Below are 216,973 nucleotides of genomic sequence, written 5' to 3'. Positions count from 1 at the left end.
AAAAATGAAATTAAGCAGTGAGAGAGAACTATATTGAGAGGAGAAAGGGAGAAATGGAATGGGGCAAATTATCTCTCATAAAAGAGGCAAGCAAAAGACTTTTTAGTGGAGGAAAAAAGAGGGGAGGTGAGAGAAAAATATGAAGTTTTCTCATCACATTTGACTAAAGGAAGGAATAAAATGCACGCTCATTTTGGTATGAAAACCTATCTTACAATACAGGAAAGTGGGGGATAAGGGGATAAGCAGGGTGGGGGGGATGATGGAAGGGAGGGCATGGGGAGGAGGGAGCAATTTGAGGTCAACAGTCATGGGGAGGGACAGCATCAAAAGAGAGAATAGAAGCAATGGGGGGCAGGATAGGATGGAGGAAAATACAGTTAGTCTTACACAACTTGACTATTATGGAAGTCATTTGCCAAACTACACAGATATGGCCTATATTGAATTGCTTGCCTGCCCAAAGGGAATGGGTGGGGAGGGAGGGATGAAGAGAAGTTGGATCTCAAAGTTTTAGGAACAACTGTCGAATACTGTTCTTGCTACTAGGAAATAAGAAATATAGGTAATGGAGTATAGAAAGTTATCTGGCTCTACAGGATAAAAGAAGAGATGGGGACAAAGGAAGGGAGGGATGATAGAAGGGAGGGCAGATTGATAATAGGGGCAATTAGAATGCTCGGTGTTTTGGGGTGGGAGGGTGAAATGGGGAGAAAATTTGGAACCCAAAATTTTGTGAAAATGAATGTAAAAGTTAAATCAATTTTAAAAAAGATAACAAAATATCTAGGAGGAATATGAGTTGTAAAACGAGCACTTCTGGTTGAAGAATTATTTACCAATGTAGACATGTAAGCAAAGATTAGGAGTGATTTTCTAAATTGGCATTAACTCCACTATTATTTAACTTCTTAAGGTTGGTGTTCATTTATTTTATTCTTCCCCTGGAATTCAAACCCCCAAAAGGGGAAAACTCTAGCTTTTTTACCTATAACTGCCCTACAATGTGTTAGAAAATTGTTATGTTGATATGTTTAAGAAATTTAACCAACAACTGAGAAATAAGAAGTTAACCCTTTTAAATTGCTTGGTTTGTGCAAATGATGAGCCATGTAATTGTATATATAAAACCCTGAAGTCAATTTTTAGAACTTTTTATTCTAATATTCTTAAGGCCAGCATATCCTATTAGAATAATTTACATTTGACATATGTAAAATCATCTGATCTTGTTACTTTCTCAAAATTTCCTATTTTTAATTCTCCCATCAGGAGGATGAACACATTAGGTAGCAATACTGGTTCTAAGTAGGTTACTTCTGTGTCTAGGTTCAATGACTACACAAATGAATTTAACTAACAGATGCTTATTTTATGCCAGTTATAGCTAAAAGAAATGGAATGGGATGTAAAAATATATTAAGTAATAAATTCCAAATTATAGACAGAGAACAGTGTATATGAAGTGAGTTGTCTATAGTAAAACATGTTTAGTTATTAACTATCTTGCAAAGATGTAGATATTACACACACACACAGAGCAACGATTTTAAATTCCTTAGGACAGATAGGTGGTGAACTGTATATAATGCTTGGTCTGGAGGCAGGAAGACTCATCTTCCTTAGTTCAAATTTGGTCTCAGATACAGGGTTACCTATGTAACCCTGGGCTAGTCACTTAATCCTGCTTGTCTCAGTTTCCTCATCTGTAAAATGGGGTTGAAAAGTAAGTGGGGAATCACTCCAATATCTTTGCCAAGAAAACCTCAAATAGGATCACAAAAAGTCAGAGCTAATTAAAAAAATGACTAAAAAACAACAAACAGTGGGAACACATCTAAGTAATAACTTGTGTACTTTGCTTGCATTTCAGAGCATGCCTTATATATAGGTTTATCTCAAGGACTTAACCTGACACACATACTACTATGCAGGATATGTATAAAAAGCCCCAAAACTCATTAACTGAGTAGTTTAGGATATAGAAATGAGTGTAATTTCAGATTAAAAACAGTAAGATTTTACATACTTGCATCTTATTATAGTAACTTAGATATTTCATATTAGTCCCTTAAATAATAGAATAAGTACTGTGTTCAGATCTTTTGCTGACCACTTGTCATGATTATAGAATAAAAGGAAAAACAGGGACAAAATTATAGCAAGGTGAAGATACTCTCCTAGCTCTGTGTTAATTCCAGGCAAGAGTCACACAGACAGTCAATTGTATTGACAGGAGCATTTCTTGTATTGGAGACTGAGTCAAGAGCGACTTACCTTAGTCTTCCTAAAGTTATTCCTCCCCTCAACTAATCCCCAGGAACAGATAACCACCGATAGCAGTTCACAAATTTTGCTCCTCTTGAACTGCTGACATTATGTGTCATTAGCTCAAGGACATTTCTGTCAGTTGTACCTGAAATTAAACTCAGAATAATATTAACTACAGTTTCACAAGATTTAACCTTAAACAACAAAGTGTCACTAATCATAGCTTAAGGCTGGTTTTGGTTATTATTCCTCTCGTGTTTTGAGAATAATTATTGTCTATTGTTCCCTTAAGCAAAATTAAATTCCTAAAACTGGAGTCTGTTTAGACTAGATTGGTTCAACATGTAACTTCAATATATACTATTCCAAGGTATAACTTCATAATTTTCCTAATTAGAAAACCACAAACCATTGCACAAATTGTTACTAATTTAAAAATTTTGTCGAATGTTATAGAAGAGGGGATCTCATTTTCTCAGTAATCCATTTCACAAGTTTCAGTAAAAATATAAACTCTTGTAGGTCTTACTAGCCTAAGTCTATCCAAGAGTAGAAATCAATAATTTAAACATGAAAGAGTAATCATTTTCTGGAGTTTCATGAGATACAAGACAAGTTCTTGCAGAAGTTACTTCACGCAGAGTAGTAGTAAGTAGTAAGCCATGTGGAAAAGTCTAAAGGGCTAGGCTGAAATGCCTGAGGCCAACCATCCTCCCCAATCATTTTTGTGAGGCTGTCTGAGATTGTGTTTGAATTCAGGTTCTCCTGACTATAAATCAATATTTAATTCACGGTACCACATAGCTGCCCCCTCACCTTTGGTCTTGGTTCTTCTCCTATCTATCAGACCACTCCTTTTCTGTGTCTGTGCTGGATCATTATTCAGGTCATGCCCACTAACTATGAGTGTCCTACAATGGTTTGTCTTGAGACCTATTCTCTTCACTCAGTGATCTCATCAGCTCCCATGGATGTAATTTTCATCTCTATGCTAATGATTCTCCAATTGACCTATCCTGTCTTAATTTCTCAGTTAACTTCCAGTCTCACATCTCCAACTGCTTTTCAGACATTTTGAACTGAATGTTCAATAGGCATCTTAAACTCAACATATCCAAAATTGAAATAATTGTCTTTCTACCCAAGCCTTACCTTATTCCTAATTCCTCTATTGCTCTTGAGGGCACCACCATCCTCATAATCCCCCAGGCTTACACTCTAGAAGTTATTCTTGACCTCACTCTTTCCCTTTGGCCCCCTGCTCCCACCCATATCCAATCTACTGTCAAGGCCTATCAATTTCATCTTTGTACCATCTCTTAAATACTCCCCTTTCTTCCTTCTTTTACTATGACCATTCTAATACAGATGCTTATTGCCTCATACTTGGGCCACTACAATAGCCTACTGATGGGTATTCCTGCTATGAGTCTCTCTCCAATCTAGTATCTCTTCCATTCAGCTGCCAAAGTGACTTTCCTAAAGTGAAAGTCTGACCACGTCACTCCCCAACCCTTTAGTCAATAAACTCTAGTGGTTCTCTACCACATCTGGGATTGAATTAAAAACAAAAAGCCAAAACCTCTCTATTTGACATTCACAGGACTTTATAACCTACTCTCACACCCCTCTTTTCCAGTATTCTTCTACCTTATTCCCTGCTAAGGTGACGGCATAGCACACCGAGAAGAACAAGTCTTATGCCTGACCAGCAGGCTGCTCGTCCTCCTGTGGAACTCGCGAGTAAAAGAATGAGGCAGGAGAGCGGGTCATGAAGCAACTCCGATTTATTCAAGCAAGCACTCTGATTATATAGTCTCTGCCAGTCAGCCCAATGAACCATGGTAACACACACAAACAAACCTGAAACTATAGTAATGAACACAAGCTGGAACTATAGTAACAACAACAACAACAACAACAAAAAAAACAGGGGTGGGGCCGTCCATTCCAGTGCTATCTTGTTCACCCTTCCCTGCACCAGACTCAGTTTACCTGATGTCCATCAGTGTGGCATCTCAGATGGCGTGGAGGTCAGTGCCCCTTACAATTCCCCCTTTTTGTTTTAGATCCGATGACCTTCACTGGTTTGTACATCTCTCAACTTGAATTGAATTTCAGTAAGCGTCCACATATTATCTTTTGCAGTTTATACGGCACATTTGAGACATGCTGGTATAAGACATATAACAATCAAGAGAACAATACCTCATGATGATAACGGACCTAACCATTTAAACAATGAGGTAGAAAGACCAAACAATTGTATCATGTCCCAAACAAAATTCGCAGGTATTGATTTTTTTGTCCCCTGAGTATTTATATCCAATGTCAATTTTTCCAACAGTTTCATTTCACTTGAAACGTTGGTGAGTGTTAAACCATGCAACTGAGCTCTTATTTCTTCCCAATTAAATTCAGTATCATTATACAATTTGTTCATCATGCAAAAATGATGATATCTGTAATCACATCTTAAAGCCAATTGTGTTTCTATGGCCTGCAATTCATCTCCAATAGCTATTATATCATTTTGTAACATTAGAATGGCCTGATATCATTTGTGATCCATCCTCAATTGTTCCCTAAATCCCACTGATACATTATTTGTACAAACACCAAGGATAGCCCTTCACCAGTCCTGTAAAGTTGAAATGTCTACTAATGTCCAAAGGTCCAGTACTGGTCCTCAGCCTGGCTCACTGTTAGAAGCAGTAAGATGCAGCTGACTAATTTCATGGCTCAGGTGTTGTAGTTTCTTCTTCTTTCTCTAGCAGAATCCCTGTGATTTCTTCCTGGTGCTGTATGACCCGTAGTCTTTTCACTGGTACCCAAATCTCCTTGTCTCCTGTAAAGATACAAGCATAACCCTTGCCCCAAGTTAATATGGCATCATGTTCTAGTCGTCAGTCTGAGCTGACCATGTATTTAATGACAGACGTAAGACCATACTCATCGAATTTTAAAAAATTGATTGAGTAAAGTGCTAATTTCAATTGATTAAAAAATTAAATGCGTATAGTGCCAGTGCCAATTTCCAAAAATTGATTGTGTGCAGTGGACCTGGGTCCCGAAACTCCCTCTTTTTGTTTTTGGACATATTGTTTTGTGGTGCAGTTCGCACTTTCTACTATGGCTTGTCCTGTGGGGTTATAGGGGATCCCGGTCACACGAGAGATTTTGAATTCTGAAAGGAATTTTTAGAAGGCTGAAGCAGTGTATGCTGGGCCATTGTCTGTCTTTAATAGTCGTGGGACACCATGGGTGGCAAAACATTGAAGCATATGCCTACACACATCCTTAACTGCCTCTCCAGTGTGTAGTGCTTTTCCTATATTTTGGGCACGGTGTGGTTGGTCTCCTTCTAAAAGATAGTCTATTTCCCTGGACCTGAAATCTCTTTCTCTTCTCTTTGTTGTTTCTACAATCTCTCTTGTAATGTCCTATTTGTTCACACGGAAAGCATCTCACCTTTGGTCTAGCCAGTTTCAGCCTTAAGCTTAGCAATGTGCTCCTTCAGGGTCCTATTCATCCTTTCTACCTGGCCTGAATTCTGGGGTCCAAGTACATGTACTCAAGCATTCCACCCTGTCTCCCTTTAAGCAGATGGGACCCAACATATTTTGGGATAAGGGATGAAGGTCTCAGCTTCTGAAACTGCTTCCTGCTGAGACTGGACGTAGAGCTGACCCTGCCTCACAGGGTCCTAACATTGGAGGGGTTAGGTCTTTAACCAGTATAAGGAATTTGATGATTCAGAGGGTGATAGGTGATGTTACAATTCTGGAGAAAGGGACATCTCTCCACCTGGTGGAGGGAGGCAACTTACAGACCCTAATGCAGAGAATCTAACTTAATTGCTCATGTGGCTTTAGAAAAGAGTGGAGATTTGAGTAACTTTTGGGTACCTTCTAAGTTTCAGCTACAGCCCACATAAGGGGGGGAAAACCAACTGACCATCCACAAACCCTGGAAACCTGAAACTCAGGTATCCAAGGAGAGAGACCTTATGGAAGAGAAATTTTATTCAGCCACTAGGCAAGTACTATAACAAATCAAATTCTTAGGTATTACAGATTTCCTAAATATAAAACATCTTTGACTCTGTTTGAATTCAGATAGGAGTGAAATTTTCCAATCATGCAGTATCTTTATTATAGCCAGACTCAGGAACAGTCAGGTGGGAAACATTCCTTTATAAAAGGACACAGTGGGGAAAGTGACCAGGAGGATCTCATCCTAGATTGAGTCTAGAATTGTCCCCTCAGTGTTTCCTCTCCAGATACAAATTTCACCTGAAAACAGTACAGGATGAAGGATCGCAGTCTCTCTGAGTAACTTCTGGCATATTCTTTCAGATACTGATTTAATGCAGACGATTATGCCCAAATTCAAACTTAAACAAAAATATTTATGGTCCCAAATGCTTTTACCTTAAACAGCAAATTTCACTAATCCCAACTTAAAGCCAAATACAGTTATTTGCATTCCCATGGATTTGAAATAAGCAATGAAGATTAACAGGGCTCACATACATAAGATATTTCATTTCAGATCCTTCCATCTCAAATTTAAAACTTGTCCTGATATAAAAGCCAATTGTTACAACTTTTGAGCAAGTCACATTCATTATTTATGAATTATACAAGCTGAACAATTTTCTTAGGACTGATGACCATGCCCACATGAAAGGAGCCTTGGCAGTTTTACAAAATAAAAGGAATTGGCATGGATCCCATGCCTGCCAACCCCAAACAAATAGGAGGACTGTTCTGAATGGGCAGAATCAGTCTAAATAAATTATTACTCCATTCATTTCTTTCTACACATAGTAGTCAATTAACAATTTAAGGTTTAGCATTAAAACAGCAGCTATTTAGCTGTAACTTTTTTAACAGGCAAAGGTGAAAATACCTGGTTTTCTAAATAACATAACTGACTTTACACAACTTTTCCAACATCTTTTAGTTTCAACAAAATTCAGATTACAATTTGCTTTCTCTAACACCATTTCTGGATTATAGAATAAAATAAAAATCTTGATGGTTCTAACTTTTACTCAAGAAAATTTCGCATCTATGGCCACTCCTTAAAAATGTTTTTGAAGGAAAAAGTTGTGAAACTGCAAGTGGAAGTGAGGGAGACTCTGGAACAAAGTCCAATGACTCCTAGTCTCCTCCTTTCCACCTGGGGATTCAAAGCTTTATCTCTGAGGTGTCTTTTTTCTTTCCTCAGTAGGTTTCTCAATGTATCAGTTAGCTCTTTAACACTGTCCCGCAAATCCTGCACCATCTGTCTGTTCTTCCATCTCTCTTCTAAGTTTGGATATATGGGTGCTGGCTGCCTTTCTGGACTATTGTCTCTTGTACTACTTTCTGACTCTGACGGGGATATCTGTGAGGATGTGACAAATGTTCTCGTTTGCATTGCCTTGCCACCATCTTCCTCTATGAACACATTCTTCAGCATGTTATATAGAAAGAATGTGTACTGACCCTGACTCAACTTTTGTGAGCTTTGCCCCATTTCAATCTTACTCATGGTTACACCTCGTCTCACTCGAGCTGAATGCCCTTGTCTTCTCCTGCATCCGCTTCTCGGATTTGCTTCCTGGAGGAACTCGGTGAGGCAGACAGGCTATGGTTTCCTGTTGTGCTCAGGTATCTGCTTTTGACCCTGTCCTGATAGCTCCTGTACACTGGACTCTGTGAGCCCTGACTGTCTAGGCTTCTGGAGAGCCTGACTCACTTGGGGGGTTACTGAGGGACATGACTCCCTCAGCTGGGGTTCCTGAGGGACCTGACTCCCTTGGCTGAGCTTCCTGCTCCTTCCCCCTGCTTGTGGCCCCAGTTTGGGTGTCAAGTTGCTATGGTGACGGCATAGCACACCGAGAGGAACAAATCTTATGCCTGACCAGCAGGTTGCTTGTCCTCCTGTGGAGCTCTCGAGTAAAAGAATGAGGCGGGAGAGTGGATCATGAAGCAACTCTGATTTATTCAAGCAAGCGCTCTGATTATATAGTCTCTGCCAGTCAGCCCAATGAACCATGGTAACACACACAAACAAACCTGAAACTATAGTAATGAACACAAGCTGGAACTATAGTAACAAAAAAAAAAACCAGGGGTGGGGCCATTCCTTCCAGTGCCATCTTGTTCACCCTTCCCTGCACCAGACTCAGTTTACCTGATGTTCGTCAGTGTGGCATCCGAGATAGCGTGGCGATCAGTGCCCCTTACAATTCCCTATGATGTACTCTTCAATACAGTGACACTGATTTTTTTGTTTCATGAACAAAACACTCCATCTCTTGGCCATGGGCATTTTTTTTTTGCTATCACTCCCAACTAGACTGTTCTCCCTCCTCATATTTGTATCCTGGCTTCCCTGGACTACTTCAGGTCCCAACTAAAACCTTACTTTCTACACAAAGTCTTTCCCAACCTCTCTTCATTTTAGTATCTTTCCTGTTAATTTCTCCAATTCATCATATACATATATACATCCATATATACAAATATATCTATCTACATACATACATAGACATAGTGGTTTATTTATTGTCTCCTCCATTAGACTGTAAGCTCCTTAAGGGCAATGACTATCTTTTGCCCATTTTTGTATCCTGATTGCTTGGCGCAGTGGCTGGAATATTAATGGAGCTTAATATATGCTAATTGACTGGCTGACTCCATAGACATTTATATATCAATGAATCTAATATATCTCTATATAAAATCTAATATATCTATACATAAAAAGTTATTTGTCATCCTTTGGACATATAGCTATATCAAAATATTCTTTCTGCTTTACATCTAGATTCAACATTCACATGGTAGATAATATTGATAACCAGAAGGCAAATGAGTGAGAATTGCTGAGAACAGAGTTTTATGAAATACCTATATTTAGAAAACAAGAAAAATCAAAAAGGGGGATTGAAAAAGACAGTGATAGAGTGGACGGAGAACTGGAGAACAACCAAGAGAGTTCAGTATTATGGAAGTCAAGAGGGTGTAAGAGTTTTGAGTTTTAAAAATTGATAGTGGTCACTGAGTTCAGGTGCTAATGAGAGATGAAAGGGAATTTGTTTTATGATGAGAAACTCTCAAAAGCAATTTCAGTAGAGAAGTGAGGAGGGAGACCAGTCTGCGGGGGATTGAAGAAGGAGGGAGAGATGAGAAAGTGAAGTCAGCAAGTTTAGATCACTCTTTTTAAAACTGTGATGTAAAAACAAGATGCTATGGTATCTCATGGAGAAAAGGTGCTCTTAAGAAAGGAAAGACAAGTTTGCTTTAGTCTGGAGGGAAAGGAACCAGTGGAAAGGGAGAAAATAAAGGCAAAAGAGGATACATCTGGTCTGAAACAGGAAAGAAGGGTTGGAATGAAAGGGAAAGGTACAGATTTAGCCTTGGTGATGAGGGAGGATATTTATTTCTGAGTCAAGAGAGAAAGAGGAGATTGTTATAAGATAAACAATGTATATTCTATTTGAACTAGATGGCTGCTATATTGACTGGTTAGTTTAGAATCAGTGTATAGAAATACTTTCTTCTGTACTTTTCACCATTTTCTCTCCTTAACATGCCATTCTGAATTACAGATGGACTTGGAGTCAGGAAGACCTGAATTCAAATCCTACCTTAGACTCTCACTGGCAGTATGACCTTAGCCAAGTCATTTAATGCTCTAAGATTCAGTTTCCTCATCTGCAAAATGGGGATAATCATAATACCTATCTCACAAAGTTGTGATGGTTGAATAACAAATATAAAGTGTTTTGAAAACAAAGCCATTATCTTGCCTGTGTCAAATAAAAAAATGTTTTCTACTGAGGTATGTGCTGTATGAATACATTTTCTCTTCATACTATTCTGCCAAAGTAGTATAGTAGAGTGATGCAAAATTCTACATAGTTTAAATCATAGATAAAGTTTGAGAATTATGTAACAAGGCAAAATGCCTAGTGTGTGTGTATGAGTATGTGTGTTCATCTTTTATTGCTGAAGAAAACCTTGCCCTCAGAGAAATAATGACATGACTTGCACTTGTCTTTGTTTTGAGTGAGGGAGGGCTGAGCAGGTCGTCAGCATCACTTCTCCTCCAGGGCCATCTGAATCCACTGACCAGATGTTCATCAGGATGACAGGAGAAAACCCAGGATGAGGCAACTGGGGTTAAGTGACTTGCCCAAGGTCACGCAGCTAGTGAGTGTCACGTGTCTGAGGTGAGATTTGAACTCAGGTCCTCCTGACTCCTGCACTGGTGCTCTATCCACTGCACCACCTTGCTGCCCCTGAAATGCCTAGTAGGCAAATAATGAATTTTTGTAGAATGGTTTAAATTATATAATTCAGTTTAAATTTTTATCCTATCTTTTCTGATTCTATGAAAAATATTCCATAGAATTGGATCTGGAAGAAACTCAACTAAATTGAGAAGACTGGCCTTTAGGGGCATTGGATATCATTATGGTTCAATGAAATATAAAGAAAGATGAGTTGTAAAGATACTATACAGTCTGGGACATATTAAGGTTGGTGAATTTTCTGGTCCTTCCCCTTTTCCTTCTCTTTTCCCTTCCCTTCCTTTCTCCCTTCTCTTTCCCTTCCTTTTCCCTTTCCCTTACCATTGCCTTCCCTTTTCCATTCCTTTCCCTTTCCCTTCTTCTCCTTTCCTTCTCTTCTTTATCCTTTCTCAGACTTGTATCCTATGATTTGTGATTCCATTGGTGTAGACTGTGGGGTGAAATTTCCTTCACCAATATAGATTTGCTACCTGCTCTATAGCTTAAAGAATTACTTTGAGCACTGAATGAGTAAATTATTTTCTCAATGATCTTTGGATTCAGGAAAGGTAGTAGAGGAAAGAGATTTCCTTTGCTTCTCCTGACTTCTGTGATAAGGGTAGTATTGAATTTAAAATATTTCTCCTCAATTGTATCCTGACTCCTGTGTAATGAGATCTAGAAAACCCTTTAAAGGTCATCTCTGAGCTGTGTTGTGGGAAACTTTGTTAATAATATACTGTAAAAGATCACAATAATATTACTGCAAATTCCCTAGTTTTCTCTTCCCTTCTTCTTTCACATTGGGTGCTTCAGCTTCTCAAATGCTTCAAAGAACAAACACTGTAGTTTTACTCCTGTAGCCAGAGATAAGGTGGCATTACTCTTCCTCTGTGACAAACCATGGAGGACTCTTTGGTTTTCACATAATATAAGTTGATTATAGGCTAAATGTTATTTAAAGCTAAAACCCTGCTTTTTGGTCCCTGTACCTCCATCTTGTTTTACAGCACTCAGTAATTGTGGAATAATTTGTAGAATGAATTGTATGCTACTGACTTTCGTCATAGTTTATTTATAGCTCGTAAGGGCTTGTAATCTCATTGATTTGTGAATTCCCTTCAACAATGAAAATTGCAGTCCATCTCTACCTGCACATCTTTTACTCCTCATCCATTTTCTCCTAAAAGTTCAGCCCAAGGTGTCCACCCAATGCACTTGAAGACTGTCCTTACTTTCTTTTGACATTTCAAGAGTAGAAATGAAGTAGTTTGATTGTCTATCTACCATCCCTTATTCTTATCATGAGACCATCCCATCTTTATTTTTATACAACTCTTTGATTAGGAAACTTCTGTATTTCTCCTGCTCTTCCTTTCTTTTGTATACTATCCATTCTCCAATGTAAACACAACTCCCCCCACCTTTAATGTTAGCCTTCTTTCGCACTTTTTCTGCCTTCTAGACATTAATAGAAATATGGCTCCTTCTGGTGGATGATGCTTCCCTGGTCACCCTCTTCATTAAGAGCTGCTTACATTCTCTTCCCTAAAGATGCTTGCTTACAGTGTCTTACATTATCTCATGCCCTCTGAAGCTCTGGGCCAGCAGAGACTTAGGGAAAATTATTATTTGGTTCAAGACTTCTAGATCATGCTTTCTTCCATAAATTTCCCACTGGTCCATAAAGCAGTCAATTCAATTCAATTTAACCAGCATTTAATAAGCCACATAACATATTAAGTGCTAGGAATACTAAGACAAAACTGAAAAAAAAAATAATCCTTATCTTAGTGGACAAAGCACTGAATTTGGAATTAGGAAAACCTAGACTGAAATTCTACCTGAAACACTAACTCTATGATCCTTGACTTCTCTGTGTCTCAGTATTCTCATGTATAAAATAAGGGGGTTGAACTCAACGGTATTTAGGGTCGCTTATAATTCTAAATCTATAATACCATGAACATGGATTTATTCATTAATTCATTTTTTAAACCAGCCAGTGTCTTGGGGCCTGGGAATGTAAAAACAAAAATGAAATAGTCTCTCCCCTAGGGGATGTTAGAGTCTACAGAGGGAAACAATGACATATATTTAAATAAGTCAGTACAAAACGTACTCTAAGCAAATACAAAGAAATTTGTCTCACAAGAACATCAAAACTAGGGGTATTAGGAAAGACTTTAGGAACATGGCAGAGCTTAAGTCGTATTTTGAAGGGAGCTAGGAATTTTATTTTATTTTATTTTTTTTTAATTTATTTATTTATTTGACTTTTAACATTCGTTTTAACAAAATTTTGGGTTCCAAATTTTTGCCCCTTTTGTCTCCACTCCCCCCAAACACCAAGCATTCTAATTGCCCCTATGACCAATCTGTTCTCTCTTCTGTCATCCCTCTCTGCCCTTGCCTCCATCTTCTCTTTTGTCCTGTAGGGCCAGATAACTTTCTATACCCCTTTACCTGTATTTCTTATTTCCTAGCGGCAAGAACATTACTCGACAGTTGTTTCTAACACTTTGAGTTCCAACTTCTTTACCTCCCTCCCTCCCCAACCCTTCCTTTTGGAAGGCAAGCAATTCAATATAGGCCAAATCTGTGTAGTTTTGCAAATGACTTCCATAATAGTTGTGTTGTATAAGACTAACTATATTTCCCTCCATCCTATCCTGTCCCCCATTACTTCTATTCTCTTTTGATCCTGTCCCTCCCCATGAGTGTCGACCTCAAATTGCTCCCTCCTCCCCATGCCCTCCCTTCCATCATCCCCCCCACCCTGCTTATCCCCTTATCCCCCACTTTCCTGTATTGTAAGATAGGTTTTCATACCAAAATGAGTGTGCATTTTATTCCTTCCTTTAGTGGAATGTGATGAGAGTAAAATTCATGTTTTTCTCTCACCTCCTGTCTTTATCCTTCCACTAATAAGTCTTTTGCTTGCCTCTTTTATGAGAGATAATTTGCCCCATTCCATTTCTCCCTTTCTCCTCCCAATATATTTCTCTCTCACTGCTTGATTTCATTTTTTAAAGATATGATCCCATCCTCTTCAATTCACTCTGTGCACTCTGTCTCTATGTGTGTGTGGGTGCATGTGTGTGTGAGTAATCCCACCCAGTACCCAGATACTGAAAAGTTTCAAGAGTTACAAATACTGTCTTTCCATGTAGGAATGTAAACAGTTCAACTTTAGTAAAGTCCCTTATGACTTCTCTTTGCTGTTCACCTTTTCATGCTTCTCTTCATTCTTGTGTTTGAAAGTCAAATTTTCTTTTCAGCTCTGCTCTTTTCATCAAGAATGCTTGAAAGTCCTCTATTTCATTGAAAGACCAATTTTTCCCCTGAAGTATTATACTCAGTTTTGCTGGGTAGGTGATTCTTGGTTTTAGTCCTAGTTCTTTTGACTTCTGGAATATCCTATTCCATGCCCTTCAATCCCTTAATGTAGAAGCTGCTAGATCTTGTGTTATCCTGATTATATTTCCACAATACTTGAATTGTTTCTTTCTAGCTGCTTGAAATATTTTCTCCTTGACCTGGGAACTCTGGAATTTGGCCACAATGTTCCTAGGAGTTTCTCTTTTTGGATCTCTTTCAGGTAGTGTTCTGTGGATTCCTTGAATATTTATTTTGCCCTCTGGTTGTAGAATCTCAGGGCAGTTTTCCTTGATAATTTCATGGAAGATGATGTCTAGGCTCTTTTTTTGATCATGGCTTTCAGGTATTCCCATAATTTTTAAATTGTCTCTCCTGGATCTATTTTCCAGGTCAGTTGTTTTTCCAATGAGATATTTCACATTATCTTCCATTTTTTCATTCTTTTGGTTTTGTTTTGTGATTTCTTGGTTTCTCATAAAGTCATTAGCCTCCATCTGTTCCATTCTAATTTTGAAAGAACTATTTTCTTCAGTGAGCTTTTGAATCTCCTTTTCCATTTGGCTAATTCTGCTTTTGAAAGCATTCTTCTCCTCATTGGCTTTTTGAACCTCTTTTGCCAATTGAGTTAGCCTATTTTTCAAGGTGTTATTTTCTTCAGCATTTTTTTGGGTCTCCTTTAGCAGGGTGCTGACCTGCTGTTCATGCTTTGACTGCATGTCTCTCATTTCTCTTCCCAGCTTTTCCTCCACCTCTCTAACTTGACTTTCAAAATTCTTTTTGAGCTCTTCCATGGCCTGAGCCCATTAAGTGGACTGGGATACAGAAGCCTTGACTTCTGCATTTTTCCCTGATGGTAAGCATTGTTCTTCCTCATCAGAAAGGAAGGGAGGAAATGCCTGTTCACCAAGAAAGTAACCTTCTATAGTCTTATTTCTTTTCCCTTTTCTGGGCATTTTCCCATCCAGTGACTTGACTTCTGAATATTCTCTTCACACCCACTTCGCCTCCTGCTCCTCCCAGGCAGGGCTTGGGGTCTGAGATTCAAATGCTGCTTCCTAGCCTCAGGGCTTTTGGCGGGGGCAGGGCTGCTATTCAGTGTGAGATTAAGCTCAGGTGCTCTGGTGGGGGCAGGGCCGCCTCACGGACTCAGTTCCCTCAGGGGCTTTATGCAGAGACCTTCAACAATGGATCCAGGCTCCTGCCTGCTTGGGGAGCCCTGGTCTGCCGCTGCCTCCGCTGCTGCCTCCCGAGGGGACCTGAGTTATGGGGGCACCCCACTCCCCTCTAGACCCGCCAAAGAGACCCTCTCACTGACCCCCATCACCTGTGGGTGGAGGGACCTGCTAGGCCGCTGGAGATTCTTTCCCTGAAGCCCGCTCGGATCTGTTCCTCTTGGTGCCGTGGCCGCAGCAGGGCTGTGCTTGGCTCCATGTCTGCAGTGTGACAGACCTTTTGCGAGAGGTTTGCAGGTCCCTCTGGAACAGAAACCTCCTTCGCTCCACTGTTCTGTGGCCTCTGTTGCTCCAGAATTCGCCATGAGTTCCTTTTTACAGATGTTCTATGGGTTGTGGGTTCGGAGCTATGTGTATGTGCGTCTTTCTACTCTGCCATCTTGGCTCCGCCCCCCGCTAGGAATTTTAAAAGGCAGACATGAGGGGAAAAGGGCAGTCAGTCCAGGCATGAGGGATATTCAATGCAAAGCCACCAAGGTGGGAGATGAAGAGTCATTTACAGTGGAGAGCAAGCCAAGCAACCTTGCTACAATAAAGAATGTATGAGAGGAAGTGAATGTGAAATCTGTGAAATCAGTCCCTGAGCAAAATGAAGATTATATGAATATGAAATCAGTCTAGAAGGATAGTTCAGAACCAACTAATCAATTAATAATCAATATATATATATATTAAGCACCTACTATGAGCCAAGCATTAGGGATACAAAAAGAAGACAAAAGTCAGTTCTTGCCCTCAAGGAGTTTGCAATCTAATGGAGAAGACAACATGCAAAAAAAGCTTTCTGTATACAGTATAAACAGGAAACTATTAACAGAGGGTGGACACTAGAATTACAAGGAGGGGATGGGGAAGGCTATCAGAAAAAGATGGGATTTTAGGTGGGACTTAAAGGAAGTGAGGTAGGTCAGTAGTTGTAGGGGGAGAAAGTGTTCCCGAGGACATTTCAGAGAAAATGTCTGGAGCCAAGAGCTAAAGTGTCTTGTTTGGCAACAGCCAGGAGGCCAGTGTCACAGGATCAAAGAGTTTTAAAAAGTTAGTAAGATTTATACCTTAATGGAAGACTAGAAAAAAAGGAGGAAGGAGACTACATTATGAAGGGCTTTGAATGTAAGACAGAACATTTTAGTTTGGTTCTGAAATCAATAGGACACCACTGGAGTTTTTGAGTATTTATGAATGGTGGTGGTATGCTCAGACTTGCACTTGTAGAAATTGGAGTGGGGAAAGACTCGAGGCAGACAGAGCCACCAGCTGGCTTTTGCTATAGTCTGGGAGTGAGGTGATGAGAGCCTTCCCTAGAGTTGTGATAGTGGCAGAAGAAAGGAGGTATATTTGTAAGATACCTCAAAGGAAAATGACTAGCTTTGGCAGTAGATTGGATGTGAGAGATGAGGGACAGAAAGAAGTGTGAAAGATTTAATATGCCAAAGAGGAATTGCTATTTTATCCTAGAGAAGACAGGAAACTAGCTAAACTTCTTGAGTATGGTGTGAGTCAGTAAGGCTTGTGTTTTTGGTAGCTGTATACAGGATAAATGGAAGATCATCAACAGAAAGGAGGCACTAGCACTAAGGGGGGGTGAGTAAAGATATCTTGAAAAGTTTGGGATCAAAAGGAAGGTAGAGATGAGGATAGAGAGAATTCCAGACAGGAGGAAAAGCTAATGAAAATGATATATATTTATTTAATCATGTGTTTATTTCATTTTTCTATAGGTAATAACAGCTACTGAATCACTTGCCCTGGGAATAAATATGCTTTGCAAATCTGTTGTTTGCACAGAGGATTCTGTCTTTCTGGTTGCCTTGAATTTTAGGCAAATATTTTGTTATCCTATATTTCCTCCCTACCTATAATCTGGAATTGTCAATCAGGATGTTGTATGACCAGAATTTGAGGAATTTTTAAAGATTTAAAGGCATTAGATCATGAATGTCTCAATCTATTGACTATGCGTAATGATAACTAAATCAAGACTTTTTACATATGACCATGTAAAAGGTAAGGGGGGGGTCTTAAAAAACAACGCTGCTATGAAGCAAGAAAAGATGTGTTAAAATTGCATATTGTTTTGGTCTCCTTACCACCACCACCCCTTGTAGTTAGTACAGTTAAGTACTTTTATAAGTAGCCAATATAAAACAATAGTAGGAAGTAAGACTTCAAAGGGGAACGTAGAAGTCACTTCCAAGCTGCCCCATTGATTAAAGGAACGTAATGGTTACTTGCAAACTGTGTCATAAATTAATTAAAAGTCTTATCCTTAGACAATGTGCTAAATTAAGGAAGTCAGATAGGCCTTATTGTAAGGTCCCCTAAGTTCTGCTAACTACTCATGGTTTGAATATCTTAGATAAGCTCCAGACATATTCAATAAGTTCAACAGAACACAAGCTTTAAACTGGGTATGCCTGCCCCTACATGATCCATAGGGATCCCCTTGTGATTTCATTTTCTTGGTCACATTAATAAATTAGCAATTCAGAAAGATTTTAAACCAAAGTTAAAACCAATAGATATTTGCCTATAAACACCAATGACTACTTACCCTTAAAGTATTTTGCACAAAACCCCCCCCAAAAAAACTGATGCGATGATGAAATCACAGATGTAGATAGGGATGATGCATGGCCACTAGCCCATGGTAAATGTACTGTTATATGAAGAAAAACAAATCTCTTCAGTTCATCATTTTTTTTTTAATTGAAGGTACCAAGATGTTGGTAAGGATGTTTATGCTGAATTCAACAAATATACTTATCAAGTGCTTGCTTTATCTAAGGCATTGAATATTTACAGCAAAATCTCTTGTTTTGGAGACTCTAGACTTATGATTTCAGTGGTATAGGGAGCTACAAATGCCAAAACTCCCTCCATCAATGGAGCTCTGCAGTTGTTTTGTAACTTGTACAGTGAGAAGTTAAATGGTTTTTCCAGCATCATAATTAATTATATATCAGAAATGGGGCTTAAATCAAATCTTTCTTACTCTGAATTCACTCTCTAGCCATTAGAGCATGTTGCCTTCTGCCAATAAAATTGGTAATAATTTCAGCAATTCGTCAATATACGCAGTGTCAAAACCCAGCTTGCAAAATTTTAAACTGCTTATATATGTATACATATGTGTGTTTGCATGTATGTGTGTATGTATATAGAGTATATGCATAAGTATATATATTTATTTATATGAAAATGACTATCTTATATGTCTAGTCATGCTGGAAGACAAGGTAAGGACCTTACAAGAAGTGTATTTTCTACAACATTCCATTATCTGAAGTTCAGAGGTTTTTAAAATCCAGTGTTCCATGACTAAGAGGCCAGTTCTCTTTGAGTATTTCTTTGGTCTTGAGGCTCATACTTTTAGTGACTAAAACTAATGATGAGGAGGATGCTAAAGACACAATACCAAATTTTCAGTTAAAAATCTGCTCACTCCCTAGGGAAGATTTAACTAGAGTTGCATTTTTAAAGCCAGGTAGTAAAATGGGTTTCTTCCAGTGTGATGTACTGCCATCCATATGGTGATATAAATAGATTTATAAGTGCATTTGCTATACACACCCTTCAAAATAAGAATCAATTGAATTCAGTCACCATTATATGATTGTTTACATATTTACCCAATCCAAAGGTATGCACTTAAACTCTAAGGAATTTTAGGATGTGGGGATAATAATAGTACCTACCTTCCACAATTGTCATGAAGAACAAATGAGATAATAAATATAGAAAGGCTTTACAAACCTTAAATCACTATGTAAATGCTAAATATTATTATTAACAAAACTCTTTCCTTCAAGTCTTCCACTGGGTCATTTCTTCTAAGAAAATTTGCCTTTTAATAAGGTCTCCTCAGGAATTGAGTAACTAAATTCCTTTTCATGGAGTCCCAAAGGGACTTGTATACCAGTTTCTACACTATAGTTAATAGTGATATAAAGAGATTTCAATGTATCATCCATGCTCTGTATATATATTTATAGGGAAATACTTTCTTACTAGTAGTTTCACATATATATGCACGTACATATTATATATACATGTACATATATATGTATATATACGTATGTTCATATGCATGAATATATTTTCTCTCTTATATGGTCAAGTTTTTGTACCTTAATTTTCATCAATATTAAGTCATTTAAATATTGAAGTAAAGAAAAATAAGCAATCATGTGCACACTTTCAGTAAGCACTTATTAAATGTCAATTATATGACACCATAAATTACTCTTATACAAGAATTGTCAAAGAAAGGTATTTCATGCAACCAAGATATATGAAGACTAAATTTCTTAGAAAATATGGACATGTATACATGACACCTTACTTGAGAAGGGCTTATCAGTCTCCTTAGTCAATAAGTTTATTAATGCATCAACCCCTCCCCCCCAAACAAACCACTACCAGATTTTTGATCAATCAGTTCTTTTTTGAATTTTGGTATCTGCCTTTTACCAAAAATATTTGCAAAAGGTTCCTCTAAGCTCCTTTCTGTCTTTTAGTTCCCAACTTTCTGACTTTGAAGAGATACTCAGATCTTACCTGTCCTTCCTGGGTCCTCTGAAGATTTTCTGAATAGACCTTAATATTGCAGTCTCTCCTTGTCTTTCCTGTTCCCTCTTCTTAAAAATTTTCTTTGAAATGGAGAAAAAAATATCTCAGATCTTTTCACCTCAGAATTCTGAGCATATTTCTTCTTTTACAACCTTGACCTACTGTTTTCCTCAACACTTTCATATAGTTGTTCAAAAGGTTCTTCTCAAGTAAGAAGTCATTTATATTTGCCTATGTCCATATTATTAAGCAAATGAACACTAATTCAAAGCAGGCTACCTTTCATCATGGTGGAATGGAAAGGGCAGTAGATTTGAAGCCACTTAAACTGGATTTGAATTTTATCCTTTATGTGTATCAACCTTGGCATATCATTTAACCTCTGCAGGCATCAGATTCATTATCTTTAAGATGAATGAGTTGGATCAGATTATCTCTAAGATTCTTTTCACTTCTAGATCTGATGGCTAGGCAATGATGCTTCCTGATAGTTTTCTTTATTATTATCAAAATTAACCATTTTCCTATGAAGTGTTATGAGAAATAACATAGCACTTCAATAAATTTCATGGTAACAATAATGAGCCATTTCATATTTCATTCTAATTAGATTTTTCAGATGAAGAATGTGGAAACTGTGAACTGGTGTCCCATTTGATGCCTAGCGCCGAGAAAAGAACTGCTGTGTCACCATTTTCTTGCCTTTCTGAAATATTTGGGCTCTTTTTTTGGTCATGGCTTTCAGGTACTCCAGTAAATTTTAAATTATCTCTCTTGAATCTATTTTCCAAGTCAGTTGTTTTTTCAATGAGATATTTCACATCATCTTCTATTTTTTCATTCTTTTGGTTTTGTTTTATAATTTCTTGAATTCTGATAGAGTCTTTAGCTTCCATTTGCTCCATTCTAATTTTTAAGAAATTATTTTCTTCAGTGAGCTTTTGGACCTCCTTTTCTATTTGTCTGATTTTGTTTTTTAAGGCTTTCTTCTCCTTGTTGGCTTTTCAGAACTCTTTTGGCTTTTGGGTTAGTCTATTTTAAAGGTGTTGTTTTCTTCAGTAGTTTTTTTGAGGAGGGTCTCCATTAGCAAGCTGTTGACTCATTTTTTCATGATTTTTTTGAATCACTCTCATTTCTCTTTCCAATTTCTCCTCTTACTTCTCTTACTTGATTTTCAAAATCCTTTTTGAAGTCTTTCATAGTCTGCAATCAATTCATATTTTTCTTGGAGGCTTTGGATGTAGGAGCTATGACTTCATTGTCTTCTACTTGTATGTTTTGGTCTTCTTTGTCACCAAGTAAGATTCTATACTCTGATTTTTTCCCCACTGTTGGCTTATTTCCCCAGCTTATTACTTGACTTTTAAAAAATTATTTGTCAGGACTCTGCTTCTGGTGTGGTTGGTGTACTATCCCAAGCTTCATGGATTTTGTGCAGCCCTTTTAAGACAGCAGGGCCCCTGCTGTCCCTTTGTGCCCATACTCACAGCATATGTTTTCTCCTCCTCATTTACGGACATAGCCTGAGACCACATTTGGTCAACTCACCTGGGCTCCATGTTCAGTGCCTGCAATCTTCCCCTGGTCAGCTGTCTGACCCCCACATTCTCCATGGGGTGAACATTTATGAGGCTGAGATGAGTTCCCTACACAGCTGCCCCCAGGGCTTATTTGTTCATTCAGTTGTATCTGCCTGGACATATCTGCACTTCAATCAGGACAAACAACTATCCAGGAGGCAAGGTCTTTGCTAACATTCTCCCAATATTTTGTAATATTCTTAGGTTGTACAACTGCTTCAGCAACTTTTAATTATGTCTGTCATAATAAGTGAGACATTATTTTAAATTATTTGTGGGGAAATTTGGGAGAGTCAGGTAATTTCCTGTCTTATTCTGCCATCTTTCCAGAATCTTGCAAGGCAGATATATTTTTTAAAGGACTTTATTAGCATGGAAGGAAAAGAAGTCAAAAGAAAACAAACTTCCACAATATAAATTTATCAAGTTACAGAACACAGAAATGTTATCTGAAAAAAAAAAAAAAACTAATTCAGCCTTCAGACTGGTGCAATGTTTTGCTTATATCTGTTATCATTTATGCCCATCTTTGCTACATTCTCTGCCTCATTCATGCTCTCAAAATCTAATACTGCACATGTTTTATCCAATTGCTGATTGACCAAATTTCCATCTCCTCATGACATTCAAAGTATGACCTTTCCTTTCAGGCTCACTATGTTTCTGGGGAATTACTTCCAACTGCTATTGACCTATTACTTTGATTAAGCTCTACCCACTCCAGTGAGTTGTAACTCAAGTCCATCCTTCAATGAAAAAGTAACATCCACATATAATTTCCAACAATTGTGAAAAAAGGACCATCTTAATTAGCTCAAGGATCATGTCTAAGGCAATAATGACAAAATTAAAGGAAACAAAATCAAACAAATGAGAAAAATCTTTATTTTTCATAAAATGTCTATTTTTAGTATGTTTTAAATTATATAACAATTTGTAATTTAAGGAAATTTGTATTAGGCAATATATAATCCTCTTTTTTTTGGATCTGCTCATAGATGCTATTTGTATACTTAATGATTAATCTGTGACATTAAACTGAAATATTTACATGTAAATTGAAGTTAATATAATTATTGTAATTGCTTTTAAAATAAATATAATTTATTTGTTGACATTTCTCTATACTGTTATATATTACATTCCATTTCCTTTGAGTTCTTCTTTCTATTTTTAAAAATAATATTTATTTTTAATTTTCAACATTCATTTCCATAAGATTTTAAATTCCAACTTTTCTTCCTATCTCTCCCCTGTAACCATCCATCTATCTGTCTGTCTATCTATCTATCTATCTGTCTACCTATCTATCTACCTACCTACCTACCTAGTTATTGCTGTTTGAGGACCAACAAATAAATTTGATGATGATTTTTTTCCAGCCACAGAAACTTATGAAATTATATTGTAAGGTGAAGAGAAGATGTAGTCTTCAACAGTGTAATGAAAGTCATGATCATTATAAAACCGTTGTTATGAAACCATTTATCCAAGATAAAAGATTGGGTGAGATACAAAGTTAGACATGCTTCTTGGGCTGATAAAGTTTAGAGTAAAAAGAAACTTCACATTGTGGGAAGGAGTTTGTATCCATATTTCCCGCAGAGAACATAGACTCCAATGGCTCTATGACATTATGAGAAGACAAACCTAAATTTCAAAGATGGGAGGTACTGCTTCATTTATGCAGCCAATCTAGGCAGATACTGCCTCCTACTGGTTACATAAGGAAAAAAACATTATATAGTCATTCAGGGAGATGATCCTGGTCTCAGGATTTATGTTGGCATACCCTGTTTTGGGAAACAAGGCAGCTTACATGTAGTGAATTAGAGATGCAACCATACTAGGATAAGGTAAGAACTGTTTCAATCCTTTATAGTCTCATTATAAGTATATGTATATATCTGTATACATAGTATGATTAGAGAGCATAAATATTCAATCAGACATTCCATGCATCTTTGAACTGAATGCAGTCTTTTTTGACTGTTTTTCTCCTTTAAATTCCAATTTAATATTCATTTTAACTTGATTTTTTCTATATAAAATGGTTAGAGGGTAGAGATATAAGCCCATAATCTCTGTCATAGGCCCTGAACCCCATCTTGGTCTTGCCCTAAACCAAGGGTCATGAACTTGTGGCTTTGAGGCCACCTGTGGCCCTCAAGTGTGTCCTTTTGACTGAATCTGAAGTTTATAGAAGGATTCAGTCAAAGGGCCACACTTGAGCACTTAGAGGGCCACATGTGGCTTTGAGGCCACAGGTTCCCCTCACTAATTTAGTGTTGATAAAATAAGTTCAAATAAATGCATTTGAATCTAATAATTTTTTAATTGCTTCATGATTCATAAATTAGTAAAGTACTGTATTTAGAAAATGCCCCTTAAAGGAAATAAGCATCTACCTTGGCAAATACATATTTTTGGTTCAGTAAGAAAGAAAAAGAAAAAAAAGATATGATGCTAATTTAGCGGAGGACCTTGTGATTTTTCCAGCTTCACTTCAGTGATAATCAATAGTCTACATCTGTGAAGAAATGTCAATATTTGGAGGCATCTTTAAAGAACGGGATGTAGTTTCCTAAATTCATCTGTTTCTTTTAATAGTCTTCAACATCACCAGCACAGATGGCAAGTAAAGCTTTCTCATAATGTCCTGAAGCGAAATTCTGAAATACAAAGCAAAATGTTTACGGGAGAAAAATGTGGCAATATTCCAAAAAAATTTTAATATTCCATTCCCTTATTTTTTCAAAGGTAAGGCCAAGAGAGGTTTCAGTATTCTGGAGTTCTCTGTATAAAATAGCCACAAACAATGCTTTTGTAAAAACTTGGAAGAAGTAATAAATCTTGATGTAAATGACAAATTGGAGCAAGAAACCATCTTATCTCCCACCCCAATCCCACAACTCTGTATGTTACAATGATTGAAATATTTAGGCCAGAAAGTACATGTGAATGCAACTACAACCCCTCTGTTCTCCATTATTTGTTCATAAATACAATTATGAAAACTCTACATTTAAAAAGCCATTATAAAAATATTGTCTCTTCTGAACTAGTGTCATCGCAACTGACTATTTCTAGATGTATAGAATACAGCTGTATTAACTGTATGTAGTTATTAATGCACACTAATGAGTTGCTGGATTACAGTGAATGACTCAGAACTAGTTTTACTCACCAAGGAAATATGCCAGGATATTTATTTTCTAACAAGAAAGTCAAAACATAATAACTGAAGTTCAGCTCAATTTAATACACATTTATTAAATGCCCATCAGGCTAATTTCTGGGCTTAGCAAGACAAAGCAAAACTTCAAGAACTTTGTATTCTAGTGAGGGATGGAAGAACAACATATGCACAGAGGAGTGTGTATGTATGTGTGTATGTATACAAATACATGTATGTCTATATGTATGTATATATACACATATATACATCACTTAATTAATTATAGGAAGTTGGAGGAGAAAATTACAATTAGAGGAATTAGTAAAGGTGCTAGCATTTGACCTGAGGTTCAGTTCCTGAGCTTGCGGTGAGGAGAGAGAACATTTCAGGTACAGGGGCCACAATGTGTATAAAGACACAGACTAGAGAGAGAAGGCTCAGAACATTAAGTTGACCAATGTAAAAAAAAAAAAAAGGTACATGTGTGATTTTTTTAAAACAAAAGATAAGATTTTAAAGAAAATATCTAGTTTTACAACAAACTAGACAAGATGGAATATTTTACTTGTTAACAACTGAATTCAAACATAAAACAGTCTAATAATTCTATTCAACTTACATTTATCAAATGTCCACTGTGTATAAAGTATTGTGCTAGGGTTAAATATGTGAAAACAAAACAACATTCCTTGTTCTTGGGCACCTTAGCTTACTAAGGAGTATATACAGTATCTACAAAGGTAAGTAAATATAAGATTATTTTAGGATCAAAGGAGCAGCAAGAACTAAGTGCCATATCATAATTGAGAACTGCAAGAACAGCTAATGAAATTACTTCTTTTTACAAATAAAGAAAATGAGGCCTAGAAAGATTAAGTGACATGTCTACCTTCAGAGAGGTAGTTAGTAGCAAAGATAAGATCTGAACTCAGGTTCTGGGATTACCAAATCTATCAGTCTTTCCCTATACCATACTTCTTCTTCCTCCTTCTCTGTTCATCCTTTGTTTCCAAAGAAGACCATGCCATGAGAGAAATGATGACATGACTTGCACTTGACTTTGTTTTGATTGAGGGAGGGCTGTGCAAGGTCACCAGCCTCACTGTCCCCTCCTGAGCCATGTGGATCCAGTGACCAGATATTCATCAAGGTGATTAAAGAAGGCCCAGAATGTACTGAGAGACCTTAACCTATTCAGGAACTCACTTAGAGTGAGGTAATGCCCATTCAGTGACTAGACCCCTTTAAGAAGTAATCAGGGAATGGCCCCTTTAATGAGCAAAAGAAAAAAGATAAGCAAATCAAGCTGAGAGAGAAACAGCAACAGTTGCTATTGATAATCACTCAGAAGCCAGGAGGGTCCGGAAAAGAGCCATTAAGTGGAGTTTGGGCAGGGACCCATTGTTGTGCAATGTATGGGCTTCAGAATGCACTGGGTTTAAGGTTTTGGGAAAAACAAGAAAGGAAAAAAGAAAGAGAGAAAGAAAGAAAGAGAGAAAGAAAGAAGGAAAGAATGAAAGAAAGAACAGGAAGAAAGAAAGAAAGAAAGAAAGAAAGAAAGAAAGAAAGAAAGAAAGAAAGAAAGAAAGAAAGAAAGAAAGAAAGAAAAAGAAAGAAAGAAAGGAAGGAAGGAAGGAAGAAAGAAAGAAAGAAAGAAAGAAAGAAAGAAAGAAAGAAAGAAAGAAAGAAAGAAAGAAAGAAAGAAAGAACAGTCAGGAAGGAAGAAAGGAAGGAAGGTAGGGAAGGTAGGAAGAAAGAAAAAAGAAAGAAAAATAGAAAAAAGAAAGAAAGAAATCTGGCCTGTAAAACAGTCTTCAAAGAGGAGGTGGTAACTGGGTTGGGAAATTTGGACAAGTTTTAGATGGTGAAGATAATGAGTTCCATTTTAGACATACTCCATTGGAAATATCTTATCAAAGCCTATCAGAAATTTGACTAAACCACAACATCTAGTAAAAAGGCAAGAGACTTACTTTTATATCATGAAACAGAGATTTTCCATATCTTTCTTTGTATTTTTTTCGTATATTCATCAGGTCTATTTCACTTCTGGCAATTAGAATCCTGATAATGGTTCTGTTATGGAAACCATATTCCTAAGAGAAAAAAAAAGGAGAACATGAGAAAGTCTAAAGTTTTTTCCCTACCATGAATTTTACTGAAAAAAAAAAATCTCATGTTAAAATCTGGACCTTGGAAACTTCCCCTTGCCATGGTGGAGATAGAGGTTTTTGTTTTAATTTTTCTTTAAAAAGATAAATAATATCTGAGGAAAGGAAGAAAGGAAAGACACTTTGGGAAAGGAGACAAATAGAGGTAGAGTTGTAGGAAAGGTTTCCTGCCAACCTAAATTAGCAAAATTCAGTACAACGGGAATTAGTATGAAAACTCCCAGTTGATTTTGCAAAGACCAGTGAAAGAATCTGATAGGAAGAGATTTTAGTCTAGGCTAACGTTGGTGAAATTAACCTCAAATGTCCAAGACAAAAGAGATAGGGTAGTGTTGTGAATATCTGAGAGCTGGCCTTGGAACCACAAAGACAATAACCAGGGAGGTTCATATTCCACATTTCAAATGCTATATGAGGAACTCCCCTTCCCTCCCCCACCCTCCACCGCAGTCTTCTAGGAAGCACTTAAAAACATTTGAGTTGCAGAGAAGGTGTCGACCTGCATTGATATAGTAGACTCCTCACCAGAACCCTTCAACACCCATGAAACCCCAGCTCGTCCCTATCTCTATCCTTATAAGGAATAAAGACCAAAATGGCCCAATTTAAATCAGGTTCCAATTTTTAACTTAGTAGGGCAATGCTGACATCCAGTGGCCAGAGTCCCTAATCTCAGCTTGAGGATGTGAGGTCTGAAAATGCTAGTGATTTTTACTAATCAATTGTGCATGTTTTAGGAAGATGAAGGAAAGCCTATTTTCTAAAGTTTTGCCATTGAGAGTCCTACATCATCTGTTGAAATTTACTGGTAGATTTTCTTTAATCCCATGGCAATAGGTACCATTTAAAAAATGTTTCTGCTTTTCAACTTAGTACAAGAAGTATTTATTAAGCACCTATTATATGCCAGGCCCTATCCTAGATGCAGGAGATACTGAGGCAAAAATGAAATAAATGAAATAACCCTTGACTTTAAAGAACTTTAATTCACCTGAGTGTAGCTATTTGAGTCAGGCATTTATTCTACTTTTCTGCCAAAAAATTAGTAGAAGTCACTTTCCTTATCCTAACTTAACTGAAAATTCTCTTCTTTTCTTCTCTAGCCTCTCTGAAACTCTCTTTTTCTCTGCTCTCTTTTCTTCCCTCTCCCTTTTTCTCTCCTCTCTGTTTCTTCTTTCACTCTTTCTTCTTTTTCTGCCTCTCTTTCTTTGCTTTGTCTTTCTGTTTCTGTTTTGTTTCTTACTCTATCTTTCTTTTCTCTCTTTATTTCCTAGATGTTTGTTTCTGTCTCTCCTTTTCCTCTTTGTCTCTGTCTTTTTCTTTCTCCTTTCTCTTACTCTCACCCTCTTTTCTTTGTTTTTCCAACTTTCTATCTCTCTGTCTTTTTCTGTATTCTTTGCCACTCTCATTCTCTGTCTCTCTCTGTTTTTCTCTGTCTCTGTCTCTTCTCTCTCATTCTCAATCTCTAATTCTGTCTTTCTGTCCCTCTGTTTCTGTCTTTCTCTGTATGTCTCTATCACTCAGTCCCTCTCATCAGGTCTTGGAAATTCAATAGTGTATAGCATTCTCAGTGAGGAAACTCCCTGCACCAGTACAGAGCATTGCCTTGCTTGTAGCTTACAGTGTGGAACTGGGGGTCTAGATGACTAGTCCCACAGCTAGTTAGTGTCATACATATGAGTTGAACTTACATCTTCCTGACTCTAAGGTCCTCTCTCTGTATCATTCAGACTCAGCACACACTCATGCAGAATCACAAGCAGTCACATATTTATAAGAACACACTACTTCTTAGGATGACATACCCTGCAGTTCTGCAGTCAATTTAACTCTCAAAACTGGCATGTCTGGGGTTAAGCAACACCAACAAGTGAAGTTTTCTCCTGCTGCAGTGGCTTGTTCTGTGATAGGATTGTTAGAAGTGAGCCTGTCTAAGAAGCCCCCAACAGTGAGAAATACATTCACCTTAAACAAAGAACAATGCCTGTTGTGAAATCAGGAAATCTTTTATTAATCTTTTCATCCATTCCCCCTGAATGGATGGGTAGCCTCCCTTGTAAGGTTACAGGAAGACTACAACACATGCAGAAAGGTGGGGTTTCTTATACTGTTTTCCTAACTATGGATCTTCCACAATACTGCCCCTGGCCATGTGACTCCATATTCTCCTCTCTGATAGGTGGTTTCTCACACAGCTCCTTGGGTCTGCAGATTAGTTTCTGACCTCTAACCTGTCCATGCTATGTCACAACCCTTATCATCTAAGAATGTTGAAAACAGAACTTTCTTGCCTCCCACAAAATCCCCCCTTTTTTCTTTCTTTAGTTTTAGTTTTCCACATTCATTTCAACAAAATTTGAGTTCCAAATTTTCTCCCCATCTCTCCTCTCCTCCCACCTCAAACATCATGCATTCTGATTACCCCTTCCCACAATCTGCCCTCCCTTCTATCACATCCTGCCCTTCCCTTAATCCTTCTTCTCTCTTTTTTTGTAGGGCAAGATGGATTTCTAGACCCCATTACCTGTATTTCTTATTTCCCAGTTGTATGCAAAAGCAATTGTCAACATTCATTCCTAATACTTTGAATTCCAACTTCTCTCCCTCCCTCCCTCCCCACCCATCCCCAATGACAAGGCAAGCAATTCAATATAGGCTATATATGTGTATTTTTGCAAAAGACTTCCATAATTGTTATGTTATGGAAGACTAACTATATTTCCTTCCATCCTATCCTGCCACCCATTTTTTCTATTCTCTCTTTTGACCTTGTCCCTCCCCAAAAGTGTTTACTTCTAATTACTCCTTTCTCACATTTGCTCTCCCTTCTACCATCCTTCTCACCCCACTTGTGCCCTTCTCCCCTACTTTCCTATAATGTAAGATAGATTTTCATACCAAATTGAGTGAGCATGTTATTCCTTCTTTAAGCCAAATGTGAAGAGTAAACTTTCCTTTTTCCCCTCTCACCTCCTTCCTTTTCTCTTCCACTGGAAAAACTTTTTCTTGCCTCTTTTATGAGTGATAATTTGCCCCATTCCAATTCTCCCTTTTTTCTTCCAATATATTCTTCTCTCACCACTTAATTTTATTTTTTTAGATATCATCCCCGCTTATTCAACTCACCCTGTGCTCTCTGTCTATGTGTGTGTGTGTGTGTGTGTGTGTGTGTGTGTGTGTGTGTGTGTGTGTATAATCCCTCCAACTACCAAAATACTGAGAAAAGTCTCAAGAGTTACAAATATTATCTTTTCATGTAGGAATGTAAACAGTTCACTTTAGGAAGTCCTTTATGATTTCTCTTTTCCTGTTTGCCTTTTCATGCTTCTCTTGATTCTTGTGTTTGAAAGTCAAATTTTCTATTCAGTTCTGGTCTTTTCATCAAGAATGCTTGAAAGTCCTCTATTTCATTGAAAGACCATTTTTTTCACCTGAAGTATTATACTCAGTTTTGCTAGGTAGGTGATTCTTGGTTTTAATCCTACTTCCTTTGACTTCTGGAAAATCACATTCCAAGTCATTGTGTCCCTTAATGTAGAAGTTGCCAGATGCTGTTATACTTATTGTATTTCCACAGTACTCACATTTTTTCTTTCTAACTGCTGGCAATATTTTCTTCTTGACCTGGGAACTCTGGAATTTGGCTACAATATTCCTAGGAGTTTCTCCTTTTGGGTCTTTTTCAGGAGGTGATTGGTGGATTCTTACAGTATTTATTTTGTCCTCTGGTTCTAGAATATCAGGGTAGGTTTTCTTGATAATTTCATGAAAGATGAAGTCTAGCATCTTTTTTTGATCATGACTTTCAGGTAGTCCCATAACTTTTTTTTTTTTTTATTTTTTTATTTTTTTTTTATTTTTTTATTTTATTTTTATTTTTTTTTTTTATTTAGCTTTTAACATTCATTTTCACAAAATTTTGGGTTACAAATTTTCTCCCCTTTTCTCCCCTCCCCCCCCAAATGCCAAGCATTCTAATTGCCCCTATGACCAATCTGCTCTCTCTTCTATCATCCCTCTCTGCCCTTGTCTCTGTCTTCTCTTTTGTCCTGTAGGGCCAGATAGCTTTCTATACCCCTTTACCTGTATTTCTTATTTCCTAGTGGTAAGAACATTACAGTTGATCCTAACACTTTGAGTTCCAACTTCTTTAGCTCCCTCCCTCTCCACCCCTTCCCTTTGGAAGGCAAGCAATTCAATATAGGCCAAATCTGTGTAGTTTTGCAAATGACTTCCATAATAGTTGTGTTGTATAGGACTAACTATATTTCCCTCCATCCTATCCTGTCCCCCATTACTTCTATTCTCTTTTGATCCTATCCCTCCCCATGAGTGTTGACCTCAAATTGCACTCTCCTCCCCATGCCCTCCCTTCTATCATCCCCCCCCCACTCTGCTTATCCCCTTATCCTCCACTTTCCTGTATTGTAAGATAGGTTTTCATACCAAAATGAGTAGGCATTTTATTCTTTCCTTTAGTGGAATGTGATGAGAGTAGACTTCATGTTTTTCTCTCACCTCCCCTCTTTATCCCTCCACTAATGAGTCTTTTGCTTGCCTCTTTTATGAGAGATAATTTGCCCCATTCAATTCTCCCTTTCTCCTCCCAATATCTTTCTCTCTCACTGCTTGATTTCATTTTTTTTTTTAAGATATGATCCCATCCTCTTCAATTCACTCTGTGCACTCTGTCTCTATGTGTGTGTGCGTGTGTGCATGTGTGTGTGTGTACTCCCACCCAGTACCCAGATACTGAAATGTTTCAAGAGTTACAAATATTGTCTTTCCATGTAGGAATGTAAACAGTTCAACTTTAGTAAGTCCCTTATGACTTCTCTTTGCTGTTCACCTTTTCATGGTTCTCTTCATTCTTGTGTTTGGAAGTCGAATTTTCTTTTCAGCTCTGGTCTTTTCATCAAGAATGCTTGAAAATCCTCTATTTCATTGAAAGACCAATTTTTCCCCTGAAGTATTATACTCAGTTTTGCTGGGTAGGTGATTCTTGGTTTTAGTCCTAGTTCCTTTGACTTCTGGAATATCCTATTCCATGCCCTTCGATCCCTTAATGTAGAAGCTGCTAGATCTTGTGTTATCCTGATTGTATTTCCACAATACTTGAATTGTTTCTTTCTAGCTGCTTGCAATATTTTCTCTTTCACCTGGGAGTTCTGGAATTTGGCCACAGTGTTCCTAGGAGTTTCTCTTTTTGGATCTCTTTCATGTGGTGTTCTGTGGATTCCTTGAATATTTATTTTGCCCTCTGGTTCTAGAATCTCAGGGCAGTTTTCATTGATAATTTCATGAAAGATGATGTCTAGGCTCTTCTTTTGATCATGGCTTTCAGGTAGTCCCATAATTTTTAAATTGTCTCTCCTGGATCTATTTTCAAGGTCAGTTGTTTTTCCAATGAGATATTTCACATTATCTTCCATTTTTCCATTCCTCTGGCTTTGTTCTGTGATTTCTTGCTTTCTCATAGAGTCCTTAGCCTCCATCTGTGCCATTCTAATTTTGAGAGAACTATTTTCTTCAGTGAGCTTTTGAATCTCCTTTTCCATTTGGCTAATTCTGCTTTTGAAAGCATTCTTCTCCTCATTGGCTTTTTGAACCTCTTTTGCCAATTGAATTAGCCTATTTTTCAAGGTGTTATTTTCTTGGATCTCCTTTAACAAAGTGTTGACCTGTTTTTCATGGTTTTCTTGCATGTCTCTCATTTGTCTTCCCAGTTTTTCCTCCACCTCTCTAACTTGATTTTCAAAATTCTTTTTGAGCTCTTCCATGGCCTGAGCCCATTGAGTGGGCTGGGACACAGAAGCCTTGATTTCTGTGTCTTTGCCTGATGGTAAGCATTGTTCTTCCTCATCAGAAAGGAAGGGAGGAAATGCCTGTTCCCCAAGAAAGTAACCTTCTATAGTCTTATTTCTTTTCCCTTTTCTGGGCATTTTCCCAGCCAGTGACTTGACCTCTGAATATTTTCCTCACACCCACCTCACCTCCTGATCCTCCCAGCCAGTGTTTGGGGTCTGAGATTCAAGTGCTGCTTCCAGCCTCAGGGCTTTGGGCGGGGGCAGGGCTGCTATTCAGTGTGAGATTAAATTCAGATGCTCAGGTGAGGGCAGGGCTGCCTCTCAGGCTCAGTTCCCTCAGGGAGTTTATGCACAGACCTTCAACAATGGATCCAGGCTCCTGCCTGCTTGGAGAGCCCTGGTCTGCCGCTGCCCCTCAGCTTCTGTCTCCCGAGGGGGCCCGAGCCATGGGGGCACCCCACTCCCCCCTCGACCCGCCAAAGGGACTCTCTCACTGACCCCCGTCACCTGTGGGTGGAGGTACTTGTGCGGCCGCTGGAGATCCCGTCCCTGAAGCCCGCTCGGATCTGTTCCTCTTGGTGCCGCGGCCACGGCAGGGCTGTACTCAGCTCCCAGTCCCGGCGCCCAGTCCGCAGCACGAAGGACCTTTTATGAGAGGTTTGCAGGTCTCTCCGGAACAGAAATCTCCCTCGCTCCAATGTTCTGTGGCCTCTGGGTGCAGAATTCGCCGTGAGTTACTTCTTTGTAGTTGTTCTATGGGTTGTGGGTTCGGAGCTATGTGTATGTGCGTCTTTCTACTACGCCATCTTGGCTCCGCCCCCCTCCCATAACTTTTAAATTGGCTCTTTTGAATTTACTTTCCAGGTCAGTTGTTTTCACAAAGAGACATTTTACATTGTCTTTTATTTTTTCATTCTTTTGGTTTTGTTTTGTAATTTCTTGGTTTCTCAAAAAGTCATTAGCTTCTATCTGCTCCATTCTAATTTTTAAAGAACTATTTTCTTCAGTGAGCTTTTGAACCTTCTTTTCCATTGGGCTAATTCTGCTTTTGAAAGCATTCTTCTCTTCATTGGCTTTTTGGACCTCTTTTGCCAATTGAGGTAGCCTATTTTTAAAGGTGTTATTTTCTTCAGCATCTCCTTTATCAAACTGTTGACTCACTTTTCATGATTTTCTTATATCACTCTCATCTCTCTTCCCAATTTTTCCTCCACCTCTCTTACTTGATTTTCAAAATCCTTTTAGAGCTCTTCCATTGCCTGAGACTATTGCATATTTATTTTGGAGGTTTTGGATACAGAAGCCTTGATTTCTTCTGATGTTATGCCTCATTCTTCCTCCTCTGAAAGGATGGAAGGAAATACCTGTTTACCAAGAAAGTAACCTTCTATAGTCTTATTTCTTCTCCCTGGCATTTTCCCAACTTGACTCATGAATCCTTTGTCAAGAGAAGGGTATACTCTGGGGATCTGTAAGTTCTCGGTTCCTCCAAGGTGGCACAATAATGGCAGCAGAGCTTACTCCTCTCCTGGCTTGCACATTGGCCTGGAAGCAAACAAAAACTTTTCTGCCCAGAATCTGCAATTAGAATTTCCTTACCCCAGTTGCCTCTAGCTCCACCACACCAAAGGTCCTCCTCACCCCAGGGCTGAGCTCAAGGCTGAGATTTAGATCAGTGACTCAATTCTCCCAGGGGCTTCAGGCAGAAGTCTCCCAAGGCTACCACTCAGAGCTGAGATTAAGATCACCTGCTCAATTCTCCTGGGGTCTCTAGGTGAAGGGCTCCAAAAACTGAAGGTTGCTGCTAGCAGTCCAAACTGTACTCCTCTCTCCTGGCTGAAGGAGCCCTCCCACTGACCTTTGAAGGTATCTGTGGTGTTTATGGATTGAACAATTTAGGAACTGCTTCTGCCGGTGGTTCCCTGAATCCTGTTCCGGGCCATGTCCCTGCTGGACTGTGCTCTGTGCTGGACTGTGTCTCACACTGGGCTGTGCTGCACTCCTCTTTTTTTCTTTATTATCATTTCTGTTTTCACACCTAAATCCAATCAATACCTCCTCGAATTCTTTCCCCTATGAATTCTTCCCTTCATCTATCTCCCTTCTACATGAATATGGAAAGAGAGCAAAGTTGACCAATGCATTGAGAAATTATAATGGGGCATTCCCCTTTCACAAGTACAGATACAGAGATTCAAAGAAAAAGGGTAAATTCATGAATAGTCTATTTAGAGGTTCCATCTCATACAGTCATCTAGGGAGGAACATCAGTTACATCAGTTTTCTGTTCTGGATGCTCATTCAAGTCATCTTCAGGACAGCATCTCAACATCTTCTTTCCTTTATTTTCTTGTAGAAATCTAGATATCCACTCTCTTACAGAACTGACCTTAATACCATTTTAGATGACCATTTCTAAGCTTTATACACTTATCACTCTTACAAAATCAAAATTGGAACTTTGACCAATGGGTTGTTTAAGAAATTCACATTGGAACCCAGTTTTTACATTTTACATTAATTTACTATTCATTTCTCTCATCAGGAAGATGGAATTTCACTAAGGAGTCAATAACAGGCTCCAATATTTACATAAATACAATAAATAATCATTTTTAACACAGTACATATCACATCATAAAACAATTCCAACTTCTGGTCATGTGATGCTTCTTTTAAAGCATTTACAATATAGACCACAAACTATCTTTCTTTTAACTTTTAGCTTATATGCTAACCTCACAAGCTCTTGACCTGATTGTCTCCATGCTATTACTAATAATTAAAGGAACCTGACTTTTTGCTGTTAAGTCTGAAATTCTAAGCATGATAGTGTAATTTTAGACTTAGCCTCAAATGTTCCCCTACCAACAATCTATTATTTAATAGATCCAGTATTATGCTTACCAAACTTTTGATTATAGGAAATTGCCACTAAGAGCAGGGATACTGCAGGGAAACAACATCTCCCTAACTTCATTTCAATTCCAGGCAGGAGTAGATTGTCAACTGGCATTCAGCCAGGGTTAAAGTCTGTTAGGTGGCAGTGGGGAAATTGAGTCAGGAGAATCCTACCTCAGCCCAGGCTGAACTGCCACTCTCCCAACCTTCCCATGAGATCACCTTTTTGCAGTGCATACCAGCATCTCACAGGCTTACTGGCATCATGTATCAGTGTCTCAGACTGCCTTTTTTACTATCCACACCTGGAGTTAGACTCAGAAGAGCAGTCAGTTAATAGTCCCATAAAATCTTAAAATAGCAAGCTCCAATAATCAGTCTCAGATATGACTATGACTTCACATTGGCTAAGAAACATCATTTGAAGCAAGTATTAAGTAGCTTACATGCTTTTCTATACCTTTTCTAGTTCCTGGTTAAATAACAATCATCATGTTATTGCTCTATTGCATCTGTTTCCCAAGCTTCCCTATAGCTTTCTAACCTTGCTCAATCTAAAAAGAATGAGCTACATGTATAAGTTCAAACACTAACTTCAACTTATTTCATGAAATGAATCCAAATCAAAATAGACATTCAACTTTTCCATCATTGCCAAATATTACCAGAGTGTACCTGCCTCTAAGAAGCTTAGACTGAAATTCTTTTCCTCAAAATTAAGATGTCTCTGATTTAGTCTCAGGAACTTCATTCAGTCAATTGTATTTACCCAATTGGTCTTACATCATTTTGTAACAGGTAAAGATTTGATTCCAAGGTGGGACCTTTGTCCTTCACCCCAAAAGAGTTTTAGTCATATTTTTCTAAAAGGGCCCTGGAAAACCTCACTTTGTCCCACGTGAACTGTCCCTCTAGAGGCTCATAAACTTTTCCCTATGACTATGCCCTGTCAATCCAGTTTTCCAGGTTACTGGCTTCTCCCATCAAGACCATTCCTGAAACCCCCAGATGACTGGGGCAAACCTGGACTCCTTCCCCAGAGGCCCTCTGTAGGTAAAATACACCATGTTTTAGTGTTACAAATGCTCAGATTCCCTAAAAGTCCACCCAACATTGAGAAATCTCAATAAACTTTGACCTTCTTTGGTTGAAATAAGGCTTGGCTTGAATTCATTTGAGCAGGACTCAGCAAGTTGCTATCTTTGGGTCCTCAACAATTCCATACCATTACACTTAACCTTAAATCCCAATTTTGTTCTATGGCACAATGATACAACATCACATTTATACTTTGGTTTCCTTTCTTTATCTAATTATTCCCATTTCATTGAGAAAGAATGTTCCTGGGGATTTTATCTTTTGCAAGGCCATACCAGAGTACCCATTTACCCAGTTAATTGAAAACAGCAGATTATACTACTTGTATTTTGCTTACATTTTAAATTATCTGCTTTGATTATAGAAACATGCCATGTATATAAAAGCAAGGACTTAATTAGATATCATCTCCACCTTATAACCAGACTCAGAAATAGCCAAGGGGGAAAACATTCCTTTTCAAAGGAACACAATGGGAAACTGAGACACAATTGTCCCCTGAGGCTTGTACATTACATGGCAGGTTTCACTAATCAAAAATTTTGCCAGGACTCACATCTTAAACTTGTCCTAAAAACCACTCACTAGAGATTATTTATCACCAACACAAATGCCTTGTTTAGAAACTCCATATACAAACAGTTTAAACTTTAAATAAGAGATTACAGCTTTAACAAAGTGAGGGGCTACACCACTTGCGTGATCATTTTAGACTCTTCCAAATCTTAGGGGCCCTGGGTGGGACTGGCACCATTCCTCTCCTTTGACAGTAGGAAATAGTTAACATCTCTTCTCTGAGTATCTGCAGTTCAGATTAGATCTTAAGAAGTCCTTCTGTGATGACTAGACTTCAAAAGGAAAGGAGGATGGGACCAGGAGGCTTTTTGTCTTAAAATTATCACAGAGCTTCCTGGAGCCATAAAATTCCTGGTCGCCCTTATCTTATCCCTTATCTTCTAACTCCTCGTAAAACCTGAAATTATTACAAATTAATTTACAAATATAAATTAGGTTCATAGGCCTTTCAAAACTCATACAAAAGATTTTACAAAACATTTCTTCACACAACAATTATTTTCCTCTCCTAAGAACAGTTTACAATTTATCATAAAACTCTCATGAACCTAATTGGCAAAAATTACAAGATCTAAAACCAAGGTCTTTTCACATTTGCCCATAAACTTCATTTTACAAACATACTTTTGTAAATGCTCGATTCATAGCAAAAACAATTTTAGTTAAAATTTCCTTTTTAACAGCAGAAATAATCTTTAGATGGAATAGGCTTGAAAATCACACCTATATATAAAAATATATATATATTTTTCCCCAGGATTCTCATTTTCTCAATAGCAATTCTACGACACAGAAACTTACACAGAATTTATGACAACTTTTAAACCAATTCATTATTAATTTAACAATGCAATTCCTAATATGACAACATTTAGATTTACTTAAAAATTTAAAGCTATTTATGTTTACTTAAAACTTTAAATAAGCTATTACCCATTCAGATCAATATATTTCCACATCACCTTGCAGAGTTATTCATCTCCTTACTACCACCTGGCCATGTTCTATCACCATGATTAGAGTCATCTCAGATTTGATTGAGCTACTAATTATCAAATCAACTTACATGATTTTTCTGTCTTCTTAAAATACTTCCTCACATCCTCACTACTTACTGAAACCATCTGAAACTGACCCATTCAGAACTATTCAAACCTTATTCGTCTTTTCAAGTCTCTCAATCCCATTACTCAAATTATCCAGTTCCTTCACATCTTTACTATAATTGTCTGTACTGGAATCCCTTTCTAGCTTAAGCAAAGAAGTTAACTCTACTATTATATAGCAAACATCAGCATTTTCACAGCTTATTTATAACCAAATATAAATTTCAAATTATCAAATTTCTATCATATCCTTTTAAAACCCCAATCTATATACAACAAACTCCAAATTTAAAAACTGTGTAGTACTGAATCTAACACATACCCATCCTTATACCCATCTTTGTGTTAAGCACTTTACAATCATAAATGCTGAATGGCAATATTTTTCTGCTTAATCCTGACAGGAAGAGCATTCTCAGAGGCTGCTCTGTATTCCTTTAGGTAAGATTTTAACTTGAAATCATATCAAACCTGGATTTGTAATCACTAATGATAAACATTTTTAGCCCTCCTTTTTCCCCAAATACTCTTGGTACTGAAAGAAAACTTTATTTATAACTTCCCATAATCTCTTCTTACTCTACTTCCTTGACAAGGAAGTAATCTTCCCCTTGTCAACACGGTCTGAGCGCATGGACAGAGTTAATGCTTCTAAAAGAAATCACTGAAATTCTAAAGTGAATTTGCAATTTTAAACACATTGTCTTCTGGTATCAGACATATTTGCTTAATTTAAACATAAGGTACAGATTTTAGCTTTGAGATCTCATTAAATCAAAACTTAACTTTTCACACCAGATTGCCAGTCTTTTACTCTGACAATTTCCATTACAAAAGAGATCTTCCTTTAGGTGAGGTCTGCTGCTACCCAGAGGAGGAAAGACCTTCCCAGATTCAAAAAAAAGTTATGAATCAGAGTAATTAAAGAACCTCCTTGCCCAGGCAAAAGCACCTAAATAATTTAACACTGACAAAGTGTGACTTCCAAGCATGAAGCTTGGGAACTTAATAACTAATAGTAATAATTACAAAGCACAGTAAACAATTTTTAAATCCAATTATCTTCCATAACTTTGTCTATTTGTTTCCCAATCAGGCTAAACATTTTCTTAAGTGAGATATGGGGAAGGAGAACATGCTCTGAGCACATGGATACTCCATCATCTTACCCATAACCTCCCCTCCTTTTATATCTCAAATAAGCCAAATACTCAGCATTTCTTCCAGCTTCTTTGTTCCTTAAAAAGAAACTTAAGAGGTTAAGAGCCTAACAATTTAACTTATCAGTAGAGTCACATGTTTTTAAATTGAATAATCTGCAAAGAGCAAAAATCTTTCTTTTCAAAAGTTTTCTAACTCTCTATTAACACCATTTTCAAGCCAAACTGTAAAGCATTTTTTCTCTCTCTCCAGCCCACTCACTCCTCTGAGGCTGCTGTAATCAGGGAGAGAAAGAGTAGGGAAGATTGAGAGATAGCAGAATTTCAAGGGAAAGTCCAGCTACAACCCTAGCTAGTCTGGCTAGATGCATGGCTGTATTTACAATTTAATAAAACACTTCATAAACACATAGACATACACAGAACAGATAGAGCAATACAGTTCCTCTCTTTTTAGGAAATAAACTAATTTCAGATTAGACCCATCAAAATTCAACTATTCATGTCGATTTTTTCTGATCCCAAGCCAAATTCAAAAGAATCCTTCCCAGAATCTAGATTCTCCCTCTCCCCTCTTTCTCTCTGCTCTCTCTCCAGAGCAGACAGTGCAAAGAATATAGCCAGCATTCCTTCAAATGGGCTTCTGAAGGAATACCCAGAGGATTCTTAAGAGTGCTCACTTCCCATCTGAAGACTTATGATAGGAAGGTCCCTGAAGGACTGGTCGTGCATAAGATCCCGAAACAGACAAGGCAGTGCTTAGCCACCGATTTTCATGCCTTTGCTCAGATCCCTGACTTATGCTGCTTCTGGCCATTCAATTCATTGTTTCAGTAGCATTCCTGAGTTCACAACAACCCCAAAGAATCCTGGAGATGTTCACAGTCAGAAGAGGAGAACTGGGTGTTTGGGCCACTGAAAAATCAGTGGGAGTGCTCCCATCCTCCACAAGCAAGATTCCATCTTAACCTTTCTGATGCTAAAGATTCTGCAATGATCCCCCCAAAATTGTTAGAAGTGAGCCCATCTAAAAACCCCCAACAGTGAGAAACATGCTCACCTTAAACAAAGAAAAATGCCTATTGTGAAATCAGGAAAGCTTTTATTAATCTTTACATCCATTTTCTCTGAATGGACAGGTAGCCTCCCCTGAAAGGTTACAGAAAGACTACAACATGTGCAGAAAGATGAGGTTTCTTATACTGTTTTCCTAGCTTTGTATGTCCCATGATACCATCCATGTTCTCCTCTCTGATAGGCTGTTCCTCACACAGCTCCTTGGGCCTGCACGTTAGTTTCTGACCTCTAACTTGTTCATGCTAGATCACAACCCTTATCACCTAGGACCGTGGAAAACAGAACTTTCTTGCCTCCCACAGGATCATGAGAATGGACATATTATTCCCTACCCAAGCATCACCTACTGGGTTCTAAATCCAAAGTAAATAGATTTTGCCTTGAGAAGACACTGGGACCTTGGATTTAAAACTTGGAGAGAGAGAGAGCACAAATACCTACTATTTACTAGGCACTGGGCTAAGCGCTTTTACAAATATTATCTCATTTGATCCTCATCACAGCCCTGAAAAGTAGGAGATATTATCTTATATTATGAATGAGCTAACTGAGGCAGGCAGAGGTCAAATAACTTGCCCAGGGTCATATAGCTAGCAAGTGTCTGAGGCTGTATTTGAACTCTTATTTTCTTGATCTAAGGACTAAAGCTTTATCTGCTGAGACATTCTCTAAAGCCAATGTATTATCACGAAAAGAGCACCAGATTTAGAGTGATGAGTCTGGTTCAAATCCTGCATTATAATTATTAGTTGTGTTACCTTGAATAAGTTCCCTAATGGTAAGTTTTCTCATATTTTAAAATTAGGATTTGGAATACTTAAAGTAGCTCTGTGCTTGATAGAGCTATTGTGAGAGAAGCATATTTTACACATTTAAATCACTTTGAAAATCTTAAGGAACATCGGAAATTTGAGTTATTATTATTGTTTTGACTTATTCAAGGTCACACAGTTAGTATCTGTCAAAGACAGAATTTAAAACATCCTTCTGGTTAGCTGTCTATCTACAAGTATCTGGGTAGCTTGACGCATAAAGCAATGGATCTGGAATGAAGAGGATTTAAGTTCCAATATTGCCTCAGATACTCATTAGATGTGTGACCCAGGGCAAGTTATTTAAACTTTTTCTGCCTCAGTTTCCTCATCTGTAAAAAAGGAGACAATAATAGCTCTTACCCCATTGGGTTATTGTGAGGATAAAATGAGATAACATTTGTAAGGTGGTTTGCAGAACTTAAAATGCTTTATAAATCCTAGCTATAATTATTATTTTGAAATTCTGCCTTTTACCCTCATTACTTCAATTATAGCACAGATATGAGCCTATTTCAGTTCTTTGGGTGAAGGGAAACATCTGTTCTAGTGGGTGAATAATAATTTTTATGACCCTTTAGCATTTGTAATATGCTTTTCCCATAGCATCACTCTAGCATTTAGATAGAACCTCAAGATTTGCAAAGCAACTTATACATATTTTCCCATTTTAACCTCATATCAACCTGGGAGGGTGGTATTATCATTCTCTCAGATGAAGAAACTGAGGTAGACAGAGGTTAATGACTTACCAGGGGCCATGAAGCAAATAAGTACCTGAAGCTGAATTTGAACTCAGGTCTTTCTGAATTCTTTATCCACTAAACCACCTTTATCATAAGGTGGAAGTATTAGTGTTCCCATTTGACAGATGAGAAGCCTGAAGTTCAGACATGTTAACCAACTCACTTAACGGTTATATTCAACTTGAATCTGGCTTTTCTAACTCCAAGTCCAGGTGCTATGTATTGCACTACAGTGCATTCTGTAGAAAAATAATGCTCATTATATTAGCATGAAAATTTGATTCTCAAGATAGATGGGCATGCTGGAAGTTTAATAACTACTTAGGAAGAGTTGATGGCTTGTGAAAAATGACTACTATTTCAATACAAGCTTTAATCTCTTGAGAACACTAATAGATTTACTCTCCATATTTTTCTTGTTCTTGAGCCTGTGACACTTGTACAACAGAAAACAGGATGACATGCAGCATTTCCACTTGCATTTAAAAGCCTTGTTACTATTAAACCTGTTTCACCAAGCAGATACTGTTCAAAACATGAGTAGCATAACTCCATATAATTTGACAATGCTTTTTGAGGCTTTGCTTTAGAAGACAGAAAGCTGGCTCAATCAATGAAGTGTTAGACTTGAGGGTAAAAAGACTTCAAATCCATCCTCACTTATGTGACCCTGGAAGAGTTGCTTAAACTGTGCTTGCCTCAGTTACCTCATCTGTAAAATGGGAATAATACTAACACCTACTTCCTAGGCTTCTTATAAGGATAAAATGAGATAATATTTACAAAGCACTTTGTAAACTTTAAAGTGCTATGTAAATACTAGTTATTAATTTTATTAAGACAAGATTAAACTAGCATGTGGTTTCATAAAAAGGAGAGGGAAACATTTCAGAAATTGGATAAGCTTCACATTTATCAAGAGAATTCTCATTGTGTCTAATGTTGGAGGGATATCTAGAAAGATATTATTGCTTTGAAGTAAGCATATTAGTGAGCACCCAAGACTGAATTGACTGATGGCTATGAGTTCCTCATCAATTTACAATGTGTTATGTTCTTTATGGGACAGCTAGGTGAATGCAGTGGATAGAAGACTGGGCTATGTCAGGAAGATCTGAGTTCAAATCAGGCCTCAGACACTTACTAGCTGTGTGACCCTAGGCAAGTAACTTAACTCCTATTTTCCTGTTTCTCATCTGTAAAATGGGAAAAAACTGGAGAAGGAAGTGGCAAACCACTCTAGTATCTTTGCCAAGAAAATCACATGAAAAAGTCCATGGGTCACAAAGAAAAACATTCTTTATGTCATGTCTTATGTTTGATCAATTTTCTTTTGATGTGAAGGTTTGGACCATCAAAATCAAGAAGGTAGTTAGAGGCCTACCAACACTACAGCTGTAGATTAGCTTTAAAACATCTGAGGGCAATCCAGTCCTCAGAAAATACTACTTCTGCAATCTGATATTGTAAACAGATGTGAAACGAGAAAGATTTTTGTATTAAATTTGGGATTTTTCAGCATCAAGAAGTCCTTCAGGGATGGGGTGTTGTGATCTTTAAAACTGATATGATTTCATAGATGATCTATTACAGATGAATATCATTTTAATTAAGGAGAATTGCTAGCTAGTTCTTTGGAGATGGGGACTTGGTTCATGTAGATAACTACTTAAGTACATAGAGAATAGTACTTACATGGATTGCACTGTACAGCTTATAAGCAAAGTAGGCAGGCTTGTCCCGGACACAGAGAACTATAGGAAACAAAAGAAGAAACGCTTTGTTTGATATTTGCGAAAGATACTTTTATTCATTTTCTTCCACATTTCTGATGAGTGGATGATCAATTTATGGATAAAGTCCTGGCATAGTTGAGCCTGATTATCATTAGAGAGTACTGATGAGTGATGTTCTTTGAAGACAAATTCATTTTGAAAATTTTAAGCAAGCCTATAGAGGTGGTCAAGCTAAGACCCACCGAAACTCTCACAAGGGTGGGAGAGTCAATCCCTTGGCGATGTCCTCACTGAGTTTCTCTTCCAAAATTGCACTCAAAGTTCTGTGTATAGAATGGTTAAAGTTGAAAGAAAACTGAGATTCCCCTTTTCTCTTCTCATCCTTAAGATAACCCTCATTTCAGCTCTGAAGATTTTCACCTTTACAAATGCAAGAATTATGGAAATCAAAATGAACCTGAGCAAACACAAGAGGTCACCACTGTTACAGAAATGAACTTAAAAATACACATGGCAGTGCTCTATGTGCATATTGAGACTACTGTCTCACATTCCAGTCAGTTCTAGGCTTGTCTCACCTCCATCTTTCCACCTGACATAGTGAATAGAAAGTTAGCTTTGGAATCAGGAAGGTTACATTTAAAGTCTACTTTTGACATACTCTTGTGAATTATCCTTACCAAGTTATTTAAGCTTTTTGTGTCCCAGGCAACTTTCTAAGACTGTGAGTGGCAGAGAGTACAAATTCACGTTGTTAGAGGAATTTAACTCATCCTGAAGATCTCTAAATCAATAGAATCACAAAACGAGTCCAAAAAAATAAACTTTATCATGTATCTCACAAACAGACCTTGAAATTGACAGAAGTTACTGAACCTCTCTTGAAACCTCTGCTTCTTCATCAATAAATTGAGGGCCCTGGATTAGATTATCTCTAAATTGTCTTCAGTCTCTACACCTCTGATTCTATGAATAGTCACAAACTAGTTATGTAGCAGATAGTATAGTCTAGACCTCAAGTTATAGGATAAACTATTCATATAGCTAAACCTCTCAGACTCTAGAAACTATACCATTTTGAGCACCAAATTCTTGTCATTGCTATTGAATACTTGTGTATTTGGAAAAGGAAAAAAAAGTATTGTGTTTCTGCTTTTTCTCCCCTAAGGGTCAGATTCAATAAAATCTTTGGGACAATAAAACCTTTCCATTTCACCTTAATTAACTTTTGGACTACAGTTTGGGGCAGGGATGGAGAGGTGGGAGGGGTGGAGGGAGAGAGAAAATTAAATTATAAGATCAGGCTACATAATGTTAGAACAATTTCAGTACTCATTAAGATATACAGTTTTCTGGGTGTTGCATTATCTATTTGTGTGTGTGTGTGTATGTGCTTATGTGAGTGTGCTGATGTATATGGTAAGTTAGCCTGTGTGTCACATAATATTTCAAGTATGGTGGCATAATGAACATTTTCATCCATTTTTTTTCTCTTGAAAGTGGAAATAGCTTCAATATTTAAGATGATCTATTCTGATTTTTTTAATGGATAGAGTAATAAATTGTATTTTGATAAAGCTTCTAATTCTTCCCCCTTCCTCACACTTGTGAGTTCATTAGAATGAAGCTGTAAGTCCACTGGAGTGACAAATTTCCAGTGTGGAAAATTCCCTCCAATAATGCTGATTGCGCATTCATCTATCACTCATAGTTTTAAAGATCTGACTGGGGCTCTAAGAGTGTAAATGACTTGCCTTGGTAATACCACTTGTGTGTATCAGAGATAAGATTTTAACCCAAGTTTTTTTCTGATTGCAAGACTTGCTGTCTCTTCATTCTGCCATATTGTTTCTTATACAGAGTTTTATGTTTTACAAAGTGCTTTTCTCTGGACAGTTGTTTAAGGTAGTCATTGAAAGAATGATTATATTCATTTTACAAATGAAGAAATGAGACTCAGAGACTTCTTCAAGATCATATAACTATTGTTAGAGTGAGGCTTGAACTCAGGTCTCTCTTGTCACCAAATTCAGTGCTAGTTCCACTCAACCTCATACTCAGAGGTATGTTGGTAAATACTTAACAACCGTCTCTTCAAAAAAAAAAAAGAACATAGGGCACACTTTTAAGTATAATTTGTGTTATTAATAAGCTTGATTTGTATTATTAATGTTTTTCTATCACTTTATGAAGTTTAGACAATCAACAGAACAGTAATTCAAGCCTCAATTTATCATATTTGTAAATTACTAAGATGTAAATACTCAAACGGAAAACTTGACAATCAGCTCTTGAGAGTACTTCCAAACTGACTACAGCGTACCTCCATGCCGTGCTGATTACATGATAAACAAAATTTTATCCTCCTGGGACCTTCTTCCATTTGAAAAATCTAGTTGGGCTTCTGGCATATAATAGTTCTTTGAAACTGAGGCTAGAAATGTTTGTTTTGTCTTCTGGAAGAAAAGGACTGCATTTGGAGTGAATGGCCCTGGGTTCTTACTCTATCATTCACACTATCTATCCGGTTCTGAGGTGCTGAGCAAAGAACTAATGTTTTTAGCTATAAAATGAGCAGCTTGGGCTCTTCAACCCCTAACATTCTATGACTATGCCATTCTACTCATAGCAATGTACATTTGAGTAATTATGTCTATTTAATTAATAATTAATTAATTAATATTGTATATTTATTTATACATTTTAGCAATTCATTCATCAGATCAACATGTATTGTCTTCAATATACCCACTAATTGCATTTTGAGAATCTCCCATAGTCTTACTTCAAATTATGTGGGTATCTTGACCTTTCCAATGTAAATATGAGGCAAGTCCCAAAATAATATAAGGATGAATTAGGCCATTTTGTACTTTTAAATGCACAGCAGCTGTGTGTCCATAGCTGCTTTATTTTTGTTGTACTTGAATGGAGTAGTTATGTTCCCTGGGATATGGTAATGAATATTTCTCTTTTTCCAAGCAGGCTATTTGGTACATGGCTAGGGACTGCTTGATGACTATTTTCTTTTAATTCCAGCAGCACTTCCCAGGATAAAGACAAAGTTTTAAGAGAGAAGCTGAAAAGAGCTCTTAGCTTAGTTGAATGAGGTCATATTAGAAGCATTTTTCTGCCCTTGAATGAATTAAAAGAATATGAAAATAAGCTGAATAGGATAGTGGGTATAATTACCTATGACAGAGGTTTCAGTGGTAAATATTCATCCTTGTGAAGATGAGCTAAGTGCATTAACTGTTTGAGGTCATAAAACTAATTTTGTATATCCTTGTTACACATAGCCACAAAATTTAAGAGTTGACTATGACTGCAGTAGACATTTATACTAAGCATCAAAAAGTTAGAGTTGTAAGGGACTCTTGAGGTCACCTAATCCAGTGCCTTCACTTTGCAAAAGAAAATTGCAGTCCATAGTAGTGAATAATTTGTCTAATATCACAAGTAGTGATTGGCAGAGCCAGAATTTGAACTCAGTTCCCATGGCTCCAAATTCAATTTTCTTACACTTGTACATGGACTGGTATCCCCTCTACAATGTCTTGCATAAACAGTCATGTATCACTACTATCCTATACCTAACGATTTTCCACTTACCTATTGCCACGAGTAGCTCCCGAAAGTATCCATCATAGCATTCATTAATGGCATCTACCATATCTTGTCCAGAAATATTTTGAAATTCCTGAAAAACTTCAAAAAATTTGAATACTTTACATATAACTTTGGAAAAACTAAATATATCAAAATTAATATTAGAGGAAGGATTTTGGTGATATATATATTTTCTCTAAAAGAACCTTTAAAATTTATTTAATATTGGCATTGATCCATACTCTCATTATAGGTGGGTGTTCTCCTAATTGTTGTAGATACCAATTCTCTGTGCCCTGTTATTCTATATAATTCTTACATGTATTCTCTCATAGATCCTCAACAGTGGATTTATCTTTTGTGCTAGAGGTCTTTTTCTAAGTATTTTTACTTTTTTCTATGTACCACCAGAGAAAGTCCTGGAGCTGTCCCTCTGTTATCCCTCATTCTTGTCACATACTTGTAATTATTCTGCTCTCTATTTGTTCTCACTGTGTATCCAGCCTTATTGAGTAACACCACTGTCTTTCCCTCCTGAAACAGTCCTTTCCATTTTTTGGACAGCCCCAGTGATAGGAAAGATGAGTCAACTACAAATCTAATTCTTTGGAGATTGTACTATTCTAAGGTTAAGAATTCTATAGATTCACTGGAAGAATATTTGAGTCAATTTTAAAAAAAGATGAATTTTTGTGTCAGGGAGTCTCTTGGAATCATTAAAAGCACAGGATAATTTCAAACACAATCCTACCAGCTTTTTATTTCTCCTATTCATTTCTGGGTTTGTCTCACTATTCATTTTCATCACCTTTTGAGACATATATGCTAATGTAATAACTCAGCATCTTGCCCATCAAAGTATATGTCATAGTCTTGATAACAGGTATTTTCCATAAATTGATTTTTTTCTTTTTATTGTTAGACTGGCTGCTTTTAAGTGATTACCATTAAATAAGCTCTGTAGAATATTACAGACCTTGATTATTCTAGACCTTGATTCTAACAACACAACATAATCTACACATGGAAGCATCTGTAGGACCTCACCACCTATACAGAATTCCTTTTCTATTTAGATCTTGTTTGGACATTCTGCTCAAGAATGTAGAATACATTTGGAAAGCAAGTATTTCCTCCTGCTTTATGTCTCACTTGGCAATAATAGCCAGAGGACGAGTGAGCAGTATCCTTCTATCAAAATATCTTAGTTTCACCTTAACATATCCATAAGATACACCTTGTTGAGAGCCTTCTAAGGTTCTTTTTTGCTTTCCTGAATAATTTTCTTCTTATTAGGAAATAACTAATGTAGCACGATATTATATTCCCTAGTTGCTAGTCAATTGCAACAATAAAAGCATGATTTACTATGAAAAATAATTGATCAAAATATGTGTATTTCTTATTTTCATGTATTAATTCTATAATGATCTTTTTAAAATGAGAAAGCAGGCTTATAGATGAGCAATTATTGATCTCATGATTTTGGATAATAATATCTTTCATGATTTTCCCTCATTCTTTTGATATCTTCCCCTGAAATAGTTTATAAAGTGATTCCTTGGTGTTTTCATTATTGTGTCACTTTCAACACAAATTTTCCTCCATCTATATTTGGTCGTTCCATTCAATCTTCTTAATGGAATCCTATTAAGTATCATTTCTACTTTGTCATGTATCGTATGGTAGGTGTAGAGTGGCTTATATATTAGAGTCACAATGTGGTAGTTTTACCATTATTGAAGATAAACTAGAAATGTGGACACAATCTATTTTCTAATATTTAACCTATTGTTTACATTTATGAATGTTCTTAAGATTCATTTCAAGTTGTCTGCAGAATTTTCACTGGCCTGGTTTTTTCTGTCTTCTATAAGGCAAAACTTCTAATATACCATCTTAATGTTTTATAAATATTTGTATTTTAAACTGGCACTTCCTTCACCTGATATGTGTCTCTTCAGTAAAGAGATCAAATGTGCATCATTAAAACAATTTTGGGGTTCTTTTGATCTACCTGTGACAGTGGATGACTTTTGCTGGCTAAACTTTTGTAGAAAGTGGTGATTTTCAAGGTCAATATCTTCAATTTTTTCCATTTCTCATTTTAAGGACATAGAAAGTTTGTTTGAATATGGCATCTTAAATTTTTCCTAATTGTATACAATATCTGCTTGCTGTTATCCTTCTAATTCCACATTGGTTTTGACCTTAGCTAGCTGATCATCTAACTGTATATATATATATATATATATATATATATATGTATGTATAGTTAATTATACCATGGCTTCCAAATCAGTAATCAATCATTTTCTATCTGTCAAGGTAGAGAATAAATTTCAGTTTGGGGGATGATTTCTTATATTCAGTATATTTAGAACCTTCCAATTGTCTTTTGGAAGATGATAATATAGTGGGGTGGAGGTGATCCTGACCTCTCAAAGAGTATGCCTGGGGAAAGGGGTGGAAAACAAAACAAAAGAAAACAAAACTCTGGCATATCCTAACACCCTAGGAAGATATTGGGCATGGACCAGGTGATGGTCTGCATACCTGGTCTCTGAGGACTATGGTAGCTTTGTACAAAATGAGGTTCTTTGACAGAAGGGTGACCACTAGGTCATGAAAATTTTGGGACAATAAAATTCATTAAAATCATTCACTAAGCCTTGGAAAAATTTCAATCTTTATTAGTAGAGGGTGTGCACAGAATGATCAAGTCACAAAACTTTTAAAGTATAGGAATAGCAAATGGAACTGAGATTTCTTTGGTACGGGCAACTCCCGCATGAGGAAACTCTGTCTTCTAATACAAGTCTGCAACTTCTCTACAAATAAAAGTCTTAGTTGCTCAAAACACTGAGAAGTTAAATGACTTGTCTAGGGTCACACAGTCAGTATATATCAGCAGTGAGACATGAATACAAATATCCTGCTTTTAAGAATACCTCTCTATTCACTATTCCAAGTTGCCTTTCATTTGAACTATATTCTTTTTAAAAAGGCAAGAAGGGTTTTTAATGGATTGTTTAAAAATTCCCACCAGAAATATTTAAGCTTTTAAACAAAAAATATTTTTAGTGCCTTTATCAATCAAAGTAATCTAATCAATAAACATTTGTTAAGTGTCTATTATGTATCAAGAACTGTACTAGGCACTGTATACATTTCTAGGAGTTGAACTATAGAGTTTAGTTTCAGTTTATCTGAAATATTCACTGACATGAAAGATCTTCTCTGCTGGTGCTGGAAAAATAAGGCTTGCGACATATAAATAAGTTAAATTGATTTATTGCCTCAGGGTTAAGTGGTGACTACCCTTTTTATGTTTTCCGTTCATATTTTCTTGTTTTTTCAATTAGCATCTGTTCTTTTATTACACACTTGGATAAGGAGCAAGAAATAAAAATGATTAATAATTACCCATCCACAATTGCTGGTAGCTCTTGTTACAGAGGATCATTTGTAGCATAGTTTTATGTTCTCCTGTCTTTTGTTGACAAGCTTCCCACAGAACCTGGAACATTATGAGACCAGAAAGGGTCTTCAGAACAATCCCAAACTACAAGGAAAGATATCCCCAAGGAAAAGGCTAGTTTGGAATTTTGGCATTTCAACTGCTTGATTAGACTTACCATTGCATCTTGGGCAACCATAGCAGGATTGGTATAACCTTCCTCCCTGGTTCCCTGTAAAGAGAAACACAACGTTTGTCTCTTTGTTGTTGTTCTACCTATACTTACCATAAACTAAATGACAGGAATACCCCATAAGATGGAGTATTAGAAGCACTGGTAATTCCCACGAATACTCCCACAGGACTGTGAGAGACTGATGTCTTTAAAGCACAGATCCAATCATGTTACTCATTTGTTTAAGACACTTCAGAGGCTACCTACTGCCTCTATGATAAAATATCAGTTCTTCAATTTGGCCTTTAAAGACCATCACAATCTGAGTTCAAGCTATCTTTTTGGTCTGATTAAATATTACTCTCCCTTCCCTCCCATGTTCTCCATCTTCTAGATGAACTAGATTTCTGGAAGTTGCCCATAGATAGCAATCCAATTCCCACATTTGCACTTTCTATTCTTGGAATCGTTTTATTCCTCATTTCCATCTTTTGGAACTTTTAGGTCATGGTAATGTGCCACTCAAGTGCCAAATTTCCTGATTTTTCCAGTTCCTAGTGCTCTCCTTTCTAACCTGCTCCAACTACCTATTGTTTATTCTGAATATAATTTTTGTTGATTTATTTATATTTCTTTTATCCCTTTACTTCTTCTGTCCCAGATTTTGTAAAGGCAAGTACTATTTTATTTTCACTTTTAGAAGCAGAACCTAATATATTGTCTGACATATGCTAGAGAAATGCTGCTTGCTGAATCAAATCAATTCTGTTCATGGAAGTCAAAAGAAAAGAATATGCATATCTGATACTTTGTGAATGTCCAACACTACCAAAAGGTCAAAGAGAATGAAAACTGAGAAAAAGTCATTGGATTTAGTATTAAGTGGTTAGTGAACTCTTAAAGAAGTAATAATAAAAGAGTGGAGTTTGAAACCAGAAAGAAATGGCTTGAGGATTTAGTAGGTTTTTTCAAAGTGGGGAACAATGAGTTATTTCTAGAGTTAGGAATTTAATAGTGAAGGGGCTGTGGTGATGTAGAGAATAATAGCTTATGGTACTGGCAGAACCAAAGGAAGGTTTTTCAACAAAAAGGGAGAGTTGAACATATTTGGTGTTGTTCATCCTTCCTTCTCAAAGTGGATGAATGATGTCACAATTTGACTTGCTCTTGAATTGGATTTAAATGAGGTAGAGCTGCCTAAAGTCATCAGCCTCAATTTCTCCTCCGGTAGTGGCAAGACAAAAATCAAGATGGCTTGGTGATGGCTCAGGGTGCAGTGGTTGACCTTGGCTTTTCTAAATTAAGTCTTTCCTAGGCCTCAGTTTGTCTCAGGTAACACCCATTTAATGACGAAGGGCTAAGTAAGAATTGAGACAAAAGATGACCTAATTTACCATCACAAAAATATCAACCTAAAGAGAGCAGACTGTTACAATTTCTGGTCAAAACACAAAACAATTGCCCTTCATACTTATTAAAATTTAACAATGAGCCACAGATGCTTGGGTTAGATTATTGGCTATTCTACAAAAGCCAGAGTGATTGGGGTTTAAAGGTCTACTCAAGCAGCTCCATTCAAACACAATGGGCTTTTTAAAAGTCTGTTTTTTTTCTTTTTTCTAGAGTTATATTTAAAAAAAATTATACATGAAACTGTTTGGAACAAAAAATAAATTGTCCCAGATTTTAAAAAAAGTAATGAAACTAACTAAAAATAAATAAATAAACAAACAAACAAACAAACAAACAAATAAATAAATAAATAAATGAATAAATGAATAAATGAATGAACAAATGAATGATTTGGAAAAAATCTGGCCCCCAAATTTCTATGGACAGAGAACACAATTGTAAGGATATGGCACCCCAAGTGGAGAGGACCACAAGTGATGAGGGAAGCAGAAGCAGAAGAAACAGCAGAAGAAGTAGTACCTAACTTCTGCTTGAATTGGAAAGTTGGGTTTCCAGAGGGCAGCGGTTACTACTCTTGGGGTTCTAGAGATAACTCTCAGTCACTCTGCTTTTTCTCCAATAGGTCCTGAGTGCCCAATACCGTAGTCCCCACTGAGCATCATCCAATAGTCTCATATTTATATATGCTAGGAAAAGATACAGGAGAGAGAGATTGAGGGTAGAGAGGAGAACAATTGAAGGAGAAAAACTCCTTGAACAGATGAGTGGGAATGGGATCAAGGACACAGATGGAGGAATTTTTCTTGACATTTATTATGTGTGTAGAACACTGTGCTAGCCACTAGGAGAAACATAAAACATAGGTAAGAATGACTACCTGTACCTTAAAAGTTGAAAGTGTGGAAAATGAATTTACATTTTAACTGGTGTACCATGAGTCAGGTTTGCTACCAGTGAATCAGTCATACTCACTAAGCCTCAGTTTCCTTATCTGAAAAACCTGAGGATTGGACTAAATGACCTCTGGAAGTCTCTTCTAGATCTACAAATCCTATAAATTTAATGCTTCAGGAAGTTAAGACTAAGTTACAAGTAACTTGTTGATCTGACTCATATTAAATAAATCTTAGAACTGAAGACTTAATTTCCTTCTAAAAATTAAAATTAAAAAAAATAAATAAAAATAAATAAAACAAAATAGTCACAGTACTTACCTCACAGAGTGGATATGAAGGTGATGTACACATAGTAAGTCTTAAAGTGCTAAATAAATGCTCTAACTATTATCACCCAATAGGTTGTCTTTTAATTGGTCTCTTGGCTATTCCTTTTCACATTGCTTTGTCAAAGCATTTTTATGTATCATAAGGTTAGCATGATTCCCTAGGATTCTTTGTAGGTGGAACACATTTGAGACCAAGTACTAGTCTTTGGAGGGACTCGTCTATTTTTCTTAACATTATACTAATTTAACTGCCAGCAATACTGTGGGCATGCAGCAGATTAATACAATCCAGAGACTGACTAATGAGAAAATATTAAAAATTAGCTGTGTGCTGTTGGACTGGGTCCACAGAGGCAAAGGACAGAGTGAACAATCAATGTGGACTGCCTAACCTAGCAGTAGGTGATACTTTGACATAAATGCCACAACAAATAGTGTATAGAAGAAGAGAGGTTGGGCTGAGGGCAGGAGAAACAGTAAAGAGAAACACTGATGAGGTTATACCCAGGAAAGATCAAACTTCCCACTGGTGATTATTAAAGGATGATGGAAATAGTGTCCCTAGAGGCATCTGAACAAAGATTATGAAAGTGTTTTTTGCTAAGAAGAACTGGAAGCTCCAGCTGATGAGGTAGGTGGTTTGTTAGATCCTTTCTTCTGTCCTTTTCTCTAACAGAATTTTTCATCTTTGATGTGATTTGCACATGTTGAGTAATTAGTCCCTAAAAGACTAATTTTTCATTAGTTGACAGACAATTAATTCTCCTGTAGATATGCCTTGTTGAAGGAAGTAAAGGAGTGTCATAAGACTGCTTGCTGGCTGAGCTCATTTGCAAGAGATGCTGATCTGGAAGGTCATTGCCTTGTCTCAGAACATTACTCCTCCTCATGTTATATTTTGAACTGCTCTCCTAGAATGTATAACAATCATTCCTGAATGTTCCCATTTCATGAACCTGTCAGAGCTTCAATGGCCCCTGTAATCCATATTTGCACTTATAACCAAGGAAAACAATATGACAGAATCAGTAGAAGATTGAAAGGACAAGGTCCAGAGAAGTGTCTTCTCTCTGTCCATGCATGGAAATGGTAAAAGGCAAGTACAGGAGGAGAGGGGAAAGTGGCAAAATTGTTTTGTGAGCTGGACAGGACCTTAGAACATAGTTGCCTCATCTGTAAAATGGGTGTAATAATAGCACCTATTTCCTAGGGTAAGGAATAAATTTCAGTGTTTACGCAGTGTGTAGCACACAGTGTTTTGTAAATGTTAGCTATTATTCCTTTGATGATAATGATAATATAAAGCCAACCACAATATGACTACTTTTACTACTGCTACTACTACTTCTCTATTACTGCTACTATTAATACGCAATGCAAGAGGTTGGAAGAAGGAGGAGGAGAGCTCTTAGAACATATACCAAAGAGCATTAGATCTGTGAGGTACCTTAGACACAGGTTATCAGAGCTGGCAAGAACCTTAGAATATAGATTATAAGAGGTAGGAGGAGAACTTAGCATATAGAATGTCAAAAGTGGAAGGGACCTTAAAACACAGAACGTCAGAATTGGAAGTAAACTTTAAGTTAGATCTTAAAGACTGTCTACATAAGGAACAAGAAAACATTTGTTGAAAAAACTTAGGAAACAAACAACTTCTAACTGAAGTTTTCTCATTGAAGAACTAAGTTCAAGTCCAGTCTCAGACTCTAACAAGCTTCATGATCATGAGTTCATCACTTAAATCCCTATCTACTTAAGCTTCCTCATCTGGAAAATGGGGAAAAAAATAAAACAACTCATGTTAGGACATAATAATAATAAGGATAAGCAATAATAATGTAACATAGTGTATTACATTATAATAAATAAATAATAAGGATAAAATGAGATAACATTTGTAAAACTCTGCAAGTCAAAACATTATGTAAATGTTAGTTATTATTATTATTAATAATAATAGTAGTAGTGGTAGTGGTAGTAGTAGTCATTAACTATTGATTTTTGCTAAAGGACAATAATACAAATTATTTTCCTGTATTGGAATGGCTAATTAAGACCCCAAAGGCAACTGTTAGAACAACTCCCATTCGTGGAAGGTTTAATTGTTTAATGGCAAGTAAGCTCCATTGTTTGAAAAAAACCCTCTTAGATCAAAGGTGTGGAATGCTTCATATGATTGACTTGGTTAAAGTCTTTATGTTGGTTAGTTTTGCTTAGCTTTAAAAAAAAATTTCATCACAAGTGAAGGCTTGATGCGGGTAGGGAGAAGTGAAGGAGTATGTCTGGAAATGATTCATAAGAAAATGAATGCTATTTCTAACAATTTTTTTTCAAAGAAAATCAATCCTGTTTAGGATTTCTATAAATGTTAATATGTGTAAACACTTCACCGTACTGTGAAACTCAAGAAAGTGTTGCCATATATGATATATGAAAGTAAAAGCCCCATTTGGGATATTCCTATTCACCATCCATAGTAAAGCAAATATGAAATATTAAATGAAATACATCTGTAAAGTTTTACTTGTTTGGCAATTTTCCTGAAATATTTCTGAAAGGCCCTCATTCTCTATAAGAAAACTTTTTTTCCTGCCTAAAAGTCCATGAGACAGGCAAGTCCATGCCCAATTAAAAGACTAGAGTATCTTAACACTGAGGTACACAACCAGGACACAGAACTAGCAACTCAGAGGGAGACACAAAAGGGCAGAAGTTCACCATTCTATTAGGCTATCCACATTCATGGAATTTCTAGGCTTTGTTTTTAGCATGGGGCTTCACTTGGCCAGCAGATGGTACCCACAATGACCCTAAACTCCACACAAAAGTGTAGTCAAAACCAAAAGAGAGACACAGCTCACTCTTGGTAAGCTATGGAATGGCTCTTCTTGTGTCTATCACAGAATAAAAATAGATTCCAGGACATCTAAGTGTCCCCCATTGTACTATTTCCAGACTAAAATGGACGTCACGTTTTCCTGAAGTATAGACTTCAGAAGTATGAAAGCTTGGTCAATCTGTTCTTCTAGAAGTTTGGATTAGAACTTGTCCATCTCCTGAGTGCTATGAACTCAACACTTGCCACTCCAAATCAGCTCCGAAGATTCCCTCTCCATTCCTTTTGCAGATGAGATCGCTAAAACACAGTGGAATTAAGAGTTTGAGCTAGTTAGTGGTACATCTTGTAGTGAATATTAAACACCCATTTAGTTTCTATCTATACATATTGGGTTTTTCTTAAATTTTGACATGTAAAAACAAAAGAGAGCAAGCAAGGAGACTAATAGAAGAAAATCCCAAACTACACAGAGATTTGTATCTACCATTACTTTTACCAGAAATATAGTTAGAAGCCTTTCTACAGCTCACCAGGGTTTTCACTCTTCAGTTTGAGAAATATTGATGTAGCTATCATACATGAGACCACAGAAGGTAAACTTTAGCATGAATAAGAATAGATAGGAGACAGTAGATTTCTTCATTCTCCCAAATCCCTCCTTATCTACCTACTATAATGCATATTACTTCAAATACTGGCTACACATTGAAAAAAAAGTCTGAATTTAAAATCCAAAGAACTCTGACTCACTTCTCACACACAGAGCAAGGCTGCAATTTGATAAATGGTTCATCTGACCATGAATGAATGAGATTTGATTTGATAGTTAGAAAAAAAACTTGGTTACAAGCTGGTATAGTAGAGAAAACATTAGGAGATCTGAACTTGTTCCAGTTCAGTACACAAACTAACCGTCCATGGAGTATAGGGGTTATATTTTATTTGGAGTTTATACCCAGCCCTACAAGGGCCCATAGAGTACATTGTACAAAGTTGAGGATTCAAAAATGTTTGTCAGATGAATGAATTGATAATGGGTAACCTAGGCTCTTTGTAATATGTAAGCTAATTCATATGTTTTTATATTTTAGGTAGGAATGTTATAAATTATAATGGTGAATTAAGTAAAATGACTTTTAAATTCTTTTAAATAAAGAGTTTGCTACTACTCTACCTTTACTTTGAAGATTCCTATAATGAACCCATAATGATTATAGCTGAAAGATGACAAAAAATATTTTGTCAAAAAAAAAGATTGCAACGCTTCAAAGATATAGTGTTCAAACTAGAGGGAAACTGAACTTAGGGAGAAACATTTTGTTCTGTTGAATTTCAGACATCAACTAATGGTGAAAAAATGAGAGGTTTAAGTGGTAGAAGTGTTGACATTACTAAAGCACGTGGATTAAATATTGTACATAATTCTTTGGAAAATCATTAATTGGTGAGAAAGGAACACCAATGAAAATAAGATTACTTACCCCTACTGAATCTAGGAAAGCAGTTCTTGTACTAAAGTAAAACTTGTCATTGTGAGTTATAATTTTTAAAAAGATCTCTTTTTTTCTAATTCTTTCCTTCTTTTTTCTTCTACTTCTTCCCTCTCTCTCCCCCTTGACTTGCTTCCTTTCATCTTTTCTTCCTTCCATCTTTTTTCTCCTCCCTCCTTCTGAGAAAAATATACAGAGACATAATATACAGAGATTTAAAAAAAAATCAACTTCTGACCTTAAACTTTTAGAGGACAATCTGCTGATCCATTTAGAGTTGAGTTAGTTTTGCAAGGACACTAAGGAGCCATTTCTATCTGATCTCATCCAGTTCACTAAATGACTTTCTGTTGCCTTGGGAGAATTTGACTGAATTAAACTCAAGCATAAAAACAACAAAACTAATGAAGCAGCTTAACAATAAAATATGAAAAACAAACCCAAACATGAGGACCTTATATTGTCCTTTGGTAGGAGATTAGAGGATGAGAAAGTATAGTGAATATTATAGTAATAGAAATTTGACTGGAAACTAAATCTAGTGGCCTAATAATAAGTGATTTTTAAGAAATAATTAGAAATTAATAAAGGATATAATTATAGATTTATGGAAAGGTCCTCAGATCTCCTTGAGTCCATCTCTCATTTTATAGATAGTGAAACTGAACCCAGGGGGAGTTGACTCAAGGTTATAAGTGTAGCCTTGCATCAGTGACATGGAGTGAACTCACATCTTCTGGCTTGTGTGATAGTGGTTTTTCCACTTTGGCACATTTTCTTCTAAGTATGTGGTTTACCATGAAAAAAAATGAGATTAGCTTTTGGTCATACAGCAAAAGTGAAGGACAGCCATTAGATAGCCCAAGTACTTCACTTTGATCCATGGAATATTTGAAGACTGAGAGAAATGCCTCCAACTTTTTGGGCAGAGCCTTTTTGAAACATTTATGAGAAGATAAAGACTAGAATTCCTTGGGATGAATGGGCATGGATGGGCTGTGATTAGAACAGGTGTAGGTAGTACCACATTGATAGGATCTTAGCTCCATTGAGGACTGAAGTTTGTTAGAAGGTGAAGCAAACTTTAATTTGCTTCCTTTGTTCAGGTCCCAGGAACTTTCAGAGTGTGTAGTTGGGAGAAATCACATTTAATTCCTACTGTTGTAGACATTTCGTAGTCTAACCATCAGTGGACATTAATTACATTTAGCTGAATGCTAGGGAAGCAATAGATTGTTAAAAATGAAGATAATGATAATAGCTAGCAATTATTTAACAGTTTAGTTTGCAAAACACTGCAAATATTATGTCATTTAATCCCCTCAACAATCTTGGGAAGTAGGTGAAATTATTATTCCCATTTTACTGATGAGGAAGTTGAGTTAACTGGAGGTTAAATGAGTTGCTCTTGCTCACATAGTGAAGCTGAATTCGAACTCAAGTCTTCCTGATTCCAGGTCCAGTGCTCAATCAATTGCACCACTCAAGTGCGTGGATTTGTCGAGAGGAATAACAAGTTGTACCTAAAAGATTTGCAGTTTCATGTTGAAACATTTTAAAAAATTATGCTGTCATAGAATTGCTTATTTTATTCCATAAATTAAAAAAGAAATAAATTTAAGAAAAGACATCCCTATAGGATATGATGCTTGTACATCAAGAACATTGTCTTAGGCATTGGTATTCTCTTAACATTTATCATTAGACATTTATCATTAATTTAGAGTGACATATTACATGAATGATTTTTATTGGCATTGTGGGATAGAGGAAGGCATGTGATTTTATGGCTGACAGAAAAGTTATGTTGTCATTTAATGATGAGCTTATTAAAAAAAAAGCTATATCCAAATGGTATAATATTGTGTATAATTTGTTGCTTTAGTAGATTCATGACATCATCAGTGAAGATACTCCTATCTTTCATGGGTACCATTCTTTTTCATCTTGTGGCTCCTCATCTCATTCTGTTCTATGTGCCAAGGACTGAGGAATTTCATCACTGACATTTTTCACCTTCTTAGAGAATTGCCTGAGGATCTGAAAGGTTAGGTGTTTGGTCAGTGGTCACACAGAATGTAAGTGCCAGAAGTGACATCTGAACCCAGGTCTTTATGACTTTGCATCCATTGCTTAAAGTAACACTGACTATCTAGGTTCTTGTCCATGTTATCCCTTATATCCTCCCTTTAAATGCCATCCAATGTGTTAGAGGCCTTCCTTTTTGTCTTTAACATCTCATGAGTACCAGATAGGCCTTGTATTTCCAGTGATTCTTAATTCTTTCTACTTGATTAACCCTCCTTCTTTTCTAAGCATAAGATTGTAGAATCATGATCCAAGAATTGTAAAGGAACTCAGAAGCCATTGGATCCAATCCCATAATTTTACAAATGAGGAAACCAAGGCCTAGGGAAATTAAATGACTTGCTCAAGTCAAAGAAAAGACGGATACTTCAAAGGAACTATGGTGGTAGACATGTTCTATGGTTCCTGGGATGATATATATTTGCCCACCATTTCTTGCACATCTTTGGTAACGTTGCAGCTTACTTCTTGGACTTATGATCAATCTCTCCATTGCCTTTCTGATCACCTGCAATCTTGATCCTTCAGCTATTGATTTGATATGATAATTTTAAAGTTTAGTTATGTCCTGAATCATAACTCTAGGAAATAGATGATTCAGGACCCTAATCTCTACTTGTGATTTTAAATAGTTTCTTTCTACCTTTGTAGCTTCCTTATAGCAAACTCAAGTTAATCTGTGAAATATATACTTGTCTTAAAATAATAATTTTGATATCCTTAATAACTAAGTTTCCTGGATTCAAAACCAGGGGACAGGTTAGAGGATATAGAGTGAAGTGTTCCACTAACTTTCCACACAGTTCCAAAAAACATAAGTTTGGTTATAAACTGACAAGATCTGATTTGGGAGCATTACATTAAAATATGGGCATTAATATTTTTTCTTTCCACCATCAATGATGCCTGAAAGATTCCAATCAACCCAATCATTAGACCCTCCTCAATCTCATGAGACATTTAATAATTGGCTACCTCAGCAGTATATTTTTAAAAGGCTGTTTATCTTTAGTTGACAATTATTTTGACATAAAAATGAAAGAAAGAATTAAAAGTAAATATTGCTTGGCAAATGCTAGAATAATTAGTTTGCTTTTCCTGTTGAGAAAACATGTTAATTCCCACCTTAATTGTATTCTCAAGAATTTGTGTCAAGTATGAAGGGTTTAGTCACAACATTCCTACTTCAGGGGGACCTGCTCTGAAATATCTGTGGCTGACCGAATGGGAATCTCTGTCAAATGAGAAAAATGGAAAATGGAAGGATAATAATCTGCTTTAAATTTGTAATAGGCTATTCCAAGAAAAATAATTTATTGTTTTATTCCCTTTCCCACTCTAAGTTCCTGCTACTGACTCATTTTTTTTTTTCTCAACACACCAACTAGCTTCAATGAGAGTACCCTGGTTGATCTTCTTTCTCTCCTATGTAAAAATACAATTTTTTCCTCTTCATTTTTTAGAGATATAGTTTTCCATTTAAAGGAAATTTAATTGATACAAGGAGAACAAAAATAGAATTTGAGGGAAAAAAAACAAAATCCTTTCTAGTTGGCCTCAGAAATATTGCTTATAGCTAAAGGGTTTTAATTTTCCACCTTAAAGTCAGGAGAAAACATACAATTAACTCCCATCTACAAAAAATGGCTGGGGAATCTACCACCTCAATACTTCATATTATGTTTAATGAAGCCATAATTATCATGCACAAAGCTGATGGTTTAATGAGAAGATTGGTCATTTGTAGGGCACATTAGGATTTTGCTGTATCTTGGTCATCATCACAGTTCTAGAGCAGTGAGGAACCTCAGAAGTTATCTATTCAAGTATGCAGATGAGAAAATTAAGTTTTCAGTCTTTAAGGGAAGTGCTTGTTTCACCATACTGTTACTTCATTGAGATAGAGAGATGCCATGCCTTTGACCCTTCTACTCACTACTATTATAACTCCAACATCTTTACCTTTAAATTTTCCTTCCCAAGTACAATCATCTGACCTTACCACCATTTATTCATGTCTATTCCTATGGAACTTGTTTTGTTTTTTGTTCTCCTCACCTTTTGTCCCATAATCTTTGTGAATTCCTTTAATCCATTATTCCTATTGTAGCTTCATTTGCCCTTCTACCTAGTCTTGAACTTCTCTTCCACTCCTAATGAAATAATTTCAGGAACACTTTGAATTCTGCCTTTAAGATCTGTCCTTTGACCTTCCATTCTTTCTACCCCAGTCCTGTTGAGTAACTACATCTTTTCTTTCCATTTCTACTCTTCCTTAGCCAAGTACAGCTAGAGAAAGTCATAAACCTTTTTGATTGGTATCTGCTATAAATTTATTCTATTTCAACTCACTTTGACTTTCACTGTTGCATGGTAATACATTTAATAATCTTTTAATGACATCCTATTGCCTCCTCTAGAGAATTAAACCTCTTTCTCTACTCCACCTGCAGTGGTACCAGTGGATAATATCATATCTTATTTTCCTAAGAAACTTGAAGATGCCAAATGGCAGGGTTTCATTTGCTTCACCTCCAAGCTTTGCAGCTTCCTATTCATTCAATCTCTCCTCCTTTCATTGCAGAGGAAAGGGTAGATATTGCCAAAGGCAAATCCTTCCCTGAAATCTTTTATACTATTGTTTCCTATGTGACTTTGTTTAACCAGTCCCACTCTTTCTTGAATCTTTAGATGTATTTGATTCATTCCCTTTTTCCCCTCCGATATCAAACACTTCGAGATTTCCTTTACCTGAATCTAAAAGAAAAACAAACAACAAAAATTCCAAGGACCAGTCCTTGGAATCTGCTATCCCTGTCAAATTGTTATCATATATCGTTCCTTTCATTATTAAATTTTTAGGAGACTTGGAGACTCTCCTTAATCATCCTCTTACTACTCTTCAATTCTTTGCAGCCTAATTTCTACTCTATTAGTCCATTTCCAAATAGTCAGCAAATCTTATAGAACTGTAGTACTTAGAACTGGATGGAGATTTAAAGATCATCTAATTCAACTCCCCTCCCCCATTTTATAAATGAAGAAACCAAGGCCTATGGGAGTGAAGTGACTTGCCCAAGGTCATATAACTAGTAATGTGGTTATGATTATAGTCACATTATAGTTATAGAACTAATATAATCGTTATTGTTATAGTAGCTAATATAGAAGTGACTAGCTGCGTATTAATTATATCACATTATATTAGTATTAAATTATATATAGTATACTAATTATATACATTGCATAATATAGTTAATATATTATATAATTATTTACATGTAGATACATGATAAATATATTAGTACATAGTTTATAATATATAACTACATGTAGAGTTTATAATTGTATACACAATTAATAAATAACACTAAACATACTCTGTTGGGGGTGTAAGCTCAGTTCCATGTGGACAGTCTCGGGCGGGTAAAGGTGAGGACTTCTAAACCTTAGAGTTCTCATGAGGTCCCCCAGGGAACAACTGGGAATTGAGGTGTGAGACCGGGCTATCTCGTGCATTTCCGCTTCTTCCCATGGGAAAAGTGCTAGGAGAGAGCATCCCCGCCCTCGAGATTGGCCCGGGTCTGAGCACACCTATTGTTGTCTAACAGGCATGGTATTCAGGTGCAAACTATGCGGCCGGAGAGCTTAAGTAGGGTCAGGAAAGCCTGAAGGCGCTCTTAGCGCTGAGGGGCCCTTAGAGGACAGAAGGCCCCTCTTCCTTCTCTCTTCTCTTCGCTCTTCCCTCTCCCCTCTCTCCCCCTCTTCCATTCTCCCATTCTCCCATTCCCCCACTTCCACTTCTGCTTTCATTCTCTTACTGTAAGATCTTTGCCTCCTTGGGAGATTTCTCTCTCTCCTAAGGAAGAGTTCCCCCTGCACATGTAACCAAGACCCTGAATAAAGCCTAACCCTTGTTTGACTCTGGAAAGTCTCTTCTCTCATACGTTTATCCGGTTTGGTCAGCCGAAGACCTGCGATATAGGTAAGGTAAGACTCGGGTAGCCCTCAGGCCTCTAGGCCTGGCAATACTCATTATATATTTAGTAATATAACTAATTGTAGCTAATAAAAGTGAAGATTTAAGCCCAGATTCACTGAATTCAAATTCAGTACCTTTTCCACTTCTCTACATTGCCTCTTTTGTTTTTAATCGCAGTTCTAATGCTCCTTGTCCTCTCTGGAGCACTTGACACCACTGATTACCCTGTTCCTTAATATTCTTTGTCCTTGGGGATGGAGCCAAGGTGGCAGAGTACAAAGACACACATACAGAGGCTCTCCCCACACAGCCCATAGAATACCTGTAGAGAGGTTCTCTCAACAAATTTTGGAGCAGCAGAAGTGGAGAACAAGAGAGTGGAGGAGATTTCCAGCCTAGGGTGACCTGAAAGGTCCATGGGAAACATTGGTTGCATGGGACCTGGAGCAGAGCCCAGTTCAGCCTTGGCCACGGTGCACCATGACTCTGGGAGGAGGACACATCAGGGGTGGAATCTCCAGTTGTGGAATCTCCAGTTGCAGCAGCAGCAGTTCTCAGATCCCTCAATCTACAGGCACCAAAGGTCAGTGACGGGGTTTTTTCAGCTGTCTGGGAAGGGGGAAAGGCTTTCCCATAGCTCCGGCTGCCTAGTGGCCACAGAGGCTACACAGCAGCCTGTACAGCTACCCACATCCATTGTTGGAGCATAAAAACCCCTGGGGCACTGGGGAGCTGAATATTACCTCAGCCCTGTGTAGAGGCCCTGAGGGAGCTGGTCTTTGTCTCTCACTGAATGGTGGCCCTGCCCCCACAGGTTAACTGAAAATCAGCCCCCAGTGCTGACTTGGTGAAACTGGAGACCAGGTGGCTGTGGAGAGGTAACAGCTAAGATTCTGGGCACAAAAATCTCTTGCTGCCCCCAGACCAATGTACACACTTGATTGTGCCACCTTGGAGGAACTGAGATCTTACAGATTCCCAGAGTATACCCTACTCTCGACAAAGGACCCAAAAGTCAAGTAACTGGTTGAGAAAATGCCCCAAAAAGGAAAAAAAAAATAAGGTTACTTTCTGGTGAACAGATATCTTCTCCCATCCTTTCAGAGGAGGAAGAACAATGTTTACCATCAGGGAAAGACATGAAAGTCAAGGCTTCTGTATCCCAAACATCCAAAATAAATATTCAATGGTCTCAGGCCATGGAAGAGCTCAAAAAGGATTTCGAAAATCAAGTAAGAGAGCTAGAGGAAAAACTTGGAAAAGAAATGAGAGAAATGGAAGAAAAGCATGAAAAGCTGGTCAACATCTTACTAAAGGAGACCCCAAAAAATGATGAAGAAAATAACACCTTGAAAAATAGGCTAACTCAATTGGCAAAGGAGATTCAAAAAGCCAATGAGGAGAAGAATGCTTTCAAAAGCAGAATTAGCCAAATGGAAAAGGAGGTTCAAAAGCTCACTGAAGAGAATAGTTCTTTAAAAATTAGAATGGAACAGATGGAGGCTAATGACTTTATGAGAAACCAAGAAATCACAAAACAAAACCAAAAGAATGAAAAAATGGAAGATAATGTGAAATATCTCATTGGAAAAACAACTGACCTGGAAAATAGATCCAGGAGAGACAATTTAAAAATTATGTGACTACCTGAAAGCCATGATCAAAAATAGAGCCTAGACATCATCTTTTGTGAAATTATCAAGGAAAACTGGATAATTTTTCTAGAAAAAAAGATATTCTAGAACCAGGTGGCAAAATAAATATTGAAAGGATCCACTGATCACCTCCTGAAAAAGATCCAAAAAAAGAAACTCCTAGGAACATTGTAGACAAATTCCATAATTCCCAGGTCAAGGAGAAAATATTGCAAACAGCTAGAAAGAAACAATTCAAGTATTTTGGAAATACAATCAGGATAACACAAGATCTAGCAGCTTCTACATTAAGGGATCAAAGGGCATGGAATATGATATTCTAGAAGTCAAAGGAACTAGAACTAAAACCAAGAATCACTTACCTAGCAAAACTGAGTATAATACTTCAGAGGAAAAAATGGTCTTTTAATGAAATAGAAGACTTTCAAGCATTGTTGATGAAAAAACCAGAGCTGAAAAGAAAATTTGACTTTCAAACACAAGAATCAAGAGAAGCATGAAAAGGTAAACAGCAAAGAGAAAGCATAAGGGACTTTTATAAGACAATCCTTGATTGCAGTAAGCTTTCCCATGTACACAGCCATCATCTCTCATAAAAAAGGGACAAGTAAAAGACTTTTCAGTGGGGGGAAAAGGGGGAGAGGTAAGAGAAAAAACATACAGCTTACTCTCATCACGTTCAACTAAAGGAAGGAATAAAATGCACACTCATTGTGGTATGAAAACCTATCTTACAATACAGGAGAGTGAGGGAGAAGGGGATAAGCGGGGGGAGGGGGATGATGGAAAGAAGGGCAATGGGAGAAGGGAGCAATTAGAAGTCAACACTCTTGGGGAGGGACAGGGTCAAAAGAGAGAGCAGAAGAAATGGGGGGCAGGATAGGATGGAGGGAAATATAGTTAGTCTTACACAATTTGACTATTATGGAAGTCATTTGCAAAACTACACAGATATGGCCTATATGGAATTGCTTGCCTTCCCAAAGGGAATGGGTGGGGAGGGAGGGAGGAAGAGAAGTTTAAACTCAAAGTTTTAGAAACAATTGTTGAGTATTGTTCTTGCAACTAGGAAATAAGGAATACAGATAATGGGGTATAGAAAATTATCTTACCCTACAGGACAAAAGACAAGATGAGAATAAGGGAAGGGAGGGATGTTAGAAGGGAGGGCAGGCTGGTGATAGGGGCAATTAGAATGGGATGATAGAGGGGAGAAATGAGGAGAAAATTTGGAACCCAAAATTTTGTGGAAATGAAAGTTGAAAACTTAAATAAATTAATTTTAAAAAAAGACTTAAAGAAAGTTGAAAAAAATCAAAGGAATAAATCGGAATAAAGGAAGTTTTCTATTTCCTTTTAAATTAAAAAATATATATTCTCTCTCCTCTAAGTTTATAGTACTCTTTCCTAGTTCTCCTTCTACCACAATTATATAGCTTCTATTATGACTGTTTTGCTGATTCCTCTTCTGTCTCTGACTCCCTATTTCTAAGAGAAAAAAAGACTTTTTGATCTTTCTCTTTCTCCCTCCCCTCCCTTTTCCTCTATGCTCCCTCTCTCCTTCTCTCTCTGCCTCTTTCTCTCTCTCTCTCCCCCTCACTCTCTTTCTCCTTCTCTCTCTTTTTTTGTCTCCCTCTCACTTTTTCTCTCTTTCTCTCTCTGATTGCTTTCTTTTTCCCTTCCTCCTCTCGCCTTTAGCACTCAAATACCTTAAAAAAAGTTTAAACTTGCTTTTTAAAATATGTCTAACATTGTACCCTCCATGCGCTTTGGGTGCACACACAAAATGGTATCACTCAATATTCCCTGATTATGTCCCACCACTTTCTGTCTCCACATGTTTTTCTTATATGGCTGGAATGGTTTCCTCAGGCCCAAGAATGTATAAGTACTTATACATACTGAGTGTTTAATAACAGCTTGGTGAATTGATAGCATATATATATTTAAGGTGCTTTATAGGATATGGAGGTGGAAGGAACTTTAAATATCATTTCATGTACATTTTAAAGAAAGAAAACTAGAGACTCAGACACCAGATGGCAAGCAGCAAAGCTATGATGGGAACCCAGTTTTTCTAAGGCCAAATATACATGGATCCTATTATATATGCTAGAGATGGGCTTAACACACAAAAAGGTATCAAGGAAAATTTATAAAGGTAGAGTTCAGAGTAATTGAACACTTTGGTGAAAGCTGACTCCATCACTCTTTGGGAAGAGAGAGTACCTTCTACTTTCATTATGAACAGGTAGCTTCCAAGTAAGGCTACAGGAAGACTACAACTTGTTCAGACCAATTTAAGCCCTTTTATACTTTTCTGAATTTTGCACTCCACACCCCACCATCCACTGACCATGTGACTTCATGATTTCCTCTCTGATAGGCTTTCTCTCAAACAGTTCATCAAACTTATTCACAAGTTTCTGACCTCTAACCTGACTGTGTTAGGTCACAACTCTGTGGAAACAGAATTTTTTCCTTATTTCCCACATATATGTTATATTTTATAAGTTATAGCTATTTACATAAAGGAACAAATACATATCAATATGGTTGTGTGACCACCAATAAGTCATTTAACCCCAAAGTATCCCAGGCAGCTCTCTAAGACCAGAAATTATTGAACATGTGCAGATCTGCTTTGGTAGAGGGAGATTCCTCTTTGAGAGTTCATTTTACAAATGGATTCTTGCGTTCAGCTAAGAAAAAAAAAATCTGACAAATATAGTCAAAACTTGACTTAATTATGGAATATATTTCTAGTGTAGCCCATTTCCTTTTTTCTAATTCTGTCCGTATTTTAAAGCAATTATTTTTCCTAGATCACTCCTACTCCTTCTTAATTCTGGAATCTTGGATTATATGTCTCATTTCTTTCTTTTACTTTGTAATGTAACAAAAAGATGGGTACAGCAGTATGACTTTGATGGGGTTATGGCACCTGGACCCTAAAAGGAAAAGACCATGTCTCTAGAAACAACCTAATTCCTGAATTTTCCCATACATTTCAGCAGCCCAGATCACTGGCCCACCCTATTTGATCACTTACTTAGCTTGCTTGACATTCCTTTCGCTATCATAGTTGGCCCATTCCAGACTTTTTGAACTCCTTAATCTCACTGAGATCATCTAATTAGCCTACTTGATATTCCTTTGACTGTTGTACTTGGCCCACCCTAGATTACTTGCCATCCAGATACTATCACTGTCTCTTTTGTGTATTGTAATAGTAATTTAAATGGAAAGATCTTTCTCATTCATTGATAGGTCCATATAAATCATATTAACCTTAAATCACTTGGAAGCCCAAGTCACATGTGGTGGGAAGAACTTGCTGAATAGGGGGAACAGGAAGTGTGGAGGAAGTGAGTGAGTATGCTAGCTTGGGGTAGAGGAGAGAGGACACAGGCAGGCACATGCTGCAGGGCTCAGGTTCATGAGTGTTTATTTGTGAGAAGGCCCTGGCTGAGGGGGGAGACTTGGGAATGGCTTTGCCCCTGCAGTGATAATGTTTATTAACTTCTTGGTCACCATGACAGATTTTGCTTTCTGGTTCTGAGATTTGGCTTCCTGGTGTCTAAATAAATGCTTTTCTTCTGCCTTCTATACTAAAGAGTCTTTTATATTTAGTGATTGAGAACTATGCTGACATATACATAGTCAACATTAGTACTGTGAATACATATCATATATTCATAAATATGAATACATATATAAGTTGTAGTTTCCCTAAGAAGTTTGTCTGCTTTATTGGCATTACAATAAACCTTGTCACTGGACTGGAAGATGATTTGAGTGTCTGAATTCATTACAAGGGGATGCCACCCTGTACCCTGACATTTCATGGTCCTCAGCAATTCCAAACTGAGTCAACTTGATTATTAAAAGCCCAATTAGAAATGGGAAACTGCCTCAATATCCCAGGTTAGAGGACAAAAAAGAGACCAGCAAGAAGAAATGAGCTTTGGATAAAATCTTTTGTGCTATTTTTGTTGACAGGGTGGAAAGATGTGCAGTAGGTGATTGTTAAGTTAGGTAGGTTTATAATTCATTGAATAACTGGGCCCAATGTATAACTAATGATTCAATGTCAGCTTCTAGGAAGGTGATGAGTTCTAAATTCACCTAACTGAACTATTGTCAAGCCTATATCTTTTCACCTTGTCCACAAAAATAACTTGAAATACTTGGTCAGATACTTTGCTGAAAGCTGTCTATAGCATGCTCCTGTTAACAGCGTCTATAGTATACCCTTGATCTAATAGTTTAATAGCCCCATTCAAAAAAAGAAAGGAAGGAAGTTAAAAAGAAAGAAAAGAAGTAAAGAAGCATAAAATAAAATGATATTCTATTCTAAAATGGTATTGGGCACGTAGAGGGATGGATTAAAAGTGCAATGATTCTTTATTTGTTGAAAGTAATGATTCTAAATGCAAAATTTTAAAAGCAACTAATGGGGTATAAGCTCTGGGAATCTCCTTGAACTCTCCTTCCCACTTGATTTGGGAGCTTGCCTGAGGCTGTAAGCCTTTTATTATCCTTAACTGAGCCTAGCCCTCCATTGTCTGTTACCTTCTATTGCCTTCCCACCCTTGATCTCATTAAAATTCCACTCTCTTGGTTCTGACTTCAAGTCATCCCAGTCCCATTAAGTTTCTCCTTAGAGTTCTCCTCAAGACTACTAGACCAGCCCTAAATCTCTCCCACAGTCTTTCTGTATATAAACTCAAACTAGCTTAGATTCGACTAGCTCAGATTCTATCTGATTTGCTTTCAGTACAAACCTCACAAATGATGTGACTTCTTAAGAGTCAAACCAATATGAAGGATCTTAAATAAACCTTGTTTTTCTTTGTCTAAAAGAAGGCTGGAGTTTTATTCATTCTGGCAGCCCTCAGAGAGTTGCTATTTTGGGGTCCTGAGCACCCCAAACTTCAATGCAACTACAATAATAATTGCTAGCATTCATTTGCTCCTTTAAGGTTTGCAAAACATTTTATAAACATTGTCTCATTTAAACCTCATAATAACTCTGGGAAGTAGGTACTATACTTCCTTTTTCCATTTTTTTTTTTTTTTTTTACAAATGTGGAAGTTGAAACATATAAAAGTTAAGGAACTTGCCAAAACTGTACAATTAATAAGGGTCTCATCTCAGATTTAAACTCAGGTCTTCCTGATTCCAGGCCCAGAACTCTATCTGTTGCATCACCTACAAACTGTAGTTTGTATTAATGTTTAATTTAGAATTTCCAATAAAACTAGTAATCTCAAAAACTATTCATAATTGAAAATAAGAACTGTACAGAGCATTAATTTCAAATCTCTTAATCCTTTTGGGAAATTATCTTACTCTCTATACCAAACAATTCCTCTGAGTGTGATTGAGTGTTGAATAGTAAGTTAGAAGCCAGTGCTTCCTACTTTAATTGTGAACATAAGTTTGACTCATGCTTCTGAACAGTGTGCTTCATGTTTGAGTTTGGGATTATAGTACCTGGACCAGATTCATAAGTGTGTCTCTGAAGTGTCCAGAAGTCTCTGAATAAATGTCTTGCTGAAGGTCACTATTGTATTCTGCAGAAGAAAAAGGCTATGTTAAAAGGAATGATTTATTATAGGCCTATACATGTGATGTGCTTGGAATACTCTAGTGATAATTCTCTAGAAGTAATAGGTTCAAAGCTCAGAAAATACATCCTGGCAGTTGACATTTATGTCTTTTAACACCTTCTCCTCAGAAGTCATCATTAAGGATCACAAAAAAGAAACAACCAGTTTGCTTTTCCTGCTCACTCATAAACACTGATAAACACCACTGGCAGCTATTTTGTAATGGCTTATTTCATAATTAAATTTCATAATTAAAAAGAAACTTAGATCCTTGAGATATAAAGAAAGAGAGATGCCGTTGCCTCCCAGATGACCTCCCTGAAAATACTTGGAATGCTTTGTATTATTTTAAATTTTCCAAGTGATGGTGCCTCCTAGAAATTTCAAGGATGATACAGCAGGTTCCACAGCATTCAAGCTTGTTGGAAAGAAAAAATAGCTTATATTTTTATGTTGAAATTTTGTAGAAAATCTGATTTTTGGGTGAATTGGGGTGACATATAGATTACTGATGTATAAATAAATCAAAATGATGAGTTGAGGCAATTGTGCAGATAATTATTAGAGATATCAAAAGGAAAAGCATTCACTGATGTGAATTATTTTATTGGTTGTCTATCACTGTAGTGAATTCCACTAGGTAAATTGTTAAATTTCCCTTTATTTTGTCTATGCAGGAAACATCCCTTTTCCCTTTGGTTAGCATGTGAACACATGCCTGTAAGATCATAGAATTATAGATTTAAAGTTGAAGGGATCTTAGATACTATCTAGTCTATGATCTCTACTTTGCAAATGACTAAAACAAGGCTTAAAAGATAAAGTGACTTGCCCATTGTCACAGTTAGCAAGTAGCAGAATCAGATTTTTAACTCAGTTGAATTACTTCCAAATCCATTGTACTACTCTGCCTCCCAAGGATAAAGTGTCTCAGGGTATCATAAACTGTCTGATAAGTTTCCTGACTTGGGAAGAATTTGCCTATCAGGCACTAGCTATTCCCAGAGAATCTTTTATTTAGCCTACTTCTCCATGGAACCAAGTCAGGTTCATGTCATCACCATACCTTAATACTGATTGAGAGGCCACTTTCAAAGACATTTAAAGGAGCAGAGTATTTTCATGGTATACTCTATGTACTTAGCACATAGTAGGTGCTTAATAAATTCTTGTTGACTAGACCTAAACTGGAGGTTCTGTTTGCTTTATTCATAGCAAAGTCTGGCATGCACATGTGATTATACGTACATGTGTATATATACATACATATATATGTATATGTGTGTATATCTATCTATAAATATATAATAAGCATTACGCAAGTAGTATGCTTCTTTCATCTGGAAAATTTCTCCATTTGTTCTTGATGCTAATATATCAATGAGGCAATTCTCTTCTGTGCCTGCTCCCTAGAAAGAAAACAAAACAAAACAGAAGGAGACACATAACACATACTGTGGATTAATGGTTCAGAAGGTATTTAAATAAGGAGATATTTACATAGAATTGAATGACAAATATTTATCACTACAACTACATTACAAGAATTCTTCTTGACTGATGCTGGAAGAGGCATGCTGAGATCACTGAGACATTAAAACTGTAGGATATTTTGCAGTGTGGAAATAAAGGTAAATCAATATTAGTAGCTGAATAAATTTAATTTATAGGGGTGGGATTTTGGGAACCAGCTCCTAGAGAGAGATTAAGTAGTTTCTGATTCAGTGTCTGGGTGACCTCTAAGGTTATGTGTATTTGTCTGGTGGATTCAATTCAATATAATTCCATTCTACAAACATTTATTCAGTTCTGCCAGATTCCATGTGAAAGAAAATGTAGTTGGTGGTGTGCATTCAAAGGAAAAATACATAAATAAATAAAAAGATTCAATAAAACGTGAATAGTCATAGGATCAAAAATTTAGAATTGGAAGGGACTTAGAGGTCATTAAGTCCCAACTTCCTTATCTTATGGGTAAGGAACTGAGTCCCAGAGAGTTTAAGTAGCTTTCCTACTCCAGGTCATTCAGCTATTAAGTGTCTGAGGCAGGATTCAAACTCAGGACTCCCAAGTTCAGCACTTTACCACTACATCTGTCTGTCTCAATGAGCTTACATCTTTTTTTTTTTTATTAAACTTTTAACATTTATTTTCACACAATTTTGGGTTACACATTTTCTCCCCTTTTTTCCCCCTCCCCCCCCCAGACCCAAGTTTTCTAATTGCCCCTGTGACCTATCTGCTCTCTCCTCTATCCTCCCTCCCTGCCCTTGTCTCCGTCTTCTCTTTTGTCCTGTAGGGCCAGATAGCTTTCTTGACCCCTTAACCTGTGTTTCTTGTTACCCAGGGGTAAGAACATTACATTTGGTCCTAACACTTTGAGTTCCAACTTCTTTAGCTCCCTCCCTCTCTACCCCTTCCCCTTGGAAGACAGGCAGTTCAATATAGGCCATATCTGTTTAGTTTTGCAAATGATTTCCATACTAGTTGTGTTGTATAAGACTAACTATATTTCCCTCCATCCTGTCCTGTCCCCCATTACTTCTATTTTCTTATGGTCCTTTCCCTCCCCATGAGTGTCGACCTCGGATTGCATTCTCCTCCCCATGCCCTCCCCTCTATCCTCCCCCCCACCCTGCTTGTGCCCCTGTCCCCCACTCTCCTGTATTATGAGATAGGTTTTCCTATCAGAATGAGTGTGCATTATATTCTTTCCTTTAGTGGAATGTGATGAGAGTAGATCTCATGTTTTTCTCTTGCCTCCCCTCTTTATCCCACCACTAATAAGTCTTTTGCTTGCCTCTTTTATGAGAGATAATTTGCCCCATATAACTTCTCCCTTTCTCCTCCCAATATTTCTCTCTCACTGCTTGATTTCATTTTTTTTTTTTAGTATATGATCCCATCCTCTTCAATTCACTCTGTGCACTCTGTCTCTATGTATGTGTGCATGTGTGCATGTGTGTACTCCCACCCAGTGCTCAGATACTGAAATGTTTCAAGAGTTATAAATATTGTCTTTCCATGTAGCAATGTAAACAGTTCAACTTTAGTAAGTCCCTTATGATTTCTCTTTGCTGTTCGCCTTTTTATGGTTCTCTTCATTCTTGTGTTAGAAAGTCAAATTTTCTTTCCAGCCCTGGTCTTTTCATCAGGAAAATTTGAAAGTCTTCTATTTCATTGAAAGACCATTTTTTCTCCTGAAGTATTATACTCAGTTTTGCTGGGTAGGTGATTCTTGGCTTCAGTCCTAGTTCCTTTGACTTCTGGAATATCCTATTCCATTCCCTTCTATCCCTCAATGTAGAAGGTGCCAGATCTTGTACTATCCTGATTGTATTTCCACAATACTTGAATTGTTTCTTTCTAGCTGCTTGCAATATTTTCTCCTTCACCTGGGAATTCTGGAATTTGGCCACAATGCTCCTAGGAGTTTCTCTTTTTGGATCTCTTTCATGCGGTGTTCTGAGGATTCCTTGAATATTTATTTTGCCTTCTGGTTCTAGAATCTCAGGGCAGTTTTCCTTGATAATTTCGTGGAGGATGATGTCTAGGCTCTTCTTTTGATCATGGTTTTCAGGTAGTCCCAGAATTTTTACATTGTCTCTCCTGATTCTATTTTCCAGGTCAGTTGCTTTTCCAATAAGATATTTCACATTATCTTCCATTTTTCAAATCTGCGCGGTATGTTGTGAGATATCTGTCTTTCTCGAAAAGTCCAAAGCTTCCATCTGTACCATTCCAGATTTGAGAGATCTATTTTCTTCAGTGAGCTTTTGAATCTCCTTTTCCATTTGTTTAATTCTGCTTTTGAAAGCATTCTTCTCCTCATTGGCCCCTTGCACCTCCCTTGCCAGCTGAGTTAGGCTAGTTCTCAAGGTGCCAATTTCTTCAAGATTTTTTTGGTTCTCCTTTAGTAGGGAGCTGATCTGTTTTTCATGCTTCTCCCTTATCCCTCTCATTTCCCTTCCCAGTCTTTCCTCCATCTCTCTAACTTGATTTTCAAAATTCCTCTTGAGCTCTTCCATGGCCTGAGCCCATTGGGTGGGCTGGGGCACAGAGTCCTCAATTTCTGTGTCTTTGCCTGATGGCAAGCATTGTTCCTCCCCATCAGAAAGGAAGGGAGGAAGTGTTTTTTCTCCGATAAAGTACCCTTCAATAGTTCTATTTCTTTTCCCTTTTCTTGGCATTGTCTCCACCTAGTGGCCTGACCTCTGAATGTTCTCCTCACACCCACCTCGCCTCCTGGTCCTCCCAGCCAGCATTTGGGGACTGAGATTCAAATGCTGCTTCCCGCCTTAGGATTTTTGGCGGGGGCAGGGCTGTTATTCAGTGTTAAATTTAGTTCAGGTGCTGAGGTCAGGGGCAGGGCCGCCTCTCTGGCTCACTTCCCTCAGGGGGTTTATGCAGAGACCTTCCACAATGGATCCAGGCTCCCGTCCGTTTGGGGAGCCCCCGTCCGCAGCCGCCTCTCAGCCCCCACCTCCCGGGGGGGCCCGAGCTATGGGGGCACCTCACTCCCCTCTCAACCCGCCAAAGAGACTCTCTCACCTACCCCCGTCAGTCACCTGTTGGTGGGGGGGCTTGTGCCGCTGCTGAAGATCCCGCCTCCGGAGCCCTCTCAGAACTGTGTCTCTCGGAGCCGCGGCCGCCGTCGCCGCCGCAGGTCCGGGCTGGGCTCCGCGTCTGCAGCGCAACGGACCTTTTGCGAGAGGTTTGCCGGTCCCTCTGTGGGTGGGGGGACCCGCGTGGCCGCTGGAGACTCCGTTCCGCAGCCCTCTCGGATCTCTTTCCCACGGTGTCGCTGCCGCGGCAGGGCTGCTCTCCTCTTCCCGCCCCAGCGCCCAGTCCCCGGCACGAAGGACCCCCGTGAGAGGTTTGCAGGTCTCTCCAGAACAGAAATCTCCCTCGCTCCAATATTCCATGGTCTCTGGGTGCAGAATTCGCCCTGGGTTAGTCCCCTCTGCCATTCTGTGGTTTGTGGGTTTGGAGCTATGTGTATGTGCGTCTCGAGCTTACATCTTATTGTGACTTTGACAGAGCCCAGATCATTTTATCTATGATTCAATGATTAGCACTAGAAGACAGAAAATTCACTGTCACTTCCTTTACATGGGCTTGTCAGGACACCTGGCACTGATTCTTTACAAAGGATTTAATGAGTGTCCATAGGGACAGAAACATTTGCATTTTTCAGCGGGTTGTTTTCTCTTCTCTTCTCACTTGGAGGTGGACACCATTTCTTAGATAGCCAAGCTGAAGTAGAAGAATCTACTGGGTCAGAAAACAATATAAAAACACAGAATTTTATAGAATTGTAGAATTCAAAGCAGTAAGGGGCAGCATTAGAGAATATCTAGCCCAATGGCTAGATGATCAAATAGAAATAGTGTCATTCATCCATACATAAAGGCACATATTGATTTAGTTTGAAAATCTTGTATTTTCTATGTCTTATTATATTTTTGCTCACTGTGCTAAATATTTTCTAATTATATTTTAATCTTGTTAAGGCTTGACACTTGTGGGCTGTGTGTCTGACACCTCTCATCTCGCCGAATTCCTTTCTTTTTTTAAAACATTTTAACAAATTGACCCCCAGAGAAATTTTAACTTGCCTAAGATCATGCAAGTAGTAAGAAGCACAGAGGGAATTCAAACCCGGTTCTCTTGCTCTAAAGCAGCAACCTGCAATAGAACAGCGGGTAACAGTTACTAAAACTAGGATCTGATTGTATTTTGGTTGCAGGGAGTAATTGAGCATAATTCTAGCCAAGGCCATCTGCAGGTGTTTAGATCAAAGAAAATGGAATAATGCTCCTTGGGCCAAGTGAAGAATTTAATCTTATGGAAGAAATCATAAGTTTTATTTTCTTCAGTGGTCTGCTAGATCTTAAGATAAATAACTTTCTTTCTTTTTTTTAATTTATTTGACATTCATTTTAACAAAATTTTGGGTTACAAATTTTCTCCCCTTTTCTCCCCTCCCCCCCCAAACACCAAGCATTCTAATTGCCCCTATCACCAATCTGCTCTCTCTTCAATCATCCCTCTCTGCCCTTGTCTCCATCTTCTCTTTTGTCCTGTAGAGCCAGATAACTTTCTATACCCCTTTACCTGTATTTCTTATTTCCTAGTGGCAAGAACATTACTCGACAGTTGTTTCTAACACTTTGAGTTCCAACTTCTTTACCTCCCTCCCTCCCCAACCCTTGCCTTTGGAAGGCAAGCAATTCAATATAGGCCAAATCTGTGTAGTTTTGCAAATGACTTCCATAATAGTTGTGTTGTATAAGACTAAGTATATTTCCCTCCATCCTATCCTGTCCCCCATTACTTCGATTCTCTTTTAATCTTAACCCGTCCCTGAAGCCCGCTCGGATCTGCTTCTCTCGGTGCCGCGGGCGTGGCAGGGCTGTACTCGGCTCCCAGTCCTGGCGCCCAGTCCGCGGCGCGAAGGACCTTTTGTGAGAAGTTTGCAGGTCCCTCTGGAACAGAAATCTCCTTCACTCCACTGTTCTGTGGCCTCTACTGCTCCAGAATTCGCCGTGAGTTCCTTTTTACAGATGTTCTATGGGTTGTGGGTTCAGAGCTATGTGTATGTGTGTCTTTCTACTCTGCCATCTTGGCTCCGCCCCCCAATAAATAACTTTCTTGTATCAAGGTGAGTAATTTCCTTTTCGTATTATCACTGAGGCCTAGATAGTTTATCTTAAAATAAAATGGATTTGAACAGCAATATTTCCTACAAAAAGTCTTTCCATATTTGCCATTGAAAGTTTGGTACATAGAAATCCATTTTTAAAAAATAGTAATCAGAACTATAACCAATGTCTCTGGCCCTGGGTGTTAAAAAAGTCAGTCCCAGCCATATTTTTTCTCCTAATTCTTTATGATCAATCTATGATGGTAGTAATAATGATACTAATAATAATAGCAATTATATAGGATTTTAAAAATGTCAAAATCTGAAGGTTTCTTCCTTATTAAATGAATGGGTTCATTTTGTGTACCTACTGTATTTGAATGGCTCTGTATTATCCCCCTTTTAGGTCTAAGAGTTTTTGACAATGTTTTGTAAATGTGACCATAGGAGGATCTGAGTTCCTATTGTTGTAGGAAATTCGTTCTTTTCATGCAGCTCATTAAAAAAATATAACCCAAGTAGTCATCTGAGGTTCTCAGGACTTGACTTGCCCAGGGTCACAGTTAGTAATAAATAGTATAAGAAGTGGAGATTTGAACTCAGAGTTTCTTATCTAGCAATCTAACCACAACTCATTGTCTTTCCATTTTGTTTAACTATCTAATTTTTAAAGAAAACAGCTAGCAATATTTTCTGTTCCTTGGAATTCATTTCTCAGAATTACAGTCCATTAAACTGTGAGCTCCTGGAGGGCAGGGACTTTTTTGCCTTTTTTTTTTTTTTAATCCCCAGAGCTATGTGCCATTGCCTGGTACATAGTAGGTACTTAATAAATGTTTGTTGACTGACTGATTGGAATAGTGATCAATAAAAAGTTATGATTATAAATCAATGGTAAGCTTTGAGTTCACTGATTATCTTTGATTCCAGATGTATTTTATAAGTCTTAGTCAAATCCCTGAGATAGATAGAATTGACATGTATTTTAATAAAACAAAAGTAGTTCCAAATATAGGAAAGACTTTAGTGATGTTTATTCTGGCTCTAAATAATAACTACCAACTGGTCTTGCCCCCATGCCCTCTGTTCACAGACTGTGATAATCTTCTCTGCCAACTAATTTTGGAAAGATTTCAAAAAGTCCTGCTGGTGTTTGAGTAGAGGCATTAAAAGTAAGAAGGAATGTACCAATCTCCAAGCAACAGCAACAGCAAAAAAAAACCTTAACACAATCTATAATTATTTCAGTTTTAGGAAATGAGTTTTTTGTAAGAAAAAAATCATCTCTTTTTCAAAATGGAAATTCAACTACATGGGAGAGGATATTATTTCATAAAGGAGAAACTTAAGGTCTTATCAAAATAAATAGAAAAAATAGTACAAACATTTCATCTCTGATTCTATTTCTTATTTGTACTTGATGTGCTAAAGTGATTACCGACTTTTTAAAGAGCAGAATTGCCCTCCTTAATATGACAACAAATATAAATCACATTGCACAATGTAATTATCATTTCTCATTAAGGATCACTTAGAAATGGCCTTTACCACATTTGAGAATCCTGTTGAATGTCAGAAAGCAAGAGAAATAAATAGGCAAACAGTATCTGAGAATAGTTCCTAGGGTTTAGGGGACTGGAGAAGTACCTTCATGGCATGCCAGAGCTCATGAGCATCATAAGATGGTGGTGGATACATCAGACCAACCATAACATCCTTAAAATGTCCTGAAAGATTCTCCTTCAGGTCTGCAATCAAATCCTACAAAGAAAAACAAATCAGCAAATCCATATGGTATCCATATCATGACATATCTACATCAGAGGTACCTACATAAGAGGTTCAGAAGACATAGATCTAAGTCCTGCCTCTGATTTTGTGTGACTTTAGGTATTTAATTATATAACAATTATAATCTCTCAGAGCATCAAGAAAGTCCCTAAGACTATAAATTGCAGAAAAAATGCTGGTATACACTAAGCATGTATCTTACATTGATTGACACATAGGTTTAGAGCTAGAAGGGACTTAATATACCAATTAGTCTAACTCACTCATTTGACAGATGAGGAAACTGAGATCCAAAGAAGTTAAAGTGACTTTTATGTCCAGTACAGGATTTAAAATAAGTCCTCTCTCTCTAAATACAAAGTCTTTCCACTGTAGCATGCACTCTCTGTATTAGACCAAAATTTTGTGACCTTAACTCTACCTGTACAAATCACGGAATAGTAGAAGATGCATTTTATAGCCTGAAATAGTACCTCATCTCCAATACTTCCCCAAAGTAGGTACCTTCCTGTTGAAAAGCATGAGTGATTTGGGAACAAACAAATTTTACCCCATTTCTCTATGAAAAATTATTTTAGCGTATGCAGCAATATATAGACAGGATGACATTGTACCTTCCTCTATCCAACCCTCCAAACACACACACTGCTTTTGTCTTACTGTAAATATGAATAACAGTTGAAAACTAGGCACACTTTACTTGGACTTGTTTACCCAGTGTCCTTAAAACTTGTTGGTGGGGGCTATGTTTCATTCTTTCTTTGTATCTCTGATAAATAATATTAAGCATAACACTGGTTTTTAGTTGTGTTTTGTCCTTTGTTTTTCTAAAAGGATCATGACATCAGGTAAATGATAAGATGACTTGCAGTTGACTTTGATTTGAGAGAGGGAGGGCTGTGCAAGGCCACCAGCCTCACTTTGTTCTAGGCTCTCAAAGAAGCTCCATCTTATGTACAACTTGTATACAAGTAAGTAAATGCATACATAAGATGCACAAGGAAATAAGAAATAATATCAGGTGGCACTAGCCACCAGGGAGATCAAGAAAAGTTTCATATAAGGGATGTTACAAAAACTATACCTGGAAAGAAATCAGAGATTCTATCATTTTGAAGCAAGATAGGAAGGTTATTTCAGATGCCAATGTGAGAAATTTACCAGGGCAGATAGCTGAGAATAACATCTTTGAGGGGCCCAGGCAATAAACACAAAATGCCAGTGGTTTGGTTGTGGGGAGGAATGTTGAATTGGGTATAGTAGCTGTGTTGGAAATACATCTCCATTTAGGGGAGAGTAAAGGAAAAAGGTAGGAAGTAGCCCATTTTTCCACCCCTCCACTCCCTTAAGGGACCATTGTTATTGGGACTAAGTACTCATATTGGAGACCACTGCATTAGAAGAATCACATCTCTCCTACAGTCTCCAGCACCCCCAGAACCTTCTCTAAGACAGGAAGCAGCTCACATCTCCCAGTCTTTATTCAATCATACCAGGGATTCTCCCTAACCAAGACACAGGCCAGGCTTTGCTCCAGGAGAACCATTCTAGCTCTTCGTTGGATTTGCTCATTGGTACTTAATTGAGGTGCTATTTCCACTTCCTACCTATTCTTCACTGATGAAATTGTGCCTCAAAATCCTTTCTTGCTTATCCTGAGACTCTGGACCTACATTCCAAATCTTACCTATTTTCTCCAATTTGGTCAATTGATCTTAACTTTGATCTCAGCTTTGCCTTTAGGATTCACAAGCTAGCATATCTCCTTGGCCATAATTCCTACCTTTTACGCTCCTCTAGTCATTTTCTCTGATATCATGTTCCAGCTCCCTGTCCTGACCCCTCATAGTCCCAGAGTCAGTCTTTTCCCAAGGCCGAAAGTTTAGTAGCTTATGTGGTACGCATCATAAATAGCTCCTCAACTACAATTTGTATTTTGAGTTTGATTGTGAATTAGGGAAAGTTTCATTTCAATGAAAGACCACAGCAAATGGAAATAAACTTATAAACTCAACAAGAGTTCAGTTTCAATAAAAACCTGATTCCCTGAAGGAGAAAAAAAAAGTCATTGAATTTATCCACAGGATACTGAGTATAATTAACATGGTAGATGAAACAGCAACAAGGGAGAAGCCTTAGAAGTTTTGTAAAAAAGGAATTTTATGGTCAAGAAGCAATTAGCAATGTTCACTGAAATCACATTAGCTACTTCTGACAACTACTAAATCGCAAATGGAAAAGAAATAAATTCATTAACACATTTCAGTACTGACACAATGCCAGTGGGAAAATGGATTAATAGTTGGAATGAAGACTAATTAAAAATTGCCCCCTGTGATCTGAAACAGGATTAATGGAGAGTATTGAGAGACAAAAAGCTAAATTGTCACTGTTAATTGTGTTTTTTTCTAATTGCTCCATGATATAATTGGAAGAAGGCATTTTAGACTCCTTGCATGTCTAACCAACTTAATAGGAATTTACTTGAGTTCTTTCTTTTCCCCAAATCTTTATTTTTTTTTCTTTCTACACTCATATCCAATTTGATATTCCTACAAAAGCCAGGCTAAGCGTGTTTCTGAGTTAAAATTTATTTTTTCTTTTACATTTACACTACCACAATATACTCTACCTGGAGCAGGATTAAAGGTTTCATATTACTACAGTATAGTAATTTAGTGTTAACTTAAGTAGTAACTTTTTTGTGTGATAAGAATCACAAAAGATTTCACCTCAAAATATGCATACATTATTCTGTTCTGTGATTTGCCTAAATTGTCAAAGGTGCTGGTCTTTTATATCCTTAAATCTGAAATTAAATACTGCTATAATTTTGGGTTACTCCTGAAGCAGCTAAAAAACTGTATTTATTATAAATTAAAAATAGATTGATGCCAGTGCCTTAGAGTTGTTATAATTTGTGCTGCAATGATTTTAGGATGGCTGTGGACATGGGAAAGCTTACAGCAATCAAGGATTGTCTTATAAAAGTCCATTTTCTCTTTCACTTGATCCTTGTGTTTTTCTTTCCACCAACATTACATCTTTTCTGATGGTGAGGATGAGTTAATTTTCAGTCTGGACAAGAGCATGCCATATACATTCACTCACAAGCTGTCCTGATAAACAAGTGAATTTTTTCTCCTTGTTGGGACTTCAGCATTACCTGTACTAAAGATTTTCTTTTTTTTGCATACTGATTACTTTGATGTCAATCAACTTGCTTTCTGATGTTTCTAAGCTGAAGTTTATTCAGTTTTTAAACCAACAAAATGGGGGACCCAATTCCCTAAACAGAATATTGATGTGCATCTACAGCATCTACTGATTCTGAGAATTGACTTTTGCCACATTAAGGTAGCTCACCATCACTGTTTCACCTATGAAGCCTGAGGTATTTGGTGAACTTGTGATGCTATTAATGAATACTTCCTAAAAGCTGGTTTTATAAACCACTTATTAACTGTGTGACTCTAGGCAAGTCACTTAACCTCTTCATGTCTCAGTTTCCTCAAGTGTAAAAGGAGGATAATAATAGCACCCTTCTCCCAGGGTTGTTGAGTGGATTAAGTGAGATAACATGCTTAGCATGATATCTGACACATAGTAGTTGCTTAGTAAATGTTTATTTCCTTTTCCCTAATTTTAGAATTTTGCTTATTGATTTTGTTTTCTTTTATTAAATGATTACCAATTCTTTCTTTCTGCTTTCTTTTAACCTTGTTGGTTGTAGTAAATTAAAACTCCACTCCCTTCTCCTACTCTCCAATTTATTTTGTTTCCTAGTCTTTAAAAATCTTTTATCTTTACACTTTCTTAAAACAGATTTCTTTACCTTTGATTTCTTCATTAATTTTCTTCCAAACCTGTCTAGTTTATTCAGAAATTTTATTCTTTATTTTTTATTCTTTCATTCCTGGTAGGTATACTTATTTATTCCTTCTTTTTCTTCATGGCATTCCTCATAAAATAAAAGCTTCCAAAATGTTTGAGTTACCTTTTATAACCAACTTCTATTGTTATTGCCTTCATAATCTACCCCCTCATCTAAAGGTCCTCTGCCTTTGTTGCATAATTCCTCCTTTTTCTTTTGAGAATTATTGGGAATTGGATAAAATGTCTAGTCTTTCTCTTGTTGGTTACATTAGCCAGAAGTAACAATTGCTTTACATTTTTTATTTGAATGAAATCAATTGCTCGGAGATATTGCTCACAGCATAGAATATAGCACCTGTTACCACATTGCTGTCTGAGGGAATTGTTTAGATGACTGATTGATGGAAAGTATAGTAAAGAATGAAATCTTGAACGGAGCATGCCTAGTGACCAAATAGACTGACCATTCATAATTGTCTCAGACAATATTAAAGAGGCAACATGGAAGGAATGAAAAGATCTTGGAGCCAGGAAGATCAGAATTTAAATCTTGCTATGGTTACTGGCCAGATGACTCTTGACAATCAATTCATTCTTCATAATTCAAACAATTCTATAAGAATGAAGAAATGGGTTAATAAAGCATTTCTTAGGCACTAACTATGTGCAAAACTGTGCTTAGGGCTAAGTGTTCAAATTAGGACTAAAAGAAAAACATTTTCTGTCCACAAAGAGCTTACAATATAATGAGGAAGAATGATTATAAATTATAGAGGCAAAAACTAGGACTAATGTTAGGGGAAAATATTCTAATAACTAGAGTTTATGGTATAATGGACTGCTTCAAGAGTTGATGGGTTCCCCTTCCTCTTCAACCAAAACCTGGGTGGCTCTTTGTTGGACAGTGTACCATATTCTTATTGTTGTTCAACTATGACTTGATGGCCTCTTTCTGTTCTAACTTAAAGATTCTGTGACTCTGAATATTTGTTCTATTAGGAGAAAGAGTGTCTTGATGAGACTGTGAGATTCATAAGCCAACAGAATAAACCCATGAGCTATTAAAACAAGTTGCATCACTTGACTTCAGGTAATCTTGATTTACTGCTTCCAGAAGATAGTGAAATCTGGGAGTTAAATCATTTCCTAAAGGCTTCATGAGAAGATTCTTCAAAAATTGCAGTATTTACTGTGAACCTCATAAGACCCCATGAATTTAAGTATGAGACCATGGAAATTGACTGTGGTTCTGATATATTAATAATTGATAAAGGTATCTTCCACAATATATCTTTACTTCAGAAGGGGACTCAAACAAGACAATTTTATTACCATATTTTTGAATATGCATATAAAAAATTGTTCATAATAGAAATTCAGACTTCATATAGAATCTTTTTTTGTTTTTTGTATATTGAATTTTTGCATATTGCTTTCCAAAAAGACCACTGAGAATCATTACTTCTCCAACAGTATGTATGCCTATATCTCCAGGCCTCACCAACAATAAATTTTTTCATTTATGACTATTTTCAATTCAATAGGCATAAGGTGATCTCTAATAGTTTTAACTGCATTCGTTTGACCATTAGAAGGCTTGGGATAATTTGTGAGTTACCTTTTGTTTGTTTTTCTTTTGAAACTTGCCTATTCATGTTCTCTAGCACTTCCTCTTTGATAGTAGGTTGATTTTACTCTTCAAAATTTGAGGTAATTCCAAGTAGACTTCTGAATGTCAGATTTTTATCAAGACTTTTCTCCTCAATCTTATTTCTTTCTTTTTCGGATAAACTTTTTTCTTTTAACAAAATTATTTTTCTATAAATTAACCACTCTACTTTGTCTCCTATAATTTTGTTGATCTTTCACAAGGTGTTCTTTAGTGAAATATAAATTCCTTAAGAGCAGGGACTGTTTGTCTTTTTGTCTTTGTATCCTCAGGACCTACGTAAAGGCTAGAACATAGTAGGTGCTTGGCATATCTTAACTGTACTGAATAATTTTCACCATTGATATTGATGAATTACAGATTGCAAAAGCACAGAATGACTTTTTCATGGAGAAACTTGAATGTTTGAAGTTACTCTGCTCATCTTTTACAATAGAAATTAGTCTATGTTAGGTCAATGTTGGACTGTGATGGATACCTGTCACTGAAGTAAGTCACTAAACCAATGTAGCAAACTCTAAAATTCAAATCAGCCTGTGTAGCATTGGTATGTCAATTAACGATGAAATAATCTCTACCAGAATAACTCAACAGTAATAAAATCATTAGAAGCAGATATTCTTGAGGTGGCTATGGTTTTTTTTTTTTTGGCTATTACCACCTGAAAGTTTTCCAGGATTACAAGTAAAGTCAGCAATTCTTTACTATACGTTGCAACTTCTGATGTTTTTATATCCATATATATGTGTGTGTATGTATGTATACACACATAATGTACATATATTTGTATTTATCAACTTTGTATTTGCTCTACATGTATTTGATATATATATATGTGTGTGTGCATGTGTGTGTATACATACTTGTCTCTTCTATTAGAATATGAGTTCCTTTTGAATGAAAATTGTTTTCTTCTTTGTACTTGTATCCCTAGAGCTTAGCTCAGCGTCTGGCACATAACAAATGCTTATTAAATACTTGTGGATTGAGCAATTGTTATCTATTTATTTAGTGGCATATCATAGAAGAGACTTAGCAAAGTACTCTTCCAGACTCTCTTTCTTGAATTGAAAAAAATGTTTTTAAGGGGAAAAAGGTGTGGTGTATGTCAGGGAGTCCTATGGTGTAACATTAATGTTTTTGTTTGTTTTAGTTCTTGCTAATGACATATGATTATTGAATTACCTTTGTTGTGGTTAATGATCACTTCTTTTTAATTTTTGAGGCAATCAGGGGTAAGTCACTTGCCTAGGGTCACACAGATAACAAGTTTCAAGTGTCTGAGATCAGATTTGAACTCAGGTCCTCCTGACTCTATGTCTGATGCTCTATCCACTCTGCCACCTAGTTGTGCCGCCTGGTAATGATCACTTCTAAGATGGAGAATTTACCCAGAAATTGTGAAATAGTCAAAGGACTGTCAAATGAAGCCTGGATGTGCCTAGCCTTTTTGCAGATACCTGATGGATGTCAGTTTCTTGGGGTAGGAGGCTGCAATTTTTTACCTTTCTATCACAAATACTTTGAGTTTATTTGGTTCTGGGTATTCAACTATTTGCTAAATGAATGAATGAGCCCAATGCAAGATTCAGATTGTTACTAGAAATGGATTTGGTGATGGGCCATGAATAATGATGAAGATACTTGATTTATTTCTCATGGGCTAATGGTAATATGTGTTTACCAGTAGTTTGTTAAACTGAACAATTTAGAGCAAAAAATATACTAAATTCCTTCTATAAGAAAACACAGTATTATCTTTAATAGAACTATTCAAAGTAGATCATCATCTACATCTAAATTCAAATGGCTATTATTTCTACAAATGTAGGATTTAAAATATTATGGAAGGTTTATTTTCACAATTCAATAAATTACATAATGCATAAAGATTTTACAGTATCTTTATTTCTTTAAATGTGGATTATCTGTCTTTGAAAAACAAGAGAATGAGTTGGAGAAAAGTTTGTTTTCAGAGGAAAACAACTTTCAAGGGTATTGCCCTTTGTTAAATAAAATGCATTTCAACACTTGAAAAGAAAGTTGTCTGTAGTTTTATAAAGGAATGTACTTCTGGATTAAAAAGAATTTTAAATGGTTACACTCCTGGATGAGTCCTAGTAAACTGTCTATACTTGCTATGGTGTTTAAAGTAGATAATACACTAATACTATTTAAATTACATCTAATCATCATTTGTAACATTGCTTCTATGGAAAAGATTGAGGGCATTAAAAGTACTTAGCAATTTCCCAAATTCAGTCCAGTCTGTTTTCCTTCTGTTCAATTTGGGGCCCAATTCAATGTTTCCAATATGCATAAACTGATATGCTAAATATATAGTTACACAGGCAAATATATATTGTAATTTGGACAGTAGATTTTTTTTCATCTGCTTGGTTTGTCTTGTGTGGATAGTTAAGCCAAAGTTCTTATATTATTACAGATTTCCTTAGACGTCTCTTTCATGAGTTGATGAAAAGAACACAATGCCATCCACAAACAGGAACACTTGACAGATCTCTGGATTGGATTAAGGAATTTGCAGTGTTTTCAACCATTCTAAACTTTTCCATGAAAGATATGTAAAATTCTCCTATCTGTTTCTGTAGGGGTCTTCATAGTTTGAGTATTTTCTTATTGATTGGTGCTTGAGTGTATGTGTTTGTACCCCAAGCACATGTTTCTCTCTAAAAATCATATTTCTCCCTAGCCTCAAAGCACTATCCCAGGCAGTTTCTCCCCAGTCCAAGGATACAGCCTACCCCAGCAACAACCATTATCTCCCTTCCTTCTACAGTAACAAGCTGCACCTATAGAACTTATTAGTCTGAACCAGCTGTGTACTGGCTGAATGGCCTATGTACTGGGTCATAACAATATTTACTATTCACTGACCAATCATATGTAGCCTACATTTAGACGTACATATATTCCCTTACATTTATCTTGTCTACCAAGACATTGATGAGAGCATCCTGGTATTTCTTAGTTGACTTAGTGACATTTTAGCAATGAACTCTGGCAGTGGATACCAAAAGTGCATGTTCCTTTAAGAACTAATCACTCCTTAAGCACTCCCTAATCTCTCCCAGAATCACCTAGTTAGCATATTTGGCACATGTTTTACTATAGAATATCCTATGTAAACTTTGCCTGTACCCCTGTAAGGTTGCAGGTTTCTCAAGAACTCTTGCCCACTGAAAAGTGTAATAAATCTTTACCTTGACCTCAAAAATGCTTGAGTCCATAAATTCATTCCAGGTGACCTGCCCCTGTACTCTGGACTTTGTGGGGGTTTCACCCACCCCTCTTTCCAGCCCTCATCAGTATAAGAGATTGTCTTTATTACATTCAGTCAATGTGTCAAAAAACATTATATACTTATATTAAATAAAGGCAAAGAATGGTCCCTTTTCTGAAGGAACTCAGTTAATGGGAGAATAATAGGTAGTATTTCAATAACATTTGAAAGTTCACAAAATAAATATTTTCTCATTTTATCCTCAAACTTCTAGGAAAGGGTAGATGTGATTATTACCTTCCTTTTACAGATGAGGAAAATGAACCAAACAGAGGCTAAATAACTTGCCCAAGGTCAGACAACTAGTAATTTTGAGGCTGGAATTAGAGTTTTTGATTCTAGGTTCAGCACTCTATCCACTTCACCATTTAGCTGCCTTTACGTAGAGCAATATTGAGAAGGAGCATGGAAAATTAAATCAAGAGCCTTGATGCCAGGAAAACTTGAGTTTAAGTCCTGTCTTTGACATATACCCCATGACCCTGTTCAAATTAACATTTCAGTTATTTAGTGGTGTGACTCTTTGTAACTCTGTACACCATAGGACACCAATACTGTCTATGTGGTTTTATTGGCAAAGAAACTACAATGTTTTGCTATGTCCTTCTCTAGTTGATTTAGGCAAACAGAGGTTAAGTGGGTTGCCCGGGGTTATACAGCTAAATAAGTGTCTGAGGCCACATTTGAACTCAGGCCTTCTTGACTCCAGGTCCAGTGTTCTGTCTACTGAGCCACTTGGCTGCTAACATTTCAATATTCTGGGCAACTCTGCAAGACCATAAATTGCAGGAAATCTGGCAACCTGTATTAGTAGAGGGAATTTACTTAGGAGTTTGCTATAATAATAAAGTTATAGGCTCAGTCTCTATCCCTTATCTCAAAATAAATGTTCATTCCTGGGCATTAGGCCAATGACAGATCCTAGAATTTTAGATAAGAAAATAGTTTACTATGTTGTTAAAACTTGATCTCTTCTTAGCGAAATGATATCTGATTGACAAGTGTCGTGTATTAACCTCCAGAGGCATCTTGATGATATATTAATTTCACCATAAAATAAATAGTGCTATACTTATGTTAGGTAGAAGATCCAGAGTGATTTCATAATTAAAAGGTCAGAACATGTCAATTATAAGATCTCCAAAATGCTTTGTGGTTTATTTTTCACTTCTTTACCACTCACTCATTCCCTGCATAACTCCCTATGCTACTTTAGAAGTTTATCAATGACCTTATTCTCCAAAACTCATTGTTGTTTTTTGAGTCTTTATCTTGTTTTATCTTTCTAAAACATCTGAGATGGTGGATCACTTAGTTCATCTTAACCTTGGAAAAGAGGCCAATGATGAATAGAGAGATTTGGTAATGATGGTTGGAATCATAGAAATGAATGTAGATCACCAAGGGAATGAGTACATAGAGAAAAGAGAAACAGATTATGGACATAGTTAGGAAAAGGACAAATTAAAGAAAAAGCAGTTAGAAAGAGTTTGAATATCCTTAAATTATATCAGCCTAAGATACTGGTCAATTTCTAAAATGAACAATTTAGTTGCATATATTTACATTCCCATTTAAGTTAAAACAACACAAAGACCTCTTTGTAAACTTTATCTGTATTTCAAATTCATGGGTTCTCTTTGGCACCCATAACTCAGTTTTGAGAATCCTTCTCTTGCAGAGACTGTCTTACTACTTAGGACTTAGACAAGGTCCTTTATTTCAATCCTTATCCTCCCTGACTACTTTGAAGCAATTGGCATTGTGGATCAACCCATTCTGACTCAGTTATACAACTAATCTTCTTAAAGAGCAGATCTGACCATGTCACTCCTGTCTATTTAATAAATTTTAGTAGCTTCCTATTCACTCCAAGATCAAATAGAACAACTTCTGTTTGGTTTTTAAAGTCTTTTTTAAACTAGACCCCTCCGACCTTTCTAGACCTTACTTTTCCCACTCACCCAACATGCTCTGTATCTGACTATGGGTGTTGTTACTGGCTACACTCCATGCTGAAATTTCCTTCATTCTTCTTCCATCACCTGACTTCCCTGGCTTCCTTCTTTGGTTTCTTGTTAATGCTCTGTCTTCTACAAGAAACCTTTGCAGATTCTTTTCATTGTTAGTGCCTTACATCTATTGATTATCTCCAATTTATCCTGTATATATTTTGTCTGTGACATTTTCATATCACTCCCTTTAGATAGTGGACTGCTTGAGAACAGGGATTATCTTTTGTCTTTTTTTTTTTTTTGCATCCTAAGCAGTTATCACAGTATCTTGCACATAGTAGCTATTTAATAAATTCTTGTTGACTTGACAAGGGATTGTAATAATAGTTACAGTAATAATGGTAATGATAATAATAATACCATTCAATATAGCAAGTTAAAGATTGCAAAGCACTATACTGTACTATACATTTCTATTCTCAATTATTGCCTTAGATTAATTACAAAATAGACTATTTGGTAAGGCATATTTCGAATGCTTAATGTAATTGTTTTAAAATGTTATTGATAATATATCTAGAGCAATTTTTAAGCTGCAGATTAGCCTCTACTTCTTAATGGTTTTTAATAATACTAAATAATAAATATAAATAAATAAATAATAAAACATAAGGAGAAAGGCAGGAAGGAATTTACTTTGGCTAAGAATGAGGTAAGGATGGCAGAGATGGGGATAGTACTGAAACAAAAATAATCACTATTTATCAACCATGTAGTTATTACTGCTGTTCTACACCTCCCCAAACTCTACATTTCTAGTATAATAGTTTTTAATTTAATTTTTTATTTAAATTTAAATACTAAGACTTAAATACACAATAAGAAAAAAACCAACCATGTGCACAGCAGAATGTAAGAGAGAATTTAAAATATACAGCAATATATTTCCATTTCAAGAAAGCCTATGTAATACATACTAAGCATTTTGTTCAGAGCTGTCCATTTCTTCTTTGCTTCCTTGTAAGTTTTCTTTTATTTTCTGCTGTGTACTTTGCTCTTTTTTCCCCCTTTCTTCCCCTCTTCCCTCACACACATATACACACACATATACATATATTCCCATACACACATATAAGTATACATATGTAAATATATACAAATATATACATAAATACACATACATACATACATATACATACACTTATATATGTATAATCATACACATATGTGGACATATGCATTTGTATGCATCTATGTAAGACCGTATTATAGTTATTTGTCCTCTGTTTCTCTGATGGTGGATAACCTCTTCCTTCATAAGTCCAAGTCTTTCCATAATTTTCTAAGTCCACCAACTTGTCATTTCCTTCACTGCAGCAATATTAAAACCTTTACTGCTTAGATATTTTAAATAGTCTAAAACAATAGTAATATGACTGACACATAGTGTAGTTTCTTTATTTTCTTTTTATGATTAAATCTATTTTAGCTTTAACTTGGTTTAAGATCATGAATGCTACTTCTACTTTTTTGTCTAATAAATTCTACTCCTGATCTTTATTTTATATTTGTATATTTCTTATTTCTTATCCTTCCTGACTCCTCTACTTAACTTCTATCCACTACCTGCCCTCTTGCCTACCCCCTCGAAGGATCCTTCCCTTATCTTCCATTATTCCAAATACCCTTCTGTAGCCCCCTATAACTGATTCCCTTACACTCCCCTCTAGAGATCCCTCCCCTGTTCTCTTCCCCCCATTCCCTTACCATTTTATTTCTTCTGAATTTAGAAGACTTTTATACTCTTCTAGATATATACATGTTGTTCCTTTTTAAACCCATTCCCCACGAAAGTAAGTTGCCAGAACTTCCCACCTTCCTCCCTTGTCTAATTCCTCTGTATTGATTCTCCCTCTTATACCTCTTTTGTATAAAATAATTACTCTTTTTACTTGTTCCTAAAACTGTCCTTTAAGAGAATTGCTTTACTTTTTAAAGCCATATCAGTCTGCCCCAATCTTTCCTATGATAATCTTAGACATATGTTTTACATTTTACATATTGTAATGGTAATTTAGATGGGAAAATTTTTCCCATTCATTAATGGGTCCATGTGACCTGCTTAAACCACATGGAAGCCTAAGTCACATGTGGTAGGAGGAGCTTGCTGAACAGGTGGAACAGGAAAGGCAGAGTAAAGATAGGAGGAAGTTGGTCAGGCTGGTCAGATCCGGGAAGGACACAAGCAAACAGTCTAGGCTTGGTTGTTGACTGTTTGTTTGTGGGAAGGCCCCAGCAGTGGGGGAGGCTTGGAAATGCCTTTCTCTCCTACAGTGATAATGTGTATTGACTTCTTGGTTACTATGACTGATTTGGCTTTGTGGTTTTGAGATTTGGCTTTCTGGTATAATCCTTTCTGAATAAATGCTTTTTTTCTGCCTTCTATATAGAAAATCTGTTATACTTTGTGACTGAGCATTATGCTGGCATATTCATAGACACCACCAAACGACCTGTCCTAATTGAATCCTTTGTAATCAGTTTTTGCTAAGTACCTTATGTTACTCCTGGCTCTTATATGTCAAATCTTCTATTAAGTTCATGTTTTTTTTTTAGCAAACTTTTGAAATTCTGACAGTTGATCAAATGTCCTTTTTTGAAAATTCAGTATTATACTTAACTTTGCTGGGTATGATATTTCTGGCTAGAGCCCCCATTCTTTTGCTCTAAAGAACCTGTGGTTCTTTAGTATCATTGTTCCTAGGTCTTGTGTGATTCTAACTGTGGCACTATCATGTTTAAATTGATTTTTTCTTGTTGCTTTTGATATTTTATCCTTGAGTTGGGTGTATCTAAATTTGACTATAATATTACTATAAGTTTTTCTTATAGGATCTCTGTCAAGTGATGTTTGATGGATGTTTTTTTCTATTTCTACTTTCCCTCCTTGTTTTAATGCTTCAGGACAATTTTCTTTAATTATTTATTATATTGTATCAAGATTCTTTTTTTTGGTCATAACTTTCAGGTAGTTTGGTTATTCTTATGTTTTCTTGATCTATTCTCAATTTTTCTTGTAAGATCTTTCATTTTCTCTTCTATTTTTTCATTCTTCATATTTTGTTTAACTATTACTTGATGTTTTATAACTTTACTGCTTTACATTGCCCAATTCTAATTTTCAAGGTATCATTTTCTTTCTTGAGGTTATGCATTTCCTTTTCCAATTGGTTGACTTTCTTTTCATAATCTTCTTGTTTTTCTTGGATTTTTTATTCTTATTCTCATTTTTTAAAAAAGTTTTTCCTCCAACTCTCTCATTTGATTTTTAAATTTTTTAAGCTCTTCTATGGATTCTTTTGGGGCAGGTGACCATTTGACATTACTCTTTGGGGGTAGAAGATGGTTTCTTTGCTTCAGTATCTTTCTCTGCAGATGAACCCCAGTCTTCTCTATTCCCATAATAACTTTCTATGGTTGGATACTTTCTCCTTTGCCTGTGCATTTTTTTTTTGTAGTAATAACTTAATTTTTGCAATCTCCTCCAGCCATGGTTATGGAGGAAGGGGTCTCTTGCCCCAGATTTTCAGTTCTCCCATCTATCTTAGAACCAATGCCATACCTCCAGCCTCCTATAAGTGTCCACAACCAGGGCATTCTGCACCTGCTTCTGCACTCACAGAACACGTGCTGGTTCCTTCTCTCCCCCACTGCTCTCAGCAAAACAGCTGGGTCTGGCATTCCTGGTCAGGAGAGGTTCCCTCCATCTTCTCAGCCCTAAATCCTGGGGGTCAAAGTTCCAGTAGCTGGGGCTTACACAGGCTCCCCAACTAGCTAACCCTAGGGCATGCTGCTTAAGTGTTTTGTTGCTTGTTGTTAACCCAAATCCTGGCCTGGAGGTGTTTACTCTTCACAGGGGCCAAACCTCATCCTGGGATTTTTCTTCAGATCTTCTGGAAATATTCCAAGAAGACCCTTATTTTGTCCCTATTCTTTTTTATTTTTACCCCCAACCCCCTTTGTTTGCCCTAAGATGCTATTTTATCTGTTTTGTGGGGGAAAGTTTTGAGAACTTGAATTTTCTGACCTACTCTACCATCTCCCCAGAGTCCTCTGTAGTGCAATATTTTGATATAATCATAATATAATTAATTAATGTAATAATTAAATGATTAATGCAATATAATTGTTAATATAATTGAGCCAACTTGAAATATATAGCTCTCAAAATGAAATTAAACTTTCTAGGAGGAAATATTCCTCATCACCTAGAATCAGACGGTTAGCACATATAGTCCGTACTTAATAAAGACTTGTTACTTTGAATAGTATCATTGAGAGTACTGAGGAAATGTCTGTGATGGTGGAGACACTGAAAGTGTTTCCCCACATAATACAGCTCATGTTCCTTGTAATTAAGTAAAGGAGTTTTCACTGTGACTGATTTCAGATGGGTACTGGCTGACTAATATTTCAGAGATCATTAACTTCCATGTGATGGGAAAAAGTCTTGTTATCGTCCTCATTTGTCTTCTCTACAAATCTGACTGAGCGAGAGAAAGCAAATCATGATAAATTGGTAGCCTTGGTAATAGGAGAACTGACAGGACAAAGATAGAGTTCCGTACCTTACCATACATGCTTTGATATGCCTCTGCGATCATAATCCTTTGTGCATTACAGCTCTGTGTCAAAATATCAATCAACATATCTTTGTTGCAGTCTAAAAAAGAGGCAAAACAATATTCCAAGATTAAGGTTAACATTAATCTATATGACTATAAAACCCTGATTATACTTTGCAGATCCTAATACTTGGCAAAAACTAATCCTTACATTTCCTTTAAAGAAGAGGAAAAAAAATATGAATTAGATCCTGTATTCACAAGGAGATATTGGATTTCATTAAAATAAAATAAAATGAAAAATCCCTGCTTATTATTTCAGTATTTTTATTATTACTTGTGTCTTTTTCCCTTAAAAAGAGTGGGTGAGCAATGGCTTACATACTTATATGTTTCCTTGGGACAGTTGTAAGCAAAATTGTACAATAGATGATATGTGTCCAGTAATCCCAAACTCGCCCTTTTTATGGCTTTTTTTTTCTACTTCTCTGGCTATTTTGGTATCTAGTGCCCCTCAGATTTGTTCCCACTCTATAAGCATATGTTATTAAAATCAGGCTCGGAAAAGAATTTCATATTTTTCTTTAAACATTCATTTTAGTAAAGTTTCTTTTATATTTGGAGAATAGCAAATTATTATTTTTTGCTAGCAAGCAAATGAAACAAACATTTTTACAGAGCCATGGGGGGAGAAATTGATTTCTCTACTGCTAGTACATAGCTGCTCACTCTGAGTAGTAAGCCCTGACCTTTAGGGTCACATAGAACAACTATAATCCTTTTCTAATATGAAAAACCTCCAAATATTTGAAAGGAGAAATTTTGTCCCCAGATAAATCCTCTCTTTTGGAGACTAACAAACCCATCTGCTTCAGACAATCTTCATGTGGTTTCCATTACTCATCAAGTTTCTCCTTCTCTACTTCCACTTTCATTCCTGTCATAACCTCACATAGCCATTCTGTCATAACCTCACGTAGCCATTCCCCCCATTTTCTGTGATTACAAGATCTCAGCTACTCAAGTAGGGGAGATAGGGGTGGTGATGAAGGGGTATGGGATCTGGACCCTTCCCCACCTTGAACTTTCCCAAGAGTTTTAGCAACCTAGTCCCTGAATCCAGATCCCTGGCATTTTCCTGAGGCATCAGGCTCATCCCAATGTAATCCTTTCAACTATCCTTTCATTGTGGCCCCAGACCCAACCCAACTCTCATAGTCTGCACCTAGGCCACTGGTCTACCCCAGGCACTGCCCTGCTGCAGGCCCTTCTCTGGTGCCTCCCTCGTTTCCAGTGCGAGCTAATCCTTCCCCTTGCCTGAGAGGTTCCCCAGACTTGCAGTCAAATCCAGTTCAGCTCTCATTTCCCAACACCACCCTCACAAGAAATGGAACTTCCTATCTCCTTTCCGCCATGCCTTCGGGACTTTTCCCTCTAAGAGAAATATCTGCTTTGCCCAGTGGGACAATTACGAGTGCACCTTCCAGTCTTCATTTCAGACCTCACTCAGGTTAAATAGAAACTAAGCAGATACTCTGAAGATCACACTAAGCTTACTGAGGGCTTTAGCTCCATTTGAGTTTTCTTGAGGAGACTTGCACATTCTCCTCTCCACCTGTTATACCATTGAAGAGAAGAGAAGAATCTGGGAACAGACCCAGAAGCTTGAGGACTGTGTGACTACATCTGATCCCAGGAAATACTCTCCCCATCCCCCAGCACCCCCCAGCACCCCCACAACCTGAAATGGCTTCTGTTTCCACTAGTGACCCAGAATGGGATTATCAAAAGAGTGAGGATAAGGGAAAGAGAGACCATATGGTGATTGGTCTGTTAGAAGGCCTAAGAAAGGGATTTCAGAAGCAAATAAACTTTCAAAAAACTAAGAAGATTACTCAGGGAGAAAAGGAAAACCCTGCCCTTTTCCAGGATTGACTGATAGAAGCTATTAAAAAAAACTACACTGATTTAGATCCTCTCTGTAAAAAGGGCAGCAATCCTTGGCATGTGTTTCCTTAACCAATCTGCCCCAGATACTCAGAGAAAACTGCAGAAATTGGCAATGGGACCTCAAACACCTCAGGTCCAATTACTGGAGACAGCCTCTGAAATCTTTAACAACAGAGACCTAGTTGCAGCAGAGGAGAGAGAATGCAGGGAAAGGGCTAGAGAAGAGAACAGACTCAATGCTGGGCCACTGTCATGGCTAGGAAAAGGCCTGATGGCACTCCTGGTGACTTGGGCAATGGGGAAACCTGCTTTCAATGCCACAAGGAAGGCCACTGGTCCAAGGAGTGTACTTCAATGGCATGCCTACCCCACTTCTCTGAGGAAGCCCCAAAGACTGATGCCTCCAGGACAGTGCTCTAGATGTGACCAGGAGGGACATTGGAGGAAGGATTGTCCCTGAGGCTGGAGAAGTCATGGAACCCCCAACCCCAGTACCCTGTCATTCAGTCTTCTCAAAACTTGAAATGGGGGAGGGGTGTTGGGGCTTGGCAGTGCTCCCACTTTCTCCATCTTTCTCAGTGAGCCCTGGGTAAAAATTGAGGTTGAAGGTAAGGTTACCTGCTTTATCATCAGTATGGGGGCTACATTCTCAATTTTAACCAACTACTCTGGTTCTACTCTCTCCTCAACCCATTGAGTCATGGGCATTGAAGAGGAAACTTAGGGATGTTGTATGACCTAGTACCTCCCCTACCTGTTGTTTGAACACTCTTTCTTTATCCTCTCCTCTTGCCCTGCACTCTTGTAGGGAAGGACCTGATGGTGAAATTGGGCCAATTTTCTCCAGTTAGGCCTCCCATCTCCCTTTTTCCTCTGTTCACCAGATGTTACCATCTTCTCCTGGAAGTGTGGGAGACAGTTGAACCAATTATTTGAGATTAGGAAATTCCTGGACAATCTACTCATGCCATCTCAGACATTGTTTGCCTCCCAAGACCCTAATGTGTTCCCCCATTATTGCTAATATTAAATTAAGCCTGTGATCAGGAAGGCACTAAAACCATTGACTGAAAAATTTCTTGAGTATAAAATCCTCATTTCTTTCCAGTCACCATGTAATACCCCTAACCTTCCTATAAAGCCTAAAGAGGAATACTACATGGTTCAAGATCTCAGGGCTGTTAACAAAGCTATTATTCCCATATACCCCATAGTTCCCAATCCATATAATATACTCACTCAGATCCCTGGGGGTAACCAATGGTCTGTCCCCTACTGAGAAATCAAATCCATGTCAGTTAACATGGACAGTTTGCCCCAAGCTTTTTGGGGATAGCCTCATTTATTTGGCCAGGACAGGGGAAGAGATTTAAGGGACCTGGAACTAGCAGACAGTAACTTAATTCAGTATGTGGAAGACATTCTTATTTGTAGCCCCACCCAGGAGGCTTCCTTGACTGCTGTCACAGGAGCTCTTACTTTCTTGGTGCTTGAGGCTATAGGGTACCTTTGAACACAGACCAAGTAACAAGACAAACTATAAATTTCTGGGCCATGAACTAACACCCATCTCTTGCTCCCTTAACCTCATAGAGGAAAAGGGCAATCTTGTCTATCCCTGTTCAGCCACTAAGAAGCAACTTCTCCCTTTTCTAGGTAGGACTGGATTTTGTAGACTCTGAATTCTTAATTTTGGTCTTTTTGCTAATGACCTCTATAGCTGCATTCAAGGCCCTGACTCATTCCCTCTAGAGTGGGACCCTGACCAGGCTAAAGCTTTTGAGACTGAAAACTAAATAGACCACTACTCCTACGTTAGAAAATCTTTTACTCTATATGTTGATGAAAGGAGAAAACAGGTTTTGGGGAGTTCTAATCCAGGCCAGTTGCCTGTTTATCTTTGGCTGCCAGATGGTGTTCTTGCCTTCAGGCAGGACTGCTATTCTAATTGAAGAAGGCTCTAAAACTTACACTTGGCCAAGTTCTGGAAGTTCTGACTCCCCACTAAGTTCAGACTATCCTGGAAGCAAAGGGCCATCAGTGGCTGGCTAGTGGTAGGCTCATCAAATATCAAGCCTTGCTTTTAGATACCCCTGACCTAATTCTTTACTATATACTCAACCCAGCAACCCTCAGACAGTGCCCACTTAGATGCCCTGGTTCATGATTTTGATGGGATCTTGGACTGTGTATTTGCCAGTTGATCTGATCTGATCTAAAAGATTTTCCTCTCCCGAACCCTGAAGCAGTGTGGTACACAGATGAGTCAAACGTTATTGAACAAGGGGTTATGAGAGCTGGGTATTCAGAAGTCAGCATCTACCACACCAGAGAGGTCAAACCCCTGTAACCTTGGGACCTCTGCCCACAAGCCAGAACTCTAGAGCTGAGGGAAAATAAAAGAGTAAATGTTTTTGCTGATTCAAAATATGCTTTCTACATTCTACCTGCCCATGGAGCAATTTGGAAAGAAAGGGCATATCTGACAGCAAAAAACCTCCCCTATCAAACATATCCAGGATATTTCACATCTCCTCCAGGCTGTTAGAAAGTCATCTGAGATAGTTGTTATTTTTTGCAAAGGCCACCAGAAAGGGGAAATGGATCAGGCCATGGGAAATCTTGTGGCAGACTCTGAAACTAAGAATACTGCCTGCCAGTTAACTATACTGACTTCTTGACTCCCACAGCTCTTTGATCCCTTCACACCTTCTACAGCCCCCAAGAACAGGCCCTTGATAAAGAAAAGGAATACTCTGCCTCTGGGGAGTTTCAGACACCCTCAGACCAATTTTTTATCCCAGAGGAAAGCCAATGTAAGCTTCTTTTTGGTTTATACCAGGCCACACACCTGGGGAAGAATGCCCTCCACTCTCTGATGAAGCCCATTGGCAATAAGCTTAGATAAACCATCGGACAAGTCTGTTGGGGTCGCCCAACTTGTGCCCAGGTGAATCCTGAAAGATCAGTCAAACCTTCCCCTCTTTTAAAACCTGTTCAGAGGAGAGATACATACCCAGATGAAGACTGGCAGATAGACTTTATACATATGCCCCCATGCAGAGATTTCAAACTGACTGGTTTTTGTTGATACCTTTACTAAGTGGTCAGAAACTTCTCTTTGCAGAACTGAAAAGGTTCAAGAGTTATCAAAGTTCCTATTAAAGCAAATTTTACCTCTTTTTGACTTGCCTAGCTCCTTGCAGGGGGATAATGGCCTGGTTTTTTATTTCACAGCCCAGTCTGTGGCAAAGACACTTAAAACACTTACCACCTCCACTTGGAATCCAAAGTCCTCTGGTAAAGTAGAGAAAATGAATCATACCCTTAAAGGGATCCTTACTAAACTTGCATAGAAACCAGAGAAGAATGGATTAAGAATCTTTCAACTGGGCTGCTCAGAGTCCATCTAGGGAAAATATCAAACTTGCTCCTTTGAACTCTTATCTTTGAACATCCTCGACAGACTCAGAACAGCATTTGATCACCCAGTTTGCAACTCATTTATGAGCAGTCAGGAATGCCCTAACAGAATATGTCAATAAACATCTTCCTAAAATCTCTTGGCAGTGAAAAGGAGTGTCCTGCTCCCATGCAACCTGGAGATTGGGTTTATTTAAACATTTAGATGTCAACTGGAAGATCCCTACCAACTCATACTCACCAGCCCAAGGGTAGTGAACTGGAGGGCCTCCCCAGCTAGACTCATAACTCTAGGATTAAACTACTGGTTGCCTCCCCCACATCCCCATCCCTTCCCCACCCAGAGACTGCAGAATATACTTGTGAACACTTACAGGACCTCAAGCTACTGTTTAGAAAGACCCTGGTGCCCTCCAGTGGACAGGTGGATAAAAAGAGGTGAAATTATATTTTCCCTTTGCCTTTTGTGTTTTGGTCTTGTTTTAAACATTTTAAATTCCCCCCAGAGAAGTTGCCTTTTCTCTCCCTCTTGGAATCCTTTCCCTCTGAGCTGACAAAGATAATGCTAAATCTTTTCCTCCTCATCCTTGATACCTCAAGCACACTTGGTCTCCTCAAGTGGAAGGATAACTCTCTAATTAAACTCATTAGGCCAGGGGGAAGGTGATTCCAAGAGGGGGAGTCAAAGATTCTTGAGTATGCCACTTACACCCAGAAGGTAGCTCTCATCTCCTACCACATGCCATCTTTCCAAATGCCCCCCTCCTCAGCATTTCTTCAGAGATTTTTGGCACTCCATTTATATTGGTCTCTCCTGTATGGGCTACTCTCATCATCTCCACACCTTGCTTCTCTGCAGGGGAATATTGAATATTCCTTTACCTTTACTTGGGAGACAAGCTTCACAGCCACTGGACAGGTTAATATCCCTGTTGAGGGAAGCCTTGTAAAAATTTCTGCTGGTCTTTTAACCAGTACTACTAGTGCAGATAAGACTAGTGACAAGTGTCTCCAGAACTTTTTATCAGTCAGCTATACCAATTGTACTGAGGGAGCATTTCCTACCTCTCCCCCTACTCTCCCAGTAGGCTCCTCCTTTTTAAGCGTTCCTTCTAAGTTGTCACAGTGCTACAGCCCCTTCCAGTTACAACACTCCTATAGCTCTCTTAAAGATACTTCTTTAGAGAGGGAATTTAATAGGCAACCATTCTGATCCTCGGGATTCCTACTCACAGCCTCTTATGAACTTGTCCCATCTGCTCCCCTAAAGACTATACCTTCTTTTGTGTGATTGGTGAACCAAGTGACAAAAATTCTGGAGAAGAGGTGAAACGAAATGCCACCACATGGCAAGACCCCAACAGCTTTCAAGGACTTTGGATTTTTAGGACCCCACTTTTCCATTTTCAATGCCACATAGCCCAGGGTCTCTAACTTGAAAAGGGCAAAGTGTGGATTCTGGGGAAATGTCCTCTGGTTCCTTAAAAAGGGAGAAGAGTATCTCATGCGCTCGTATGGCCACCTACAAAAATGAATTCATTCTTTCTGACGTTATAGGGACCATTTGCTAGCTAGTAAATGAGACAGCTTATGGTCTCTGGGAAATCCATCAATCTTTTGATTCCCAATCAAAGGTGGTCCTAGATAAGAGAATAGTCCTACTATTATAGTATACTATATTATAGTCCTAGACTACCTGCGTGCCTCTATCATGGAATTTGTGCTCTAGCAAACACCTCTTGTATATACATAAACAACTCTGGGCAGATAGAGATTCATTGAAAGTATCTTGGAAAAGCTTAGTTCAATGTAAGAAACCCCCCAATACCTCAGTGCCCCCAAATCATCTTCTTCATGGAAATCCTGGTTCCTTTCCATACTAGCTTGTTGGGACTGGAAGCTCAATTCCGTGTGGACGGTCTCGGGCGGGTACAAGTGGGACTTCTAAATCTTAGAGTCTTACGAGGCCCTCCATGAACAGCGGGGGTTCCAGAAGGTCAGACTGAGCTAGCTCGGCTAGCTCGGGTATTTCCGCCTCTCCCCCGGAGATACCTGATGGGTGGAGTCTCCCTGCCCTCGAGGTCGTCCCGGATTGGAGCACACCTAGTTACCTAACAGCATGGTATTGAGATGCAAACTGTGTGGCTGAAGATTAAGTAGGATTAAGGAAGCCTAAAAGCTCTCTTAGCACGTGTGGAGCCAAGAGGACAGTAAGGCTCCGCTTCTTTTCTTTCCTCTCTCCCCTCCCCCTCTCTCCCCGCTTGTACTTCTACTTCCAATCCCTTAAGCTTAGCCTCCTTAGGAAATCTCCCCCTCTTCCTCCTAAGGAAGACCTACCCCCTGCACTTGTAACCGATTCCCTGGAATAAAGCTCAACCCCTGTTCGACTCTGGAACGTCCTTTCTGTCATATGTGCATCCGGCGTGGCCAGCCGAAGACCTGGGACAGGTAGGAAAGACTCGGGTAGCCCAATACAGGCCTCTAGGCTTGGCACTAGCTCTTATTCTTATTCCCCTTCTGATTGTATTTCTTTTGTGCCTGTTAGGTCCTTGTTAACTTAACCTCCTTGCCAGGGTTTCTCCTCTAGGGTCTGGGGCCATCAGCTTCCAGATGTCTGCTCAGGCTATATACCAACCTCCAACCGAGTCTTAGGTCTCCAGCCCACTGGACCTGGCATCAGCCCAGGTTCTGAAGTCTGACCCCTTGAGTAGGATTCAGAGAAGCAGGGAAAGCAAGACAACCCTTTTTAGCAGTAAGCAGTTTCAGAAACTGAGATCTTCACCTCTTAACCCAAAATATTTGGGTTCACATTTGTTTGAGGGGGAATGATGGGGTGTGGAGTGTGGACCTCCCCACCCTTGAACTTCCCCATTAATTTTAGGAACTCAGCCACAGAACCCAGATCCCTGGCATTTGCCTGAGGCACTGGACTCATCCCAGTATTATCTTTCAAATGTCCTTTCATTGTGGGCCCCCCAACCCAGCCTAGCTCTTCATTTTCTGTTATCTCCTGACCACCCCAAGCTACTTCCCACTCCTTAATCCCATCTAGATCCCTTTTTCTGCTACCTCTGAATCACCTCAGGCTATTTGCCACTTTTTAATTGCATCCAAATCTTCCCATAATCTTTTTCCCTATAAAAATATCAGTTTTGCCCCAATTAACTGGGCAGATTCACTAGGAATTTAGGCTTGTTTTAATGGCATTACAAATAAACTCCCTACTTTGACTGAAAGGCTTGAGTGGTCAATCCTTTTGCAGTAGACCCCTGTCCTGTAACCCTTGCATTCCATAGTACCCCTAGACCGTTACCATCTTTAAGTCAATGGATATTTCTAGCTAAGTAATGTCTACAATATTCTAATATTTTAATCAATATTTTGACTCTTACCTGTGGACCTAGAGCCTCTATAGAGACTCTACACCCTTTTAAAATGTGGAAGCCACCAAACTCTCAGAGACACCTTCTAGAAGACCAATACATATCAATAATATTTGCTATTCTTGTGTAGTTTTCATTTCTCTATAGGATAGTGACAAATAATCATGTAGAATGTATGGGTTCAGTGGTATCTTAAGGGCAGTCAACTAGAGTTTAGGTTTGTATTTATATTTAAATTTCCAACAGAGGTGGAGTTTATATGGCAAAGGTATACTGATTAAACTGCCATTTTAATCTTTTGAGATCTGATTCAAAGTAGATACTTTCATAGGGACTAGTTTAAGTGAATCTTTGAAAATAAATAGGCTTGTTAGATATATGCAACGTTTTAAATTCATCCCTGGCCATCATTTATTTTATTTATTTATTCATTTTTAATATTAAGAAGCTGCTGCATGGCACAGTGGAAAGGATAACTTGCATATAGACTCAAAATCAGGAGTAAGGTTCCAACCCTGTCAGCCAGTATCATTCAGTGAAAACTGATTCTAATGGTCCTGGAAAGACTTGTATAAACTGATGCAAGGTACAGTAAGCTGAACCAGGAGAAACATTTTATGCAATAATGAAATCATCATGAAGGAAAACAGTTTTGAAAGACTGAAGAGCTCTGATCTTTGCACTCAAAGGCCATCCATGATTTTAAAGGACCAATTATATAACATGTAACTTACTGCTGACAAAGAGGGAATAGATTCATGGTGCAGAATGATATGTGTATGTTTGGAGGTGGCCTCTGTGGGGACCTGTTTTACTTAACTATTCATATCTGATACAAGAGTTATATTTTCTTTCTTTGAGTGGGGGAGGGAAGAATTTGAGAAGAGATTGTAGGATTAGCATAATAAACAAAAAGCTAACAAAAAGAAAGTTACAAAAAAATGCACAGATTACAAATAGAACAATAAGGAACACATATATGGTCTTCTCTTTCTATTCTGCTTTGTATATATAAAAACCCATCTTATTTGGTTTTAAAGAAATTTAAGAAATTGGTTTAAGAAATTTAAATTTTTAAACTTAAAAATTAAAGAATTTAAAAAAATTTGAAAAAGGAGGAAGGGGATAACAGTTACTAATTGCTTTGCTTCTGTGAGCTTACTTTGGCTGAATGTAAACATATTCTATTAGCAAATACTTAAGTACAATACCACCGTACCCAAGCTTGTCTTTCACTCACCCCCTCAGGCACATCTTATTATCTATTCAAATTGAAGTAATTATCAGAAGATTAAAGACAGAAGCATTCCTGAGACCTCTGACTCAAAAGTTCAAGGAAAAGCAAATAAGTGTGGCAGTCAAAAAGAATCCGTATTCTGACCATAACCTCAACGTCAAGTAGAAAGTACATGGTAAAGTAGGAAAAAAATGCCTCAGTGAAAAAAAATAGATTTTTCTGATCTATAGTCTGAAACTACTGCCTTCCTAAGGGGGAGAAAATCAATCTATAACGTTTTGTCATTTTGTCTTTATATTTTTTCCAATAATTGATATTTTGAAAAACACAACAACTTTGCAAATTTCTAAGACAGTTTTTTAGAGGGTACAATTAAAGTCATTTTTGTTGTCACTTAAGACAGAAACAATAAAAGCCAACTTCTTCCTGTCAACCTGAAAGTTTGGTTAAGAAAAAGGCAGTCTGGCTAAATGCATACAGTTTATTGCCTTAAAGCTAATGGCCATCAAAAAACCAGATCCATTTAAAGGAGCACATAGGTGTATAAAAGACACTTTATATAAAATTTGTTTCATTATTTAGAAGACATCTAATTTTTAAAAAATTCCTTTTCCATTATTTCCTTAAACCAACTGTTTTAGAGACAGTATTGTGCAGTGGATAGCGAGGGAAACAAAAGAAGGAATTCTGTTTGCACAGGGTTAAAACTCCTCCTGGCTTTAAGTGATAGCAGATAATCAGAGTTGTGAAGGGGAAGCATGGGAAAGGAAGATTGTAGCCTGGAAGGATTAGAGCCAATCCTGATCCAGAAGGGAGGAGTTAGGATTATTAGCCCTATAAAGCCTGCCCTTGCTTCTGTATTTGGTGTACTCTCCTTTCTTACAGAAATGTCCCTGCTTCTCAGGAATTGGAGGAGAATGCTGTTCAACCTTTCCAATAAAGAAGCTTTGAGAATCAGTTTTCAGAGCTAAGTATGGGGTCTTCTTTATAACAACAGAGAAATGACTGGAGGATTTGTGTTAAGGTCCCAACTCTCGACACATACTTGCTGTATGACTCTCACCAAGACATTTCCCAACCCCTGACCCCCCCCACGTTCGGGGTTTATGCAGTGATTTCAGGGGATGGTTAACTTGACTTGAATAGGAAGAAAAATACATCTTTATTTTCACTAATCTTTAACTGAAATTTAACATTTCCTTCAATTATTTAAAACCTTTTTTTTTTTTTTCTAAGAAGGGTCCATAAACTTCACCAGACTTTCAAATGGGTCTAGGACATAAAAAGGTTAAGAGTCTATGCTTACCCAATAGAGGGTGCTGATCTGCTCTGATAGAGGGAATTTTTTCATCTTAGAATTCTATATACCATGAAATCACAGATCCTGTGCCTGTCACAATACTGCCTTTTAAAACTCTGAATCAGACTAGTGTACTAGAAAGAATAGTGGACCTAAAATCAGAGGATCTAGATTTGAATACTTACATGAATTATCTCAGACAAATCTTTCTGGCTCCCAGTTTCTTTATCTGGAGTACACGGTCTTTAGTTGTTATTCAGTTGTATCTGACCCTATTTGGGGTTTTCTTGGCAAAGATGCTGGAGTGGTTTGCCTTTTCTTTCTCCACTTCATTTTAAAGATGAAGAAATTAAGGCAAATAGCAAAAAATGACTTGCCCAGGGTCATATAGCTCAGATTTGAACTCAGGAAGATGATTCTTCCTGACTGCAGGCCCTGTACTATATCCACTGTACCACTTAACTGCCAACACAATATTTAAAAAGTTTAAAAACTTGATTGTCCTGTGGACTCTACATTCTTTTCTGTTGCCTACTTCCTTGCTTTTTATTCTCTCTCAACTTTGCTCTCTCTTCTTCCCTTTCTGTCCTTATTTAACTTTCCTGACTCATTCTCTCTCGTCTTTTTTGCAATTTTTCACACTATTTCATCTTTAAAAATACTTAAATTAAAAACAAATAACATTGAAATAGAAAGGCAAAAGTCAATATATAAAGCTTACCAAATCCTTGAAGGGCTCCCCCTATCATTTGAGCATCCATGACAGGATTGAAATTTGGAGCTGGAAAGATGGTTCCCTGGACCTGGTTGGAAGGGAAACCAATATTGTCATCAAGATTGTCTTTCAAATAACTTAGTGAGACAAAGTTTAAGAAGACCCCAAATGACAGCATTTTCTATGTGCATAAACAATTGCAAAATGAATGCATCTCACTAGATCAGTGATTCCCAAATTTATTTGGCCTACTGCCCTCTTTAAAAAAAAAAACAATTACTCAGCATCCTCTGGAAATCTACTTTCTTTAAACTTTTAATTTTTTAAAAAATTTGCACCATTTCAAGAAATATATGTAACTTTTCAAAAAAAATGACATCTTAAATTTAAATAATTTATTGTAAATTTTTTCCTGCATTGAAATGTTCATGATGCAATATTATATCATGTAACCATATCGTATCATATTATATGCACATATTCCTGCCAATGCATGCTGGACTTCCTTACAACATGTTTCACTGCCCACACTTGCTTGTTAAGACCTGTGCATAGACTTGTGTGTTTATTTGGGAAATAACATAATCACTCCAACTTTAACTCTGTTACACCACAGATGAAACATGTACAAATGATTTTTAAACATTTTCTTCTCTTTTTTCTTTATGCTTCTACTGCCTCCTTATTTTTATTCAACACTACTTAATTGCACCAGAGGCTACTACCCCCCTGGATCATCACAGTGGCCACCAGCGGGTGCTATTGGTCACTTTGGGAACCTATGGACCAGATTGTAAAAGTTTTGTCATATGATCTCCCATATTTGGATTTGGGTTGCTAATCTTGTTGCCTGGCTTTCTATAAAAGATCAAGGAAGCTTCCAGATATCCAGTATCTTCTACTATCTAGATAAAGCACCTTCTCTATAGTGCATGTCACTTTGAGCATCATGACTAATATTAGAAAAGTATGAGAAATACTGGATTTAAGCCAGCTGTCATTTTTCTTTTTCTTTTTTCTTCAGAAGAACTTTGATAACCTGAAAATGGACTTGTCTATAGAGCCAAATTGAGAATTTTATATGAATATTAAGTAGGACTTCCTTCAAAATAATTGCATGCTTCTAAAATCATTTAGGAAAATTGAGATTTAGGAAAAGTGGATTATGGGAATCTATGCATGGCATTTTATAGGAATGGATTATAGGAGTCTCTGCCTAAAGTGGCTTGAGAAATCTGCTTCTTTAAAGAAAGAAAGAAATATTTAGGTAGTAGACAAGTTCAGGGGAAGCTCCTCAAGGACAGAATAGCAAGACCTTACTATCATTTTTTAAATGACCTTTTAGGCTAACAATAAAATGGTGAATTATTTGAAAAAGGCATTTCATCAACATGGTCCATTATTTCAGAAAGGTGGTGAAAGACTAAATGTTTATTAATTTATCAGTCAGCTACTATCTATTAATCATTTATTAAGTACCCATTCAGTTACCAGGCACTGGATATGCAAAGACAAAAATTCAATAGTTCCCTGCCCTCAGGAGCTGATATTCTACCAGGAGAGGCAAAGGGTATATTGATAAGAATATCTACAATTTTCCTAATATTAATACAAGGTTAAAAAGCTTTTTGGGGAAGGGTACTAGAAGCTAGAGACATTGAAAGAGGCTTCATATGTAAAGTGATGCTTGAGTAGAGCTTTGAGTAAAACAAGGCAGTTTAAATTGAAAGTGAATTTCAGTTATGGAGAAAAGTCGGTGAAAGGGAAGATGGTGTGTGTGTGTGTGTGTGTGTGTGTGTGTGTGTGTGTGTGTGTGTGTGTGTGTGTGTGTGTGTGTGTTTAAAAACTGACCTTGTTTGGGGTTGCACTGTAGCATAGGAGAAGGGGAGGAATAAATGATAAGGTTGGAAAGGGAAGTTAGGGACAGACTTTGAAGAACTTTAAAACCTAAACAGAAGAGCTTGTATTTAATCCTAGTGACAATATGAAGCTATTGGAGTTTTCTGAGGAGGGTGGTGACATGGTCAGACTTGCACTTAAGGGAAATAATCACTTTGGAACCTCTGTGGAGGATGGCCAAGAATGGGAAAAGACTTGAGAAAGGTATAGCAATTAGAAAGCTATAACAATCATCCTTGTGAAAGATGATAAGGGTTTGAATTAGGGCAGTGACTGCATAAGTAGAGGGAGGGGATCAGATATGAAAAGTAATGTAGTGACAAAATTTGAGAACTGGATGGGCATGTCAGATAAAGGAGATGGAGGAGTGAAGAATAATGACAGCCAGGTTTGAAATTTAAGATGATTAGATAGATAGCTTTATCCTTGACCAAAACAGGAAGGTTTAAAAGAGAGCTGGTTTCATTTACTTATTTATTTATTGTGGGGGCAGGGAGGGATGAAATGAATTCAGCTTTGGACTTAGCGGAAATTCAGAGATTTTCGAGTTTAATCCCTTCATTTTACAGAAGAGGAAACTGGAAGCTTGAGTAGAAAAGTGTCCAGGGTCACAGGTATCAAATGTAGAACAGGAATTTGATTCCCAATCTTATGGCTGCAAATTCAGTATATTTTTTTCCCATACCACATTGTTTTCTTTATATGTCTTCCTATAGGAAATTTAGGCCCATGCACAAAATGTATTGCTGACATGACCAGTGTTCTCCTAAGAAGAAAGCTGGTAAGCTATTAAACAGGCATTTATAGGTGCTTATTATGTTCTAGGTACTACAGTAAACAATGAAAATACAAAGAAATTAAAAAATACAGTCCCTGCTCACAAGGGGTTGATATAGTTATCCTTTCTACATTGTGACTTTCCCCAATGCAGTTTTGATATATTGTGTGTTGGCATAAGAAATTAAAATGGAATTTTGGGGGGAATTTTGCAGAAGCTGCAGATGACACGTGAATGCCAGCTGGTGACTGAAAAAAAGTTTAGAAACTCACAAATTTATAAATTAGAAATATAGTATTGAATAATATCAACACATTTTATCTTTTAATACCATAAATGTAAGTAATTTCTTTTCTCTGGTACGAAGAGAGGACCAAAATTATTTTACATGAATTTTACAGATCATGGGAAATACCATGCCCTCTCCCCCTAGAGTGTGAAAGGGATAACTGTATTCTAAAAGTGTTGCTTGATGATATCTTGGTGGCTTGAGTGAGTCAATCCTGTCTTGACACCAGGGAGTGATTCAAGTATGATTTCATTATTTCCATATCATGCCATCTACACTCTAGCCATTTTTTCTAGCTTCCTCATACTCATTCCACTAGATCTTCTCACTAGGTACTGGGAATGTAGGTTTTAATAGATTTTGTCTATCCTTGGAACCAGAGCTCCAAGTACTTTCCTGACCATTTCTACAAAATACCACTGTACAAACATCCTGCCCATTCCCCTTTCTAGATCTCTTTTTGTGCTATGTTTCCCTGTTAGAATATAAACTCCTTGGGGTCTGTGATTGTCTTGCTTAAATGTATTTGTATCTCTAACACTTAACATCGGGTCTGGCATATTATAAGATTTATTAAGTTGTCATTTATTCCTACAAGTCATTAGAACATGTCCTGGGTGTTTAGGGTCCAGTACTATTTTTCAGCATCTGAAGGTGATACTGTTCCATGATAGGGGGCTTTTCTTAGGAGTACTAAATTAAAGATGTAGAGCCAAAAAGGACCTTAAAAGTCATTTAGTCTAACTCCCTCATTTAACAGATAAGGCAACTGGGCTACCAAGAGGTTAAGTCAGTTGTTCATGGTCATCCAGCAAATATTTATTAGATGGGATTTCCTAGGTCTCCTTGACCCCAAATTCAGTGCCATATCAGCTCTGCCAAGCTGCATCACACTGAGACTGTCTTTCAAATGTGTCCTGGATCTCTCATTTTCAAGTCTCCAAGGATTCTTATAGATCATAACTGTATTTGGCATTTTTGCAGATGCTCAATTTGATATGGTCAAGCAAGCTAGAAGGTAGCAGTGCTTGGTGAATTTTAAAAGTGATCTGAAAACTTCTTTGAATTTGAGAATGATGCTGGAGATGGAGGAGAAAAAGATGTAAGTGCAAGAAAGTGTAAGTGTAAGATTTACAAAAAATGATATTTGATCTGGAATGAATTTAAGAAATTATCTAATGGACTTGAAATCAGAGGACCCACCTGTGCTACTTATAACTTGCTCATTAATTTCTTTTTCTGTAGAATGGGATGACTGGATTAGATGATATTGAAGGGTCATTCCATTCCTAACTGCTCTGGTTTTATGAATAAAAATTCACAAATTCCTTATTTTCTAAATGAGGAGGCAGAGACTCTAATGGGTTTATGCTTAATAGCAGAGTAGGAAGGAAATTCTATGTCTTCTTGCTCACAGCCTTTCCTGTTGTATAACAATGCTTTCTTTCCATAGCTTTGACCAACATGAGATGACTGGGTTTTTGCTCAGGGTGCTAAAATTTATCAAGGTACATACTTCCCTCCCGGTATGTTTCTGGTCCACAATTCCTAGTCTTTGTGATCTGCGGTCCATATGCCGCAGTCTTCTGTTGTTCCTCATTTCCTTGGCTGCAAATAGCATATACCAAAGACTGTGTGTGTCAGAGGTGGAATTCAGAGATCTTCCTGAACCCCTGCTGAGCTCTTCCACTGCCTATCTCTGCTCCCATCCTTTAAAACTTCCCTATCATTAAAAAAAACAAAACAAAACAACTTTCTCCAGGTTTTCCTTGCCTTTTTAAAAGAAAGACCTCTGGGCCCCAAAAGAGGTACCCTAAATGAAACAGAGTCCCATCACAGATTATAAAGTGTTTTTTATTGTCTGAGGGAAAAAAAAAAAGCTTTCAGGGGAGAGTAGATCCTATGAGGTAACAGAGAGGGAGGTAGAATTCTCAACTGCTCAGAGAAGAGTGAAAAAAGGGTGAGATAACATAATTTCTAGAGGTTTTTGGACAGGGAGTAGGAGGTAAAGGGAGAATATATATGTAGTCACAGTAAGACAAGATGTTTAGAAAGTCTCAAGGAAGGTTTGGAGTCTGCAGGTGCTGCTCAAGTTTACTCTTGAGCTGGGTGGTTTCTGGCAGCTACAGGCCTCTCCAGATTTGGCTCACTCACAAAGGACTGCTGGCATGTTAAGCAGTTTTGGGCTTCAGAAGCCTTTCTGATCAACTAGTTTTTATGTAACTCTGACGCAACTCTATAATGACTATAGAGTGTATGATTACACCTTAGATGCCAGAATTCTATCTGCTTCTATTTGAAACTCCCACTAGAATTATCATTTTGTTGTTGAAGTATATGAAGTCACAACAGTATGGTCTGCTTACTGTGCTGTAGTTAATGTGTTGACTTTTACATGGCTAACATGTTCTGTATGTGGTAATAAGAGCTACAAATGAAATGTGGATGAATATGTGCCATGAAGTCAGAAATATGACAGCAGCTATAACTATAAAAATATCCATCACAGGGAGAGTGGAACTTAAGATTTTTCATCTTAATAAGATCAGAGTCAAATTCAGAGGAAAGGCAGTGTGGGATAGTAGAATGAAAACAATATTCTCACAAAGTAAAGATAAATTAGTTTGCGTCTTAACTCTGATAACATTTTTTGCAACAAGTCATTTAATTTCCCTGTGGCTCAGTGTCTTAATTTATTAGTAAATTGGAGAATTAGCAAATTGAGATTAATATTTTAATACTTTCACTGCCCACTTCATAAGTTGGTTAAGATACAAACATATGTGTTTGTATGTCTATATATATATATACATATACATATATACACATATAATACAGAAATTTATGATTGTATATATTTATATCTAAATAAATATATACACATGCATACATACACATATATAATCAATTGTTTTCACTGCCTTCTTTTACAGTGCTCCTTGATGACAATACATTTCCTCCAATTTTCTCATTAATTACACTAATATTTTGGAAGCATTTCCATTAAAAACCATGAGTAGGATAAAGTGAAATGTCATGAAATATTAGTAATGGTGGCTGAAGTCACATAGCACTTTCTACAAAACATGGTTATTAGCTTGAATGGATCCCTCAAAAAAAAATTCCTTGTCAAGTAGGCAGTAGGAATTGGGAAAGCTGAAATCCATGACTTGCCCAAAGTCACATACATAATTATTAAGAGGTAGAGCTATGATATAATTACAGGTTTCTTGCTTCTAAATCTATTCCCTTTCTATTACGTGAGAGCTGTCTCCTAAAAAGCAAGGGAATTTACTTGCCTTTTTAAGTTAGTATCAAGTGTCAGTTAAGAAGATATTCCTGAATAAGGTGGCATTTGAACTGGGCCCTGTCTGACTCAAAAGCTCTTGAAATCCTTGACATTTTTAATCCTCGGATCTTATTAGTGACCTTACACTGAGCTATCCAGCTTTTCAGAACTCAGTTTCCTTTAGAATCTCATAACGGGTTTAGACTCTCATGCCTCTTAAGGACTTGTCATTTTTTGTCCTTGGACACTTGTGGGAGCACATATAATGTTCATTAGACACTCTAGGGCTTACTTTCAGGCAGAGTCCATGGAGGGGCTTTTAGCGAAAATGCTTTTCATTTTCAATGCCTAAGTTCCACTTAATGGTTGACTTAGAGTGATTATCAATAGTAACAGTTTCTCTTTCCCTCTTAGATTCATTTAGCATTTTTTTTCTTTTGCTCATTCTTAAAGAGGTCTATTCACTTAATGGGTGTTTACCTTCCTTTAAGTGAATACCTGAAAAGGCCAAGGTCCCTCACTCCATCCTGGGCCATCTCCAGTCATTCTGATGAGTATCTGATCACTGGATCCAGATGACTCAGGAGGAGAAAGTGAGGCTGGTGACCTTGCACAGTCCTCCCTCACTTAAAAGAAAGTCCAGTGCAAGTCATGTCATCATTTCTCTGATGTCAGGGTCTTTTTTGGAAATGAAGAATGAACACAAGAAGAAAAGATGCATTGAATTTAAATTAATAGAAAGGGATGAAGGAGTTTGTAGTGATGGGCAGTGGGGAAATAATCTAGTATTATGAACTGTGCAACCCAAAGTATGGAGATGGGGCAGTAATGGGTATATATGGGGGAAGCAGAGAAAGGGAATGACCAACAGCTTAGTTTGTTGGGGGAACAAATTGTGTATCTGGCATAGGCTATAAAATTTGAAAGGAGAAGTGGTGTCAAACTGTGAGGTGTCTTGAATTGGCCCCAGATTTGTATATTATTTTTCTGATGACTTCTAAGTTCAGTAGATTATCAAAAAATAGCCTTGGAAGTTTCTTGGATTCATTACTAAGTTTTTTGTTCTATTATAACTCCATGAGTTTCTAATGAGTCCTCAAATTCACTATCTTGTCCCATGAAATGAGCCTTTACTAGATAAAAGATTGGACTATGCTTTCATTTACTTTATATTTCATAAATTTTAGCTATTATTCAGAGAAAACTGATGTTTACAAGAAGTCAAGTAAGTCTATTAGAATTAGATAGAAGAGCATTTTTGGCCTCAGATAATAAGAACATGCATTTAAATGCCTTTAGATTTAGAAAGCAATCTTCATTTAATTATCATAAAACTCTATGTTGCTATTACAGTTATTATTGTTCCAGCTGAACAGATAAGGAAATGGAGGATCAAGAGGATGTTACTTGCACAGTCATGCTAATAGTAAGTGTTCAGAGGTAAGACTCAGACCCATGTTTTCCTTGATCCAAGTTCCACAATCTCTTCTTTACCACATGTCAGACTCAAGCTCTCAAACTTGTCACCATGGGCTCTGATTGGTGATTTTACCTTGCTGACTTGCAAACCTACCATTCCACTCCCTGGACATCTCCACTCTGTACCATAATGCAAATATGCTTTGTTCCCTATCACCCTTCATTTGTAACTCTAGCTCTGAGGACAATAATCAAATAAAGATTATCATTTCTGAAAAGGACATATCAGTCATTTTAGCCTATGTCTCCAATCATCATTCCCTCTCATTTCCTTGTCCACAACTCTGCTATATGTTCTGTCTTCTCTTAGAATGTAAATTACTTGAGCGCAGTGACTACCTGACCAAATTTTATCCCCAGTGTTTAGTACCATGCCCCACATGTAGCAACTGCTTTATAAATATACTTTCTTCCTCCCTCCCTCCCTTCCTTCCTTCCTTCCTTCCTTCCTTCCTTCCTTCCTTCCTTCCTTCCTTCCTTCCTTCCTTCCTTCCTTCCTTTGTCCTTTAGACAATCCCAACCATCAAATAAACTGTAGAAAATTAAAAAAAAAAGACTAGAAATCCTTGTGATTATGGGTTTTGTTTTTTGATCATTCCTTCAAAAATATCTTTAATGGCTTTACTAATAAAGAAAAGTTAATTTTATGTGTTGATTACTTAGCCCCAATTTCTAGGTCTTTAAGATATCAAGAGTATGTTTCTATTCAAGATTATGTTTCTTTTTTTGAAACTACACATCGTCAGTTGAGCATGTTATTATTTTGTCAATGCATTGTTACTATTATTTATTTGGAAGGTATAATGGTGGCAACATCAGTAAACATGTTGACAAGATCTTTAGTATTTCTAAAAAGATTAATAGGTCTCTAATGACTACATAAAGGCACTGTTGAAATGGGACTATATATATCTTAGAAAAATTAACTTTAAGTCAATGTCTATCACAGAAACTTTAGAAATACTTAATGATTACTTGAAATAGATATTTTATGCTATATTCAGCAGCTGCCCTTCATAGTTTATCAGATCATTACATGGATTCTATATCTTGTGCCAATGATGATGTGACAAAACCATACTATCTGCTTATTGAATTTCCAGAATCAATTCTTTAAATAGGGGTTTTGATTTGTCATTTTTTAAAAAACTAAAATGATTGCTAGTTCCATAAAAAAATATCACACAGTGATATTGTCACAGTGTTAACCAATTGTTTGACTGAACCTGCTGGCTGCTGTAGTGTCTTATTCAATGGAGCAATGGAACCATTATCTCACTGATGCAGATGTTGTGTTTGGTTGTTTAGCTCATAACCAGTCATTTCTTCTCATACAGTGGGAGACTTGTCCCTTTCCTGCCTTCTCTTTCTAAAGGAGAGGTACCGTTCTTTCTAGGAATTCTCCTTAATTAACTCCTTCCTATAGGCTTTTTAACATGCCTAAGATGCCAGATAAGTACTTGGGTGTGGTATGATTTTTATCCTTTAAGATTTAACTCAAAATTGTGCAGAATGGGGCAGTAAAAAGTATGTTAGACTTGGGGTCAACAAACCCTGGCTTTGAATTTTTAAAAAATGTTTTAGTAATTATATTTTAATGTAACTGGTTTTCTTGGTAATACTATGCATTTTATTGCATTTAAAAACATTATTCTGAGGAGACCACAGGTTCACCAAACTGCTAATGGGGGTCAGAATACAATATACTTATAGTTAACATATACTACTAGCATTTACTTTGTGTCAGGCTTTACAATTATTATCTCATTTAATCCTCACAATACGTCTGGAATATGTATACATTTTTATCTTCATTTTACAAATAAAGAAACTGAGATTAAGCTAGGGAGTAGCTGAGGCTAGATTTGAACTCAGGTCGTTCTGATTTCAGGTTGGTGGTCTATTCATTTTACCATGTAGGCACCTCCAAAACATAAAATGTAAGACTATATTCCTGACAAGTAGTGCTCTAGTAGATTCTTGATGACTATCAGTGATGGGGAACATGCTACTTTTTCATACCACCCTTTCTACTTTTGGACAGCTCTAATTCATAGGAACTTTTCCCTTTTCATCATACAAAAATGAGACTCTCTGAAACTTGTGCCCATTGCTTCTATGGTAATTCTTTCACTGACGGCCAGGGGAAAAATTCTAATTCCTTTTCTCTATCAGTCTTTCCATTTCTTCAAAAGACCTGTCATCTTCCTTTTGGTCTTTTCATCTCCACACTAAATATCTTGAGTTCTTTCAGTTAACAGATTCTTATCTTCTGTAATCCCCAGTCCTCTCACCATCAAGACTACTCTGCTCAGACTAGGAGACAATGAAGTCTGTTTAGATTAGAATAAAATTTGGATTTTCACATCTTTCTATCTTGACACTATATTGTCTCAATGAAACCTAAGTTCATTTGAATTTTTAGACTGTTTTATTGAACTGCTGAAACATTGATCCCAAAAACTCTTATACCTCTTCTTCCCACCAAAAAAAGAACTGTTATTTCTCCTGCCCTATATATTTTTTCAGTTAATTCTTTGTTCCCATGTCTAAGACTTTACATTTATCCTTGTGAATTTCAATCAATCTTGTTTGAATGAATCCATTATTATTATTTGTATATATGCTATTTTCCCCTCAGCAGAACATAAACTCTTTGAAGGTAGGGACTGTGGAATTTTTTTGTCTCCTCGGTATATGTGGCTGCATTTTTCATAAAACAGATGTTCAATAAATGCTTTTTTAATTGAACGATTCCAAGTTATATTGTATTGGAATCTCTTTGAAGCTTGAGAATGACAGAATTTTAATCTTAAGAACTGACTCTTGTTTATAAGGAACTTTAAATCATTGAATAAAGAATTAAAAATGTGCCTCCAAATTAATTGAAAATGATATTTTTTAAAAGAAAGTATATCAAGACATATCTAAATGGAATTATTACTGCTAAAACAATCATCTTGAAAGACTGTGCCTTCATTCTAATGATGTTCGAAGAAATGAAGGTGATTTTATGAACCAAATGAATGTTGTCCTTAAAAGTATTCACCTTAAGAGGGTAGGCACATTCTACTGATGCTGATGCTGTCAAATTATTTTGGGGATGTTTTCTATTGCAGATTTATTCAGAACATTCTAATGGAAGGCTACTAGGAGGCCCAATGGATAGAATATTGTACTTGGAGTCAGAAAGATCTCAGATGCTAGTTGAGCAACCTCAGGCAAATCACTTAGACTCTGCTGCCTCAGTTTCCTCACCCACGATATGGGGGAAATAATAATAGTTACTTTCAGTTTTGTTATGGAGGTAAAATTAGATGTTTTTAAAGCCCTTTGTAAACCTTTAAGTGCTACATAAATTCCAACCATTGCTATTACTTGCAGATATCATTAAGGGTGAAAATCCTTTATAATTGAGAGGAGCTTTTGGTGATTTCAAATAGACAAAAATTCATCTGGCATTCTGTCTGAGGAATAAAGTGTTAGGTCAGGTTGGACAATACATAAAATAAGAGTCTCCAAGTAAAATATGATTTTTGACGTCTTGAGACTGGTGTGTTTTCAGAAATAGAGTAAGTAGAAATTAGTGCTATTATCGATAAGGTTATTATTTCTAAAGACAAAATTCATTTGACTCAAAAATTTTGATTGAAATCAATATCAGTCTTATTTCTTTAAACGGTGAGAAAGAGGGGAAAATCATTAGTATTTCCAGTACATACAAGTGACACATACCTTGTCAATACTGGCTACAATTTAAAAAGGTATTTGAATAGATGATTAAGGAAGATGTGAGCACCTTGAGTCAAATTCAACTGAAGCATTTGCCTTGGATCAGGCCCTGAGCTAGGTGCTAGATGGGTTACAACAGACAAAACAAAAGAATTCCTGACTGAAAGCACTGACATCTTACAGGGGTGAAACAACTTGGACAAAAATCAAGCAAATATCAAGTATATACAATGAAAATATAAAGGGAGAGGCAGCAGAGTGTAGTGGAAAGTGTTAATAAAATTCAATAATTCAATAATAATTCAAGTTTAGCCTTTGAGGCATATTGCTCTATGACAATGGGCAAGTCTCAGTCTCTTAATGTCTCATGAAATTTTCTAAGCCTTAAAGGTGCAGAACAGGTGCTGAGTGGCTTTGGTAGGGAGAATTTTTTTTTTTTAAGAGAGTATTTCTTAACCAGGGAATTACTTACCAGTGAAATCACAAATCTGGACCAAAGCAAAGCAAAACAACAACCCTAAACAATGACCCTACCTCCCAGAGGTCCTTGGTTCATTCATTAGGTTTATATTTAACTCCTTAAAGGACTGTGTGACCCTGCTTTCAATCCAGTTGAACGACACATTTCTGAGTTAATTAAAATTTCTAATCAGATTTTACAAGTCTGAGTTCCAGAATCCCAATTTAATTTTTGAGATATGGTGACTATTTAACTATTTGTGGGAGTTAGTGTTTGGGAATGGGGGTGGAGGTGGAGGAGGAGATAATGAAATCCTTTGTGTGTTTCAAAATTACTTGTTTTCACAGTAGGATTTTTATATTTAACTCTAACTGTAAAGGTGCAGTTTATAGGAATATAGAACTTTTTTTCTTAAAAGGTAATAACCTTAAAAAATGAGCATACTTTTTGATTTCAGAACACAGCAAACATAGGGAAAAATTTGTATAGTACTATTTTCAGTTAGACACAGTCTTTCTTGTATTGGCCTGTAATTACAATAATAAAACTTGGGTCTCAGTCTCTGTTGCCAGGTACTTAGGACTGATATCAATTTGTTGCTGAGTACAATGGATTTTTCATGTCTTGGTCTATTTCTTCCTTCCCTGAGAGTATATAAATTCCATCTAAGGGAGACCAATAATAGTTAAAACAGTCAAAGAAGGAAAAATATGGCTGTGGTTGATGGCATTAAGCCTTGAATGTCATTTAACTGTTAACAATGTTTACTATGTGATACCTTATGGACTCAAAAAAGATTACATGGTTTTGATTTGGTAGAACTGATCAAATTAAAAAATAGAGAAGCTCTAATGTGGTTTTAAAATAGAATCCAGCAGATGACACTTGTAAAATCTGACTGGAAACTTGAACAGACTCAGATATAAATGTTGTTTGATTGGATTGATATTTGGAGGACACACTACTTGGAATAGTTAAATGAAAACCTGATAAGCAGATAGATGGAGCTCTAGGGTGTGGTGAGACTGTTTAGTTAGGGGCCTAGCAATTGGAATTAGTTCACATTTATTTATTCTCCTCAGTAATGACCTAGAGGACTTAGTGAAAACCCCATGAATTAATTAGAGTGTTGTACGTATCAGGGCACATAGAGGATTAATATCAAGGAGCCTAGGGAAGTTGTAAATATGGTAAGAAAATATCAAAGTGAGAAGGTACTTGGAAAAAGGCAAGGCATATCTTCAGAGGATAACAGTTCTGAAAAGAAATATTTAATAGAGAAAAAACTGTTGGAAAAATGAATTACAGAAAGAGAAGTTAGTAGTTAGTAGAAAGAAATTAGGAGAGTCTACCGAAGGGGTCAGTGTGAGTGATGAATATTAGTCTGCAGCAGAGGGAAGCTAATCCTACCTTATGCAACACTAGTGAGAATTCTTTTAGTCTTTAAGCAAGAAAGAGGAAAAAATATGATGCTATCTAGGGGGATAGAAGAAAAATAATAGGAGAGCCCCCTGTAATAGCAGAAATATGAGATGCTGAATATGCACAGCATGGCTGAGTGATGCCAAAGGTCCAGAGGACAATGTTATAGTGCAGCAATTATTTAAAACATAGGGACAAGCAAAGCGACAGATTGTCTAGGTTATAGTAAGTGACGGTGAGATAAAATTAAGGTTGCAGACACTGGAGCTGAGTTTGAAGACAACTATGGGATAGTTTGAGTTTGATTTTTCAATGGGGAGGAAGGTGGAAGACAAGGTCTCCTCTGCTCCACCCTCTTCTACCCTCCCCCTTCCTCAACTCCCCACCACAGTGTGAAAACATTAAAGTTAAGCTAGGGCAATGAAAAGAGAGACGGAGAAGTAGGAGAACTCACACAGTAAATGTTTTCTTTTAATATGTTTTGTTATTAGATGGGCATTTTTTTGAGCTTTTTCTAAAATCCAAACAAATTGAAAACCCTCTATGTCTTTGCATAATAAGGTCTTCATTAGTGGCTATTCCTATTCTTCTCTTTAAAATAGTATCTTTTAATGACTAATCATGTAAGAAGAACTCTTTCAGGACTCATTAGTTTGTTCCTTGGGAAATAGAATTCATGGCCAGGTCCTATAGATGTCATGAATCATGGGTATTTTAATGTCCAAAAAAGAAGAGAAAAGAGGATTCTACACGAAACTGTGAACTTCTGTTACACTTTTATAAAAAGTGTATATTAAATTTAAAGTCCTTCTCTGAACATTTTTTACTGTCTTTTTAAAATTTTGAAACAGTATTTCATAGTTTCACAGATGCTCTTTTATTTTTTTTTCAATTTCTGCTACTCCCCTTTTCTCACCCATTCATAGTTTAAGAAACTAAAAATTCCATACTTTCTCCATCACAACATAAGTGGAGCCCCAATTCTGGGTGTAGCAGTATATCCTGGTGCTTCTGCTTTCTCATATTTGATTAGTCTCTCTGTCCATCTTTTCCCTTGCTTCCCTATATTTCTATCTTCCCCCTCTCTGTCATCTTTGGCTCTTCTTTCTCCTTCACCCTTGCAACCCATCATTTGTCATGTCTGAAAATTCTACTCATACAGTATATCTAACATTCATCCTCTTCTCTCAGATCATAAAGTCACTATTCTAGTCCCTTGCTAGACTATTGTGATAGGACCCTAATAGATCTCTTAGTTTCTAGTTTCTTTTTTTTCATTGTATTCTCTACACAGGCATGTAGCTGCCAAACTGAAGTTCCCTGAGCATAGTTCTGACCATGTCTAGTCACACCAGTTCTCTGTTGTCTCCGGGATAGAGCTAAAATTCTCTTGTTTTATATTCTCCCTTCCAGCCAAACCAGCGTGCTCATGCTTTTGAGAATGAAAATCTGTTCTCTGTCTTTTGGACAGGTTGTCCCTTAATGTTTGGAATGTGCTCATTACTCAGTTCTATATCCTGAAATCCCTAAATTCTTTCAAAACTCAGCCCAAATGCCACTGTTTACAGGGAAGCCTGTTTTAATCCTCCCAATGGCTAGTGTCCTCTCAGAAATTAGTTTGAAAATATATTAATTTTGTATGTAGATGCTCCCTTCTCCCCTTATAATGTAAGAGTGGTTTCATTTCTTGTTATATATCCATTACCTACTATAGGACCTATCACATACAAAGTGCTTAATAAATGCAGGTTATCAAATAATGAATTGATTCCTCAACAGAACACTTTATTCCCTGAGAGTAGAACTCAGAGGGAGCTTAAGGTAGATATTAATTATTTAGATGATGCGCAATGGATAATAGTTGGTTGTTGGATTAATTTAGGTAGAATTTATTATGATTTCATTAGTTTGAAATTCTAGGCACTAAAAAGTTCTGGCCTTCTAATAGGATGAATTATTTATGAGAATATACCATATATTTAGATGTAGAAAAACAAGCCACTTTTTATATTTTCTTGTTCACCCATAGATCTTGTGAGTGTCTGACTCTTCTACAACTAAAAGATAATATATGATCATAAATTACTTTTGAGAAAACCAAGATCATCATCACTATCATGAACATATCCCTCAAACTCAAAGCATCAGATTGGGAAAAACTGACATTAGCCTCTTCACACTTTTATTTTTAATATAGGGATTTCCAAGGAATATTCAAATATAGAATATTCAGAGGTAGCAATATAATATAGTGATACATGTAGTATTTCATATTTTCATACAGTTTGCAAAGTTTTCACACAATATTCTCAGATAGGTAGCACAGATGTTTAATCCCATTTTACAGATAATCTTGTAGAGTTTAAAGCACTTGCCTAAAGTCAAATGGACAAATCTGGGATTGAAAGTATCTGCTTTTGATTCTAAGTCCAGGGTTCTAGCCACTCTTCTAGAAGCATTGAAGGAAGTTAACTGTAGCAATGGTAATGGCATCTTACTTGACTGTGGTGATACATTCATTTAAGATCTTTATTTGTCTTGACTAGTGATATGTTCCATAATGCACACATTACAAAAAATATTATTTTATCACTTGTCCCTAATTAAAAAGAACAGAGACTTACAGTCAGGAGAGCTAGTTAGAGAGGTGATGGAATATGTAACATTTCCTATCAGGAAAATGGTAAAAGAAGTAAATTCAATACATGACTGAAATGATGTTCATGTGCAAAGTATAACAAGCAGTTGTGAATTTCACACTTCCTCTGTATTATGCTGGCATTTCATGTGTGAAATATTGCTTTTCATGGAGTTATTAAATCTACTCCAGCAAAATGATGTTGTTGTCCTTAGATGAAGGGTGATAGCACAAATTAAGCAAATGATTTTATATTTATCAGTTTTCTTTGAAATAGGTCATTAAGCACATACTCTCAAAACTTAAGTTGTTTGACAAAATGGAAGCAATGGCAGAGACTGTGGTAGTTGTCTATGTCTATCCCTGCAAAGTAAGTGTTCAATAAATGTCGACCCATTTTAATGCCATTTCTCTATGAACAAAGCACTAGTTTTCCATGGTCAATGGTGATCAAGATATTTGGTGCATTTAACTTTATTACAATTTTTAAAAAAATTAGACCTGTGATTATGTCACTGTAGAGAGCTAGCTCCTTGTGAGGAACTATCTAATAAGACTATGGCTTATAATTTTCAAAAGTTATTTGGAGGTGGTAGTAGGCTAAGTGACTTTTTGAGAGTTACATAAGCACTTTGTGTCATAACTGGGATTTGAGCCCTGGGCTTCCTTACTCTGAGGCCACATCTCCTTCCTCTGTGTCATATTGTAAGATTCCAATCAGCTGCTCTGCTTGCTTTTGTCTCCAAGAACATCATGCCTTTCCCAGAATAAGTTTATAATCTGAAATCTCACCATCATGGAGATTAATCTTTGTTCCTCAACACCTGCTTGGCTCCCTCATCTGCTTCTCCCTTCTAATTGTAGTACAGGACAATATTAGTCCTTCTGAAAGCCTCCATTTCTATATATATATATATTTATATTTATATTTATATATTACATATATTATATATTATTATATATATAATATATATTTATCTATTTATAGCTTTGAATTTTCCATTTAACTTCATTTCTCATCAGCTGTTCTCTGGGGGTCTCCCTGCCTGTTTAGCTTTTTTAAAATATTGTCTTTTCCATTTAGATTGTAATCTCTTTGAGTACAGGGACTGTCTTTTTTTTATTTGTATTCCCATCCATTTTCATAGTGCATTACACATTGTAGGCACTGAATAAATATTTGTTGACTGTTGAACAATGAGAATAAAATGGTCCCAATTAGATATTTCTGAGTTTCTACCAACTAAAGCAGTATTAAATTTGGAATGAGACATCCTGAGTGGCAATCTGAACTCTGCATCTGTCTGCTATATGTCTTTGGGCAAGTTCCTTCCACTCAGTTTTCATAGTTGTAAAAAAAGGTAGCTGATTTTTTTAGTTGATTTTTAAGGTCCTTTCCACCTCCAAATTCTATTGCAGTTGTTGTAAAGGGAAATCAATTTGGAATTAAGACATTTTGATAATCTCCAGAGACAAAATGGCTCTAAGGTACAATTGAAGATAGATTACTCTTAGATCAAAATCATGTGACTGTGAGTCAAATATGAATTGGGCACTCTGAGGTCAATCCCAAGTTGGTTAAAGCCATTTATTGTTCTCAATGACTACTTGGTCTAACCTTCACTCTAGGGTGGATCATAGGCATATAGTTCTAGGGCAAGAAGGATCATCTAGGCCATGAGGCCCACGGAAGTTAACTCACTTGTTCAGTGTCACACAAGTAGTAAATAAAAAGACTAGATTCAAATTCATTTCCTGTCATTCTAAATTCATCACTCCTCTATACAATGTTTCTTTCCCTAAATTCAGATATGAATTATGCTGAATTACATCTTCATGGATTTTCATCTTGGGAGTTTTCAAAGGTCATGCAGAAGGAGAATCACTAATATTTGTGGGCCCTGTTTTATTCATGAAGTTTTATTTATAGGTAACAATTAGCCATCTAAAATCATAATTTACCAAAAGCACTTCTATTTATCTCACTTAATTTAAATCAATTTTGTTAACTAGATTTCAACCTTTGCGGGGAAAACATGTACTGATGGCAATCTGGTGAGGAAGACAAGATAAGTAACATGTAAGATAACTTTCCAAATAGGCAAAAGAAACTAAAATATTTATATTATCTAAAGATAGTTGCTGATTTCCCAAGGTTCCTTGCTTTATGAAAACTGTGTACTCAGTACTACAAATATATGACACTGGATCAATGATATGATGCAGATTCATTATATAGTGACTTCATAGTAAAGTAAATGCTGCTGCATTAAAATTATGAGAAGCCACAGGGAGGAAAAAAAAAGACTCAGAAAATATTATGCTACAGAATAGTGAAAGCAGTGTTAGACTCATAAGGCAGAGAAAAGACACTAACAACTGTCCAGTGTTTTGGGCCCTTGTAGATAGATGGGATTCCATAGCCTAAGATTCTATAGAAACAGTCAATCAATCAATTAATCAGCATTTATTAAGTGCAATGTACCACCTATTGGGAACACAAAGACAATGATGAAACAGTTTCAGTGTTCAAGGAGCTTACAATATATGAAAGAGATATGCATAAATATAAGTATGTACATTCTCTGCATAAAGTAAATACAAGATAACTTTGAGGAGGAAGGCACCAGCTGCTGGGAGGGGAGAAATTAGGAAAGAGCTTCTACAGAAGGTTATTGAGCTGAAAAAGGAATTAGGGCTTCTAAGAAGTAAGCTAAGGAGGAAGTACATTCTAGGCATAGGAAACAATCTTTGAAAAGGCATGGAGATGGGAAACAGGGTGCTCCATGTGAGGAAAAGATAAACTGTAGAGTTCATAAAAGGGGTTAATATAATAAGGCTGTAAGAGTAAGTTGAAGCAAGGTTAGATGCTAAGCAGAGAAATTAGTATTTGACTATACAAGTAATGGGGAGCCATCTGAGTTTATTGAGCAGAGGAGTGACATGGTCAGTCCCATGCTTTAAGAAAATCACTTCAGTGGCTGTACAGAGTCAGAAAGGAAGAGACTTAGTGCAGAGAAAATTATTAGGATGCTACTGCAGTAATTCAAGTGGAAGGTGATGAAATTTGAAAAAATAATGTTCATAACTATGTAGATAGACAGAAGGAATGGAAACAAAGAACAGTTTGGAGGTAAGATCAATAAGACTTGGCAGCTGAGTCCCGTAAAGAGTATGTTCAGTTTTTTCAAAGGAATTCTGTTAACACAAACAATATACATAAAGAAATAGGGGAAGAACAATCTAAAGAGACCATTGTGGATTAACAAGGAAATCTTCAAACAACTTGATTTCTTAAAAGGCATCTATAGACGACAGAAGGGAACAGGTAGCAAACCAAAGAAGTAAAATGGAGAATTTTTTTTTAAAGCATGGAATTGTGCTTTAATAATGGTTTCTGAACTTCTTAAAGTTCATGGTGAGTTCATTTTGATAAGGAATCTTGAGAAATCCAAATGAGGGTTTTTTAAAGCTAGTTTTGGGACAAGAGGGAAATCAAAGAAGTATAGGTCCACAGTTCAATTCAAATTGGATGCTGATATGAGGGAGAAGGCAAAACTACTCAATTTATTGATTTTTTTTTCCTTTAAAGAAGAATGATTTCCTGAATGGACAGGATAGAACACAATCTTTTGGGATATACAAATACAACCCTTCCCCTGAGACCCCCTACCCTTTAAGAATGTAGTACCATTAAAAGTATGGCTTATGAGAATTTAAAATGGCAAAGGTAGATCCCTAAAAAACAGTATGGCTTCATCAAGAACATTTCTGACTAACCTAATATCTTTTTGTCATATACTAGTAGTTCAGGGACATGTTTCAGATTTATACGTGGATGTTTTACAAATCATTTAGCAAAACCTCCCATGACATCTTTGTGAATTAAAAGGGGAGATGTGAGTTGGGTGCAGTTCAGAAGATTTAGAATTACTTGAATCACCAAACTCAAAAGTTTAGTGATTGGCATATCGATGACAATTTGAAAGGAAGTCTTAGGAAGCTCATCTTCTGTCCTTTGCCTTTTGCTGCTTCATATTTTAATTGGTTACATAGATACTTTGAATAAATGGTTTTATTAAATATGCATGTGATTTAAAGATAGGAGGGATACCTAAAGGATGTTTCTAGGCTGGAAAAAAGTGTTGATCTAACCAGGTTTAGCAAAATTTCTGAGTGTTGTCAGAACAAGATTAAAATCATTGGGAAATGCTTAACAAAATAAATAAAAAGACAATGAAATGTAGAAAGTGTTAATGTGGTATTCTAAGTTACCATGTGGCCCACAGGAATCCATTTCTATTTGAATTTGACTATGCTGGGCTAGTACATTTGCCAAATCAAATGAAGTGAAATTATTAGTAATTAATTTGTAATCCTTTATCAGGATTCAAAAAGCAAACTCTCAATATACTATAAGAAGAAGGGGTAGATAGCTGAAAGTCCTGTGAAAAAGTTCTGAAGATCTTAAACGTCAACAGTGATACATGGCAACCTAAAAAGCTAAAGATAGCTAGATTGTTGCAAAAGAGGAATAGTGTACTGAATAAAGGATGTCTAAAAATGGGATTCTTCCTTGGTTAGAATTGCAATTCTGCCCTGGAAGAATGGACAGTATCTAGAAATGATTGACCAAGATTGTTAGTTGATAGAAAAGAACGGTGTAGTGGAGTTAGCTGGAATTGACTTAAGCATTAAATTTTCAGGGTGAGAATTTACATTTTGGAAACTGGAAAATATTACAAATTAGTGCTTGATTTATTGTTCGTTTGACTGCTAGACATGAGAAAATGATGGAGAAAATGTTAATCATACAGACTAAATTGAAAAATTGGGTTTTGCAAACTTTTTTCTTCTTCAGAGAGTTGGTTGTTAAACATTTACCAGAATAGTGATTAATGGAAACCATGCCATAAGTAGAAGGTCCTATTAGATCTGGAAAAGATAATACTGGCTAGGCCTAATAGCCTTTGAACTATTTGAAGGATCGTTACATAGAAGAGGGATTATTCTTTTTATATTTGGTGCCAGTGACCATAACTAGGAACTAAGTGAAATTCATGAAAATGGGAACTAAATAGAATTTAAAAAGAGGTCAGTTTCAGTTTGACTGGGACCCTCAACTCATTTTCTTCCCCTCCCTCCTTGTGATCATATACATGCTTTTCTGCTGATTTTTATGTGTTGTTTCTTCATATGGAGATCTCATTGAGGAGATGCCAATATGAAATCTCATTGAGGAAGGAGCTATCTTTCCTATTGCTTGTAGTTGTATTCCCAGCATTTGACAGTGCTTGGAACGTAGTAAAAGCTTAAAAAATGTTTGTTGTTGAGTTGGTGTTAAGGAAAAAAAAATTTCAACTATTAGAAAATCTATTTAAAAAAAATTTAACTTCTTCAGAATGGAGTTTCTTCTGAATTACAGGCTTACAAGAAAAAGCTAAAAGATCTCTTTTCTATAGTAGGAACATAGATTTAGAGCTGGGAGAGAACTTAGAGGTCATCCAGCTCAACCCCATTATTTTATAGATAAGGAAACAAGGTCCATAGAATTTAAGCAACTTTTCTAAGGTAACAAAGGGATTTAAACTCCAGTCCTACCATTCCATGTTGAGGGTTCTATTCACTGTACCATGTAATTCCTGCTCCTGAATGGGCTGAGATAGAAGAGCTGTAATTTTCCTTCCATCTATGAGATTCAGAGTAATGAGGAAAGCCACTAGAAGCCATGAGCAAAGGGTAAGTAGGATAACTCGAGACAAGAAAACTTTATGGATTCTTTTTTTCCTGACTTACTGATACCTCATCATAGCATGAAGATGGCCCAGAGTCCTTGAAGACCAGAGTAGTGAAATCTCATTTCTGGCAAGTCTTGCTAACCTAGGAGCCAAGGGATGTCAGTGGTCATTTGGTACATTGCCCTTATTTTACAGTTGAGGAAATTGAGGCCCAGAGGTTGTGACTTGTTCAAGGTCAGAGAGGTATGCAGTGTCAGGATAAGGATCCTAGTCCAGGTCCTATGATGCTGGATCTGTTTTTTTTCCAATAGACATGCAGATGGTCACATATTTGAATACAATAAGCAACAGCCTGATTCATATATTACGATAATGCTGCAAGTCTGAAGTGAGATCCAAAATGTTATCATAGCCCAGGACTCCTATGGGTTATATACATAGAATACAAGACTAGCTAGTCCATATGTACATGATGCAGCTATTTAGCCGATCCATTCTGCCTCAGAAAGTATTGTTGATCTTCATACAAATTCTTCTTTGCTGTGAGGATTCCTACATATTTAGAGGTAGAAAGGAGGTAGGAGGTGGTCAGGGCTGTGCCCAGGCTATTATCCATGTTCTATTAGATATAACAAAGTTATGTACCCCAAGGATTTAAGATTTGAGAGTGATAAGCATGTGGACTTCTGGCTTGGCTAGATCATACTTGTGTTTTATGCCACTATCAGTTTCTAGACCATACTCTTTCATGCTAGAAAATTGAGAAAGTGCTCAGTACTGTAAGAATGGTGTTTGTACTCTCAGTACAAAGTACTGGAAGCACCTGGAAGTACCAACCAGGGCCACCACAAGAACAGTCATGGTTAGATCTGTACACAACCCCCTTCAACCCTTTGCAAACATCTGAAGGGCAAAGGGATTCTACAATGTCCCTAGTACACATCATTGTCCCTGGCAGGTATCTTGAAAGAACAGGTAGTTAACTCTGCCCAACACAAAACTAAGTATTCAAGATGAGAGAAATCTGAGATTGAAACAAGCAGGTAGGCAGTTACTTATAGATTCTCTGCCTGTTATCTCTAGAAACATTTTCCCTCCAGAGGAAAGAATGATCTTCTATGTCCTAATATGAAGAAAAGACCTTATATGGTAAAAGTGAATACTGGATGTATAAAAACTTGCTTGGATCAAGACATCTGACCACACTGTATAATATTTTACTTTCTGTGCTTACTAAGAATATTTTTTCCAGCACTTGGCATAGCCTGGAACATAGTTCACTGATTGCTACCTCACTCAAGTGAAAACCTGGAAAGGCCTTAGCCTTAAAAAGGTCAGAATCTCCCATTGTATCCTGAGCCATCTCCAGTTATCCTAATGAAAATCTAGCCACTGAATCCAGATATATCTGGAAGAGAAAGTGAGATTGGTGATCTTGTACAGCCCTTCCTCACTCAAATTAAAGTTAACTGCAAGTCATATCATCATTTCCCTGACGTCATGGTCCTCTTTGGAAACGAAGAACAAACACAAGCACAGCACCTGGCACGTAAAAGATTATTAATGCCTGTTTAACAATCAACTAATTGACAACCTACCAGTATCCCAGGCAACTCTCCAAAGCTCTAAGCTGTATAGTAGGTACTAAACTGTATTGGTAAAAGTTCCCTTACCAGGGATCCTCTATTTCAGTGGGGTCACAGATTTATGTCCCTTCCCCACAAAACTGATAAAATGTAAAAAGGAAAATTAAGTCCTAAAGTTTCTCTTTGATTATGGAACTCCTTTTTATCAAATACTTTCCAATTGTTACCTAAAGTAGGTGTGCTAAACTTGCTGTCACAGGCCCATATGGCACATAACACTTTTGAAGGCTACCTGATTAAACGTAATTAGGAAATAGTTAACAAAATAAATTTTAAAAACATAATAAAACAGATAAAATATGATATCATATGTTAATATTTGGTTTTCTAAGTCAATAAGGGCCCACAGGATCCTTATGTATGATTTAATAATCCTCGTTTCTATTTGAGTTTGTCTGTATTGGCCTCCAGAAAAAATGGTATTTGCCTTCTCCATAATTTAGCCTCCCCCTACATGTCTTATCTCAGCTCTCTAAGTCTTTTCTATCTTGAACCTTTTATTACAACAAGGTAGGTCACCTAACATCAAGACTTAGTAATATTATTTACCTTCCTAGACTATTATTACTTCTCCATGCCTTTACATATTATCAATTCTTTGGAACTTAACTTGAGCTTCACACTTTCCATAAAGCCTTTGTGAACTACCGAATACCATATTAATCTCCTTCTACTCTGAACTCTCATAGAATGTCTTTATCTAAGTCATTCTTAACACTATTATATAACTGTTTCATATAAGCATGTCCTCAGAGCTGAACTGCTGTAAAGACAATAACATGGTGGAGAAGGCTTTTTTCCCCTCTGCTACCACTGCCATCCACAAGGTCTTCTGCCATTGCCACTTCTCATGGTGATTGCCTGCCACGGAGGTGATTACCTACCCCTGAAGGAGGTACCTGCTGGAATCACTCACTAGGTGACTAGTTTCTCTCTTTCCATATATTATTTATACTGATTGTCCTCAGGATAACTACTTATTCTTCACTTCAAATGAATGTCTTGTAAGTACCAGAATTACTAGTTACAACTCTGACTAGACTCTAAGTTCCTAAAGGGCAGAAATTGCACATTATTCTTAAACTTCCTCCATGCATTTCTCCTCCCCTCCTCCATAAGTGTATAAGTCCATATTTACTATGCATATAGGAGACACCTATTAAGTTCTTACTGTAAGAAAAGTATAAATACAGTAATTAAAGAGAATTGGAGAGGAAACATTTGGAAACACTATGGATATTTAGAACTATATAAAGATAAAGTCTACATCAAATAGAAATAATCACTTACACACAACATTCAGGTATTTAATCTGTGTGTTTAGGCTTAAGTATTGTGGGAAATACTTTTGTCTATTATCTCCACTTTAAGCTTATTGGTCTCAATGTTTAAAAAACATATTTTTGTTACTATTAATAAAATGATTTACATTTATATGGCTTTTTACAACTCAAAGCTCTCAGATGGATAGTCAATGAGTCCTTGTTGATTGACATTTGCCACATTAAGTAGCTAATGTATCTCATGCCAGGTCAGGTAGAGTATGTATGATCATGGGACACATAAAGAGTCCTTATTACTTCTCAAATGTTATCTTAAAATTCGAGGAATGGTTCCTTTTCCATATTTATTTTTCCATTAGTCTTATCTTTTCTGGTACTACGTTGCAAAGAATGACCCAAAATCCTCTTCATAGTTTTTCCCACAACTCTGAGACAGCTGCCAGAAGCTTTTCTTAAAAAATTCTAACTATAAGCATATAATTCAAATGAAGAAAAAAACAATTGCTACTTTATGATTTCTTCTGTCTGGGACTTAAGGAGTTCAGTAGAAGTCTCATGAAAGGTTGAAGCTATTACTAGCCTGATTCATAACTTTTATTGACTCAAGGTGTGTAAAGTTCAGGCAGTGAGGACTTGTGATTGTAAAAAGTAATCTGGAGTATGAACAATCTTTTAATAATATTTGTTCAGTAAGTCATAGTGCTGATAAACAGTCAAAGTCAGATCTCTTGGTCAGAACAGTTTCTATGGGAATGACTCCTTTTCACTCTTAAAAAACAAGCATGTTTTAAAAAACAAGCATGTTTTTAAAAAACAAGCTATGTGCTACCTTCCTTTATGATTTAATTGACTGTTCTCCTCCAAAGATCTACTATAGGGAATGCTCATTCCTAGATAAAATGCTTTAGGGTAGTTTGGATTTACTGAGTGCATTTTTTTCTATTGTCTGCACTCTTAATGCATGTGTCTATATCTCTCTGTCTCTACTTTTATGCTTTTCAAACCTATGATTTCAAAAGTAGAGGGAATTCTAAATGAACAACTTTGTCTGTGAATGCAGATAGTATGTGCTCTGCTATTAATCTGAGAGAAGGTCTTCCTAAAGTTTCTTGGGCCATGCACTCTTTTCGACAGTCAGAGAAAACCTAGGGATCACTTCTCAAAGTAATATTTTTAAATGCATGAAATAAAATGCAGAGAATTACAAAGGAAGCCAATGGTATTGAAATAAAGATGAATTTTTCCCCATTCAAGTTCACAGATACTTTGAAATCTATTAACAAACCCCATGGGGTCCATGGACCATTAGGTTAAGTATTCTTGTCTTAGAGAATTGCCTTAAGAATGGGGGATGGGAGGTGGGAACTGAAAGATAGAACTATCTATGAGAGACCTGACCTCATAGTCAAGAAAGGCTGGTTCAAGATTTATCTCTGTCACATAAGGCTTAGCTCGGTCAAGTTTAAGACATCTAGACAGGTGGATAGCTAGCTATCAAGGAACATTTATTAAATACTTCCTATGTGTCAGGGACCATGTTAAATGATGACAGAAAGACAGACAAATAGATATGTATACACACAAATATACACATAGAATATAAAACAAATAGAGCTGCAAACTTAGCTTGCTGAAAATACCAAATACCCATAGGATCTATTCTTTGGAAATGTAATACTGTCACTGATCTGCTATGGAAGCCTTCTTCACCTTATTATCACTATACTATTAACCCCTGAACAATCTCCTAGATAGAGAAAAAATACCTTGCTTTATTATGTGCCTTCTACAGCATTATTTTTCCTAGATTAAGGCTTCTAGCACTTTGGGTAACTCCTCTATGAAGAATTTACAAGAACATATAGACAAAAATTATGTAAGATGATCTTTATCAGTGGAAGAAGTACCAATATCAATAATCTCAAGCATGAATGGTTATAAAAACAAATCCTTACCTGAAGTATTATCTATTTAAAGCCTCTAAAACCAGTTGAATAGGTATTATATGCAAAGTATTACATAAATATTAGCAAATAAACCATTGATAGATTCTATTAGAATAATCTCATTGGTTACCACATTGGAACTGGGTTTAAACATTATCTATTTTTTTTATAAATTGGCACACAAATATGAATCTAGTGCTATACTACATTATACTTCTTAATGTCATTCAGCCACTCAGTCCTTCTATAAGCTGTTATTAAGAACTTACTATGTGCTAAGCTCTGGAAATACAAAGATATGCAAAACTAAGATCCCTGCTCATTTATAATTATCATCACAGTTATTAACTTTTGAAGTATTGACCTCAAATGTTTTTAGTAAAAAGTTAGACACTGGTTAATCTCACACTGTAATTTTCCATTTTAGCGCGGTTTACTTTAGAAAGACAAGCAAACCTTTGTCTAAGGTGTAAAGCAGTGGGGAAAGAATTGAAATAGAAGTTAAGGCACTCATTTAAAGTCCAGCTTGACCACTAATGATAATAATGATGACTAACATTTATATAATAGCTATTATGCATCAGACACTGCGCTAAGCATTTTATAATTATTACGTTATTTAGTTCTTGCAACAATGCTGGGAGGTAGGTACTATTATTATATCCATTTTACACCCATGAGGCAAATGGAGTTAAGGGACTTACACAGGCTCACATAGCCAGTAAGTTTTTGGGTTCAGATATGAACTCAGGTCTTCCTGATCCTAGGTCCCTTGCTCTGCCTATTGGCCCACCTAGCTGCTGCCTCCCCCCCCCCCCAATTAATTATGTGATCTGACCTTTCTAGCTTTAATTTTCTCCTTTATAAAATAAAAATGTTTGACTAAATGACCTCAAGGTAACCATCCAGCTTAAAATCTATGAGCCTATGAATTATACTTCTGATGGATTCTGTTAGCAAGATCCCTTTATAACTATCATTGGGATGTAGTTTCAAAATTATCTGAAGGGTTCTTTTGTTAAATTGACATGCTAATATAAATCTGGTCCTATGCAATACTTAATATGCAATATAAATTTTCCAGAAATAATTAGGCTTGATTAGTCAGACACAAGAAACCACCCCCTCCCCCAATATCCTTCTCCAGATTGAATCAGTTCCCAAGCTGGCTCAAATGATCTAATACTCTCTTTTGTTTTCTGGTGAAATGCAATGACCTCTGAATTAAGAAAGTAGTAAGGAAAATTCAATGTGTATCTGGGAATGTGAAGTCTAAAAATGGATTCTAGTTTCCTAAATCCACGCTACTGGGAAATCAGATTATTAAAACCTCTATTTAAAGCCATTTTATCTGGAGAAATGAAGATAGTCAAGAAAATTCTATAGGGAGAAATACTATGTAAGTACATTGAGATGATTTAATGCAGCAATAGTAATTCTTCACACAAATGATTTAAAAATCTGATGTCAAATCACTATTATTGGGTATGCAATACTATATTGGAATAACCTTGTTCCCCCAAAAACACATTCTTAAAAGGCTAGTTTTTTTTTTCTTTTGGTCACATTAAATTTGTTTCAAATAAAGCCAAATTCTTGTGGAAGTATCATGGCTTAATGATTTTTGGGGGAAGATTTGGGTTCAAATTCTGTTTCTGACCCTTCCAAGCTGTGTCCTTATAGACTCACGTTTTAACATCTCTGATTCTCAGTGTTCTCATCGACGAAATTAAAAAACTAATACTTTCAGGACCTATCTCACAGAACTGTTAAGGCTCAAATGTGAGGATATATGGAAAGCATGCTAGTAACCTTAACCCATGATATAAATGTCAGTTATTATCTAGTTTAATTGCTTCTTAAATATATACATGTCCACTTTTAGATTGATAAGTTTATGATTGTATATTTGAGTCAAGTAAAGATGTTCAAATTTCTTTCACTGATCAAATTAATCAGATAAATTTTCAATTGTTTGTAGGCAAAGGATCTTAGGTTTTTCAGATTTTTTTTAATGATTTTATCTAATATTGTCTCTCTTTAATACAGGGCATTAACACAGAGATTGTAGCCCTTACTCCAAATGTATTGATTCTTCCATAATAATTCTAATCATTATAATACTCTATTATAAAGCTAGTAACGTCTGACTTGTCCTCATCATCCTCATTGGGCAGTATCTCAACTTTAAAACAAGTCTGAGATACAATAAAATTCTCTTCTGGTGAATGTGCATTAACATATTGAATTTATGTTACTGGAGGAGATACAAAGATTGGACTAGATGTCTCTTCCAGTGCTAGATTGTTCGTGACATTCCTATCCTATCTACTTTTATAAATAAAGATGCTTTGCATATAACAAATGTTTAATAACTATATCTTTAATGAGAAAACACAAGCCCAGATAGGCATGACAAAACTGAGGTTTGAACTTAGTCCTATGGCTCCAAATTCAGCATGTTTTCTATTACATGTAAGTAAAAGAATCATAAATACTGATTAGTGGAGAATTGAATTGCAATCGAGAGCTGAAAAGCTATAGTTTAACAATGTTTTCCTTTTGAAATTCTAAATGGAAGCCCCACCTTTATGCATTATTCATAGTTAGTGACTCAGATCTCAAAAAATTTTAGAATATTCCACAGAAATACCACATATGTGTATATGTCACATAATTATACTTTATTATATTATATATTATTATATATTACATACAGCAACATTATACAATCTTATATATATTTAAACTTTACATACATATAATATGATATATTGTATTAAATATATTGCTACATAGTTATAATTATACTTACATATTCCCCAGAAAACATTTTGATGTTGGAGGATAACTTCTGTCTAGATCAGAGAATTAACTAGAAGAAAAATGATCAGTTGCTGTAGCAAGAACTTACTTCAGTAACACTGGTGTTAAAAGGAACTGACAAGTTAGAACAGCCAATCAGATTTAAATGTTTCTACCATTCATATTAGTCTCTGGGGTAAAAATAAAGCCTTTGTACAGTATATCTTCCAATGTAAATGCCATTGATCATAAATCAGTAGATGGAATTATTGCCCCAAACTAATAGACTCAGTGAACACCCAGATGCATATTGATTCAAGAAAAATGAGGTAACTTGCTAACAATAGAAAACAAAATCCTCCGAAAAATTACGCTTTAGTCAAAGGTTAGATGATTAACCAATAGGTTAATGATTTACCTTCTGCCTTAAAAATTGTCAGCACTTGGGCTCTGTATAGGATATAATTTCAAAATACCACTGTTGAAATGCTAGTTTTTAGTTTGTAGATTATAAGTTGACATGATATGTAAATCTATGATTTGCTAATGATGGCTCTCTAGGAGAGTGAAGGGGAGGAATACTGGAGCAAAATATAATGATATAAAAAAGGCACCAATAAAAACACATTAAAAAAAGGAAAAACAACATTACTGAAAGTACTTCCATCAGCAAACATTAGTGAATGCTACCTCTGAGTTTCAATTATTTGACTATTAGCGATCTCTTCTTCCTCATACATTATGGGTTAAATTATTATCCCTATACAGATGACTTCCAGATCTACATATTTAGCTCTAATGTCTGTCTTGAACTCTTGTCTTAACAGCGGACTATTGGACACCTCTGTTTCTATTAGGATGTTCTTCTTTTCTTCTCATTATCTTCATATTCTCAACTCTATTTCTCCAAAATTCCCTCTTTCCAAAAAGGGAACCACAATTTTTCCATTCACCTACCTTCACAACATTGGAGTCATTCTTGATTTTTCTTTCTCCTATGCCAAATTTTGTCTACATTCGTCAGGTCTCTCTGCTCTACCATCTTCTCTCCATTCACATGGCCGCCACTCTTATTCAGTTCTTTTGGACAATTATAATAATATCCTAATTTGTCTCTGTTATTCTGGTCTCAATACTCTTTAGTCCATTCTCCATACAGCTTCGGTCATTCTGTTCTCTAGCCAAACCTCCTTCCTTCCCTCCTTCCTTCCCTCCTTCTCTTCCTTCCTTCCTTCCTTCCTTCCTTCCTTCCTTCCTTCCTTCCTTCCTTTACTTTCATTGGGATCAAGTGACATGCCAAGGGTCACACAGCTAGTATGTATCTGAGGCCAGATTTGAATTCAGGTCCTCCTGACTCCAGGGCCAGTGCTCTATCCACTGTACCATCTAGCTGCCCTTATTTGTTTTTCTTTTCTTGTCAAACTTTTTAACTCTTGAATTCTATTTTGTCATCATTCCTTTTCACAAATTGTGCCTTGTACCTGAAATACAATGTATTCTCACCTCTGCATCTTAAAATGTCCAACTCACTTTAAAGCTCAGGAGAGGTAACACCTCCTATGTTAAGTCTGTCCTGATTCTCCTCAGTTATCTTTTTCTCTGTCCCTCATTTTTCTTGTATTTATTTCCTAACTCCCTCTTTCTCTCTCCCAACATGCATAGGTAGATAGGTGGAACAGTGAATAGAGTCCTGAATTTGAAAACAAGAAAAAAATGTATTCAAATTCATCTTCAGAGACTTACTAGCTTAATAAAAAGGTAAAGTAAAAAAGGAGTTATTAAATTATTTTCTTTACTTTCTTGAAAATGAGATTCCAGCATGTCAGTTACATGTATTAAACTAAAAAAATTACACCTTGCTGAAGTAAATTTCAGATATTTCTTAGAGAATAGAAATTGAGGAAACATTGAAATTAGAGATTAGAAAGAGATCCAGGCATCATCACTGGTCTACTCTTCAATGAATATTAGAAATCAAATTTAAACATTACAGTAATAGAGAAGTTACACGTGTTAGAGTCTTTGTGCCTACCAATATGTACGTTAAAATAGCACAATTCTCATGAAAATTTAAGGCACAAATTAAATTAAAAGATAAGGCAAGTGATTTTCCAATCAACATGAAAGAAACATACTGAGTCTTAAAGGGAGAAAGGCTCCTGAAATACTTCTAAAAACAAAAACAAAAGTGGAAACACTTCAGATAAGTAAAATAGCTAAGGAAATAGTACACAAGAAATAAGAGATTATGAGCATAAAGGAATGAGAGAAAAAATGGAAAGTTTCCTATGAAACAATTCAGAATGAAATAGGCAGAAGCAAAAGAACAATATACCCCAGTGACTACAACATAAATTAAAAGAAATTGACTTCCAGGAACCAAGATGGTGGAGTAAGCAGTAAGTCACTCTCACTCTCCCTTATGACTTCTAAATTCTCAGAAAATATCATACCTCAGAAAAACCCTGGAACAGCAGAACCAGAAGAAGGACAGGATGCAGCAGGCTTTTAGACTGAGAGGCTTGGGGGATTACTAGGAAAGGTCCCTCTTTCTCTGATGGAAGGGAAGCAATGCAGGAGAGGAGTTTTTCCTGCAAGCTAGCAGCAAGCCACACCTCAGAAAACTAGTAGGAGATTTTGAGCCCTAGGTTGGTGGAGCAGAAAAGCTCTAACACAAGTACCCACTGTGTGCCTTGACGCAGCCATGGATGCCAGCAGACTCCAGCTTGGAGAGTCACAACATGCACCAGGGGTCTGGCATTCTCCAGCACTGAACCTCCTGGTGCATCAGTGCCAATCCAGGCCAGCAGATATCCTCCAACATCCAAACCTCCCATGTTTCAGTGTAGCCCAGGTAAACAGGCACCCTTCAGGGCCAGATTCCCACTGCCACCCCAAGAACTTCAGTGTAGCTCTGGGAAATGCACATACCAGTTACCACCACTAGGACCCCAACTCAGCACCAGGGAAGCTGCCAGACGCTTATAGCCTCCAGCTGCCAGCATCTGAGGCCCCAGCACACAGAACCAGAGACTAGGCCCCTGACCCCCAGCACAAGAAGCTTGGGTCAGTGTCCCCTGAGCTCCAGCAAGAGAGCTCAACTTTAAAAGCGAGAGAATAGCAAACATCGTGGGTAAAAAAACAAATAGACAATAATCATATATTCTTTTGATGAAGACAGGGAAGATCAAAACTCAAATTAAAAAGAGAACAATATTGTCAATATATCCACATCTGAAATCTCAAAGAAGAATATGAACTGGTCTCAAGGTCAAAAAGTCTTCTTGGAAGAGCTGTTGAAAAATTTTAAAAGTCAAATAAGAGAAGTAAAAGAAAAATTGGGAAAATAAATGAGAGATAAGCAAAAGGTAGTCAACAGCTTGGAAAAGGAAGGACAAAAATTCAAAATAGAAAACAATACCCTAAAAAACACAGTTGGCCAAATGGGGAAGAAAGGTACATTGAAAAAAACAACTTCTTAAAAATACAAGGAGGAACAAAAGCTAATTTGAAGAAAATAATTCATTAATAATTAGAAGTGGAGGAGGGGGATTCTGGGAAGATGATGGAAGCCAGAAAATTTCTAACTCTCAAGATTTTCTCCCACAAAAGAGTGAAAATAACACCTTCAGATGAACAAAATGTGTGTGGAGAAAAATAAGAGTAGGGACATAACTGGGGTTTTCCTGGGACAATTTCAGAAGATCAGAAGAAAAATCTCAGGACCATGTTTGGTCCCTGTGAAGAGTAAATACTTCCAGGCTAGGTTCCATTTTAACAAGTGTCAAGCCCTGAGGTTAGTTGGTTTGAGAAGCTGTCTTGACCCTAGACACAGGAAATTTGAACCCCAGGGTAGTGAGGGGATTTGGGTGTTTGAGCCCAGGAAGATTGAGAGAACTCTGTTGATGAGGAAAGCCAGCCCCAGCTGTGCTGTGAAGAGCAGGGTGGGGGAGAAGGGGGCAAGAAGGATCCAGCACATGCATGGTGAGTGCAGAAGCAGTGGGCAGAAAGCCCCCAGCTGTGGTCACTTACAGGAGGTTGGAGATTTGGTTTGGGTTCAGGGCAGAAGGGGAAAACTGAAGACCTGGGGAAAGAGGTACTATTTCACATACCCCAGGGCTAGAGGAGATTACAAAAATTTAAGTCATTATTATAAAAAAAGGACAGGCAAAGGAGAAAGAATCCATATAGAAAGTTATTATGGGAATAGAGATGACCGGGGTTCATCTTTAGAGGAGGATATTGAAATAAAGAAACCCCCAAAGAGTAATGTCAAATGGTCACCTGACGAAAAAGAATTCTTACAAGATCTTAAAAAAGAGTTTAAAAAACAAATGACATAAATGGAGGAAAAAACTAAAGAAAAAAATAAGAATAATTCAAGAAAAACAAGAAGGTTATGAAAGAAAAGTCCACCAATTAGTAAAGGAAACCCAGAATCTTAAGGAAGAAAATGACACCTTGAAAATTAGAATTTGGCAAAGTGGAGTCAATGAAATTATAAGAGATCAAGAAATAATTCACCAAATTATGAATAATGAAAAAAAAAGAAGAGGAAGTGAAACATCGTATAAAAAAAAGACAGATTTGGAAAGTAGATCAAGAAGAGAAAATATAAAAATAATCAGACTAACTGAAAGTTATGATTAAAAAAAAGAATCTTGGTACAATAATAAATGAAATAATTAAAGAAATTTGTCCTGAAACATTAGAACAAGGGGGGAAAGTAGAAATAGAAAAAGTCCACTGATCACCACTTAAAAGACATCCTATGAGGAAAACTCATAGGAATATTGTAGTCAAATTCAGAAACCCCTAGATCAAGGATAAAATATTAAAAGCATCAAGATTAAAACAATTTAAACATGGCAACACCGCAATTAGACTCACATAACATCTAGCAGCAGAGACATTAAAGGACTGTAAGTCTTGGAACATAATATAAGAGCAAAGAAAATGGGGCTGCAGCCAAAAGTATACCATACAAGGCTAAGTATTATCCTGAATGAAAAAAAAAAAGACATTTGGTAAACTCTCTGATTTCCAAGACTTTGTTAAAAAAAATTCCTCAACTTAGTGGAAGATTTGACATACAAGAACCAAGAGAAATATAAGGTATATACCAAAGACTGATTATAAGGGATTCATAAGGACAGATATTTTACAAATATATATATATGTCTGTATGTATGTATATAATGTAAAATGTATCTTTAAGGTTCTTATTAATAATTGAGTAGCTCATCAGTAAGATTGGGGAAAACCTGAATAGAATAAGAATTTTAAAAGTAAAACCACTAGGAACAGCTAAAAAGAGTAAATATTTTATAAAAATGAAGTGCAAGTGAAAGAATTGGTACAGAGGAATTAGATGGGGAAGGAAGGTTGATAGTTCTGGCAACCTACTTTCATCAGGAATAGATTTAAGAGGGAAAAATACATATATATTTAGAGGAGTATAAAAGTCTTCTAAATTCAGAAGAAATAAAATGGCAGGGGTATAGGGAGGCAGGAGAGGACAAGGGAGGAATCTTTAGAGGGGAAGGGGAGGGAATAGGTGAAATGGGGGTATAGAAGAGTGTTTAGATTTATGGGAATGGGAGGATGGGGAAGAGATCCTTGGAGGGGGTTAGATAAGTAATAGGAGAGAAAGGTATTAGGTAGAAGTTAAGAAGAAGAGGTAGGAGGGATAGTAAACAAGAGATATGCTCAAATTAAAAACAAACAAAGATCAGGAGTAGAATATGTTTGGGAAAGTATATGTCTATATATGTATATGTGTATGTATATATCTATAGCTACAGAGAAACATATCTGAACTTTATTGTAGCCTTTTGGGGGATGGGAGGAGGGGAAAAAATTAAAAAAGTAGACAAGAGAGAACAAAAGAACTCACAAGGAAGCAAATTGGACAATTTTCAATGCAAATATGATTTGTCATAGAAACTTTCTTGAAATGAAAATTGTTACACAATTCTTTCTTATGTTCTGCTATGCACATGACATGCTTTTTCCATTTTAACTTTGTAGTTAAGTTCCAGTATTTAAGTTTATTATATGTTTTTGGTTCTTTTTTTCTATTCTGTATTTGTGTTCTGTCATTTGAGTCAAAATTAAAATAAAAAAAATTAGAAGTGGGCAAGTAGAACCTAATGACTTGATTAGATATCAAGAATCAATCAAATGACATCAAAAGAATGAAAAAAGAAGAAAATATAAAATACCTTATTGGAAAAACAACTCAGCAGGAAAATAGATCCAGGAGAGATCATTTAAAAACTATTGGTCTACCTGAAAGCCATGACAAAAAACAAGAGCCTAGACAGTATCTTTCAAGAAATCATCAAGGAAAACTGCCCTGATATCCAAGAGCCAGAGGTTAAAATAATCATTGAAGGAATCCACTGATTAACTCCTGATATTAGATTTCAAATTAAAAAACTCCAAAGAATATTGTAACCAAATTCCAGAATTAGCAGGACAAGGAGAAAATACTGCAAGAGACAGTAAGAAACAATTTAAATATCCTGGAATTACAGTCAGGATTATATAGGACCTTGCAGCTTCTAAATTAAAAGATCAGAGGCCTTGGAATATGATATTCTGTAAGGCAAAGGAGCTTGAATTACACTAAGGATCAATTACCCAGCAAAACTGAACATAATCTTTTGGAGAGGAAATGGATATTCAATACAATGTGTGTTCATCTTTTGTTGCCAAAGAAGACTATGCCATCAGAGAAATAATGACATGACTTGCACTTGACTTTGTTTTGCATGAGGGAGGGCTGTGTAGGTCACCAGCCTCACTTCTCCTCCAGAGCCATCTAAATTCAGTGACCAGATACTCGTGACTGGAGATGACCCAGAATGAGGCAATTGGGGTTAATTGACTTGCCCAAAGTCACACAGCTAGTGGATATCAAGTGTCTGAGGTGATATTTGAACTCAGGTCCTCCTGACTTTTGCACTGGTGTTCTATCCACTGCACCACCTAGCTGCCCATTCAATAAAATAAGGGACTTCCAAACCATCCTGATGAAAAGACCAGAGCTCAACAGAAAATTTGATCTTCAAACATGAGACTCGAGAGAGGCATAAAAAGGTAAGCAAGAAAGCAAACAAAAACCAAAACCCAACAATAAGGGCAAACTGTTTACATCCCTACAAGGGAAGATGATACTTGTAACTTTTGAGAATTGTCTCTTTATTATGGCATTTAAAAAGGGCATACATAGACAGAGGGTGTGGGGATAAGTTGACTTTGATGTGATGATAAAAATCTAATTAAATGATATAAAGGGATTGAATTGGTAGAAGACGAAAGGAGGAAACAGGAAAGGATAAATTGCATCACATGAAGAGGTGCAAAGACCTACTACAGTAGGGGGAAAGAAGGAAGGGATATGAGCATTATTTGAAACTTACTCTCATCAGATTTGGCTCAAAAAAGGAACAACATATTTGCTTAGGGACAGAAATCTAACTTACCCTATAGAAAATAGTAGGGGGAAAGGCAAAGAAAGGGAGGGCAGATTGAAGGAGATGGTGGTCAAAAACAACACCCTGGTGAAGAGGGAAAAGAAGAAAAGAGAGAGAAAAGCATAAATAGTGGGGAAAACAGGATGTAGAGAAAGCTACAGACAGTAATCATAACTGTGAATGTGAATGGAATAAACTCTCCCATAAAACAGAAGCACATAGCAGAGGGGATTAAAAACCATAATTCTGCTATATGTTGTTTACAAGACACACATTTAAAGCAGAGAGATACACCCAGAGTAAAGGTAAAAGGCTGGAGTAAAGGTAAAAGCCTATATCACGCTTCAGCTGAAGTAAAAAAAAAAAAAAGAAGAAGAAGGGATATCCATCTCGATTTCAGAGAAAGCAAAAGCTAAAATAGATCTAATTAAAAGAGATAAGGAAGCATGTACATCCTACTAAAATGTACCATATATATATGCATATATATACATATGTATATATATATATATACATATATATACATATGTATATACCTATATGTATATGTATATGTATATATATGTATATGTATGTATATATATGTGTGTGTGTGTATATATATATATATATATATATATATATATATATATATATATACCAAATGCTATAGGGTTGAAATTCTTAGAGGAGAAATTAAGAGAGTTATAGGAAGAAATAGAGAACAAAACTATTCTTGTGGGGGATTTCAACTTCCCCCTCCCAGAAGTAGGTAAATCTAAACACAGAATAAACAAAAAAGAAATTAAAGAGATGAATAGAATGTTAGAAAAATGTTAAATATAGTGGAACTGGAGAAAATTGAATGGGGATAAAAAGGATTATATCTTTTTCTCAGTGCCACATAGCATCACAAAAATTGACCATTGATTAGGGCATAAAAGCATCACAATCCACTCCAGAAAGGCAGAAATATTAAATGCATCCTTTCAGATAATGATTAATAAAGGGCAATGGAAAGATGGAATAAAAATTAAATGGAAACTAAGTAATCTAACCTTAACGATGAGTGGGTCCAACAATCAATCAAAGAAACAATCAATAACTTCATCCAGGAAAATGACAACCCTACATCTTGCCTTTAATATGTGGTGATAAATCGCTTAACCTCCCAGTTTGTCAGGCAACCCTTTAAGACCACAAATTTCAGAAAAGATCATAATTTTCATTAGTATAAGGGGTTTCCTCACTGGAAGCTCCTTTGGCTAATGAATTCATAGGTCCTTGCCAATGAAACATACATATGGCTACTTTAGATTATATTACTATTATATGAATGTTTCAGTAGTTATGTGTGACTACTAGTAGTAAATAATTATGTTCATATTCTTCTTTGGGTAGTGGTTATTAGTCACAATACGTATGCTGTATGCATAACTTTTTAAAAAAATACATTGCATTCATTGTCAAAGTAGTTATCACCTGTGATTAACTGGGTGGAGTTATATGAAAGGGCCAGGTACTAAGCAGCCAAGGGTATGGTTCCTTATCAAAGAGCTGGGTTAAGCAAACTACCAATTTCTAAAGGGGCCCCATAGAGTATCCTGAGTGTAATAAAGTATTCCTGACACAGGTTAGAGCATGAGGAAGATACATGACTATAAAATGATGTGAACTTTAGGATTTTCTCTTCCAGGTGGAGAGTAAAGTTCATAAGATTTAGAGTAGGAAAGTCCAGAAAGGAGATATAATTTGCATAAACTCAGACAGACAGTAAGCTGCTGAACTCAATTTCAGATCCAGGTTTTTTGATTTCCCATTCATGGCTCATTCTATTTCATCATGTAATCATTTAGATTAGGGAAATTTTTAACAGTAAGTTGGGGTAGTCAGTTTCTGTTTCTCATAATAATAATAACAATAGTGTTAAAAATAAATTTAAGATTAATTTGGGATTGAGAAAGAGAAGGGGGAATATTAACTGAACAGAGGGTGGGGCTTTCATATGATAATAGCAATTAGGGGTACAATGAGAGAGTGGCATAGAATTACAGGATCATTGATCGAGAGTTGAAGGGAGTTCAGAGGTTATCTAGTGCAACCTTTTTATTTTATTTTATGATGTATTCATATCCTGTAACAGAAGTCAAAGCATCCTCAGGTATGTTTCATCTGTTGGTCAGAAACTATGATTTTATGAAAAGAGGCAGCTTCTAGTAAGGAAATCTCTTCTACTGGTGCAAATTGCCACCTGTTCTGCAACTAATAGTTTTAAAAAGGAAACTGAGGTCCAGGATTAAATTACTTGCCCAAGATTGCTGAGGTAGTATGTATCAAAGGCAGGAATTGAATACACTTATCTGAGTGCCAATGGAATTTCTACTAGGATTTATCAAATCAAAGAAAGAAGAATTCTGAAAAGTTACTGGGGTGTGGATGTGGAAGGAATCCCTTGTATTTTATGGAATAGGCAAACCTAAGTGGTTTTCCCATCACACTCTTTCACTTGACTAATGATATAATCTTTGGAGTCTTTAGTTTGAGATTAGAGAGTTAGCATGATACAAAGGCTTTGCAGTCACAATTTGGAGTCACAAAGTCCTAGTCACAATTTTCTGCCTTGCCCTCACTCATTCTCTCCCTCTTTCTTCTTTTCTTTCTGTGTGTAAGTGTAACTTTAAACAGATTGTTTAATCTCTCTGTCCTCAATTTCCTCATCTGTAAAGTGATTCGAGCAGAATAGGCCTCTTACATCTATAAATCTATGAAAATATTTAGATGAATTCAAAAATCTTAAATCATTAATAGGGTTGGCCATGGGCCTATTGCCTCTGTCCATGGTCCAGTAACCTTTTCAGAAGAAAGAGAAAGTACTTAGCTGGAAACGCTTGTAAGCTCTGGGCAATGAATATTGAATGACTCTTGGTGAGAAATTTATGATGAAATTCAACTTTTGGTGTATAACAGATGGTCATAATATGGATGCTATCTTTGTAATTTGTAAAATGCACTGTTAATTGTCGATGTGGACAGCTTTTAGGATTGAATACTCAGATAAAATTTAACATCGAATAATTTAGTCTTTATGCCAACTGTATACAGTTACATAGGTTCACAGACCAAAATGGCATATGGATATGACTGATTCTTTCATCATGACTGATAACGTTATCAGGTACTAGTTATTATTAGCCATGACTATAGAGTCAGGGCCTTAGAATGGCCACTATCAGAATCATTCTGTCTGCCCAGAGCCTATGTCTGATTATAAAATGCATTCTACATGCATTTATGTTGCTCAATTTGAAGTGACTATTACTTTGAAATATTTGGACTCCAGAACAAAATCATTAATCTTGAAATATATCAGTCAACACTATTTAGGTGACAAGTTGGGTAAGACTTTGTTTGCCCTCCAAGATTACCTGTCTCCTTCATGAACTTTCAAGGTCCATCCTATTAATAGTTTTTTGTTTTTTTTTTTACCATGTTTAAATATTAGAAAAAACTGAACTTCTAGAACTTTTATCTCACCTTTCTCTGGGAAGGACAAAAAAGAAGCTAAAGAATTCTTAAGTAAAAAAGCTAAATTAAGTGACTTCATCTCAAAAAGGAAACACCAAGGTGAAGCGTTCTATATACGTTTTGCTTTAAGGAAGGGTATCTTGATACTATAGGGAAGCAATATAGCTTAATAGATTGCAGATGAACTAGTTTCACATTAAAACTATCTTACTTCTTATGTTCTATGTATCTTTAGGAAAGCCATTGATATTATTTGACACTTAGTGTTTCCATCTATAAAATGGAAGATTTGAGCTAGATAATCTCTAAAATTTCTAGAAATTCATTTGAGTTCTCACTTTTGAGATGCTATAATTCCATTAGTAAAGCTTGGTAAACATAACTACTCATAATTATAGGAATAAGAACTACAAAATCAGACTTTTAAACAAAGATTAATAAATACATAAAGAAGACTCAAGGAAGTCTATTAAATGCTGTTCTGACAAGGATATGGGGATTTCCTGAGACTGGAATTTTACACCAAAATTATTGGTGGATTGTTAGAAATTTGGCAGCAGATTCAGAAGACATAGGATCAAGTCCAGATTCTGATTCTTGTTAATTACATGACCATGACCAAGTCAAATAAACTCTCTGAATTTTAATTTACCTACAAAGTGTATGGTAATGCTTGTACGAGTGGCTTTGCTGAGTTATTATCCTGAAAGAATTTTTAAAAACACTATATAAATATCAACTATTATTATTATCTTGATATGTACTTGTTGCAAATATATATGGGATCAGGGAAATTAAGACAATTGTGCTATCATAATGTGGCTAGCTGCTGGTGATTGCACTCTTGAGGTTGACAGTTTTCTAGATATGATCTCAATACATACCAGTATAATTCATATAAGTATATAGCAAATCCTAGTAGAATAACATACTTTGATTTCAGAGACACATGGTATAGCAAGTTCAAATGAGAGTGAGAAGGCAAGAGTTCTCATATTTTGCCATTTACTAGCTACATGACCTGTGAGTCATATACAAATAAATCATTTCAAATCTCTCTGATCCCCTATTATGTGGAACTAATAAAGCCAGCCCAGACCTGCACAGCCTTGACCAGGTTTCTCCTGTCCTGCCCCTACTTGTGTTACCTAACTCACTGAAGCTTATGAGAAAAAAAAAAAAAAGGAATTGTGCAAAAAGCACTTTTACTAATTTCAAAGAGTTGTCATTTTGGTTGTGGGTTGGACAAGATGACTCCTAGGTCCCTTCCAACTTTAAAATTCTGTTATTAGATATTAGATAAACATTCACAATAAAATATCAGGGCACTTTAGATGGCTTCAAATTCTAGGTCTCTAGTTGGAATGGTGGGAATGAAGCAAAAAATAAAAATGGAAAAGAATGAACCTATTAGGCGGAGCCAAGATGGCGAAGTAGAAAGACACACATACACATAGCTCCGAACACACAAACCACAGAACGGCTAGAGGAGACCAACCCAGGGCGAATTCTGCACCCAGAGACCACGGAATATTGGAGTGAGGGAGATTTCTGTTCCAGAGAGACCTGCAAACCTCTCGCGGGGGGTCCTTCGCGCCGTGGACTGGGCGCCGGGATGGGGAGCAGAGGGCAGCCCTGCCGCGGCCACAACACCGTGAGGAAAAGATCCGAGAGGGCTACGGGGACGGGATCTCCAGCGGCCACGCGGGACCCCCCACCCACAGAGGGACCTGCAAACCTCTCACGAAAGGTCCGTCGCGCTGCAGACACAGAGACCAGCCCGGACCTGCAGCGGCCGCAGCTCTGAGAGGCACAGATCTGACAAAGCTCCAGAGACGGGATCTCCAGCGGCGGCACAAGCCCCCCCACCAACAGGTGACTGACGGGGGTAGGTGAGAGAGTGTCTTTGGCGGGTTGAGAGGGGAGTGGGGTGCCCCCATGGCTCGAACCCCCCAGGAGATAGAAGCTGAGAGGCGGCTACAGACAGGGGCTCCCCAAACGGGCGGGAGCCTGGATCCATTGTGGAAGGTCTGTGCATAAACCCCCTGAGGGAACTGAGCCAGAGAGGCGGCCCTACCCCTGACCATCTGAACTTAATTCTCACACTGAATAGCAGCCCTGCCCCCGCCAAAAACCCTAAGGCGGGAAGCAGCATTTGAATCTCAGTCCCCAAACGATGGCTGGGAGGACCAGGAGGCGAGGTGGGTGTGAGGAGAACATTCAGAGGTCAGGTCACTGGTTGGGAAGAATGCCAAGAAAAGGGAAAAGAAATAAAACTATTGAAGGGTACTTTATCGGAGAAAAAACACTTCCTCCCTTCCTTTCTGATGGGGAGGAACAATGCTTGCCATCAGGCAAAGACACAGAAATCGAGGATTCTGTGTCCCAGCCCACCCAATGGGCTCGGGCCATGGAAGAGCTCAAGAGGAATTTTGAAAATGAAGTTAGAGAGGTGGAGGAAAGACTGGGAAGGGAAATGAGAGGGATGAGGGAGAAGCATGAAAAGCAGATCAGCTCCCTGCTAAAGGAGAACCAAAAAAATCTTGAAGAAATTGGCACCTTGAGAACTAGCCTAACTCAGCTGGCAAGGGAGGTGCAAGGGGCCAATGAGGAGAAGAATGCTTTCAAAAGCAGAATTAACCAAATGGAAAAGGAGATTCAAAAGCTCACTGAAGAAAATAGATCTTTCAAAACTGGAATGGTACAGATGGACGCTAAGGACTTTATGAGAAAGACAGATATCTCAGAACATACCGCGCGGATTTGAAAAATGGAAGATAATGTGAAATATCTTATTGGAAAAACAACTGACCTGGAAAATAGAATCAGGAGAGACAATGTAAAAATTCTGGGACTACCTGAAAACCATGATCAAAAGAAGAGCCTAGACATCATCTTCCATGAAATTATCAAGGAAAACTGCCCTGAGATTCTAGAACCAGAAGGCAAAATAAATATTCAAGGAATCTGCAGAACACCGCATGAAAGAGATCCAAAAAGAGAAACTCCTAGGAGCATTGTGGCCAAACTCCAGAATTCCCAGGTGAAAGAGAAAATATTGCAAGCAGCTAGAAAGAAACAATTCAAGTATTGTGGAAATACAATCAGGATAGCACAAGATCTGGCACCCTCTACATTGAGGGAGAGAAGAGAATGGAATAGGATATTCCAGAAGTCAAAGGAACTAGGACTGAAGCCAAGAATCACCTACCCAGCAAAACTGAGTATAATACTTCAGGAGAAAAAATGGTCTTTCAATGAAATAGAGGACTTTCAAATTTTCCTGATGAAAAGACCAGAGCTGGAAAGAAAATTTGACTTTCTAACACAAGAATGAAGAGAACCATGAAAAGGTGAACAGCAAAGAGAAGTCATAAGGGACTTACTAAAGTTGAACTGTTTACATTCCTACATGGAAACACAATATTTGTAACTCTTGAAACATTTCAGTATCTGGGTACTGGGTGGGAGTACAGACACACACACATGCACACACGCACACATACATAGAGACAGAGTGCACAGAGTGAATTGAAGAGGATGGGATCATATCTTAAAAAAAAAAAATGAAACCAAGCAGTGAGAGAGAAATATTGGGAGGAGAAAGGGAGAAGTTATATGGGGCAAATTATCTCTCATAAAAGAGGCAAGCAAAAGACTTATTAGTGGTGGGATAAAGAGGGGAGGCAAGAGAAAAACATGAGATCTACTCTCATCACATTCCACTAAAGGAAAGAATATAATGCACACTCATTTTGATAGGAAAACCTATTTCATAATACAGGAGAGTGGGGGACAGGGGCACAAGCAGGGTGGGGGGGAGGATGGAGGGGAGGGCATGCGGAGGAGAATGCAATACGAGGTCGACACTCATGGGGAAGGAAAGGACCATAAGAAAATAGAAGTAATGGGGGACAGGATAGGGTGGAGGGAAATATAGTCAGTCCTATACAACACAACTAGTATGGAAATCATTTGAAAAACTAAACAGATATGGCCTATATTGAATTGCCTGTCTTCCAAGGGGAAGGGGTGGAGAGGGAGGGAGCTAAAGAAGTTGGAACTCAAAGTGTTAGGACCAAATGTAATGTTCTTACCACTGGGTAACAAGAAATACAGGTTAAGGGGTCAAGAAAGCTATCTGGCCCTACAGGACAAAAGAGAAGACGGAGACAAAGGCAGGGAGGGAGGTTAGAGGAGAGAGCAGATAGGTCACAGGGGCAATTAGAAAGCTTGGGTTTGGGGGGGAGGGGATAAAAGGGGAGAAAATTTGTAACCCAAAATTGTGTGAAAATAAATGTTAAAAGTTAAATAAAAAAAAAAGAATGAACCTATTACTCTTCACTCCTGATATTTTGAGGCTTGAGACTTTATAACTAATTCCACTATTCACATGAGAAGAATTGATTTGTGATTTGCTGATTCCCTGTGAATGTCTATCCTAGTATCATGTTCTGCTAACTTGTTAAGTTTCCCATACAGTTTTCAGGAATGATTTTTTTTTGTCCTCTAACCCAACATCTTAACAAAAAAAGTAAGTCTATCAAATCAGCTTTATTAACTTCTTTAGATGCACTTTGGCTCTTTGCATCCTGTTCCCAAATTACTTTTTGCATCTCAGATATTTCTGGAGCTTATTGTTTTAGTAGTCATGAAGTTTCAATTTTATTTCCTTTTTTTCCTCCACTCCAATGGTAAAGGAGGAAATAAACATTTGTTAAACACCTACTATCTGCTAGCCACTAAGGCTAAGTGATTAGCAAGTTGAAATTTTCCCTAATTTATGAATATGTTGCTTATTCACAAATGATCCAGTCTTTTCATACTGAAAATGCAATCCCAGTCTGACTATAGCATTGTGTACTCTCAAATCAAAAAGGAAAAAGTCAGGATAGTAAGAAACAATACATTGAGCCACGTTGTGCTTTTTGAGATTAAAATGCCTTGGCAGAGAAGATGAGCTTTTTTGGAAACTTCTGGCCTGTATATTAAATGTTAAATATTGAAATTTGTTGTTATATAATATGCAAAGTCTTAGGCAAAACTGAAAGATATCTAGGAGAGATAACTTAAATTTGAAAGCACCATAGGGTAAAAAACTTTTGCAAATTTGTTTGACAAATTTCTTCGAAATTACTTATTTTCTTTTTTTTTACATTTTATTTGTTTTTCACTTTCAATATTCACTTCCGTAAGATTTTGAGTTTTAAAATTTTCTCCCCTTCCCTCTTTTTGCCCCTCACGAAGATGACATGTGATCTGATATAGACTCTACATATACATGCATTTTAAATATATTTTCCACATTAGTCAGTTATAAAGAAGAATTAGGACCAACAGGAAGAACCACTAGAAAGAAGAAAAAAACCAAAACAACAAAAAGAGAGCAAACAGTATGCTTCAATCTGCATTCAGATGCCATACTTCTCTCTCTGCATATGAACAACATGTTCCATCATGAGTCTTTTGGAGTTGTCTTAGATCCGTGCATTGCTGAGAAGAGCCAACTCTAAGAAAGCTAGTCTTCACACAGTGTGGCTTTTACTGTGTACAGTGTTCTCCTGGTTCTTCTCACTTTGTACAGCATCAGTTCATATGAGTCTTTCCAGATTTTTCTCAAGTTTTGTTGCTCATTATTTCATTTTTTTATTTCTTTTTAGTTTTCAGCATTCATTTCTACAAGATTTTGAGTTCCAAATTTCTCCACATCTTTCCCCTCCCCCACACTCCTTTATGGCATACATTCTGATTACCCTTCCCCCAGTCTGCTCTCCCTTTTATAAAACCTGCACCCCCCCATCCCCTTCTACTTTACTTTCTTGAAGGGCAAGATAGATTTTCTGTACCCCAGTTGCATGTAGAAACAATTTTTAACTTTTGTTTTAAAAACTTTGAGTTTCAAATTCTCTCCCTCCTTCTCTCCCTACCCACACCCATTGAGAAAGCAAGCAATTCAGGATAGGTTTTATATGTGTAGGTATGCAAAACAACTCTATAATAGTCATGTTCTGAAAAATTAACTATTTCTCTCCATCCTATCCTGTCCCCCAATTATTCTACTTTCTCCTTTGATGCTATCCTTTTTCTAAAGTGTTTGCTTCTGACTTTCCCCCAGTATGCTCTCCCTCCTACCATTGGTTTTCCCCTTATTCCATTCCCCCCGGCTTTCCTGTAGGATAAGATACCCAATTGAGGATGTATGTTATTCCCACCTTAAGTCAAACTCAATGAGAGTAAGGTTCACTCATTCCTTCTTATCTACCCCCTCTTCCTCTCCATTGGGAAACCTTTTTCTTGCCTCTTTCATGTGAGATAATTTACCCCATTCTATCTCTCACTTTCACCTTCTCCCAATATGTTCCTTTCTCATGCATTAATTTTATTTTTACATATCATCCCTTCATATTAAACTCATCCTGTATCTTCTGTCTATCTATCTATCTATCTATCTATCTATCTATCTATCTATCTATCTATCTATCTAGTCCATCTATTTCCTCCAAATACCCTGAGACTGAGAAAGGTCTCATGAGTTAAAATATCATCTTTCCACGTAGGAATGTAAACAGTTTCACTTTAATAAGTCTCTTATGATTTCTCTTTCCTGTTTACTTTTTCATGTTTCTCTTGATTTTTGTATTTGAAATTCAAATTTTCTATTCACCTCTTTTAATTTCATCAATGAGTCTTAAAAGTGGGGATGGGGCCAAGATGGTGGAGTAAAAGGAGGGACTTGCTATAGCTCTCCTCTCAAATCCAGCCAAATACCTGTAAAAATAACTCTGAACAAATTGTAGAGCAGCAGGTAGAATCCACAAAATGACAAGGTGAATTAAATCTCCAGGCCAAGATGGCCTGGAAGACTGATGGGATACATCTATCATGTCGGACTGGGAGCAGACCACAGTCCAGCATGGATTGCACTGGGACAGTGAGAACCTGAGCAGGCCTTGGTGGGACTGAATCACTGCACCTCTGACTGTTTCCAAACTTCATGATCCCAAAATGCTAAGGACAAATTGAAAGATCAGTGAAAAAACCCTGTCAGAGCTGTGTGAGAGTAGAATGGTCCAGCTCCAGCTGTAGGGTGGCAGAAGGGGTGGAGGAGCCTGAAGTAGCTGCAGCAGCTGGGGCAGTAGCAGTGACAGTTTCTGGAGGTCTAGGCCCACAGATTTAGGGGGGATGTAGGGGCTTACAGTACATCTCCGACCCCCACTGGAAGTAGCACAAAGGGCTCAAAAGTCAATTAATTGGCTGGGGAAATGAACAAAAACAGGAAAAGAAATTAGAGTACAGAATCTTACTTTGGTGACAAAGAAAATCAAAACAGACAATGAGAAGGATACAATGAAGTAAAATCTCCTACATCCAAAGCCTCCAAAAAAAATGAATTGGTCTCAGACCATAGAAGATCTCAAAAAGGATTTTGAAAACCAAGTAAGAGAAATAGAGAGAAAATTGTGAAGAAGAATAAGAGTAATGTAAGAAAATTATAAAATTATGAAAAATGAGTCAACAGCTTGCTAAAGGAGATCTCAAAAAATGCTGAAGAAAATAACACCTTAAGAAATAGGTTAGCCCAAATGGCAAAAGAGATCCAAAAATCCAATGAGGAAAAGAATGCCTTAAAAAGCAGGACTGGACAAATGGAAAAGGATGTTCAAAAGCTCACTAAAGAAAATAATTCCTTAAAAATTAGAACGGGAGTAAATGGAAGCTAATAACTATGAAAAATGAAGACATTATAAGACAAAAGAATGAAAAAAAGTTTTTGACAATGTGAAATATCTCATTGGAAAAACAACTGACCAGGAAATAGGTCCAGGACAGATAATTTAAAAATTATTGAACTAGCCATGACTAAAAAAAATCGTAGACATCATCTTTCAAGAAATTATCAAAGAAAACTGCCTTGATATTCAAGAATCAGAGGGTAAAACAGATATTGAAAGAATTCACCAATCAACTCTTGAAAGAGATCCCAAAAGGAAAACTCCTAGGAATATTGTAGCCAAATTCCAGAGTTCCCAGATCAAGGAGAAAATATTGCAAGCAACCAGAAAGAAACATTTCAAGTACTGTGGAAACACAATCAGGATAACATGAGATCTAGCAGCTTCTACATTAAGGGATAGGAGGGCTTGGAATATGATATTCCAGAGGTCAAAGGAGGTGGATTAAGACCAAGAATCACCTACCCAGCAAAACTGAATATAATGCTTCTGGACAAAAATTAGAGTGAAATAGTGGACTTTCAAGTCCTTTTAGGGAAATAGAGGACTTTCAATAATTTTTGATGAAAGGACCAGAACTGAATAGAAAATCTGACTTTCAAATACAAGAATCAAGAGAATCATGAAAAGGTAAACTGAAAAGAGACATCATAAAGCACTTACAAAAGTTGAACTGTTTACATTGCTACATGGAAAGATAACATTTGCAACTCTTGAGGCTTTTCTTAGTTTTAGGGTAGTTGGAGGAAATAGAGGGGTAGATAGATAGATATCTATATCTATAGCTCTCTCTCCATATGGAGAGAAAATATAAAATTGAGAGATGAGAGAGGAATATATTGGGAGGAGAGAGGGAAAGTAGAATGGGGTAAATTATCTCACAAAAAAGAGGCACTAAAAATAATTTTCATTGGTGAGGAAGAGGGAGGAGTTGAAAGGGAAAACTCTCATTGAATTTGGTTTAAGGAGGTAATAACATGCACACTGAATTTTGTATGAAAATCTGTCTTACAGTAAAGGAAATAGAAGGGAAGGAGATAAGGAGGGATAATAGAAGGGAGGGCAAATGGGAGAAGGAGATAATTTGAAGTAAACACTTTTCTTAACCCCCTTTATCAGTCTAATGAAGCCTATGGATTCCTCAAAATAATATTTGTTACCTGGATATATAATTGAAGAAAATGCTACTTTCCTGTTGAAATGAAGTGAAAATAAAGTTTTAATTTTTTCCCTGTCCAAATTATTGTCCCAGTGAACTTGTTCCCCAAAGTTCCTCTAAGAATTCTTGCCCTATCATCCTTATTAATTCTAACTTCTGAATATGGAATTTTCATGTTGCTTCTAATCAAATGACTATATAAAGTAAGAAATATTTTGTAAAACTGCACACTATATATTTCTTTAATCTTAATTGTTTCTTCTCATTATTTGATTTCAAATTTAACACTTCTTTATGGTACAGAAAGGATGTTCTTACTCAAGTGTAATGTCACAAGTTCTGTTGATCTTTCCTAATGATAGTTCTGTCTCAGGGTTATTTTAGGCATTGTGCTAAACAAGGAATGGAAAGGATTTGCTTATATTATTCTCATCTGCCTTCGACCTGGAGAATATCAAAGTTTGTCTTTTAGATGAATGCCTGAAATTTAACAAATGCAGTTTTAATATGGTGGTACAGATGGCAGGTTTATACAATTTGCAGATGTCATAAAGCTGAAAGGAATATTTAATCCTCTAGATGAGAGAGTTCAGGTCCCAGGAGATTCAAATCTGTTAGAAAAATGTACAAAATCTAAGAACTTGCTACAAATCAACTTTACAGATAAAAGAAGGCATAGGTGTGGAGGTATAACTAAGATAATTTAATCAGTATTTTGTCCAGGGCATCATCATTTATGATGCTTTATCTTCTCTCCTGGAAATTCCTCTCTTTCTCTGCCACTTTTCCCCCTCACCAAAAACAAAACAAAACAAAAACAAAAAACAAACCAAACAAACAAACAAACAAAAAAACTCCCCTAAAACTAAAACCACTGAAACGGATTATAGTTCTGGGCAGATGTTCTGAAATAAACATTCTTGTGAGAAAAATCTAATAGTTTTAATGTAATACAAACAGTATGAATTAAAAAATGTGAAGTGACAGCCAAAACCACTTCTTTGATCTTAAGCTGCAAAATTAGTGGTATAATATGCAAAATGGTGAAAGAATGGTCTTTGCTATTCTATTTTGATCAAAATACATCTGATATGCTTAGTTCTAGGCATTAAATTTTAAGAAGGACGTTGACTAATTGGAGAATACAGATAAGGACTAAACAAGATAGTGAAAGAATTGTATTCAGGTGAAGTAACTGAAGATATGCTATCTGGAGAAGAAGAGTTCAGTCTCATATTGGGGATGAGGATTCATTATCTGCCCTCAAGTTTTCAAAGGGCTGTCATGGTGCAGAGGGTTTAGATATATTTTGTTTTGTCAGAGATCAAGCAAGCAATCAAGTAATATTTATTAAAGGGTTAGTACATTCCAGACACTGTGCTGAAGATACAAGGATGAAAACAAAAGAGTTCCTGTTTTTAAGGAACTTACACAAAGGAGAAGAACTAGAAACAATGGACAGAGGGTTCAGAGGCAAATTTTGGAAGGGAAAAAATATCCTAAACAAAATTTTCTCATGGTGGAATGGGCTGTCTGAAGAGAGGCAGTAAATCTCTCCTGATGTGAAATTTTCTAGCAGAGATGGTATAGCATTCTGCTATAAAGGGGATTCTCATTCAGTTGCTAGTTGGACTAGTTGGGCTAGTTAACCTGTCAAGTCCCTTCCAGTTCTGAGAGTCTGTCATTTCATAATGGCTTACTCATTGTCAACTTTTACTTTCTTATACTTTTTTTGGTAAAGTTGATATGTTCTACATGATTATTTATAGAAGGGGGAAGAAAATGCCCGGAGACATTTAAGCTGATTTGAAACCAAGTAGAAGATGGATATGTGCAATGAAAACATGAAGGGTTACCCCAGATTTTGATAAATTAATTAGGTTACTAAAGATATTTGCACAATTTGTATTTTGAATTTAGGCTTTAAAATCTTGGTTTGAAGACAAAGTATAAAAAGAGGGAACAGAATCAGTTCCCTTTCAGTAGGTATATGTTTATACTGCTTATGTGCCCTAAAAACCATCTGCTTCACTCAACCTTAGCCTGCTTACAGAAGCAGGCAGATATGCTACCCTGTGATCAAAACATAAATAGTGTTCAAAAACTTTTTTCAAGATGATTCTACCCACCATTGGTAAATGGAATATGCACACACACATGGACAACACAAAACCCAGTAGACCTGAAAGATAAAAAGCTCTTGTTGTGTGAGAACTCAACAGCTATCACATACAAATAGCACCACTGAATGAAACAAGGCTGGCAAATGATAATCAACTTACTGAAGCTGGAGCTGGATTCACATTTTTCTAGAGGGGTTGCAGCAATGGGATGAGCTGTGAAGTTGGCATAGATTTCACAATCAAAACTAATGTAGTCAAAAAGCTTGTATGCTTACACAAAGGACTGAATGATGGACTCATGAAAATGTGATTGGCACTTGCAAGAAGGTACCACATTACCATAATCAGTGCTCATGTTACCACCATTTTATGAAGACTTGGAGACACTCATCATCAATTTGCCAAAAGAAGACAAGCTTGTAATTCTGAGTGACTTTAATACCAGAGTAAGCACAGACTAGTCAACATGGCTGGGAGTCCTTAGGAGGAATGAAGTCAGAAAAAGCAACAGCAACAGTCACTTACTACTGAAGAGCGTGTGTCTCATGAATTTCTCATTTCTTATCACAAAGACAATAAAATTTCATGGATGCACCTTCACAGCAAACATTGGCATTTAGTACACTACATCAAAACAAGGAGAAGAGAGGATGTTAGAATGACAAAGGTGATGTGTAGGGCACAGTGTTAGACTGATCATAGACTTATCTTCTCTAAACATTTATATTCAATGAAAGTAGTGGCCTCAAGGCTAGACAACTATCAGAAAATTAAACATCAACAGATTAGAGCACTTCTCCATGTGCTCAGTTTATTGCTAATATGAAAGAGAATCTGAGCCAACATATGGCTGGAAACAGTGGAGGAGAAAAAGATTGGGCAGCTTTCAGAGATTTGGTATGTAGCACCTTGTTTACTTCTCTGAGTCAGAACACTTGTAAGTAAAAAGATTGGTTTGATGAAAATAATGGGAGAATTAGGAGCTGCTATGCTAAAGCAAGAACTCATAGGGATTACCAGCAGGATGGTTTGTCCATCTATAAGAAGGCAGGATTTAACTCCAACAAAAGTAAACTACAAGCAAAACTTAGAGAGATTCAGAATTTTTGACTCAGTAAGAAGGCAGATGAAATTCAGTTTTATTCTGATAGTAACAATCTAAAGATATTTATGGGCCAAAGACCTATGGTGCATCTCAATTACTTGGCGGTGATGGAGCCACAGTAATTATTGGTAAGGACATGATCCTGGAGAGAAGAACCTAACAACTCCATAGCATTCTTAAGAGGCTATCACCAACCATAGTTGAAGCCATCCAACTTCAGGTTGAAGTCAAACTCTTTCTAGTTAAAATTACAAACAAAGAAGAGTGTGTGAATTCCATAGATTCCTCTCATGTGGCAAAGTGCCTGGTGCTGGTCCTATTCCAGCTGAGATTTATAAGGCAGGAGTGGCACTGCTCATTTAAAAACTGACTGAAATCTTTCAGGTTGGATGGCAGGAGGATGTTGTCTCACAGGAGTTCAAAGATGCCTCCTCTATCTACCTCTATCAACGAAAAGAAAATAAATTGCCCTATGACAATCCTGGTGCATGTGTGTGTGTGTGTGTGTGTGTGTGTGTGTGTGTGTGTGTGTGTGTGTGTGTGTGTGATATCTCTCTTAGTCACTGCTGGCAATGTTTTTTGTCACTCTTCCATCACCTGGGAGATGGTTATCTACTTTACAGCCATTGTGACTTCAGAAAGTGCTGAGGGATGGTCAATATGATGTTTGCTGACTGACAATTCCAGGAGAAATTCCAGGAGCAGAATACACGTCTGTACATAATATTCATTGATCTGACCAAGGCCTTTGATATTGTCAGTCATGAAGGCTTGTGGTAGATCATGAAAAAATTTGGTTCTCTGTAGAAGCTCATCAGTAGTGTATACTTATTCCATGATGGTATGCTTGGACAAGTTCTGGATAATGGATAATGTTCTTGTATTTTCCCAGTCACCAATGGAGTAAAGCAGTGCTATGTGCTTTCTGCCATGCATGATGTTTTCAGTGATGTTGTCATACACCTTCAATGAGGATGAAAATGGCATCAAGTTAAACTACTGCACTGACAGTAAATTATATAACTTTAAAATGCTACAAACCAAGACTAAAGTGGAGAGAGAAGTGGTATGCAATTTTTTGTTCATAGACGATTGTGCAATCAATTCATTCTCTGAGGCTGAGATGTAGTATAGTATGGATTGATTTTCTGATGCTTGTGCCAATTTTTGCCTAACAATTAACACCAAGAAAATAGAAGAATTCCAGCAGCCAGAACCATACCATTCATACATGGAACCATTGATTACAACAAATGGAGAAGTTTTGAATACGATGGTTAAGTTCACTTACCTTAGTAGTGAGGCTGATGATTGATTGCCAGGGCTAGCTCAGTGTTTGGAAGGCTCTGCAGGAAAATGCAACAGACAAGAGGTATCAGGCTGTTTACCACACTGAAGGTCTACTGAGCAATTGTACTGACCTCGTTTTTGTATACTTGTGAAATCTGGACAGTCTACCAGCACCATACCAGGAATATGAATTACTTCCATTTGAATTATCTTAGGGAGATTCTGAAGATCACCTGGAAAGGTAAGTGAATTGTTAATGGAATGGGAAGAATGAGAGAGGGAGTGATTTTGCTTGAGGGAATTGGTTTGTAAGAAGACCTGATAATGTGTATAGACATCTTGGTTACTATGATGGATTTGGCTTTTTGGTGTTTGAATAAATGTCTTCCATGGACAGAGACTGTTATATCTTGAGATTCAAACTTAGAACTTCGCTGGCATATTTATAGCTGCCACTGTGGGTATCATCTTGGCCATATAGTAAGGAACTGGTCACTGAGTTCCTTTCCTCAGCTGAACTTCAAGACATTCAAATTCTACTGAAGAGAGTACAACTCTGATGGGCTGGCTATGTTATTCAAATGTCAAATGTACATTTTCCTAAAATACTATTTTACAGAGAACTGACACAAGACAAGAGCTCACATGGAGGTCAGAAGTGATACAAGGGGCAGTGTCAAGGTATCTCTGAAGAACTTTGGAATAGATTGTGAGATATAGGGGACTGGCACAAGACTTACTACCGTAGTGTACCCAAATCATTTGCTCTATGAGCAAAGCAAAATTTCAGTATCTCAAAAGAAACATGAGATGCACAGATTTAGAGACAGCTCCATTCCAAATATTTATATGAACTATTTGTGCCCAATCTGTGGTAAAGCCTTCTAAGCTCATATTGAGCTCAGCCAGTCAGACACATTGTACCTTGACCCTGACATAATGATATCACTTTGGTCCTTTTCACAAATGCAGAACAGCAAGCATATGTGTATATGTGTATGTATGCTTGCATATATATAGTGTATAGATATACGTATATATGTATATATTTACACAATAGAAATAGTAGTTAGGTCACCAAACTAGTCCATATAAGTCTATTTGATCCTATCTCATGCATTAACCTTTGTTCTCAGTCCTAGAAGAAGACCATGTAGCAACAAGGTGACAAGAGAAGCAAGAAGCAGTAGGGGTATTCATTCTCTTTTCTTATGACAGCTCTGCCTCTAGCTAGTACTTTAAAATGGGTTTCCTAGGCTTAGCTTTTTCGTTGACATACTTTTCTCATTTGCTAACATCCCTTGCTTCAAGACTCTAGGTTTCCCATGGTGGCCAGAAGAAGTGATACAAGGACACTCTCAAGGTTTCTTTCAAGAACTTTGGATATGAGTATGTGACATGGAAGACACTGGCACAGGTCACTCAGCATGGTGTGCCCCCATCAGAAAGGGTGCTGTGCTCTATGAGCAAAGCAGAATTGAGACAGTACAAAGTAAACATAGGATGCACAAATTTGGAGTATCCATGGCAAATGTCCACATGGACTATCTGTGCCCCATCTGTGGTAGAGCATTCCAAGCTCATATTGCTCTGATCAGCTACAGCTGGGCACATTGAAACTTCGGTTTATCATGGTGATATAATTTTGGTCCCCTTTGAGAATGAAGGACAATAACCAATTCAAAATTTTCTTGCCAGAAGTTTCCCACTGACTTAGACTACCAGAGGCAGGAAATGATGAAGCACCTAGGTGACACAGTGGAAAGTGCTCTGGATCTGGAGTCAGCAAGATTTGAGTTCAAATCCTGCCTCACACATTTACTAGCTATATGACCCTAGGCAAGTTCTTCTGTCTGTTTCAGTTTCCTAAACTGCAAAATAGACAAAATAAGAGCACCTGTCTGCCAGGATCAAACAACATATTTACAAACTGCTTAACACAATGCCAGCTTACATAATAGATGCCTAATAAATGCTTGCTTCTTTCTTTCACTTAATAGAAGATGGAACTGAAGCCATAAGAAATTAAATGACATGCCCAGGTTCATTTAGTGAGTTAGTGGTAAAGACAGACCTCAGACACAGGGCACTGGATTTCTAGGTGAGCCCTATTTTTACTATGCAATATTTCATATGTGTGAAGAAATATAGAGAACAAAAAAAGGACAGTTTAAAGTTGAGTTTGCAATTTAGGACTTTGGCTATAGACTGTCCTTCAAAATATCTTTCTTCATCCATGAGAAATCTCTGGCTGTGAGCCAAGCAGGTCATATAAGACAATAAATGCAAAATTGAGGAAAAACTAAAAAAATTAAACTTAAAAAAGAAATAAAAATAAATTAAATTTTAATTCAGTCTCTACATGGAATCCATGCTGTTCCTTTAACTTGTGTTGATTCTATTTTGGCAATCCAATCCATGTTTTTATATTTGGATGAGAAAATTCTTCCAACTTTCAAGACAATGTTTCTGTCACTCAACAGAAATAACAGAAAATACTCAAAAGGAAAATTCACAAATTTTTCCCTAAATTTTTTATTTCTCTTCAAGACTACTTAGTAATTATCAAAGAATTAAAACAATAACAATGAACTCACCTAAATGGAACTTGAAACTTCGAATTCTGAACTTGACCCACAATTGAGTTGAGTTGTTTTTTCAGTCCTTTCTGACTCTGTGACCCTATTTGTTTTGTTTTGTTTTGTTTTGGCAAAGACATTAGAGTGATTTGCCTTTTCCTTTAGCTCATTTTACTGATGAGGAAAGTGAAGCAAACAGGATTAATTGATTTGTTCAGGTTCACACACTCAGCAAAATGAATCTTAGTGACTCCAGGCCTGACACTCTACCTACTAGGCCATCCATCTGCCCTTGGCTAGTAATAGCTCATCTCAAATAATTTTCATTCCTTAAGAATTAAAGTATTTGTAGTAATTGGATGTCATATACTCTTGTTCATTGAGACAGCATTCAGTTAGTGATTCTTGTTGGAAGTAAATACATGGGGGAATATAATTCTATTATAAGTGTCCAATTCTTTAGTTAAGATATTGCAAGATGCACATTAGCAATTCACCATAATGTGAAGTAGAGGAGTGGTGTCATACTCAAGTAGAAATGAGGACTAATAAATGTAAATAAGGATTCCTGCTGGCTCCATATTGACTTTTGTTGTTATTGTTCAGTTATTTCAGTTGCATCTGACTCTTTGTTACTCCATTTAGTGTTTTCTTGACCAAGATACTGGAATGATTTGCCATTTCCTTTGCCAGTTTATTTTATAGATGAGGAAAGTGAAGCAAACAGGGTTAAGTGACACAGCTTGCAAGTGTCTGAGGTTGAATTTGAACTTAGCTCTTATCAGCTCTAGACTCAGCACTCTATCCACTGCACCACCTAGCTACCTGTACATATTGATATAGAAAATCATATATGAATAGTGTCTTATGTTTTATTTCATTTATTTTATTGTATTTCAATTTATTTTAAAAATATTTCCCAATCATATTTTAATCTGTTTAGGCCATACTTGGGAACATTGTGGACAAAATGCAGTTGGTGGGTAAGTGTTTGATACTTCTGATCTAGAGGGAAACATTTAGAAATGTGACCTATAGTACAATATTGGAAAAGTTCATAGAAAAGAAATGCCTCTTAGCTACACCTTGCTTTCATTATTATCATACATTTTTTAAACATTGATATTTTAGCATTTTCTTTTGGACTTAAATTATGATATTATAGGTTTAAACATCTGTGAAAATGATTAGCAGAATTCTGGCTCTGATATTTTCCCAGACAAGAGTTTCCAAGCATGGCGATAGAGGGATTAGGATAGAACTTGGGGGACAATATCACAAATCCCAAGCTTCTGGGTACTAAAGATACTGATTAGAGGACTCTTTGCTTCTATGGAACCAGAACTGGAGAGTAATCCTTTGCCTCCCATTCTTCTAATCCACAACCTCTGTTCTGGCTGCCCTTCCCACCCTTTACAGGCTTGACTCTGCAATTGACTACTTTGAAGTTACCTTTGAGAACTTAATTTTCATACAGTTTTAATATGTCTCTTTAAGAAAGAATTAGGAGAGTGTGCATCATATTACTTGTAAAACACTACAAGGTTTAGAAAACACTTTACATAACTTCATTAGAGCCTTGGGACAATGCTTTGAGGTAGGCAGTATGGATATTATCATCCCCATTTAATCAAGGAACAGACTGAGGTCCACAGAGATTTTGCCCAAGGCCATGAAGCTTTTAAGTGTCAGGCAGAGCTTGATCTTGGTCTTACTTGACTCTAAAGCAGACCACAAGCATCATTTTAATAGTTTCTAACTGCATTGCATCTGCTTGAAAGTGAACACACAATATACTACATATATGGTAATTAGTCTGGACAATTACAATCTAAAGCTAATTTGACATTACAATTTAATAGCAATGCATTCAATTAAAGAAAAGTGGCTCAAATTTGTAAGAGGGGTAGGGAGGGAGGGACAAAAGAAGGAGGAAGGGATGGTAGGAGAGAGAGGGAGAGAGAGAGTGTGAGACTTTTTTTAGCCTAGATCAAGAGCTTTTGTAAGTGTAATGTAACCTTATTGGTAAGGTTCCACGTAAGAAATAGTGTTTGACACCATGGTTTATAATGCAATATAGGAAGGTAATATGGCCAGAGATTGGTTATGACAAGTAAAGACTGAGAAAAACATACACGTTTGCAGATCTGATGATCTCCACAGGAGAATTTTAATCAGAAAATCCAGTGGACAAGAGGAGAGTACCCAGTTATAAGTACGAAATCTGCCACCACAGAGAACAACAGGTAACATACAAAGTAAGGCAGAGGATGTGTTTAGAAATGAACAGGACAAATTCATTGGAAAAAAAGTTAATAAAAAGTCTCCTGGCCTCTAGTATCTTTACACTAAATTTTAATGTATGGGTTATAACCTGAGGGCATAGGACATTCGTCCTGGCATACTGTGGAAATTACCTCATCAGTATCATTAATACCTTGTAAAATGTGATGGCTGACTAATGTATAGCAATGAGAAGGTATACTTTGAAAGAAGCCAATGAAAGGGAAGGGGCAGCTTTTACCAAGGAGACCTTAGGGACACTGACATGGAGCTATCTCTGATGAGCTCAGATTTTTAAAAAGGACATGCACAAAGGATGGAAGCAAAGTCAGGTAACTGATCACAGATATAAAGGTATAACAAAGACTTGTTAAAAATATCATCAGGAAAACTAAAGCCCATAACTAATTGGGATTTTCAAAAGAAAAAAAGCTAAAGGAAGTAAAAGGACCTAAAAAAAGCTATGTTGAGGGCAAAAAGAATAGGAAAGGGACAATCCCAATGCTTGAGATGAATCAGACTGTGTTAAAGGATGGACGGAAATGAAATAACTATGTTAAGCAGGATGATCTTCGGACAGAATGCAATAGAATAAATCAAAACCCTTGAATAAATGAGAAGCTACACATACTAATGTTAGTAATAACACTCAATACTTGAAGGTTTTCAAATGTTTTATATACATTATTTCATTTAATCCTGAATGCTACAGGTACAATTTCTCCCATTTTCCAGATGGGAAAACTGAGGAACAGAGAAGTTTAGTTCATGCCTCCAAGGCTACATAACCAGCAGACCATGTGCTAGCTCTGGAGAAGGACAGCTTCTGGCCATGTATCTCTGAGAATTTTCTGATGAGCTGTCTGGTGGAAGGACATTAGCAGCCATTTAATAAAAAAGAGCATCTTGAGGTTGGCTCTCTCTCAGATGCATCCTTCACAGGTGGTAAGATGTGATTCTAATTAGAAATGGGGAAAAATGGAAACTTTCTCTTCCTTTAAAAGTCTCCTGAGTCCTCAGCTTTATTGGTTCAGCAGTCATTCAGAAACTCTTAGCCATGAATCATATTGACTAAAAGCCCTTTCCTCAATAAAAAACACATTTCACACACCTTTCTTACCTCAAATTTTATATGTTCCTGTACTTGACCTGGTCACATGATTCACATATCTTTATACTTGATTCGGTTTCCCCTTTTACTACCCCATATCATGATCCTTTTGTTTGTAAACTAGCCTGATTTCCATTTGTTTGTTCATTTGACATTTTGCTTTTTGCTTGACCTTCCTTTACACTTCAAGTAACCCAGGAATAACCTGGATGATTTTCCTCACTGCACAGATTAGAACGCTTATCCTCTAATGGTTTTTTCTTTATCTGCTTTTGGATTTTTAAACCAACTTATAGGAAGTTAGTAAATTTGTAGAAAAAAATACCTTAAGAGCATTGTGTAATTCCCATTATGTTATTTATATGTTTTTTAAGTACTTATGAAGGGTTCATAATTGTATAATCACAATTTTACTATGAAGAAGAAATGAACATTTTAGAGCAAAGGAAATTAATTCAGGCAAAAGCTGAAAATCTATTTTAAACGTTAAAGAAACTTGAGTATTCTCCAAATAAGAACATTCAAATTGTATTTGTAAAGAGTACAATGAAAGTATAAATTAATTTTAATTCTACATGTACTAAATTTTAAAATGAAAACCATAATAAAATCATACAGCATTTTAATTACTTGAGGCATAAGGGCAAATAAATAATATTATAAAGGCCGTCACCATAGTAATATACAGAAGATATCTTTTCAGATAAAACTCTGTAATCATTTGCCTAAATATTTCCTTAAAAAAAAAAAGAAGCAATCAGGCATAATTAATGGTGTTTTGATATAATTTTAATGGACATGTGCAAATGCCACTGGGAAGGATAATCTGGCCTCAGTCTTATCTTTGCATGGACTCTTAACTTTATCCAATAAACCCCAACCTGGGAAGCAGATTGTACATGCCAAGAAAGGCTAACATAGCCTTTTAGTGCTGAGCTGTTACCATGGCAACTGAAATTGGTATTATTGATGATTTAATTTGCAAATTGAACTGATTTTCTTTTAAGCAGAAGATAGTTTTTACAGAAGTTACAGTTTAAAATGTATAATTGTAGGTAGCTGTGCTCTATTGGCAGTGGATGCACAGATGACTGATGATATCACTGGAATTGTTTTGATTACTTTAACTACAATACACATCCATCCAGACAGCATGCGTCACTTAAATTTCCTTGAAGATTAGGGATGTTGCAAAAATTCCATTTCTTGTTTATCATCCTTGGTCATCTCCAGTCATCTTGAGGAATATCAGGTCACTGGATTCAAATGGCTCTGGAGGAGAAGTGAGGCTGGTGACCTGCATAGCCCTCCCTCACTCAAAGCAAAGTTAAGTACAAGTTATGTCATCATATCTCTGAAGGCATGGTCTTCTTCAGCAATGAAGGACAAACACTATTTTATTTTACCATTTATGTATATTTGCAATTTGGCTGTCTCCTCAAACTGTTTATTTTCAGAGTATCGTAAAACAGATGAATGAGTAGGGGAATGGGAGAGGCAGCCATTGAAATGAACAAATTAAAGAATCCTGTTCTTGAATTATGTTATTTACAGTTTATGTTTCTGACTCTGAGATGAATCCAGACCTGAAACTTTTAGGAGACTTTCAGAGACAGTGTGGTGAAATAACCTAGATTTGATTATTAGTGATAGAGAACTATATTGGATCTTATCTACTTAATGTACCAAGTACTTTTTTTAAAATTTTCTTTAAATTTTATTTGTTTTCAGTGTTCTAAAATCACTTCCATACACCTTAGACTTTTCCCTCTCCCTCTCCAAGATGAAATACAATTTTATATAGGTTCTACACATACATTCCTATTAAATACATTTTCATCTTAGTTATGTTGCCTCATCCTGTGTCATCTCCAGTTATCATGTTGAATGCCTGGTCACTGAATTCAGATGACTTTGGAGAAGAAGTGAGGCTGGTGACTTCGCACAGCCCTCCATCACTCAAAACAAAGTCAAGTGCAAGTCATGTCAACGTTTCTCTGATGACATGGTCTTCTTCGGCAATGAAGGATGAACACAGCCAGGTTGCTTAGAAGAATTAAAATGAATAGGAGAAATTATAAAACAAGCAAAACGTAATACAAAAGAAAATGATCTTCTATATTCTCTGACCCAATTCCATAGTTCTTTCTCTGGATGTGGAAGGCATTTTGCATTGAGATCACTGAGAATTTTTTAAGTCCTTGCATTGCAATATAGTTCTAAGCCTACCAGAAAAAATCATCTCATACTGTGGTTGCTGCTGGGTGTAAAGTTCTCCTGGTTCTGCTCCTTTCACTCAGCATTAGTTCATATAAGTCTTTCCAGGCCTCTCTGAAGTCTTCCTGTTCTTCATTTCTTACAGCACAATAGTATTCCATTACATTCATATACCACAATGTATTCAGCCATTCCCCAATTGACGGGCATCCCCTTGATTTCCAGTTTTTGGCCACCACAAAGAGTGTTGCTATAAATATTTTTGTACATGTGGGACCCTTTCCCATTTTTATGATCTCTTGGGGAAACAGTCCTAGAATAAGTATTGCTGTGTCAAAAGGTATGCATATTTTTGTAGCCCTTTGGACATAGTTCCAAATTGCTCTCCAGAATGGTTGGATCACCTCATAGCTCCGCCAACAATGAATTAGTGTTCCAACTCTCCCACATCTCCAACATTTATCAACATCTTTTGTCATGTTAGCCAATCTGGTAGGTGTGATGTGGTATCTCAGAGTTGTTTTGATTTGCATCTCTCTAATCAATAGTGATTTAGAGCATTTTTTCATATGACTATAGATAGCTTTGATTGCTTCCTCTGGAAACTACCTATTCATATCCTTTGATCATTTATCAATTGAGGAATGAATTGTATTCTTGTACATTTCACTGAGTTCTCTATATATTTTAGAAATGAGGCTTTTATCACAGACACCAGTTGCAAAAATTCTTTCCCGGATTTCTGCTTGCCTCTTAATCTTGGTTGCACTGAATTTATTTGTGCAAAAGCTTTTCAATTTAATGTAATCAAAATTATCCATTTTGCATTTCTTAATGTTTTCTATCTCTTATTTAGTCAAAAATTCTTCCCTTCTCCATAAGTCTGATAAATACACCATTTCTTGCTCCACTAATTTGTTTATAGTATCAGTCTTTATACGTAGATCATGTTTGCATTTTGGCTTTATTCTTTTGTACGGTGTCAGGCATTCACTAGTTTCAGCCACACTGTTATCCAGTTTTGCCAGAAATTTTTGCCAAACGGTGATTTCTTATCCCAGAAGCTGGGGTCCATAAGTTTATCAAACAGTAGATTTCTATATTCATTGGCTACTGTGTCTTGGGTGCCTAACCTATTGCACATGTCTACCTTTCTGTTTCTTCACCAGTATCAAGTGGTTTTGATAATTGCTGCTTTATAATACAATTTAAGGTGTGGTAAGTCTAGGCCACCTTCCCTTTGCATTTTTTTTTTTCATTATTTCCCTTGATATTCTGGATCTTTTCTTCTTCTAGATGAATTTTGATATTATTTTCTCTATCTCTACAAAATACTTATCTGATAGTTTAGTTGGTATGGCACTGAATAAATAAATTAATTTAGGTAGAATTGTTATTTTTATTATATTGGCTCAGCCTACCCACCAGCAACTGATGATTTTACACTTACTTAGATTTGACTTTATTTGTGTGAAAAGTGTTTTGTAATTGTGTTCATATAGTCCCTGGGTTTGTTTTAGCAGGTAGACTCTTAAATATTTTATAGTCTACTATAGCTTTAAATGGGATTTCACTTTCCACCTCTTCAGTTTGGTGTTAAGTAATATATAGAAATGCAGAGGATTTGTGTGAGTTTATTTTGTAACCTGCAACTTTGCCAAAGTTGTTTATTATTTCAAGTAGTTTTTTTTTTTGATTCTCTGGGATTCTCTAAGTATATCATCATATCATCTGCAAAGAGACATAACTCAGTTGCTTCTTTGCCTATTCTAATTCCTTCAATTTCTTTTCTTCTCTTATTGCTACAGCTCACATTTCTAGTACTATATTGAATAATATTGGTGATAATGGACATTGTTGTTTCACCCCTGATCTTATTGGAAATGCATTTAGCTTATCCCCCATTCATATAATGTTTGCTGAAAGTTTTAGGTAGATATTCTTATTATTTTATGGAAAGTTCCATCTATTCCTATGCTCCCAAGTGCTTTAAATAGGAATAGGTGTTGTATTTTGACAAAAGCATCTATTGAGATAATCATATTTTTTCTGTTAGTTTTGTTGATGTGATCAATAATGCTAATATTTTTCCTAACACTGTACCAGTCCTGGATTCCTTGTATAAATCCTACCTGATCATAATGTATTATTCTCATGATTAGTTGCTGTGTTCTTTTTGCTAAAATCTTGTTTAAAATTTTTGCATCTATATTCAGTAGATAAATTGATCTATAAATTTCTCTGTGTTGGCTCTTCCTGGTTTAGGTATCAAAATCATATATGTATCATAAAAAGAATTTTGGAGGACTCCTTCTTCCCCAATTTTCTCAAATAGTCTCTACAGTATTTGTATTAACTTTTCTTTTAATGTTTGATAGAATTCATTTGAGAATCCATCTGACCCCAGAAATTTTTTCCCATGGAGTTCATTGATGGCTTGTTCAATTTTTTTTCTGAGATGGGGTTATTTAAGTATTCAACTTCCCCTTCTATTAGTCTGGGAAAATTTTGTCTTTTAACATAATCATCTATCTCACTTAGATTGTCGAATTTATGGGCATACAGTTGGGCAAAGTAATTCCTTATTACTGTTTTAATTTCCTTCTCTTTGAAGGTAAGTTCACCCTTTTCATTTTTATATTGGCAATTTGTTTTTCTTCTTTCTTCTTTTTAAAGAAATTGACTAAAGTTTATCAATTTTATTGGTTTTTTCATAGAAACAACTCTTACTTTTATTTATTAGTTGTTGATTGTTTCTATAATTTATTGTTCAACCCACTCATTCTTTAGGATTATTTTGTTTAGTTTCCAATTAGTTTTTGGTTTATGTTTTCATGGCCTTTGATTACATATAAGTTTCATTGCATTATGATGTGAAAAGGATGTATTGACTATCTCTGCCTTTCTGCATTGGATGGGGAGATTTTTATGGCCTAGTACACAGTCAGTTTTTGTATATGTAACATATGCCACTGAGAAAAAGGTGTATTCCTTTCCATCACCATTCAGTTTTCTCCAGAGACCTAGCATTCTACCTTATCCATTGTTGTATTCACTTCCTTAACTTCTTCTTTATTTTGAAGTTAGATTTATCAAGTTCAGAGAGGGAGAGGTTGAGGTCCCCCACTAGTATAGCTTTGCAGTCTATTTTTTCCTGTAACTCCCTTACTTGTCCTCTAAGGGTTTGGACACTATATCACTTGAAGCATATATGTTTAATAATGAAATTGCTTCGTTATCCATGGTGCCTTTTAGCAGAATATAGTTTCTTTCCTTATACCTTTTGATTGGACATATTTCTGCTTTTACTTTGTCTGAGATCAGGATTGCTAACTCTGTTTTTTCATCATGGCTTTCTGGTAGATTAATAATCCTTAGATTTTCTCTCCTGGATTTATATTGCAGGTCAGTTGTTTTTCCAATTAATTATTTTCCATTGTCTTCTATCTTTTCATTCTTTAGATTCTGTTTGTTTGATTCTTGATGTCTCATAGATTCATTAGCTTGTACATGCCTGATTCTAATTTTTTAATCAAATTGTTTTCTTCAGTTAACTTTTGCATCTATTTTTCCAGCTGTCCAATTGTTCCTTTTATGGAGTTATTTTCACTAGTTAGGTTTTGTACTTCCTTTTCCATTTGTCCAATTTTCCTTCTTAAGGAGCTGTTCTCTTCAGTGAATTCTTTTTTTATATTTTTAAAATTATTTTACAGTTTTTCTTCTATTTATTTAATTTGAGTTTTAAAATCCTTCCAGAGCTCTTCTAAGAAGGCTTTTTGTGCTTCTGACCAGTTCATGATCTCTTTTGAAATTTCTGATGGGAGTACGGTCTCAATGCCGACCTCTTTGGTATTTTTGTTTTGGTCCTTGTCCTCACAGAAAAATTCTATGGTTTTTTCTTTTCTGTTTGCTTTTTACTCATGATAATAACCCTTTTCCTGGCTTTTATGGTATCTCTGTGTCTGTGGCACAAGGAGATCTGTACCTCAGTTCTTGTGCCAAAAACTTGAGATTTTGTGTGTTGTGGACTGTGTTTCTTTCAGCTAGAAATTAAATGCTGCAGCTTACCTGTTGCTGAACTGGCCAGTGTGTGAAAGCAGAGGCTGGTTAGGTCTTTTTGGCTTTCCCCACAGTTATCCTGGAGGTATCTTGTGAAGTGTGGGGGATGGGTGGTCTGGACACCAGAGGCTTCTCTGCTGAACTTTAGCATGAGCAAGTGCAGCTTTCTGAGCTAGTGTCTTCCCAATTCCACTGAGGTGCTGAGGCATGCCTGGGGTCCTGTTGTTGGCAGTTGCTGGCTTCACTCCCCTGGGGTTAAACATCTTCTCCTATTTGTTGAAATAGTACTGTCTAAGACAGCTCTGATCTTGTTCTGGTAGCCTTTGGCCACAGCAAGAGGAACCCTCAGAAATCTTTCTAGTCTCCTATGATGAGAGTCTCTTTACCCCTTCTGCTTCTCCCACTGTTCCAGGGTTTTTTCCAGGGAGATATTCTCTGGGCTGGTCAAGGTCAACAGGGAGTGTGAGATAGCAGTTACTGATCACTCTGCCATCTTGGCTCCCAGCCCAACTACTTTTTCAATGATTGTGAAACCTATGTGAATCAATATTCTGAAAGCCCAGAAGAAGAAAAGGGTGGAACAAGAATAAGAATCAAGGGAAAGTTGTCCAGTGTTGATTAGGACTAGGATCAGCATCTATTATCTCTACTCAATGAGCTAGGAGTGGAGAGGCCTTAAAATCTGGTGGTCTCATGAGCACCTAAAGTATTTAGGTGTGATAAGACAAACCATGAGAAGAGGTGTCATACAATGGAGAGAGTTGACCTTAAAGTCTAAAAAGTCACATACATACTGGATAAGTGTCTCTGGGCAAATTTCAGTTTTGTTTTCAGGGCTTTGGGCAACTTTCTCGATTCTCTGTTGCAGAGACATGCTGGCCTGCATTTCTAGAGGAAGTTTCCTGACCTGAGAGTTCCCTATTTCAAAGAAATCACATATCTTTTGTCTGTTCCTAGATCAATCTATTAGGATTATAGCTAGAGGTGATAGGTTCATTGAAGAAAGTATAGTTTCAGGCCATTTTGGGCTAGGAAGTGGGCCTAGGGTTTCTAGAAAAAGATGTTGACTCAAATACTTATCTATGGATATAAGTAGAGAAGACAACTTATGGATAAACACAGGAAATAACATTTCAAGCTCACTAGAAGAGAGGATATACTTCAGGGGTAAGGAAGGGAGAACTTTCACAACCTAGAGGGCCAAAATTTCCAAAGAAATCCATAAGATTCTAGATAACTAACATTCCAAGGGGAAAATTCTTGGGAATATCAGAGGGAAGACTCTTTCTCACTCAGATAGGCCAGGGGTCAAGAGAAGGGGGACTATACCCCAGATCTGGGCCATAGTAAAGTACTTTAAAAGAAGTTGTTATGTTCATTGAGTACAGACAAGGAAAAGAAAGAAAAAAGGAAGGAAGGGAGGAAAGAATGATGGAAGCAAAGGACAGAGAAAGGAAGGAAGAAGTAAGGAAGGAAAGAAGGAAAAATTAAGAAAATATCAGGCCTAGTTTCTGAGGTAAGGAGGGTTGATTGAGTGTTCTTTGATGAAGTCAGCTTGATAATTTTGTGTATTAGTGAGACTTCATTTGAATCATATTTTTAAAAAATCGTTTCTCTGTAGACATTGAGGACATACTCATAGGCACATTGCTCAGTGGACAAAAGACAAACTCTGATTGAATTTCAATGACCTGCTGATTATTTGGACCAATTATGTTAGATGGAGCCACCCACTTTTTAGGGCCAATTGAAGTCAGTCAATCATCATGCTCAGCTTTTTTTGGAGCTTCTTTTACTGTCATTTTTTATTTTGAAAGATTAAAGGATGATCTTAGAGGGATAGAAACCAGTGGATCAAATAAGCAGCCAATAAGCATTTATTCATCATCTATTTTGTGCCAGGCATTGTGTTAGGCACTGAAGATATAAAGAAAAATAATGAAACAATAAATAAAAATGTACAGATACATACCAGCTCTCTCCCCTATCTCCAATCTGAGCTGCTAATGACTTCACAAGGAAAGAAGAACTTGGACACTTCCTGTGTTAATTCCCATGGCTTGTAATAATATTTTCAGAGATGGTAGCAGTCATGAATTGGTGAGTATCTTAGAGTATCCACACATGTAGGTTAGTATACATACATATATATAGGAGCTGCGTATTTTTACCCATAAAACCTGAAATAATTAATGGACAATAGTTTTGAACACCACTTCCTACTTAGAGAAGGAAGGAGTTTCCTAGGCAATATGATGCAAGAATATAGACTTTTAGAAGAAAAGGTACATTTCTTAGGCAATTTTAGTCTTGGGGATTATTTGGACAACTTCAAATTTAAGAGTTCAGCAATATGATTTTTAAAAGATAGGAGTATTTTGAGGATATTTAAGGCTCATCTGTATGGCCTTTATAGGTAGCTGGGCAACAAGAGACTTAAAGTTACTATAGGGGTGAACAGAAAACCTATATCTGTGTTTGATACTTGTGATTACTATGAATATTTTGTTTGAAAAATATTTTATTTTTCCAATTATATGTAAACTAACTTCCAATTTTAAAAACTCAGTTCTGGATTTTCTCCCTCACTCCTTTCCCCCATCCCCTCCTTTGCTCTAAAATGGTAAGCAATTTGATAAGTTACATATGTTACAGTGAGTATTTTGGATGGTACAGGGACTTGCCTATTCAACAGTGGAAAACTGTGTTTTACAAAAGTGTGTAGTATGCCAAGATGGTATTTCAAAGCAGTCTGGGAGAGCCTGTGAAGTACTTTGTGAGGGAAAAGAATTTCATCAGAATGCCAAGGTTGTCCCATTGGCATACTCAAGTTCCACTCCTCTTTAAGGGGGAACTAGTAAGCTACTCTGTGTGTGTTTTATGTGTTTTCCATATCTGTTTATGGGCTTCTATGGGCCCTTCAGGTATTCCAAAATGAAGACTCTAATAAAGTCTTTTCTTTTTCTGATATTCACTGAGTGATTGTTTGAAATCTGGTGACCCAAATATTCATGTTCATATAAATATAATGGCAAATTACACTTGCAAATTTTCTCAAAATAAATTCTGGATGGTGTCATGGTAATTTAAAAGGTGGGGAGTAGGGAGAATCCCATTCATTAATAGGCCTTTCTGACCTACTGGGGTCACATAGAAGTCTAAGTCACGTGGATCCTATGGTGGGTGGAGCTTACTGAATGGATAGAAAAGGAAGAGTGAAGCAGGAAGAGGCAGAACTAGAGTAAAGCTGAGAAGAAATTGGTCAGAGAGCAGTCAGAGCTAGGAAAACAAGCAGACTGCTGGCCAGCATGAAGGAATACAAAGATTTAAAATTTTCTAATATGCTAAATATTGATAGATACAACCTTTGTTAAAGAAGTTCTTTGAGAGGTCTTCAATAATTTTTAAGAGTATAAAGAGGTTCTTAGACCAAATGTCATGAGAACTACTGGGTTAATGGAGTCAGTCAAGACAACGGAAATAGTGTTAGCTAGAAATGTGTAGAAGGCACCAAAATTCAAGCCCTAGGGCTTGATGATGGCACAAGAAGGAATGGTAAGATGAGGGGTCATGGAATTATGGCATCATTCAAGGTTTGGAATGTTCTATATCAGCCAGATTCCATCCTTTTTTGGTAGTACCTTATAGCTAGATAGTTACAATTGGGAGGAAAATTAAGATCATTTCATCCAATTCAATTCAATAATCATTTATGTATCACCAGAACTGTCCAAGGCACTGGTGGTACAAAGTTAAGTTCCTTAAAAAATTGACGTCATACTAGGAAGAGGCAACATGTTCATAGATATTTTATTCCAAGGTAAGTTGAAAAGAGAGGAAGTACTAAGTAGCTGGGCACATGTGTAGTGGCAGTGGTGGTGAATTCAGAGAAGGTTTCATTGAAAAGGTTTTGTTTCAGATGAATCTTGAAGGAAGACAAATTCTGAGAGGTAGAGATGTGTGTATTTTGGATATGAGCTTTGGTTGATGGGAATGCATGAAGATGGACTAATTTTGAGTCAGAGGAACAACTGTAGTCAAGTGTTGCTGAAACATTGACTGTGAAAAGTGCAGTATCAAGCAAGGCATAAAATGGAGAGACATGATAGTTAAAGATATTTGCCATTGTCATAGAGGATGCACCCTGCAAAGTCCAAATGCAAGATGGATTTTTTAAAACTGGTGAAAAACTCCAAATTCTTGAGTTTGCGGGTGATAGTTTGCTGATTCTGCTAAGTACTGTAACTGTGCTAAGCCTTCTGCAATATGCAGATTGATCAATTATTTCTCACTTTTGTTACATGATCACTTCTTTCTCAACCTTTCCTGGATGACTTAGTCCCTATCAAAACCCATATTTATTTTATACACAGAAGAAAAATAGTGGCTAGAACATTAAAGTCAAAGTCAGGGACAGGTGAGTTCAAATTCTGTCTCAGATACTAGAAGCATGGCCCTGGGTAAGTAACTCAATTTTTTTTTAGCCTCAGTTTTCTCTTCTGTAAAATGGGGGTTACAGTACCACCTACTTCATAGGTTGTGGGGATCAAATGAGATCCCTTATGTAAAATGCTTTGCAAACATTAAAGCACTATATAAATGCTAGCTGTAGTATTCTTAAAAATCAATATTCTTTCTGTCACTATATAGTCAGTTGTCAGTCAGTCTCAACCTTGGGGGAGAAAAATGAAGTTGCAAGTTACTCAAAAGACAATGTAAAGGTTCAAAGGAGAATGCCATTAGCATATCCCAAAGAAAAGTTGAGTAAAAGACAACAATAAATAAATCACAGAAAAGGAGTGGGAACAGTTGGTCATGTAACAAAAGTGAGAAATAATTGATCAATCTGTATACTCCATTATTATTTACACAATCTAAGTAATCTGGAGAGTGACACATTCATAGGCCATTTATGGTCAAGGCATTGACACAGAAAAAGTGAGAGTGTACTGGGATATATGGGAAGAATTTACATCCTTGAGATCTTGGAATCATCTAAGCATCAAGGGTTTTACATACATTATCTCATTTGAGTACAAACAGTAATGTTTGTATTACAATCATTTTGACTACTGAATGAAATTGATTTGAAGTCTAATTATAACAGTATTCCTTCCCCCGCTCCTGCCTCCTCCCCATAATGTTCGCTATAATGTTACAGAGGTAAAAAAGATCAATTGACACATTGTTACAGTAGCCCAGGTAAATGGTAATGAGGACCAAAGTCAGAATGGAAAAAAGTCCACTGATGCGAGAAACTTGGCAAAGTAGTGTGCTCAGGGCTTAAAAAGTGATCTGAAAGTTAGAAGGAAGAGTGAATTTCACCAAATACTCATGAAAGAGTCTCCAAGGAAAGAGAGTCTTTGGTCTAGCAATGTAGTTCTATAATTTACAAAGGACAAGGAAGACCTCAATGAAATTGTGCTGAAACAGGGGGATGGTAAAACTTTTAACAGGTTGCTGCATACAAGATTGCTGGAGATAATTTTTGCTCAAAAATGTGAATTATCAAATATTTGTGAAATTATTAGATGGTATATATCTAAGTAGAACTTTATGGGGAGGAGGATGAGAAATGCAATATGAATGGAAAATAGTTTGCTCTCTAGATACAAACAGACAGTGATTGGGTAGGAAAGAATTGCACAAGTGTGTGCAGTGGTATAAATGTAATTGATTAGAGAGAGGAGAGTGAGTTGTAATGGGGGAGGGTTGGAGGCTCATGCTGTTGAGTAGCTGTAAGTATGCCTCCTGGAGATGTATGTGTACAACATATTCCTTATAAGTGAATATAAAAGAATGTATAGTGCTTTGGAGGTACCCAAACAACAGGGAAAATAAGAAAAGGTTACGTGTAAGAGACAGCATTTGAGCTGAGCCTTGAAAGGGTTTGAAATCTAGATTTCTCAAGAGACAGATTTGGGAAGCGAGATTGTGTCAGGGATAGGAAAAACCTTTGCAAAGTCAAAAAATTGGGAGATGGGGTTTTGTAAAGGAAACAGTGAGTCTGAATGGATCATAGAGCACACTAGAGAAAAGAATGAGTAATTAGTCTGCAAAGACAGGGTGGAGCCAGATTGTGAAGAGTTTGAAATAATAGAGAAATTTGTATATAATGTCAGTGGGGAAAGATATCTTAAGAAGGGGAATAACATGACCAGATCTCCATTTCAGTTTGTTGTTAACTCTTTTTATAATACTAATAAAAAATTAAAAATAAATGTGTTTTGTTTTTATTTCACCTGCATTTCCAAACATGTCCCTTTCCCCCTCTTTCCCAGAGAAGAATCCCTTCTAGCAAAGAATTAAATAAAATAATGAGAAGAGATCAAAAATATATCCAGCTTACAGAAGAGTTTGACTTTAGGCATAGTCTTCCTCATCCATAGCTCACAACCTTTGCAAAGGAGAAAGGGAAGTGTCCTCCCATATCTCTTCTGGCAAGGTCAAGCTTAATCATTAAAAATTCAGAGCACTAAATTTCTTTTTTTTTTAAATTTATTTATTTAACTTTTAACATTCATTTTCACAAAATTTTGGGTTCCACATTTTCTTCCCCCTTGTCCCCTCCCCCTACCCCAAAACATCGAGCATTCCAATTGCCCCCATCACCAATCTGCTCTCTCCTCTATCATCCCTCTCTGCCCTTGTCTCCATCCTCTCCTCTGTCCTGTAGGGCCAAATAACTTTCTATACCCGTTTAACTGTATTTCTTATTTCCTAGTGGCAAGAGTAGTACTCGACAGTTGTTCCTAAAACTTTGAGTTCCAAGTTCTTTTCCTCCCTCCCTCCCCATCCCCTCCTTTTGGAAGGCAAGCAATTCAACATAGGCCATATCTGTGTAGTTTTTCAAATGACTTCCATAATAGTCGTGTTGTATAAGATTAGCTGTATTTCCCTCCATCCTATCCTGTCCCCCATTACTTCTATTCTCTCTTTTGATCCTGTCCCTTCCCATGAGTGTCGACCTCAAATTGCTCCCTCCTCCCCATGCCCTCCCTTCCATCATCCCCCCCACCCTGCTTATCCCCTTACCCCCCACTTTCCTGTATTGTAAGATAGGTTTTCATACCAAAATGAGTGTGCATTTTATTCCTTCCTTTAGTGGAATGTGATGAGAGTAAACTTCACGTTTTTCTCTCCGCTCCCCTCTTTATCCCTCCACTAATAAGTCATTTGCTTGCCTCTTTTATGAGAGATAATTTGCCCCATTCCATTTCTCCCTTTCTCCTCGCAATATATTTCTCTCTCACCCCTTAATTTCATTTTTTTAAGATATGATCCCATCCTCTTCAATTCACTCTGTGCACACTGTCTCTATGTGTGTGTGCTTGTGTGTGTGTGCATTTGTGTGTGTAATTCCACCCAGTACCCAGATACTGAAGAGTTTCAAGAGTTACAAATATTGTCTCTCCATCCCTGATTATATTTGCAGTCCCACAGGGAAGCCTCATTACTCTACTTGCAGTAGTCTATCTCTACATGGTCAATGATGTTTGTTAAGATTCAAAAATTTGAGAAATACCTCCCTTTCCAGCTCCACGTGTAGTGCCACTGTATCATCACATCCTTCTTGCTTCCCCACATTTGGCAATTGGCTTTAATGAAAGAATCTTCATTGCATATGAAACCCAGAGCAAAGGTATAGGAAAAGCCAGTTAACCTCCTTTCAAGAGTGTCCAAGATACAGGGCACCCAAATTCCATTGTCACATCAAATATGGGAGGTGTTCCAAGAGTTCTAATTCTACCTCACTTTGATATGTTGAGTGGCACTGACTGTTTCCTAAACCTTTCCTTTCTCCAATCTGATTCAGGCAGTAATGCCCTTGCACTGATTCAGTCAAAGGTCACTTATGTTTCTCTCTCTTTTTCCAGAAATCCAGCCCATGATGTACGTCAGATCATTTGCTAAGGATTCAAGTGGAACTAAGAGGGACTGGGATCCATGGTCACTGCTCTAACTGCTGCTATGGCCATCTGCAAACCCAGCAATTAGTTAAATTAAAAATGTTAGCCACCGTCCTCAGCAACTGCTCAAAAGTGTTCTCTCCAGATAGCCAAGGAATGGGTGCCATATATACTAAGGGTGGGAATAATAATAATAGGGGTAAGGAAAGCCTTAATGCACAACACCTTGGTTACATTTTCTCTGGAGAGGTGCAAAGGAATCCCCAGAGAAACACATAGATCCTATACAGATAGAAAAAGACCTAGAATAAAGAAGATTAGACTCAGAAAAGCTAGAAATAGCAAGCACCCCACAAACTTCCAAACCTTATCCTTCAGGGACTGTGTTGGTTGCTTTAGGAAATGCAGCTTCAACCCTTCAGGTCCTACTGGATTCACAGTCCACTCAGCAGGAGGAGTTACAGGACTCTTTACTCTAGTGTGGTGGGTCTATCCAAGCTTCTGGGTTCTCACAGCAGTGTCTGAAGTCAGGAGTATCTTGAAGTGTCCCTCCCAAGAAGGGGTGAGTTTTTCTTCCTTCCACGTCCCCGCCAGCACCCAATCACCAAGTTGGAACTAATGTACAGGAAATTCGAGGGGACGCATGTGGGCTATTAGGCCTCGAGTCTTCAAGATATGAATATGCTTTTCCAGGACAGATATGTATTCTCTAAGGAACCTATCTTTGCTTTTAAATATTGGGTACCAACTCCCTCCACTTCCTATTCCTCGATAAGGATGACCATATAAAAGTTCATACGGTGACAGACCAGTGTCTCTCCTATGTTTGGTTCTTATCTTGATCAGAGCTAGGGGTAAACACTTACTCCAAGGTAACTGAGTTTTGAGTTATCAGTTTGGTGAGCTGTCTTTTAATTTCCCAATTCATCCTTTCAACCTTGCCAGAGGAGGGGGAGTGCCATGGAGTATGAAACTCCTATGAAATATCTAGAGCTTGTATGAGAGACTGGAGAACTTCAGCCATGAAATGTGTTCCCTGATCTGAGTCTATTCTCTCAACCATTCCATATCTTGAAATTATTTGTTCAATCAATACTTTGCTAACTGCTTGAGCATTTGCCCGAGCTAGGGGATAAGTCTCCACCTACGAGATCAAGTGGTCCACTACCAGCAGATATTTGAGATGGTCCACTGGGAGCAACTCAGTAAAGTTCACCTGTATGTTCTGGAAGGGTCTGATACCCAGAGGTCGTCCTCCCAGGGGCATTTGGTGTTGAGAAGTCTTCACTAACTTCATCCCATTCACCATCAATTGGAGAATGGCTGAACAACTTGTGGTATATGAATATAATGGAATACTTTTGGTCCATAAGAAATGGTGAGCAAGTGTAATTCAAAAAAACCTGGAAATACTTATATGAGCTGATGTTGAAGGAATGAGTTGAACCAGGAGAACATTGTATACAGCAAGATTAAACATTGTATAATTAATTGTTATTAATTTTGCTAGACTTATCTCTTCTTAGCCATGCAATGATCTAAGAGAATTCCAAACGATTCATGATGGAAAATGTCAACTACATCCAGAGAAAAAAATAGCTATAGAGACTGAATGCAAATTGAAGTATACTAGCTTTACATTTTTTTTGTTTTTTTTCTTTCTCATGTTTTTTCCCATTTTATAATTCCTGCTTCACAATCTGACTAAAGTGGAAATATGTTTAAATTGATTGCACATGTAAAATATTCAATATATTAAAATTTGATTCAAGGGTAAAGAATTAAGGAACATGTGGCAAAATATTGTGAATGACATTTCAAGTCAAATAAAACAAGTCATTACAGAAACAACCTTTGCATATTAAAATATTTTAAAAATGGAAAAATATATAAACTTTATCATATGTTAACATATTTAACTATTTTACTTTGTACCAAGTAATTTGTAGACTGCTATAAGATCTTACAAGCAATGTTTGGAACCTTATTCTTTTATTTAGCCTTTGCATGAATAAACTCTCTGGCTCTTAATTTACTTATTTATAAAGTGAAGGCACTGTGCTTGATGAACTCTAAACCTTCAATCCATCTCTGAATCTATTACTGCAAAATGAGAGATTGGTTATTTTTACGTAAGTCCCCTCTTTCAAATTCTAGAGAGCTTCTGAGTTGCATTGAAGTACTTGGGTATTTAAAAACTATTAAATGCATGTCATAGTTTCAGGTTACATGAAATACTAGTTTAGAGTTGTAAATTAGGGGCATATAAAAAATTAACCTTTCTTTTCTTCCTGTTCTTTAAAGATATTTTAGGCAGCCATAGTTGCCTATTGGTTATTTAATACAACCACATCCAAAGAAAAACTTTTTATAAGTGGATACTCAAATTAAGACATGATTATACTTAGTGAAATAGTACATAAAACAAGCCCACAGACGAAAGCAACAGGGATGAAAGCAGTGGTATAGATATTCATACCAGATTGATTTTTCTGCTTTTCAAAGGCGGTTGTCTAGTGTCTACCATTTCTGCTTTCCATTTTCGACTATCTCAAATGTAATCATATCTGTTTGCCATTAAACAAGCATTTTAGGTTCAATCACTGGTGACAGTCTTATTGTCAATGCTCAGCAATCATTTCAGTTGAAAGCTATTGTTAATATTCTGGGCAGCTAAAGATAAAATCTTTAGATCTTTAGCCTTAGCTGGTTGAAGTGACAGGAACTCTAGAAAGGAGATGGCTTTGTTTTTCTTTAGCTTCAATAGAAATATTCACAGAGTCACAGAATTTCAGAGTTGGAAGGCCTCTCAGCAACTATTCTAGTCCAAATCCTATCAGAAAAAAAATTTCCACTATAATATCCAAGTTGACATCTGACCTTTGCTTAAAAGGGAGACCTACTATCCTCAATGAAGGGAAACTTACTACTATATGAAGTATTCGGCTTTTCAATTCTTCCATTCTACCTTCCCACTGCTATCATTTTAGGAGATTTTTTTTCTTCTTTTTCTCTTTCTGATACCAAGTATAAATTGGCTTCTTTGCAACCTCCAGTTCCTAGTTCAGCCCTTTAAGGCGAAATAGAGCAAATTGAATGCTTCTCCTACTTGATGGTCTTTCTAATATTTGAAAATAGCTATCACATTCCCCCTATTTCTCCAGTATTAGTATCCTCAGTTTTTTGAACTGATCCTCCTATAAAATCACTTCATCCCCATCCTGTTGTCCTCCTCTGCCCTTCTCCAGCTAAACACTATCCTTAAATAACAGTGTCCAGAACTGATCATAGTGGAATAGATGTAGTTGATAAGAAGAGTACAGAGATACTCATTTCCATGGTCCTTGGAGTTATATCTATTTTAATGCATCCCAAGATCACATTCATTTTTTTTAAATGTATATTTAACTTTCAGTCAAGTAAAAAACCCCACAACTTTATCATGTGAATGGTTAACTGTGACTGTGGTCATTACTTGTAATATATTTTCCAGAACAGGATATAGATTATTACAACAATTTAAATGAAACTTTCTCTCAAACTCTCTGTTTCCATCTCTGTCTCTCCATTTCTGTCTCTCTATCTCCATGTCTCTGTCTCTGGATCTCTGTCTCTGTCTCTCTCTCTGTCTCTCCGTTCCTGTCTGTCTGTGTCTGTCTTTCCATTTCTGTCTTTCTCTCTCTCTCTCTCTCTCTCTCTCTCTCTCTCTCTCTCTCTCTCTCTCTCTTCTCTGTTTCTTCTCTTTGTCTTCTGTCTGTCTCTCTGCCTCTGCTTTTCTCTATTTCTGTCTCTCTATGTCTCTGTTTGTCTCTCTCTGTTTCTATCTCTTTTTCACACACTGATACAGAGAAACCAGAATTCAGTCAGATACAGTGATTAACTGAGAACTGGTCATGAAGCACAATTTCTTCCTTTTAGTAGAAAACTGGTAAACTATGGCAATAGAATGATATGTATTTTTCTATCCAGAAATGCTTGTGTTTTTGATAGGTTTTGCATAACTGTTTTTGTTGTTGTTGTTGTAAAGGAGAGTTTTGTCAGTGACTAGGGCTATAGGGAAAAGACTTTGATATTTATAAAAAGAATAAAAATAAGATTAACAAAAAAAGAATAAAATAAAGAAAAAGTGTAGAAGTAGGATAGAATTAATTAAATGAAGGTTTGGTTTCTATTTAATTTTTAAAAGAACACTCATGCCATTGTTGCTTGTAATACCCCATGTATTTTTCTTTTCTTCTCTGATTCATTTAGTCTTAAAAACATCAAGATTCAGTTGTTTCTGCTAAGAAAAATCAAATCCCTAAGATGAAAATTACTCCCAGTGAATTGTAGGAAGACTTTTTAGCTGTAACTTCTCATATGCCATAGTTGACAAATCAATAAACAGCATAGAAATGTAGCAGGAGCCATGTTGGGTCACCAAAGATTCATCTGAGCTCATTTTATTTCTCTTCTTGCTGACTAAACAAGGAACAAAGAAGAGAAGCAGCTGCTTTCTGGTGATTCTCTAATCTAGCTGTAGCCAAATGCTACATTATCTACCTTTTATATTAGAGGTGAACAATAAGTTAAACTTGGCTGAAAGACTGGGGGAAACAAAATAAGTCTGGGCAAGGATAGGTTCAGCTTTAGGGAGGTGGCATGTGGTATGGTATGTATCTGGGTTCAAATCCTTGCTCCATTTCTAGTTGTAGTGGGCACATCTTGAGCACATCACTGGAATTCTTTGTAATTTAGTATCTTCATTTATAAAGTGAGGGATTTGGTCTAGACAATCTCAAAGGTCCCTTCTGACTCTCTATTTTAGTATCTAACTAGAAAAACTGGAAAAATGTTTTGTTAATGTGTATTGTGATACTCCCCTCTTACTAGGCTTAGGAACAAATTTTCTGATTGTGTTTCAGGAATAGCCCAGGTTATCTTACGCTCCAGTACATGTGCAAACTAATCACTAACAGTCACCTCAGAAGACATGTGTTCCTTGGTACCATTTCTTCTCCCAGTGCTACCCCAGTTGACAATGATTTATATATGAAACATATACTGCTAGGAGGAATATGCATAATCACTGTGAATGCTTGCAATCACTGTTTTTAAATGCATGTTGCTTTTCACAATCTATTCATTTCTCAATCTTTTGCAGTCTTTGCAAGGATCAATCAACTGAAACTGTTCTCTCCAAGGTGACCAACTTATTTATTAAATCTGATGATCTTTATTACTCATTATCCTTCCTGGCTTTCTATAGCATTTGCCACTATTAACTACTCCAATCTTTCTTTTTCTTATTTGAATTGGTTTTCTCCTCGTTTTCCTGTCTGACAGCTTCTCTTCAGACTTCTTCAATAACTCATGATCTTCCTTTCACTTCTTAAGTGTAGACACGCTCCTAGGTTTGACCATTTTCCCTTTTCTTTTTTCTGTCTTACTCTATTTCCCTAAGTGATCTAATCTACTCTCATAGATTCAGTCATGCTACTATTATATTAAGTAGACTTGGATCTCTTCCCTGAACTCCAGTCCCAAATATGTAGACCCCTATTGGATAGCTCCATTTGAATGTTTCATTGGCGTTTCAATCATCACATGTTCAAGGAGAACAAATCTTACCCACATCAAATTTATCCCCTGTTCTAAATTTATCTCTTCGGTTGGTGTTAACTTGCCACATAAAATAAAATCCTTCAAAGTTACTTTTATTTCTTCTCTCTGACTCATGAGAGAATGGTCTACATTGAAAATTTCAATCACTGATGAGCAAGCAGACTTTAGAAAAACCGGGAAAGACTTCTATTAACTGATGCTAAGTGAGTGGAGCAGAACCAGGAGAATATTGTACACACACATCCATACTGTGTGATGAATAACTTTGATAGACTTAGCTCTTCTCAGCAATGCAAAGTTCTAAGGCAATTTCAAAAGACTCATGATATAAAGTGCTATCCATATTCCAGAGAAAGAATTATGGAGTCTGAACGCAGATTAAAGGATACCATTTACTCTCTCTTCTTTTGTTTGGTTTCATTTCTTCTTTCTTGTGATTCATTCCATTGGTTATAATTTTTCTTTACAACATGACTAATGTGAACATAAATTTAATATGAATATATATGTAGAGTAACTATATCAGATTGCATGCTGTCTTGGGGAGGTGAAGGGGAAAAGGCAGGAAACTCAAAAACTTGTGGAACTGAATGCTGAAAACTAAAAATAAATTAAAAAGACAGGAAATTTTAATCATTGCTTTTAGTTGTGCCCAAAGGGACTAAGCAGAATATTCTTATCTTTCTTCCGCAGTTTCAGCCTTTTGAGTACTCGAGCACAACTGTCCTGTGTACCATGCTCCTTCTGTCAAGTCATGCCAATTCTATCTCTGCATTTTCTTTCTATATTGGTCTATTTATTACCACTCATACTATAACCATCTAGGAGGCCTTCTATCCTGAAAGTAGTTGCCACTTTGAAGATCCATTTGACTCCATCTCTCTCCTTTCCAATTTATAATCTTTACACAGATGCTGACTGGATAATATTTTTCATACATAAATTATTTTCATTATTTTTCTACTTAAAAAAAACCACTTCAGTCTGACTGTTGGCTATGGGATAAGATACATATCCACTACTTTGAAATTTAAAGTGATCCATGTCCAATCTATCTTTCTAGACTAGTTTCAAATTATTTTTTTCATTAACTCTACATTGCCACAGTAGTGATCTATTAGTTGGTTCTGAATTTAATCCAATATTTCCTGCTTTTGTGCTTCCATGAAGGCTCTCTTCAATGTCTGAGATTTGATAGGTCCCCATATTCCCTTTTAATCATCAAATTCTTTTCTTTATTCAAGGCTCCATTAAGGGGGCACCTCTTTTATGACACTCTCCCCAATCTCTCCACCTGAATGTGTCCCCTCCCTTCGAAAATGCATCTTTTATTCACACTTAGGATGGAATTTACTAAAATCTCCAGATCTTTTTCAGATAAAATGATATTTAACTATGCCTCCTCCATCTTATATTTGTGAAAGTGATTGTTTGAACTCAAGTTCCACTTTTGTTTTCATGCTCCCAGATTGTCATACAGTTCCGGGCACATGGGCAGTACTTAATAAATATTGGCTAATTGATTAATTGTATTTGGGTGTTTCCTATGCATCCACTAGTCTCTTCAAACAGTTTTTCTTTTGTCCTTTTCATTATAATTGTTTTACTTTGTCTTGGGAAAATTAGTTGTACCACCTCGATGAGCCACATTAAGTCATAAGATACCAATTTTTCATTTGGATTTAAGTTTATCAGCTAGTTATAGAAGCAATCTGAAGAGTAGAATTTTAGTCCTGAGATCACATGGCTACATTAAATTTTACAGAGGAGGTTACACAGAAAATTAATTGTGAAATTAGATCTAGCATTCAACTTTCTGGACTCCTACTTTGGTGTTCTTTGCAGTTTACTCCACTGCTTCTCCAACCCCACTATGCATTTCTACTGTAAGAACATTTTATATATATCCTTGTGTTCTAGCTTCTCCATAAATCTCTTTCCAACTGGCAATTGCATTTTCCCTGTCACTCTTTCCTCTTTAAACCTGAAAATCTTATACCCTGCTCCTCAGTCCATTCTGTAAGAAGTATCTTACTTATACCTTGCACTACAGTGAAAAGGCTGTAAAATTCCATTGAGGGGAATACAGCCCCTCTTTTATTGTGATATATACACATTAAATGCTAACATGTAGGAGAAAGTAACATTGTATGGGTGCAATGTGAGTGCAAATTATGGAATACTAAGTGTCTTGAGAATGAAAATTGAGAACTATCCAAAGAGCAATCATGGCTCATGATGGACGCAGACAGGTGACAGTTTGCTGAACTAGCATCTGTTCACTTATTTATTTATCTGTATTTATTTTTATTATAGTTGAGATATTTTTACAATACTTTAGTGTTTACAAAATATTTCTCATGTTTAATCTCACTCAATTGCCACAAGAACTCTGGAAGATAGGTTCTATTATCATCTTTTTATTTCAAATGAGAAATCCAAGGCACTGAGAGGATGAGTAACTTGTGTGCAGTCATACAACTAGCTAATTTCTAAGGCAGGATTTGATCTTAATTCTTTCTCATTTCAAGTACAGCTCCCTACTCAATAAGATACCTAGCAATAAAGATTTCCCCAGGAGAAGAGGCAGAAAGAATGTCATTCAAAAACTATATGAAGAGGGGGAGTAAAAAATTATGCTCTCTATAAAGAATACAGAGTGAATATGAAAAAAAAAAACAAACAATGCATGGTCTGAACATGCCATGTCAAAGAACTAGAAGATGGCCCCTAGTATGCTGTGTGGACTATTCATGGCTGGTTTGTGGAGAAGAGGAGCATGGATAAGAATTCAGTTACATGGAAGGAAAGACATGTGTGAATTTTAGCCTGGATTGTTCAAATAGGTACCCACACAGAAGAAATCAAACATTCATTAAGTAATCCATTTTGGGGCATACAGAGGCATCTTCATGGAGAATTTCGCTGTATTCATTTAATCAGTGTATTTGTTAAAGTTTTTGGTAGTTGTCAGCATAGCTGGATTTATATGGAGTCAGTAAATAGCGACAGTGCAGATGATCAGTTATAGATTTTGCTGCCAATCTTCACAACTACTAATGATGATTGTGACCACATCAGCCATGCAGCTGTCTTAGGTATTACAGTGGTCCAGATGAAAGTCACTTGTCAGTAGTTCATTTTTCCCATATTCACACAATCATCCTTTATGTATGTACGTACTCTTAATATAGTCACCTTCATCACTTATCTGTTTTGCCTATGCTTTTAAGTTCAGGGACTGTATCTATTTAACTTTTACAAAACAGCTATGTAAGTATCATATTCAGCTGATCTTGGTAGTAATGAAAGGTTAAGGAAAAAGAGACCTGCAACTGGGTGGAAGTATAGGGATATTTTTATATAGCACCTACTATGAGTCAGACACTGTGATAAGGATTTTACAAATATCTCATTTGATCCTCACACCTATCCTATAAGGTAGGTAATGTTAGTATCCCCATTTTAATAGTTGAGTAAACTGAGGCAAACAGAGGTTAAGTGACTTGCTTCAGATCATACAATATCTGATATCACATTTGACTAATGCTCTAACTGCTTTGCCACCTAGCTGTTTATGCTTGTGACTTTTTGTTGTAGTTGTTCAGTCTTTTCAGTCATGTTCAAATTTTTGTGATCCCATTTTGGGTTTTATTCAGACTAAGGTAGTTTTCTATTTCCTTCTCCAGCTCATTTTATAGATGAGGAAACTAAGGCAAACAAGGCTAAATTACTTGCCCAGGATCACACAGCTAGTAAGTGTCTGAAGCGGCCTAATTTGAACTCATGAACATGAGTCTTTCTGACTATAGGCCTGGCATTATATGGATTATGGCACCACCTAGCTGCCTCACTTATTATTTTACTTACTACTTATTGATGACAATTAAAAACATTTTTAATAATATTTTACTTCCCCAATTATATGTAAAAATAATTTTAACAGTTATTAAAATCTTTTTGGAGTTACAAATTCCTTCCTTCCCTCCTTGCTCCCTGAGACGGTAAGTAACTTGATAATTATACATGTACAATCATGCAAAACATATTTTTGTATTAGTTATGTCAAATCATTTTTAATCTCCTTAGAAATACCTTAATACCGTGCATTTCCTTTGAAAGGTATCAGAATATTTTTTTAAAAATTTATTATCGTAATATTTTTATCCCCCAAATTTAATTTATTAGATCTTGATTTAAGCCAAAGACCAAGTCATAATAAGATTGAAAACTGAAAAAGATCTTAAAGATCATCTAATAATTGAACTCCTCCTTTTACAGATGAGTAAACTGGGATCAAAAGAAATTATATAATTTGCCCAAGACTACACAGAGGTAGAATTAGAAATTAAGTTCAAGTCCTCTTGACTCCTAGGTCAGTGCTTTTTTTCATTACATTATGCTGTTCACAGGGAATAAATACTTGAAGGATTTGCGATTTTGACTATATGGAGAAAGATTTATGATTCCTTCAACTGCCCGGTGTGTGGATTCTCTCTACCAATTGAAATCACAATCAGCTATGACTTAATAAACAAGTTCTAGGAAGTTGGTGAGGTAAATGGAAATTTGGTGACTTGTCCAGAGCGATACAGCTAACTAGCAAGTACTGGAGATTGAATGTGAACCAAGGTCTACCCAATTCTATACCCTTAACTCTATTGACAAAGCTATGAAACTTCTTATAGCATAGTCATACTCTTTGGAAATAACTCTAGTAGATTTTATCTGATACGTTGAAAGAGTAACAATACTATAATTTTTGTGCTCCTATCAATAGTGTTTTCATTACTGATGAGGAACAATCTTTTACTAAATGCTATATTAGAAAGAAAAATTTGTCATTTGAATTCAGAACATTTTGTATTTCAAGTTGTTAAACTGGCCGTCTTGTGGCTTTTATTTATTCAAGGTGATGACAGTAAAGGACCTTTGGTCAGGTAACATGTAAAGATTGGTTAAAATCTGAAACTCTTAAAGTAAACCTAATAGTAGGAAATATGCTAGCACATACCAAGAGGAATGTACTACCTTCCCCTCTGCTGATAAACATCCACCACATCTAGTGGTATGCACAATAAAACTAGAAATTGTTAAAAATTCTTTGTCATCTTTAACAAGTAATAAATAAATCTTCTTTTCTTTTTTCTTTTTTAATTAATTTATTCATTCCACATTCACTTCCACAAGATTTTGAGTTCCAAATTTTCTTCCCATCTCTCCCCTCCCCTTAACCCAAGATGACATGGATTCTGATTACTCCTTTACCCAATCTACCCTCCATTCTATCACTCACCCCCTCCTTTTCTTATCCCTTTCCCCTTCTGTTTTCCTGTAGGGCAAGATAGATTTCTGTATCAGATTGCTTGTATATCTTATTTCCCTGTTGCATGTAAAAACAATTTTTAACATTTGTTTTTAAAACTTTGAGTTCCAAATTCTCTTCTTCCCTTCCTCCCTACTAAACCTCATCAAGAAGGCAACAAATTCAATATAGGTTATGCTTATGTAGTCATGCACAACACTTCCAATAATCGTGTCATGACAGACTATCATAACCTGTCCCCTATTTATTCTGTTCTCTCCTTTGACCGTCTCTCATCAAATGTGTTTGCTTCTGATTACCCCATCCCCTCATTTGCCCTGCCTTCTACAGTCATGTTCTCTTATTCCTCTCCTCCCCCACTGTAGGGTAAGATAGATTTCCTTACCCAATTGAGTATAGATGTTTTTCCCTCCTTAAGCCAAATCCTATGAGAGTAAGGTTCAGTCATTCTCACTAACCACCCTTTTCTTCCCCTCCACTGTAAAAGCTTTTACTTTCCTCTTTTACCTGAGATAATTTATCCCATTCTACCTCTCCCTTTCTCTTTCTCCCAGTACATTCCTCCAACTACCCTAATACTGATAAAAGGTCTCATGGCTTACAAATATAATCTTTCCATGTAGAATGCGAAGAGTTCAACTTTAATAAGTTCCTTATGATTTTTCTTTTGTGTTTACCTTATATGCTTCTCTTGAGTCTTGTATTTGGAAGTCAAACTTTCTATTCAGCTTTGATCTTTTTTTGGTCAAGATGCTTGAAAGTTCTCTAGCTCATTGAATAGCCATTTCTTGACTCTCTGAAGGAGTATACTCAGTTTTGGTGGGTAGGTAATTCTTGGTTTTGATCCTAGCTCCTTTGACCTCTACAATATCATATAACAAAAACTTTGATTCTTTATTGCAAAGGCTGCTAAGTCTTGTGTTATCCTGATTGTTTTTCTACAATAGTTGAATTGTTTCTTTCTGTTTGCAAGTTTTTCTCATTGAACTGGGAACTCTGAAATTTGGTGACAATATTCCTAGGACTATTTCTTTTGAGACCTCTTTCAGGAGGTGATTAGTGAATTCTTTCAATTTCTATTTTACCCTCCGTTTTAGAATATCAGGGCAGTTTTCCTTGATACTTTCATGGAAGACAGTATCTAAGATCTTTTTCATTATAACTTTCAGGTAGTCCAGCAATTTTAAAATTATCTCTCCTGTACCTATTTTCTAGATCAATTGGTTTTCTTTCCTTCTTTCTTTCTTTTTCTTTCTTTCTTTCTTTCTTTCCTTCCCTCCCTCCCTCCCTCCCTCCCTCCCTTCCTTCCTTCCTTCCTTCCTTCCTTCCTTCCTTCCTTCCTTCCTTCCTTCCTTCCTTCCTTCCTTCTTCCTTCCTTCCTTCCTTCCTTCCTTCCTTCCTTCCTTCCTTCCTTCCTTCCTTCCTTCCTTCCTTCCTTCCTTCCTTCCTTCTTTCTTTCTTTCTTTCTTTCTTTCTTTCTTTCTTTCTTTCTTCTTTCTTTCTTTCTTTCTTTCTTTCTTTCTTCCTTCCTTCCTTCCTTCCTTCCTTCCTTCCTTCCTTCCTTCCTTCCTTCCTTCCTTCCTTCCTTCCTTCCTTCCTTCCTTCCTTCCTTCCTTCCTTCCTTCCTCTCTTCCTTCCTTCCTTCCTCCTTCCTTCCTTCCTTCCTTCTTCCTTCCTCCTTCCTTCCTTCCTTCCTTCCTTCCTTCCTTCCTTCCTTCCTTCCTTTCTTTCTTTGACTTTTAACATTCATTTTCACAAAATTTTGGGTTCCAAATTTTCTCGCCTTTTGTCCCCTCCCCCCACCCCAAAAACACCAAGCATTCTAGTTAACCTTATCACCAATCTGCTCTCTCCTCTATCATCCCTCTCTGCCCTTGTCTCCATCTTCTCTTTTGTCCTGAAGGGCCAGATAACTTTCTATACCCTTTTACCTGTATTTCCCATTTCCCAGTGGCAAGAACAGTACTCGACAGTTGTTCCTAAAACTTTGAGCTCCAGCTTCTCCCCCTCCCTCCCTCCCCACTCCCTCCCTTGGAAGGCAAGCAATTCAATACAGGCCAAATCTGTGTAGTTTTGCAAATGACTTCCATAATAGTCGTGCTGTATAAGACTAACTATATTTCCCTCCATCCTATCCTGTCCCCCATTACTTCTATTCTCTCTTTTGATCCTGTCCCTCCCCATGAGTGTTGACCTCAAATTGCTCCCTCCTCCCCATGCCCTCCCTTCCATCATCCCCCCCACCCTACTTATCCCCTTATCCCCCACTTTCTTGTATTGTAAGATAGGTTTTCATACAAAATGAGTGTGCATTTTATTCCTTCCTTTAGTGGAATGTGATGAGAGTAAACTTCATGTTTTTCTCTCACCTCCCCTCTTTATCCCTCCACTAATAAGTCTTTTTCTTGCCTCTTATATGAGAGATCATTTGCCCCATTCCATTTCTCCCTTTCTCCTCCCAATATATTTCTCTCTCACTGCTTGATTTCATTTTTTTTAAGATATGATCCCATCCTCTTCAATTCACTCTGTGCGCTCTGTCTCTATGTATGTGTGTGTGTGTGTGTGTGTGTGTGTGTGTGTATAATCCCACCCAGTATCCACATACTGAATAGTTTCGAGAGTTACAAATATTGTCTTTCCATGTAGGAATGTAACAGTTCAGCTTTAATAAGTCCTTATGACTTCTCTTTGCTGTTTACCTTTTCATGCTTCTCTTCATTCTTGTGTTGAAAGTCAAATTTTCTTTTCAGCTCTGGTCTTTTCATCAAGAATGCTTGAAAGTCCTCTATTTCATTGAAAGACCAATTTTTCCCCTCAAGCATTAAACTCAGTTTTTCTGGGTAGGTGATTCTTGGTTTTAGTCCTAGTTCCTTTGACTTCTGGAATATCCTATTCCATGCCCTTCTATCCCTTAATGTAGAAGCTGCTAGATCTTGTGTTATCCTGATTGTATTTCCACACTACTCGAATTGTTTCTTTCTAGCTGCTTGCAATATTTTCTCCTTGACCTGGGAACTCTGGAATTTGGCCACAATGTTCCTAGGAGTTTCTCTTTTTGGATCTCTTTCAGGCGGTGATCTGTGGATTCCTTGAATACTTATTTTGCCCTCTGGTTCTAGAATCTCAGGGCAGTTTTCCTTGATAATTTCATGAAAGATGATGTCTAGGCTCTTTTTTTGATCATGGCTTTCAGGTAGTCCCATAATTTTTAAGTTGTCTCTCCTGGATCTATTTTCCAGGTCAGTTGTTTTTCCCATGAGATATTTCACATTATCTTCCATGTTTTCATTCTTTTGGTTTTGTTTTGTGATTTCTTGGTTTCTCATAAAGTCATGAGCCTCCATCTGTTGCATTCTAATTTTGAAAGAACTATTTCTTCAGTGAGCTTTTGAACCTCCTTTTCTATTTGGCTAATTCTGCTTTTGAAAGCATTCTTCTCCTCATTGGCTTTTTTAACCTCTTTTGCCAATTGAGTTAGCCTATTTTCCAAGGTGTTATTTTCTTCAGCATTTTTTGGGTCTCCTTTAGCAGGGTGTTTACTTGTTTTTCATGCTTTACTTGCATGTCTTTCATTTCTCTTCCCAGTTTTTCCTCCACCTCTCTAACTTGATTTTCAAAATCTTTTTTGAGCTCTTCCATGGCCTGAGACCACTGAATATTTATTTTGGATGTTTGGGATACAGAAGCCTTGACTTTTATGTCTTTGGCCCTGATGGTAAACATTGTTCTTCCTCATCCAAAAAATGGGAGAAGATATCTGTTCACCAAGAAAGTAACCTTCCATAGTCTTATTTTTTCCTTTTTTTGGGCATTTTCCCAACCAGCTACTTGACTTTTGGGTTCTTTGTCAAGAGTAAGGTATACTCCGAGGATCTTTAAGATCTTAGACCCTTCTAAATGGCTCAATTCAAGCATATACAGTGAGATTATCTAGAAGCAACTAGAAAGTTTTGTGGCCAGAATCTGTGAATAGTAGTTTCCTCTCCACAACCACCTGGCCTACAGTTCCACCAAGACAGCACTGGGGGCTGAGATTCAGATAAGCTGCTTGATTCCCCCAGTGACTTTTGGCAGGGCCAGGGCTGCCATTCAGTGTGAGATAAAGGTCAGCTGCTCAACTCCTCCAGGAGCATTGAGTTGTGGCAGGGTCTCCATGAAGGGCTGAGGTAAGGAGCAGCTGCTTTGTGTCCCCAGGGTTTTTACTATCCAACAATGGATGCAGGCTGCTGTGTGGGCTACTGTGGGAGCTGCAGCCACTGGATGTGGCCTCTGCTGCTACTGCTGCCTGAGGCTGGAGCTATGGGAAGACCCTGCTCCTTTTTCAGGCAGCTGAAAAAAAACCCTCTCAGTCACCTGTGGCACCTGCGGGTTGAGGGATCTGCAAATTGCTGCTACTACCACTGGAATTCCACCCCCAAAGCCTGCTCTAGTCCTCCTCCTAGAGTGGTGCCTGTGCCTCTTGGCCAAGACTGGGTTGGGCTCAGCTCCCTGTCTGGTGGGACAGACCTTTCCATTGGTCTTTCAGGTCACCCTGAGCTGGAAGTCCCCTCCACTAGATTGTTCTGTGACTTCTGCTACTCTAGAATTTGTTGAGAGTCTTTCTTTACAGGTGTTTTATGGGCTGTGGGGGAAGAGGTAGTGTATGTGCATCTTTCTACTCTGTCATCTTGGCTCCACCCTTTTTACCAATTTTTAACATGTATATGCTCACACTGAAAATTTAACAGTCAGCTCTCAAGAGCCAGTGGAATTTGGTTGCAGCACACTACTGTCTACCACCCAGATCTGTTGTGTGAATGAAATGAGATAATATATGCAAAATAATCAGCATACTATATAAAAATTTACTGTTGTTATTAAACATTAAAAATGATGCATTCTTCACCTTTTCCTATTCCCTACCAACTTTATGTAAGGGCCTCTAAATCTTCAGGTTCTCTTTTGTCCCTTGTCTCATTTCTTACAAAAAGAGCTGTGTTCCTAGGAACAACCACAAGAAAGGGAAAGAACTACCATTATAAATAATTTTGAAATATCTTGCCCTCATAGTCTAAAAGAAATACTGAATTTACTCTTAGATGATTGGATCTAGCATATCAAACATTTTGACAGTTATCCAATTAATGATATAACACAAGAAAACTTGTCTATCTGAGGAACAGATTTAATGGTACAATATGGACACTGAATCATGCAACAGAAAGAGTTCTTAATTGTTGCCAAGGTTAAGGAATACAGAAGAAAAGATTGAGAAGAACATTGTTATTATATAAGAAGATAATTCTTATGAACATAATAGTAAAACATCCCATCTAATTGTACTTTTAAAAAGATGATTATAATAATAACACATATCACTTTAGTGTTTATGAAGAGCTTTACATATATATTTTACATTGCAATAGAATTTTTAGCCATATGCTACCGTTTCCTCAGCTAGGTGATACCATTGTAGGGTGTTAGGCCTGGAGTCAAGAAGAATTATTTTTCTGGGTTCAAATAAGGCCTCAGACAAATTAGCTGTATGAACCTGGGCTAATTTTGCCCTCTCGTAATCCTCACCTGTAAACTGAGTTGGACAAGGAAATGGAAAATCACTCCAGTATCTTTGCCAGAAAATTGCAAATGGGCTCATGAACAGACAAGACCAAAAAGCAACTGAACAACAATGTGTTAAGGCTAACCATTCTAACCATTAAGAAGACAGTGATTACAGTGAGTATGAATGTTCATACCTTCAACTAGCAACTTGGAAATCCAATGTTCATACCTTCAACTAGCAACTTGGAAATCCCATGCAACCAGAAGGGAATACTCCTTTAAATCAACTTTGTAATTCATGATATGAAAAGAATAGATAAATAATTAAGATACTTACATCTAAGTGAGAAAGAATTAGCTGCTACAGTCATTTAAAATGTTGAAGGAGTATTGTATTTAACTGCCAAGGGCTTTCTAAATTTTGGTGCTGCCCTGAACAATGACCCTATTGCCATGCCATAATTCCACAATTGTTATTTTGTTTTTACATTATTGCAATGATTCCTAATATGGGAAAGAAGCATGATACTCTAAGTTAGAAAATTTGGTTAAGTTCAAAAATGGGACTGAAAACTATATAATACATGTTTTTTTATCATAGACCTAGTAATGAAATGGTTCTTGGAAAGTCATTTAGTCTAACTCTCTCATTTTATAGATAAAGAGCCTGATACTCAGAAAAGGGAAGTGACTCTCCCAAGGCCATATAGGCAGTGAATGGGAGAATGAGATATAAGCTCAAGTCATTTGACGCTAAATCATTTTTAGGGTACAAAGCAACATATTCAATACTGGAGTACTTTTTAAGCATTTTAAGGTCTTTATGTAGATGAGAGAGAAGACCATAACAGTGAAATTATAGATCTTTGAAGTCTTAACGTATGTCATACTTATTGATGATGAAAGGTAGTGGTAAAAGATGGGTTACTTTAATGAATGAGTTCTTATCATTCTGTTCTCATTTATACATTGTATAAATTATATAGTCAGTTGAAAGGAATTCATGTCTTAAATAAGAGTAGATCATTCCAGAATAATAAATCACATTTATAGCAGCTAATAATAATGATAATAACTACTATTTTGCTACTAGTATATAGTATTTTGAAGTTTGCAAAATGTTTTACATATATTATACATGGGCAAATAATATATAACATTATATCTTTAATTGGCATTTAACATTAATAAAGTATTGATTAGATTAATGTATTAATTAGCATGCTCATATTACGCGTATTATATCATTCGAATTATACAATGATACCACAACATAAGCTCTATTATTTTTCTTACTTTACAGATGAAGAAGCAAGTAAGTTAAATGATTGGCCACTGGACTTTGATGACTCTAGAAGAGCGAGTGAGGCTGACAACTTCTTGCATCTCTGCCTCACTTAAATCGAATTCACATTCACTTTATTCCATGATGATGTTCGTCCTCCTCAAAAATGAAGGACCAACAACAAGACGCATCTTAAGCAGGATTTGAAGACAAGTCTTCCAACACACTACTTATTATGCCATCTGTCATTTTAAGATTTAGAAAGCTTGATCTCTGATCGTATAAAAGGATGTGGTCATACAGTTTTCTATTTATTTGAAGTTGTTAAAGGAAGCATTCTACTGCAAAAGCCCACTATTTGTCTTAAATTTTTCTATTTCCTTAATGTCTAAATATATAGAAAACTGTTCAGTTTGCTAAAGGAAGGTCCACTGTGTAGGATGTTGAAATTTTGAATGCGAGTACAAGCACAATTACTCATGCAAGGAACTCAGATAATTTGGAAAACGTATATTATTTTTGTTTGCAAGGTGAATTAAGTTTTCTTTTCTTGTAGTTTCCACACTTACTTTAGCTATGTTATGGTAATGATATTCACAGACAGTAGGACAACATGAAAACCAGTTTATGCAACTGGGAAACATACACAGTAGAGCCATAGGGAAGATCAATCCCATTAAACAAGGGGATAATTAAGTGCACGCATGTGGCAAGTGCCTCTTTAGACAGTGTGGTTTACTCCTCTCTAAGGCTCTCCAAAACCCTTTGAAGAGAGTTATAAAACTACATCTATAAAATAAATGTGAGTTGCGCTGTACTACTGAATATAAAATTCAGGAGAGAACAACTGGCTGCTCTTCATGAAACACTAGGAGTATGCATATCCCAGAAAGGAACATAGAAGGAGAGAGCTAGAAGAGAATGAAGAAATAATTTAGTTCAGCAACCTCCAACCCTCCCTCTCATTCTGCACACACACATATACAACACACACACACACACACACACACACACACATACACACACACATAATTTTAAAGATGTGGAGACCAAGACCCAAAAGTGGGAAAGTACCACAAAAGTCACAGTGGGTGAGTCTTTATGACAGAACTTGTTGCTGCTGTTCAGTCATTTTTTAGTTGTGTTTACCTCTTCAAGATTCCATTTGGAGATTTTCTTGGTTTTTTGGGAAAAGATACTAGTGTGGTTTGCCGTATCTTTCTCCAGTTCATTTTATGGATGAGGAAACTAAGACAAAGAGGTCTGAGTGACTTACTCAGAGCCACATAACTAGTAAGTGTCTGAGGCCAGTTTTTACTCAAGAAGATGAGTCTTACTGACTCCAGTCCTATCACTTTATCCACTAACTTTCCAATGGCATAACTAAGGAATCCAATACAAATCAATCCAATTTATTTCAATACAATAAATATTTATTACATTCTGACAATGTGCAAATCTGGAGAGAGAGAGTGGGGCATTGAAGATAGAGAACTGGCTTCCTGTTTGAGAAGAACTGGCATCAATTCCTATCTCTGACACATAATGATTATGGGAATCTTAGGCCAGTCACTAAACCTTGTCTCTGTGACCTAGAAAAATTTTTAAGATTAAATTGCCCTGCATGATCTTATTTGAAATGACTGAGTTTTCTCACCAGATATTTCCTATATCAGTAAAATTATGAGTCTGCCCTAAAGAGCACCAAATTGTGCAAGATGGAATGCTAACAATCTAGGATAAATTGCAATATTCCTTATAGTCTGGGTGCTGTGGTAAGAATTTCTCAGTTTAATTTGTATAAGGAAGGAATAAAGCACATGATATTTAAGCATTGGGTAAATCCTTTGTGAGGGATTTGTGGAAAGATATGAACCAAAGACAAGGTGGAGCAGTTGAGGGCAGCATAATATTTGGTATCAGAAGAACTGAATTCAGATCCCAGTTCTGCTCCTTACTGTGTGACATTGGAAAAGTGAGCTGATTACCCTGAACCTCAATTTTTTTCTTTTATAGAATGGAACAAGCTTCCAGAGATCTCACGTGCACAAAGTGGGGGAACTGAGGGGCTGATTAGAGAGGGATTGCAGAGATCTCTTTCCTGGTGTTGAGGCAGGATTAGCTTGCTTTACCCAATGCCTGGATCTGGATCACATAATGAACACTGGTGCTGGGGCAAAAAGGAGTGCTGGCATGGTGGAGATTTTGTGGTGGTGGAGAGTGAGTCCTCTCACAGTTCCAAGGTGGAAAAGAGCACTTACGGTCATTCACAGACCAGAGCACAGGCCAAGAGAGGAGTAAACACCTCTCCTTTGATCATACCACCTTGGTAGAACTAAAGTATCTCTAAAAGTATCTCTGAAAACAGGTCTACAAAATCCGTGAAGCAGAGGTGGAGTCAAGATGGCAGAGTAGATGCATGTACATGCTTGGGCTCTCTCCCCAAAGCCCTTAAAATAACTGTAAAAAATCACTCTAAACAAATTCTAGAGAAACAGAAGACATAAAATGGCAGAGTGAAACAGATTTCCAGGTCAAAAAAACCTGGAAGGCCAACAATAAAGGCTTGTTGCATCGGACTTGGAGCAGAGCACAGCCCAGTATAGTCCATAGAGTAGAAAACGGGACTGGAGCAGGATTTGGGACACTAAATTATGGGCAGTTGCTACAGTTTTCAGATTTCTCAACCCACAAACACCAAAGACAGCTTCAAAGGTCAGTAAGAAAGCCTTTTTACTTGAGTGAGAGAAGAATTTGGTCAGGTCCCAGTCCCACTCCCAGCCCCAAAACAAGCCCCAGTCCCAGCCCCAGGGTGGTTGCAGCCACTGCCTCAGAAACAACTGCTTTTGGAGCTCTCAGCCTATAGACAGTGGGGGAATCCAGTGCTTGATCTGGGTCTTAGTCCTGAGTGGTGGTCGTGGGGTGAGGAGGAATACTGATGTGGCAGAACTTGTGGTGGCTGTGGAGAGGGAATCCTACTGGCAGTTCCAGGAGAGAAGAGAATGATTGTGGTTGCTCACAGACCAGAGCACAGACCAGGAGAGGAGCAAACCTTGATTATGCCACCTTAGAGGAACTGAGAACTTACAGGTCTCTAGAGATATCTTGGGGAACAACTACACAAAATCTCTGAAGCTGGGAGGAGTATACCCTCCACCTGACAAAGGGCTCAAAAGTCAAGTAATTGGCTGAGAAAATGCCCCAAAAAGGAAAAAAATACTATAGAAGCTTACTTTATTGGTGAAAAGGTACTTTCTCCCATCCTTTCAGATGATGATGATCAAAGCATACAACCAGAGAAAGACCAAAGCACACAACTGGAGGAAGATAGCAAGACTCCTACATCCAAAGTCCCTCAAAAAATATGATATGGTTTCAGGCCATGGAATAGTTCATAAAGAACTTTGAAAATCAAGTAAGAGAGGTGGAGGAAAAATTTGGAAGAGAAATGAGAGCAATGCACAAAAATCATGAAAAACTAGTCAAGAGCTTGCTAAAGGAGGTTCCCAAAAAATGCTGAAGAAAATAAAAATAGACCAGTCCAAATGGCAAAAGAGGTTCAAAAAGCCTGATCAGGAAAAGTGTACCTTAAAAAGCCAAATTGGCTAAATGGAAAAGGAGGTCCAAAAACTCACTGAAGACAATAATTCATTAAAAATTGGAATGGAGCAGATGGAAGCTAACAACTTCATGAAAAATCAAGAAATTAAAAACAAAACCAAAAGAGCAAAAAAATGGAAGACAATGTGAAGTATCTTATTGGAGAACAACTGATCTGGAAAATAGATCCAGGACACATAATTTCAAAATTATTGGTCTACCTGAAAACCATGATAAAAAACATCATCTTCCAAGAAATTATCAAGGAAAACAGCCCTGATATTCTAGAACCAGAGAGTGAAATAGAAATGGAGAGAATTGACTTATGACCTCCTGAAAGAGATCATAAGAGGAAAACTTCTAGGGATATTGTAGCCAAATTCCAGAGTCCTCAGGTCAAGGAGAAAATATCACAAGCAGTTAGAAACAATTCAAGTACTGTGGAAATACAATTAGCATAACAGATTTTAGCAGCTTCTACACTAAAGGACTGAAGGACTTGGAAAATGATATTCCAGAGGATGAAGGAAGTATGATTAAAACCAGCAAAACTGAGTATAACATTTCATGGAAAAAATGGAATTTCAATGAATAGAGAACCTCCAAGCATTCTTTTTGAAAAGACCACAACTGAAGAGGAAATTTATCTTTCAAATACAAAAATCAAGAGAAAAATGAAAAGGTAAATAGTAAAGAGAAGCCATAAGGAACTCAGTAAAGTTGAACTGTTTACATTCCTACATGGAAAGGTGATATTTGTGACTCATGAGACCTTTTTCAGTATTAGGGTAATTAGAGGGAAAGTATATATATATATATATATATATATATATATATATATAATATATATATATATATATATATATATATATATATATATATATATGTATATATGTATGTATATATGTATGTATATATGTATATATATGTACACATATGTACATATATATATATACACACACATATGCATGTATATTGTGTATATGTATACATACATATATATATATAATGGGTGTTTATGGGTATGTATGTATGTGTACATCACATATGTGTACATATAGGTAGGTATATGCATTTATGTGTAAGTGTGTATGTGTTTTTTGGTTGATTGGCTGTTGTCTTTCATTTATAAGAGGACCAAAATGACATCATCATGATAAAGTGAAGTTTGAGTGTGTTTGACTATGACTACTCAGACCAATATGAGCTCAGAATGCTCTACCATAGGTTGGTAATCCATGTGATAATCCATGTGAATATTTGGGGTAGATACTACAAATTTGTGCATCCTACATTTAACTTGTGCTGTTTCAATTCTGCCTTACTCACAGAGCACAGGAGTCTTTCTGATGTGGACATACCACACTGAGTAGTCCTGTGCCAGTGTCTCCCATGTAGCACAGTCAAATTAAAAGTTCTTGAGAGAGGCCTTGAGAGTGTCTTTGTATCACTTCTTCTGACCAACATGTGATCGTCTGCCCACGTGAGTTCTCCATAAAATAGTCTTTTTGACAAGTGTACATTTGAACAATGTGATCAGCCCATCGAAGTTGCACTTTCTGAAGCATAGTTTGAATGCTTGGCAGTTCAGCTCCAGCAAGGACTTCAGCGTCTGGTACCTTATCCTGCCAGGTAATCCTCAGAATCTTCTTAGACAGTTCAAATGGAAGCGATTAATTTTCCTGGCATGGTGCATGTTTCACGGACATACAACAATGAGAACAGCACAGTGGCTCTGCAGACCTTCAATTTGGTAGTCAGTCTAATACATCTTCTCTCACAAACTTGTCTTTGGAGCCTCTCAAATACTGAGCTAGCTCTGGTAATGCATGCAGCAACTTCATTGTCATGCATACATCCCTGGAAAGTACACTTTCCAGTGTGTATGTGTATATATACTTGCATACATGTATACATATACTTACATATGCACACACACATATACGTATAAATATAAATAAATAAACCTGCAATTAAATAAATATGTGTATATGTATAAATATACACACACAAATACACACACCCACATATATATATGTATATATATATATACACATATTTATATGTATACACACACACACACACACACACACACACACACATAGACAGAGGGAACAGGGTGAGCTGAATATGAAGGAAAAATACCGAAAAAAAATTTAGTGTTGAGTTCAGTGTACTAGGAGTAAGAAAATATAGCAAATCTCACATAAAGAGTCAAGAAAGAACTTTTACAATGAAGGGGAAGAGGGGGGAGATGGAAGGAAATATGAGCCCTACTCTCAAGGGATTTGTCTTAAGGAGGAAACATCACACACTCAACTGGGTATGGAAATCTATTTCACACTGCAAGAAGGCAAGGGGTAAGGGAATAGGTGAGAAAAGATAGTAGAAGGAACAGTAAATTGGGAAAGAGATAATGAGATGCAAACACCATTGTGGGAGTACAGGTCAAGAGATACAATGGAATAAATACAGGGGAGGATAGAACAGAGTGAAATGTGGTTAGTCTTTCACAACATAACTGTTATAGAAGTGTTTTGTATGGCTATTCAAGTATGAACTATATCGAAGTGCTTGCTTTCTCAATGAGGGTGGGTGTGGAGGGAGGAAGGGAGAGAATAAGGAACTCAAAGCTTTAAAAATGAATGTCAAAAATTGTTTTTGCATGCAACTGTGAAATAAGATATGCAGGCGATTGGGTATAGAAATCTTCTTTGCCCTACAGGGAAATAGAACAGAGGAGTATTGAAGAAGGGGGGCGATAGAAAGGAGGATGGATTGGGGGAAGGGGAGAATGATGTACACACTATCCTGGGTTTCAGTGGGAGAGATGGGGGGAAAATTTGGAATTCAAATTCTTGTGAAAGTGAATGCTGAAAACTAAAAAATAAACAAATTATATACTTACAAAAAATAATTCTTAAGCTTGGGACAGTACACACTCCACACTGGAAGCAAAGTCCTTCCTTAATAAGGATTTAAAAAGTCAAGCCAAGTAATTGGTTGGCAAAATGAGCATGCAGTGGGAAAAATATCAGAATATAGAATCTTACTTTGGTGTCAAGGAAGGTCAAAACATACTTACAGAAGAAAAGAACCAAATCAAAGATCCTGCATCCAAAGCCTCCAAGAAAAATATGAATTGATCTCAAGCCATGAAAGAGCTCAAAACACATTGGAAAATCAACTAAGATAAGTAGAGGGAAAATTAGGAAGAGAAATGAGAGTGATGCAAGAAAATCACAAAAAAATTGAGTCAACACTTTGCTAAAGGAGACCAAAAAATTATTGAAGAAAATAACACCTTAAAAAGTAGACTAACTCAAGTGGCAAAGGTTGTCCAAAAAGCCCATGAGGAGAAGAATTTCTTTAAAAGCAGAATAGTCAAATGGAAAAAGAGGTCCAGAATTTCACTGAAGAAACTAATTCCTTAAAAATTAGAATGGAAGAAATAGAAGCTAATTACTTTCTGAGAAACCAAGAATTGTAGATCAAATCGAAAAGAATGAACAAAAAGAGAAGAAAATGTGAAATTTCTCATTGGACAAATAACTGACCAGGAAAATATATCTTAGAGATAAAATCTAAAAATTATTGGACTACCTAAAACCATGATCATAAAAGGCCCTTAGACATCATCTTTCATGAAATTATTAAGGAAAACTTCCCTGATATTCTAAAACCAGAGGATGAAATAGAAATTGAAAGAGTCCACTGATCACCTCCTGAAAGAGACCACAAAAGTAAAACTCCTAGGAATATTGTAGCCAAATTCCAGAGTTCTTAGGTCAAGGAGAAAATATTTCAAGGAGCCAGAAAGAAACAATTCAAGTATTGTGGAAACACAATCAGGAGAACACAAGATCTAGCAGTTTCTACTTTAAGGGACTGCAGAGCTTGGAATATGATATTCCAGAGGTCAAAGGAACTTGGGTTAAAACCAAGAATCACCTACCCAACAAAACTGAGTAAAATCCTTCAGAGGAAAAATGGCTATTCAATGAACTACAGGATTTTTAAGCATTCTTGATGAAAAGATAGAACTGAATAGAAAATTTGACTTTCAAACACAAGATTCAAGAGAAGTATGAAAAGGTAAATAGGAAAGAGAAAGACTTATTAAAGTTGAACTGTTTACATTGTTACATGGAAAGATGATTTTTGTAGCTCATGAGACCTTTCTCAGTATTAGGGTATTTGCAATATGTGTGTGCGTGTGTGTTTATGTACATGTATCTATTTATACCTATTTATCTATACATAGAGGGCTCAGAGTGCATTGAATATGAAGGAATGATATCTAAAAATAAAAATAAGAAAGTAATTTACTGGGAGAAAAAGAAAGGGAGAGGTAAAATAGGGTAAACTACCTCATATAAAAGAGGTGAGAAAAAGCTTTTACATTGGAGGTGAAGAGGGCAGAGGTGATAGGGGATGGTGAACCTTATTTTCATCAGATTTGGCTTAAGGAGGGAATAACATAGGCACTTAATTGTGTATGGAAACCTATCTTGCTCTACAGGAAAGTATGGGAGATGAGGATGAAAGAGGGCATTTATAGAAAGGATGGCACTTTGGGGGAGAGGGTAGTAAGAAATAAACACTTTTGAGGAGGGACAGGGTGAAATGAGAGAATGGAATGAATGGAAAGTAGGGTAGGATAGAGGGAAATAGAGTTAGTCTTTAGCAACATGAATATTATGGAAATGCTGTGCATGACTACACTTGTATAGCCTATATTGAATTGATTGCATTCTCAATGAAGGTGGGTGTGGAGAAAGGGAGAGAATTTAGAGCTCAGAGTTTTAAAAACAAATGTTAAAAATTTGTTTTTCCATGCAACTGGGAAATATGATGTACAGGCAATGTGGTTTAGAAATCTACCTTGTCCTATGCAAAAATAAAAAAAAGTAAGATAAATAAAATACTAGAGCTAGAGAGGGGAGAGGGTTAATATAAGGGAGGACAGAGTGAGGAAAGGAGTAATCAGAATACATGCTGTTTTGAGGTATGAGAAGGGTGATATGGGCAGAAAATTTGTGAAATTAACTGTTGAAAACTATAAATGTATTAATTAATAGAATGGTGTTGTTGAACCAGATGACCTAGATCTCTGATGTTAAGAATTGCATGGGTGACATAGAAGAATCATAACTGCCCAGATGAAGAGAACATCCACACCAAGATGGTCCTTGAAGTACTCACAAAGTTGCCTGGATGATGAAATTAAATGTATAGATAGAATTGCCTATTAGCTGCTTATTTTTGTAGCAATCAGATTTCTGTTCAGAAGTCAAAATTGACTTCCAGGAACAGGGAACATGCTACATGGTAGTAGATGAAATGTCACTCTGTCCCTGGCTCTCAGCAACACCAGGCCAAAGGAGTAAGTGGTTGCCACAGCAGCTGTGAAATAAGAATCCCTGAGATGCTCAGACATCAAAGAGATTAACTGCACTTTTGATATAAGGAGGCAAGGTTCTAATGCTCTGTAAATTTTGCTATGTGAATAATACAACGCTTGAGTCTTGTAGACACTTTAATAGGACTTGTCTTGTTTTACTCTATCCTCCCAATCCCATATGCTTCAACTTGTCAATTCTGGTATCACATTCATGCAACATTCCTTTACTGCTTGTATTTTAAATTTGACTTGTTCCCTGGGGATCTGAATGAAACTGCCCAAAGTCATTTCACTTGTCCCTTTTAACAACCATGAGAAAGATGGAATTACATCTGTCTATGATGGGCTGAGGTCTGTGGTTAGCATTGTTGCAGGGCTGAGGGAGTTATTTACTCATCATTTGTGTAAGAATATTTTGATGGGATACCAAATTACCCTACTTCAATAAGTTGTCGTCACACCTACATTCTATACATAAACCAGGCATATCAATTTCCTTCAAGTGAACAGGAAATGTCCAAGCTCAGCATTTCACACATAGAGAGTAATTTTTTTTTTAATTTTTAGAAATATGGCGTTCCTTTTGTTAAATTAAAGAGAAACCATGAGTAACTGCCATTTTTCTTTCAAACTGTCTTTTTAGCAGCTCTGTGATGAATAAATTATAATTATATGTGGATATTCCCTTCTGTGATCCCTGACTCTTCACATTATGTGACTACTATCCCTGTTCTCCTGTAAATTCACTCCAGGGATCTATCCTTGTTACTCTTTTGAGGTCCAATTCATTGTTTATTTGCAATGTCTGTCAAAGATAAAATATCTGATGGATAAATTTTGCAACTTGCCCATCTTACAGTATATGCACAATGGGCATTCTTTATCCATTTGACTTTTCTGATGTGATAGGGTGAACTCTTTATAGAAGTTAGTGCATTTGCTAGCACAGTCCCTAGAACACAATAAGTTCTTAATAAATTTTTTGTTTCCTGTCTGACTGCAGAACTCACTGAGTGGGTTCTGAAGTGTTCTTGGATTTGATGCCGTATGCCTTATGCCTTTTCACAATGGCTGCTTGTGGAACCTAGGTTACACTGGCAGGGCCTTTGAAAGATTGGGGTCACTTTCACAATATGATGAGGTCTTGGAATGAAACATTGTGCTCTACTGAATTAATGCTCCAAATGACTTTTTAGCATAATGTAATACTGCTGGTACATTACAAGACTGATATTGAACTTAGAGATATGGAGTCGATATCAACATAATCTAAACTTCTATGACAACATTGATCAATGTCTCACCCCATATGTCGGAAACTGTCCGTGTTGGTGCTCATGGACAAATTGACTAAATGAATGCAAAAATGTCATTGAGTTTGGTGGCACCCAGCTTGTTAAGAGAAATAGAATAATTCTCTACATCACTGGTGACAAAATCAAATAGAAATGATTTCCTGATGGCCACATATTGACTTAGAAAACCACAAAATTATCTATGTATTATTATATTTTTATTTTCCCCAATTACATTTTAATCAGATTTGGGTCCACTTGGGTGTTTTGCTGACTAATGAATAAATCAATAGTATTTATTAGGCAACCACTTTGTGGCAGGTATAGAGGATAAGAAGATTAAAATTAAGTAATCCCTACACTCAGAGAAATACACATTATGCTTGAGTGTATAAATGTAAGTAAAAAAAATGCACATATGGAAAGCTATAAAATACATGTGAAATAATTGCACTATATATGTATGTGCATGTGCGTCATGCACACACATACACACAAATGGGTGGAGATTCTGGCAGCTAGAAGGGAACAAACAAAAGGGCCTCATATGAAAAGTGATACTGATATGTAAATTGGAAAAAAGAAATGGATATTTAGAGTAGAGATGAGGAGTGAAGGCATTCTTCCTACATGGGACAGCTTGTATAAATGCATGAAGATGGAAGAAGAAATATCATTTATGACAAGTAGCAGAGTTTTGCTATTCTCCCCATGAAGGGAAGGAATGCACAAAGAAGCTTGGAAAGATAGGCTGGAACTGTATTTGTGAAGAACTTTAAATGCCAAACAGAGAAAGAAGCATTTTATGCTAGAGCCAAATTGTTACTGGAGCTTTTTGAGTCACTGGAGCAGTGACATGTGTTTTAGGAATATCACTTAGTCAGATGTATGGAGGATGGACGGATGAGGGGAGAAACTTGAGGCAGTGGGAACATTTATAATATGGATTTCTTGTAAAAGTCCAGTTGAAATTAAACCTAACTAGGCAGAATTGAACTAGTATGGTGGTTGTGTGAGTAGAATAAAAGGAGCAGCTATGAAAACTGTTGTATAAGTGGAATGAACAAAACTTGGTAAATGTTTGGAAATGTGAGAAAAAGAAGAGTAAGAAGGCAATGATGACTGTGAGGTCACAATCTAAGTGACTGGAGGAATGATGATATACTCATCAAAAATTTAAAGAGTAAAAGAAATAGGTTTGGGGGAAATAGTGTGTTCTGTTTGAGGCATGTTGAGTTCAAGACAAATATAGAACATACAATTGGAATATCTAGTAGTTAGTGATATAGAACTTTCACTCAGTAGAAATTCTGGGGCTGGATATATAGATCTGGGAGTCATCTGCATATGGATGATAACTGAACTCATAGGAGCTGATAAGATCACCGATAGAGAGAATTTAGAGCAGGGGTGGGGAATCTGCAGCATCAAGGCCACATGCGCCCCTCTAGATCCTCAAGTGCAGTCATTTGTCTGAATATATAATACATATATATATGTATATAAATACACACACATTGAGATGAAATATACAAAGACATATATAAGATCTTCTCGTACAAGATTGATATTTTTGTGAGGGTAAATTGAGCTGTCTTTTGTCTCAATTCTTACATAGGCCTTCATCATTAAATAATTACATTAGTTGCTAGCAAGCTGTGGACTCTTCTGAAAAACCAAGTGGTGAGTTCCTTCTTTGCAGAATCTATTCCTACTGTTGATCATAGTGAATTGGGCTTCCAGTTTTGTAAGAACAGGTTCCTTAGCTGTCTTTTGTTGCTCTATGATCCAATCCCTTCCTGGAGCTGGGAGAGAGTTTTTGGCAACAGGAGAGATTGCCTCCTTTTCCATTTCCTTCATTTATTTCTATTTTCCAAATTGTTACGATCATAGCAACTTCATTCATTCATTTATCCACTCATCCATTCATTCAACAAGAACTCATGTTCTGAACCCCAGTTCATTGTTTTCAGTGCCAAGTCACTAAATGAAAATTATAAGATTGAGACAAGGTGTTTCATTGCCACAACCTCAATAAAATAGACCTCTCTGACCTATATGCCAAGGGTTTTTTCTTCCCTGTCCTGCTCTTATGCTTTAAAGGCACAAATTTTCTCCTGAATGCTATTTTCCCATTTGAGAATAAAGAGTCTGGATAAAAACACTCTTGATCAGTTGACAGGATAATAGAAACCTAAGGCTCGATTCTCATTCACTGCAATCTTTTTTTGAGGGAGGTAGAGGTTTACAGCTAAGTAGAGCTGGGCTTATCACCAAATTCTGTGCTATACTAACTAGGGTAGTTGTTATTTTATTTACTGTTAACTATTTATTGTATTTTCAAAAGATTCACTAGTTACTTAGTGTACTTCGCTAGTTATTTTTTGTATTTTCCAAAGATTCCCTTGGTGGTCCCCATTTGAAGGTTACTACACAAAATAACTCGGGTTCTTTTGGTCCAATTTTATTTTTTTCCAGGTAAAGCTGGTCATACGTGTCTTTTTTTTTCACAGACATCTTGAATTTGAATTATTTCATGAATGGCTTACGTTTCATTTCTTTTGTTTTCCATTGAAAGTTTTCCTTTTATTGAAAATGTTCTTCTTTTGTATTTTTGTACGTATTTGATATAGAAAATGTATTATGATATATGTTTTCAATTATGAGAATTTGATTTGATTTCATATTGCAATAAGATGCATCATAAAACAAGGCGCACTTGACATAATTTGCTTTTTTGAACAAGAGTATAAAAATTTGGTCAGGCTCCGTTAGGAAAAGATTGTTCTCTAGGAGAAAGGTGCATATTTCAGAACAAATTAGAACTTTTGAGCCATCATGCTGGTAATAACTTTCTAAAGCAGTTCATTTAGATCTTAGACTTGAAAGAGTCATGGGCTTATGTATTCAGAGCTGGAAGAAACCTTAAAGGCCCCTAGCCCAACTTTCTCATTTTTTTCAATGAGGGCACTAAGAAAAAAAGTAACAAAATGATCCTTTCAAGGTAACACAAAAATGGGAAAGCTCTTTGTCCATCGGATCTAGTGCTCTTTTCCTAACATGGCACTATGTCACCATCACCATCACCATCACCATCACCATAATAATCATTATCATCAACATTTATATAGTTTACAAATTATCTCTCTCTCCTCCCTCCCTTCCCCCCCCCTCTATCTATCTATCTTTCTATCTAATGGCATTTGATGCTTACAACACTGGTGTAAAGAAGGTACTGGGATTATCCTTATTTTACAGATGAGGGAACTGGGAATGAGAAAATGTAAGTGATTTACCCAAGCTCACACACCTTGTACATAACTGACACGGTATTCAAACCCAGTCTTCTTGCTTCAATGTCCAATGACTCTATACATTGCATGACAGGTGACTCATGAGTACCCTCATGAGATGAAAGAGTCAACTCTTTTCTCTCTGAGTCTCTGTGTTTCTCTATCTCTCTGTCACATATAGCACTTCTTCAGTAATATTTTTCTCTGAGAATAGACTACATGCCATAAAAACGTATTATCAATCTTTGCATATATATGATTTAAAATACTTATGAGGCCACAAATAGTACCATTTTCCTTTTTGGTCTGGCACCATGATTTCACCAGTATAGAGAATTACTAGTATAGAAATTCCCTCCACCAATTGATACTGGCCAGTTTTCTATACCATGATATTTATTATAACAATACCTGCAAAAGCAGGAAGTTGCATGTTGCCTATGGTTGGTTAGGTCACTCCATTCAGCAAACACCAAGGTCTCGGGTTCCTTACTCTACACCCGGGGCAGTCGGAGAAGAAGGCCTAGACTGATAAATCTGAGCAGAAGTGCCTTCTCAGAATTCTATTTTGAGTAGTCTCTGGAGGGTCTTTCAGTTCCAGGCCCATGCACCAATTGTTATTAATAGAGCCCATCCCCAAACCACCTCCCCATCTAGAACAAGGCTTACATTCAAGTCAGATAACAAAATTAAAGTCCTGAGTGAAAGAAGAATCTTTAATTACAATTCTTGCAAGAAAAAGGCACATTCCCTGTTGTGCAAGAAGTACTCACTTTAAACAAAGAACAATATTTGTGAAATCAGGAAAGGTTTCATTAATTTTTGAAGTCATTCCTCCTGAATGAATGGTAGCTCCCCAAAAAAGCCACAAGAAGACTACCAAGCCTACTCTTTCCAAGAAGGATTATTCTCTGTAACGTCTTCTAAATATTGTTCATTACTTAAAAGCAAACAAGACCAAGGACCCACATTTGAGAAAATTCATTCTATTTCTTGGTCCCTGGTTTGACCCTAACCTTCCACCAATTATCTTACATGCATGCTATTGATAACAAGTAGCACTGAGTTTATGAATGTGAATGGATCTGTCTTAACACATCATTACTGCTGTGTTCATTCTACTGGTGACACTACCATTTACTCATTTTCCTATCTTCAAAACCATAATGCTATTGAGAAGCAGAATGTGCTGTAAATAGTACTGCACCTGTAGTCAAGAGATCTGGGTTTGAATCTTCATTCCAACACTCACTACGTGTGTGAATTTCAACAGAACTCAACCTTACTTCCCCTCAATTTTAATTTTTTTGTCCTGACTTACTATTTCATTGTTATAGAATATTCTGAGTGGGAGAATATCCTTTAGCAAAGGAGACTGGCAAGTGTTTTGCAATTTTTATTATTCAAGTATTGTCTGGAGAACTTGAGTCTACTTCTTTTGCTAATATTGGGATAAAAATACTTTTACTAATTACTTCACAGCATTGTCATGAGGAAAACATTTTGTAACTTAGACATTCTATAGAAATGTAACTTCAATCCTCTTTCACTCTTTCCCTCGCTTCTTATATTCAGTTACCAAGTGTTCTGGAATCTTCATCATCTAAATCTCATCCATGATTCCCCCCCTTAACATTCCCATGGCCACCACTCTAATTCTAATCCTCATTTCTATGTAACCATAATGGCCTCCTGACTCACTTCTCATCCCAAATTATCCTTCATTCTGCTGTCACATATTTTTTCCTTATGAATTGATCACTGTCAGTCAATGCATTTTTATGAGATATGTTACTAATGTTGAAGTAATATAAAATATTATAAGCAATGGCCAAGAGAGAAGGTGAATCAATCAGGTATTGAAAAAGCAAGATGAAAAGTAGATCATTTCAGTGACTATTTGGTGCCATTAGAGAATCTGAGATAGTCCTACATTATAGACTCACAGCTGGTAGAAAGCTATGATTGATAATTACAGAGGGCTAAAATTTTCAGGGTGTGTAGGTGCTACAAGTACTCAGAGGTAAAACTAAAAGCAGAAAAAAATCCCTGTGCAAATATGGACTAAACGACTATCACTCTTCTTTCTTCAATAAAGATGCTACTATTTATCCAGCAGCAGTAGATAATGTCACTTAAGTTTTTCCAGTAGTTGGCAATGACTTTAAAATATTCCGTTGATTCTTCTGTCCAAAAATGAACATCTTCAAGATACTTGAATAAGATTATACACACAAAAGTTGCAAATCTGAAATTCATGATCATCTAATTATTAACCCATATGCTGTCAATCAAAGGATTTGCTAAGGAAATAGAAAATAATTTAGTTTCTACTGAAGCTAATGTATCTTTGATGGAAAATAAAAAGTCAATATGATGAATGAAAATATTCAGACTTTCTAAATAAGCAATCTTTGTGCTTAAATAAGAGCTGTTGTTAAAATGTTTTCATCTGAGATTCAAGGGGAAATTTTAACTTATTAAACAATCAATATTAATGCAAAATACAAATAAATTTTATATATTCATTAAAGCAGCTTTGGTGCTCTGCACCTCTTTGTGAAAAACTTTGAAAGAATTTGGAAGAAATAACATTCTTTGAAAATACTTTATATTTCAAACAATTTTCTATTCATATTGGCCTTGTTAATTAAACTAAAAAGATGCTCTATTAAGTCCATCCTTTGTAAGTAGAAAGGGGATTTTGAAATTTAAGAGTTCTATGAATATAGTAATAAGTTCTTAGTAGAGAGGATGATGGGGAAAGGATGGGCAAAGTTAGCTCATTTAAAGGACTAATAGCATTGGTGGGGTTTGACCTGTGATTTCATAAAATGCTTTTTAATTGGTTTATTGACTGGAAAATGCTTTCCCTGAAACTTACTGTGCTGGTTGTCTGAGGTAGCATGAGTTTAAGAAAGCTGTGACAACACAGGCAGCATGTGCCAAAAGCTGTACTTGAACCTAAGTCTTTTATTTTTATCTTCTATCACACTTCCTCTCCAGAATCAATTATGAGCTTAAAATAAAAGATGAAGTAAATCACTTGTGACAAATATTTCTCTGGGAGAATAGGGAGTAAATGAGTCATGTTAGCAGGAAAAGTCCTACACAAGAATATGTGAAGAATAGGGTCAGGGTCAGGGTCAGGGTCAGGTCAGGGTCAGGGTCAGGATTAGGGTCAGGATCAGGGTTAGAGTTAGGGTTAGGATTAGGGTTAGTGTTCATTTTAGGATTAGGGTTAATGTTACGGTCAGGGTTAGACTTAGGGTGCATTTTAGGGGTAGTGTGAGAGTTAGAATAGGTAGAAAGGAGTTATGGTTAGGTTTAGAATTGCGTTAGGTTTAGGGTGAGAACGGAGGCATTTTACAGTTAGGCTTAGGTTTAGGGTTGCAGTTAGGGTTACAATCGAATTTAGGGTTAGGGTTAGGGATAGGGTTAGTGTTAGGGTTAGGGTTAGGGTTAGGGTTTAGGGTTAGGGTTAGGGTTAGGGTTAGGGTTTAAGGTTACGGTTAGTGTTAGGTTTAGGGTTAGGGTTAAGGTTAGGGTTAGGGTTAGGGTTAGGGTTATGTTTCATTTTAGGATTAGTGTTAGGGTTAGGGAAAGGGTTAGGGTTAGGGTTAGGGTGAGGGTTAGGGTTAGGGTTAGGGTTAGGGTTAGTGCTGGGGTTAGGGTTGGGGTTAGGGTTAGCGTTCGGGTCAGGGTTAGGCTTAAGGTGCATTTTAGGGGTAGGTTTAGGATTAGAAGTTGTAGAATGGAGTTAGGGTTAGGGTTAGTGATAGGTTTAGGGTTAGTGTTATGGTTATGGTTAGGGTTAGGGTTATGGTTAGGGTTAGGGTTAGGGTTAGGGTGAGATTGCATTTACGGTTAGGGTTAGGGTTAGGGTTAGGGTCAGGGCTAGGGTTAGGGTTAGGCTTGTCGTTTAGGGTTAGGTTAAGGTTACGGTTCGGGTTAGGGTCAGGGTTAGGCTTAGGGTGCATTTTAGGTGTATTTAGGGTTAGGTTTAGGGTTACGGCTAGGGTTAGAGTGCATTTAGGCTTAGAGTTAGGGTTAGGGTTAGGGTTAGGATTAGAGTTAGGGTTAGGGTTAGGGTTAGTGTTAGGGTTAGGGTTAGCGTTAGGTTTGGGTTAGGCTTAGTGTTCATTTTAGGATTAGGGTTAGCGTTAGGGTCAGGGTTAGGCTTAGGGAGCATTTTAGGGTTAGGGTCAGAGTTAGAAGAGGTAGAATGGAGTTAGTGTTAGGTATAGAATCACGTTATGGTTAGGGTTAGAGTGAGGGTTAGTGTTAGTGTTAGGGTTAAGGTTAGGGTTAGACTGCATTTAGGGTTAGGGTTAGGGTTAGGGTTAGGGATAGGGTTAGGGTTAGGGATAGTGTTAGGTGTAGGGTTAGGGTTAGGGTAAGGGTTAAGGTTTGGGTTAGAATGGAGTGCATTTAGGGTTAGAATCGAGTGCATTTAGGGTTAGGGTTAGGGTTAGGGTTAGATTGCATTTAGGGTTAGGGTTAGAGTTAGGGTTCGGGTTAGGGTTCGGTTTAGGTTTAGGGTT

At 36.9% G+C, this 216,973-nt stretch overlaps 1 protein-coding gene across 1 annotated transcript; it reads right to left on the bottom strand.

The window, feature by feature from the left end:
- Positions 1–23,669: 23,669 nt before the first annotated feature.
- Positions 23,670–139,652, bottom strand: ANXA10 (annexin A10). Its single transcript, XM_072625146.1, has 12 exons — positions 139,456–139,652; positions 107,127–107,257; positions 95,116–95,210; positions 79,540–79,653; positions 72,565–72,655; positions 71,131–71,210; positions 50,939–50,992; positions 50,727–50,820; positions 47,304–47,399; positions 43,651–43,709; positions 26,475–26,597; positions 23,670–23,995 (listed from the first exon to the last, which is right to left on the bottom strand). The coding sequence occupies exons 1-12, from the start codon at positions 139,650–139,652 to the stop codon at positions 23,927–23,929; spliced, it is 1,203 nt and encodes a 400-aa protein (XP_072481247.1). The 3' UTR covers positions 23,670–23,926.
- Between the last annotated feature and the right edge of the window lie 77,321 nt (positions 139,653–216,973).

This window comes from Notamacropus eugenii, chromosome 7 (genome assembly GCF_028372415.1).
Source record: "Notamacropus eugenii isolate mMacEug1 chromosome 7, mMacEug1.pri_v2, whole genome shotgun sequence".
In the NCBI taxonomy this organism is placed as follows: domain Eukaryota; kingdom Metazoa; phylum Chordata; class Mammalia; order Diprotodontia; family Macropodidae; genus Notamacropus; species Notamacropus eugenii.
This window is presented reverse-complemented; position numbering and strand designations above follow the sequence as displayed.

Bases quoted from the DNA above. Each gene is read 5' to 3' on its own strand.
- ANXA10 (XM_072625146.1), bottom strand. From the start codon at position 139,652: ATGTTTGCTATTCTCTCGCTTTTAAAGTTGAGCTCTCTTGCTGGAGCT. The intron at 95,211-107,126 runs GTAAGCTTTATA...CCTCTTTTTTAG, and splicing joins GGGAGCCCTTCAAGGATTTG to ACTGCAACAAAGATATGTTG. The intron at 26,598-43,650 runs GTAAGTACTATT...TTTTTCTCTTAG, and splicing joins AGCTGTACAGTGCAATCCAT to GAATATGGTTTCCATAACAG.